This window comes from Hippoglossus hippoglossus, chromosome 13 (assembly GCF_009819705.1).
Source record: "Hippoglossus hippoglossus isolate fHipHip1 chromosome 13, fHipHip1.pri, whole genome shotgun sequence".
NCBI lineage: Eukaryota > Metazoa > Chordata > Actinopteri > Pleuronectiformes > Pleuronectidae > Hippoglossus > Hippoglossus hippoglossus.
Genome location: NC_047163.1, coordinates 9,648,919 through 9,869,245, shown reverse-complemented (window position 1 = coordinate 9,869,245; position 220,327 = coordinate 9,648,919). Strand labels below are relative to the sequence as shown.

Sequence of the window (220,327 nt, the reverse complement as noted above, 5' to 3'; positions counted from 1 at the left end):
TAAATGCAGAGTTTGAAAAAAGCCTTTGTTCCCTGTATTCCCCTTCGTCCAGGGGAATATCTGAATAAGAATTCGGAGGAGAAGAGATGGAAGAGTCGAGTGTGAGAAGTGAAGACAAAGTTTGTTTGTGTGTCTGTTAAGAGGAGGGGAGGGGCCCCCGCAGTTTAATCACAATCAGGGCAGCTAAGCTAAAATACTGAGCTTTGTTCCCAGAGATTTACAGTCAGGGCTGCAACGAGTACATCCATCACAGGGGCAACGTCGTTCTGAGCCCAAAAAATACCGCGAACCACACAGAAACTAAACGTAATCAACATGCCAGTGGTGAAGAGCCCCTGATACAAACAGTTGGCACTGATGTGGTTAAGTTGCAAATTCTACTGCATCCATTGGCACCATGTGACATCAAATGAGAGAATATAAACTCCCATACACTGTATATAAATTCCATAATTGTTGCTATAAAATTTTGGGTCATGCTATGTGTCATTATGTTATCATGCACTAACCTGAACATCAATGGTCCTGTATTGCATTATACTGTCATCATAATAAATTACACTTGTGCATGTGCATGTTGTTTTTTATCTCTGCTGAGGCTTTCAGCAGAGCCTCCAGATACATTTATGGTAGTTTTTCAAGATAAAGTCACACAACCAGTTACGTGTTTTCCATCTCCAGCGGTTGAGTAAACATTTGAGGGAAATATTTGTGTTCCCCGTCTCTCGGCTGCGGCGCTGCATCAGTGCAATGCCTTGATAATGTATTAACATGTGTTTACTCGCTCAGATCAGGCATCAACCTACCACCCAGCCCAGAACCAGAGCGCTCATGCGGCATCATTGCACATATATGGTAATATCCGACTGTACTGACATACAGTACGTTGAACATTAGTGTGAAGACTTTTAATTTAAGGAAATATAGATTTTCCCCCCCATTAATTAGAAGCCTGTGAGAGAGGAGCTGGACTCGGACCAAACTCTGCTGGTCAGGTAAGGAGAGCTCACGCATCACCGACAGGCAAAATACTTCAGAACTGATTCAGGCTGTTGATGCATGCCCAGAATGCAAAGCTGCTCACCAGAGTATGTGTGTATCTGTGCAGGTACACATCACAGATGAGATTTACTGTGTGCTAAAATACAGCTTCATCCATTAATACCGTTGAACTTGACCACCCGTGCGTGATGGTGGAATGAAAGACGTCTTATTATAGACTATTTATCCATAATCAGTCTCAATCCTGTCTCCCTAGTGTTCACAATCTGAGTCTATCGGTTTGTCGTATGTGTTTGTGCTTGCATGTGTCAGGTAGAGTCTGTCTGTCAGCGGGAGGATTTTAAAAGGAATCCAAACTGGATTTAGTATCTCAGTGTATATACGCTCACAAAGCTCAACCAATTTAAATTATTGCTGTATAGTCTGTCTGTGAATATTGTTACATAACCTGCAATATTCAGCTATTTCTTTCAAAAGCTGCTTTCAGACATGTTCTGATCTCTGGACATTTTCCCCAAATTATTCGGAAGGTTTATATGTGAGAACGTAAATGTCGGGTCCGTTGATCTGGACATTTTCTCGAACCTTTCCTGCCAGCCCCCATGGCAAAATGTCCGAGGGATGTGAGAATGCAGCAGGAACATGTTAAGAGAAAAGAGCTCTCTCTTCTCAAGATGAAAAAGAGGTGTCATACAGGTGAAAGACGTCGACGCAGATGTCAACTCGGAAAAACAGAGCACAGTGGAATATGTGAAATATCATGTCCTGCGTCTTTTTTAACAAAGAATAACATTTGCAGTAATATTTAACTACATTTTAACTTTTTAGTTCAGGTATATATGAACAGTATGGTAAGACTTTACTTTTACTCAAGTAAAGACTGAATACTTCTGCTGGGTTAAAGAGAAATCATTTTTAATAGTACTTTTTAGAACAAAACTTACAAAATAAAAGGTTTAATATTAATGAACACCAGAGCAGCAACATAGAATTTATAAAACAAAATGAATGCCAATGAAAAATCAAAAACACAAGTAAAGAAAAATGAAGGAAGAAGATGAGTCTGAAAAAAAAGTTGAATCCAATGATCAAACAGTGACTGTCCATTTGGATTTGTTGTAACCATGACAACAGAATAATCCATTCTGTTGCCACCGTCCACAGAAAGATAAAAGATAAAAGATATATTTATATTTACAGCCGCACAGAATGAATGATGTGGCATCAGAAGCACCGGTGTCCTGCGGTGACGCTGTTCTGACACTTGAAAGCTTTTTGAAATGAGTCTTCGGCTCGATACGTTTGTGTCGCCTCTGGTGCTCGTCTTCTCCGACACCATGAAATGACTTCACGTTCATCATGTTGTCAGACGTCCATGTCTGGTCCAACATAAATGCCCGTCTAACACTTTTATGGACAAGTTAAATAAAATCCAAGGACACACTTTGCTCTGTTACATTACTGACGCTGTAACCATAACAACAAACAGGACCTGGCCGTCGTTATTTTGAATTCTATGGGAAGTTTGACGTTATACTCCAGGCTTGGACTGCTGCCAGTAACAGTGCTATTAGACTGGTATATTATATATGGATTAGAGGGATTAGGGGAGTGAGAGAGAGTGTGTGTGTGTGTGTGTGTCATAAAGTTTATGATCAATATCCGTGCAGCCACTCCCACATGGCTTCTTGTTGATTTTCTGCTGCTTCTCGGCGCCGCCATAGATCAACATGAAGGATCGGCTCACAGGCTGACGTGCCACTTTGATTCCACACAACAGGGTCACAATGATCTCTTCAGGTGGTTCAACCTGGAGGATTATCTGAGGCTCTTAAAATTGGTTTGGCTCGGTTCGTCCAAAATCTCAAGTTGTTTTAATATCCCTATAGATTTCATGAGATAAACACTGTAAATGCGGGCGGTGGAAGATAAAGCTGATGTTTCTCCTTTATCAAATATCACAGGATGCAGTTTTGACACGGATCGACGCGGCTGTGCGACGAGGGCCTTCTCGGATTAGTTTCTTTTCTCAGACGGGCTGACCTGTCTGATAACGGTTATGAGACAGGAAGTGTAGCTCTGAAATGAGCCGAGGTTAAATAAAAGGGTGCCCGCTGCTCGGATCGAGGAAGGATAGGGAGGGGACGAGATAAGGCGAGGTATTAGAACAAGAAGCGCAGAACTAGGGCGATACCGAATGTGCTGTGGGCCCAGAAAAAAAATGAGTCTTCCGGAGAAAGACAAAAGACAGAAGAGCTATGAAGAAAAATAAGAGCTAAATATAAAAGGACACATGGAGGTCGAGCAGTATGTCGTCTTAAGGGTGAAGGATGAGGGCGGAAAAGAGGTGGACACAGGTAAAAATAGTGAAATGCAGAGGTGTTGTGAAGTAAAGGTAACAAACAAAGACTTATTATAGGGAAGGACAATCCCATCAATAACTGCACAGGGGTCTGTCTATGTCCTGCTGCTCTGTTCTTCAGTTTATATCATGTGTTTCGCTTTTTCGTCCATTCTGTGTAAGAGACGTCCCCCAACACCCGCTCGTCCGCTGTGAATTTTACGGACATTGTACCGCTACATTCTCAAATGAGTTCATTTTGACATTTTCCAGATGTTTTACTGGGGTTCTGGCTGAAAAAGTTCTAGGAAAATGTCAAAAGCAACCAACATTTGCATTCTCACATACAGCCCCTCACTGTCCAGACTTCAGTGTAGCACATATAAAACCAAGGGTCATTTCTGAAGCCAAAAAGTACATAGTTAAAAGAGTTTCTATTCCCAATTGAAATGAATACACAGGGCGGAATAGGAAGACTGTGCAGTGAAGACAGCAGTGACTAATAAAAGAAGATGTTTTAAGAAGATAAGTACAAACGCTCCGCCTGCAGCCTCTCTGCAAGTTGTGAGGCTACAGTAAAGGGTGATGAGCTGTGCACTCCACTGAGGAGTCCAGTGCTTTTATTAGCTGGCAACCTGTCATTGTGCCCACTGCCCTGCTGCAGGGAACAAGATAAATCTCTTAAGACTAAAATGTATGTGCCAGCAGATTACACCCATTGCTCCATACTCACGGTGCGTTACAGAGAGCGAGGATAAACTTTGCGGCAAAGCTTTGAGGAGTTTCATCTGTATATACAACACGTAAACAACTGAACTGTAAGGAAGACGGAAAAGTATATATACGCAGGGTTAGGCTCATCACATTCTTCTTCAGTGGTTCTTAGTTTGGTGTCAGACAGGTCTCGATCTGCATGTGGACACACACAGACCTCTGTTTCTGGAAGGGATTAAGAGATCTCCACACACCTTGTGTTACGTTCTGGTCTGGCTCGAATGGTGTTTATGGAACCGCTGGCTGAGTTCACTGTTTTATAAGTTGAGATGAAATTATTCTTTCAAATGGCTCCTGTACACTTTCCAAATGTAATTGGGCTGAAATGATCAAATTGTGATCCTAAAAATAATAATTTGTCAGGGTTTGTGGGGCAAAAAAAAATGACTCACCATTTAACAAATGGCTGATTTCCAGTGAGGAGTATGAGTAATATCTTTGGGCCTAGTTTAACTCAGTTTGACATCGATCATTGGACAGATTTTATAAATTCCATTCAACAACAACAAACGATTATACCCTCGCCTTTTTGTGTCAATGGCCTGTAGCTACACCATGGGTAAGAAAAAGGTAATTCTCCAGGGTCTAAAACATTTAGATAAATGCTTTGCTTCACCAAGGAGGAATCAACTGCTGGAAAAAAATAACAAAACTGATGAAGTCGTAAAATATGACTTAAGGGCCAAAAACATTGTTTTACAATCTAATTAAAAGCAGCAGCAAATATGAAAAAATGAAAAGGCAGTGATAGCAGATCTCTTTTAAAGCCGCCACATGGTGCAAATTAATATTTAACTCTGCCTTTTGTATTTGTCATGTAGCTTCTTCAAAGTAAATCCCTTCAAAGTTCTTTTTAATTCTTTGTCTGCATTATCTTGTCGCTTCCCCCTTCTCCTGTGTGTGTGTCTGTGTGTGTGTGTCTGTGTGTGTGTGTCTGTGTGTATTGGTAGATTCCTGCACATGCATACAGTTACTGTGCTTATGTACATTATGACTTCACATGTCCTGCGTTCTGACCCATCACTGTTAATGATCCACCGCAGTTACAGCTGCTTTGTCAACAATAAAACTTCCTGTGTGAGAGACAGGAGCTAAAACCAAGCGTTTCAGGCAGAGGCTGCAAAGAGGAGCTGCAGCAATGGACAGCACGAGGAAATTGATGCGTTTCTGATCATCAGAGCATGTAAACCTTTTCATGTGATTATAAGAATTTAAATGATCAACCTGAATATGAGCTTAATATGTCTCCTTTTAGATAAAACTTTTAAACCTTCCTGGTACAGAAAGAAAGTTAACCAGTTAATGAAAATATGAATAAACTAATTATTGAGACACGTTATTTTTTATGTCCAACATGACATTTTCTTTAGTTCTTCTCGCACCGCTTCCATGCTTTCTTTGAAATCTACTGACACATTCACATAATAGCATTCACAAATCAAGCCCACACACACGTTCAATCACACACTGCACACACACTTCTCCATTATCCCTAAAGAGACGGTAGTGCAGTGGAGTGCATTCTCAAGAAAACAGCTGAGAAAACATTTTTGGCCTCTGAAGCTGCTGCACAAACACCTACACACAAAATCACCCCGACCACATTAAATTTGTATTTTTCACATCCAACTCTTACATTGTGTCGCCGATTCGACCTCTCACCTTTTTCCTCCTGTCCATAAATCCTCCCCCAGACAACCTCCCCTTCCTATTCCTCCCTTCCTCTTTTCTCTCCCCCTTCAGCCTTGTTGTTCAGATTCTATTATCCCGTGCAGCTTGGTAGCCTCACCCTATTAATCCTCGCACTTCAGCGTGTGTTTGTGTTTGTGAGGCGCGCAGTGAAAAATGGCAACACACGTGCAGACACACACTCAGGCGCACACGCATGCACACACACTGACCTGGCGCAGGTGTGCAGTGTGTCCCTCTGGATGAGGTCGCGTCTCACCGGACTGTCTCACAGAGGGAAGAGAAATGGGGATGTAGTGGAAATAAAGTGGAAGTGATGCGCTTTTAAAAAGAGCTGAGGATCATTAAAGAGGAAAATGATTGTGAGTGAACTGCTGCTGATGTCACCATTATACTCTCACAACAGAAGTGTAACCGTTGAGGTAGAAAACTGTCAGACAACCGTCACCGGATGATGCTTGAACTGTTTTTACCCACTTTTGTTTTCTCTCTTTGTGATTGCCCTCTGGGTAAACCCCTGTGTGTGTGTGTGTGTGTGTGTGTGTGTGTGTGTGTGTGTGTGTGTGTGTGCGTGCGTGCGTGCGTGCGCGCGCGCGCGCGCGTGCGTGCGTGCGTGCGTGCGTGTGTGTGTGTGTGTGCGTGTGTGTGTGTGTGTGTCTGAGCACGCCTGTAAACTGATCCACTTGTCCTGGATTCCCTGCTAAACTTAGCCAAGTGACTGTGGTCATGATTGAGTGGCCATCAGCATGGCTGGCTGAGCTGATCTTGGCCGTGAATGAGCACTTTTGTCCGGGTAGAGGAGGCCTGATGGGTACCTGAAGCTTCCAGCACGCCGATCTCACGCTACATGAACCCAACAATGGATATTGATCCAGCGGGGGGGGGGGGGGGGGGGGCACAGGGCTGGATGGCTGCGCTCGGAGTCACAGAGGCTGCACTTTAAAGAGTGAATTTTGGCCTGTCTTCCATAGCTCGCCTGCGTTTCTGACCACTGGAGAATGTTTATTTTCTTCTCTTTTTTTTTTTTTTCATAAAATGCTGTGCAAAAGGGGATTCATTTGGAAATTCAGGTTTAAATTGTGGTCCTGAGAACTGAGATAATATGAAAAATCACATATATTTACCATGTGATTAACCTCTCATCGCGTTTCTCCAAATTGATAATTGACATGTTACTCTTTCCATTTCTTTATAGAAAACATCTTTACAGGCCACAGTAAGAAGATTTAAGTAATGGATGATTGATGATGGCTGGATTCCATTTAGCTGTTTCTGTGAAACGATTGCAAAACTATGCAAACAACCTGATCAATGATAAATCCAGAAAAGGCAGTTGGTTTTAATGTGTCATCGACCTTTGACCCTTGCATACTGGTTCGGGTGTACGACATCTGAAACATTTAGGTCAGTGAAACACCTGCACAGCAATAAATCCTCCAATAGAAATGATTATATAAGTCAACATGTGATATGTCAGCAGCAAAGGAGAGTTCATACCACACCTGACGCTACACCTGCAGTTCTAAACACTCAAATCCTCACATGCTCTGATGGCGACAGTTATCCTCTCCCCATACTCCTACACCCAGACTTTATTCTTTATTCTGATCCCTGTTAGCTCCCACTGAAGTAGCACCTACTCCTCCTTGGGTCAACACACAAACAACACAACATTTATAGGTGAATGTACCACATGTAACATATAATGTGTGCAAAATAAATCTTAATAAAACATTTTCAAAGGTAAAATGAAACACAACAGTACATCAGTTGCTTTCCTTCATGATTGTTAATGTGGTTTTTTGAAAGTATTTTTAAAACTTGATTTACAAGCTCCAACTGATTTAGGGAAGATTTTACTTGGATGAGAAGTCCGAAAAGTGCAGTTGGTAAAATCTTAACAGTTTTTCACCTCTCGTGTCAAGAGATCCATTTCCATGACAACTGAGCAGAGTCTATGTGCTGCTGAACACTATAAGGTATGATTAAAAGATACTGAAGAAGCTTTAAAATAGTGCTTGGGTGGTTTACCTTTACCTTGGTTTACTTGTGGCCATAAAATACAAAGTTAATTACAGATGAAATTATTGAAATGACTCTCATTTAGATTAGATTAGCAAGAGTGCTGAAAACATGAGGAAACAGCTGGTTGCCTAGCAACCTGAGAGCAATGGCATGACTACAGGGGGTCACTGTGTCAGAGCAAGAAATGGTTTCACACTTCAGTTTTATAACAAGTTCATTTGTGACCTTTCGTTAAATTAGCCATGAACAAAGGCTGACTGTCTCCCCCTCTGCTGCCGATCTTACAAGGAAATTAGAATTACTGCATATGAGGTGAGATGATTTAAAGATATAAAGTAACAATTCTTTATTAAAATGTCTAAAAACAACTAGATCTATGTTATATATTTCGTTGACTTGTGTACTTATATTATGCAATATGATTCCAACAATGATCAAACCCAAATTGTATTCGGGGTCATGTGATTTTTCCTTTTGATTGTGTTCGTGTTTTTATTACGTCTTGTGCTTTTTTTCCGGGCAAGGACCATTTGCTGCACAACGTGAATAAAACTTTCATTACCTCATCCGTGAACAGGATCTGCCACTTGAGTCACATCGGGTAGATTTTCGTTGGCAATAGTAGTGAAGACAACTCCCATGATCCCACGCTGCTTCACTGCGTTTTCAAACTAGGTCTTTTCTTATCATTTTGAGTGGGAAAGCCTTATCAGCCGAAACTAACTATTGTACCTTTAATTGTGTCTATTTGAAGTCTTGAATGAAAGTGGACCTTGAGCCTTTCTAATTCCAATCCCTATTCATTGTGTGTGTGTGTGTGTGTGTGTGTGTGTGTGTGTGTGTGTGTGTGTGTGTGTGTGTGTGTGTGTGTGTGTGTGTGTGTGTGTGTGTGTGTGTGTGTGTGTGTGTGTGTGTGTGTGTGTGCGTGTGTGTGTGGTAGAGGAGTGCTTTTTTTGAATGAATGAATTGTTCCCTCTATGTTATCAGTAATTACGTTGCTGCTGGGACTCCATTGTTTTCTCTTTTCCTCCCTCTGGCCTCAGCGCCGAACCCTGCACGTTAACGCATCCTCAGAATGTCATCTGCTCATGACAATAGCGTTCACATCTGCCCGAGGTCTTCGCGAAAAAACTGCTGCGGCCTCCAGACGCGACCTTGGAGCACCAAATCGTGAAAAGAACGCACTGGCTTTCAGCCCCCTCTCCTCTCATTACGGCGAACTTCCTCCCCGCTGTCAGCTTCAGTGAGGAAGTGAGAATGTCAGACTCTGTGATGATGATGGCCGCTGTGACTCTCAACCCCTCAACTTTGACCCCCCCAGCAGCCAACTGTATTGAACTGGATGGAACTGTATGTATTATTAATGACGGCCAAATTCCACACATGAAAGGCTGGCATTGTGGGCTGGATGAAAGGCCCAGTGTCTATTCTCCCTCTCCGTCACCCTGATTCTTTCTATTTGCTGTGTCCTTCTGTTTTCTGCGCTCCGTCTTGTCGTACACATCATGTGTGCTCTTGTTCTCTCTTTTTTAAATTCATTTTCTAATTAGTTCAGTTGAAAAGTTGCATGTCACTGTCAATGACTCCATCAGTTTCTCTCCACACTGTTCCAGCTTTGTTGGTGCACACAATGGCGTTTTGTCTTTCCTCTGCGATGTCATCTCAGCAGACAAATCCTCCTCTTGCTAATTTTGTGCGTTGCATTTGTGTCACATTCAGAGTTGTGCAGCTCGCTATAATACAAATGTATCACTAAAGCACGTTCTGATATAAATCAAAACACAATCACAAATCCTATTAGTGGTTAATTCATGTGTGAGCTTCCGTGCATTTCTCCTTTATGTGTAAAATGACAGACACGCTGCACATTTCACAGCCTCAGTGTCAAGTCTCACCTGAGCTGAGAAAAACATCTCAACTCACGATTAGATGCAAGTCTGCTGCCCTCTACTGGACAAAATGCCTCATTGCATAAAGGAGAGGCAGATCTCTTTCTTCTTCCTGTTGTTCTACTTAAAGCAAATTCCTTGTATGATGAAACATCTGTGAATATGATTCTGATTCCATTTGGACCCCAGTTCGGGACCCGCTGATCTATTCTCCAACTCCCCTCTGATATTTTTCTGTCTCCTTTTGGATCTAAAGATAAAGTGATAATACTTAGTTATTGTGTTGGTTCAGGACACTCATCTCAGTCCAATACTCAACTTTTTTGAACTGTGTGCACAAAATAACGTGAAAATAATGCAAATTTGCTCAGACTCCATTTGTAAATTTTTTTTAATGAAATAATATATTTTAGGAGCTATATACCCAACCAAATTAATGTGTCATTTACTGTATCGGATTTCTGTAACATTTAAAATACATTTGTTAACTATCAAGCTGTTAAAAATGTCTGCAAAAGTGGCATTTAAATGGTCAAGAATTAACCTTTAAAAAACATATCACACAACCACGGACACAAAACAACATGTCGAACACCTCAGGTGACACTGACACACTGTGATAGGTTATCAGTTAGAGATAAACCAGGAGGGGATCCAGATGTTATTACTGTCCACAGCCTATATATATGTGTTATTATGTGTAATGATTAACACTTGATAATAAACACATAGCTGCCACAAGTGTGGCTCCGCAGTTGTATATCATAATCAAAGTAAGGCCATGGAAACTATTTGATCCACACTGTCCTCTGATGCTTCTGAAAATATGAATGGGCATCCCCGCCCCCCTATCTGAATAATTCATCAATCAAAACACTCACATGGCCACAGAGGACGAGTTAAAATAAAACCTATGAAAACAGAGCAATTAACTCAAAGTCAGGAGGCTATAAACACAACATATAACATTTTGCCACGAGACTCTCCTCTTTGAAATATCTGCCTGATACTTGTTGTGTGAAAGGCCTCAGAGTCCCAGTGGGAGAAAATACATCGGAGAGGCCTCATTCCCCCTCATTAATTAGCTCAAGTCACTCAGACGTTTTAATTAGTCTACTGTCACTCTCACCGGAGCGGGAGTGAGGATTTGGGACCCGTCGCTGTACATCCGATGGTGTTGTTGCAGATCTTCAGCGGTTACTGAATGGATCACACAGGGACAGTCCTCGGGCTATTTCAAGCGATTTCAATTAGAGCGTGCTGGGGACGATATGAGATGAGAGTGGAATAAGGTGAAGTGCAATGAGCCGAGGCCCCTTGGTGGAGGTTATAAGGAGCCGTGACAAGGAGGGCTGAGATCTGAGGATTAAGAAAGTTTAAGTCAAAGCAAACAAAGCAGAATAGATCATTTTTTTTCTTTTCATTTGAAATGACTGATTAGAATTGAACGCTCTCGTCTGCTAGAATCAATATTTTACATCAACAGTGGGTCAAATGACTCTGTGTGTGTGTGTGTGTGTGTGTGTGTGTGTGTGTGTGTGTGTGTGTGTGTGTGTGTGTGTGTGTGTGTGTGTAGTTGTCAGTAATCAGATAACCTTAACCCAGTAGATCAAAGTTAGTTTCTAAATGATAAACATAGCTCATCATTTAGAAACTAAATAGCCAGATAGTTCCCCTCATACGTTGGGAGACCAAACACTGAGCTAAAAGGAAACTGCTGATTGGACTTTTATTAGCTTATTGGCCAGAAACACACATCCCAATGAATGCGGATGTTCCTCTCTATTTGCAGGTGAAGGTTCACTGTTTGCTACATATTCAAACATTTTACTGGTGGACTGGCAGGAAAAGTTCTGGGAAATGTCGGGAACAATTATCTCAGACATTTGCAGGGTTATGTTTTAAAATACTTTAAAATTCTAAAAGACTTACGCACATGTCCATTGAGAGATTTCATCCACAAAGCTTTCTGTGTTGCTGTGATCATTCTTCCTCTCCATACTGCCTAATACGTAGAGAGACCAAAATCCTTTGTTCTGATTCTGGGCAAACATGACATGAGACTTCAGCTGTCTGCATTACACATTCCAGTTTGCATTTTCCAAAGGAACATTTGAAAAGGTTAACAGTCCGAAAGTTATCTTTGAATTTGAACCATCGGCTGATTAGATGACCATTTCTATCTAATTATCAACCGTGTGTGAAAATAAAATCTGCCGTGACAGCACAGCCTTGTCCTTACATCAGAGGTGATCGCTCTCACAGATGTGACAATCCACATCACAAGGCTTTTAGGTCATGTTACCCCTCACCCCCCCATGGGGAGGCTGATTGTCTTTGTATAGGGCTGCAGCTTGTTGTTTGTTAATGGGATGTTAGGAGGGGCTGACTTCAGGGCTCTGGAAAAGAAAAACCACATGATGAGCCAATCCACATATTTCACTGAATGTCACCCAGGGCTGGAATTTAGATTTCAAAGGTGTGTGTGTGTGTGTGTGTGTGTGTGTGTGTGTGTGTGTGTGTGTGTGTGTGTGTGTGTGTGTGTGTGTGTGTGTGTTGCGGGTTGGTTTGTTTTTCAGATACCTTTAACCCAACAAAACACAATCATGTTTTTACATTTACAGCAAAATATGGGATAAAAGTGATGAAGTTGATGGATATATTGAAGGTAGATTAATGCAGGATAAAGCCACTCTGGAGCAAGAGGGATAATACTGCCATGATATCTAATATCTGCCCTAGGCCACAAAGTAATATGAGTATGAACTAACTCTAACCCAATATCAATAACTGAATTTATTCTGAAACTAGAGCTCAAATGCTTTGTACCTTTGTACCTTTTAAAAAGAAAGTTAGTGTTACTTTGAAGTAATGTGTTTACTATGATGTTGTATCTATTGCTTTATTACCTCCGCCAAGGAGGTTATGATTTCATCCCTGTCTGTTTATTTGTTTAATTACATTCTGAGGCGGATCCAGGAATGGTTTATATTTCTCTTTAACATTTCAAGATAGGGTGGTTTTTTTTGTTCGTTTTTTACATTTTCACTGATTTCCCGGGTAAAAATCCATGGATCTTGATGATAAAAATCGGGCATGTTGAGAGAACTGTTATCAATAAGTGTGTTGAATGTGTTTGTTTGTCAGCAGGATTGTGCAAAAACTACTGAACAGATTTTCACTAAACACGGTGAAACGATGGGACATGGGCCAAGAAAGAGCCCATTGAATGTTGGAGCGGATCCGGAAAAAGGGCCACAAACAGGATTGTTTTTTCTTCTTTTCTTTAACAATGATGTTTTTGGACATTTTTACTGATTTCCCAGGGAATCATATTGTCTCATAAGGGGACTGTTGGGCCTCGGTGGAGGTTTGCTCTGTACTGAGGGCCCTTCTGGCTCTATAATGAATAGTTCTCACAAGGTGGTGGTCCTTTGACAGTGTTTTGCATCTGCATGTGCCTCCATCTCTGTGTCGGTGTATGAACATCTTGTCTTTGTGGATCATCACTATTGCATCTTCTTTCATCTTCAACCATCAAAAGTGATACTGACTCACAAATCTGCTTTTTCATTCATTGCACTGCATGAGTCTATCAGCTGAATCGCTGGTGGTGATTTGTAGATGAATTAAAACCGTATTGATCTGGCAGAGTTTCCCCAGCCGTCCCTCGAGGTGACGAGGTCACGACCGTGGTTTAGTCATCACCGCGCTCTGCTCATGGGCATTGATTGGAAACAGTGGTTATTTCACAGCTCACAATAGGACAAAAATGATGAACCCATGCACACCCACACAAACAAAGAAATGTGATGACTTCAGTAATCAATTTTATTACAGGCTTATCACATGCTGTTACCACACGGGTTAAAGATTTCGACGAAGTCATGAGTCATGGTTAACTTCCAGATTCTGAGTAAGTCTGAGAAACAGCTGAGAAAACAAACAGCTTTCCTTCCTGGTGAGTGTGGTTCAGGTATCGGTGGAACGTGGCTCAGTGGCACAAGTCAGCGAAAAAGGAAATGAAGATTTATCTGATACTGAGTTGCATCGTAAAAATAAAATAAGCACTCGGAGCGTTTAGACAAAAGGTGAATAATGTGTCACATGTGGGGTCAGGCTTCACAGGAACAGTGAAGTGAGTCACTTCCTCTTTGTTGTGTAATATTGTGTCATATTGTTTCTCTCAAAACATACTTTTACTGAATGGCTTTTTCTTGATTGTTTGATGCTGTTACTTATGTTTATTTTATCCTTTTGTTTTGACATTACTTTTAAACGATGTTTGATTTTCGATTTTGAATTATATAATTTTTTGTCTTATTTGATTTTAAATGACATTCGCTTCTTGTTGTTCATGTCTTGTATTCCTGTTATTTGTCCTTTTTGTGAAACGCTTTGTACCTGCTTTATAATTTAAGTTATAAGTGTCATTATTGATTATGTTTATTATTACTATTTATTATAAACTATATTTCATACTTTTATTTCATCACGTCTGGATTACTGCGACAGCCTTTTGACTTGCCTCAATAGAAAATCTGTAGAGCGGCTTCAGACGGCACAGAAGCTGCCAGGTTTTTAACCAGAGTGAACAAGTTGGAACATATCACCCCTCTTTCAGCCTCTTTACACTGGCTTCCAGTACGTTTTAGAATTGACTCCTCATTAAATCACAGATCTTTTATCCCCATACAACCCTGCTCGCACTTTGAGATCCTCTGACCATTTAACTGTTCCAGATTCTTGGCTGAAGACTAAAGGCTGCTGCACACTAGAGGATAATTGGGGCGATTTTAGACCCAATTTGCCCCTTCCAAGAATGGCAGGAGCGTTTCGGACTGGAGGTCATTCCGTGTCGATTATATGGCCAAATAAATATAAAACAAGTGTTGGGGTTTTACGATTAAGTCGGAGCCTCCCAGATCCCTGAGCTCCGACAGAAACCCGCAAAAGCAAGAGAGAGTGAGCGTGAGAGCGAGCTGACGGGAAGCGTCACCCACCGGATGTTGCGTACTTGTACAGCTGTGACTAAAAAACACCATGATTTCATCGATAGGTTTTGTTTTTCTCGCTGCAAAACAGACGCATGACGTTTTTCTTCTGAAGTCACTTTTAATCACACAAGGGTTCCACCCTCCAGTTCAGAAGGGTAACGTGGTAATGCACCTAAAGGTTGTTAGCCAACCGGCATAAAAAAAAAACTGAAGAAGAAGAAGTAGGTATCACGACTTTCTGTGATATTTTGAAAGTCTCTGGAATCGCCACTGTGAAATCGTTTCCTACAAACAGCAAGTGTGTTGTGTGACGTTCTGGCCAAATCGTCCAAATCGAGGCTGTGGAACACAATGCTGGAGGAAATACGTTACGCTAAAGTCTGTAGCTTCCTTTGAATTAAAGCTCAAAACTTATTGTTTTGCATTCCAAGATTTGACCTAATTCTAGTTTTTATTGCTCTAATGGATGGTCAAGCTTAGATTATGGTGTTTTTATTCTTTGATTCATTCTTTTATACTTGTTTTTCTCATTTCCACTTGTGTTTCTTTTATCTGTGACGCACTATGCAACTTTGTTTTGAAAAGTGCTGTGTCATCATAATTACAGAGGATTACTCATCGTTTTTCGAATCCCAGCAGTGGAAATCCACAAGTTTATCACTTTGAATTCACCTCGACTTGTTTAAAATCCTTTAGAAACACTGGAAACTTATGTGAGGAAGCCGATAAAAGTGTACGGGACTTGAAGGAAGACCCAGGTTGCATTGAGGGGAGTTGGGCAATGAGATGACGGCACAGGCCGCAGTAGACTGAGGCCTTTCCAGTAGACTGAGGCCTTTCCAGTAAGTTGTGTGTGAGAGTGAGTCAAGCAGTAGTAAGCCCGAGGATCATCGATGTCGAAACTAAGGTGTGGCGGGTCTGCGTGGGTTCTGAGGGCAGCTGAGGAGCTGACTGTGCGATAACAGCCGCACTGCACCTTTAACTCCGGAGACCGAGTCCGTGACGTGGGACGTAGACTGCGTGCTGTGGGCAGGAAGAGCTCAGCGTCAAGTTGTCCGTAGTTACCAGGAACTACACAGGATATGAATAGCTTGCTTTCAAAATAAAACATATGCTACATTAAAAAGTATCATTAATGTTAGATTTATACAGAATTTCAGCAATTAAAGGAATAATTTTCTAAGTGTTTGATTCAAAACGTGTAAAAAACGCAGTTGGGTTTACTGTTCATAGTATATGACGCTATTTAAGTTTTATTTTGAAAGCGCACACAGGAAAAGGTGCGTCTTGGCTCCGCCCGGCTTGACTCCGTCAAAGAGAGCAACGGGCTCTCGGTGGCTACTTGAACGAAAACGGGGGAAGCTTGTTGAAGAACCGGCTGGGTCCGACGTCCGGAGCCCAACATGTCACAATACAGATGCTGAGCGCGGGTCCGAGACCGTATCTACCCACCGAGCGGCAATAGTTGACGGCCACGCCCCGCACCCACCGACCGGGAGCCCGGAGAAAACTGCCGGCGGAGACGCGACGGTGAGCGGGCGGAGAAGCCAGCAGGGCGGCTAGCGGAGAGGAAGCAGGAGTGTCGGCGGCTCTCTGGGGTCGGGGGGGGAACCATGAGAGAGTACAAAGTAGTGGTGCTCGGATCCGGTGGGGTCGGCAAATCCGCGCTGACCGTCCAGTTCGTGACGGGGTCCTTCATCGAGAAGTACGACCCCACGATAGAGGACTTCTACAGGAAGGAGATCGAGGTGGACTCGTCCCCGTCCGTGCTGGAGATCCTGGACACGGCGGGGACCGAGCAGTTCGCCTCCATGCGGGACCTGTACATCAAGAACGGCCAGGGCTTCATCCTGGTCTACAGCCTGGTGAACCAGCAGAGCTTCCAGGACATCAAGCCGATGAGGGACCAGATCATCCGGGTGAAGCGGTACGAGCGGGTGCCGATGATCCTGGTGGGGAACAAAGTGGACCTGGAGGGGGAGAGGGAGGTGTCGTCCGGCGAGGGGAAGGCGCTGGCGGACGAATGGAACTGCCCGTTCATAGAAACTTCAGCCAAAAACAAAAGCTCCGTGGACGAACTGTTCGCGGAGATTGTCCGACAGATGAACTATGCCTCCACACCGAATGGCGACGACCAGTGCTGCTCGTCTTGTGTCATTCTTTAAGGGAAAAAAAACAACGAGGACGGCTTTTAGTTTTATTCTTTGCTCGGTTTTCAGTTTGCAATGGTAAGTGGAGACACCCCGCACGTGCACGGCGATAGATTTACTAGGTGACAGCACATAAACACTTGTTATTATTGAAATCCTTTATTAGCACATGTCCATATTAAGTCTAGAGAAGTCCACAGCACCACACCGGATGTATGCTCAACTGGGTCAATGGTGATGCTTCCCCTTTGGTCTTTTAGTCTATGGTCACTTTTGGCTGATCAGCTGTAGTTCTCACTGTTCACTACCCAAAGCCAGGACACTTGCAGTCTATTGTTTTGCAGAGCAGACCTTAGTGGGAAGTGTCATTAGCAGAACTGGATGGACGAGCTATGACTTGACTTTATTGGGTTTACCAAGTTTACTGGTTGAGTTTTTGCACCATCGAACAGCTGCTCACTGAAATGGGGATGACAGGAGTTGTGGAGATTCCAGTGTTTCTTTGTATGGCCTACATTCACAGATCAGCAACTTTGTATTTTTTTTTTTTAGGTTGAGCCAAGCCCAGAATTAGCCAATGTTTTTCCTCCATGTTTACTCAGAGGTCGCTGTAGCTCATTCATGATTTTTGTGTTTCTCTCTCCCTCTCTCTTCTTTGTGGCAGTGTGTTGCAGCAAGTGTGTACTGTTGAGCTCTTCTTCGTGTCTCACCCCGGCCTTGGAGGAAAATGAAGGCAGGAATGCTGCAGGGGGACGAGGAGGGAGGGGGAGCAACTGAGACGGAGGGAGGGGTCCACTCTTCAGGAATTCTGCTGGGTTGGAGTATCTTTTGCTGCACGATCAGTGTCCACCGTCGATGTCAACACAGTGTCAGACCCAGAGTTTCAGCAGTGACACCCTCCTCCCTCACCAGCTCCCAACTGTACTCCCGACTGGAACTAAACCCCAATGGAAAAGAAATGGAGGGCAACACTTAGAGACTCATAAATGGATATTTCTGTATAAGACGAAGACACAGAGAGAAAGAGAGAGAGAGTATATTTTGTTAAAAAGACTGCACAGTCCGGGGGATGCTAAAGATTAAGGTGACGTCTCTGCCTAACCCACTTTGGAGCAACGCTCCACAATGCTTAAAATCCTATTTTTCTCCAACGTCAAAAGAAATGGACGAATTTATCTGCTGGTGGAGTAAACGTGATGCGTGCCACTTTTCTTCTTTTTTTTCCCTTCCTCTCCTCTTCAAGTCTGCGAGAGGACCTTTTTAACTGAAGTGACACAGGGATGGCGACCCGCTCGCCCTCGTGTCAAGTGCCTTTCCAAAACAAATCAGCTGTTCAGATTTAGTGCCAACCTACATGTATCACCAAAAGAACTGTTCAACGTGGCAACCCACAAACTAGTGAACTGTTCTGGATAATCTCGTAAGGGTGGAGGCTGAAAAAAAAAAACACAATAGGCTTTTTGTTAATGGAATGGCGGTTTTCTGTATGTTTTACGTTTTGCCTTTTTGAAGTCTACGGTGTTCATTTTGCAATGTCTGCTTGGTCTGGCCAAACCTATATCTTGAAACGAACAGGTACTGGAACCCCCTAGAGGTGGTGACAACATCAGACGCTGCCAGACCACTTCAATCAAAGGAAATCTGTTTGTTCTCTTTATTTTGTTGTTTTTAACAGGAAATGTGATGATGTACCGTTGACAAATCTAACCTGATTGTAAGTTTAATTTCAGACCAGCCTTTTAACAGTGGGCGGTCTGTTTTGAAAACAAGACTTTTAATACAAATTGCATTTTTTTAAAAAGAAACCAGGCTGTCTTTTCTCTCTTTTGTCAACATCCACTTGTTTTCAGCTTTTTATCACAATGGTTAATTGCCAGTTTGCTGAGCCTACACAATGTTGTCGTGGGCAATTTGGACAGGAGTGTGTCATTTGTTAAAACACCAGCTTTGTATGTTTGGATACACAAAAATAGCGGGATTACTTTAAATGCCCCAAAACAATGCAGTAGTTAAAAAAGCTAATGTTTTTTTGCGTGCGGAATTTGCTGCAACCAGTCTTACCCCTAAAATTATACACGAGCTGTTGAGGATGTGTAGTAGCCCGCAGGTCAGTGGGAAATATGAGTACAATAGGGAAATGCAATGCGTGTGTTGAGCTTTACCTTGGGCACCCTCAGGGAAGCTTTATTGCATAAATCATGAAAGCAATTTTGCCAGTTCCCCAAAACAATCATATTTTCTACTGCTGCCTGGTCATAGTTTATTTTCTCAAACACAAAACTTTCCATCTGGTTAGCGCTGAGACCGCTGCTGTGTATGTGCAAAATCACAAACTCAAAATAAAACAGACCAAAGTGTATTTATGGTTATATCTAGTTTGAAAAAAAAAAAAAAAGATAAGGAACTGTCAGTCAATGTGACACTGATACTATAAGCATGGCTATCTTCGGGCTCTATGCAACAGCAGGAATCCGTGTTAAGATAATTGTATCCTACCTGATGAGATTTGTCATCTCCTTTTGATGAACCTTAACGGTATCCATCAGCGCAAATGGGATCGCGATGAAAGCGCCTTCACTTACTCGTCCTCACATGCATTAATAGACAAGGCCATGTAGTGCTGCTCCGGAGAAACATCTCTTTTTAACTGTGTGGGTGTAGCAATGTTTCAGCCCCGGGCTTCAGCCTGGGTGCAGTGAGTGTGTACGTGGGTGTAGCAGTGTGATGTGGAGAGGCTGGTATGACTGAGCAGGCCCCTGCTTCTGCCTGTGTTTACCTAGGGGGATTACCTTGCCCCCGGCTGGCTGGACGACCACGGAATGGCTTCAGGGGGGAGAAGGGAGTAAACAAACACAAGACAAGCTTCACATAAGAGCCCAGTTAAATTTTTTAGAGTAGGTGTGTGCTGGTCTTCAAGCTGCACCGTTTGTGTGTTGTGTTACCGAGTCTGGGCTCTGTGTGTCTTCCTGTCACTGTCCAGTGCAGGGTCGAAATCTTACGTCGGACTGTGTTGGCCCCGGTATCTGAGCCCGTTTGCCAGTGTAAGCATCGGTGTCGTATGTATTCTTTGGCTTTGCGTGCAGCATGTGACTGTGGGGCATGGGGAGGCCAGGGTACATGGTTGTGTGAAGGGGGCAATGCAGGGTGAATGTTACATCCAACAGGTGCGATCAAACAGGTGTGCATGTCAGCTGGGCAAAATAGTTGAAATCAATATTGTGATATTAATAAACATAACAATAAAGCAAATGTAATGCTAATGCAAAAATCAGATTAATATATATTGTGATGAGCTGTGTTTTACAATTAAAATCATTCATTTAGATACATATATCTTTTTGCAAAATAATAACAATACTGTTCCAAGTGAGCAGTTATATATGATAAAACATAATATTGAATTTTGCCCAGCCCTGGTGTTGCTTAACTACCGTTTCTCTCTCTGTGTGTGTGTGTGAGTAGAAATTCAAGTACACGTGCATACTTTGTATTTATCTACCTCCCTAAAAGCAGAAGTGACAGGTTTACAGCTTAATATTGGGTTTCAGTGTTCCTCTGAGAAGTGCGTTGTGTTTGTGTGACTGTTGATAGCAGCCCTCAGATCTCCTTTACATCCACCACAAGCCGTGGCTGGCTCAAATCTATACCATCTACATGAAGTCATAGCTAATAACGTGCCTCCTCTAATACAGACAGCCTTAACTCAGATTGTCCGATTAGACGCGAACAGAACTGGAGTTGAACTCTGCCTGAACATAATAACGTTAAAGTGGTAGTGGATGAGAGGGAGAATTTATTACAGCTATGCCCCAGATACTGTAAATGTACACCCCCCATCTTCTGTTGCTGCGCGGCTTCAATCTCTTGCTGTGGTATAAACATCTGATAGCAGAAGAATTTGCCCTTTGGAGGGAAAGGGGCCCGTCGAGTTCCTGTTTCTTTTTATCTTTCGAAAAGTGAGAAGGTGAAAGTTTCACTTCCTGCCTTTTTTGTGCACAGCTCAGCACCGGTGTTGACTGCGGGTGGTTGTCAGTCTAATTGGTAGCAGCCTTTCATTTATTAAGTGTCAATATGTTTTGTTTTCATTATTATTATTATTATTATTATTATTTTCTTAAGCAATCAAGCTGTTTAAAAGCTCTTTGTTTTAGATGCAGTCAAGAGGGAATCAGCGTTGCTCAGGTTTTGCAGATGGCCCAGCCTGTCCGTGGTTGCTGGTCATGGGAGATGGTCATGTGATGTGGTTGCCATGGTTAAGGGGGGTTGGGATGTGGTATGGCTGCTCAGGGTGGCCTCGTGACCTATGTGAGTTCAGACACTGCTGGAATAGTGACTGTAAGAGAGGAGGGTGTCAGTCTGTTTGATGATCTTCCTCTCAGTCGCCACAAAACGTACATTTTATTTGCTCATGACAGGAAGTGAGATTTTTACTTCCAGAGATGATCCAAGAATTGTCGAGGCAGATTTGACAGTTTACATGAATAATTGAATTTCTTTGGTGACAGTAAACTAGACATCGGTTTCTTTATGATTTAAGATTGGGGTTAAATGTGCTGCTCACTGCACAGATGCAAGATCTGTGTGTTCTTTCGCTACTGGAGTCAGTTTCTCTGGCAGGAAGTGTTGCGACAGCCAGTCAGAGTGGGTGGTGTGTGTTTGCATTTTTTTTTTTTTACATGGGACTTAATCACTATATAGGCTCCTCGCTGAATTACAGGCTTCTCTTCTCTCCCAACGTCATCGTGCTATTTTTGAGTCTCTGTTCTGTTCAAAAGTGTGGTTTTGCCTCTTTTCTTTCTTGGCAGATGTGCTTGTTATGTACTGTATCTGTCGAAGGCAGGATCCCTCTCCGGAGTCAATTCAGCAATTCTCCACGTGTTTATTTTTGACATCTTACGCCACTTGTCACTCTTCATCTAACCAGGAATGCATGGGACTGTCCTTTTGTTCGGTTTACATGCAGCAGCATTGTTAATCACTGAGTGTCACTGTTATTTCCTTTTGTGCCCAGAATTACCATAACAACACAGGAGTACCCGTTCGCTCCTTGTTTGCTTTCCCCTCAAAGGCTGAATGAGCTTTGTTTTTTCTCTCTTTCACTCACACATGAACACACACACAGACACACACACTGCGAATGTACACTGTGCATATTTAAACACACTGGAGTTGAGATTCCTGCAGCATTCCAACACAGAGACTTTGTCCAGACACAAGCAGCGGAGGCGTCACTCACCTCCTCTGTCGCTCCACAGAGGCACTGAGCTCGATTAGAACTGTCACTTTTTCCTCATGACCCAGATATCAACTCATATTCTTTGACCCTACTGCACCTTTAGCTGTGCTATCCAGTAGATTGCTGAAAATGCATATCACATGACCACACTCTGGGCATGCTTGGGCCAGTGGACACAGGAAGCATTTAGTTGTGAGTTGCGGAAAGAGCGAGGCTACAAACGTGATCGCTTGAAAAGTAGCAAGTCTTTTACACATGTAAGAAGTTAATCATTGTAAAATGTCGAATGTAAGTGCACATCAGCTGTTAGCAAAGACAACGGGGTCAGCAACGCTTGTAATTGATTAATCATGTTGCGTTCTGCACTGGTAGCCGAGGCTAATGCCGGTTGTTTTCTCCTTGGAAGGGGTCATGTGATAGGAGCCTGACGAATCAGTGAAGGCCACGCCGTGACCGAATCCCTGATCAGCAAGCAGTTGTGAGTTTCTACTTCATCGTTTAAAAACATCTCAGTTTCTGCCCGTCCAGACTAAAAACGCTGACCCGGGGTTTTCAAACTAAAACAGGGCCAGTAATGTTTTGAGGAGTGTGGACAGCAGGCGAATCCATAGCAATTGATGCAAAACTTCAACCAAAGCACAGAAGTTGGATTTAGCCTGAGTAAACACAACAAAGGCCAGATGAGAGTGAGAGGCGTCATGCCTGATCATCCATTAGCTCCTTCATTCAGCTCTCGGAGTAGATCAGGGAGTGGCCTCCTCGCTCGGAGCTCACTGAGCCTGGATGGGAAAGCCCCAGAATTCCTGTCATTCCTGTCATTCCTTCAACTGTAATGTCTGGACATGTCTTTAGCCCGAATTGGAGGAGAGAGGAGACAGTGGGGGTATGATAAGGACGGTTCGATATGATCACTCTCACGGTTCTGCCTTTGCAAATATTACCCTTTCTGCCCGATTGGAAATTACTTTTCCCGATGTGCCTCCATATGCTTTCCTTATTTTGTCTTTGCCGATCACAACTCCGATAGAGGAAAATGCTGCAGCAGACACACAGGTTGAAGAAGAGTGAGAGATAAAAGACAGAGTGCAGGGTTTGTCTAAACAGGCCTCCAGACACCGCCCCACTGTGTCACAAGATGGATCCCACTGGGCACACAGTCAAACAGCTCTTTATACCCATCTTTAGATAATCATAGCACAGTTGCCTTAGTTCGCACAAGAGCTCGATCTGAAAGGGAAACTAGGCCAAAGAAGCCAGTCAGACAGGACCAGTTACTCATAGCGTCCCCTGTGTGGATTAATAGCTTTTGTTCACTTGTGTCACCGAGGACAAGTAGTGCTTAAGGACCTGATTTGTAATTGAGCCAAGTTACAATCAGTGTTTTAATTATGATGGGGCCGAAAAATCAGGTCACGATGTGTGTGTAGCCCTGAAAAGGATTGAAATCTGATCTTTCCGTCCGTTATGATTAAATATATAATTGAGCAGTATGGATAGATTCCTTGGTTTATAGGTTGTTATCAGTAACTTCTCTGATAGCCCTGTGTTACCTTTGGCCTGAGTGAGTCAGGCAATGTGTCAGTCACTTGGCTACTGTCGCTGCAGACTCCTGAGGCTTGGGTGTGGCTTCTCACTTGAATGACAGGCCGGCTTCTCTGCCCGAGGACTTCTAAGAAATGAAAGGCCTCGAATATTTCCTCATAGTTTGCTTGTGTTGCTGTTTGATCACAGGCCCTGGATCAGATGTTTAGAAGGGAAGCATTGGGTCGTATTTAAAGTGGAAACAGCATCATTTGGACCTGACTGTGCTATTTGTGTGATTTATTTGTTTTGTTTTTTTTATCTTTGGGTGAAACCGCAGAAGTTTGAAACGGTTGGTTGTGATAATTCTAAGAGATTTTCTTTTACAATGTAATAATACCCACACCCTTTAACCACAGCTACTAAATACACCACAGGGACGTCTCAGGGCTCAGTCAGCACTGGAACGGAGCTCTTGCTCATTTTTAGATGTCTGCTTTGACTTGCTAATACTGGTACTAGTTGTTTTAGAACATCGGACAAGATGAAGAATATCTCTATGTTTGAAGGTGTACGGCCATATTTATGATGCCAACCACCAGGGGATGTGAGGGATTGTCCGTAGGTGTCCATAGTGTTGTTTGTAATGTTGTTTCTCTCTCCCTGTGATACGCTGGCAACTTGGATGCGCCCCTCCTCTTGTCAGCTCGGCTCCAGTCCCCCCCCCCCTGCGACTCTCAAAAGGTAGAGATGGATGCCACAAAAACTCAAGAAATGTCTTGCAAGTAAAATGTGGGAACTGGTTCCAAGAAAGCAGCACCACCCAGTGAGGTCGGTGTAGTATCACTAGCTGTAACATCACCTCTCAGAATAGCTACTTTCGAGGCACTAAGAGGAACAAACCTCACTGCCAATTCTTTGTATCCCGTTTTGTATAGTTTTCACGTTTTCATTTTTGTTCACACATGCACACATTCAGAAAAGTGTTTTCACTAGTACATTTATAATTTTAGACTCAGTGGGAAGTATCTGATTATTCTAGACAATGTCAATTGCCAAAATTGACATAGAGGTATTTTGTGTTCTAGCTTGTAAATCATACTAAGTGACACAGAACCTATCCATATGCAGAATTATTCTTGCGTAGATTTTAACCCACAAATATTGGAAATGATTTGCATATTCTTACTTTGATTTAGTTGTGCACTTTAAATTCAAAGTAGGCTAAGTTTTAGGCCGGTTTAAGTGGCTCCTGGCAGGAATTTGTGAGACTTCAGCTGCACAGGAAGTTTTTATGTCAGCACAGCGTAAACCTATAACTTCTGGTGAAAGAAATCTGCCTTCGCTCACCATATTAACTTTCTTTCCCAGTCTTTTTATGCTGTAAAACCTACTAACGCATTTTCTGGTAGCCGTTGGATCAGAATCCAACTTTTTCATAATCACAACTTCCAGTTTCATCCTCCTGCCCTCCTTTCCTTCTCCATCCCCCCATTATATGCATCTGTGGTTGAGCGAACAGGGTTCGTGGCATCCTCCTCCAGGGCTTGATTACTGGGTCATGTGACTGCTTCCCACCACCCTGGCGTAGCCCTCTTGTCACCACGGCAACTTCGGTATTCTGACTAACATGCCGTGACATCTGTGACCTTCCTCCCCCATCTGCAATTTCTTTTTTTTTTCCCTCATTCCATCATCTTTTGCCTCTCATCTTCTCAGTTCAGTTGTTGCCTGTTCTCATCATTGCTCTGTATTCTGGGATTCCTGCCACCTCTTCCTGCCTATTTAGATTGTTGGGTCTTTTGTGAGACTTTTCAGTGGACAGTGTTTGTTTTCCTTGGTAGCATGAGCAGTGCTTTTTAGATATCCATCATGTTACTATCTATATGTGGGTTTATTTATTTAATCCTCTTCCTCCTCATCTCTCCATCCACCTCCTCCCTTTCCCCAGTTATGGGTCCAGATTCAGCATCAAAACTCTCCTCGGAGGCAGGTTTACACAACATCTTTTATAACCTGAGCAACCAGGGAGTAGAAACAGAAGCATGTGGGAGAGAGCGACTACAAAAAGAAGAGCTGAACAAGTTTAGATGCAAACCAAGACATACGCGTGTAAGGCCTCATACGGCCTTATTTATATGAATTCTGAGGATATACTGTGTTTCTCAGCTTATCCTCATCTAGTTGCTTTTCCCCCGACCATTCCCATGTCCCATAAAATGTCCAGAAAACGTCCCAGTTAGCCAATGTGAGAAAACAGCTGGAAAATGTCCGGAGAATTCACAGCGAGGAAGTGGGTGTGTTGATGACTTTTCTAACACCCAATGGACGTAAAAGTGAAATAAATAAAAAAGAATATAACTTGGGAAGATTTGAGAGCTTTTGGCAAGAAGAGCAAACGCTGGTGTTATAAACAAAAACATGTGATTTCTGCAGCAGAGTACGTCACGTCCTGCCTGCTGCCTCTCAGTTCATGTCTGAAAACAGCTTTAATGAGGACATCTCCCACATTTTCACTTAAACATATAATAACAATTGTCCCGATGGTGCCAAAATGTCATGTTCATAAATATCTCAGAATCATTACATTGCCAAAAACAACAAATGAGCTCAGACCCAGCGGGTTGTATTTTAATGATATTTGACATTTACCTCACCTCGCAGAATTAGTTTATCCAAGTGATTAAACTGCAGTCTATGGTTTTGACTGTTAACCTTTCAGGAAACAAACTACTTTACAGTCTGAAGAAAAGGATGATTATATTTTATTTCACCAGAATTTGTGACCTACTTTTTTGTCTCATTTTGAGTCCTGCAAATAACAATATCGGACAACCTCAGCATACTGAGCACAAACTTTTCCCTAAAAGTAATTTAAAAGTCATCTTTCGGAAGCCCTAAAAATCTGTGAAAATGTGAACTATTGATACTGTGTAAAATATTTCTTTTTGAAATCAGGAGCTTTTCAGTGTTTCCATTCAATGACTTTTAATTTGCTTTCAACATTTCCCAAATATGGTTGTGACAAGAAGTGAGTTGACATAAACGTTCACAGTGTGAAATCACACAGCGGCTCCACCCAGAAAGCCACAGTATTTGTCTCACACAACAACACGCTGCGGCAGGAAGTGAGCGTGACAGTGCAGCAGTCAGAACAAAACAGTCATACCTCCTCTGCTGAATCTTTGTTAGCACAGAATTCCAGGTTATTACTACATGATTCACCCTCACGTCTCTTTCGTTTTCGCTGGAACCATGATCATATTTTGGTGCTGATTGGACGTATGTGCGCAATCTCACCTGTTCATACACTCGATCATTGTTGCCACATGCAAGAGAGAAGAAAGCGTCATTATATTGCATGTCTTATCTTAAAGATGCCCTAGATATGACCCTCCGCACTGAATTGATTTCTGTGAATTTTGGAGTCGCTGTGCTCTGAGGAAATTGCTCATATCCTGTGTGGAGCTTTGGAAGAGGAAGTCTCCTGTGACACTGGGAATCTCCAGCCTACTGACCCACATTGCTGCACTCTGGATCCTGCTACACAACGGTTACCAGCGCTGTTGCTTTGCTGTGCAGGAACAAATTAGTTGGATTGATGAACATTTGCACCGAGAGACCCCTCGGTATTGTTATGTTGGTGAAATATATACATGAAGATGTCCTGTGAATTTTGCTTGTAGGAAAAAACAAGCAGTGTTTCCCCTTTATATGTTTTCAGGCCCGGTGGTACTCACCAAAAAAACCTAGGTGGTGCGATGTGGTGTTCAGAAACGCAAAAGCAGCGAACAAAAAAAACGTTTCTCCTTAATAACAACTACATGAATGTATTATTGTATGAAAATGAGCTGTTTAACCAATGACCTTGCAAACTTTGCTGCACATTGTTTTCCTTGGAGCTTGGAGAACATTTTCACATTGCATCATGATGTGGAAATTGTGCCACCTGTTATTTTCATTGATGTTATGTTTTCGTTTTATTACATCTGGCAAGGAGGTTATCTTTTCCCCGGCATTTGTTTGTTAAGTAGCAGGATTATTATAACTACTGGATGGATTACTATGACATTTTGTGGGAGGATGTGCTATGCTGACACACTAACATGTATTTGGATTCTTGAAGCCTATCAAATAGGATAAATATGTTTCTTTTCTCCTGAAACATTTGTACGATTTCTTTTCTTAAAGGTTTTCAAACCTGCGTTGTTAGACCAGCAGTCCTTTTCTTCCCGGCCTTTTGCTTCTGCGTTCCTATGTTTCCCACCATTGCATTGCCGCCATCTTTTGATCACTGGAATAATAAGAAGTCTGAGGTTTAGATGGAGTGATAGTGGCGTGAAATGAGAGATATGATGTGAATGTGGCATAAGTCTCAAGGTCAATTCAAGTCACTCAGTGCAGAAGTCTCAAGCTAGATTGGATACAGTATTGGAGTAATGGAAGGTGTGTGTGTGTGTGTGTGTGTGTGTGTGTGTGTGTGTGTGTGTGTGTGTGTGTGTGTGTGTGTGTGTGTGTGTGTGTGTGTGTGTGTGTGTGTGTGTGTGTGTGTGTGTGTTTTTTCCTCCATTACGAACAGATCACACGCTCAGTGGTGTGATCTACCCCAGCCAGTATCTGCCTGCAGATTGCATCCAGTCCTGCTCACTTCTCTGAAAGGTGTTAAAATGATATCTGCGGTCTGTTTGTGCTCATGTGCAAATAGCTTGCCGGGGCTACGGGCACAGTAATATCACCGAAAAGCATGTTAACAGGTGGGAGCCGCATATAAATCTGGAGCTCACTGCTCCTTTCTGCCGTCGGCGACCCGTGCTCGGCTACAAAGTAATTTGCTGATAAATGGGTGTTCTTGAATTCACTGTCTGCTTGCTGCGTTTTCAGTGTAGTGTAGTTTTCAGTGTAGTGTAGTTTTCAGTGTTCCTCCTATAACCCTGCTGCCCGTAGGCTCTTACCAAAAGAAAAACTCCACTTGGGTAGATAAAAATATATACCCATCATTTTTCTTTATCATCACAGGGACTGATATCAAAAGCAGGAGGAGGGAAAACCTCCCAGTTGTCTTAGAAAGACTGCACACTTGGCTAAATGCAGGAGTCTTCAACACTTACTAAAATAAGTTACTACAGGCAACACTCAGACTGGAGCACCACTCCAGATGAACTGCAGAAAGTACAACGGACGGTACTGTCTGCCGTAATACATGTCACATGTGTCATGTGATGTGCGACTGAATGGTGTCTAGTGTTTGTGATCAGTGTGCTGACAGGAAGGAAGGGTGTCTCCATATAAGACTTCCTGTCCTGCTGTGTGACTCAGTGTCGGTCCTTGTGCTTCTCTTTTCCTTTTCCCCTTCACACTTCTCCTTGACGCTCTCTCCTCCAGGGCCCATCCATACCTCTCTTTATTTACTTCTCTCAATTAATTTACTTTAGAAGATTTCCATGGACTTTTGTTGGACCTGTCCAGATTGTGCAATTTACAATGACGCTATTTCCAAAAGCCGATTAGCTTAACGTGACAGAAAGACTAGAAACATAAACAGCTGTGCACAAAAGGTATAAATAAATCTATTACTTCTTAGACGGGCTCTTGTTGACAACACTCCAGAAAGTGACTTTGTCGTGCAAAGAAATAGCCCCACTGCTAACCCCCCATCTCGCATGTTAAAGAAAGTGAAAATAATTCCTGGATCTGCATGATCATCTGAATCTGTTCCAAAATGTAATGGGTTCTTCCTTGGGTCATGCCCCACCCCTCCACTGCTTACAGTCAGACAAACAAACCACAATGAAAACATAACCTCCTTGGCAGGGGGAAATGGCAAATTTGACAAAAATAGCAACACATGTCATCATTAATATATTACACCTCCCTTGATCCTCTTTCATTTTGGACCTGTTAGTTGCCTCCAATCGCGGTAATACTTATTGATATCTGGGTTGTTTATCACTGAGTGACTCGACTTGTCGTCCGTAATGAGATGTCATCCGATTACGAAGGTGGGTATAGGTCTAATAACTGCAGCAACAGTCTGTCCAAAACAATCTTGAACCAATCAATAAACAAGAGGGGACAGATGAACGCAGTCGTATTTGAGAGGTGAAAGTGTTGGAGACGAGGTGGAGCTGACGGATGAGAGGAAGGAGAAGGGAAGAGGGGGAGAGAGGGAGGGAGGGAGGGAGGGGAGGCAACACTGGGTCATGAGGGACGAGAGGAGGCCACGCTGCAGGTCTCTCATTCAGGCTAATGCCATTAGTGTCACCGTGCAGGCGGATCATATGACACACAGTCATTACTGCTCTTAATTTATTTACCCTGTCACACACACACACACACACACACACACACACACACACACACACACACACACACACACACACACACACACCAACCCAAATTCCACCCTGTCACACATTCTGTAAAGTTTCCTCACCAAAAAAAACCCCTGTAGCCTTGGAGCCAGACAAACGGTTATCCAAACTCATGGAAATTACGTCTTTCCTCGAGCGTGGCACACATGAGCGCTCATCTCTGAACGCCCCCCCCTCTCTCCTCGTCCCTGTTTCTTCTTCCTGTCCGTGCATCCCGCCTCTGGGCTCGCCTTCTCATGTCTTCTGCGGGTGTGTAAGCCTCCAGACCATATGGGCTCTGAGGGGCTTAGTGGACCTCCAGCCATCCGGACCCCCCCCCCCCCCCCCCCCCCCCCCCCCCTCCTCCTCCGAGGGCCTGCTGCTTAATGGGGGAGTTAAGGGGGCGTCTTGTCATCTTTCGGAACTTCCTGTCTGGAGAATGGAAAGAAAGGCTGAAGCGTTGTCACCGTTTTCTCACCTCACCTCCCTCGTCCCCTCTTTTGTTTTCTTTTCCCCCCTATCTGGTTATTTAAGCCCTTTAAGACGTTTAGCATATTTGTAAGCTAATATAATTCATCACATGCACAGTGTTGTATAATTATTATCTGCCGTGTGATCTGTGGATCGCAGCTATCCAGGATGTTTGTCTTGCTCACTAATGTCTGTCTCTCTCGTCCTCGTCTTCCTCTTCCATCACGTCCGTCTTAACGTGTGAGCCTACATGTCTTTGTGTCTGGTCGTGTCTGCGTGTGTGTGTGTGTGTGTGTGTGTTGTTTTAGGAATATCTGCTCTGTGGACCATATGGTACCACACTGCCTGCTGGGCAAAGATAAATCCCACATGCAAAGGCTGCAGAGACACCAGTACACTAACAAACACGCACACATGCACACACACGCTCTACACAATTAGCCCAACCTCAGTGGCTTGTATAGCGCATTGTAATCAGTCTGCACCTTCACGTCCGTTGTTGTATAACAGCAAAAACCAACAGGCTCATCTTGTGTTCATCCGTCAGTCTCTCTGCTCCCCTCGCTGTCCTCCTCCCCCTCCTCCTCCCCCTCCTCCTCCCCCTCCTCACCCTCCTCTCTGGCTGATTTGCTTCGTATACTTAAATTTATCTCATGTTTTCCATCGGTCTCTGAAGCAGTATGCCCCCCCACCCCTCCCCTCCAGCTTACCTGAGTCATCAGACCTTTCCTGAGCCATAACGCAGAAGTCAACTCATACCGTCTGCCCACACATCCAACAACTCTTATGAAAGGTTAGTCTATCTGTTATGTTGGCACATTCTCACTCTGTCTCTTTACAACTCACTATTTATATTTAAATACATGCTATTGTTTCGTTCTGCCGACTGTTCCCTGGCAATCGTCGGTGTCCGTCCTTTCTGTTTAGTTTGAAAATCAATTTGCAGGCTCAAGAAACTTTTTTGAATTCTATGATACATTATGAAACCAGAAATTATGGCCAAAACTATGCCCCAAATAAAACACAAAAAAAAACTGAACAATTCTATTAGCTTCAACTGAAAAGCACTGACGCCTCACAGCAAGAGGGTTCCTGGTTTAAATCCCAGATTGGCCAGGGTCTATCTGTGTGGGGTTGTCAGTGACCCTGCGATACACTGATGACCTGTCCAGGGTGTACACCACCTCTCACCCCATGTCAGCCCTCCCCTCAACCCTCGAAAAACAAATAATAGGTATAGATAATGGATGGATAGATGAAAGATTTTCTTTGGCAAAAATACAGCATACATTTGAAATAACAAGCAAATAATTATAGATAAAGAAGCTCAACATCATTAGAACATTGTCCTGATCCTTTCACCTACTCAGTGTTTGTGTGTTCCTGTCTGTCTGTGTGTGCTTTATACCTGTGTAGACTTGCAGCAGAGCCAGACTGCATTATAAGGGAAGGTCACTGAAATCAAAGTACTCCAAAGCTCCCACGCTTCTCCTCCACCGAGGCTTTCTCTCTCAGATTAGACAGATCACATAAAACCATTTACCTCAGCGTCTCCCAACACCCGGGTAAACAAAGAAACATTTTCCTCAGAAATGTGGGGAAAGACAGATTGTAACCCCCCCGTGGCACAAAGTCCTCCACCCCCACTACATCTTGTGGCACAATGTCTGCTGTCGAACTGTCTAACGTGGTAACATGGATGAGGGAACAGCTGGGAGAGAAATGAAAAGAGACACACAAAGAGGAGGAAGCTGGTTAGCTGCTGCTTTTCACTGGTTTTTTTTGAGCCGGTGAGAGGGTGATACAAGGCGGAGGATGAAGTGAGAGACCGACACGCTGATGAGGGGAGGTTAAGGATAAAGAGACGGGCACAGGAACAAAAGCAATGGCATTTTACATGAAACTGAATTTCAGAGGTAGCCTACCAGCTTAGTCACCATGACAACAACACACTTAAACCAGCATTTAAATGGTGCTGTCTGCACTTGTCTGTCGTATCTCTCCCTCTGTACAGTATGTAATTACACTGTGATTTGTCGGTATCATGTACCAGCACTAACCTGCCCCATGGTATCTTATATAATATTGTGTTCGGTTTGTAACATAATACTGTAATACGGATCAGCTTTCTTTTACTGCCACATCACATTGGGCTCGAATTGTAAGATCACTAAAAGTGCAAAGGTCAGAAATATGGTGCCTCAATAAGAAGAAATCTTCATCCACACAACGTTCATTTTACAAAATATCTCCATACAGACGAGAACACAAAAGCGACTCCAAACGCTCAAACAAGCGTGCCGGGCCAGTAGGTGGCGATGAAGTGTACATCCGTTAAATACCAGAGAACAAAGCAAAATTCCAAATATTATTGGGCGAGGCAGTTATTGGGCCACATTTACCAGCATTCACGCCTGTGAATGCTGGTAAATGTGGTGCAGTGATGCAGAGTTGAGCTGCAAACGTGTAATTGGACCTGGCAGTGCTAACCAAACGTAGAGAAACCGGTATAAAGCCGCCATTGTTGTTGCTAAATACCAAACCAACAGTGGTCAACGCCACACAGGTACACAGAAAACAGAGTTTCTGAAAATCTGCACTATTAAAGATGTTTATAAAAAATAGCTGTTATAGCTGTTTGGACCGAAAATGTTCCTTTTGCAAAATATTCATGAGTGTGGACAGGCCGTGAAGGATCGGGAATTTCAACGTGAGAGAAATGTTTATTTAATTTACAACCCCTGGAATCTGGTGTTACTGTATTTAAGAAAAGCTCTCTGCTCATGTGAAATGTGACTTCCTCGTTTGAAAGTTTGGCGTAAAGACAACTGTCTGTCACACATATAAAATGTGCATATACAAGACTAACAATCAATTCAAATTCACGAGATCAGAGAAGGTTTTGTCATGGTTTCTTCCACTCAGGACTTTTGGAGCAGGTTTTGTGATTCACGCGTCTGGCCTCGAGGCTCGCACGCACAAATCCAAGTCCTGCGTGCTTAAAAACAGGATTGTTTTGGTTTTTACATTTCACTTCAAGTGTGTCTCATCAGCTCAGCCTTCGTCTAATCATCCTTTCTTCGGGTTTCGGTGTCAGTATTTGGCGTAATAAAGGCAATTCTTCTTCTGTTTCTCAAGGTGCACAGCTCCAAATGTGTCAAGCTCCCCACGGGTTATTTGTCTATTTTCAGAGAAGTGTAGGCGGTATAGAGCCAGTATTCAAGCCAGGACAGGATGGATATGTTCTCTGAAGAATGCAACAGCTGCAGAGACAGCAGAGTACATGCATGAGGAGAGGACAGCAGATACAAATCACAGTTTTAGTGAATAAATATCAGGGGTTTGTCAGGTTTGTATTCAAGGTCAGAATTTCCTTTTGTAGCAACATACACTAAAGTTCTAGACATTCAACATATCAATACATTTGATTCTAGTGGGAGAAACAGAATTGTTTACCTGGAATCGGTTGCTTGAACCTAGATCTGCATCAGAGGAGGGTTTTTTTACCTGCCCAGCACCAAAGGTTTGGTTGCGTTCTCATGTCGTTTGTTGATTCTCAGGAAGAATTCATCCGTCAAACTTCTGTTATCGTCACATCTGGGTTCTGTGGATACTGCCGTTCAAGATAAAGGGGCCTGGTCTCCTCACTGTTCTTTACAACCACAACTGTTTCAACAAGGGCTCTGCTGGATTGAGCCGAATCTCTATAAACAGATTCAACATGTGAATACGCAGAATCTGTACATGAGGGACAGGATTTTGGGTGTGGAAGTCTTCTGGTTTCAGTTTCTAGTTTGACCAATCAAGTCAGAGCAGCCTTTGGTCGCCTGCATGTCTCTGGAGAGCAAAAGAGACAGAACACAACATGGATCTTTAATTAATCTTCATTCCCAAGCAGATAGCTGTTACTAGAGATGAGCTAAAATGTTGCTGTTTGTTTTGTCTTCGACATTCGACTTGTGTGATACAAGGAACTAGTCAGACTGTGAACAGTGTACAGCAAATGGAAGACGCCAATAGCCGATGGGCTCCGAGATTGGAGTCCATTCCTTTGTGAATACTCAGATTCCCTGGTTAACTTCTCTTAGTAGATTTTGATAATAGCCTCTTCACCTCACTAGCAACAGAATGTTCTGCACAGACTGTACACATGTCCCATTAGTCCTTAGTAATTGCTGAGTCATAGATTTAGTTTTCTATGTAAAACAAGACACATTCTGCATCTGTGATTTATAGCAACGTCTCTGGTGTAACATTCATGTGCAAACTCGTCAGTGATTGAGGAATAAGCCGTTAATCCACATTAATTAAGGGAAATGATCGTTATGCGATTGCTCGGTGCTGCTGCAACGTATATTCAGCATCACTAAACATTTTTAGATCAATAGAAACTTAATTGAGAAAATGTTAGTCTTTTATTCATAGCATGAGATATTGACTGGGTCTGGATTTACTTGCTGATTGGTCCAGATATTAGCTCCACTCCTGTCAGCAGTGGTCAACCTGTTTTTTGTCGTGTCTTGCCTATTACATCAGACAGTAGCTGCAAGGCTACACCTCCTGCAGCCGGTGCCGCCTTTACTATTTTTCAAATATGCTGGAAGACGGGCATCGAGTTGAATTTGAGGTTATAGAAGAAAACGAGAAATATTGCTGTATTAAAAAAAAAACAGACAGAGTAGGTGTCTTCATGTAACAACACCAAGACTCAGCTGTACATTCCTGCGAAGTGAATTCATTCCTCATGCCCCCTGGGGCACGCACACACACACACACACACACACACACACACACACGCACGCACTGCAGAGTTTTGCCGTGTCTGAGCCTGCAGTTCACAAGATAGGGTTGGGTTGCACAGCTCGCAGGCAGTACTGCTGTAGCCGTTAACAGGAAACTGACATGGGGTGGGATGGTGCATCCTCAAATCTCTGTGTGTTTGTGTGTGTGTGTGTGTGTGTGTGTGTGTGTGTGTGTGTGTGTGTGTGTGTGTGTGTGTGTGTGTGTGTGTGTGTGTGTGTGTGTGTGTGTGTGTGTGTCAAACTTTGGCCAAGTGGTTTCCCAAATTCAGTGTTTTCCCTCGATGAATACTTCTCCTAACTCGTGGACTGAGCACACTCTTGTACTCTGTGTGAATAAGTGTGTCAGCCCCCCCCCCCCCACCAAAAAAGAGAGAGAGAGAGGAGCCATACTGTAGGTCAGTCTGCACTCTGCCATTTGGCCACCAGACAGGACAGTAGGTCTACTGTACTAACAGGAACTATTGTATTTTGTTGAATGAAGGCCCTGTCATTGACTCACAAACACAATGACACCGCGCTGTTTTCTATCCGAGTCATTGAGTTCTAGTGCTGTGGCGTGTATTATTATTTTAAATATATAAAACCATGTGAGTTTTTTTTATTATTATCTACAGGCTTCTGTTTTTAATCTATGAAAACAAGTAGGAAATGTATCACCTTCCCCAAGAAGGTTACGTTTTCAACCATGTCTGTCTGTTTGCTTTTTTGATATTCAGGAGTATTACGCGAAAAAAAGCTACTGGACAGTTTACCACAAAACTCGATGGTTGTTTTTAACATTTTCCTTGATTTTTCAGAAAATTATTCATGAACCTTAATGTAAGAATTAGGCATGTTTAGGGGATTGGTTTTTATGAATGTGTGCGATTTGGTGCAAGATGCTTTTGTAATACTTAGCCACAAGAGGCTGAAGTCCACTACCCCCATAGAGCCGAATGCACTAATGTTTTATTATAGGTGATTTTCTATTTGTTCTTTTCGATCTCTGCAATGGTTCTCTGTCAGAGGTTTTACGGATCAGGTGAGGATGTTTAAAGGGCAGCAACGTTTTCATTTAAAGCAGTTTGTGATGGACAAAGGGCTGAAACTCTAGACTCTCACTCAGGAGACTGGATTTGAATCCTGTTTTTTTATTTATTGAGCAGGCGGGTGAAAAATGCCCCCATATTACAGTATTATAACAAACCCAAATGCTGGGATTAGATACGGTCTCCTGGTGGAGTGGTTCTGTTAGACTGTGGGGGTCACCGTCTTCCACTGTGCCACCATCCACAGAGAGAGAGTGAGAGAAAGATAAAGGAGGGTGAGCTGAGTGTGGATGGATGAGTCAGTGTGTAGGAGCAGGGAAAATAGATTAGACTTCTGTGGACCCTCAGGCTTTCTATTTATCTCATGTTGAAAAAGAGCAACTGAAACATTCAAAACACATCCATCTATCTATCTATCCATCTATCCATCTATCCATCTATCTATCTATCTGCCTGTCTGTCTGTCTATGATAAATAATATCTGTTTTCATCTCTCTTGTCTTATGTGTGTGTGTGTGTGTGTGTGTGTGTGTGTGTGTGTGTGTGTGTGTGTGTGTGTGCCCCAGGGGGCATTGCATGAATCTGCATCATTGCCCAACTCAAACAAAAAGAAGAACATGCAGATACTTGCATTTGTTGAAGTTTAAAAAATACATAAACACATAATATATCACAGCTGCGAACATAGTATAACCTGCTGGGTTTAAACTTTTAACTTTAAACTTTTGCTCTCAACTTTTCAAATGAAGTTTATTTGCCCTTTGAAGAAGCAGTGAAGTGAAGGTTCTTTTATCAAAAAAAACCTATTGAGATCACCAAGGTATTGTCAGATTAAGGCTTAGAGATTTAAATATTTTTTATTAAATGGACTGATGCAAAGTGGAGGTTTTGAAGATATTAGCATTTTCGAATGTTTTTTGAAGTTTGACCCATATAAGTGACAGCACTTCATCATTTGGCCTCTGCAGTAAAACGCTGCATAGATCCTGACTTTTAAACCCTGGGTCGGGTCACCTAATATCCAAGATTTCCCAAAATGCTATGCAATAATGCTTCTGAATTCATTGGTACTTTAATACCGTCATTTTCAACCTTCACTCAAGTATAGATTTTGTGAATTAAATCAAGTCTTAAGCTTAATTCAAAATGACCCTGATGACATCACCAGGATTATTTTCGAGTGGAAATCATTCTCACACGCACCAGCGCTCTCCATGATCAAGTAAACAGATTGTTAAATATTTATAATTTATGTTCATCCCTTTAATACGTCTCTTGCAAGTCGCCAAGTGTTATGCAATATTAATGTGTTGTTGTAAACATTTAAAAGCACATATCAGGGAAATCTACCCCACATCTTGTAGTTTTTTTCATATCATGTTTCATGGCAGTAGTGGAAAGATTTAGGGTCATATGGTAGCCACTGAAAAACAATAATACCACAGAGATAAAAGTACAGAAATAATACTACAGAGATAATACTATAGAAATTCACAGCATTGAAGTAAGATGTCCACAAAGGGATTTCTTGCTGTTGCTGCAAAAACAACACAATCTATGTCTACAATCTCTTATTAATCACCCACAGATTGCACGCGAGGAAATGAATGTGAGCCGAGCTGTAGTTTTCCCAAAGAAGCTCCAAAAAACCAAGATAAATCTGAATTTCGCGGACTACAGCTTTAACGGTGAAGACATGAGCTCACTTCTTTCATTGATGAGCTCATGCTGCAGCAGAGAGCCACACGTGTCCCTTAAAACCTGCGCTCTACCTTAAAACTCCAACATCCCACCAGAAATCCCTCCATCGTTTTAGTCACACTGCAGTGGAGAGAGTAAATCTGTTGGTGATGTCATTCCGTGTGCCCTGATGATATCATTGTTTTTGCAGAGGCGGGTCATCTTTAATCATTTATCGCACATGTCTTCGGCACCCTGCAGATTTTTAGATTACGTGACTTCACACCACTGTCTCAGCCTCAGACTGTCCACCGATGTCAAAACATCCCACAGGGTATTTCCACAAAATCACATCTGCGCTGTTTTCATGGTGTGTCACAAGTGCTGGGAAGCATTGACACGGGGGGGGGATGAGTGTCATGTCTGTCGTCCAGCGGTTGTTTGGACTCAGTTTGTTTTTGTCACAAGCTTTATGTGACAAAAACATATCTGTGCGCTTTCACAACTTTGAAGACCCTCACAGTACAAGAAGATGATGACATGAAAAACAATGCAACACACGTAGAAATAAGGGTTCCACAAGGGTTGCTTTTATAGAACCCTTTTATAGGGTTCAATGTAAGACTAAGGGTTTCCTTAAGAACCATTTTTATTCAAAGATCCCTGTTTTGGAAGCAAGAGTTCTTCAAGAATTGTTATAAAAACAGGTGTTGTAACGTCCTCAACCTTGAATATCCAAGATTTACCCATGTTTCAGTGGTTATAAATTCATATGTATCTGCAATCCCCTTGATCAAATAATTTTACTTGGTAGAACCTCTTGGTTGGGTGCTACATCAAACCCCTATAAGGTGGAAAGGTTCCTGATAGAACCTCCAGGCTGGTTTCTTTGGTAGAACCATTACACCATAGAAGTGTCTGTAGAACCTCACATAGGGTTCTGGGTGGAACCTTTCACAGATGGCTATAGGTGTTGCCCCGTTATGATGGGTTCATGGTAGAACTCTTTGAAAAAGTACCAGATCGAACCTTTAAAAAAAAGGTTTGACCAGTAACCAAAAAGCGTTCTCCCACGGGGACCAGCCCAAAAAACCCTTTATGGTTCTACTTAGCACTTTTATTTCTTATGGTGTGTTGTATAAGTCCAGGGTTTGAAAACCAGACGAGACACATGGACAGGAATGCAGCCCGAGATGTGCGCAGATGAGAGAGGAAGGAATGCTGCCATATTTGTCAGCGGCCGACGTGGCACCCTGAGCAGAGCTGTCATTCAGCTGTATATACTCTGGTGGATCTACGGCCTAAGCCTGACTGAGTGGCAGGTGTGTCAGAAGGATATATTGTAAGTGATTTAGTGTTGAGCTCGTCATGTCAGGCCGAGAAGAGTCGTCACACCGGATGATTTTCAATGGGAACGTGTGGCAGGGATGAAAAGAGCAATTTAACCCGTCCCTCAGAAATACACACGTTCCAAGACTTCTTCAACTGCTTTGTGTGCTCAGATTGGGCCTAGCTGCATGTATCAATAATAATAATCAACAAGCTTGTCACCAAGAAAGAGAGAGAGGGGAAATGGAAGAGGGAAAAAAACATGCTATAAAGATGTCTGTGCTGGTAGAGGACTGAAATAGCCTTTGGTGCACGATGACTAAGACTTTAATTGCAGTGGGACAGAGATGTTACCCTCTATTGTGTGTGTGTGTGTGTGTGTATGTGTGTGAGAGAGAGAGAGAGAGAGAGAGAGAGAGAGAGAGAGAGAGAGAGAGTGTGTGTTAGCTTGTCTGCAACATGAAGCTGTTTCCTATTTTTTTCTCTATTGCAAAGATATCGCTTATCATGCAGTTTGGATCTGTTTAATGACTGTGTTTTTACATGTCAACGTCTGTGTGTGTGTGTGTGTGTGTGTGTGTGATACCTGTTTGTTCTCTGTGAGAAAACTAAACAAGGATTTTGTTTTCTATTGTATCCTCCAAAGGTAAATTGCAGTTGCTGTTTGTCAACCTCTCATCAAACAACGCACAAACAAACAGCCGCTGTACAACAGACCTACATTCCTGCTTCCTCTTTCACACTCGCTCTTCCACAAATAACATTTTGCTGATGTGATTAATGCCACCAGAGCATCTTCATCGTGCTCCCTCTGTCTGTCGTTCTGTCTTTCTTTCTCAGCATCTGTCCTCTTTGTACAAGGTTTTCTGTCGCCAGATGACTCAGACAGAAGCTGCAGGGGAAATGGCAATCTGTTGTTGCATTATGTGTGTGTGTGTGTGTGTGTGTGTGTGTGTGTGTGTGTGTGTGTGTGTGTGTGTGTGTGTGTGTGTGTGTGTGTGTGTGTGTGTGTTTGCGAGGGCAGCGACACTGTAGGTGCAAACCTTGGGACTTGTGTCTTGGCTGTGGAAAAACCCAAAGGAAAGCAATTATCTCTAATTACAGCCACCAACATATTGCTGATGTGTCTCGGCTGTTGCAGCTATTTTACCTAAAATACAATAATGAATCAGCGGCTGCAGGGAAAGCTCGACTGGGGGAGTAATGCAGGGATATCAAGATTCATCAGTTAATCCGTTCTCACACTGAACCAATAAGAGAATATTCATTTTGCAGTTTTGCTGAAGTTCCATCACCTCAGAAGCCTCCAGCAGTGTTAAGAAACTACAGTGAATGAGTTCAATTTTAAAAAGTGATATTACCTCTTTGTGTTTGAGTGTTGGGTTGTCTGCTCCTCCTGTAGACTATACAGTCTCTGCACATACTGTATGTACACATGGGTGTTTCCCAGTATATGACATTTGACATATTTCTATGTTGTATACTGACATGTTCCTCTTTGTAAACAGAGAGGAATCCTGACTGACAAATGGATGAATGGTAACTTCCCTCCCTAATTTCCATTTATGCATAATCGGCCGTTCACTAACCAAACTGGCAGAAATGTGTCGTCGAGAGCAATTTGAACTCTTGTTTCTTGTTTTGTTACGTCTATGCTTTACTACCCGCGTCCAGTCTTCTGTGAAAAAGTAGTGCTAAAAAAATAATGATCTCTTGTCTTGTAAACAAAGCTATGGTTAAATAATGTAAATGTCTTTTACAGGGGTGTCATTGCCAAGAAAACACATAAAACACATTTATACAACAGATTTATAAAGAATTGGATAAAAAATAAAAGAAGAAGAAAAATTAAGGGATCACTAGAGAACATTGCATCCTGAGGGGGTGCATGGATGTCACTGTATATATCTGTATGATACTATTTTTCTCAACATTTTACTCAAATCTACAAATGGCAACCGCATGGTGGCACAAGAGGAAAAAATCTGGTGTCATAAGCACAAATATATCAAGAACAACTGACTGTAGTGAGTCTCAAATATTACATGTGCACATAACTTGAGATATGTAATCTAAGAGATATATACAAGAGGTAGATATACAAAGAGGATAAAATAATTTCTATATAGTGCAACTGCACAGGCCTTGAGTCTTTAACAGTGAGTGCATTTCCCAAAGCAGTGGATGAGATGAGAGAGAGTGTTACGTGTGGTTATTCAGCATTCTGAAGGCCTGCTGATAGAAACCGTTCTTCAACCTTTTTGTTGTGGATGTGAAGCTGCAGTACCAGATTACACTCGGATCAACAGGTCGTGTGCTGGGTGGCCGCACTCCTTGATGATGTTGTGATCCTTCCTCAGACAGTGTTGCTGTTAGATTTCCTGAAGGGACTTTGTTGTTGATGATGAGCTGTGCTGTGCTACAGTCACAGAGGAAACAACTGCTGGATAGAAGTTACTCAAAATTCAAAATGATTTCCTAAAAAGTACCTGATTTCAGTAGCATGTTAGTTTGAGATGAACAGGTCAGGTTCATCTGTGAGGATTTGTCATTTGGGAACCTTAAAAAATACAATTTCTGTGCTTAATTGAAAATGTATGGAATCTCATCAGTGTTGGGAGACCTCAGTTTGGACCAAATCAAGATTGTCATTCATGTGGAAACACCTCTGGCATGGTTAGAAAAAACAAAAACACAATACCAAGGAAGCATATTGAAAATGCTCTATGGCCCATGAAAACCCCAGTCGATGGGGATGGGTGGAAAATTGTCCCTGAGTAAACTGCTCTTCTCTTTCTTACACCTGCTTATTCTCCCTAATGCCTCTAAACTTTATCCAGACTGGCCCCCGGGCGGCGTGGCTCCCTCCACCGCAGGTCTGGAGAGGGAGTGGGTCACTGCACCACGAGAAGAGAGATTTCAGCTTTATTTAATTAAAGGGTTCGTTAGGCAGCTTTGAGAAGAGTAATTAGTTGACTTGATGGGTTCATTGGAGCGGAGGTAGGGGGTCATGGGTAGCGGACTGGATGGGGGGGTTCAGGATGAGTCAGTAGCTGCAGCAGAGGGAGGAGGAGTGACAGTGATGGGGGGACGAAGACAGAAGGCCTGCTAATGAAGAAGCTGCGGGATGGTTGACAAGAGGCCAGATTGTATTTAAACTCTCACAGGAATCACATAAGAGCAATTTGTGTTCAAGGAAGTAGGGTCTTATTTAAATTATTTGTCAACTGGACGATAAAGATTTTAGATTTAGTGTATATTTTATCTATAGACTAAAGATGGATGACATGGCAGCTCAAAAGTGAAGCCAAATCGTCTCGATTGCCACCTAGTGGCCGGCTACAGAATGGTTCGTTAATCCTGTCTTCTCCATGTTCGTGGATGGGACATGAGACAAACTACAAGTTAAAGTACACGTCAAATATTTTTTCTCAAAGATTTTACATTTAATAGCATATATAATAACATATATACATCTATAGATATGTATATATTCTCTTATTATATGTGCGTGCCTCTTCAGTTGATGACATCTAGTCTTTTGATAGAATCCCTTTTTTCTTTTATGGTCCAAACTTACTGTGCTTCAAATTGCGAAATCCATGGCAACGCAATTAGTTCCATGGGAGCTTATAATAATGCCACCTCCAGAGTGTCATTCATAAATTACAATGCAATCAGTGGGCTGTACTTTATTCATATCTCTGCCTTGTGCAGCTTTAGAGCAAATACTTTTATGGTTGAATGAATAGTTTATTGACACATGAAGCAGCTAAATATGCTATAAGAAGCGAAGGCCCGGAACAGAGCACTGTGTGTACACATGCACGACACTGTTTGTCTTATTCAGTCAATTTCAAAACACAAGATGAGAAGTTTTTATGATTGTTGAAAATGTACCTGTGATTTTATTCAAACGTATGCAGTGACAGGAATATATTCTGAAATCAAAAAGCCAAAAGGCTTTCTTGTTCTGTAAATATGCCCTCTACTGGTTCTAATTGGCACAATTTTCACATTTGTGCACTCTCAGGAAGCTAGAACTGTAAATTACACGAACCCCGCCGTCACCTCCAGCCTTTGATCTCTCTCTGCTTTCTTCATCCGTGCCCAGCAGTGCATGTCTCAATGCCACATCTACTGCAACATGCCACACGTGATGACATCACCATCCTGGGGCAGACAGCCAATGAGAACCCACAGGGGGGAGTCAGTAACGGGTCACTGCAACAGAGTCAGCCAATCAGGACGCGCCAAAAAGGCCCGTAACCATAGTGATTAGCCCGGGTTCAAAATGCGTGCATGTGTGGCAGATGCCCCCTGCGTCGGTTCCGTAAGCACATAGACTGGCCTGCTGCATCGCCACCATACTGTGGGTGGAGATATGCACAAAGGGGCACGGGGCTGTTATCAGCTGAGGTGAACTCACTCACACCACCACACGTGCTATAATGAGCTGTTGTCCTGGTTTTGTAACACATACGGCCAGTGCATATCCAGCAGTTCTTCTTCTAAATGGCCTTGTACTTCCTTTTCTTATGCACCTTCTTCAGCTGCTGCAACTTATAGCTGGGGTAATTACAGTCGTTAGCCCCCCCCCGGTATTGTTCTCCGACAGGATGGATGAGGAGACGTGTGGGTGGCAGTGGAGGGTGATGGGAGGGGAGGCAAGGACAGCGAGCAGCAAACAGCACTGCTGAGTAGGAGAAGTACAATGGGCTGTGAGTCAGAGGGAAACGAGGAGCGAGCAGCGAGAGAAAAAGAGAGAGGTATGCTGAGAAAAGGTCAGTGAGTGTATGGAGGGCCTTTTCTTTTAAATGCCAGAAGAATGAGGAAACTCAGGGATGTTGGGCTCAGGCTATATCTCTGTGTTACAGGTAGGACTTGAGAGGGAGCGTCACGACACAGAGGAGAGAGGGTGGGGGCACTAAACTCACCCGAGGCTCAGTATGAAACTGCTTTAAAAGACATATTCCCGGAGTTCTTTGAAATGTATGGAAATCACTGTCTCTTGCCTCCTTAGTCATGAACTCTTCAGCCATTCCAACATCATGATGCGGAATCATCGACCCCCTGCATCCTCCCAGCGCTGCACACGCTCTTGTTATCCTCATTGTCTGAATTACCTGGATCTCCACACGTTACGCTCGCAGCAAATTGCTGCAGACACGTCCCTCAAGCACAGTTTACTGCAAATGCACACAACAGTCGCGAAAACACTGTAGTTTAAACCCTGCAGGTTAAGCAGCTTAAATACAAAAGAATGGAGGCTGCGACAGTAATCCTTGGCATTTGGTATAACTAGATATTCTTTTCTTCCCCTGTAATGCACACTACATTTAGGGCTGTAAGCCTCATTAAAGCATTCAGTGTAAGTATTTCTTTTAGTTCAATTTTTGTATTCGTCTCTTTGTCTTTTAACAAGGATCTGCTGCTTTCGGACTTGGATGTTTTCAGAGCTTAAGAAACACATTGCGAGACAGTTTATATCTTGTTCTTTTTTTAGGTGATCTCTAAAGGATACACCTGATGAACTTAGTGGCCGCTTTGAGCTGAGCTGAGAGGAAACCAACCTGCAGGGAACGCTGGGCTGTATTCTCATTCACGATCTATTCATAGAAGGTCAGCAGGGTCGGCTGGTTAATACCTGCAGTAGACAGAACAGGTGACTCATTTAATGGTAAGTAGACCACTTAGATAACTGGATACATTTATATGACTGAAAGGAATTTCGAGGGTTGCAGGGTTCGCAGCTGTAACATTTTCCTCTCTCTTCCCTTTTTCGAAATCTTCTCCAGAGATGCAACCTGGCCGGAAAAACTGGTTGATCTGCCCTGACCACCGAGGTTCAACTAATTTCAGCTTTCAGACGAGTTCATCCCTCCAGCAAATGTTTGCTCCAACTCCAAATCGAATCCTGTGGCAATTTTACGGAGTCGCACTTCGCAAATAACCCCACCTTGCTTGTTTCAAGACAACATTGATACTGAAATTCTTACTCTGTCTAGTCATGTTTAAAAAACCTTTAAAATCTGTTTTAATAGTCATTGCTTGTACCATGTAGTTTCTATTTTCCATGATTATTTGTTTGCCCATTGACTCCCACATGTTCCTACATCTACTCTCAGATTATTTGCCTTGTTTTATTATGTTTTTTACGTCATCTGTTCAACATGAGACCTGTCCAGGGTGAACCCCGCCTCTCGCCAATTGTTAGCAGTGTTTGGCTCCAGCGTGATATCTCTATGGATCCTCCCTGGTTAAATAAAGGATAAATAAAATAAAAAAGATAATTCTGTACAGTCCTTGTTAATGAGCTACACACTCCAGCAAACCAAATAAGTCAGTCCTCCACTTCACTTTCACAGCAGACAGAGATCCCCCGATGAGATTAATGAGATCATTCTCCTTTCATTCATATTAATCACATTAGTTTTGTTTTGTTTTTCATGTCAGGCTGTTCCTGTCACTCCGGATTTGTTATAAATCACGACTTTGATCAGAAAAAAACAAAAGTCTACTCAGACTCACAAAGCTAATGCTTGTCCCTTATCAGTCCTTGATGTGTGAAAGAACAAAGAGGCATCGGCACCAAACAATCAGAGTCGGGGGTTGTTTACAGAAAACGTGTGTAGATTCTCTGTCTTGCTCAAGAGCTCCTCATCGGGGCGGATGTTCACCGGCTCGGGGGACTTGCATTCGGGGGCCTTCCAGTCGGAGGTGAGCGTCGTGTCCGAAGACAGAGGAAGCATCTATTTTTTTTCTTTTCTTTTTGGAGGAAACATATAGCTTCTCTAAACAATACAACAGGAAAGGCTGCTGCACTTCCTCTATAGAAGATAATGAGGATTGTCACACAACATGAGGCATATAGCGTCTATATGATGAATATTGGCTGCTATAGCATGAACACTTTGCTGTGGCAATAAATCCACATAGTTATGATGATGGTGTTAATTTGAATTTTACTGATTAATGCGGTGGTGATAATGTGATGACTTTAAGGTAATGTTGCTGTGGGGAAAGTAAGTGTTGCACATGTGACAAATATCAACAGGGAAAAAGTTGTATAATGATTAAAGATAAGGATTTTTCTAAATTCACAGAATAAAACATTGATGACAGACATTGAATAATCTGTTCTGTGTTTTACTCAGTTTAAGTTTTCCCTTCTTCTACATTTAAAAAAGAAGCAAAGTGGTATTTTGACAGCAAGAACAAGCTGTGCAGAAGTTTGTGTGTTCTCCATGTTGCTCTGTGCATGCAATTATTTTCATGTAGAACTGAAACTCTGACTCTTTTTTTATTATCATTTCATCACTGATGTTTGCATTTGGGGATATTTTGATCATTATGGAAATGGTGCATCTTTCTTGCTCTGTCAATGGAGCGACATCACAGAGAAGCACACTTTTTTGTGATCAGGGAAAACATTTTTCTACATCACCTCACTCTCATATGAGGAGCCTCATAGTGATTGGTAAACAACACAATTGCGCCCCTTAGTGGTAGATAGGTAAATCACCTGTATGCACAATCAATGACATATGTCAAACAGCTCAGTGTGGTCAGTTATTTAACCTGCAGTATAATGTACATGCGAAGATCACTGGGAAAGCTGTCATGTACTTTAACGTTTCACCAACATTATCCATGTTTGGTGTGTTCGGATGTAAACTTGTTTGTCACACACAGAATTTCGCAATCCCTATTCCCCCCCCCCCAGTGATGAAGGAACTAACCACAGCCCCAAGTTGCACAACACATTTTTTATTAGAGCGGTAATCAGAAGCTATAAATCCTCCAAGATCTGCTGTTCACTCAATTCATTTGAGAGTCATCTGCAAATGTCACAGCAGAACAAACAAAGGGGTAATTGTGTGGAATCATGGGAGGAACTCAAAGTATCAGACAGAATAAGGTTATTGAAAACACATGGGTGATCGCAACATGACTTTAATGTCTTGGGAATACAATGTTGTGATTTATCCAAAATGAGAAAAAAAGAAATCATGTTGCAATTGCGCCACAAAACACACGATGGCGCACCACAGCAAGCAGCGATTGCAGGGGCCCAATTTGAACTGTATTTGTGCAGGTGTTTACAAAAGTTTGAAGAAAAATTAACTTTTCTACCCGTAAAAGCAAAATATGAGAATTCAAGCAAATTTAAACTTCAGCATACAGGCAGATAACATGGACCAGCTACATTAAAACATAGGATAATAAGTCACAAACACATTATTCTTATTTGTCAATGTATAAGGTAATTTTGAATCATTAAAGTTCAGTTCAGGATACAGGCAGATAACAGACACATGGCATTAAATTTATTACACAAATAATAATGATACACTTTTTTCACATAGCACTTTTCAAAATACAGTTACGACGTGTTAAAAATGAAAAAAGAAAAGAAAAGACACAGTTAAAAGCAATTTGAAGATCACACAACACTAGAGCACAGATAAAGAAATAAGTACAAAATTACAGTTGAGAAAAGAGTAAAAAAATAGATAAAATAAAACATTATGAAATGATCAAATAGAAGGTAAGATCAGAACTAAGAGAAATCACGATAAAATGTGTCATAATAATAAACAAGAAACCTTAAAGAGTTTTGTTTGTATGAAATAGTGAAAAACAATCCATAAATCATGTAAACATAATAAAATAGGTAAACTGTGGCTTTTTTTTTTTATCAATACTTTAAAAGAATTTGCTGATTAAATCTCATGAAGAAAATAGCAACTTTATCTCTATACTTTTTCTCCGCTGTGTTAACCACACACACACACAGTGCAGATAAATGAGGGCAGAGGTGGTTCTCACTTCTGTTTCAGATCCAGTCCCTCCTACTCCTCCTCTTCCTCCTCCTCCTCCTCCTCTCAGAAACTCCTCAGCGGTGTTTTCAGTAACTCGCAACAGAAACTTCAGTCTGCGGCTACAACTCTGCTCTCACGCACTTTCACCGGGTTTCGGTGCCATGTTGGATTAAGCTCCGTTAACTTGTGTTACCCGGTCGTTTTTCCTGCAGGTACAATGAGCTGCTGCACATCGTGCGATTAGAGGTAAGTTGGAGCCGACACTTGAGTCAAACCACTGAGTAACTACTCGGCTTTAGCGTTGAATCACAACTTCTCTCTCTGCTGTTGTCAGTAAATGTTGCTGCTTATGTTGCGGTGTATTAGTTTTTTTTTTTTTTTGCACTGATCCACTTAAAAACAAATTGTTTGGATATTCAGTGACCAAAGAGATAAAAAAAAGTTATTTTCCCGTTGGAATATTGCAGTGATTGCTCACAGCTACACGTTGTCATCTTGTAATTGGGGCATTTCACAACACTGAACACACACAAAACGATTAGAAGTTGTCTTCACTGCTTGGATTTCTTTTATTTTGCGCATGTCTCCGCTAGTGTAGCTGCCAGTGTCTTCACTCAACCCCTGTTAATGAGTAAACTCTGGGAATTTGGACAATGCTCCGTGCTCTTTGATACTGATTGGTGTGGCCCTCTTTTGTTTATCCTTCAGGGTGAGAACAGTTCACTACAGGGCTGCAGTGTTTGCACTGTGACCTGTGGGTTCGAGCAAAAGACGGCGCAGAGGACACGGGGACGTTACACGACCATGGATTTCGGCAATGATGTGGACCTGTCCAACAATAACATCACCCCTCTGTGGAAACGACGCACAGACAAGAAACCCCAGGACTCGGGCAAACACAAAGCGCGACCCCTCAGTTACCACATCAACGGGGTCATGACGACGGACTTCCCCTTGGAGGACAACAGGTATTCCCTGACCTTGGGCCAACCTGCCGAGAGGTTGGTGGCCGCCCCGCCGTGTTCGGGCAGTAGCACTGCGGTGTTGAAGCACATTCTTAACAAGCCCTCCAGGAAATCCCGGGTCATTCGAAGCATCAGCATTGGGCACCTCTCCAACGGACGCTTCTCACTGTCCAGATTTAGGTCTGATGACAGCAAATCCGCTTCATTGGACAATAGAAAGCGCAATGGAGACTGTGACAAGGGGAAAAGCAGTAATGAAAAGGCGGTGTGGTCCGAAAAGCATCTCTCGGACTCCCAGATATGCATCTCCAGTCCTTTCACTCTGAATTCACAGAAGGACCAGATAGCATTTGGGACAAATTCATCCTCACCCGAAAGTGACCCTCTCAACTGTTCCTCTCCTGTCCTATCCCAACACACTCCCAACAACAACTACAACCACCATGAACTGTGCTCTCTTTCATCCACGTCCAGCTCCTCTCCCCCTGTCTGCCGCACCCCTACCCCCTCCCACAGCTCCACCTCCAGCATCCCCTCCCTCTCTTCCCTCACCTCCTCAGACCCCCCGACCCCACGCTCCCCATCACCGGCAGACAGAGGACATCCGATCCTCAAACAGTCTTCCGCCTCGCCTGCACCGTCACAGGACAGCAGGCATGCCTCTTCCTCCTCGTCCATCTTATCCACCTCACCCTCCCTCTCTCCGTCTATCTCTCCCTCTCCCTCCATCATCCTCAGCACCCACAGTCCAGCTGCCCTGAAGATGGGCACCCAGCAGCTCATTCCCAAGGGCTTAGCATCTGATAGTCGCCAGAGCAAGGTGCCTCCCTCTGGGCAGCAAGGCCAAGGTTTGGCAGGTCTGCTGGGGTTGGATCATTCCAAGAGAGCCCTGAAATCCCTCAGTATGGTGGAGATCGGACCCTACTTTTCCACCGGAGGGAACCACGGTGAAGCGGCAGAGGGAGAAAGTGACAGCCCGGGGTCACTCAGGAGAGGCTTGAGGAGTACCTCCTATAGGAAGGCTGTTGTGACTGGAGTAGACCCTGGGGTAGATCCTAAGGTGCCCTGGTTGTCCCATCCTGTTTTCCAAGTGCTAGATGGGGATAATCCAGCGTCACCAAGCAGCCCAGTAAGTCCTGGCACTTTAAGCCTCTCCAGCCCTGGAGCAGCCAAACCTGGGAGCCCTAGGACAACCAAGCTTGCCAGTCCTAGGACACCCAAACTACCCAGCCCCAGGTTTTTAAAGCTTTCTAGTCCTGGGACAGAAAAGTCTTCCAGTGCTGGGAAAAATAAGGTGGGTAAGGTGTTTGTCCTGAAACATGGTTGTGGGTAGTGGGCCTTAATGTGTACTAACATCCCAACTGACCCTATATAAGAACACAGGCAGCCTCTTAATAGCCGGTGTTTTTGCATTGCTTTTTATTGCATTTTTTATTAGTTTTTCCTTGGCTGCAGCAGATTATGATTCCTTGACTCAGTCAATCAGAATGCATCTGATTGGTTTATATTTGAATGTGCTCAAAGATAGCTTCGACACACACTTTCAAATTTGGGGGGGGGGGTGATAAAGTCCAAAATTGTAAAACTACGACACAGACTAAGTATTGTACAGCAAACTTAGCAGCAGCAGCAGAGGTTGGGACAAGGCCCTTACAAGGAAACAATTGATGTGGTTGTTGGGAGACATGACGTAATGTGACACCATGCGTGCACATGCACACTCGTACGCACAATGGCTCTGTAATTAGACGGGGGTCAGCAAAGGATGTCACCAGAAAGGGCATGAACAGGTCATGGACAGGTGACATAGGTACACACTCCTGTTCCATTTTAAGTGTGTGTGAATCTGGCTGGTTTGCTCAAATCACAAATTTTTTGGGGCTGTGTTTCTCTTCTAGAATCCAAATAAGAAGAAAGTTTTGACCCATCAGCGGACATTTGACAGCGAGGGTGAGAAATGGCCGTCTGTTTTCATCACCCACTGTTTCCTTCAGTTTTACTGTTTCCCTTTCCTTCTCTTAAACAACAATATCTTGATGGGTCTCTCTGTCAAAATAATCCCCTGTTTCAGAAGAGGAGCTGTATCAGAACTACCAGGAGAAGGCCTTGCACAATGATTCAGATGAGGATGCTGATTCCAGGGAGCCCAGCTCTGATAGTGGCATCGTGGTGCAGTACAGACCCATACGCACCTCCTGGAGCCAGCTCAGTGTGGTCAGACATTACACACAAACACAAACACAGCTTCCATTCCTCTTCTCCCGCTTCTTCTCTATCTCTACATCCAGTTAACAGAAAACCATACAGTGGTACGAACACTCGGTGCTGTGGCTGGGGAGTTATGGAATTCTAGAGCTCCGAAGAATGCCGTCGGATCCAGTTTAGCCACAGTCCATACCCATCCTCCCACCGTTCTGTGCCTCCCTCTTCCCCCGATTCTGTTTATCAAGGAGTACAGGAGCGTTTCTTTGAGGAGTTGGAGGATCAGGGAGGCAGACGGGAGGCAGACCCACAGGAAGTCTCGGAAGCACTGATTGGCCTTATGCCAATGTGTTGGCAAACTCTTCACATTTGTCAGGCTGCAAATATGCTCAAGATGTGGCCTCTGGAGAGAAGTGTGGTGGCTCTGCATTACATAATATAGTCAGGGAATGGAGTGATAGAGGAATCAAGAGGAAGCGATTGAGATAATTTAGTGCTCGACTTAGGCATTCCCATCTGTTTGTTTACTTGTTGAAAAGGGAAAGTGTGGGAGCGAAAAGAGGCGATCGCTGAGATGGGGACATTTAGGACTAGTTCTTAAATTGCCAGGCGGAGAAAAATACACAAACTGACACAAAGTAATGTTAAATTGGATTGAAGCTTGAGAATGTTCACAAGATGTCCGTCAGCGAGATAAGATGAATTGAGCACAGTCCGAATTACACAGATTCTCCTAAAGTAAGCTTTCTTCTCCAGCACAGCTGCTTTACAGCTGTGGCTGCTTTACAGCTGGGGATCAGTTCGTGTGAAATAGTTTTGCCTTTCGTAATTCTGAGGGATTCTTCCTCAGCTTCCAAATTCTGCAGGAAATGCTGTCATGACGCAGTCATTGTCGTAATGTGACAGGAAATAAGCTTAGTGTCAGCGATGCTGACAACCAGATATTCAAGTTGTCATCCTGTGTGGTTTGCCTCTGCAGCATGTCTCCTCTCACCCTGCTCCTCCTTCCTTCAACTGACCCTGGAATCCCTCTTGTCATTAAGCATATGATGAAATGTCACATCCCAGAAATGTCATGTATCCAGGAATTAGCTGCAGGAGTTTCAGGAGGTGGAGCCGTCTCGGAGCTACTACTTAACATCAAACAAGGAAACCTACATTCAAGCTTCAAATGAATAATGAATTTGCCTGAATAATGACACCTAATTGATGGTGTTCCAGCCACACCCAGTGAAACTGCCGAGCAGGATAAAGTTCAGTTGGCACAGAAGGGTGCATCGAAAACTTTGAACTATGAGGTGATAGTTGTCTTTGCTGTTTTTGGGCATTGGAGTTTTAGCAAAAGAGAAAGGAAGAATGATAAATAATGAAACAGATGTATTTGTGAGAGGAATAGAAAGGAACAGGCACAGTGGAGGTTTGCTTGTTCTCAGTGTTGGCCGAGGGCATCGGGGCAGATACTAGCTCCTCCAGGACGCAGTATCACTTCCTCGGGCCTTTTATACCAAAACAGCATGAGAAGGTAATGGAAGTAAGGGAAGGCAGCCTCTCTGGTTTTCTGGCTGCATCTGTGATCTGGTCAAATATAATGTAAATGTGCCCCAGGTCAGATTATAGGTTTTATTCGGTGAAACATTAGACGGAGGCTTGTTTTCTCATTCAGCTGCACTTTCAGTCTTAAAAACCACAGGCTGATTAATTCAATAGCTCTCTCCACCCTATCCACTCCAAAAGATTGCTTGTAATCTTACCATCAACATATTAACACGCACACAGACTTCACCTCAAACTGTCTGGCTTTCGGCCAAATTTCACTTTTAAAATGATCACATGACCCGCCCCCATGTTACCTTTTAGTGTTTTGTGGATACAACAAATTCCTGCATTCCTGTGAGTCTTAATTCAATGATTTGTTTTCCATTTATTTCCTACAACCACTTCATTGACTCCCTATTCATTGTGGTATGCAAAGTGTTCCTTCCTTTGTGCGTGGACACAACAGTGGCACACACACACTTGAAAAGGCCCAAGTTGACCTGAAAAGATTAATCACACATGTGTGACTTTGTATTTGACTTTTAAAATCTGTGTATATTTTCTGTTTAGGTAAAGAAAAATGGTTTGTCCGACCGGATGAGTCTGGAGGAACGCAAAATACAAGAGGTAGGAGTCATATTTTACACTTCATTGTGTTCAAAGTTTGGGCTTCACGTGCAGCAACACATTTGAGACTAGCCATGCTGGCAGAGTATCGCTGGTCATTCAGAAAAAAAATCGGATGATTGTTAAAAAGGGTGAGATTGATTAACTTATTTCCGGATTGATGTTAATGTTACTAACACAATACAGCTGTCTCCAATGTTTTCTAGTCAGGACCTCGAGGGGTAACTGAAGCAAAAAGTGCACGCGGTCAACTAAACAGTCACCTTCTCATCCCTGTTCCTCTCCTTTGCTCCTTCTTAGGCCATTTTCGAGGTGATCTCGTCGGAGCACTCCTACCTCCACAGTCTGGAGATCCTGATCCGCATGTTCAAGAACTCTGTGGAGCTCAGCGAGGCCATGACCAAGACCGAGCGCCACCACCTCTTCTCCAACATCAGCGACGTCTGTGAGGCTAGCAAGAAGTAAGTGCAGGGTTGTAGCTTTTGCAGGCAGAATTACTATCAGATGTACATTGTTATGCATCTCCATGTGTTATTTTCTGTGTGTGTGTTTATAGAACTTTTTGCTATTGTGGACGCAGAGTAAATGTGGTTTTTCTGCTGCTGGTTGGTATTTCTAGGCTTGACTTACTATGTCAGTGTGTCTGTGTCTGTGGTTTTTGGTTTTGGCTGTAATGAGCTGGATCATTTCCTTATTTAAACGCACTTAACAGTTGGTAGACCACATTTATTCCATGTGAGGTGTTTCTGTAAACACTACTTACTACGCGTTCATACAATTCTTTCTACCTTAAGTCAGGGTTGTTTTCAGTATTTGAAGAACTGTGGGTCGGCAGCAATGAGCTGTTGTCTGTGTAGATCACATGATGACAGGAGAGAGAGCCTGGACGTGAGGAGCAAACCAAGGCCTCTGCCACATGTTTTAGTTTTAAAAAGGCATCACTGTTTCAACCTCAATTTTAGGCTGCTGTCCACACAACTCTGCTGTTTACGAGGGCTTGAAACTGAGAAGTTTGGTGAGTTTTCCCCTCACCCGAGTTGATGGTTTAGGACAGGATGTTGCACAATGGTACAGATTGTCAAGCACTATTTTGAAAATTTAGATTTTAGAGATGTTTGCAAACGATGACGCTGCATTTGTTTCCTGATCGGTTGTTATAAGTTGTGACTTGACTGGTGGCAGTGAATGCAAAACGTTGCTAACACTTTCAGGGGACAGTTCTACCTCCTTGTCATTTTTTAAAATAAATTTTAGCTTTTATTTTTTGTTATTGTTGCTCCTTGTTCATAAGTGGTCTCTGCAACTAAGTAATCGACATGCAAATCGACAATCTGCTTCCTGTTATAACCAACATGCCGAGTGTAGGTGAATGATCATGTGATATGTGTGTGGTTACAGATGGTGATTACTTATGAAACAGATGGGTGAAGACTGTGGCAGTGAGTGAGGCAGAGGCAGTGAAATTGAAGAAACAAACTGAATCTGAAACCAAATCTGATTAGACTGATAAAATCCTTATTCGGGCACAGCTCTTATTTATATTGCACGTAATTAAAAGAGGCCATGGACTGCGCTGACTCAGCATTACTCTGCTCCACCAGGCACCATTATCTCTACTAATGATTGACAGAGGTGTTGCTGGCCCAGTATGTTCTCAGGTTGTTCTGCGAGGTCATTTTCAATGTTTATTTTAATGTGTCACTTCACCTGTGTTGTCCTTCTTTATTATGGCAGTGGCCTAAATTGGACTATAATCTTGGTGAAGGTTATCAGGTCAGTATCAACTATGATAATAACGTCAGCTCTAGCTCGGAAGTGACTGTTGAGGCTCTCTCACGTGTTCTTTATATCATAGTTTAAACTGGTTTGAATCTACAAACCTGGTTTCAGGACTGTTGACTACACTTTGGCCTCGGTTGAGACCAGATTTACTCCAAGGCTCAGAGTTTTGGTAATTTTGAGCTGACAAAACCCCTCTTTGCAACAGCAGGTTTAAGGTTACTCCACAAAACCTACACAGCAAAAACCAGAATAGCTGAACATGTCATCAACCTGGTCAAATTATTGAAACCTGCTACAGTGAAGCAAAGTTAAATGCAAATTTTACAGTGCGACCTCCTACCAGGTGCTGCTGGAATTTCTGGGCTTATAAATCCAAGTGTGAAATGTGCTCGCCTTTTTTCTCTGTTGCCACGGGTGTAAATTCACCCAGGCCTGAAAAATGTAAGTGTGAAAAGGCTGTTTAAGACCGTTTACTGGGATTGAGGTTGTCATGGTTGTCTCAGTGTGTGTGTGTGTGTGTGTGTGTGTGTGTGTCCCTACATTTGCTCAAGGATTCCAGGTCCGGTTTGCAGCCCCCACCTCAGACGGAAAGACTCCTTCCCTATCACATAGTCCATGTACATTTGACTTATCCCCATTATCAGGAAAATAAACTATTACAAATAACATCCCTCACATTCTGCAAGTTAATTATATTGATATGGACACTATTTGTACATTTATTTACTATTTTTCAAAATCATTTTTCCCTTCCCAATATTGATCCATTATCAGTGTATTTAAAACAAATAACAAGTGAAAAGAGCTTAAATCTAGAGTAGCTCAAAACTGAAGTCGTACATACGTTACACAACTTTCCAGCGGGAAATATTACCACATTGCTGACATTTTAACTCTGGCTTATGTTACACACAACTTCTTCAGCACTTCAGCAACAACATTACTTGCCAGAGGCAGTACAGCTTAGTTGCTGTTTTGGACCAGCAAAAGAGTATTGATATCTGGCAAAAGAATATTGCAGTTGTATCTGGGTGAAATGAATACAGTTCAAAGACATGGCACTGGACTGGTACATAGATTTGCTAGCTGATGCCCAACCCGGCGTTTTCGGCTGTGTCTAATGCATTTCAGATCCTGGTATCGTATCAGAGCATCTCTATTATTTACACCTCATTCCCAATTTGCATGAATAGGGGGGCTGTAAATTCCTCAACAATTCCTCCCAGCGTTCAGACGTGCTTCAGCCCATCTCATTCCTATACACAGGCCACATGCTTAAATGTGATACTTTATCCTCCCCAACTACATACTTGGGACCTGTGTAGCTCCAGGGCGGAGGGTGGAGGGCAGAGAGACGTAGGGACAGCAGACATTCAAAGAGGTAAATGCTCTGTAGCACTGGTTAAACAAGATGTTTTGGTGGGAGCAGAAAGTCGGGCTTTGAGTTTAGAGCCTCTCGAAGAAGATGGCAGTCTTATAACTCCACCTGCAGACTCGTGTGCAGTCCGTGTGTGATGGAGTGTGGGAGCGCTGTCATGCAGGTGTGTTACTGACTCACAGGTTATGACACACCTCACACCTCACACGTTACCATAACATTCCTGAAATTTTAACACAAAGACAAACTGTGACGGAGAACATGTTCCTAAGAGCTTATTATTTCTTTCTTTTATTCATTAGTATATATGTATTTATAGTTCTTGGTCAGCAGTCTAATTTTGGATTTTTCCTTTTTTCAACGCCCCGATTGAATCCCAATCCCTTGACCTCTGCCCTCGTGACAACATGCTGTCATTAGGGTGAGTGGGTTCAGCCCCAGGAGGGAGCCCAGCCTGAACTTGGGCAGCCTTGACCTGCAAAAGCTGTCAATACACCTCCAGGACACGGACCATGCAGGGGGACAGGGCAGTGCACGTTTTCTGTGATCCTGTATTAGAGAGGTCGTAGTTCAAAGGGTGCAGCGTCCAGCATGGACACGAGGCCACACGGTCACGAGATGCATTGTTTCCCATAGATGGCAAAAGCCCAATGTATGCGGAGCAGGTGGCGACTGGGACCATAGGGACTTAAGAGGTGCTTTTGCAGAAGAGCTCAAACTCGGTCCAACCAGTCAAGGTCAACGTCCTGTGTCCGTGCAGGAGTTTCCTGTTTGTCACCATGGATGGCGCACTTAAAAATACTCGTTCTGTTGAAGCTGGACATGTGGCGTGTCGTTACAACGGCCATCTGGTGGTGCTCAGGAAGAGGAAAAGCCTCTGTGTTATGGCTAATTGGTTGGCTATGTCTATTTTAAGAGGCGGGGACTTCCTCTTTTGTGATCTTCCAGCAGGTTAAGGAGAACGATGCTGTCACCGCTTCCTGCCTTCCTGACTTTGTATCCACCTCTGTATCCTATATGTCCCCTGGTGTGGGATGTGATCTCATGATGGGATGCTGCTAACTGAAGCTGTTGCCATGTACGGTTTGAATCCCTGACATACTAATGCTTTTTCCCCCCCCATCCTGTGCTCAGATTCTTTAAGGAATTGGAGGAAAGACACCAGCAGAACATAGTCATCGACGACATCAGCGACATTGTCTGCAGGCACGCTCAGTCCAACTTTGACCCCTACATCACATACTGCTCCAATGAGGTCTACCAGCAGAGAACCCTGCAGAGGCTGGTGTGAGTGACCGAGGGAACAGATGTTCTCACCTTATCTCGCATGGATTCCATCCAGCATGAGCGGGAATTTATTCTTCCTCCCATTCTTTAAAAAAAAAAAAAAATCTTTCTGAACACCCTGTGTCCCTCTTGCAGGTCCAAGAGTCCGGGCTTTAAGGAGGTGCTGACCAGGATCGAGAGCCACCCGGACTGCAGGAACCTCCCCATGATCTCCTTCCTCATCCTGCCCATGCAGAGGATCACCCGCCTGCCCCTGCTCATGGATGTGAGTGGGCTGCAGACGTACAGTAGCACAAGCTCTGGAATTACAAGCCTCTGACTCTTGCGCAACAGTTTGTTTATTCATGCTGCCCCGGCTAATTCGACACAGGGTGTGTGCTGTCCTCCCAGATGAGAGTGCGACCTCATATCATTCCTTATAATCTAAACTGATCCAACTTATCCTCCTCCTCTTCCTTTTTAATGTTTTTTCTTCTTCTTCACTTTCATGCCGCCATTATTCTGTCCCCAGTGCTTCCCCCTCTCTTCCTCTCCCATGCTCGACTTTCATCCTCCTCTCTCCAGTCTTCCGTCACTGTCTCCCAAGAGACTCTGGGTTTCATGCTTGTAAACTCAGAGGCTTTTGGATCCTGAGAAAGTTTGTTTTGAATTCATCTCTTCCCACAGTGCGTTGAGGCATCAATGTTTTTTATCAGGATTCTGGTACTATAGTGTGCATGCATGCAGTTCAATGCTGTGGGGGGGGGGGGGGGAATTTGTGCATGAATGTGTTAAATGTGTGTGTTTTTATGGCGTTAATTACAATGACTGACTTGAACCCTTGTGTTGCAGACAATTTGTCAGAAGACGCCTAAAGACTGTGCGCTGTATGAAGACTGCAAGAAGGCGTTACAAGGAGTCAGCAAGGTCAGAGGGTTTGAGGAGTGTTTTGTGTTCTTACAGTTTCACAAATTGTCACCTTCACTCTGAGCTGTTAATGGATTGTAATTAAATTGCACTTCTCCATCTTATTAACCACTCAAAGCACTTTGCAGTACAAGTAGCATTCATCTATTCTCACACACATTCAAACAGCGCTTCAATACACAGGGCTTTTTCTAACACGCACCATTCCTGCACAGTTGGCACAGGGATTGAACTGCCGAACTTCTGGTCTGCATAATATTTCTCTAAAGCCTCATCAAGGTGCTGTAGGGATGTTGCGCCATAGGAGACTTGCGGTAGCCGTATTAAACTAGGATTAGGCTGGGATGAAGTCACTTTCTTTTTTATATTTTTGCGGAAACCAAATTAAACAGCCTTTTTCCAGCCTCTCCTGTACTTTATCATTTTTAGCACATCTGTCATTTTTATTAACAGATGCTGTGTGTGTCTGTGTGTGTGTGAGCAGGTGGTAAGAAAGTGTAATGAAGGAGCTCGCACAATGGAAAGAACAGAGATGATGTACACCATCAACTCTCAGCTGGAGTTCAAGATTAAGGTACGTACATAAAATACATTTGAACTTCGGGACGGTATTTATTTTGAAATCACATAATTCACATAATTCACATAAACAACTGTAATGAACAACCTCAAATTCAGTTTTTCAGAGTTTTATCCAAGTATGTAAGAAAATTATTCATACACACATGCAGATAAGATAATTCAAAGAGGACACGCCACTGTTACACACTTGGCGAGGATGTATACGCACAATGCACACAGCGCTTGGCAGACCCCTGTGTGTCTAAGTAGTGTGGGAAGTAGCTGTTGGCACATTTGGGATTCACAGATGTCTCGCGAACATATTCTTGATCTGCATACTCAGCTGTTCACACATGGTCACACAAACGTAGTCGGCATTTCCCTGACACCACTGATATTTATTTGTCCGTCACGTTTTCTCTCCTCTCCTCCTGCAGCCGTTCCCCCTGGTCTCATCCTCCAGGTGGATGGTGAAGAGAGGACTGCTGACGGCCTTCGTGGAGGACAACGGCATCTTCCTCAAGCGGACGCAGCGGCAGCAGGTCTATTTCTTCCTCTTCAACGACGTCCTCATCGTCACCAGGAAGAAGAGGTGAGCCGGGGGGGAAGTGTCGGGGAGACTGTGTTGACTCTGTGGTTTGAGTGGGAGCTTTGGTGTGCCGCCTTCGCTCATTACTCACCTGTTCTGGCATGTTGAGGGGGAAAGTGGAACCATAAGCTCTTGGTTTTCACTGTGTGTACGAACCAACTGCAGCATGACTAAGACCTTGAGTAGAGGGTGTGTGCGACATTGTTCTCTTGCTTTTTACTCGTCCTGGGAATCGAGCCTGTTTTTAAGATGAAAAACAATGAGGTCCCACGCTGAAAAGAAAAGAACCAAACGGCGCAAATACACTTAATGACAACAGTTGCGTCACCGCTGCAGTGTGAAGTCATTATCAGCAGGGTTGTGTAAGATTTAGAAAAAGTTTACGGGGGATTGGCACCTGCAGACGCACCATATAATCACACTGTTTTCCCATGCACCCCCCCCCCCCCCCTCTAATCGGTGTGTGAATTCAGTGGAACAGGTGCAGTTACCTGAACCTGCTGCGACATGGCTTCGTGAATCTGAGCTTGTTTTTCTATTGAATGTTGTCGAGGTCTCAACACGTCCTGGTGTCGAGATTCATGTCGAGCTGGTCGAGCCGCTCGTCGTCAAGCCTGTAGGACACTCTGCCCCCCCCCCCCCCCCCCCCCCACCGTTTCTACTACATTCAACACCATGAAGAGAACTACTATGAAATGATGCGGTTTTCATTTGGGCGTTTGTGTGTGCATGCGCAACTGCGTGTATTTGTGCCAAGAAAATCCTTTCCCCCTTTCCCTCTGCGTCTGGAACTGATTCCCCCCACCCCCCCTCCCCTCTCTCGGACTCAGGGTTCCTAAGAATCATAAAAAAATGAAAAAAAAGAAAAGAAACATTCCATATGAAATTTTTCTGGGAATCTGATCCAGGACGGCGGACTCCAGCAGTGTGTGGTGTCAGACCTGTGTTTGAGGGATTTGGGAAAGGGAGTTCTCCTGTGTGTGTGTGTGTGTGTGTGTGTGTGTGTGTGTGTGTGTGTGTGTGTGTGTGTGTGTGTGTGTGTGTGTGTGTGTGTGTGTGTGTGTGTGTGTGTGTGTGTGTGTGTGTGTGTGTTCGTGTGTTCGTGTTCGGGTGTGTGTGTGTGTTCGGGTGTGTGTGTGTGTTCGGGTGTGTGTGTGCAGGTTTGAATGGGAGAAGCTGTTATAATATTGGTTTGTACTGAGCCCTGCTGCGGCACGCTACTCTACTGCACTCCGTCTGCAGCAAGCAAAACAAAAACAGAGCAGGGGTACGCAAGGGCAGCCAGGTCCAGGTCACAAACCCTTCCAGACATAATGGTGTAATAGCCCCTTCGCGTGTCATTACGACCTGGAGTGTGTGTGTGTGGGGGGGGAGTGGGGCTTAAAAGCTGCTTACTGCACTTTTTGCCAAATGCAGCCATGTTATATCCTTTAATCATTTAGCCCACATTTCTTAGAAAACCATGAAAACCACGAGGAAGGAGTGAAAAGGGAAACAGCACTTACACACAGAGAAAACTCAAGTCTGACCTCAGAATGTTTTACACCTATATTTCTTAGTGTGTGTCAGTAATTCAATAGCGACTAATACCACTTTGTTAATCAATGAATTGCTGAAGTTTTTTTTAAGCTCAAATGACAAACAAAGCTCTAGTTCTAGTTTCTCCAAAGAGATGATTTGACATGATGTTTTCCCGTTTGTTTTTGTTATATATTTGTCTAAATTAAATCTATTTTTGGACTGTCGATCAGCTCAAAACAAAATATTTGATGTCTACGTTTGATTCAGAGAATATATGATGACATTTGATCAAATTATGTTTCATAATCATAGCAAATTTTTGATTTACAGCCGTATTATTAAGCATTTACGAACTAAAAACATTTTGATATTTAACTGGAACTCAGAGCGCATACCTCTGCCAAGACCCATAGATCATAGATATCAGTCCCGTAGATATGTCTAACTTTCTCAGATAAAGATCCATGAATTCTCTGGGAAATTCGAAAAACTCAAATTCGCAATGTTAAAGAAAGTCATGTATAAAAAAAACTTGGCTCCGCCCTCTGATCATAACCTCCGTCCTTGTTGGAGATAAAAATTGAAAAACAGATTTTGTTCCTTCCCCTTTGCTTATTGTAGGAAGGAGCTGCGATGAAAGACAGGAGAGATTTATTTGACTTCACGCTGAACAGATCTGTGTATTTGATCAGCCCTCAAACTCGATCCGAGAAGAAAAGTGTTAGCAAGCTCCTCGGCATCAGGCGGGGGCCGTGTCACGCAGCGGGTGAAAGTGTTGATCCGCTGCATGGGAACACTTACATAACACTGAGTCCACACCAGCTGGCTCCTCTCTCATCCATACTTCCCCCCCTTTTTCCTGTGTGATGCTCGCCCTCATCTAAACACTCAGTACTGTTAAAGTTGAGGTTTCCAAGTCTGTCTTTGTTTTGTTTTTCTCTCTCCGTCCTTTTCCTTTTCCCCTCTGGTAGCTGTGACCTCGTGCCGTTTCAGTCTCGCCTATCTTTGTGTGTGCGTGCATGCAAGTGTATAATCGCAACAGTTTCTGCTCTGTTCTCCTTCTTTTTTTCCCCCTCCTCCCTCTGTTTGTTCGACTGTGCCGTAGTCTCAACACTCTGCACCAGGACATTACACTTTCACCATGTGTGGTTGTGTGCACGCACTCCGGCTTGACTCGTCCTATCTCCACATCTGGGAGGATGTGTGTTCCTCGTGCTCGAGTGTTTAAGAACCGGTTCGGTGGAGCTGGCACAGTTTGTGATGACGTGCGGTAGAGATCCTGCGTTGTCTCTGACAGACAAGTCATTTACATACCAGCCATGTTCTGTGTAGGCGTCTGTGTAAAGTAACTTGTGTGAAGGCCAAACGTTATTTCACTTTTTTTAACGCCTCTGATCCACATTTCAACGTGAGATTTCTCAACTCTCTTCCCCACCTTCATTCCTGAATTTGGCAAACCTCTGACTGTAAACCCACCCACCCACACCCGAGAGAAACCTCACCCCACAAACATGCAGATTCCATCACCCGTCCCATTCCCCAGTGTCATGTAAATGGCATTCCAGGCATTCTACCTCGAGGGCTGTCAGGAGCTGATGCTGCTGACATCCCTGAAATCCAGCCAGCAAAGGATTCTTATTTTACCACGAGGACTATTAAGGGTTTCTTCAATATGTGTTTTTATTTTAGAAAATCATGTGGGATCATGAGGATTTGAGATCACATGTCCCACAAAAAAATGGAATCCAGTGGATGAAAGGGGAGTAACACAAAGATGAAGAGATATTTTAAAGAAGAAAGTAAACGATGGAAGTTTTACCGTGTTTATTAGCAACATTTAAAAACAACTAAGGGCGAGCTTCCTCCAGCTGAAAACCAAAAGTACACAAAACGATTGTCTCACACAGGGAGGAACCCAAAATAAATCCAACGCACGTAACAGTCCGTCATGTGTTCTTCAGAAAATGAACGCTCAAATTTGGCTTGATGAACAGATATATCGTGATTATTATATATTATATAATTATTACTATATTATATAATTGTGGATTATTTTATATTTGTTAAAGGGGTTATATGTGTATAAGGGTTTTTTTTTAAGGGGCAAAAATGTACCTTCAGCTCAGCTACAAATTAAGGGGTTCACCCAAAACATGCAAAGCAATTGATTGTAATACATTAAAGTATCTGAATTATATGCACTGTTTAATGCTTTTTACGAAATTGTTAGCTCTCAAAATAAACCATTTAAAATCATACCACTACATTTTTACCCTAATAGGAAAGTTAAGGCGCTTTTAAGATATGAATGCACTGAATTACTCTGTAAAGTGCCCGGATTTGGCATCATACAAATATATTGAATCGAGTTTTATAATTATCTCCCAATCTTAATGTTTGAATGTTTATTTTATAAGTCGTATCAATCATCTAACTCTCAGCAAATCATCTTATTCTCTAAGTTTCAGTTCAATCCTCGTGTACAGACACAGTTTTATTTCAAATAGTAGTTTCTCTTGACTTGTCTGTCTCTCTTGTTTCCCTCCCTCTGCTTCTATCTGACCCATCTCTCCCTGTACTTTCCTCCTCCTCCTCTTAGAAGTCTACTCGGTTGTGGTCAGCGGGCTTTAACTTGATTGATTGCTGAACAATGGGGGTTGAGTGGTAACAGTTAAACCTTGTTGAGAGTCTCCCAGCCGTGACCGGATTCTCCAACCAGTCATGACCCCGGGGGTCCAGGGTTTTGTGTGTGAGAGGGAAACAGTGAGTCGGTGACACGTGGACAGATTCACTGTTTGTGTAATCTCCACCTCTATCCTCTGATTTTAGCGTGTGTGTTTGTGGGAATGCGTGTGTACACTACTGGATACACTGGCCTACAAGGAGCGGGGTTCCTGTCCAGTAGCTCCTCAGCTTGAGTGCAGTTCTAGTTTCAGGTTGATGAAACACATGTGGGCGAGTTAAGCTCCTGTTCTTCAGTGCACTATGAAAACATTTCCCCCAGGTTCAGCGCTGCATTAGACGTAGCATGTCTCATAATCAGCTCCAGATGTTTGGAACTAACTGAGCGTACAGCTAAGTACGGGGTCATGCTCAGGTAAAGGTGGAACATGTTTGCTGACAAAGACTCCGCAGGGTCTTTAAAAGTCTAATAACTTCTCAAAAGACAATTATCTGAATTTCAGGCCCTTAATAAGTCTAAAATATGTTTGAATATTACATCTTGAATACATTTAGATGAGTCTTACTTATGTTAAAGTTAATTTACCATTACTTTAATCACAGTTTAAAATCCGGTTTTACTAAGGCCTTGAAATTCAATAATCTACATTTTATGCCTTAAAACGTTTCGCACTGGGCCCTAAATATGTTTAGGAGGGTCTTAATTATGTTGACGTCCATTTAACACAACTTCCATTGTACTAAATTACTTTACTACCACTACAAACATGACCAACACTGGATAAACTTGTTGGAAACCTGAAGAAATCGGTTGCTGATTTGGTGTAAAGACGTACACGGCTGAATATTTTGGGCTTTTGACTGACACGGACTCAGAGACATAATGTGACGTCTGATTTATTAATTCAGGTGAATTTGATGAACCACACAGTCTCTAGGGCTGAATGGCTGAGAAACTAAATCTCTACTGAGCTCAAATCTGACGTGTGAGGGGGGGGGGGCGGCGGCTCTAATCGGCAAATATGTTTTTCATGGGTCAATTTCTCCTCAGTTCTTATTATTGCAGCAACATGATTTCGTTTTCAATTCACCAGGGTGCAAATATTTCACAGATTTTTATGATATTATTTCATTTGCTTTAAATTAGTTAACAAGTTTGTACCAAAAAAAAGGTGCCATGGCAGACATTAGTTTCTTTTATTCTGAAGTTTATTTGATCCTGGAAAAACAAAGAAATAAAGTATGTTTTCATTAAAGCTCCACTTGGTGGCTGGTGCAGCGTGTCCAGGAATGCAGACTGGGGGCATGTTACACCAGTTGTGGATTGGTGCTTTCAGAGGACCACCACAAGAACCATCTGGAAACAGAAACGGACAAAGAGGTCGTTCCAGAAAGTCTGAAAGAAAAACAACCTTTCGTTAAACGACCCTAACGTTTGTCTAAATGTTTGTTAGAAAAGGTGAAGACCTGTGTGTGTGTGTGTGTGTGTGTGTGTGTGTGTGTGTGTGTGTGTGTGTGTGTGTGTGTGTGTGTGTGTGTGTGTGTGTGTGTGTGTGTGTGTGTGTGTGTGTGTGTGTGTGTAACTTGTTTCTTCACACTGCTTTGATCGGTGGTATAAAGTTCAAGGAGTAGTGTTTTCAAGTGAGTTCATTTTACTGTCAAATTCAATTTCCCGTAGCTTTTCTAGAGGGATAATAACCCTGAAATTGCAGACCCACTGGGCACATTCAGCTCAGCGGTCGTCCAACGAAAAACCACAAGAAAAAGAAAACAAAACACGAGGTCCAAAGCATGGATTTGTAGAATCGTCACACCCCTACTGTGCACAGTGCACGTTTCAAAGTTCAAATGCTTTTTGTTGGTATTTGCATGACAGGAAACTGAATCTCCTCGAGTAAAGATCCACACATTTAAAAACCTCTGTCACACTTCAAAATAATCTGATTTAATCTCAATTAAGGGAGGACCACCCAGTTTCAAACTGTAAAACTGAATTCAACCTTTCCCTCTCTGTCTCCCCGTCAGTGAGGAGAGCTACACCGTGATCGACTACGCTCTGAGGGACCAGATCTGGGTGGGGTCCTGCCAGCCTGAGGATGTCCACCTGTCCCCGGTCAGAAGCACCTCCAGCATGCTCAGCTCCCGGCAAGCCGGCGCCAATCATCTCTTCCGGCTGCGTTTCCGCAGCAACCACTCCGGGGAGAAGGTGCCCATGATCCTGGGCACGGAGTTGCTGTGAGTGCTTTTCTTTCTGACCTTTGCTCCTCCCTGATTGCGCTGTTTTCGTTTCACTGGTGCTCGGTTGCAGATTTACGAGATCTGGTGAATCATGTTCACGTCTGACATGACTTCAGGTACAATATAAAACACAGAAGGTTTGATATGTGTTTCTCCACTCGAGACTGCAGAGTGTATGACCGAGTATTGGGGCCACTAAAAGTGAGAAAAAAAACAGGAAGATTACAATATCAAAGTGGTAATATCACAAGAATAAAGTTGTAGTAATTTGAGAATAAGTCGGAATATTATGAGATAAAGTCACAATATTTTTTCCCTCTTTCTGGAAGTATGACTTTTTGCTAATTGAATTATGACTTAATTCATGTAATATTAAGCGTTTTTCTCATTAAATTGAGACTCTAAGATTCTTGTAATGTTACAACTTCATTCTCGTAATATAACATCTTCTCAATACGACCTATACTGAAGTTTAACTTGACAAGATGCTCAACGTTCCACTTTTAAAAGCAGGGTACAGACTGATATTCTGATATCTCCCCTCTAAAATGACACGTATCCCAAAATTACAACTCCGTTCTCAAAATATACAACTTTTTTTATCTGGTAATAAGTCTCTTTTTCTTTTCTCAATTGTTCTTCCCGTACTGAACACAGCTCAGAACCCTCTCTTGTTCCTGAACCAGGTTCCTTCAGCTTTACCTTTTATGTTCTCTAATGTGCTTTTAAACTTGAAGTAAGAAAATCCCTCTCTCCTTAGCTCTTATTTCTTTTTGGACCTTTACAAGTCGCAGGGATATTTAGTTACATCTGTTCACAAAAACACAGCCAGAGCCTCTTGTTTACGTGACCCAGGAAATGAAGTTTATTATTCTGCTTTACAGTCCTACTGTCTTCCCTCGCATTGTAATGCGGACCGGCTGGACCAGATAATTGTTTTGTTGACGAAGCGTCTCACAAAACCCGACCGTCTATTCGAGGAAAACAACGACCTTTCTTTAAAATCTGAATGTGGCTGAAATGTGTTGCATGTGCAGTGATTACTCACACATCTGACCTAGAAATGCAACCAGCTGGTTCGGAGTTTCATTGAAGTTCATGCCTGTAGCTGTTTGGGTAAAACCCCCGACACACACACAGACACACGCACACACACAGACACACACACACAGCCCCTTTCCAGCTCCAGCTCCCTTTGTACAGCAAATAGCGACGTTGTTTAGATAGATTATATAACCAACACAAACAAAGGGGATCTGTCATATTGGGCTTCATACAGGGTGTATTTGTTCTGGTTAGAATTAAGAATCGCAGCCCACACACACACACACACACACACACACACACACACACTTGCAGTCACTGTAATTATTTGCTATGGTTCAATGCTTTGTAATGGAGTGTTTTCATATGCACGGGGCCTGTTCCTCCTCATTCCTGTGCAGTTACAGAATCTTCCTCTCTATTCTGATCTCGGCGGCTCCACTGTACAAAAACACTCCTTCTTTAAATGGCTCTTAACTCAGCTAATGGCTTTTATTAGTGTTTTTCTTAAATCACCCAAATGTTCCTTAAGTGCACATTGTTTTGTTTTGTAACTACGGTTGAGTTTCGGATTGTTACTTCAAAGATTGTAGGCGAATGTAAATTGTTGAATGTAATGGAAGGAATTCAGTTAATGATTTACATTCCCAATCTAACTGAGAGGCGTGGTTCAGGTAGTAATGGTTATTTTAATGCATCAGCTCAGCACAAGGTTCAGGCGCCAAAGTGACACCTGCCACAGTGAAGCCGTTTTTCAGACATGAACTCTAGAAACTATTTCCCGGAGTTCATGTCTTCTGTCTTCATGTCCTTTCCACATATGAAGAATGCAGCAGGAGATTGTTCCGGTCAGACGTGTTTCTGACGCGTGTTCGAAACGCCATCAACACGCTCACTCGTTCGCTGTGAATGTTCCTGCTGTATTCTCACATGGGCTTTCATAGAAATTTTATTTGGGAGCGTGCCTATAAAGTTCCGGACATTTGCGTTTCTCAAACTCAACCCCTCCGGAAAATGTCTGAAAGCAGCTTTAATTAATCACATCTACAAATAATTAGTCAGCAATCATTTTGATAATGGATTATTCTATACTAATCAATTGAAATACATACACTCTGCAACTCTCTGTCCCCCTAAGCTCCTCAAAATTATAAGTTATTTTCCGGTGTGGACATCTCTTAACTTCAGCGCTGTAAATACCACACAAAGCATCTGCAGTAATAACGTTAAGTGTGACTGTGACGTGACTTTGCTTCCATTGCGGCCCACTGAGCCTTTGGACACGGCCCATGTAGACATGCGGGGGTCTCCTTGTCGAACTGCCCCCTCTGTAGAGTGTGTGTGTTCTAGCTAGGGGTTGAGATTTAATGTTGAGAGTGTGAGTGTGTGTGTGTGGGGGGGCGGCACTCCTCTCACTGTAATACCGAATGAGCTGAGGAGAGGGGGACCCTGGCAACCGTCCATTGTTACAGTGGTTGCTAGGCATTGTTTAAGCTGTTGCATAGCAGCGGCCCATTGTGAAACGGGCGGTTTCCCACGAGCGTCCCTCCTCCCGCCTTTTTACTTTACATTGCCCCCCCCCCCCCCGACCCTGCCTCACAGTCCCGTGTCTGATCTTTTAGACAGCGGTCGGTGTCTCCACTTTGTTTCTGATGAGCGGAGAATAACTTCCTCTTCCTGCGGACATTCATTCCAGTGTAGTGGTCTAACCCGACATGACACACATAAGTGGTGTTATATTAGCCGGCCTATTTTAGTCTTCTGTCAGAGTTCAGTGAAGTGGACAGGACAGAGTATCAGGGCTTTCTTGGAAATTGTAGTAAGGATGGACAGAATCGGGGCAACAAAAGAAAAGTGAGTTCTGAGACCCGGGTGACATCTTCAGCCTTTTTTGATGGAGCACCAGTTTTGTAGGGTTGCAATGAATAATTGATTTAAAACTTAATTGTCAATAAAAATGTTTGAAAACCGTCAAAGTTTTGATCACAGTTCACCAAAGGTGTTGGATTGCATGTGGTAATAAAGACATATTGAAATTGCAATAAAACAAAGTAAAGCCCCAAATCCTGACACATTACAAGCAGGATTAATTAAGGTCATAAAAAGGCTTAAATTCAACTTGTTGAAACCTGAAGAAAACCCTGTTTTACTCGAGCAGCCAGTTCATCGGGGTGAAGAGGTGACGTAGGTACAGTACACTGGACACCCGCCTTTGTTTAGACAGAATGTGTTGGTCACACGAAAGTAAAACTGAAATATAATGAATGTAATTGATTTACAAAGAAACCCTTCGGAAGGAAGTTGCTGATCGGATGGTTTAGGTGTGGTCAGCTGATGTGGGTTTTGCGTTCACATAGATAGAAGGATAGATATATACTGTAGATAGATAAATTGATGGACAGATAGATAGATAGATAGATAGATAGATAGATAGATAGATAGATACTTTATTGATCCCGGGGGGAAATTTAGGCAATATCGGAGGACTAAGACTATGTAGACCCAGTGTGTGTGATTTCTCGGTGGCAGGTATATGCAGAAGTGGTTCTCAGGAATCAAACGTTCTCTGTACTCAGAAGGAAGTGTCTGTGTTGCAGATATTTTTGGTTTACTTCCCGGCAGCTCCAGTTGGGTTGCACTGTAAAATTCCACACATTCTGACTGAAGGCGGGTCTGTTTTGGTTTTGGTGGAAATGAAACTGTAGAATTGAACCTTTCTGTGTTGGTCAGCGCGGGCGTTTCTGCTTTCAGCTCCATTTGCTCTCTACCTGTGAACCCTTTCAGCTGGTGCCTTACCTGTGTCCACTCAAGCCTAAGTGTCAGTCTGTGAGGTCTTGGAATCAAGCACACAACAGACTGATCTCTGACCCAGGCAGTAACGTAATACATCAGGAATTCAGACAGGCAGCTGGATTAGAGACGGCACAAGGACGCCTGTGTGGCTCCCCACCATCGTTTGTGCATCCCCTTCTCTTCTGTCTGTGTCCTCGTCCCTGTCTGTGCATCCTTTTGTTCCGTGTGTGCGTGTCAGTGCGCCGTCCCCATGACCCTAATGTTCTGTCCTCTGCAGAGTCAGTAAATGGTGCTTCTCTATTAGTGGAAGAGAGCAGCTACAGAAGTCTGCAGCAACAGTTCTGTTAGTCAGATACACATGTAACACAAAGCAACAGCGCTTATGTAACAGCCGGAGGAGGAGGAGGAGGAGGAGGAGGAGGAGGACTGTAACTCTGCTGCATGCTTCAGCATTTTAAAAATAGTTTTGTCTGCTTTTGATTTTATGCTTGTTTTTCATTTTTGTTTAGATGACAACAAGAAATTTGCTGATGGGAGATGTTCAGTACGACGGAATATTAGGACCTTTTTGTAAAAAAAGTCATAATTTAACGAGAATAAATTTAGGAAAAGACCCCTTTTGACTATCACACAGAAATAACCAACGATATACAGCGATTTGTACGACACATTTAATGACAGAAGTGCTAATAAATAGTAAAAACTACATATTTCACTGCTGTTGATATGCGGAGGGGCCATCTTGGTTCTATGGAACGCGGCATAATACTAAAAAAAATTGCAAAGTACATGAATCTATGTCACGATCAGATAACGCGTCTTTAAAATATAATTTATTCGACTTTCACCCAGATAAATAGATTAGATTATCCCCTCTTCTTCGCCGCTCCAGAACAGTAGTTGCGCTGTACTGCCACTGCCAAGTTCTATTTTTCGAGCAGTGAAGAAGTGAGTTCTGTTAGAGCAGCGTTTGCCAAAGCTAACTGAAAAAATGAGCTGTTTGCCAATATTTCACTCTGCAAAGTCCATGTGTACGTGTATGCAAGACTTCAGTTTCCAGCTATTTAAAGGAAGTAATTGTTGTGTATTCCTAGATTTATTTATTGGTGTTTATTTTCAGTTAAACTAAAGATAATAAAAGAAGTTCTATGGCATTCATTCAACCTGAGCCAGGCCATAAACAAAATCATGACTTCTATAGAGTGTTAGTATCATACTGTAGCTGTTAAAATATGTAATAGAAGTTATTATTATGTTTTAATACACTGGTATTGGACTGGTACTCTATATTGGCCAATAAGCAAAGTCCAGGTATTGGTATTGGTGAGGGGAAAACTGGTATCAGGACATCTATTATGGGAATTGTTCCATCTGCCGGGATGGAGATGTTTTGTTTTTTCGGAGGAGTAGGAATTGTTTCCAAATGCTGACAATGTGGTTCAGTGGAAACAAGGGAGGAATTTTGTTGAGAGTAAACAAATCGGAGAGAGTTTGCAGAGAGAGCGTTACGAGGAGAGGGGAGTGATAACACTGAGATGAGATGAGAACCAGTGGCCTGGTGGTGATTTGAAGTTGGCAGAGGAAGGAATGTTAGAAAGAGGCTGTCATCAATCTGTCAATATTCTGCTTGTGTGAAAGAAGTTTTCCAGCAGCGAGGCCTCTCTGCCTTTCACCGTTGAAACAAGCTCCTCTGGCATTGGTGTGATGACTCCTGTTGTTGCCATGTGGATAAATGCTTAAAGTCATAGGGATCCTTCAATGGCCTGCAGTCATGCACAGAGGAAGAGCCCAAGCACCTGTTTGTGCACATGCAGTGTTCACATGCCTCCATGTAAACACACGGGCTGCTCTATTTTACCTGAAACCTCTTTGGGTACATGCCTCACATTCCTCAGATAACCCATTAAATGCCTCTGAAACACATGGCGTTCTGTTCACGCCTGTGCACGTATACGTTGAGTAAGTGTACACTCGCAGTTTGAATAAAGTAGTTCAGCTGTTTGAGTGTGAGAAGGAGACCTGCCATGCTGGTGTGTCCTGTATGTGCACAGACTGGCGGCATGTGTGTCCATCTGTCAGGAGCGGCGACCGACAGCTGCCTTTCCCACAGAGCGGCTCAGATGTTTGGACTGTCACATTCACCGCAGAGACAAAGCCGGGGCTCTCTGCTGAAGCCCGTTTCTCTTACATGTGTCATATGGATTCACCTAAATATTATATTCAGCTTTGATTGATTAGCAATCCCAGCCTGATCAGTGACTTTCTGTTTGACAAAAATAGAAAATTGTGCATATTTACCTCCTCCACTTAATCTTCTAAATTTATCTGTTGCATGTTTTGCGATGTGTGGACAATTATTAGCTACGTTCAACATTTGCTGCCCCTATTTGTAAATATATAGATGCTTGTTTTCTCATTGTTGTGAACACAATATCTTAAGAACCCCTTGAGGGAATTTCTTTAAGTTTGTTAAAAACGTTCACTTGGACTCAAAGATGAACTGGTTAGATTGGTCAAGGTTAGACTGGTTAGTTCAAGGTCGCTTTGACATTATAAACCACATATTTTGCCTTGTGAACAATTGAAAACAAATGAAGATTAGAATTTGGTGGTCAAAGGTCCAGCTGGCCTCGCAAAACCCTTTTTTAGCATAGTGAACTTATTATCTTAAGAACACCGCAACAGAACTCATTCAAATTTGGCACAAATGTTTTGGACTCTGATTCACTGTTTAGATTTTGATGGTCTGAGGTCAGAGGTCAAGGTTTTTGGTCTCTTGAATAAGCTATTTCAAGTTTGCTTTTCTGGAAGATCAAAGTATAAATGTATCTGCAAAAGCTAACAACATTCTCATCAGCACTATCTTTGCTTTGTGTTTACAGCTAATTGCAAATGTCAGCACTCCAACTCGTTAAACTAAGATGGAGAATATTGCAAACATTATAACCGTGTGAGCCGTAAGATTGCTTGTTGGAAACAATTACCACTTTTTTATTGTTATATTTTCATCACTTGACAGGTAGGGGATTATTTATACTTGGACTTTGAGTCCATGGTGTTAAGTTACCATCAGAACCAGTGTACGTAGACTGTAAACCTAATTGTAAAGCTCCAAAGGTTTATTCCGGTCATTATATTACACTGTGTGTACACGTGATGGCCTCTAAGTTCATTATTGTATTCACAGAAGAGGTTTATGGTGATTTTGTAGTTGTTGAGGGATGACGTGACCCAGTAATTTACAGCTTATGTGTCCTGAGAAGGATCAGAACGACATGTGGACAATGGAAACACAATAATCAGCTCTGACTCATGGGACTTGCCTGTTTGAGGTCCAATTTAGGCCTTTGTGAAGAAGTTCCACACAGATACCACTCAGTCTGCGATGTACCCATCCCTGCACGACACGGCCATATGCGGCTGAGTCACAGAGGGCCTCAATAAAACCCCCTGTGGTTCATTTCCTGAGTCCACCCCCCCCCCCCCCACCACCCCTTATCTCTCCCTCTGCCGCTCTTCACTAAATCCCCTCCTCTGCTCTCCGTTCTGCAGTTAGATGAGAACAGGTGAAATGAGAGATTCGTGGAATCCGACCTGTGTGACGCCACCCAGTGTTTTAGTTTTTTTTCTTTTTTCAATGAAACGCAAGAGAGAGCGAAAGCACAAGCGGCTCCTGAGAATCAGCCTTTGTGCTTGTTCTCCTCGTTTTCCTCTGAGTGAAAACACACCTCTGTTCTCTGAGACAGAGGACAGAGGGGAGGGAAGACGAAACCGGCTTGAAAATGAAATTCAATTAGCTGCCAAAGCCTGTTTACTTGTGTATGTATATGCTCTGAAAAAAACCTTTTGTATGTGTAATACACAACAAGCAACTCTTTCAAACACAATTTGGGTCGTCAACACCACAGCACTGTCACGTTTCAGGCGCTGTGCACTTTAACTCATGAAAGTGTAGAACTCGGATAAGTTTCATGAAGTGTTTGTGTTGTTTTGTGTTCTTACAGAAATGAGCGCGCTCGATGGATCAGCGGTCTGGGCCAGAGCATCAACAACAAGAAGAGTGAAGACAGAATCAGTGAGTTACACACACACACACACACTTTAACATGCTGCATCCACTGAGCCTCTTAACTTCTCCTAAGGCTATTGCACCACCTTGTGGCTGCTAAATGAAATGTCCCCCCCCACTCCTGCTTTAGGTGCTTGTTAATTCAGATAAAATATATTCAAATAAGACCAGAGGACTAAAATAAAACACTCTCTTCTCGTTGCTGATTAATGTTTGTGTGTGTGCGCCTCCAGACGCCATGCAGATGGAGGTGATAAGGACGTACACAGCCAAGCAGCCGGATGAGTTGTCGCTGCAGGTGGCCGACGTGGTGCTGCTCTCACAGACTGTAGAAGACGGTGGGTGCCCCCCTCTCACTCTTTCTGTAGCTGTCACTCTTAAGTATTTCTCAAATGTTCCCTGTTTCAGTCGCATCTTTTCATCATGCACTTCTATACGCTCTCCTTTTCACTATTCATGTTTTCCACATGTTGGATGTGGTTTAAAATCTACACAAACACGCAGGGGCCAGAGGTCATTTCCCTCTTAGTGACCATAGCAACTGCCTTTCATGTTATAGTCCAGATTGTGCATCAAAAAACAGACAGTGATAATAATAGGGACGCAAAGAAAATGCTTAAGTCGTCATGTCCATTTTTTCCCCCTCCCAGGCTGGTGCGAAGGTGAGCGGCTGCGCGACGGAGAACGGGGGTGGTTCCTCGCCGAGTGTGCCGAGCCCATCACGTGTCAGGTCACCATCGAGCGCAACATGCAGAGGATGGACCGCCTGCAGGGGCTGGAGACCAACGTGTGAGCGAGCCGGCTGCCTCGACCACAGAGGGCTTTTTTTCCGCAGCTGTTCGTGACCCTTGGACACAACAGTGAGCTGCCTTATGAAGTGGTGAACCACGGACAAATGAGTTCAGGGACAACACGAGAGACCCGCCCGCTGGGACCAATGCGTGCGAGCTGCTGGGACAAAGATGAAGCCGTAATTCCGAGGTTCAACGCAAAGTCTGAGTTCAGAGCAAACGCAGAAGGAGGACTGATTTCCTTAACTGGTGCTCGGTCCTCGTGTGGGGGGGGGAGCTGGTGGGTTTGACGGTGGGATCTGTCACAGTCTCTAATTACCTGGTTGTTTGGGAAACGTCACACCCACAGCCAAAGTCCCTGAAGTTCTAAACCTTGTTGTTTTTTTCCCAAACATATTTTTAAGTGATGTGTGAAGTAATAATTTAGACAACAGCACCACTGCTATCGGACATAAGGTGGAAGAAATAGAATGAAGACGACAGCAGCCTGATGTCTGGGAATGAGGCTCGGGACATGTAGTCAGGAGCTCTGCCAGTAACTATGTAACTATGTGGTTTGTGAAAGTGATATTGATGCAGGAGGGTGAGATTGGCAGCTTCTTTACAGTGTGGATTAAGTTTCATCCACACCGCTACAATTCAGTTTGACAACACATCTCTGTTGCTGTGTTTACGCCCCCAACACAACCCCACACTGGAGTTTTATTTCGAGCACCTGTTTGGAAACACTACTGGTCCCATTTTGGTTTGAAACCTCTGGGGCTGTGTAGGGTCAGAACGGAGAAGTTTGAAACAACGACCAAGTCAACTCACTGATTGGTTCACATTAGTCAAGACTCCACTACCACCAGTGAAGCCAGAACGTTCTTAATGAAATGAAACCCCTCGTATTTCTTTCCACCATTGTCGTTTCTCATTCATAGTATTTTTCTATAAGTGGGCAACCGACTGCAGAGTAGACTATCTGCTTCCTGTTTAAACCGGCACTCGCATGCCCAGTGTACGTGAATGGTCACATGATTTGCGTTTCAGCTATGTTAGTATGGACGAGGATAATTAATAATACAGAGCTAAAACGCTTAAACCTAGAAGTCCCAACGATCCCTTAAATTCAATCAAGCTGCACAAAATTGTATAAACTTAAAAGATATTAGTTCTCTAAACAAGCCTGATTTATTTGATCGTGATCCATTATTTATTCCCCGGGAAATTAGTGAAAATGAAAAAAAAATCCTGGATCAGCCCAATGATCTGGATCCTCACACAAGTTCTTCCCTGAGTCATACAACGTCCTTCCACCAAGTTTCATGGTAATCGTCCTTAAAAACAAACCAACCAACAAGCGGACAGGGATGAAAACATAACCTCCTTGGCCTCGGTAACTAAAACATGGTCGTATGGATGCAGCTACTGGAGTTTTTCCAGTAGCACCTGACGGCAAGTGAAACTATTCCAGGGATTTTTACAACAGACAGTTGGTGTGTGTCGAGATGCAAAAGAAAGGAATGGACTGTTTGTCTAAAGAGGCAGAGGCACTTTGTGTAAATAGTCATTAATTGGATATAATTGAGAATTACAGTCATCTTGGAGGGATGATTTCATTTGTACATGTTGTTAAGCAGAGGGGCCAAGTATCTGTTTTCCACCCTGCTGTTTGTCACCGGTTAATGTCCCCCTCATGACTCCCACTCCAAAGATTTGTGTCACAACTGCCATTATTCTCTCCATCCACTCTGTGATTTGTACGGCCTGAATTATTGCACACACACACACACTTGATGCCAGCCAGAGGTGTATAAATAAATATCCCCCTTCAGGATTTATATGCGTGATGCTACAGAGGCAAACTGAAATTAATTTGCGTGTGCTGATGGCAAGAGACGGAGCAGCCCCCGGCCCCGGCCCGGCTTTTAATTTGATTGTCCACAGTGAGTCATCTTTTTAGTGTCCAGCTAAAGGAAATGAATGGCTTCGGTCAGTCCGATGATAACGCCGTCCATCAGGCCCACCGCTCTGGCCCCGGCACCAAACGACAGCGACCACGACCGTCGAGCTACGTGAAGCGAGGTATGACAGAAGTGGGCGGAGCAGACAAAGCTTTGTATTTGCACTCAGGGAAAATGTAGCTCTGTGATACCACACGTCTAAACATGAATTCGTCTTTGCTTCAATCACTTTCCTCTTCTTGTAACTATTGTAAATCAACTGTGTACATGTAAATATGTAAAACAGCCTGAATTGTAACATGTTTTCCGAAATACAGATTTATATTGCAGAAACTATCCTAGTCGACCTTATTAATAAAAAAAAAGCTTAATTGCCTGTCATGTTTCCTCATTGATCAATGTGACACTTTTTTTTTCTCGAGTACCGCTGCTTGAAAATGACTTCACTTCTCTTCTTCCAGTAACTTTTGGAGCAATAAATCAGCCGTAAGCTTTCTGGACATTCAGCGGCACATTAATCAGAAATGTGCATAAATCCTCACCGGCAGCACTTTCACGGATATTTACGAGGTATCGGCTGTTAAACCAAGGGGTGAGCAACCGAGTGCGTATTTCAGGGTGATGCTGATCTCTTAGTTGTTGAATTCCTAAATTTCGGATGAGTAAGGCAAGTAAAACGATGCAAGAAGTTTTTTATCATACAATCTCTTTTTATTGCTCAGTCTGTTAAGGGACATTGCTGAAAATCAAGAGTGATTTATCCAAAACAAAAAATGTACGAATGACACAATAAACAAAACAGCTATGGTAGAGTATTTGAACATGGATTGGTCCTTGCAGAATAACGACCAAGTAGACGACGACAGCAAACGGGAGTCAATCAAGTGCACGCCACCTTCCAGTGCTCCAGCGTCCAGAGAGCACTAACTCCAACCAAGCGGCGCCGTCAAGGAGGCCAGCTGGTTATCATAAATATCTCAACTAACCTCTGGGTCCAAGGATGCAGTCAGTCATTCCTCCTCTTTTCTAAAGCCAGCCAGAAAGCTGTCCACTTCTAATCATCGTCGTCGTCGTCATCGTCATTGAAGTGAATATGTGGCCCTCTAGGGGCCGACGCCCACGGTCTGCTGTAGCTCTTAGTGCCGCCTATAGGCTTCTCTTGGGTGGTGATGAGATCTATGATGGCCGAGATGACAGCGCAGTCTTTGGACTGACGGTTCTGCCAGTCCACAGGTGCAGGGTTACGGATCTTCTCCTCCAGTAGAGAATCCAACTCCTTCTTTAAACTCTGTGGAAAAGAGAGGGAAGAGGCTGGTCAAATGAAGCTGTTTTCAGACATGAACCCTGGAGGATATCTGCACAATGGGGTCCGGACTTTCTCCAGAGTTTGCCTTTAACATATGATGAATGCAACAGGAAATTCTCCGGTTAGACGCATTCACAACAGCACAGAAATCTCCAGAGCGTTCAGGCGAGGGGTGGCGCAGCAGGTAGAGGCAGGACATGATGTTTAAGTCTGCTGCAGATGTAATTATTTTTTGTTTATAGCGCATTGACTCCAGAACGGCTCGTACCACGAAAAAATCTTGAATCTCGTTGTCTTTTAATGGTGTCATCTTCTTCAGCATTCCTCTACGTATATGACACATTTTTTCAAGCTGAGATATTTGCATTATTTTTCTTTTTGCGTCCGTCGTGTGTTAGAAACGGCATCAACATGCCCACTCGCTCGTGGGAAAATCCTCCGGAGGATCTCCTGCTGTATTTTCACATGGGCTCATTCTGAAATTATCTGGAGTTTTTACTTGGGGACTGGCAGGAGAAAGTCCAGAGAAAGTCCGCGGCCTCTGACTGGGTCATTTGTTTTCTCACATACAGAGATTATCTGGACTTCAATGCATGTCTGTAAACAGCTTTAATCTCACAACTGAGATGGGTTCATGTGAGTAATGCACTTGGCTTACCTTGACAAGGTGAGCGATTCGTGCCGGGGAACTGAAGACGATCCACTTGTCCACAGCGATGGTCTCCTGGCCCTCGTCCTTCTGGATGGTGATGTCGCCTCCGAAAAACAGCAGCGAGAACGGGGACACTTCGGTGCAGTCGTACAGGAAGATCTGGGGACGCACAGAGTATTACAACAAACACGCTCGGCGACAGGGAGCGGCATCATTATGACACACCATGCCCGACAGCTATTCTGTGGTGTGGGCTGAAAGTGTCCCATTAGTGAGGAGAGGCTGTGCGAGTCTGAAATGTGTTTCGTTGCCTCCGGGGTTTAGGAGAAATGTCATCTTGCCCCCGTCTGTGAATCTCGCTAACGTGTTTCACTTTTCAACATCCATTTCCTCCCGGTGCGAAACTGACAGCTGCGTATGTAGAATAGTTTGACTAGTGAAATCCAAAATGAAAAATAACAGATTTTTCTAAACAGATGCCGAGGTAAATTAATATTGTCATGCTTCAGGCAGACAATAGAATTGATAGTCTGTGTAATGCTGATCTGTGAGCACTCAAAAACTGCTTTAAGGTAAAAGCTACAGAGACAAAGCAGCAGGGCTCAAGTCAAACGAAACCTGTCACAGGAGAAGGTTAAAAAATAAGTGTCACAGAGAAGAAAGGTGAAGATGAACAAATGTTTTTTTGCCCCATGAATGCGTAATGCAATGGACCATGAGGGGCGAGTGTGTCACTGGAGGTAAAGTTTAATGTCATCCCTCACTTTCTTTCCTTCTTTCTAACAGCTTAGGTCTTCTACTTTTCTTTCAGGAAGCAAGTGACCGTGACAATCTAACATAAGACACAAATTCAGCGTCTTGTGCCTAAAAGCACAAACAGACAATAAGAAGAAAAATGGTGGCAATAATGATGAAAATCCAGAAGAATATATTGTTCTTAATGGAGACGAAGGCAGCGAAGGCAGACAAAGGCGCGGGGGCAGCAATCGGAGAGGACATGAAATGTGTTGTTTTGCCGAATAGTAACATTCACAAAGAGAGACGGCACAGAAAGAACAAAAGACCGATAGATGGGAGGGAGGGGAAAGGGGAGTGTGAAGGACAGAAGTGAGGGTGGTAGTCGGGGAGCTGCATTGACCGTTTTCGCCCGCCACCACCACATCTTACATTATGTCTGGACGCTTTGAAGCACAAGAGCCTTTGAGCAGGAGTTGAAAGGCAGCGTTTTAATCAAATATTAATTCTGAATAAAGCTGGCGTGGCTCCAGTGCTAACCTTTAACCACGGGCCTTTCTTTCCACTCACATGCGGGCTTCAGGGGGACACACATAAAATCAAAAGGACAGGCACACACACACACTCAAAAGTAAAACAGCACCACATTGATTCACAGTGTTGAGATACAGCATAAAGCGCTCCCGTGACCAGTGCCATACTCACGCTGCTCGTTCTCATCTTGAGGTGGTAGACGAGCCACTTGTAGTTGAACTCTGTCTCTTCGGCGTTGACCGACTTCGGGTGGATATTCACCTTTCCATCAGCCTGGGTGTAGACCTTAACCCTGAGAAAGAAGAAATGTTACTGTGTCTGCACGGTGGGATTAGGTGTAATGGTAAAAGTCTTAATATTAATATTTAATACTATAATGGCGCACAGTAGAGGGCATCCTGGCAACAAGGCCCAACAGTCCCCATATGAAACCACATTTAAATTCAAGAACCTCATTTATATTTGGATCTGCACCAAATTACAAACACTCATAAATAAACATTCCCTGAACATGCCAGATTTTTTGTGTGTGGCGGATCTACGATTTCTTCTAAATCCGATGCACGATTCCTGTTTCAATGTGGTGCAACCTTTAAGTAATTTGTTGTTTACTGTTAACTCTATAGCTTAGAGCAAAGCCACACGACAGTAAATATATTTTGAGTAATTTCTGTAACAGTAGTTATTCTAACAAACCCAGATGAAAACACACAACCTTGGTGGAGATAATAAAAACAAGGTTTCATCAGCACCTGAATCTAAAGTCAGTCTGTACAGTAAAATAAGTCAATGTGGGCGATGAGGTTTGTCATAGAGCAGGAAGTATTGAATAAAACGATTCTATTTCTGCTGCTTCAAATTTGATATATTTAAACTGTCTTTTAACTTTAAGTCCAGTAATGTTTAATTGCAGTAGTACTCTGTGAAAACGCACCATCACCAGAGTACGTTTGGTTGAATTCAGTCAGAAAGTAATTCCAGAAACAAACTTTCAGATGCTTTTAGCTTGTTAAGACAATGCCCAAAGAATGCCTCCTGCCATTTTGGCACAAACGGTACAAAAGAGAAAACCGTGCTACCGTCTGCAAATCATCTCTTAACATGAAAGCTGTGTTACAAACTCCTGCGTGTCAACCAGACAGAGCTGATTACTTGACTGCAGGGAACAAACTGCTTGTACCAGACAGTCGACTGAAAAAACACAAACAAAAAGTGCCTCACCGAGCAATGAATTCATTAAATACAGCAGAGCTGCGACGCAGACACGGCAAAAACTTGCAACTAACTTGGCATCACAGCTGCTATGGATTACTTGTGCAGAGAGAATGACCCTGGTTATTTTACAGTGCAAATGGATTTAAAGCTGCCACAGAGACAGACGAAGAAAACTGACAGCAGCGCTGTGAGAGAAACCGTCTCCCTCTCGCGCGCGTCTGTCTTTGCACACAGGTCACAGCCGCTGTCGATGACAGACGCCTCAGGGTGTTTCTATTATGACTGCATTGATCTTCAGCTGCAATCGTGCTTGTGTTGTTGACAGGTTTGCCAACATGGTCTCTGCACAGCCTAACAGGTAATTGCCACAGGACCCTTTACACAACTCTTACCTGAGAGCTCTGATATTGCGATTTCTTTTTGCCTACAGATCAATAACAATGCATTTCTGTGTCATGTACTGTGCAGCCATCCCTGTCTGTGAGTGCTCCCCCCCCCTTGGATCAATCGGCAGACTCACCCCGGCCTCTTTTTGCTGTGCGATGGCTTGATCATGGCCACCTTCGGGTACAGACCTGCGGCAATCACCGCTTTGATTAACTTCTCATTGTCTGAGGAACGAAGAAGGGGATGAAAAAAGAACAAATGAGCACTGGTACATTCAGATGTCGCATTTTTTATTACTGCTCCGCGGCTGGTTTTAAGATTCATGAGGATGAATGTGTTCCGACAGCTGGATCGCACCCAAAAATACTTGTGTTAGTTACCCGAGTTGACATTAGATTTGGGGTCTCTGGGGTCCTTGCTGCTGACAAAGCCTGCATGCATCAGATGCTCAGCAAACTGACCCTTCATGTTGTGCAGCATCTGAATAATAAAAAGGATGAATAACTTTCAAAAGAGGCTTCATATCTGCCCAGATAGAGGTCAAAATCAAAATATAGTCATGGACAACCCCTGGTTTTATTTTCAAAGCCTTTCAGCTCAGCCTGGCTCACCTGAAGAGTGTTGGCTGACAGGAAGTTTTCCCAGCAGAACTCCTTCTCATACCTGACACCGCGGCGTTTGGCTTCCTCCCAGCCCTGGACAATCAGTGGATGACAGATTCAGACATGGTCCTTTTATACAGCAGACATGCTACAGAGAGTTGAGAGATGTGGGTGGTTTTACCTGGAAGGCGTTGACAATGGTGAGGTGGTCACTCTTTGAGTTTCTGGACAGGGTCCTTCTCCTCATGTCTGCCATCTTCTCTTTACCCTGAGAGAGGGAGGTAATAAACACTGATGCTGTGAAAAGTAGTTTTTGGTTAGGACGGTTTCTAACTGAGCTAGATGACTGAGACATATTTCATCGGCATTCATGGTGAGAGCTGGTTTAATTCTCTTGAAGCTTTCTATTGTATCTCCTTTCACACAGGATACAATGGACCATCCCTTACAAAAGAAAAGCAGGTAATACTGTCCCACAATGCCTTGCGGCTGCAAGAGTGGGGCTGCACCAGGGCAGAACAATGTAAATGTAGAAACAGAGCAGAGGATCTGCTGTACTCTTGTAATAAGATCTGAAGCGTATGGAAACCCCTGCATGATTGGCCGAACTCCAAAATCCATAAATATAGATTTCTTCTCTTCAAATTTCTGCAGTTAGGAAAAAATCTTTAAGATCAACCACTGAGTCTCTTGTTACAATACAATTATCGCAATGATCACAAATGTGATTTCACCAAATCCCCTCCATTGGGGAATGCACCAAAATAAAAACGTCTCTACATAACAAATTTATATTCTATATCCCTGCTGATCATTATTATTTATTTAGTTATTGGCTCAAATTTTGTTTTCAACAGCATTTATTTTGTAGTTACTTCTGTAACTGTTGGTTAAATGTTAAATCTGCATGAACTGATTTTGTTTTGGGCAGAAAAACCTAAATTGAAATGTAGGTGCACATTACAGTTGTAATTAAAAAGGGTTTGTCATTGTACTTAACTTCCATATTATGTGAATAAAGTTTGTTTTAAGAAAAAGCCTTGTTCAAGTGCAGTCTGATATTCATTGCACTGAAATATCTGTTCCTAACTTTTTTTACTTTTCAAAAGCAGACAAAATTTAAGGCCTATTGCACAATTAAAACAGTCAGAAGTTTGAGTGCAGTGATGTGTTGAAGTGCGCCTGTGTGTCGCTGCTTTCAAGCCTGTGAACTCGGTGCCCTACCAGGGGTATGAAGAAAGGGTCTTTGAAGCTGAGCGAGGCGGCGATGGTGAGCACGGGGTCGAGGCAGCCCAACAGAGCTCCGAACAGGATCAGTTTGCCGATGTGAGGCTCCACGGGCAGACGAGCCAGGTGGAAACCCAGCGCTGTCAGGTTCTCCGAGTGGTCCAGGGCATTCTAACACACGATGTCATCAACAAAAAACAAAACAAAGAGAACAAAACGTTTAGTCATCTTCAGCTCTAAACAAGGTGTTTCTAAAATAACCACAGGAAAAGGAGTGGGTATCCCAAATGTCAAAACACACCGCTTTGTTAAAGTGGAAAACATCAAAACCATTTTAGCAGAGCAACAGGTTCAAGAAGTCAAGGTTCTCCCAGAAGGCCAGAGTAGAAGGATGAGTTTCCATGTTAATTAAGTCTTCTGAAAATGTTCAATGCTCAGTTTCTAAATTGTCAGATCCAAGTGCTGCTTCCTCAACTGATTTCCATTGTGTTTAGACCTTATTAGTGTGAATTAAAGCTAAACGTTTTATCTTCTTATTTTTGTAATAAGTACAGATGAATTAAATGTTTCTATTTTCCATCTCTTTCCTCCACTAAGCTTCCTAAAATGCTACAGTTTCCAGAAGGCTATTGTTCTCCTGCTGCCAGCTTTGTAGATTTTGGTAAAACAGTAACAATGTATGGGTTTTTAATCTTAGGTGTTAAATTCATGATTTTGGACTATAAACTGGACAACACAGTTTGTGTGTGATTTGGATTTTGTGAAATTGTAAGAATTTTTTCTTTTTTGGCAACTTTCTGACATTTCATAGAGTAAATGACTATATGAGAAAGTATAATTGCTACTATTCGATCATGAAAATGTTGGTAATTATAGGTCCTGGTTTGTCCTTTTATATTATAAAGCAAATTTGGCTGAAAGAAGACGATGTGAAATACAACATATGTTTTTTGAATAATCTCTCATTCTTACCAAGTCCACGAGGTTCTTGATGGCCAGACTGATGGCCCTCTCAGTGGGTGGGTCGGGGGCTTTCTCCAGGAATCGAGCTATAGACCCGAGCTTCAATATCTAGGTAGGACACAAAACATCACATTTCTTTACATACAGATAAAAAAAAAAAATCACATCTAAATTCTAAAATTACATTCCTTTCTAAGGGGAGTAGTCCCTAAGAAAAAGGGAATAAGCACAAAGTGGTGGAAGACACTTAATTGTGAGCAATACATGGATAAAGGAAAGTCTACTGCGATTAAATTATATTTCTGTTTAAAACAGCGTTAACCACATTGAAATGCTCCTCTAAGTGCTCGGCTGAGCACAAAACACCCGACTGTCCACATTCTCTAAAAGTGTATTCATTTTAACATCAAAAAGTGATTTTTAAACGCACCAATCATCTACGTGCAGCAAACTCAAGAGTAAGGAAGCCACCGCACTTCTGTGTCTGACTAACAGGATGGTGTTGGAGTGTTAATGCATTCGAGAGCCTGCTCAGGGTGAGCACGTTGACAGTTTTTCTCCCACTTTAAGGACAGCCTGATGCATTAATCCACCTCTCACCCACTTGCTTCAAAAAAAACACATCACACACATCAAGTGTACACACACTCAAAAACATCCGACAGCGCCAGTGGAAGATACACACTCGAACACATATCCAATAAAGCCGGTGGTGAGAGCAATCATTGCGAACATTAGATCTGAGTGAACTTTGGCTTAATGTTCCATTAGCACGGGTTGAAACGTGTCTGAGTGGAGCGTGAGGATGTAAAAAGAGAAAGCAAAAACCAGCAAGGGAAAATATTGTAGCGGGCAAAGAAGAAGAGCAACTGTTCACGTAGGAGAACGAGGCTCCGAAGAGGGGCGATTATGTTGTCTGCAAAAAGAGCGAGAAAGAGCTGGAGAGCAAGGGGCATGAGTCAGCCCAGGATGTTCATCCCGAGTTCTCATTAGGCAGCAGAGGGTGTAATTCAAGAGGAGACCAAAAGCAGCAGCTCTGTCCTCACAAAACCCATTCACAGCAATCGTGTCCTCGTCTCAACTCCTCGAGCAACACCTTTTTCTTCCCCTGTGTTATTACGCCTCGCTATTTCTCTCCACATGCACAACCTTAATCTGCAGGCACAGCTCCTCCAGCGGTGTCCTCATAATTTCGGGTAATTGATAGGCGTCCAGCAGGCTGGCCCTGAGACCGTTGTACAGATGATAGCACTTCCCCGGGCGCACTCTGGACATGAGTAGAGAAGAGGAGAGTTGGGAGGGGGGGGGAAAGAGGTTATGTGTTATAGCAGTTCTGTGACAAGGGCTTAATTTAAAAGCAATGGGATGGAACTGCACACAGTAAGCAGCTCCTGCTAATTGGGCCTCGCTCCACTTTGATGTCAGAGCTTCGCCAACAGAACAGACGTCTCGAGTCACAGACTGGAAACAACCTGGGAGTGACTACACCCAGCCTCTCTCTGTGTTTACAGATGGGAGGGCAGGAAGGAGTGGGAAGATGGGAAACACTGCTGCAGAGCTGAAGTGACAAATAGAGGGAAAAGTAATCCTCGCAGATTTCGCATTGCATACCCAGAGGCACTAATATGCCCTCTTTATAAAAACACCAAAACCCCCAGACACACCTGCCAGCGCGTCCTTTCCTCTGTTTGGCGTTGGCCAGGCTGACCCACTCGGCCGTCATGGTGCTGATGTTGTTGTTGGTGTCAAAGTTGGTCTCCTTGATCTTTCCTCCATCAATCACATATACAACATCCTCTATGGTGATGCTGAGAGGAAGAGAGCGAAAAATGGGATGAATTAAAGAGGAAATCAGACATCAGAAAAGATATAAACTTCAAAGGACTTTGTCAAGAACACTTAGGTCTCACACACAGACACACAAACATTCAGAAGTAAAAATAAGATGTTGCTCTTTGGTAGGTTTAGAGTCTATATTTAGAGGAGGGATGTGATGAAAGTGCAGACAGCTTCTTAATTTGCTCAGTTGGTGTGTGTGTGTGTGTGTGTGTGTGTGTGTGTGTGTGTGTGTGTGTAGCTCTGTGAATGCATAAACAAATTGCCTGTCAGAGTCAGTGTGTTCCATCCAAGCCAATATGACAGTATTCATTATCGATGCAAGAAACGTATGCTAATTAGCCCCAAATCCGCTGTTTCCATGAATGACTGGGACCTACAGCAGTACACTCATACACACCAACTACACACAAACAGGGAATGTGACAGTTTCACGGCTTATTTTTTCCATTTTTTGTCTAAACAGAAAGTAACAGCCAAAAATACATTTCAAAGGGAGGAAGCAAGGACACACACACACACACACACACACACACACACACACACACACACACACACACACACACACACACACACACACACACACACACACACACACACACACACACACACACACACACACACACACACACACCTGGTCTCTGCTATGTTGGTGGCAATCACTATCTTTCTAACTCCAGGAGGAGGCCTTTTGAACACCTGAGAAGAGCGAGGGAGACAGATGAGATCAGACTTTTCAGATACTGACAAAAAGTGAATACAGGAGGAAGATGAGCAGACGCCGAGATTGACACAGTCACAGAGAGACAGACGGGGAGGGAGACAGGAGAATGCTGACCTGCGTCTGATTTACGGTGGGCATGAGGGAGTGCAGGGGGATGATAACGAACCGGTCTGAAACACAACAGGACACAAAAGAAAGAGTTCCGTCAGCAAAGGGTGCAAACATAGACACAAGTGCTAGTGTGTGCATCTAAAAATAACCATGAACAACCTGGTAAATATTGATAATAAATCAAGTTACCAACATTAATTATTCTGTTGAAATTAATATGCGAGTGTCAACCATGTTTACGATGTGATAGACCAGAGCAATCTCTCCAGGCAAAGCACATCTGACTGAATATAATTAATTGTGGATGATAAAATCATATGTATTAAATTGAAAGAATTAAATGCTAAATTGCAGACCTTGAAGTTTGTGTGGGTGGTAAAAGGCCAGAGCTCACCTCAAAATAATTACCTATAATAATTATTTGTTTTAGATACTACAGAATTATGACATATGAATATTGTCTAGTTATTTAAATAAATACAAAATATAGTTCTGAAATCAAATTAATATCAAAAATTACATTTTCTTTTGATTAACTAATCAATTAATCTTGGTCTGCAAATGATTATTTTCATTATTGATAAGTCTGTCAAATATGATTTTGAAAGTCAATGATTAGACAGGCCTGAAGATACTCAACTTACTGTCACATACTACAAAAACCTGTATGCACATCACATAGGTGTGTTTCTATGCGTGTGTACCTGATCTGAACATCTGCTGAGCCATGAGCAGGTCATTGAGAGTGCTGATGTTGTCCCAGCCTGGGAGGAAAACCAGGATCGCTCCTTCCTGTCGAAAAAGACGTGACAACACATAGAAGTTGAAACACACAAAACCAGCAGGGTTTCAATAGAAGATAAGGAAACCAACAGAAACCTACAACAAAAACTGAGCCAAGTGAACAAGGTGCCCGTGTCCTGAGAGGAGCTGAGCTGAGGCAGATGGAGACGACCTCCACATGCAGCCAAACAATGGTCCCCGACACTCACTGCCAACATCATTATGACAACACCTCCTTCCCCCTCCAGGGCATCCCCTGCTTCACATTAACACTGGGACACACTTGCTTTATCTCAAAACAGCAAAAAATTAACAAAATAAAAAACCTAAAAACATGTTGTTTAAAAAGAATAATGTTGGATAGAAGGTAATAGTAATAGTAAAACTTTGTTTTGCTACCCATGATCCGGAAAAAACTCAATCAACATTGAAATGGATTAACATGATACAGATATATACTTTTCAAATGTCCAAATCCAGATTAACAATGCTCTAAATTGGACTAAATCATGTAGGATGCTGGCAATCTTAGAATAACCAGCTCAACAACACAATAAAGTCGTGTAAACATCCTCTACTATTTTCAATTTCTTTAAAATAGTCAAACTCCTCATCTGACATTTTCTGATAGGAAACACATCTCAGCAGAAACATTACAATGCAGAATAAGATGGAACCACTGGAAGCATTCAACATAATTCTGATCTGTATTCAGATCGCTACCAGATGCATTGCTCCTCTGTGATGATGTTTGTGATGCACGTGACCTGAACCCTTTGATGACCCACATCAACCTGTGGCCTTCTATCAGACAATGTAAATGTAGGTTGCAGTTTATGACCGACACATACAGATGAGATTGTTCAAAGCAGAGCAGCTACAAACAACTCAGTGTGCATTTTGCTGAATACAAAATTTGCTCAGACATTAAATATTGAAGCATATTTGTCTTCAACAATATTTTCACAGCACAGATATTGAACTAAAGGCTAATAATTGATTAAGAAGTTCTAAACTTCTGAAACTTGACCAAAATACAATTTATCTATCATCATCAATGGGGAAAACTTTGTGAGGATTCTGTTTCACCACATCAAAGACCTATATTTAAACAAAGATAATTCTCAGGATGATATCAAGCTCGTATAAAATAACCTTGTCTTTAAAAGAAGGACTATTCTATTCATTTCCTGAGAGGAGATGAGAGAACACATTAAAAGCAGCTTCAGGGCCCTGAGCACCGCTGCCTTTTAATTAAAGCTAATTATTATTACCAGAGCTCAAACACTGGTACCCATGTGTTACTGTATGTGCGCGTGTTAATGATTGTGCATGTGTACGTGTGTGTGAATGAGAGAGGCGGAGCAGCAGAGGAGCAGAGAAGCAGAGAAGAGCCTATTTACAACCTGACGGAGACACACATGCAGCACAGACAGAGGCTCTGATTAATTCCAACTAAAAATCAAGTAACAGTACAGTGGGCTCTGTTGTGTTGGCCCACTATTTAGCACATCCACACACCAAAAAACACCCACACACGCCGTTGCACCCAGTAGGTGCTCATTATTGCCTCGGTGTCAACCCCCTAGGTGTCTAATCACAGGCCCCTGCAACATAATTAACCAATCATCACACTCGAAAGCCCAGCAGACCGCCTCCCCCATCCTCGTCTCAGAGGAGCAGTCACGGCGGATCGGCCGCTTCCCTGTCAACCCATTTGACAACGCCACGGCAAATCAGCTGGTTGACTGGCTCAGGGCGGCCGTGACTGATAGAGATACAGCTTTATATGAGAGGGGATAATTATTCTGTCTATCTGTGTTAGTCAGTCCTCATTCTGGCCCCGTCTCTTTGTTCCGAGTGTCTCTCGTATACACAAACACACGCTTCATTTGGGAAACAGCAGAAAAAGTGAGAGAAAGTTGTCCCATTTATTCTCCAGCACTGAATCTTTGTCTGCTCCATTGTTCAGGTCTGTTCTCACACATGTTGCCACTGTTGTGAATGACTAGAAACAGCAAGAGGATAACACGAGAAAGATGCTGCTGCAAAAACATATTTGAATTTACTGAAACTGTAACTATGTATTTTTTGTGTCGATGGATTCTACCCAAATAGTGTTTGCTCGAACAACTCAAAACATACATAAAAAGAGCACGAGGCACATCTGACTTGGTTGACATTACAGTCCACATTATTCTGAATTGAGCAACGAAAAGATGAGACAAATTAACAAGAACTGGGAAGAGAAAAAGAAAAAGGGAGAACTAACTTGGAGCGCGTTGGGAGAGCACGTTCTGTTTGATCACTCGTTATCACAGATCTGCTGCCAGGACCTGTTATTTCATGGAGCTGCTCTGTGATTGGAAGCCAGTCCCTCTTGTTTCTTTCATTTGCTACAGCCAGGAGTAAAACTGAACTTCTCTCCTTTTGTTATTTACTTTTATTGGATCTGAAATCATCCTCCACTGGGACCACTGCTCTGTCTGCCTCGTCTAGGATGGAAACTTTGGGAGATTTATAAGTCAATGAAACACAAATCTTAGAAATCCAAAAGCAGGGTTTCAGCGAGACACCACTCGGACACACACAGACGTAGTCTCCCTGGATGAGAGTATACTTAAATCAAAAATCTGATTTCTGAAAAAAGACATCCGAGATTAAACTCACCTCATCGTTGAGCACAATGTGACGGATCAGTGTCAAGATAAGCTCCAGGTCAATCTTGTCATTACCGTCCAACATCTCTACTGTAGAAATCGTGTTTTCAGAGTATCTGGGAAAATATAGACAATCAAAGAATAAGTAACATGAGAATCATACATTTGGAGACAGACTTCTTTTTCTCCACTGAAGCTCTGTAATGGATCTATGGCAAACCCAGAATCATGTCAATTATGTTTGAGCACAAAATAATAATGCTGGTAATAATGGGTGACTCACACTAATTGTAGTGGAAATCGTGACATCTTTAAAATGTATTATCTTTATATTCTGACTCTAATGTTTGGATTTGAACTGTTGTTTTGTCAGAGACATGAATATGGAAACTCTTCCCTGGGTGTCGCCTTTAATGTGAGATTGACAGGTCATTAATGTGCTCATCAGAGTTGAGAGAATGGACACTTGTCATCGCCTATGTAGGAATATCACGGTCCTCGCAATCTTCAACATAAACTTTTCATGCAATAAAAAAAATTCAAATGCCATTTCCACAAGTATGAACAAAATGTTTTTCTCTTATTTTGTGCATGTGAAGCATAATAAGTCTTTTTTAAGTGTAAAGCTCAAACATATCTTCTATTTGGTTAAATACTGGGTTGAATGTACTAAAACGTATTGAACATTTTCATAATAAAAGAAAATATAGCATCAACAATAAAAAGCACAGCACATAGCATTTACAACAATTAAAAAAAATATTTAAACTTAAATCTAAAATTTAAATTTATAGATATGATATATATGTCTTTAGGTTTTCAAATAATAGTGTAAAGGATAGGTTCACAAAAGCTTTGAGTCACAGCCGTGGTAAATGGCTCCTTCCTGACACTGCCACTGAATTATAGTTTGGCATCAAGGTCTTACCGTACCTGCTTAGAGCGTAGGAAGACAGTGTGTAGGTGCACACAATGTCGGACGTGATCTATAGTTCTGCCTAGAGCTCTGCCCACTGATTGCTGTTGCACTGTAGGGTCATGACATTGTGCTCACCTGTTCTGCAGTGTGCGTTCATAGCAAGGCCAACTGTCCTTGTATTCTGCCTCTTTCTCCTCCTTCTCAGGTCTGGAGTTCTGCCCCTGCCAGAAGCCTCTCTTCCATGAGGGCCGACGGTCCTGATTCTGGGGGCGGTACCTGAGCAGGGAGACACCGAACAGTTCATTTAAAACTAAAGGGACATAGTGGCTGCTTTTGTATTTGTATGGGTGTGTTTGGGAGTAATGTTGTCCCACCTGGTCATCTCTAAAATGTCCTCAAGTAGGAACTCTTCCACTGGGAAAGTTGAACCGGGGATGTGAACCATTGGACAGTTGTCTAAAGGGAGTTAGACACAGTCAGACACAGTCTAAACCAATTAAACTGCAAAAGCTGAATAAAGGATAGTAATGTCACTTTGCGTACCAAAGTATTTGGAAAACTTCTCTGCGTTGAGCGTGGCACTCATGAGGATGACATTGAGATCATCCCGGAGGGCGAGCAGGTCCTTCACGATGATGAGCAAAACGTCCGACTGCAGGTTCCTCTCGTGGATCTCGTCAAGCACCAGGTGACTGATACTGGACAACAAGCTGACAGTAGGGGAAAAATAAAGAGGTAAAAGGTTTACGTCTAATGGATCAACGGGAAATCTGATTGGTGTAGAGGCTGTTTGTCCTTACTAGGCCTGAAAATGGCAATTCTGTGTCCCGGGTGTGGGTGTGTATTTTTCAAAATATTTGTCTTTGTTCACATTTTGCTGTATAATGTTTGAACATGGAGCATTTATTTTATTTTTACATCATTTGGTTGAAGTCATATCTTGAGTAATGGAACCAGGGAATTTGGATTAAAATCTACAACCATTTCAGACAAGAGAATTGCCAATGACTGGGAACTGAACTAGAAGTTGAAGAAACCCATTTTGTGTTCTGTGCTTATATGTGAAGCATTAGTCTGCAGCGATAAGTAAAAAGTGTCCGTGGGAGTGAAAGATTTACTGCATCAGTCACAACAAAACAGATGAGTGTAGACATAGCTGCAGCCTATATGGACTGTCAGCTTGTAAGCCATCTGCAATGTAAATATACTTCAATGCCAAAAAGTTGCAGTGTTTTTTGTCTGACAACTGTGTACCTAAAAAGGACTCGCTGGAGTTGTGCCAATTCTGAAAGAGCACAAAGCAACACAACAAGAGAAGCTGGCTCCCTCACTTAGTCTCTGTGGTTTTTCTGAAGACACTCAGAATGCAAGGATGCGTGTGCAGGGATGAGTCAACGGAGCGAGTGCATGTGCTTGTGTGTTTGTGTGTGTGTGTGTGTGTGTGTGTGTGTGTGTGTGTGTGTGTGTGTGTGTGTGTGTGTCCCATACTAATGCTTCTTCTACAGTGAGTAGAGTCAACAACAAATCAATAGGGATAAAACGGAGTGACACACACAGAATAAGAGAGTGGACGTAGGACACCTCGAATAGAGACACAGAGGAAATGCAGAGAAGAAGAAATGCTGTGGACGAGATGTGACGACGATTATGAAGCTGGGGGGGGGGGGGGGACTCACGGGTCTGAGTGAAGCCACTGAAGAATGATGCCAGTTGTACAGTACAGGATCGAACCTTGTTTCCGTGGTAACCGGCTGAGAAACAGAAGAAGGAAGAAAAAGTTTCAGAAAAATACTTAAAATTTACAAATTGACATAAGTAAAGCACAACAGATGTTGCCAGGATGATTTTCTTTGTTGTTTCTCCTTCATTTGTGGGTGTTAATATGAAAGACTTTATTCATGTTCATACTCCACTTCCATTGTTGAATTACAAACACACTTTTTTCCTGTTTTAGGTTTGTTATACACATTATCTAATCGCAGCAATATCTGCACACAAAGATTTTGCTATAAAACTTCAATGATGTGGAGAATGCACTGTAATGTGTAATGCAAGGCACTTTGTGTTCACACCAACTTCATAACATAATAGTCGGTCACAAAAAGTTTATCCAGTGAACAGTGCTCATAAAGTAACGTCTCATTTACTTTAATGTCAACCAAAGCAGAAACTGCCTCTCATATGACACATCTAAAAAATGAATTACACTGACAACTGAATCACATTAACGTTTGTTGAATTATTAAAAAAGTGATAAACATTTTAACAGAACTTGGAATAATTTCACTTGGAGAAATAATTATAGCAACAATATTTTTTTTATGAGGCAACTCCTCCGAAACAGGGTTTTTTAGTATATCAAATCAAATATACTTTATCGTGGGGAAATCTTTCTTGGGCCAAAGTGCTATAGCAGCTGCAGAACAGTACATTTTACAACAAACAACAAAAACAGTACACAAGGACATATCGTGTAAGACACAGAATAATAATGCTGAATAAAAGTGAGCTGAATATTGCACCTGCCCTAAAAACACTAAAAAAGATAAAACACTAAAAGGATATAACGCATAAAAGATGAAAAACAAAAACTGGCATTAAACCTAAAAACCAGAGTGTAAACTTTGCCAGACAAAGTGCAAAAGCTTATTGAGATACATGGCTGAAGCAAGACGTTTCCTTATATATTTCCACTGTATCAACACACAACATAAAGAGTTAACAAAAAGCTAAGAAACAAAAAATATGACAAATTAGTCCTGAGAAAAATATTATGTTACATTTGCAATGATAGAGATAATAAAAAGAACACAAACACAATAAATAATAGTAAAATTGAGTGAAAGCAGCATTCCATTCTAACAAGGGTTATAACAAGCATGTTTATGATAGATGGTTCCATTATAGTTATGTATGGATGGGTGGGTGGAAGGATGGTTAATAACTTTCAAATGAAAAGAAACTGAAGGACAAGCTTGCCAGTGGCCAAACGCTGCCTGGATCTGCTGAAAGAAGAGCTGCTAGATCAACTTCTCATTCTTCCCACTGTCTGTGCAATTTATGACTTTGTATAATACAACATTACCCACCAGAAGGTTTGCTGAGTCATTAGTTAATTAATCACAAACTAATTGAATTTGTTGTAAAAAGCAAGTACAAACTTGAATCAGTTTTATCACAAAGACCCATGAGACACGTCCTCAGGCACAAACCGTAAGACTCAGTGCAAGAAGATGTTTCATCAAAATAATAAATGTTAATGACTGTGAACAAATCCCATGTCTGAGATAAAACATTATGAATCTGATATTTACTCTACAGCTCTCTACTTTATCGTTATTTTTAACCCGCCATCGTTTGCTCGTTTGCAGCGAATACACATTTAATGCAATGAGCGTCTGCACTGACTAAGTTGTGGTCCCTGCAAATGTGACTGAAGCTGGCAAAATACTAAATCAAATGTGTTCTAATTACTCACCGAGAGTCCAACACCTGAACAGTAAAGACTGTAGAATTGTGTACTTTTATATATTAGGTTGCTAGGTGACATATTAATCACAAATGCTGTAACTTGATGGAATTACCTGAGATAATAGAACATGTAAAGACTCCAAAGTAGAATTACCGCCCAGTGGCTGTACGCCTCCGCTCACCAGTACAGACTGTAATCATTCTTCTGTCAATCCTTTCACTTCTCTTGTATCAGTCTCCTTTCATATGAGTGGTGTTCTTTCTCTCTCTCCTTCCCGCATCTATTTCATCCTCTCTCATGCCTTCTATTCATTGCATATAACTCACTTTAGATTGCAGCCCCCTGGCCCTATAGATCCCGGTAACTCTCCACTTGCGTGGTCTATTTGCCATTGAAGGGCCTTTCTCCTCGGCTTTGTGCATCTCTTCCTACGCGATCATCGTTCCCATCTAATTCTCATATCTCCTTCAAAAAAAATAATTTCCTGTGGTATTCATTCATCCTATATATTTCCATTTTCATCTTTGTTTCGCCCTTCCATCAAGAACTGCCTTTGAAAACAAAATAAGACACAGTCTGGATACACGGATCATCATTCTGGAGGCCATCACTTCAATGTAACCTTGTTGATATTCATTAATGGCTTTGTAATGTCTAGTGATAGAGGAAAGCAACACTTTTAATTGTTTTTAATCAGAAACAAACATCTGAGAGGTTGGTACTAATTCAAAGTTTGGAACTAAACCAGGAAAGACATAGAGAAAGTCTTTGTGCTCGAACAATCTTCCCAACAACCCAAACAATGTTGACTTTACAGAACTTAAAATGTATGCATCAACATATGTCTGTTAAGACTTCCTTACCTCTGTAGGCGGATTTGGTAACCAGAAGAATTTCCATTCCCTACACTTTCAGCCCTCTCTGCTGATACACGCTCTGCTACCTAAGATAAAGCATAAACACACAAATAATGTAAGAGCAACAAAAACATTTAGTCCAACAGAATCAGACTTGAAAATTGTGCAGAGTACATACAGAGATGGCACTGATGCGACGAGGCTGCGTGCACACGACCCGGCACATCGATCCCACGCCTCTGTTGATGTAGTCATCCAGGATGAATTGGGTGACTTGCGTGGTCTTTCCACACCCAGTCTCCCCACTCACAACCAGGACACGGCTAGAGTTGATCAGCTCCACCAGCTCCTGTGGATGGAAGGAAGGAGGCAGATGAGAGAAAGTGGAGGGATAATGGCACGAGGAGGAGGAAAAGGGTGATAGTAGCTGACAAAAATGTGTCTTAACCATATATGTGATCCAAAATGTACCTCTTTTTTCCGGTAAGAAGGTAGTTTTTCCCTGAATTTCTGCAAACAGAAAAATAAGCATACATTTAATAATAGTTATGGAAAACCGTAAAATCAAGAGCAAATGTTCTACTTTTATAACTAAGGTATGGGACATATGCAAACGTCTGCACTATTCTAATAAACACAGATGAAACAGATTATATCTAGTAGCAGTTCTATAATTCCTCAGATGTGACAATATTTTGATACTGTGACAGACTTTTAAGACATAACATGGTTTTACAAAACATTATGAAGACTGAGATACTATTTTTTCATGAGACAGAGCCTTATTCTAAATTAGGGTCTTGTACTAAACTATTTAGATCTGCAAACATCTGTCGTCCTGTAAATCTCAGAGTAGCCAAAGTAGCACAGCAACAAATGATTGCAAAACCAACTGGCATGTGTTATCAATCATTTAGACACGGCTGCTCTCTGCTCTTCATCATCTCCAATATGTTCCACTGCACACTCCACTTTCCATTGCTTTCGTAACCCCACACAAATCACAGTGCAACTTTGATCATATCATATTTTCGTGGGAAAGAAAATCAATTAACTTCGACATTCCAGTCAAACATCAAAGTCTTTTGGCACTTGATACTAGTTGTTCTACTCACCAGCATTTCTTTGTACTTTGGATCTGATTTCTTGCTCTGCAGATCTCTCTGTAAGAAATCGTCCAGTGAACTATCTCGGACTTTTTCTTGGAATAAGAATTCTACATCCTTGTCTCTGTGTCTCAGTTTCTCTTTCTCCTCCTTCTCCTCTTCCTGGGGCTCGTCATCATCCCATGTGTCTGGAGTTTCATCTTTGGCGACTGCTGGAGTTAAGTTACTAAACAAAAACATGTGGAACGAGTGGATATAGTGGGTCAGCCGACAATATTTGTTATTCTGCAATTCTGCAATTTGGTCGAGTCATATCTTTCTAAGCATGCATCTAAATTGTTTACCGATGTTTCTTGTTAGCCGCTTTCTTCTGGCCCGAACTGACTTCTTCTTCCTCCTCCTCGGATGTGGAATCTATCTCCTGTTTTACCTCTTTGGGCAATTCTCCATCAAAGTAACTGCAGACACAGGTCATACACATGTTGAGAGACCTACACAATCTCAGCCAGAAAAATAACAGTTCAGGCATTTTTCCTTTCCTGCTTTATCACAAGATAGAAACTACACTGTGCACATCGTAAATGAAAAATCTCTGCAAGCTGTTCTCACCAGTGACTACTTCTGTCGGCATCTGTTTGCCAATTATCAGACGTAGAGGCTCTTGCTCCCCTGCTGCCTCTCTCCTGACCAGGGTGGTCATTCTGGACAGAATTTAGCAGCTTGGTAATGTGCTCCTCTCTGGCCTCATCCATCTGGACCACCGCTCGCTGCACACAGTCAGGAAAAGGGGAAGGTTCAGCCACAATCTTTCAGATAAAGTAACTGAATGTAATACCAGGGCTTGGTTTGAAGCTATATGATGTCCAGATATCATTTTGATCCCACGGAAAAATCCCAATATAGCACAATATTATTTACTTGACTGTTTGCATTTTAGTGACAGGCAGCTCCTTCAAAACTTTGTAACCTCTGTTTTGAAATGTTTTTATACAATAAATCACAATTCAGAAAAGGTGCCCATTGTTTTGGCCGTAGGAGACCCACTGAAATTGTCATGGGACAAGATGAGTCAGGATGTGGTGGATTTACAAAAAAATCTGCCCCAACCTCTGGACCTATTCTATCCAACCTGGCAGACATTAATAACTCAGTGAGTAAATAACTGTCACCTTCTTTGGAACCTCTGTGTCTCTCTTATATCTGTGGTGAACAGCAAAAGTATTACACCGCTAAGGATTTGATCTTTTCATTGTTATTTACTGTATTTGTTGTATTTGTGTTTGTCTGTTGGTCAGCAGGGTTACTCAAAGACTACTGAACTGATTTTAATGAAATTTTGCAGAGGGGTGGTGCATGATCCAAGGAGCAACCCACAAGCAGACCCAAACAGAGAGCAGGTTCCAGGGATTAGTTCTTTCCACTTCCTTTAATATGGCAAGATATGGCACCCTTCTAGTTCTGTTCGACATTGTTAATATGGAAGAATCGCTAACTTTCATGAAACCACGCGAGGAGTTTGGAGTCAAGATGTCTCACAGACACTGTAAACATGAGATCACAACCCAGAAAGTTTTTGGAATTACTGCTATGATGCTCAAAGCTGTGCGGTATTTTACTAACTCATCCTATTGGGTTTTACACAAAAAACAATAACGAGGAGTGAAATGTGCAATGTTTATCTCTGAAATGTAGTGGAACAGGACTATAAGGTACAATACTCAGTACTCACAGTGCAAGTACTTCAAAGTGTTTGAGTAAAGTAAGTGAAAGGTGTATTATCACGTACATATTCGGTTGACTTCTTTTATATTTGTATTCTCTTGTCGACCTCAATCTGACTTGTCTGATGCTGTAGTTCCCGGGCTGTGGGATCAATAAAGTTCCCCGTATCTTTTTCAAATGTACTGTTACTTTTCACCACTGCTACACAGCCTGCTCGCCACAGTGTGCAAGAGGATGCTCTACTGAGCACTATGCCTACCGATCTCCTGTCGGCCTGTTTCCTCCTCACGGCTCCGTATCTCGCGTACCACATCCCGATCTCACGGCCCTTCAGATGTGGAGGAGGACGGTCCCGGTGTCCACCTCCTTCTCCTTCTTCTCCTTCTCCTCCTCCTCCTCTTCCTCCTCTTCCTCGCCCCTGGTCACAGTCGGATCTGGATCCTCTGAAACCTCCTCCTCCTCCTCCTCCTCCATCTCTGTCCCACCTTTCTCTGCTCCCGTCCCGGTGCCCTCGGCCTCCTCTTCGACCTCTCCTTCCACCACCACCACCTCCACCACCACCGTATCCATAACTCATCCCGCCGCAGGAGCAGCAGCAGATAACCGTGAACCTGCTCCTACGATGCTAACTGCTAACACGAAGCAACGAGCCGCGCCGGATGATTTTGTGGACGTTAAACTCAGATTTAAATCATGACGCTCCAGTCATGAGCTACCGGAATTTAGTTTCTTAATATATATGTGTGTAGTTTAATTCATGGCACAGCAAATACTCGTAAAACAGCAACACTGAGACGCTGTTGTCAAAATGAAAATACTGGCTCGCTCCTCTCCATCCGGCATGTCGCACAGAAGTGACGTGAGAGCTGTCTGCAGGCTGATAATGACGTAGAGCTCTATGATTGGTCGCTCCACTCTCCCAAATCACACACTCACACCGAAGGGGCAACATCCCGGGCTGAGCGATGAGGCCAATACGGGAGTGCAAAAAGCTGCAGTTCACTGGGTGGCCACTTGAGGCAATTCCCATTGACTCCCATGTTAAAAAGGCCGACTTTAGAGCAGAAACCTGTTTACTGCCTGGTTCAAAAAACGGTTTTAGTCTCAATCACTAAGTTCTTCCTTCATGACAACTCTGAGGGGGGTGATTTTTTTTCTAACTCACTCGTTTAAATTATATAGAGGTTTGAAATTATGAACAATTATCACTTGACGGACAGGTGACGTCACCGTTAGCTCGCGACTCCAGCTCCTAGCCTGTTGCCTGCTCGGCTTCACCTGAGCTAACAGGCTAACAGGCTAACCCCCGTCACCGAACACGACCTGAGTCTGTGGAGAGGAGACTGTGTTTAGAGAATAAGCTCCACCACGTAAGATATCTAATGTTATGTAAAGTTGTTTCACTCGCCAACCCATTTGACTTGACCACGTCACACAGATTCTTATTCTGCAGAAACAGATTTACTGTGATCAACTGAAACGTGAGTATTTAAAGTCACATCTGCATTTTAAGAGCAGCTGTTTAAAGTAGCATTACGTCTCCTAAAGCTCTTTATTCAGAGTATTGGTGTTGATGTGTTGTAACGTGTTAGTGAAAACTAAACCTGTCGGCTACATTCAGTTTTTACATCGTTAATCTTTGGCAGACTTTACTGAATCATTGTGTTAAATAAGTGGACATGCAGAATAATGTATTTTTTTCACATAAATAAATTATAGGAAGTGTAACTTTACTAGAATAGACATTCACATAGAGAACCTGAGGCTGATGTCCACCACCTATTTCCTAAGCTGAAATGATTATGATCTGATGAACTTTGAAGTAATACACTTTTATTTTTACCATGTAAAAGTCTGTTAAGGAGTTAACCTGGCACATGTATGACTTTACATATCTGTGTATTTGTGTTGAATGTTCCTCTAGGTGACTCAGACAGCCTGCACCTGTGGATGTCCAACATGAGACACAACTGGAATCCAACCAGACTGAACACTGAGAGTCATCACTTCAACTGACTCCAGGTACAGACCTGTTTTCATAACTTACAAACAATCAAAGCAAAGTATTGCACATAATACATAATGTATTAAATTATATATGCAATACTATTAATGTGGAAGAACTCCATACTGTACATTCATTGTCTTGGTAGTGCACTGTTTAATCCAAAACCATATTCAAATACATAGTTGAATATCCACAGAAAATAAGGATACAAACTTTGTTCATAAGTAACACTTCCTCTACAATAATGCCATATGTTTTTATGTTTCCTGTCATTTTATTAGGGACGGACGAGCCTGAAGGACACAGCTGTGCTGACCGTGTTCTGTCTCTTATGGCAAAGAAGAAAAATAAAACACTGGGTTTTTATCTAAAGTGTATCAAATCAGAAAGTAAAAGATAAACATTGTTCTGATAAGTGTTCATTTTTTTAACCAACCATAATGAATATAGAAATTAACTATATTATCCATGACACTTAGCAATGACTCTAAACAGTTGCAGGCCATCTTTAGTTAAGGGAGGAAAACATGAAGTGTTGTGCAGATGAAGCTGGTGCAGGTCGTCCTCATGTTGACCAGTCTGAAGCTGCCGATCTCCACCATGTTGCTGCTGCCACAGTGGATGCTGAGGACATCAGGTGCTGCAGTGCTTCATCTAATGAAAAGAAGAAACTCACTATAAAAGGATGTTTTATGTTGTGTATGTTCCAGCAAAGACTGGTTCTTACAGTTTATTCTGTGTTCAGCAGGTGGAAGCACCACCGATTTCAGACAGAACCGATGTACTGGGCTCTGGGTTTGTACCCTCATGGTTAAATGCACATATTGTAAGTCATTTTGGATAAAAGCATCAGCTAAATGAAATGTAATGTACTGAAAGTTGTACAAAATTGTACAAATACATAAAATGTCTTTCTACCTAAATATATAATAAATATGAGAACCAACAGTGGTGTGTGTCTAATTCACTGTAAATTCCATAACAGGCTAAATAAACAAGGTGGCAATAGTAATGGTGGTTATACCAGCCTGTATCAGCACATTTGTGAAACATAGTTACTATCACATGCAACTTACACATGTAGCGTATTGATATTAACTTATTCAAATTAAAATCAAGTCACAACCAAACACACGACTCTGTAGTAGTGTAGTTAATTAGCTTCAATCTGTTCATTACACGTGTTAAATAAACGGTAACTTTTATAACAATAACATATTAAAAACCACTTGAGGCATGTAAGCATATGATTATGATAATAGATAAAGCAATAGGTTTTGTTGTTGTGTAGTTTCAAGGTTACTTACCTCTAGTGAGTTCGTTGTAAACATCGCGACCATCCTGAAGCAACAACACCGCAGCGCTAGCCGGTTAGCGGCCGCAGGTAGCATGTAGCCTAGCTCCTTAGCCTGAGCTAACCAGGTAACGTTGAGCTCTGCGGGCGTGGCTCAGCTGTCAGTCTTCACTCGCGCTCCTCCTCTTTGCCCATTTATTGGTTAGCCTGGAACTAGGAGGAGTCAGCACCGGCAAGATGGCGCCGGGTGAACACCTACTACTAGCCTCATTTTCACTCTTCAGAAACCAACGGGTGACGTCACGGACCCCACGGCCATTATATATACAGTCTATGATTTTCACTCTTCAGAAACCAACGGGTGACGTCACGGACCCTACGTCCATCTATACAGTCTATGGTCTTCATCTGTGATTAAAGGAATCCTCATTTGATAGGAATCCTCCTTTGATCAACTTCAAAGTCATACTAGTGTAGAATGACACAGATCATAGCAAATTAGCTCACCTATTTAAGAGAAACATTTGTCAGTGGAACCAGACACGACGACCGTGACCTTGCTACACTGCAGCACCTGTTAATCGACATGGCGGGGATCGACAGCTCAGGAGATGAGCCACACAAGTGCAACTTGAGCAAAATGCTCTGCCGAGAACTCAAGGACTTGCATAGGGAATTACAGGAGCTGGGGGCTGAAAACGCCCGTCTGAAGGAGCTGAAGGCTGAAAGCACCCGTCTGGAGGAGCTAGAGGCTGAAAACGCCTGGCTGAAAGAGCTGGAGGTAGTAAACGGCCGACTGGAGGCTGAAAATGCCCTGCTGAAGGCTGAAAATGCCCGGGTGAAAGACCTGGAGGCTCAAAACCAACGGCTGGAGAGGCTGAGGGCTGAAAACGCTGCTCTCAAAAAGCAGGTCACCATGAAAGATATTTCCAGGGGAGAAGAGAGGAAGAAGATGGTCGAGAAGTTGGAGTCTTCTGCCTCACTTCTGTTGAAGTCCAAAGACGACGTGACCAGCTTGATTCAGCTCGTGGAGTCTGAAAAAGCCAAAGAGAAGGAGCTGGAGAAGGAGCTCAGGAACATGAACCTGAGGTTTAAAGTAAAAGAGGTCGAGGTCGTCTCCCTGAATGCAGACCTGAAGCTCCAGGAGGACAAGCTGCAGCAACACATCCTCAAAAATGAGGGCAGGTCCGAGGAAATAGAGGAGCTGCAAAATAAAAATAGAGACTTAGATGAAAGGTGGGGAGAAGAGAGGAAGAAGATGGTCGAGAAGTTGGAGTCTTCTGCCTCACTTCTGTTGAAGTCCAAAGACGACGTGACCAGCTTGATTCAGCTCGTGGAGTCTGAAAAAGCCAAAGAGAAGGAGCTGGAGAAGGAGCTCAGGAACATGAACCTGAGGTTTAAAGTAAAAGAGGTCGAGGTCGTCTCCCTAAATGCAGACCTGAAGCTCCAGGAGGACAAGCTGCAGCAATACATCCTCAAAAATGAGGGCAGGTCTGAGGAAATAGAGGAGCTGCAAAAAAAAAATAGAGCCTTAGATGAAAGGTGGTCCACCGAGCACAAGGAGTCCCTAGAAAGGGAAATCAAGCTGGAGGATGACATCAAACTCCTGATCCAGCAGAACATTGTGCTTCAGGTACGTTACACCAACTCATTCTGATTGAATAATATTGGATTGTTGATTTGTTTCCGATTCAGACTTTGAAAAAGAAAAGAGTGAAACTTATGTTGTCTCTGTCTTTTCAGGAACAGGCCTTGAGGACCGACAGCTACAAGGAGAGGGTCAAGAAGGAGAAAGAGGAGAAGAAAGAAAGGAAGAAGAGCGAGAAGGAGGAGAAGATGAAAAAGAAAGAAAGGAAGAAGGAGGAGGAGATGAAAAAGAAAGAAAGGAAGAAGGAGGAGGAGATGAAAAAGAAAGAAAGGAAGAAGAGAGAGAAGGAGGAGAATGAGGAGAATGAGGGGACGACAAGGAGGAGGTTCCCCTGTTTTCCCTTCAACTTCAAACCCTCCTAATCTCCTCTCCCATCCTTTCTCTCCCTCTGCCCTGTCAATCATCCCCTCATCCCAGCTCCCCCCACTACCTTACACCTTAACCCCCTCCCCTCCTCACCCTCCATCTACCTGTATGTGTTAGAAAATAAATAAAAACGATCTATCAATAACAGTGACCTTTCCTCTGTCTAGTGATTCCAGAAAGCTCTGTCAGTATGTGACTTGTATATCTCAAGAACTGTTCTTCTTATCAGCTACACACATGTTTATTCAAAGGCCGATTGAAGAGCAGTTTTTGTGACTGTTGTGATTTCTTTTTTAATAAACTTTGAATAAACAGACAACCAGCGCTGTGGCTGATGTTTGGTCCACAATCAAAATGATGAAAAACAAACATTTATATGTAAAAAAAACTAAATATCTATTTATATTTGATTCCTTTGTATTTGAGCTGGAAAACACACATTCTCCGCAGCACTATCCTTTTATTAGATTTAATTATATTATTTTGAAAGACACTGACAGACTATGTATCTACTTAACTAAGGTATGTTTACTTAGTTTTTCTGCTTATTATTCTGCATCAAAATAGCGATCACATGGTTTTGTTGACACCCCATCGACACCGGTGTCAACTATCCTCACAACAAACTCTCTTTACGTCTTCATCCAGTCTATGGTTCATCCTCAATAGACGATCTTTGACATGAACCCACTCTGTTAGAAGAAGCGGGTTCATCCCTCTATATATACAGTCTATGACTCACACACATACACACACATACACACACACACACACACCTACATTCCCAACTCTAATCAATACTTGTCCAACCCTAAACTTTTTAATATTTGTTTTACTACTAAACTTTTATACTACACATTGATCATATGTTATTTCTTTTTTTCCCCACAAAATGAATCAACTCCATTGAGAAGATGATTGTCATTATTATTGTCAAACATATGCCGTCATCTGTATTCTATGTCCAGGGCTGTGATTCAATATCTTCTGAGTGTTACAGTATTATATTCGAAAATATTTTATACAAATAGCCCCAACAGTTGAAGTGAATTACTGTAAAACATTTTATAGGCCTATTGTATCATTCCCTGTGTATCCATCCATCCATCCATCCATCCATCCATCCATCCATCCATTATCTGTACGTCTTATTCTTTAAGGGTCACTGGGGGCTGAAGTCCATCCCAGTAGAAATTGGGCGACTGGGTACAGCCTGGACAGTATCACGGTGCCAAAAAAACCATTAATGCTCACGTTCACACCTACAGTCAATTTACCTCAATGTGCATGTATATCTGCATATTTGACCGACAGGGAGGAAGCTGGGGTACCTGGAGAAAACCCATGCAGACACTGGGAGAACATGTAAACTACACACGGGAAGACCAACCTGTGCATGCAGTACAAAATATTTAATTTTCTCCTTCAGGGACCTCCACCCCCAGGCTATTTATCATCCTGACCTGGAACCTAATCCTCCTTATGCCAATTTCTAACTGTGAGGATTTGAGAGAGACAGTTTGTGCTGTAAGTGTAACCGCCTGTACCCGACTGATTCTGCTCCCAGCTCAGCAGAACGTCAGGTAATGACCTGTTGTCTGGGCCGTAAAGGTTACAGCCAAGTGAAGCAGATCCACCATGACTGCTGTGGACAGTATCACCTTAAGGGCTCCGGCTCTGCTGGAGTTTGTACATTGTTGGTGAATATTGTCCATCAACAGATTCAAAACATTTACCCCAGATTTAAAAGAAAGTCTGCAGCTTTTCCCTGAGGAGCCTCGTCGGCCAAATCCTCATTTTTATAGCTGTGCTTTCTCCTAGTTTAGTTCATTTCTCATCTTTATCTATGCTGTTTCGCTGTGTGATCTTCTTTTATTGGTTTTAAATTGTTTCTAATTGTTTGCCTTCAATTCAAGATATGATCAGCAGGTTTGTTGTGATTCAAGTTTGTTCTTATTTCGACATTTTGGGGAGATTGGAAACGACACCCTCTCCTCATGTCTTATTGTCTCTCAGCAAATATCTATATACATTGTACTCAACACTGTCTTGTTTTAAATTAGCTGGAGTTTCAAATGGAAGAGATGTTCTATTTCCTATTCCCTCTCATTCTTTCTCCTGCTCTCTCCTTCTATCTTTCACTCACACAATGCCAAAGCAATATACACCCAGCTAAATCCGTGAAGCAATATATGTGAATAGAAAGAGAGGGATGAGAGGCGTGAGCGAGTCATTCATGGGGTTTGTGCACGATCATTTTTGCGGGATCATGTTCATGGGAGGCAGCAGAGAAGATTCTACCCTTAAGCTCTGTGTCGCTGTCACGAAATATCACACATCACCACTTCTAAATGAACGTCCTCCTTTCGCACTCTCATGTTCTCTTGTCACCGTGGCACAGATACAGGCGAGGATATGATACTTTTCATTTCGTGAGCTGTGAAATGAAAATTTATGCAGCTTGTCCACATTAAGGAAAATTCAGCTGCCCACACACACACACACACACACTCACGCTGACAGAAGCAGCAGAAGAAAATAATTTCCGGTCCTTTGAAAAAAAAATTTTGTCACAAAGATAAACAAAATTTATGGGAATTTCTCAGTTATTTGTTGAAGACTGTGTTTTCATCAGCTCTCTCTCTAATTAAATCTCCACTGTATCTGTCTCTGTTTTTGACTTTGACAGAAATATATTCAGTCCTCTCTGTGAGCACGACTCCAAAAAGACAAAAACAAACCAACTGCAATATGCTAAACTTTGCTTATTTGAATTAGGAGTGACTCATATTGTTTTTCGCCTCAGCTTCTAATACTTGTATTTGTTATTAGTGTGAAACAGATACTGTGCACAGCTGGCTGCTCTAAGGGGAACAGGTGAGGGATTCAAAATGAGCAGGAGTCAGAGGGAGCAATGAAGGAAAATAGTGGAGAAGAGGATAACATTTTGCTGAGAATGAAGCCGAGATGGAGCGGGAGACATGCGATGGAACCTTTTGAGTGAGGGGACGTGAAAACAAAGGGATATTAAAGGAGAAAGCTCTGTTTCGTAGCCCCCTCCCACTTTAATCCAGTCGGCACTGTCGTGGATGCACCGCCCTTCTGCACACCTTGTTTTCACACCCTGTGGACGGCCTGTGATGAATACAAATGACCCCTGACCCTAATGAATCATTTAACCAAGATCAAAAAACCCTCAGATGAAACACATCAGGATTTAACATATGTTGGTTTCTTCTCCTCTTCTGGCTGTGGCTTATATTCTAAATAATGCATGCGCTCACTGAAGGTACATGGAGGTTTCAAGCCGCTCCAATTGATGAAGACTTACCTGCACCTTATTGTTGCAGCATAAAAATGAGAGGTTGTGAGATCAGAGAGAAAACATTAAGAATAGCTGCTGGTCTTTGATAATTACTTTTCATGTTATCTTACTTGTTGTTTTTGCTGCCTGCATGAGCCTTTCCTACCATTTGCTTTCCAGCCACTCACCCCCTGAAGCGTCTGCACCTCCAAATGTCTGCATATACACACGGACATGCAAAAATATAATGAATAATTAGCAATAATTGTGTTTTTCATCTCAGCTCAAACACTGATAAGCGCACAATAAATAATACCACATCTGTATACAGCTGTTGTGGATTAGTCACATTAATTTCATCCCCAGGGCACAACAACCCATGATGGTTCCACTCTATGTAGGTCAGTCTCTTAAGTAGTTACTTATCACGCTTTATTTGCTTTTATTGCGTAATAAAGGATCCCGTTTCAGTAGCTTGTGCATGACCTTATCGGTCCAGATGACAGGAATGAGTGAACAGACCGAAACTGGTGCAGCTGAGGTGCAGTTTCAACCTCTTACCAACGGGACAAATGACAGTTTTACTTGTGAACCTATTTTTTGCGAATATTCGACCAGAAGCTGAACCATAGTCCTGTTTAAACGAGAGAATAAGCAGATGATCGAATTACTTCCACCACGTTAGGCTGCAGAGATGAAGCCCCGCTGAGCTGAAAACCTTTGGCACCATTAACAGCCGTCGACATAGAATACAAAACTTCACATTAATTATGATTCATACACGCCCGTGCGTTATTTTTCTTTTACCTTTTTTTTTTCACCCTGGAGCCCTCGACACAGTGAAATGCATGGCAACCTTGTTGGAGGCAATTTTCCCGTATGAATCTTTAATGACCACATTCTTCAGGAGCATGTGACACATTGCCGCTGATGAAGTGGGCTCACAAGAGGACAATTTAAAAGGCTGCAGATGAAGTCCACAAAGTGCCGACGCTGTATTGAAGATCAAGCGAACAAACAGCTGATATATAAAAGACACCATCAAAAAAGAAACTAGAATACACATCTATTCTTAAATAAGTCTTTAATACCTACGTTACTGCTGATTGTACACACACATGTGCATTTAAATGTAGATATAAGTCATGATACCGATACTGTCAGTGAAAGAGAGTAAAGATTTGTATGCTTCTGTTTACCGGGATGCTCAAATTATTCCAGTCCTGAATTTAAAAACCGAGAGTGAGAGGCCTCTTTGGCTCACTGATTGGATGCGCAGTGAACTGAGCTGGCAGAGAGACGATTCCCCGCAAAGTGGTCTGGGGATGTACATTCATATGCTGCCTACTGTAGTAAAAATATGCACACTGTCACTCATGTAAATTGCACCGAATGTGCAGGAGGCAGAAAACAGCTCTGCATAAGTATCCCCTCAACCCCTTCTCCAATGATCACTTGTACTCTCCTCTAAAAGCTTGACTCCTCTCCTTTCCTTTTTCCTCTCCTCCTATTTCAGATTTTCAGCATGGATAGTGGTCTCTCGAATTTGATAGTGGCAACATTAATTGTGTTACACATGATGGACGTATAGGAGCTAGGGTGCAATTAAGTTAAACACGCAATAAGTTAAAGAAATACACAGAATTAACACATTCTTATAAGAGGAACCATGGAATACGTTTGGTGGTTGACATCACAAACCATTACTGTCATGAGGTAACCCTTATCCTTATGGGTAAGGCTACTTCCCACACACAAAATGCACAACAACACACACTGGGATGAGTCAGACTCATGGGTCAGGTGACCCTCCCCTCACAGCTGAGTCACCTTCAAATCAGACACGTGACCACACGTGACCACACTGTGTATTTCTTCTGTGCCCCTCCTCTTCCACGTCTAAGGGAGTTTCTCTGTTAATGTATCTGTTTTATGATGACAGGCGGCCACACGGTGAAGGTCTGGGCATGAATACAGATGTTCTGCTGGAAAACTGTTTCTCTCTCCTGTCCGCCGCTTCCTTTGGTTCTATCTCTTTCTCTCCCGCTCCCACCTACTCACTACTATCTGCTCTTTCACAAGCTAATCTATCTCTATGCACTCCACACACAGGTGATGCATGTGCTCTCATGCTGCTATCTCAAGAGGAAGTACAAGAGAAGACGATTACATCAGTGTTTATCTAAGTCTCTATTTTGGTCGTCTGTCAGTTTGGATCGAGTGATCAGAAGGAAGTAAACGTGGAATGATTAGGAAATTTGTCTCTGATCTTTGGTGGCAGTGTTTCTCTTTCAACCTCCTCCTGAGAGCCACCCTCTTGTTATCCCGATAGTGTGTCACTCGCCCTCCTCCCCAGATTGCTTTCTGTAGCCCTCGTTGAGCAGCTGAATCTCCTCTTGATACCCAGAGTTCTCCTGCGTCTGTCGCCGACTGTTCTGCCGGTGCGCCTCTACAGTGTCAGGTATAGAGATGTTGATGGTCTCTGTCTCGGGGTTGCCGCTGTTGGGGATGAGCAGTGAGTAGGAAGCCGTCTCGCCCAGGTCGCAGGAGACGAAGCGGTTCTCCCGTCGCGAGTAGCGCAACGAGGGCGAGCGAGCGTGCGTGGAGGACTGGCTGATGTTGGAGATGATGGAGACGCTGTCCATGGCCTCCTCGTTGTCACAGATCTCCAGGACCTCGAGGTGGATCTTGACATTTGTGTCCCCCACCATTGCCCCGATCCCCATCCCCATTCCTATCTCCATGCCCATCTCCACGTTGCTGACATTCACGTCCCTGGTCTGGCTTCCTGCGGCTGGGTCATCTGCACTGGGCTCGTGGCCAACTGATTTGGAGCGATACACCTCCACCTTTAAGGCAGAAGGATTTACAGTACAAGTTATACACAAACAGTATGGAGCACAATGTAATTCAACAATCAAAAGATATCTATATATTTTTTAGTGATATTACAAGACTAATCAAGACTTGAACCTTTTACCTTCTTGGCGTTGTGTGGGGATATTCTGAGTCCATCACTGCTGACCTCATAGGTGGAGAGAGAGAGGGTCTTTCCCGTGGGTGCTTGCAGAGAGACGGTGCCCTGGAAGGCGCACAAGGGGACTGACAGACCACCCGATGACCGCTGCATAGAAAAACCAAAGAAAAGGGCAGAAGATGTTGAGTTAACATCGACCAAAATACATTTATTCACTGTGTATTTTCTTCTAATGTTTTTTTTTAAGATGCCAACCACTTGCCTAGGACTGCGGATGGAAACTTGATTGTATGGCTTAATTTGGCATGATGGACTCATCCATCCATCCACAAGTGCTCATGTCAAGGTCTTAATACTTTCCAATACCATTCAATTCCATCTTGGCTACTCACCATGCTATTGACAAGAAGTACAAAGTGTCTGACGCCAAACATCACCTACAAGGTCTCGGTGCGTCTCATTCACTTTGTTCAGACTAAGCGAGCACAGATTGCGTCCATGTCAATAGCAGGGAGATGAATGACTGACCACTTCTATCCCAAGAGTTACTGAGGCTTATATGTACTGAGTCCTGTCAACAGCAGCTAAAGTGAGATGTCTGGTCTCTGTGCATATAAAGGCAACCAGAGGCTTTGTATAATGCAACTAATTTCCTCTGGGTTTCAGCTTGCCATATTTTTTTCAATTACATGGCTCATTTATTATCACTGGCATTATCAAATTTCATGTTTTGTCATGTTTTTGTATTGCTTTCATGGAGATCACTTCACCACACTGTGCATTAAAGTGAGCCTCAGTCAGCGTGATGTGTTTGAGAAAATGCATATTGACGGCAGGGGAAAGGAGAAGAGCCTTGTGGTGCGACAGCAGGGAGACTGGGGAGGGTCTCATTAAGTTTGATGTAATGATTAGATTGTGGCTATGACGCACAGCAGAAACAAAGAGAATGTCATTATCTTGTTCTCTATGACTATCTGTTTTCCTGTCATTGTCTTTGCATCATTGTGAAATGAGCGAGAGACGAGCGGGGGAGAGAGAGACAGAGTCCGCGATGTTGAGCTGAAAACACGTTGTCAAATTTACTACCCAGCACATTTGGCAGTTAGAAAGGTTTCCACTTATTTAGCCAAATACCTCAACTTCTATGAGATGAGTTTACATTTTAAGTTAACTCTGAAATGTCTAAACAACTTTGAAAAGCACTGACATTGAATTTGGTTCAAGCGTTCATTCTATCAGCAACGCTAATGACATTCACATCACCCTCACCTGCACTTTCTGAGATGCCCATTACCTCTGCCATGTTTTCTACTCCCCGTCTGTCTGTCTGTTGGTTGGTTCATTTTTTTGTCAGCAGGAATATGTAAAAATTTGGAAACTGGGCGAAGAAAGAACCTATTACAAATTGGTGTGGATCCAGGAAAAAGAGCAAAAATCTACCAGTGTGGGCAATTTGGTGTGGCTTGATTTAATTTGAGGGGACTGTTGGGACTAGTTGAGGTATGTGCTGTACTCGGTGCCATTCTTGTTGTTTAATGATGAAAACTAGAGTGACACTCAGTAGAGTGCATACCTCCGCCAAGGTCCAACAGTCCCCTCATGAAACCACATTTAATTCCACTCGATAAGATTTTTATTTGGATCTACACAACGTTGTACACATTCATAAAATGAAAATAAAAACCTGCTTGATTAAAATCTTTCTGAGAAACCAACAAATCCTAAACCTAATCTGGATCCACACTGAAATTGAATGGGTTTTTCCTTGATTCACACCAAATCCTTCCACCAAAGATTTATGGTAATCCTTCTTTTAGAATTTTGCCTACAAACCAGCAAACCACCAAAAAACGAACAGGGGTGAAAACATAACCTCCAACTACAAAACATCAGCATATTAAAATTGTTGTCATAACCTTACTAGCATGCTAAATTTAGCGTTAAGCTCAAAGTACTGCTGTGGATAAGAAGATTCTCACAGAGCTGCTGTGACTGTCGACTCTATGTGTTCCTATTTTTATCAGATGAATTCAAGCGACTAAATAAGCAACAATACTGTAAAATATCTGATATTGACGTTTGCTGTATATTGATTGTGGTTGTGTTATTTCTCTGTCTGACGATCAATACTTCCTCTCATTTCCACCTTAGAGCCTGGTTGGTGAGAACAACATTCATTTACAGTTTCTGATGTGTTCTCAGAAGGGTAAACAGGTTCCAGTTCCCCGCATCTGAATGCACATCATTTACCCCTGAGGGAGACGACTTGTGAATGCGCCCCCAGCTCTGTTCTTGCTAACAGAGAGTATAAAGTCACAGGGAGGGTAAAGATGTCTTTAAGCTCTAATTCCACCTCTCCCTGTGGATGCTGAAGGCCAGGAGGGCTGGTAGTAAGGAGGGGAGAAGCTGGGTAATGACATCTCGCCTGCTAACGAGGAACAAAACACAGCCAGGAACCACCATAGATCACAGAGTATTTAGGCCTGATGTTCATCGTTTGTTTGCCTCTGTGTGTATACACAGTAAAATAATACCGCTGTGTGTGTGTGTGAGCTAATTTTGATCTTTATGTCGTTTGTGACTGTAAACAGTGGGTTGCTGGATATGTGCAGCTTCATTCTGTCTTTTGTCTTTGGTGTTTGGCTGTGCATGCACACACACACACACCCTGCATGTACTTCTATCCTAGTGAGGTCACTCTTTGGCATAATGCATTCCCTAAATGCCCGTATACTTCCCCTAACCGTAAAACCAAGTCTCAACCCTCACACAGCCCTTTGAAACTGGGTCAGGATCCGAGAACTGGGCAAAAAAATCCTCACTTTCCCAAAATGTCTTTACCCTGTGATGTCTAGGCTCAAAATGGTACACACACACACACACACACACACACACACACACACACACACACACACACACACACACACACACACACACACACACACACACACACACACACACACACACACACACACACACACACACACACACACACACACACACACACACACACACACGGCAGCAGTCACAGACTTATACATGATGCAAAGTGAGTGGCAAAGCCGGGCAGTAGATGCATGCTCCATGGATTTTCATCCTCTGGTGATTTCCAAACCGAAACGTTTCAGACTTATAAGTAGAGCAGATACAGTGTGGGAGAGAGCCAGAGATAGAGTGTGTGTGTGTGTGTGTGTGTGTGTGTGTGTGTGTGTGTGTGTGTGTGTGTGTGTGTGTGGGCCCATGTACACGTCCATGTTTGCACATCTGTTCATGTCCTCGTTAGTTTTATGACTTTGATCAGCTTGTTGGTGTTTATGAATTAAGCTACAAACCCATTTTGTTAAAGCTCACGATTCACTGCTGCTCTGCTGTAAATCGGTGAAATGTGTGGCAGAACACATAAAGCAAAAACATAGTCGATGAAATTGAAGATAATTGATGCCATAGAAGATACATTAGTGAAAAGACAATAACATAAAGCAGTTATGTACGAGGTGATATGATGGGAGCCATGCAATAGAGATTAGGTTAGATGAAATACGGGTTATGTGGATAATAGATGTGTTTGTATCTGAGGTAGTGATTTAGTGAACCTAGACACGTGGTGTGTGTAGTAAGTAATACAGCATATGAGGGGGAGCAATGGAAAAATACATAGTGACAGACAGTGTTTTCCAGCAGCCTGTCAGAGGTGAGAAAATGAATGCACTTGTGCAATTATGAGGTTTCATCCAGCGAAGGGTAAACCATTGATTTTTCTGTCAATCCACTCTGCTTGTTATAATTTACTTTAACATATATGAACCAGAGTAGAGTGGCGCTTTTAATAGAGATATCCATATGGATTTGCCAGATAGTAATCATGAAAATTGGGGGTAGGCCACCTCTAAATTATTTTTTCTGCAAATTAGAGACATTGATTTTGGGTCTTTCATTTTTTACAGCAGAAGTGTGTCATCACAGAATTCAATGATTGGAACCATTTGGCTGGAGCTGAATTTAAAACTAGATGGTTGCTAATTGTCAGGTTAAATAGAGGGGAAGGTTAGACCATCACTTTAGATTATTGTCAGATATTTTGAATAGTGGCCGGATATTAGGTTATTAGATATTTGATAGATATTAGATATTAGAGCTCTGACAGCTAGGAGGTGAGGTACCAGGGTATCTAATGTTACCAAAGGTGAATCAATAAGAGGACTTCACAGAGATAGGAAGAATATTTGATGTAGACTAGTATAGGGTATAGTTTGAAGTTTTTGAGACATACTTCCTGCAGCGAGTTTTGTGAATCCTGAAGATAGAGTAAGATATCGTCGGCATATGAATACATTTTTCTTGATTACTTTCGGTGTGACTTACTTTTATTTGTCGGATGGCAAATGAAGGGGTTCAATGAAAATGGGAAAGCATAATAGAGAGCTTTGTTTTCATTTTGGCCAGTGTCCATTGTAGAGCTATTGTGTAATTCAGAGTCTGCTTGATCTTGGTCAGATCAGTAAAAAGCTGTTAGGTTGGGTTTATTTTTCAGTGGAATATCGATGGCTATAAAACATTTGTGCAAGTGAGTTTCATTTTATGATTTCAGGTGCCTGTGTATAATTCCCTGCAGAATTTCTTGTTGTTGTTATGATTATTTGTCTTTGATGCATTGAAGTTGATTTGTAGAAATGTGCTTGATTTATTATTTTGTTCACAGTTTTTATATCTCTGCTGTCAGAGGAAAAAATTCATTTATTTTTGTCAGTATATTTAGTTGAAATTTGACAGTTTGTATTTTTTTCTGAGGTGTTGTAAACAACAAACAGCTTTTTATTCCATTTTCCATTGTCAAAGCTACTTTCACTGTTGGTACTAATCACTGTAGGTCTTTCATATGAGGGCAGAATGAAGTGATGGAATATGAGGCCGTTCTCTCATCAGTGGCTGGCATCTCGACTGTCAGGACACATTAATCATCAAGCCTTTACTGTTATGTCCTTGTTTAACTATCAGTTAAAGGCCAACAAAACACAGAGAGAATGAAGCTTCTGGTTTTACGAGAGCTCATGATGTCAACAACAAACAAAGAATGTTGCATGTTCCTGTTGCAAACTGTCGTGAGCTTCATTGCTTATTTAGTGTGTTTAGTCTCTGACTTTGCATCTACTGGATGCAGCAACTAGTGAGTGACTGAGCAAATAATTACTTCATGAGCTTAACAGACTAAACTGTGCTACATTCCTCATTCATGGAGTCCATTCATTCCATGTGTATACCAAACTGCAGGAATGCTTTCACAAGCCTCAAAAGGGAGCTAACCTTCAGTGGATAAATCTCATTGATCTTGAACCTGTAAGAAAGAATCAACAAATAGAGCCGAGCCTTGAGAGCGCGTCTGATTTTATCTGTGGAGCAGTAATGAATGAATATTTGGTTTTGAAAGACAGCCTGGTAGTTGATACTAAAATGGTACATTGCTGATAGTATCTTGATCAATTGCTCTATTAGTCAGAATCAATTAAGGCTTGGCACAGACAACGATACCCAGAGAGGAGATTTTAACCATTTTATCTAAATCACATGCTCGGCTCCCAGTCTGTCAGCTTGACGATAAAGAAGAATATTCACAAATGTGTAAAAAAACAACAACCAACAGAGACAAAGATCATAAAAGCAGAGAGCCAGACAGGGATTCAGACAGACAAAACAGCACAAATACACACACACACATCTTTAAAGCCTGGGTATAAAGAGACTGCATCTGAGTCCACCAGGTGTGTGTCTCTGTATCTCTGTGCAGATGCACTGCAGTGGGAAAACATGCACTTTCCTTTTGAGCTGAATGGAAACACAAAAATGGCGACTGACAATCCAACTATTTAATGCTCCCACGATACTAATCACTAACAGATCACCTCGAAAGTAAATCACCATAACGCAGCAGTTGTTCTACCGAGAAAGTAATAGACTGGGTAGAAAATCCATTAATTCCAGCCATAAATACCACAATGACAAGTATAAACTACACAATGTAATGGTTCAACATGAGACTAATAAACCGACTCCTCTGGTAAGTGGTCTACCTGTCTGGGCGTTCTCTCTGATTTACTCCTGCACCACTCCCAGTCTGTCAGCTCGATTTTGCGACAGTCCTCGTGCGACAGCCTCCTCTCCGTCCCCTCGAACACGGACGACGTGTCAGGGAGATTGCGCTCCTGCTCCCGGTGATGAGAGGGCACCAGAGGGACGCAGCAGAAGTCCTCGTCATCCCCGTGGCTCTGGTAGGGAAGTGGAGGACAATCAGCCAGCGCCTCCCCTCCTCCAGCTACCGCCTCCAACAGAAGGTCTGTGTTGGAGGAGCTGTCCACCGGGCATGTGGTGCTGAAATCAAAGTCAGGCGCCAGGCTGGAGAGCCCGCCACATTCGAGTGCATCGAGGCGGGTACTGGGAAAGTCACAGTTGAAGAGGCTGTGATAGGCAGGCGTCTCAATGGGAAGACTGTTAGGAGACATGGTGGCATGGGACAACTTGTACACGCCGTAGCCTTGCTGTAGGGAAAGATTGAACTCAAATCTTCTTTTCATCACTAAAACAAAAGAAACAGAGGACACATTCATTGCAACCTGACGCCACGAAAAGAGCCTTTGCTCTTTATATCGTAGTATAAAACTTTTTTATTATGTAGAGACACACTTCATGGCGCAATGCTGATGAATTTGTTACATCATGGTCTACCTGAGGCCTCCTGTGTTGGATCTCGCTGGCAGTTAATGAAGCAACCGCATGGCATGTGGATCCAGCGCTCAGACAGCATGAATAACGGAGTGACCGCAGGGGCGAGCAGAGTGAGAAAGAAGCTCAGAGTCTCCAGGGACGAGTTGTGTGCATTCAGCGCGTGGCGCACCAGGACCAAGGTCTGTGAATGAAAGGGAATGGGGACATTAATTCACCTGGGAGTCCGTGGTTCAATATGCATTAGGAAACTGGGGGAAGGGAGGCACGTGAATGAAAATGAAATCACACTGATTCTTTTTTGCTTTTCGTTTTCTTTTGTTTCGTATTCAAATATGCCGATGTCATTTGGGTGGATATGCAACACGACGAGACTGTTGGACTGTTGTGCTGTGTATAGCTTTACTAAATAGAAAATTAATGAATGCATAAATAGTTTTTCTTAGTAGAAAATAAATGGGCTCCTTTATGAATATCACTTTGAGGCCCAGCAACAGGTGCAGCATATACAGTGTGGACATTAACCTCTACAGCTTTCTAGGAAATACTTGTCATTGCATAGACAGATACGAAGATCTAAAAATGTTTTTCTCTCAAGACATAATTGTTTAGTATGTTGCTTAAAAATATTCACATCCACAGAAAGAAAACTCATTGTGAGCTCATTGAATTTCTGATCAGTAACAGTGTGACATTTTCCTGCATTAATCATCTCCAGTGGTTTTGCATATTCTCAGGGTCACAACATTGGAATGCCAGTTATGTTTGCCTGTGCTTGTCTGTCAATGATGAATTTCATCACCTCAGTTCCTTTTTTTTTTAGCTTTTGTTTTTCACTGTGTAGCAATCTTGCAAAGTACTTCACAAGGCAACATAATGAAAGCTTTCCTTTAGGTGTTGACTAAAACCTGCCAACTACTGCTGCCAGCTACAAGGAATGTGAATTTAATGGGACAGTGGCAAGGCTGAAAACAAATATTGTTTTCATTTTAAATCAGTGTTTCACAAATCATGTGATGTTAAATGGTTTCCAAAATGGGTCTTGTTTCCCACTGTGGACTCAAGGGACAGTCAGGGTTTTGTTGATCTCCAAAAGTTGAAAATTATTTAATATTGTTTTTTTAATCACAGGAAAAGATTTTTATTCTGACTTTAAATCCCACCTAATGTCACATTTGTCTACATTATTACCTCTGACAGCTCACAACAAAAATGGTCTTTTGATTTGGGGTTATATGATATTAAAATGTCTTGTAATCTTGTGCTGTATAAGGGCCCATATGTCTGACCTATATGACTCATTGGGTTTGAATAGAGGCCTATACAGTAAGCTGACGTATAGCAGTTACATTTCAAATAACAGAAACACTATGAGTTTGACAGGAGGAAACAGGTGGTTCATTTTCAGGTTATTTCTACTGAAGAATCTTAGTGCAAAAAGGGACATTCAATTGTTACTGAATTCAATTGTTAATTACACCAGATGCTTTGTCTGGCAAATAAGTGCAAACATTAGATGTCAAGTGTTTCCAGATACACATTAAACCCTCTGGATACAGTAAACTGTTTGTAATGGCTAAACGTTAACATATGCCCACTGTTGCTTTTGGCTTACCATCATTGGCATCCACAAAACAACTCGGACCACCGCCAGGATCATGGAGAAGCGCTTTTGCGCGAACACCACCGGTGTGTCCCCGACAGCTGGTGTCCTCTGTCCGTTTTGGGACACCGGGGACATGAGGCTGTCCTCCCTCTCCCTGAGTTCTGTTACGCACGAACTGGGGCTCAGCTCGTTGTAGGCACCGAAACTTTTGTCCAGGCTTTCCCGGGAAAAAGACTGGAGGTCACAGAGGGGAACAGAACCACTCAGTCCCCTCGACATCTCCAAATAGCTCGGGTACAGCAAAGTCCTCTGGGGCTCTCTGGAGCACAGCAGCTGGTAGGTGAGGGGGGTGAAGAAGAACAACAAGCCGCAGAAACACAGGGAATATAAAGAGAACAGGAGCAGGATGTAAAAACTGTCGCTCTCAGGGAAGCAACCAAGAGAAGCTGGAGTAAAGCTGCCCCATCCGCACAGAGGCAACACACTGACGGCCAGGCTGACAGCCCAGACGCCGGCGATAGCCCACATCACTCTCACGGGCCGGCGCACAGACTGGAGCACCCCGAACCTCTTGGTGACATAAAAAGTGTAGGCTGCTATCAGGCAAGCCTTCATATTGCTAGAAACACCCTGGAACACGTACAGAAGTCCGGACAAAGTGCACAGGCTGCTCGACCCTCTACTTCCATCCGTCTCCCACTGGAGGAGGATGAACAGGGAGAGGGGGACCACGCTGAGCAGGTCGTCCACAGACATGGAAGCCACGATGAGACACAGGGACGTTTTCCTCCGCATCCGCAGGAGCGACAGCAGCGAGTACGCGCCTCCGGTGAAGGTGGCGGCGGCGATGGTTACGCACAAGCCGAAAAGCAGCAGGCGGATTTGCCTGTCCCCCTCCGAGGCGTCAGTCCTCTCGTAGCCGGCGGTGGAGGGGTTGCTCCGGTTGGGCGCCGGGGAGCTCAGGTGCGTCGTGGACATTTTTTTCAGAGGATGAACTTCTCCGTCTCTTTTGGCACTTTTTTTAATTGGCTAAATCTGCCTCAGTAGCTCGTAAAGTTGAGATGCGCGTAGGATGGCACAACACGCGCCACGCTCCTTACGAAAACCAGATAGAGGGAGATGATCAGACAACATTCCTCTTCCATCCAAATGACAACTCACGCGTAATGGAGGCGTCCCACGGTCCCTTGGATGTGGAGCCTCGGGGTGCGGGGCCAGGAAGACTCACCGTTCAAAGCGCGCAACTCTGGAGCACCTCTCGTCTCCAGCTGCAGATTTACGCGCTGTCGTCATCCCCGCTCCCCCTCACGCATGTTATCTGGGGTTGGGCCAAACGCAGCGTACTACTACTATGGGTGTCCGTGTGCAACTGGTCCGATACACCAGGCTGCCTTTTCATTTGTGGCTTGGCAAAAATCCCTTACTGTTTCTCCCACTTTCCTTCCCCGCCATTTAAATACTGATTTAAAAACATAAGCTCACGTGTTTTCACTGCCAATGCAGATTTGTGTTTGTGTGCAAGGGCCCCATCATCGTGTGCTTAATTCCATTTAAGAAGAACGCCCATCTACATAGACAGCCTGTGTCCCTGGAAGCCAGTTTCAACAGATTACCTTTTATCCTTTTGAATTTCAAAACCTTCCTTAATGGAATCAGGACAGGGGTTAAAATAACGGGGGGGGGGGGGGGGACCTAAATTAGATAAGATTTTAGTGGTATCTTGTGACCACGTGTGGGCCTCATGTTCTCTGAGCCATGACTGAGAACAGTGTAAGTTTAAACACATGTGTTATTTATTCCAGTCTGGAGCAGTTCTCATGAGATAAGAGGGCAGAGGATTCATTCGTGGGATTTGAATCCTTGGTTGACTCATTTAAATGTCGGAAAACATGTTCATCTGCTTTGTCACCAGAGACGTGTTTCAAATGACGACTCAAGGAATGAATAGATTGTAATTAAAATAGTTTCATTACATGTATGTTGGCGATGGGAGTGTGTGCGACCAGCTTGTGTGAAAGCTTGGCCTCTGTGTGTGTGTGTTTGTTCATGGGTGTTGATGGATCCCAGTGGTTTGCTGTAGATAGAAATAATACTCCTTGTGTGGAGCTAGGTTTATCACTGCTGATAGATTTTTGGACCCAAGCCAGTTTTGCAAATGCACACAGGGATCTAAACGATGACAGCCCATGCTTGTTTATGTATTTACACTCCTTCATCATGATACCACCATTACGACTCTATGGATGCTGAGTTCTTTTCGCCCTGTGCAGCACGGATATCGACGTGAACGCAAACATGACTCTAAGTGCATTTAACTCCAGGTCGTGTAATTGAATTGAGGTTTGGGCTAAGTGACTCACAGCCCAGTCCTATGACCAGACTCTCTCTGGGGACATGAGGACACAGAGAGGAACATGAGAGGACAAAACCCAATCCACCAGGGAGCATAAACACAAACACACACACACACACACACACATACAGATACACCAGCTGAGCTCAGCATCACACATCAAGGTGACCTACTTTGTGTGTGCGTGTGTGTGTGTGTGTGTGTGTGTGTGTGTGTGTGTGTGTGTGTGTGTGTGTGTGTGTGTGTGTGTGTGTGTGTGTGTGTGTGTGTGTGTGTGTGTTGCTGCGTGGTGCATGCAATAGTTTGTTCATGTGAAAAAGCACAAGGTGAAAGTGCAGCGAGACAAATGCACCGGCGAGGAACAGAGCAAGTGTAATGAAACGGGATCCGTTCGAAAATATGAAACGCTAACATTCTGTCAAAACACATCTCGTCATCCTGTCACAGAGGGACGACTGAAACTAAATATCACGTCATGGTTGTTAGAGATGGAGAAGAAGAAGAGACATATATTAACTGAGGATATTCCCCATACGAGAATATGGGAAATGAGGCATGTGTTGTTGTAAATAAGTGATTAAAATGATGCTGCATCCTGCAGTGTCAGTTTAGATGTAAACTGTCAAATCCAAACATTTCATCTATTAAACATTACAAAATAAAGCCCATACAGATACGCACATACGTAGATTAGGAATGCATAAGGAGCTCCTGTAACTCTAAATACAATGCAAGAATATCTCCATATATACATTTATATAGCATGATTCTAGTCTTGGTGACCAGTCAGAATGGTTTACTGGACATTTTTGCCTTCCACCCATTCACATGGTGCATCTAAGTCCAGTACTTCCTCTAATACACATCACTCACATATTGCTGGCTCATGCATCAGGGCCAGTATCTTCCCCAAGGACAGTTTGTCACATGGAATGGAGGAGCCATGCAGGGATCGATCCACCGACCCTCTTGTTCGTGGACGACCCGCTCCAGCTCCTGTGCCACGGCCACTGAATAATATGCAGTATCTGCTACAGTATAAACACAAAGCATATTCTGAACCTATTATGAATGATTAAACTGTGAATTTTGTTTTGTTCTATTCGTTTTCTCTCCTCAGTTACATGCTTATTTAAAAACCAGCCGAATCACAAGCTGAAATACTGCAGCACCTTATTTCCCGGCTGTAATATCCCTGTTTTACTGAATAACATTCGATCAAAGAAACCTTTCCATCTGCAGGCTGATTATACAGCTGGATCTTCCTGCCTGAATAGAGTTTACCCTGTGCAAACAGAAATTATCTGTCTTTTTGCACCGCTGCCTCCTGTTTGTCGAGAGTTTTGATAGCAAATCTGTGAAATGAGGCTTATTACGTCTGATACTGTTCTTGTGTTAACACCTAAAAAAGAAAGGTGTTTGCTAAACCCTGACATTTTCATTACACTTCCATCACTGTGTCTGCCTCAATAAACGTTTAATGGACTCTCATGAAGTCAAATGAAATTACATTTAAACTAATGAAGCGACGGTTTGATTTGGGAATTACACCCATCTTACAACGTCTAATAAATCATTCATCCACAATATCGGCTTGGAAATGAGAATAAAACCATGTGAACGCTGAGGAGTGAAACCTCATTGTGTCTCTGTTGAGATTCATCTGGACCATGAAATGAAAGCAGCTAATCAATGATGGATGTTCTCTAACATGTTGTGTATATACCCTTCACGTTCATTAATAATGCACTGTGTTGCATACAGGCTCATATACATGATTCATGTTCGCACAAATCACACAGCTCACATTATATTATCATAATGATGATAATAACTTTATCTGTACGGCACTTTTCAACACAAGTAACAAAGTGCTTTACAACAAACGATGTGAAATTCACAGAGTAAAACAAGTAAATAATAAAGATACAGATCATAAAAGTCATAGATATCAAGCAATAAAGGCTTTTTTTAAAAGATATAGAGAGAAAAAAACGCAGATAGTTCCAAAGCAACCAGAAAGCAACATTACTCACTGTAACGTTGCTCACTGGCCTCTGGTGGTGCGTCCTTAATTCAGCACAGCAACGTTTGTAACTACAAATTGTCAAAACTGCTGGTGTCTCCCATCAAACACAAATCCTGCTGCACACAAACACACAGCACGCACACACACACACACACACACACACACACACACACACACACACACACACACACACACACAGCCCTAAGTGCGTGATTATGCTATGTCAATAAAATATTAATGAAGCAGCACTTGACACAGAGATACAGAGACGGAAACAGAATGGAAGATTATGTTTGCATAAAAGCGAGCAGTGAAATTGAATGAGGAGAGGAGGATGAATAGACCGTGTCATGAATCCATAATGACTCCATCTTTAAAGCTGTGCTGAGCCGCTCTGCGGGGTCCAGCGTTTAAAATAAAGACATGTTAGGGTTGTTTAACTGCTGATGTTAACAGTTTGATTTACTTTGAGGGCCGAAATGCACTTGATGTGCGAGCAGACACAAAGAGCAAGTTAGTTCCTGGAGATACAAGTCAACACACATGTATTCCAGCACATACAACAGATATATGAAGCCTGCGTGAATCTATTATTTCTACTCTAATTACTACTATTGTTGAGTCTCATCACTCCTCCTCATAATAAACACAAATAAATCCATTGAGTAACAGCTCAACACCAGAGTGTTGTGGGGACTAAAACAGATCAAAAACCATGTAAATATATTCTATTTAAAATCAATTAAGTAAATATTTAGTCTTTAAACCACATATATGGTGTCTACCAGCTTGTTTTGTTGTTTCCTGCCCCCTAGTGGCCAAACATTGATTCCATGCATTATCAAGCTGCTACCATGTGTGTCTGTCTTGTCAATGTTGGGCTTTCCAGCATATTGTGTTTTACTCTGGGAAATATAATAATTAATAAATAGATCGAGTTCATTATTTTATCATTCCTTGAAAAAATCAGGGTATGAACTGTTGACGTTTTTCTCAGTGTGTCAGAAACTTTTTCTCTTATAGATATTTAAGTAAATGATGAATAAAAAGTTATTTCATCAAACTGGCAGCTCAAGATTGAAATGTCAATGAAAAATTAATTGTATATTTGGATGTCGACCTTGATGCTTAGAACAAGTCTAAATTATTTGTAGTTAAATTGAAACGTCTTTTTTAAAGATTATTACTTAGTATTTTAGAGTACTTTATTTGGGAGAGGCAGAAGAGATAAAGGCAGGAAAGGCAGGGGGAGGGAAAGACTGTCGACGTGCATCAAATAAAATCCATGATAAAATTCATACAAAAGAAAAATATCAAAACATTCAATTTTGCAAAGGAATACAAATATTCATAAAGCATCATTCAAATTCAGAGCATGAACTAGATTTGTTTGGGAACTCTTTCACTGCACATTTGAATTTGGGTGTGTGTGCACCTGTAGGCTCAGTAACTGATGATGTTTGTGAAAGTGTGCGTGTGAATGTGTGAAGGGCAGTCGTCCATAACACATGAGGCGTATTTCCATCTCTTATTGATGATGAAAGTGCAGAGTGAGAGAATTAGTTTCTTTTTGTTTGCTTGCGTGTGTGCGCCATTTCAAGTCCGCCCGAGTTGATGGTCAGAAAGTCCTGACAGAACACATTTAATTCACAGCCCCTGTTTCCATGGCAACACTGACAGGAGTGTATGGTCATACACAAACACCTTTTTGCCTTCCGCTGTCTCTTCTCTCTCTCTCTCTCTCTCTCTCTCTCTCTCTCTCTCTCTCTCTCTCTCTTCACAATTCGTGAACAAATGATTGCATCTCAAAAATATGGAAAAATAAACATGGGAGCAATACATTTTTTTTTTTGCGTTTGAAGAAACAAAATAATGGACTTACATGTTCTCCAGGATGGTCACGAGTGTCAGTAAGGCTGTCAGGTCACGGTCAGGGTAAAGAAAACACACGTAGCTGTCATCACTGACAAGCATGATGGCAGTGGTTAATGTCAATTTGGTGTAGTGTGGAGAAATGGACACTTTAAAGGGTTGGTTCACCGGAAAATGGAAATTCACTCATTATCTGCTCACCACTATGCCGATGGAGTGAAGTGTTTGAGTCCACAGAACACTTTTTGAATTTCGGGGGTAAACAGCGTTGCAGCCAAGTCCAATACAATTGAAGTAAATGGAACCACTTCTTGAAACATAAAATGCCTCCTTACTGCTCCTGTGGTGTCTTCAAAGTGTCCTAAATGTCCTCTGATATTCTCCTCTGGAGCCACGTTCACGCATGGATTACAGCGAACATGGTGACTAAAAACATGGCGTAAACTCCAAAGGTGCTTTTTGGACAAGTGATGAGAAGATAAAGATCTTTATTTTCCCTTTAAGCCATAAATGGACTGCTAGAGATAAGGATTTGTTTTGGAAAGTAGTTTTGCCCAAAACAAGCTGTGAGTATTACATCATCATCATCATCATCATCATCATCATCATCATCATCATCATCATCATCAGTTCCTGTTCCGGGAGAAGTGAGCTTGATATATGTGTTGAATAATGTAAAAGACCTGAAAAAGAAACTGAAATAGCCCCTCCTTAGAGACACGATTAAGATCTTTCTTTTTCTAACAATTCTATTCTGGGCAAACATGTTCTTTTTTCAGAGGGATTTCGATTGTATCATTGTGTTGTTTTATATATTTTTAATGTGTTTTGTGTGTTTGTATAAAGGCTCATCTAGGAACAGGCAGTGCACACTAATAGGCTGTAAATGCTATTGTATGTTGCACTGGTCCATGCTGAATTCTTATAGCCCTATACAAATGTACTTTAAATAAATAAATTATTGGTATATTTAACATATACAATAATATATATACATATTAATAAAATATGATTTAGGATATGCATCATATGTTAGCTAGGAGCTAATGGCTGTTAGATAAAAATGCACATGACATGGTGCATATCACTGTGAAAATGTGTGGAATATGATCACTTTTTTGGAATAACGTTCGTTGTCTTGTGTCATTATTAAACTAAAAGTACATTCCCAGTAAAACCATAGTATACTTGTAATGTAGGGTCACACCAGCAGAGGGGAACAAAAATGGTAAGGTCTCTTCGGCCTACAGCCAAATTAATAAAACAATATGACACAGAAATGTAAAATACAGACTGTAATGAGGATTTAATGGGGTTCATGAAGTTCACCTGATTTAAATGTATTGATTATTAAAGGACTATTTATTTTTGAAATGTGTTTCTTATTCCTAACTGGGAAACAACAGTTATTTCTCGTTATAGTCCTCTTGTGCGGACTTGCCTTGAAAAAATCCATCTCTATTTCAATTGTTCATGTTGGGGGAGAAATTCCACTAAAACATATTCATAAACTTTTTATTAGTTAATCTGATCAAATGGGTTGATAATTCTGTCTGTGTTTCCTCACTGGACTGCAATGCAGGGGAAATTCTATATATCATTAATTTTGTACTCTAAAGCCTCAGATTAACTCTAGATAGATTTTGGAACATATTTCTGCGCAGAATCAGGACTATGGAGTTTGTCTTTCTGACTTTACATGTGGAGGGAATCTCTTTGTGGATCACTAAGAGCAGTGTTTCTGATTTATCCACCAGATGGACCTATTGCACTGTGAAAAAGCAAACCTCTGTGTGCATCTGTGCATGAGTGAGTCTAACACAACCATTATTTGTCACTTAGGATGAAGCAGGTGTCCAAACATATTCCCTAAAGCCAGTTAGTAAAAATAACACAACCACAATTACACGGCAACATCTTTATCTAGTGCATTATGGTATATTATCCTGCAGGTTTGTAACCCATCTCATTATTAATCTGCAAGTCCTGACTGCAGAGGATCCCGTGTGTCTTCAGGTGGGTCACAGTTACAGTCCTGCAGGGACACAAATCATCCAGGCGTCTGACTGTGAAGAGATGTGACAAATTAGTTCTCTGTTTTTTTTTGTTCCCCCCCCACTTTCTTTCCCTCTGATCTCCAACCCTCCATCCCAACAGCCCGCTCCACACTAATCAGCATAATGAATTCCTGCAGCATGTCGGCTTTAATGGAATCAATTATTTGAAGAAGAAACAAAAGGTCAAGAAAACAACCAGCACATAGTAATTTAACTGGATGGTCACTGGGAAGAACATAAAGGGAAACCTATGTAAAGTGTCTGAGCGTTAATGCAGATAAAATAATGAGAATCCATCATTTTTCTTTTTCTTTATTATTAGAGTGAAAGACAGCATTACGTGACAGAGAGGAGAGGAGATGAAAGTGGAGCTTTATAAGTAAGTGATGTGACAAAGCCATCTGTTTTTACCTGAGTGTTTGTGTGTGTGTGTGTGTGTGTGTGTGTGTGTGTGTGTGTGTGTGTGTGTGTGTGTGTGTGTGTGTGTGTGTGTGTGTGTGTGTGTGTGAGTGTACATGTGTGTGTTGCCTCCCCGTCCCCAGCCCATGTGCATGATGTGTGTATATTTCTACATTAATGAGCAGACTAGAGATTTTCATTAAGGGCCCATTAGTACCTCTCTTTCCCTCCGGGCCCCATCTCACTGTTGCGCTCTCGTTCATTCCTCTGATGCAATAACCACAGAGAGGCAGGCAGAGCGGCAGCAGACATGGCTCACTGTCACGGGAATCCAGTAAACTGCACTGTACGGTACCTGGCACCATTCTTCAGAGTAAAACAGCTCTTTAGAACTGGACTGTCAACCGGGCTCTGGCAGAAAGGCAAAGCGACGAGGAGGCAAATTATGAAATTTAATTCGTATTAAATAAATGTGTTTGCATTAGGCTTTTTAAACAAGGAGCTAAATGAGTGAGTCAGCCCAACACAAACAGATCATGTGGGATTGAGCCTCTGGTAAGAAAGCTCCCCTTGATTGACAGCTGCGCACCAGCTCGCCTATCATCCACCCTGCCGCTGATAAGCCTGGCTGGGCAAACTTTTCAAATTCTCCCAGGCAAGCGTACTATCAAACTAGAGCGCTCTTCAAAACACTGCGGAAGCGCAGCAACTCCCCAGCAAGTCAACTGGCAGCCGATTTTTATCTGGGGAAGTGTGTTTTCAATCTCGCTCTTTCCAATCCAGCGCACATCTCAGAGACAGGGATGCTCCATTTGAAATTTTTGGCCGCATGGCGTGAAAGAAAAAAAGAAATCTGTCATTTGAACATCACTAAAAATAACAAGCGTGTTTCAGCACGGGGGGGGGGGGGGGGGGGGGGGGGTTATACAGCCAAATGTGGATGTCACTGTGCTGTCGCTGCAGAACATTAGAGGGCAGTGGCTTTACGGAAAGCAGCTTCCAGATGAGCCAGAGCCATTTGAAATACTTGGGAGAGGCAGACAGCAGTGGTTAGTATTAACAAGTCTCTCTCTGTAGCCTGCTGGGTGTTGCACCCTCACGCTGCGCTCACCATATTGCTGCATAATGTCCCCCCCCCCCCACACACACACACATCATCTGCTAACTCGCTGCAGAAACTTTGAGAAAGATGGAAAGTCGAGAAGGAAGGAATGGTCCTCTGGTGTGTCGAGGGTGAAAGAGCAAGAGGAGAGATGGACAGTTTGTCTGCTGACTGCTCAAAGTCGAGTAGAGTGAAACATTTCCTGTCAGAGAATTTAGGGCAGAGGGGAATGGGATGGGAGAGACGGGGGAGGAGGCGAGGAGTATAAATCCTAATTGAATTGCAGGAATGTCAGCTGTGGTTAACAGATCAACTCGGCGTGTTAGGACGTATATATCTGCTCCGAACAGTAAGATGTCTGTTTCGCAGAAAACCGAGCGCCACACAGAGGTGACCACATTCGCCAGGGCTGGGGATGTTTGTCACAAAGCACAGTTTAAACCACTGTCACACCACAGCTCCAACCCAAGGAATCCTGGTGGTTCACCGTGGACTGAGCTGAGCTGTTGTAGGAATCGGTCTAGACATGCCTGACATTTTGATCAACGGCTGCTTTCACTCAAATCCATCCTCAGAATCCGGATTAGGATGAATCCCACCGTTGCACCTGCATTGTTTTTCTGTCCACACTGTGCCGTGCCCAGATTCCTGCTGAAACATGCCGTGCGATGACAAGAATCTGTGTTGAAACCAGCGGTTGCTTCAACGCAGTGACGTTTTTTCAGTACTTTGAGATTACCGTAGTCGTCAGTGATACCAGGAAAGAGAATCGTTGTGCAACCCACCTATTCTGCTTTTGTGGCTGCAACGGGAAGTTGATGCATGTCAGTTTTACCCCTCCCATTTTCCTTGCAATACAAAAGTGACAAATAGGCATCTTACAGGAAAAACATATTTATCAGTTTAGACAGCTTCACTGAATTGTAAAGACACTGGTGGGAATTCATAATTAATACAGTCAGGATATAAGACTGGAATGAAAACACTTTCTATTAAAGCAACCTTTGTAAAGACTTTATAATTAGCAACTTATTAAATATTCATCAAACATTAACAGAAAATAAGACAAACTAATACAATATTACATTTTGGTTTTCCAAGTTGCTAATAATTAACTTTGGCTTGTGTTCCCCCCCTGTTCTGCTTGGTAAGAGCAGTATTATCAATGTTGGGGATAATAAACAAAGTTTTTAATTCATGACGTTCACTTCAGGTTCTCCGCAGCTTTTTTAAACTTACACTTTTTACCATTTGTTCTTAATTTAACTTATCTCTATACAAGATGAGTAAGTTACTTATTAGCCACCATTAAAAACCATTAGTTACAATGTAAAAACCCTTTAAAAATGGTGACTTATTAAAAGAGCTACAGCGACTTTAGTACATATCCTCGAGCAGTACTTTGCACAAACGAACTTGCTTTTGATTAAGTCAATGAAGACAGTAATTACACTTGATTATCTACTCGTCGATCCTCTAATGCTCGGGGTGAATTTTCACCCACACTGCGAGCAAAGTCACTCGAGCACATGGTCCAGTGTCCCTCTGTCAGGTCATTTGTGTACTAAGACAAATTGTACAGTTGTGGGACACAGTAAAGTAGTTTATCAGTCTCTGAGAGCCCGGCACTGAGGTGCCGCAGGGTAAAGGAACCGGCTCTGGAGAAGGCACGCTAAGTGGCCATGACAGATGAGCTCCATCTGCGGTAATTCTTCTGGGTCTCGCTCAGACCGATTCAGACACAAAGAGATCCAAATGCATTGAGGAAGACTCCAGCAAATGAGCATTGATTTGGAAAATAACTCATGTTTAGTTGATTAAAGTGTCCCGTGGGAAACAATTAAGAGAAAGAGAGTTATTTGGAAGGTTTCGCCACAAGTATGACAGGGTTAGTTTCGGGACCAATTACGCATAAATGCACTGGAGACGGGGGAAATCCTTCACAGCAGAGCAGTCAGCTCCCTGGTACAGTCTGAACCAGGACAAATGATCACACTAAGCCTGAGATCAAAGGTTTTGTAGCAGCATTCAACTTGACCCTCTCGACCTCCAGCTGTCAGCATGTGAGTCTGTGGAGGGACAAGGGTACGAGGGTAAGAATGTGTGTGCATGTCTGTGGAAGTGTGTGAGAGTGAGAGATGGAGTAAAATAAGTGCCCAGACTGATGTTGATGAAGCACCTGTCTGCTCAATATTATGCAATTACAGGGCAGAAGTATTTTAGGAGAGTAAACGTTGGACCTTCTGTCAAAGTTGTGTTAGAAAAGTAACAACTGCAGCAGTTTGAAAATATCAGCTCAGGTCTGACGAAACAGCGCCCCTAGTGGAGAATCTGCACCTTGTTTGTACAAGTCATGTCCAAAAGGTGTTTCTCATTTTACAAAGACCAAAACGTTTAGCCTCTACATGTACAGGTCATTTCTTTACATCCTTATCTTTACATTTAGTGTAGTTGGATAAGTTTTTGTTTCCACTACTGGAAAAAGTGCTAGTGAAGCAGGTTGGATCCATGTTGGGCCTCACGGATCGAGACGTACGCTTCTGTTCCCCAAAACATTTATTTTGGTGCTACCATTGGAAGCCACCACACAAAGAATTTGAAATTCTGGCTATAAAGTTACATTAATAGGTTTTTTGACCACTTGGGGGCAATAGAACAATACCTTGTTAGGCCACAGTCAAACCAGGCTAGCATAAAAAAACGTACCCCTGACGTTCATTGGAGTGGAGCCCTTTCATTAAAATTAGAACAGGATCTTATCTAATCCACATGGAAAGTCCTTTGAAGAGGCTGCAGTATCTATGTCACTTGTCAGTCCATCTCACATCAGCAGATTCCTATTGATAAAAGCCCACTACTGCAAAACGAGTGGGCAAATGAAGAGGATGATAACCATGCATTTCAAAGATCAAAAAATTCTCGAGAGCATAATAAAAAAAAAACCATTTCTGCACAAATTTTGATTGGAAAAATCTGAGTCTGTGTTTTGGACTGAATGAATCCCAGTGTGAGGACAAAACGGGACACAGGCACTATGTGGGGACTCAGACATTAAGTAGGTCCCAACAAGGTAAAGCATTAAAGTAAGTAAATGCAGTTTACTTACTTTATGTGAATAACATCCAGTCTCAATATTGCGACCGCTTACCTTCCTCTATCACTTTGTGTTTTTTCATCCTGAGTCACATGAATCGTCAGCAAATAGCAATTATACCAGTACCATGGGGTTGTGAAAAACAACAAAATACCTTTGTTATCGTAGTGGAATTTGGGTTTTTTGGGGCACACACAAAATATTATTTCCCTCCTTCCCATTCCTCATAGATAACAAAAGCAAATATAGAAAATCCCAAGCTGTCTGTGACAGTCTGGAAAGTTTGCACATTAAACCATTTTTTTCCTTTTCATGACTTTTCTGTTCCTCTTCTTAAGGCCTCATGATCGGCATCAGTCTGAAAGCACCTCTCTCTGCGGGCAACAGGGGTATTTTTGTGTGTCGTATGTGTGAGTCTTTGTGTAATTCTGTACTTTGGTGCCGCATTGTATGTGAATGTGCGTGTTTTTGTGCGGAGGAGGACTGGGCAACCGGTCTGGTGCTGATAGCAGAGTTTCTCCCCTGACAGTTGGTGAAGGGAGGTGCTGGGAGAACATCCCTCCTGAGTGACCTTGATCCAAACCAAAAGTTTCTCACCTCGTCCGAAGACACCAAGCAAACAATAATACATTTGTTATCATCTGATGGAAAAAAAACACAGGTTCTTGAAATGGTAACAATCTTGTTGTTCTGCAGTGACTCGCTGTGATTCACAATCATATGCGGATAAAATGCAGAACAATGTTTTAGTCATGGTGTTTGCTTCTGAGGAACACATTACTCATGTCTTGGAAGAGGGACAGCTTACACGGAAACAAACTGATCTGAGAATACAAAGGCACAAAGGTTTTCCAAAGAAATAGATTCCACTAAGGTACAATTAAGACCACACCTTTCAAATCAGAAAAAACATGGATTGCGAATAAATGCTACCAATGCATGCTTGTGTGCATGTTTAATGTTGTACTACAAGGCCTTTAGAGCAATGCAATATGTGTCTATGTATCTTTGTTTAAATGTGCACCTTTTTTCGCAGCAAAAGACAGTTTAATACCTGTGTCACCCCAGGCACAGCGCAATTAAAATCCAATACTCTCCAGGAGTCTATAACACGCTGCGTTTACTGACAGCGAACACAGCTCAAATGGCCAATGGAGAAGGGGTGAGGGGTTTTATTTCGAGAGCACGGCAGCAAAATGATGGAAAATATGATCACTGCCGGCGAATGTGAACATCTTTTGGACGCACCGACGGGCAGCTACTGTGAAAACTGCTGTCGGTTCATCTTTGCAGAGATTCTGAAGATATACACACAGATGAACATTTCTCATAAGAGGAATCATGCTGGGCAGAAGCAATGAACCGTGGATGGTATGATGGGGTGCAAAGAAATAGGTTTGCATAGTCATTTACTGTATTTCTTAGGTCTAAACTACATATTGGACAATGGAGCTGCAATGAGCCTGCAAAGCAAAAGTCTAAGGTCCTTAAGGAAAGGTTTGGGTGTAGTTAAAGTTTGCTTATAACAAATATGCTATGTTTTCCCGTCACAGCAGGTAGGTGTTTATACCAGTGCTGTGCTGAACCTAAATTTATTTTAAAAAGACATCAACAAACACAGCCTAATATATATTGCATGACTTTGGTGAGCCACTGAAAACAATGACATCCAGTTGTCTGGTCTCTTGCTTCCAATAAAATTGGGTCATTTATTCTATGAAGTGAAGCATCTGTTTACTTTCTTCTCACTTTAACGCTAATTTACACTTTTACGCTCCAAATCCTTGAGTTAATTGCCCGTATGAAAGTGACACTTTGGTGATCTTCTGTGTTTAATGTTATGGAGAGCAGGGACAAAAGGAAAAGTCATACGTGGTATAATAATAATTGGATAAAGAAATATTTGATGGGGCCTAGTCTGAGAGATATTTCCCGATACAAATTACAGGTTACTGGCTCAGTCACAGATAACAGATCAGGCAGGTTGTTATTGGAATAGAATCAAAAACATTATACAGTGCTGGTGATGGCTTTAACTACTGAGCGTGAGGGCAACTTCTGTATTCAGACGACACGATAGAGCCCGAAAGTGAAGCCAATTCATCTCCAGGGGACATGGACCAAATTAAAAAGTCAAAGTACACGTTAAGTACACCAAAATATCTTGGAGATAAAGGTTAGATATAACCACTTATATTTAGGTGTGAAACAGACCCTGCCAAGAATGACATATGGATATTGACATGTTGTTGAAACAGTAGTTAGTTGTTAAACCGATAACTTAGTAACACACCATTACCATAACTGGAAGTATGAAACAACACTTTTGATAAAAAAAACCCTTTTTAAAATCACAGTATACAGTATATTAACAAGTGGATATTTTGTATAACCTTGTGTAACTTTTTTAGCTTAATAACTTAAAAAGAACCAATGGGGTTGTGTTTCATGCTTAACTAGGTATTTCTATATATATATAGGCATATGTTCTCTATGCCTATGAGAATATATTCAAACACCCTGACTACCCTTTATAGAGTTGTTGAAAATATGCAGTACTGCCAACACTGGTGACACCAGCAGAGCCACATGATTTACACCTAGACCTGATATTCAGATGCAGCATTTTGTTTTTGCACGGATAGGGAACCTCAGGCCTCTGGGGGCATTTACAGCCTGAGAGACAATTCATGAATACAAGGGCAACACAAAAATGATCTCATGCAAGCAACTATTCTTCTGTGGTAAAAGCAAATAACAGTAAATTGTAGATGAACATGTCCTTCAGAGTTGTCCATTCCAGTTGTAAAAATAAATTGTGCATTGTGTGAAACATTTTGAATATGTCTACTCTGCAAGAACACATGCTATCACACGCCTATTCTGGTGAGTTTCCAAAACTCTTCCGAACAAGAAAAGTAAACAAAAATACATTTTTAAGCTATTCAACGCGGAACAGGTTGATCCGTCAACTTACAAAACCATTGAGCTGCAGAGCAACGTCAAGCTCAAAGATAAGTACTACAACCTCCCTCTGCTCTGTATGTTTGAGACAATCTCCTGCTGGGATTATTTCCTTTCAAAAAGGACTCTTGCAAATACTTCATCAAGACTGACTGAGCCAAACCTGGAAAACCAACAGCCAGTGGCATCATCATCATCATCACTACCATCTGATATCAGATGACACACGAAAGAGAAGCAGTTCTAGCCAGTCTCTGTGTTTAAGGTAGAGTGATATGTGTCTTTTTTTAATTTTGTGAGGCCCTCAAAGTATGTTTTGAAAACTAGAATAGCGCTCAGTGGAGCACCAACCTCTGCCTATAGGCCTAATAGCTGTCCTAGATTGAAATTATGCTGCAGCGAATTGTACGCATTCATAGAAATTACTTATTTTTTTTCGTTATAAAGATCCACAAATTATTCCCAGGGGAAATCAGTTAAAGCAAGTGATAAAACATTTCTGGATCTACCCCTTGATCGAAGATCCACATCAAAATTGATTGGGTCCTTCCCTTACCCATACCGTATCCTTCCATTAAGTTTCACGGCAATAATTCCAGTAGTTTTTGCATAATCTTGTTCACAAACAAACCAACCAACTGAACAATACCTTGTTGCAGAGGGAATAAGGAAAATGTCCCCTACCCCAGTTTTAGAAGATATGCTGATTCCCTAAGCAGGATCCTGGGACCTCACTGTAGAAATTAAGACTAATCTTTTACCTTTAGCCTCAGGGTACCCTCAAGTTCCGCCTGTATCGTTGATTACAAGTACAAAACACTTGATGACGCTAAGGTGCAAAGGATAGTGGCCGCTAACACCTGCTAACATCTAATGGTAGTTGGTAACTTAAATTGTGAAGATGACCTTCAAACGTACAAGGGATATTCACCACCTTGTCCTATATTCTAAAATTCTGTATTACTGTAGGTAAAAAGTCAAAAACAGTAGAGTAACTCACTTTAGTTACTTTAAGTTCTTGCTACAATGTGAGAGATGGTGATGGTGATGATCATTTTAATATGTACTCTCTGATCCGCACCACAGAGTGTTCTGGATCAAAGGCTACTGGAAGCCCAGGCTATGATGAAGTACACTGAAACACGCTGCGAATCACTTCATCGCTCCACCTGAACCTGGGAGCTGCCGAGGCGCCACTGACAGCAAGTGCTGCTGACAGGGTCACTTCTCACCGCCGCCCTGACAGAGGAAGCGACGACTCGGTGCATGCGAGGAACTTCAGAGAGGCGACTTCGGGGCAGCGCCTCCCTCACATGTCACCGGCTGCAGAAACCAGGAATCCCCCCCCCCCCCGCTTGTGGATAACACGCTTGACCAGCTGCGCAGCGCAAGAGTCTGATGGATCATTTGAATTCAGCGATCCAGTCCGGGTAGATGTGGTGCTGTGGGTAGTTGTAAGTGAAGGGTGTGCGTGCGTGCGTGTGAGTGTGCGTGCGTGTGAATGTGCTCTCCTAGAATAGAAAGGGAGAAGAGAGGCGGGATCGGTTTTGTGCCTTGTTGGAAATCCAGGGGTGAAGCAAATAGACCGTCTGGAGCGGATCGATCAGCAGCGCGCGCTCCCTTCGTGGATTTGATGGATGTTTGATCAGTGGATGTGATGCCCATTTATATCATCGACCGAAAATTTCCCGACACATCTGGTAAGTGGCTTCACGCGCCCGGAGCGCGCCTCACCACGCGCTGCCATCCGCGCGTATGGGGTGTTTGTCTGTGCGCATTGGTTATTTATTTATTTCGGTGCGTGTGCACGCTTGCCGGCTTGGTGACACCGGGACAGCGTGCACCAGTTGATCATGCCACCCACCCGCCACACACACACTTGATCACACACACACTTGATCACACACACACACACACACACTTGGAGTTCCCGACGTGCAACAGGAGATGAGGAGCTGGCACTGTTTGGCTGCGGGCTTGCTCGTGTGCCGCAGGTGAATGTTTGTCTCACTGGAGTTTTAAAAAACCAAGATGCTTTTCGTCTCATCAAGAGACACTTCATTCACCCTGGGCAGAGCAGAAGCGGAAATTCAAGCTGCATGGGCACCGGTGATTTTCTTTAAAACAAGTTTTTTCTCTATTCCATTCATATTCCTATCAGACAAGCCATTGGGAAAGCAATTTAGGAGGTAGGGTTCATTTCAGCTAGATCACTGCACCTCTGGGCATCGAGTCTGTTCTCACAGAGATTTGGACTCTTCGTGTGCAGCCATCTGCCCCAGTGCTGAAAATCATATCCCAGAGAAGGTGTTATTTTGAGTTTAAAGTAGGCCACATTCCTCTACTTCTTCAAACTCAATTAGGTGCAAGAGGCGTCCGGGGTCTCACAAGACCTGCAGACTGTTTGTGTTTGAGATACTGTACCTACATCATGACAGACAGGGAGAGGGAGTTTTGTCTTTTGGAACTGATTAAACCATTATGGTGCAGACACGGCAGCACATTCCTCCAACAAAAAACAAAAAAAACACTCACCCAGGAAAAACAGTATAGAGCCACATTACAGATCCTGCAACAGAGGCAGTAACATCAGCAGCAGAAATGACAGCTCACCCCACAGATAACTCGGCTTCCTCCCTCACAGAGCGAACAGCCATAAAGACGTCACTATCACGCCTGCACGGCACTAACAGATTCTGTAATCTCCTCGGAATCAGCAGTAACCATAACGCATGAGTGATAGTGCACGGGGAGGATGTACAGTAAATGGTTACAATGATTAATACCAAACATGCCTCAGTTCACCGAGAGGGAGTCGCTTAACAGCATGATTTAGGACCTCTTAGTGTTTCACTCTGTTTTTATGGCTTTCTTCACCCCCCCCCCCTCACTCTATCACTCTTTTTGTTTTTTTTGCACATATATACCTCCACTCTGTCTTTATGTCCCTTTTCCTTTTCAATACATTTTGCATTTCTTGGCATGCACTGTGTCAGGATTAGAGAGGATGAATATATAATACGGCCCCTCCAATTGTGTCATGCACGCATCGTTTTTATGGGAGCCGTGGGGCTGCTGTCACAAGTGATGTGTTTGCCTGCGGACGAGAAAATAGAAACGATAATATTTAAACCGAGCAAAGTTGTAAAGCTCCTGCACTCCCCCCCCATGCGGTTAACATACTGTATCCACTTGTGTGATAGTAATGCTTCATGGCCTATTTTTATGTGTTCAATCATTCATCTTCCTCCGTTACTTCTAGTTGCCTTTTACGCCTGTTGTAATCACATCCGGTCACTAGTCTCCCATTGCAAATCTTATGACCCGCTGTGAAGTCATGCAGGCTTTTAGTGCTGGTGTGGAGCTGGGAAAGCAGCCTGTAGGGAGCTGTGTGTACAATCATGGCCAATTACCAGGCGGGATAATGACTGCACCCAGGAGAGGTGGCTGTACGCTTTGGCTTTGGTTTGTCATAAATGAGGAGTGATCTGGGAAATCACATTCGACAGGACCGCGGCCACATGTGATACCTGTGCATGTGTTCTCATTCGGTGGAAGCTCTGAGAGACTTTGTCCACTATCGGCACACAGGCGCCTCATGACACCAGCTTGTAAAAGTGTGTGTGAGAGACAGATGTGTGTTTGTGTTTGGTGTGTGTGTGTGTGTGTGTGTGTGTGTGTGTGTGTGTGTGTGTGTGTGTGTGTGTGTGCGACGTCGACAAGGGATTAAGGATTAATTGTCCTCAGAGATAGACTTAACTGCTTGTAACTTGAACTTTGTAAAGTTCCCACTCGGTCCCAGAGAGGAAAACAGCGCTGTGTAGTGAGGAGCAGAGGACAGGTCTCTCTTTTTTCTCTGTTCTTCAGAAGTGTGTGTTGGTAGTTTATTTTCCTTTTCCCGGAGTGCACTGTCTCTAGAGGGTAAGAACGTCCATTGTTCTCACCTTTTGCTACAAAACCGGTTTGAAAAACATATCGTTTGACTTTTATCTTCCGTTTTTTTAAATATCACAGCCAAATGACTTTATTTCCCTTTTTTTCCTCTTTTTAACTGTTTCTCTTCTATTCTTCTTTTCATTATCAGCATCTGTCTAAAATGATGTCCTGAATGTTTGTTAAAAAGCTGCAATCAGCAAGCGTTCAGCATTTTTGCTTTGTGACTTTAAGGTTAACTGATTATGCAGATACAATGGAAATGTATGCATTAAAAACACGTTTGTCTTATTCATCTTTATCTTCAAATCGCTTTGTAGTCTTTAAGAGTCCAAAAGAAAGAAAAGAGGAACAGCACATTCTAAATATATTATCACAATGGATTATCAGATGTGTTCAATTTCTGTACTAATCTTTAGCTCTTCCTCTGTGGTTTTCAGGTCAGTTGTTACAGCCGATAGCTGAAGGAGGAGACCTGATAATGACAGAGACCATCCCCCCCAATTCGGCTAAGAAGCCACGCTGGACCTCCCTGGAGATCGGGCTCACCACCATCGTCTCCTTGCTCTTCATCGTCATTGTTGCCCTCATCATCCTGTTTGCCACACAGAAGACGGGTGAGTCGGACTTAGGATTCAGGTTGACAACGAAAATGTCTGAAACCTTTTCAAGAATCATGGCGATGAAAGTTTGGTAAAAATAACAAGCTTGATCCAAACGTGTTTTTAACGTGACCACAACAATAAAGGAACCTTTCAGAACTTTTGAAGATTGACACCTTTTAAATCTGAGCGTGTGCACGGACCATCGTGTCTGTCTGAGTTCACGGACAATGTTAAGCACCAAGCAGCACACGCTGAAGAGCAGCAATTTGTTCGGGCGGAGAGAAAACACTTGAGTTGTGTGCTTTTAAAACACAGTGCAAAAGTACAACCACTGAGCCGGAAAGAAGAATTCCCAGTGCAAAGGTCCTTTCTGCTCGGTGGGATTTTATACAACACCGAGTATCTCAAATGGCCGAGGGTTTCACATTTCAGAACATTTCTGTGAAAATTATCAAGAGTTGTGCAACAGACATTTCACTGTTAATATCATCAATTCACAACGTGAGAGCTGGATCGTTTGAAAGTGAAATTGAACAGACACCCCACCTCTTCTCTTCCCCCGCACCATGGGAAACCCCTGGAACCTGCTTCAGGCCAATGTCACAGTCCAATAGGACATTGTTTCCTAATCATTAATGTCCTGACTGCTGCGTTGCTTGCATTTTTTACTTAGATGTCAAGCTTATTATACTTTAATACACGTGACAAATGGTCTGGGCTACGTATTATATTGAGGAGATAATCCCTAAGCCCAAGGGCGGCTGATACGGATGCTATGGTCCAATAAAACTGCAGCATCTACCATTATTAAATCAACACAGACATTAAGCTCAACTTTAGACCTATTGATTAATAACTGAAATATTAATTTCAATAATATTATATTTGTAAAGTGTCAACCCAGAACTTATATTATCTGAGGGGAACTTCAGATAATATATCATCCATCCATCCATCCAGCCACTTATCCTTTAGACATATATCTCTTTTATACAAAAATTAGCCGTATATGCGGTTTTTTGCACACTTAAGAAAACCCGGTAAAAAAAGGCAATTGAATCCTTTCCCATTGCCAGTAGAAAAGTTTGCCTCTCTGTTTTTTTTCCACTGGTAAAAAATGTTTAACGTCACAAACGCCCCAGAACTGGGAAGTTGTCTCACCTCGCCGTCTTGCCAAGTTAGCGTGTGTCTCGTACCCATCACTGCTGATTGGACCCGCAGCTCATAAAAACCTGTCTTCACTGTTTTGACCAGGGAGTGAACATCGATTTTATCCATTCACATTGCACACAAAAGTCAGATGTAAGTGGGGTTTTAAAAGGGGGCTATAAAGAGACAAATAACCAGTCACACTCACATTCACTCCAGAGTTTCCAGTTAACCCTAACCCTATTCTGGTATGTCTTTGCACTGTGGGCGGAAGCTGGAGTATCTGGAGAAAACTCTGAAAGACATAAGGAACCTTATAGCTGTGAAGTGACAGTGCTAACCACTGCACCACCGTGCCACCCGAGGAGAAAAACATCTCTTTTGAAGAGTGGAAATACACAATGACAGTAATAATGATAATACCCATACCTCATAGTACTTCTACCACTACTACTATTACGAATAATAATAATATATTTGAGTGTAGAACAATCGTGAAATTCAGCAGGTCAAGAACACAAAATCCTGACAGGTTCGATGATATATGAAACAGTCTGCAGGGGCATATATGTGTGTGTGTTTGTGTGTGTGTGTGTGTGTGTTGGACTGTTATTATCTTTTGCAGTTCACAAATGTGTAACCTGCCATCTCAGGAAAATGGGCTAGTGCACCCTTGAGCAAAGCATGTGCATTCATACGAAACGCATTGAGCAGCGTATATTTAAGGGTACAGCAGGTTTGTGGTGTGTCGGATTCAGATTCAACAGTTTGGCCTCTAAATTCCTCCTGACAGAGTGGGAGCAACACTTCCAACTGGGGCTGAACCTGTGTGAAGGAAGACAGAGATGAAAAGAAATGAGGGGAAAACGGTTGAAGGGGAGGCAGAGGATGAACATAATGAATGATGACAGCAAAAATTCCACTGAGTAATGAGTTGTTTTGTATTTTTTCCCGTAGATGAAATCTGCACCACCGCCGACTGCACGCAGTCAGGTAAGCATTGTGCATTTTTTTTGAATTTGTATGATCTATTTTCTGTCATCATCCTGGAGGCTTGGATTTTTCTCAGAGGACAGGATGTGAAAATTGACACCGCTGCAGGGGCCCAGGTATTTCACACATACTTGGAGAAAATGGGGACTTTATGAGCGAATATGTTGCCCCAACAGTGACCGTAACAAACAGAAACAGTCCCCATCAGCAAGCACATTAACCCCGGGCCACCTTTGGACACATGTAAAGGAGAAGTTGCGACACTGTTAATGGGAACAAGCATTCACAAGTATATACAGCTTGAGCAAATCCATCAGGGTGTAGTGTTTGTGTGTAGTGTGTAATGTGCTCAAGTATTTCAACATAGGTGAGCTTTGTTGTGGAGCTTTTACAACTTAACTGTAAGTGTTCTGTGACCCCGTGACTCAAGAGTAATGAGCTGAGACATTTTTGTATCATGCAAACCCATTTTTTGGATCGTTTCAAAATCCCCTGGACATGAAATTGATACAGAAAAGAGGCCAAACATTTAACCATAAACTTCTCATGCAAACAGATCCCAATCCCTCCCTAACTTTAATACTTTATATAACTTAATTTGCAGATGATTTTCATTGATAAAACCTGAAATCGACTTATGTAAAATATTTAACTATGCCTCCAGTTTCCCTCAATAGGAGCCATTCGTTCCTGATACATTTTTGTTGATCCAATGTCCCATTTCAGTCACTTTTGACAGACAGCCTTGTCACAAGAGATCACTCAGCTGCCTTCTTAGCAGGAAACACATTTCCATTTTATTCTCTTTTACATCCTTCATATCTATGTCTGCATTATTTTAATTATTTGCCCCATAAATGTGTCACCTTAGATTTTATAAAATGGAGTTTTGAATTATTTAACTGATTTCTGTGATTATGAGAAGAGTATGAAATATGTTCCCTCTGTTCTGTTAAGAATAGATCTTTTTAAAGGAATAGTTCAACATTTTTTAAATAGTTTTGGGAGCTTTGCTTTCTTTCTGTTATATGGGATTATGTTCCCTCTCTCATATCTGTCCATCATTATAAGGCTTCATCCAGCAGCCAGTTAATTAGCTTATCTTAGAACAAAACCTGGACAAAAGGGGAAACAGCTAAAGATGCCTGGCTCTGCCCAGAGATAACAAAATCCACCTAGCAGCACCTCTCAAGCTCACAAATTGAAATGTACTCTCACGCTTAACTGATAACATTGTGGTTTCATGTCCCAGATGCTGGACATAAGGTGCAGTGAGTCTGGAGGATAGTTGTCTGGGAACCTCCAATGATGACAAGGACTGTCCTTGGCAACAAAATAATTGAGCACGTGACGTCCCCTGATATCATGTGTCAGTTTTAAACTTTTGTTTTGTACAGAACAAAGTGTTTGGGATATAAAAATGCAAGATTAGTGCACAGTACAGATACAGTTGTCTGTGGATTTATTTTTACCTCGGACAGAGCCAGGCTTGTTTTCTACAACTGTAACCTCCAGTTCCCAGTTTTTCTTCTGACCCGAGCTAATGGCTGCTGGCCGTAGCCTTAAATTAAACATGTGCAAGTGGTCTTGAGCTTCTCATCCAACTCTTAGGAAGAATGCAAATGAACATATTTCTCAAAATCCCAAAATATATGCAGTGTACAGTACATACTGATTAAACCTGAACTGCAGTGGACTTTTTTCAGTTTTGTGTTTCAAAGACGAAATATGGCCAATACAACACATCCCATTCTACAAGAGCTCACTCACTCAGCAGTTACACTAACAGACAGTATTCCACCAACATTTTTCACAGATCAGACCTTTAAAATAAAATAAAATATAAAAGCACTCTCCACATCGTGAGATTGGAGATTTTCTCCACATCGTCTGAGAGCTCGTCTCCTCTCTGTCCGTGCAGCCTCCCGTCTCATCGAAAACATGGACGCCACCGTGGACCCTTGTGACAACTTCTACCAGTACGCCTGCGGAGGCTGGCTCAAGAAGAACATCATCCCGGAGACCAGCTCCAGATACAGCACCTTCGACATCTTACGAGACGAGCTGGAGGTCATCCTCAAAGGTCAGACGCCTGTTACACACACATATGGACAGGCCATGACACAGACAGGCAAGGGGGGGGGATTTCATGAAAGATGTAGCGCCTGTTTTAAGTAGACTCATAAAACAGTGAATTACTTTGTTGTTGTTTTTAAGAGTTAAAAGCACATCAAAGCTGCTTTCTAGGAGAACTGAAAGCAGCTTGATTCAGTTGCTTTTGAATGTGAGCTAAAGAGGCCTCTCCTTCAGGCATAGTAGCTCTATAGATATCACAGATGTCATGGGAATTTGGCTTTAGCGCCGCCGACCATGTGAGAGTTTGTCAACAGCGCTGGCACTATCTGTGTGTGTGTGTGTGTGTGTGTGTGTGTGTGTGTGTGTGTGTGTGTGTGTGTGTGTGTGTAAGTGGACATTGCGTTCAGGCTGTGCTCAAAGATAACAACACATGGTGGTGAGAAACATTTGTGTGTGAGTGTGTGTCTCAGGTGTTTTGCCAACTTTCAGCAAGCATTACAGTCTTTTTAGTGTCCTCGTGGTTGTGGTTGATGAGGTTCAGATTACACTGCAAATGTGCACCCGTGGATCTCTGTGTGTGTGTGTGTGTGTGTGTGTGTGTGTGTGTGTGTGTGTGTGTGTGTGTGTGTGTGTGTGTGTGTGTGTGTGTGTGTGTGTGTGTGTGTGTGTGTGTGTGTGTGTGTGTGTGTGTGTGTGTGTGTGTGTGTGTGTGTGTGTGTGTGTGTGAGTGAAAGGGTCCATGCCTCATGTTGTCTGTGAGAAGACCAGTCGAGTCCTGAGCGGCGAGCACTAAATCCTCAAGGAGCACAAACTCTCCATGGACAATCCGAAACCCTTCATCTGCCATAAATTCACACTTTATATGCCAGCCTCTTCCTCTGTAATAAAGACAGTACAGATTGGGCTGCAGGAGGAATAGAGTGATTCAGAGTGGATAGAGAGATTGATTCTCACTGGCAAAGAAAAACCCAAAGTGCAGCACAACTGCCTCCTGGACTTTTTTTAATTTGCAAAAGCATCGAGTGCTTTGTCCGTTTAATCTCGATGAAAAGAAAAACATGGAGTTTCTTGTCTCCGGGCGCCGTGTTGGTTCTTTTTGTTCTTTTGTTATCTGCTCTGGTGGTGCACGGTGATCACATGCAGATTCTTTTTTATCATTTTTTAAGAGAAACCTGGATCCTGGGTGGTCATGATTAGATTTTTCTGTTCAGGTTCAGGTCAAGGTTGCTTTAGATTTGGTGTGCAGTCTATGAAAGAGGCATCTTACAGACAGGACAGGATAAAACCTAATAAAGCATAACATTAAAACATAATAAATACCACAACATGTTAGTTGCTAGAAAGAACAGGGAACCTATCATAAGTCTTTGGTTGAAAAACAGCAACTTTTTTTTTTTAAACCTTAGACTTTTCTACTTGGAAAAAAATGGTCATTAAATCTTGATATATTTTTTAGCTCTCACTTTCCTCTTACTTCTCGATAAACACTTTCTACAGATCAATATAACAATCATTGGGATTTAGAGTTTGCTTTTCAGTATTCATTTAGTAGCATTTTTAGAGGGTTTTTATCGTTGTAAAAGCGCCTGTAATCTATAATATAATTCTAAGGTTCAGTGGATCTTCATTCATGTAATTATAAAAGCATTTTAATGGAATTTCTCTGTCCTATGTCTCTTATCTGATTTGCCTGAACATGAGAGGATTCAGAAATGCGGCGTAAACTATAGATAAACTGGAATATAAATTAACTAACAGCAGGGATTGTATGAAAAATACATATCTTTTATTTAAATTTGAACTTTTTCTTTTCCCACGTTGCTTAATAATAACACAAAGGCCGTCTGTTCCGTTCTGCTCTGTTCTCGCTCCCTTCTCCCATAAAAAAATCACACACAGGGGGGGAAGAGAAAAATAAACATTGCTCAACTCTACGTACATGGCGTGTTTCTGTGTGAATGCGTGGCGTCATTTTTACACTTTGTCGTGTTTTTACTGCAGTCGAATATATGGCGGGTCGTAACGGGATATTGAGGAAAAGAATTCGCTTCTGTAACTGTGAGGACGTGTTGGCCAAAGCTTAAAGGTTGATGTGCGGGAATCATTGACTTAATTGCTGTAAATGCTGTGTTTACCACGGGAGGGAACGGCGCAGCCACAGAACTGGTCCTAGATCAGTGCGCTCATTCCTCCCGGCTGTCTGGCTGCAGTCGGAGCTGGAATGTCTCACACTGTACTGCGTATCTTAAGGTTTTTCTTTGTGTGTGCATCTGTATATGAGTTTCAGAGAGAAAGAAAATGATTGCACTTGATCCTCCAAACCAAGGCATTTGTGTTTGTGTAGTCTTGAGCACTGACAGTAGCAACAAAGACCCACTAGCTCTTGAGTTAAAATCGTATAATGACTGGGGCACGACACGGTGAAGGCCTCGGCGCTGCGTGGCCTCAACTGAGATGTGACCTCTACTCTGGTAGTGACATCAAACACGCGACCTCTGATCCTGCGGCTGTCTGCTGCCGCCTTCTTGGATACCACCGCCCGCTGATGGACGGATCCTTTTCCTGTCAACAGCTGCAGGGGCCTGGAAACACCTGGACACTGCGGCGCTCTAGGCCGCATGACAGTAATAAAAAAAGGGCCTGCGTGTCTGCGTTCGTGTGAGAATATCTGTGCAGTTTTGTGGTTGCTTGTAAATGCCTCGGATCGTTCTCCGCTGCTGTAAAAGGGCTGTAAAAAGGGCCAAGTTCCATAATTAGGAATCCAAACCCTAAATTGTGACCACAGCAGCGTGCACACAAGGGTTTGTACGAGCCCGTGCAAGTTTGTATTCCCCCCCCCCTGTTCAGGTGTGGCATACTGTGCAGAAATCAGCCCAATTGACCGTGAGCTTTTTAATCACTAACTACTTTGCGTCGGGAAGAGGAGGAGTGCAACAGGTAGGAGGTGATGAAAGAAAGGATTCAATCTGAAACAATATGGAGGGAGCGATGGTATGTGGGTGGTGAGATACGCAGGAGCCGAGGGTTTTTCTGAGGTGAAGTGAGGAGGAGCTCTGGAGCCAGAGGAGGACGGTGTATCGAGAGGAAAAACATTTGAGGATCGGACAGGAAATGTGAAACAGCATGTGGTAGTCATCTCCAAGTCCTGTGTGTACATCCATCCGTGCCTGTGTACGTGCGTTTGACTTCTCGCACGCCTCCAGGACGGGTCGAGATCTCACTTTCTGGATTCTTCTAGACAGAGGCATGCAACACACCGAGCAGCTTGTTTTTCCTTGTAGAAATTTTGGCATCACCAGGATCGCTGGGGCACGCCTGTGAGATAGCTGTGATGTCAGAGGCGTTTCCGATGTGAGATGTTTGTGGACGCTCTGGGACAAACGCCGCCAACGGGACTGAATGTCGGTGTTTTCCTGCGATGGAAATAATCGAAAACAGAACTCAAGTCAAACACAAATGACCACGAGAGGACTTTTGAAACAAATAGCTGTTCACATGACCTCCCTGATATCAGAATTCCCCTGCAGAACCATTGCACAACACCCATTAATATTGTATTTTCTCATAAACGTATCAAATACAGATATCAGATCGGAGTTTGGTGTCCAAGCAAAATTATGTGAATATTAATGCAGCGATTCTTGTCCAACACAAATACAAATGAATACAAATGCTGAATTGAATATGTTTTTGCGAGCTAGGATAAAGGGTTTTGACCCCCCCGCTTCACAGCCCTCCTGCGACACAGCTCTGGGAACTTTGTTATACTGTGAGATTATCCAAGGGCCATTACTCTGACTGACAACATGTCACTGAGGGAATGACAGAGCTGGTTCATGGGGTAGACGGCAGGGAAATAATAAGGAGCTCTTTAAAATCAATGTTTTTCTACTTGTTTGGAGAATATTGTACATGTGCTGCCTGTACATTTAAAAAAGACACAGTTGAGCTCTTCTCACCAACCACAGTGATAAGTTATTGCCATACCTGTGAAGTGGGATGAGCCACCTGGGTCTGTAATTGTTTTTCCACACTGTAAATTCCTTCATTTGTCAAGTTTTCTTTTAAATATGATTCTCAGGTTTCTCACCATAGAAGCACTGGAGTCTCATAGACAACTTAATGATACAAGGGTTTAATTTATTGCAGTTATTTACGTTTCTCAGAAATGCAATAAATTGTGGTATTTGTCTGCTAGTTTGGTTTAGCAGATGGCTGTGACATACCCATGGGCCTTTGCAGCCATCGCGCTGGAGAAGAGGAGGTGCGGAAAAGAGTCGTATAGCAAAACTCCATATCATAGTTTTACACACTCAAAAAGAGAAAGATCTGAGACTCATCACCATCAAACTGCGTCAACTCATCTCAGTTTTTAATTCCGTTCTCAGCCTCTGCTCGTAAAATACACTAAATATAGACTTCATAATGATAAAGTGGAAGCAAAACGCTGGAATAAGACGCTGCGATGTTTCGTGGCATTAGAGGAAGTCGAGGATAAAATGTCACTGCGGAGAAACTCAAAAAAATTCAGATTGTGTGTCACGCTGAGAGGTTCGGTTCAAATTGACATGATGTCTCAAACAAACATCAGGTGGCACAAAATCCATTCTCAAATAAATCCAAACACACACACATTGGGTGACAGGGAGCGAGAGAAGAGAGGGCGAGTGTGTGTCTGTGTGTGTGTGTGTGTGTGTGTGTGCATGTGAGAGAGAGTGAGCGAGGGGGTAAGCTTTTTGCTGTGGTTAAACATTAGCACCAGGCAGTCGGTAATCCAATCACACACACATGATCTGTGCCCTTTTGCAGGAAGCGCCCTGCAAAGTGTCCCTGTCACAGGACTTCATTAAGATTAAATGAGCACATAAATAGTGCTCACATGGTAATGAGAAAATGGAGGGATTACAAAAATGAAAGGGAGGGAAAAGGCTGACGTGACATGCAGTCATATAAGAGGAGTAAAACAAGTGGTACAAAACAAAGAGAGAGAAATAACAGAGCAATGCGATTAATCTAAAAAGATAAGCATTGAATAATGAATTAAATTTAGACTATTAGATTGAAGGACAGTAGAGTTGGTTTTCCAATAAATAATGCAATAAGAGACGAGGTGTATTCCAGACATGTTGATCTGATATGACATTACATGAAATAAGAGATTACAGAAAGGGATAAGCCTTGTCTGAGATGTGTGAACTGCTTTATCCCCTGTCTGTCACTAAGTCCACATAATTACGAAGAATGGGAAGAAAAAAAAGAAAAAGGAAAAATCTAATTTTCAAAGAGACACGATTGATGTGTGGACTTGGCAGAGTTTCCTGTCAGTTCGCTGCGTAATTGAAGATCCATCCGCTTCCTGGTATCGACCGTGAAGCTGCATTGAGACGTGCTGGTGTTTAAATGTTGATCCCGAATCTAAGATTTATTAGCGATAACTGTCTGACAGGCAGCACTGAAGCCACGGTTCGGATGTGTTATAGCTTGTCGAAATCAAAAGTCATGAAAATATAATAACCCCTTGAACAGGTTCCTTTTAATTGGTAATGATATTTATAGCTCATCATTTCTCTGACATCTGATTGTAGCCCAACTGTTGCGCTTCAGTTCAGGTTTTGTTGTGGAATACTGTTATTTTATGAAATCGCATTGCAAAATAGGCAGGGTTACTTTCAGGCATGCTGGTTTAGGCATGTTTGTCTTTATCTCCTGGTTTGCCCGCCAATCATAAAAAGCCTTATGTAAACGCCTCTTAATCCTATTTTTCTGTTTTTTTGTATTCTTTTGACAGAGGGAGCTTGAGCAATCGATTCAGTCACAGATACACTCATTGCACCGAAGCACACATTGTTTGCGCAGCTTGACTATACTTGACTTGGCGGAAGTCAACAAGTGGCGGCTTTGCAAGAAGGGGCACATTGTTAGAAGCGAAGATATCTGATACTGAAGATATATAAAACAATTTGAAAATTCCCGAAACTCTAGAAATACCTAAAATAATAATAAAAAACAAATACTCAATTCAGTTTTTCTTATTTCACAACTTCACTAGTTTTTTGTGCAATGACAGCTCAGGCTTGTGAGCGAGAAAACCAAAATTTTAAACATATACTAATGGATTTATACACCTTCCACATACATGCAAATGCACTAATATGTGATTTAATATGACCGCACCTCGATTATTAAGCACAAACGCTTTTAGCATGTAAAATTTATAAAGTTCAAGTCCATTTTTGCCTTTCTGCTGAATTACCATAAACAATACTAATAGCAATTAGGAGGTCAAGCATTTTCATACATTTTGCATGTGCGGGAAGTTTATTACAGGCACTTACTTCTTTTAAGAGTTTTACATCATTCATTATTCATGATGTAGTTATTATAAAAACACTGGGACACATCATGGATCCTAGGTCCTCTAAATAATAATCCACTGGCTTTTTGGAAAATCCACTCTTACCTAGTTTTTCAACAAATCAGATAAAATGATGAATCAAAAACAGTCGAGAGCTAGACTGGCACTCAGTAGAGCTCATACCTCCACTAAGGTCCAACCTTCCCAGTCGAGCTGCGCCAAGCTGCACACTCTCATAAATATCAGTCTGCTAAGATTTTCCATCAAGATCCATTCATTTTTCTCTGGGAAATCCACCATTCCAACTTGCAATGTTTAAGAGAGTGAAAAGATAAAAAACCTGAATCACCCCCGGATCTGTGTCCGCACAAATTCACTGGGTTCTTCTCTGACCCATAATGCATCCGTCCGCCCAGTTTCATGGTTTTCCATCCAGTAGATTTGACAGAATCCTGTTAACTCACAAACACACACAGATGAAAATATAACCTCCTTACAAATCGATAACAGCCGGGTATAAAAAGCCTCAAATAAATTATAAGGCATCTTACACCAAATGAAATATATGTTTGTGCTCTTTTGTTGTACAATATTGTTTTATTTGTCATGTTAGTGGGGCCGGTTAGTGCTGAGGCACAGAGCCAAGGCCTCATGGATTCCTGGGGATCACATTAGAGCCCTTCCAAATCTCTACCCTACTTAAACAACTGTGTGCTGTAAATCATGATAGCTGCAAACTAAGTTGCTGAAATGGCTCCGTCAGGATTTGAGCTCCCAATCCTGAAGTGTAGATGCCCTTTGGAAAAAATGTCTTTAAAAATAGTCCTGGGCCTCCTGCTGGTGCACCAGCATGCCACTGACCTGCAGTCAACTTGATTTGAGTGAGTGAGAGTCAGGCCTGTGAGGTCTTTGCAGTTAATTAGTGCAAAGTGCAAAAGATCAGTGGGATAAAGATTCAAATGACCTATTTAACTGTGTAAGATACAGTCATCCAGTCAACAATGGTATAAAGGCTCCGCTAAGGAAGTTTCCTCTGTGTTTGTGTGTTTGTTTGTTCGCAGGATCACGTAAAATGTACTCATCAATTTACATTAAGTTTTGTAGAGGGGTAGCACATGGCCCAAGGTAGAACCCATTACAGTTTGGTGCGGCTCCAGATCAGTGGCCAGATCCAAGAATTTTCTTCACTGTCTCTAACATTAAGATTAAGGTGTTTTTCAATATTCTCACTGATCTTTCAGATTCTTGATAAAAAAAATAAAAAATCGGAATAATATGTATGAGTATGTGCGATTTATAAATGCAGTTTCATGGGGTGTAGGCTTTTTTCAGCCACTGTATGGCAACAAAAAGAGTTAGAAACCTGGAACTACCAAGGTGTAGCTGAGAAACATAACGTAGCCTTAGCTATAAGGCTTGTTTTTAATTGTACAGGGACTGTTGGGCCTTGGCAGAGATATTTACTCTACTCAGTTCCATTCTAGTTTGATTTACATTGGCTGTGGTGGGTACACAGATACACATCAACACGGTCGGAGCAGCCCAGCAGTAAACAGAATTTTGGTTAGATGTCATGAGTTTCTAAAATTCCATCCATGCTGTGGTTACTGGGAAGCAAGGTAGATTAAATAAACTCTAACATGATACAACGGCTGATTGGTCTCGCATGCCGCTCTGAAGAAGACAATCCTTAACCACTCACAAGTGAGGAGACGCAGCTGTTTCAGTTTGGAAAACTACCCGAGGGAATATTTGGACAAGTGGCCTTGACTCATCAAAAATTGGACGGAGGATTTGAGGGCCCTTGGACGTCAATCAGGTCATTCCTCAAAACATTTCTTGGCGGCACGTGTTTCAGTCAAGGTTTTGTCCGTAAGGTTTTGATTATTTCTTTATTTGTTTTCGTCTCTTAGGCAAAGGTCAACTCGGGATAATGTTGCTTCATGTTCATTACATCCAGGCTTCTCTCTTAAATATGTAAAAGTGATGTGTGTGCTGAATGATAATGGAAATAGTATTTATGTCAGTCAGTAATATAAGTAAAAACCGGGGGTTGTAACTAGCTCTCTATTAATCATAATCAAATTCTGGAATTGAGCCTAAGTGAATATTTGTGCCAGATTTAGTGAAATTCAAGTTTTTTCTCTTGGTTTTATAACCTTCTTTGCTTTCTTTACTCTTTGTTTTCTATTGGGAACCTGCGGGTCACTTTGAATTGTAATATTTGACCAGCACAATTACTGTCAAAGGTCACATCTATGTTAACTCACATTACATTTGTGTCCTTTAATTATTTCTCACTATCCAGTTGATAATGTAACGTAATTAACACTTATAGGTCAAAATCTATATTCGCTATATTCACAGAAAATGTTGTAGACATGAATTAAGTTGTGTACTAAGACATTATAGCTGTTACTTGTCACGTGCCAGAGGTATTTCAGTGAGAAATGGATCTTTGAGTCCAAGTGAACGCTTCTGCCAAATTTGAATCAACTCCTTCACTGAGTTCGTCTTCTCGAGAGTGGGACGGACCGAGAACCCGAAAACATAATTTCTCCAGCTCCGGCTGTCACCAGCATAGATGCATAGACATTTTAAAATAATAATTTCAAATTGATATTGTAAGTTGAAGTAAAGCTTGAGATACCTGTTGAGAAGTAACCTTAGTTTTAAAAAAGCAGCGATGACGATTTGAACATTTACATAAACTCTCCCTCACGCGTGGTGCTGCAGATCCTGAAGGGATGGTCAAACTTTAAAACTATAATATACAACTTGGTGTCTTGAAGCAGGGCGGTAAAAGTGTATTGTTGGTCCCATTCGCTTTCCCCTCAGTTGCGGCAAGTTTACACCCCTACACATATAACTCATTTTGATTAGCTGTCCACCTACAACCACCATCTAGCCCGAGGACGCGTTAACTGGCATCCATATGCACACAACAGGTGTTGAAGAGGCTGTAAATGTAGGCAGTAAAACGAACGATGGCGTTCCCTCTTGTTTTCAAATGGTCTTTAATTGCCGCACCTCAAGCTCTGCTGCTCCTTGAGTTACTTCCACCTAGGACTTCCCTGCTCTGAGGTCAGCAGCCTCAGCCATGACTAAACGTGAACTGCATATCCACTAATTTGTGTTTATATGACAGCGCTGACCTCTACAACAAACGGCCCAAATAATCTCAATCACCCGATGGAATGATTAATTGCACCGCTGCTATAAATTGTTTGTTTAATTACATTTTTTAATCAGTCATTGGGAGCTAAGTTTGGCCGTGCACTGTGCCAGTGATTGTTTTAGTGTATCGCTGTGCTAGCTCTAATCAATGCAAATGCTGGAGTGCAATGTTATCAAAGTTGGACGTGAACCTGTTGCAGAATCGCCTGAGTAGTGAAAACCACGTGTCTTTATTAAGAGAAGATCAAAATTAAGTCTTTAGTTGTCTTCTGAAAATCTATAATCAGCATTTCATTCCATCTAAATATTCTCCTTTTTTCATCGTATACATTTTTCAGGCGGCTTCTAATGAAAAACATGTAATTAAGATGAACTGACATTTGTTTCCCATCAGCTTCATTGTATTTGTTTGTGTTTGTTTTGTTTCACAGTTTGAGACTCATTCCCTTTTAGATATATTCATATTACGTGTTTTCTTTCCTCCCCTTTGAATAATTTCGCTGTTGTCTGTTTTGTCCCCGGTCCCTATGAATTGCTTTGGTTCAAAGACTTTATTTTTCCTGGTGCTGTGTGATAGGGCGACAGACGACACCCATTAATTAAAACGATTAAACGCATCTGGACGACAGCTGGATCCCATTTGGAATACAGAACATTCCGCATTGTACCTGAGGATATTTACACCCTTCCTCTCTTACTCCATCCCCCCCCCCCCCCCACCACCACACACACACACACACACACACACACACACACACACACACACACACACACACACACACACACACACACACACACACACACACACACACACACCTTTATCATTATGTCTCTGTCCCTCACGCCCGCCTTGTTTCTATTCTCTCTTTGTAGGTGTCCTTGAAAAAACCGTGGAAGGGGAAGCCGCCGCTCTCGTCAAGGCTAAGACTCTTTACAAGTCCTGCACTAATGAGAGTGAGTCAGCAGCCATGAGATATAAAGACAGTTACCGTTAACTTCTGGTTGTCCTGAAACGGGACATTTAGCTATTTTAACATAAAACGTTTTATTATATGCTTTATTTTATTGTCAAACTAAATGTATTATTAACCGTTAGGGTTAAAAGTGTCAAGAGCAAAATGAATAAATGTAATATCGTAATGGCTTAATTAATTAGATTTACAGGATTATGGGACGCAAAGTAAGCTCCATCGGTAATGTGCTCAAATTTGTATAGATGCATTACACTGAATGAGAAATAAATATAACGTTTATTTTTTTTATACTTTTTTGTAATTTGACTGGTATAATACAAATGTATCCATTATTAAAAAGTTTACCTGTGTGTATTAATCTTTAAGGTTTGATTGAGCTCAGAGGAGGCAGCCCATTGCTCGACATGCTGCCTGATGTGTTTGATTGGCCCATAGCTGTGGACAACTGGGAAACCAACCATGGTAGAGTATTGTTTCCCACTGGCACACGCGGCATATGTCATCCACAGGCGTTTCTTGCTTTCTCACTCCTTCCTTCCCCCCCTGTTCTTCAGGTAAAACATGGAGGTTGGAAGACGTCATCGCCAAGCTGAACGAGAAATACGGAACTCAACTCTTGGTTAACTTTTTCGTCGGCACCGATGACAGGGACTCCAATTCCCACATCATTCATGTAGGTGTGCAAATGTAGCTAGAAATCCCTCATCTCCTTCTTTCTGTGTATCTCACTCTCGCATCGTATCCACGCAGCTCCTTCAGCCAATGTAAATAAATGGATCTTGTCCTCTGCTCTCCTAGTTCGACCAGCAGACAAGTCTCGGGCTCTTGTCCAGAGATTACTACACTTGTACGGGACCCTATGCGGAGGCAAGTTAACATATACACACGTCGCACACACACTTCTAATTTACGATAATGTAAATAGACCCATGTGCTCATTTGGACCAGTGCCACTGAGTCTGGGTTTCATGTCCCCTCGAGTTTGTTTGGGGGAAACCAGACGCCCAAGAAATGATGAGGGCATTTGTTTAGTGCTCGAATTAATTTACTGTTTATTCATGTGCCTACTCGCATTTGTGAGCATGCCTGTACACGCTGAATGAAACGAGGCCATAAGTGATGATCAAAAATCAGTGAGACAAAACAGCAGAGATTTGATTGTGTCTGAGTCCAGACCAGATGTGTGTGATTGGAGCAGACATCCCCTGCCCTGATTTTATTTGAAAGTTCACCACGGACTCTTGATTGATATGCAGAAAGCAGCACTTGACTGCACTCGGCTCGCGGCGGGCTGAGTGTATGTGTGCGTATCTGTGCACAAGTGCAAGCCGTCACCTCCGGTTTTTTGGTCAGTGGCTATATTCAAACCAAATTCAAATTCCTTCCTGTTAAAATAAAGGCAAGATTCGAAGGTAATGAAAGAGTTTGTGTTTGGCAGGCGTGTCGGGCCTATGAGCAGTTCATGATTGACCTGGCGAAGCTGATCCGCACCGACCGGAATCTCGCCATCAACGAAACCAGCATCAGAGAGGAGGTGAAGCGGGTTATGGACCTGGAGAGAGACATCGCAAACGTGAGTGTGCAGTTTTGTGTTCAAACTTTGCCTAACTAGCTTCCCCTGCGTCTGACAGAGAGCGATCTTTTGTTCTCTGAGGAACTGATGGAAGGTGACCTTGTTTTCCCGCAGCACTGCATACCTTATTTTCTATCTCAGCTTCACACAACAGCAGGAATTTGTGAGCAAACCACATGTGACAGTGTGACCTTCCACTCCTGCTTTGTAGCTCAAAGCGGTGTGTTCTCTGCGTGTATGTGGCGGCACTCTGGAGCAGCCGCTGAGTAAAACAAGCTGTTAACTAGCCTGATCCTTACACAACAACTTTTCTCAGACATCAACAGGTTACCACGGTCTGCATTTGTCATCCTGCGCCGCTCTGTTCCGCTGACTGCCATGCTCCACTTCCTCGCTTCTCCGCTGCTGGCTTTTACAAGGCAGTTATAGTGTTGGAACTCTGAAATTTAAAGACCTGAAGCCTCTTGAGACCCTAAATATGTTTTCTGCTGCTGGACCTGCAATGCATGTGCACACATGTGTCAGGAAACAGGGAGGGTGGTGTGTGGTGGCAACATTCTTGATTTTCAACCTCTCTGTCTTGTCCTCTCGAAGTCTACTGATACTCCAGAGGACCGGAACAACCCAGTGTTGCTGTACAACAAGATGAACCTGGGCGATCTCAATGCCAACTTCACCCTTGAGGTTGATTCACAGGTTAAGATAAACTCTTTCTCCGTCAGAATTTCTTATTTCTTTTCCCCTGCCTTCCTCTTCATAATATTTGTTTTCCCGTCTCGTTCTTTGTGCTTTCGGACTCACGCCTGAAGGTATTTGACTGGAGTTACTTCACGGCTAAGCTAATGGATACAGTCAACATCAGCGTTCCTGATACCGAGAAGGTCATAAACTACTCACCAAACTATTACAGAAGACTCAACCTTGTCTTGGCCAAATATAACAAGAGGTGTGTGTGTTTTTGTACGAGTTCTTGGTTGTGTTTGTGTATGATGTGAGGCTGTTAGTGGGGGGAACTCAAAGCATGCAATGCAAACAGCAGTTGCTATTATACCATGTGACCAAGAGACTTTTCTTTCCTCTCCTCACAGGGATCTTCAGAACTACATGGTGTGGCGCTTCGCTATGAACATGGTGGTGGGCCTGAGCAGAAGTTACAGGGACACAAGGAAAGCCTTCCGCAAGGTACACCACCAGGATGCATGTGTTGTTTTTAGAACCCACTTCAAATGAAACACAACCCAGTTCCGAATTGGTTTCAGTCATTCTGTCGAGGCTTTGGTCATATAGACGTGAAAGGGGTGGCTGGGAAAACAATGGACGCTCGCAGGAATTTCCACATAAACATTTAGAGTAACAGCAAGAAGATTTGAGGAAGTTCCTCTTCTTGTGTGGAGTTTACATGACCTCCCCGTGTCTACGTGGGTTTTCTCTGGGTAACACGTACTCCCACAGTTTGAAAGCATGTCGATTGGGTTTAGTTCAACTGGAAACTCTAAATTGATAATAGGCGTGAATATGTACAGTATGTGAATGATTATCTCTGTATGCTAGCGACCTGTCCAGGCTGTACCCCGCCTCTCGCCCAATGTCCGCTGGGATTGGTTCCAGCTCCCCTCTCGACCCTCAAAGGATAAGCAGTATAGATTGATGGATGGATTTTAGAGTGAGACATTTACAAAGTCTATGCAGCCGTGCAAGTGGCTCTGTGTGGCTGTGCTTGAGCTCAATGCAAAAGTTGGCACATCAAACATTTGCTAACTAGCCAACTAACTCTGCCTCAGCTAATTCCCAATCTCACCATGTTATATTCATTGCTGACAGATAATCAATTACCTCCTTGATGGAGGTAACAATGTCAACTTCATCAGATTGGAGGTTTCAAGGTATCACTAAAATGTGTAGGATTCACCCTCTGGGGACTATGAATGTCTGCAATAAAGTCCACGGCAATCCATCCAATAGTTGGGATATTCTTCTTCCGTATTTCTAACGCTCTCTAATCTAATAATTTCCCTTCTGCCCTGTTTCTTACTCTATATTCCTAAATGTAATGGTAATGCATAATGAAGGTGCACATATTAAGAATTGCCAGGAGCCTCTTTAAACAATGTGCTGAGCAGTCCATCCTGCATCTCTAATTGATCTGTGCCTCATTACTTTCCCTGCAGGCTCTGTCTGGCACGACGTCAGAGGCAGCCGTGTGGCGACAGTGTGCACTTTACGTCAACAACAACATGGACAACGCTGTCGGGCGACTTTATGTGCAGGAGGCTTTCTCAGAAAAGAGCAAAGAACTGGTCAGTAGATGTCGGATTATTCTTTAAAATATCAAATTTAATGTTGCGTTGAAAGAGGTTAACATTATCATCAAGGGGAATTCCTTCATTGGGGAGAATACATTCTGTAAAAAACATAAAACATGAATCTTATTATACCTGGACCTGGTACTGAGAATGAATCTGCAGGGAAGGAGTTTTCACAAAATCAGTGTAACAGTGTTTATGAATTCAGTTATTCAGACATTCAGCTTGAGAACATGTGTTTCAGGCACATCCCACTGGGTTTTATTTATGTCTCTTACTCACCTATGTTTTTATCACCCTTGTGTTTTGTGTCTCCACCACGGTAATGTATTTATTTTTGCTTGCACCCATTGAAAGCAGCTGAACAAGGTATCCTAGTTGTCATGCCCACACCACCCACACTCATTGCTATGCGTGTGTGTGTGTGTGCGTGTGTGTGTGTGTGTGTGCGTGCTTTGGCACATGGCCACGTGCACACGAGTCAGATTGTGTGTGTGAGAATGCGTACATCAGTCATAACGGACGAGCGTTTCACACACTGTAAATCTCTGTCATTTCCTGCACCTTTGCCCAGTCCTGTGTGTGGATCTCACTTTGCGCCCGGTGCAAATGTGTTGGTGTGAGTGTTTGAGTTTGTGAAAAACAACACACAACTCTTTTGATCCTGCAAGAAGATATATGAACACTCCTCTCCCCAAATACATGGCCGTTAAAGGGATAGTTCACCCAGAAATGAAAATTCACTCATTATCTACTCAGCTGATTAGTGACCTGTCTTCATATTTGTCTCGAAACGAGGTCATTTACACCAAGTTTTAAACCTAAAAGTCCAGCAGAAGTGGCTCAGCTTGCGGACGTTAGCATTTCCGACGGTCCCTGGATGCACCTCGTCGGAAGATATCAGCAGACATTTACACTAAAAACATGGTGTAAATTACCTTTTCCATTTCATGCTATGTTAAACTTCTTCCGCTCGAGACTTTAGAGGCAAAATTGGGCCATTTTCATGACATTTAACTACTTTACTGATACAGATTTCACACACATACAAATGATTAGTTTATAAAGTATGGTGCCTCTCTTTGGATCTACCTGTTATCTATGTATTTATTTAATTTCTGAAAAGGGAACAGTACAAACATAACTGACACGGCAATTTACCAAATTAAGGTTTCAAGCTGATACATGTATAGTCCCTTGCAGTTCATGCGTAGTTACACAAGATGTTTATGTGCATTTAATGATAATAAACAGACTTTCAGGGAGGTGGGTACTTATTCATCGTTACATACAGTGCAGAGGAAAGGCTCCATCTGATGTACTATTTTAAAATGACTGAATATAATCCAGTCATTGATTTGATATGAACATTACTTTGTTTAGTGTTTGGAGACTGAGTAAATTAAATCAAATTGAATAGCAGTGGATCAATGCCCATCATCATACTATTATGATGCATGCGTACTTAGTAGCCCCTGCATTCAACCATTATGGGATTCCACAAACAGACCAGCTGCAACGCAGGCACACACACACACACACACACACACACACACACACACACACACACACACACACACACACACACACACACACACACACACACACACACAAGCTGGACGCTAAAAGGTTTTCAGGAAGAGCCTCATCATTATGTCGCTCGTTTATGGTTTGTGGCGAACCACAGCGTGTTGTCCGAGTGGCCGTGCAGTGTGTTATTGAGGGGTCTGCTGATGTGATAAGACACTGGAATGCCTCCGTCAGCTCACTGTGGTCTCAGTGAGCCGCTTTGAGGAATCTGGTTGGTTGACCTCCACTGTCACTGCAATTGTTTTAATTTACCCCTCTCCTCTTTTGCCTGCATTCTTTTATAGGTTCACAAACTTTATGCTGGAATTATTCTAAATCTGATTATGTTTATGGACATAAAATAGTGCAGAGATCATGTACGAGACATGGATCGAGCAGCATTGTGACACCATGGTGGCGTCAGTCTGTCTGTCCCACTGTGTGCAGGCACATTCTTTTAAACTGGAGAGCAATACATTACAGAAACATTAACTTTACACCACAGGTTCCCACCCCCCACAAAATCACCCTTTTGATGTGGAGCACCTTGCTGAGCGAATTTGTAACTTGAGACTATCATAGTTCTGTCAATATATTTTGTGAAGACAAATTGTTGACATAAAAATGTTTGTTCAGGAGCAAACATTTATTTATTTAGTAAGAATATAATAACATATTCCAGCATCTACATTTATATGGCACAAGGTTATTTTAGTAACAGAAAACCCAATTTAAAACTACCAGATGCTTCTGTGAGTAAATGAAAATATTTAAAATATGTACATCAGTAGCAATATTAATTATACATCTACAAAATTACAGATGGTATAGCAGACATCTAGTGAGGAGAATTCTAATGCAAGAAGAGGAGACTTTTGTTAATAAGTCCGAATGACTTTTCACACTCTATTTACAGTCGACATTTAAGTCATTATTAATGAATTATTTATACTTGTCATTACCTTGTTCCTTTTATGTGAATCCATATTCTTGATAGCATATCAGTGACATGGATACAATCACTTTAATACCCAAGGTCGTCGCCCTCCAGACAGAGGGAGTGGAACATAGATTCCATCGTGCGTTTATGTGTGACTGTGTAAACATGAGGCCTAATTCAGGGAATTGTATTTTCATGACTTTGTTGCACAGTATGTTGCAAGACTGTTTTTTTGTGTTTTTCACTGGATCCCCTCCGCCGACCTTATGAATAAAGAAGATTAAAAAAACTCCCACACAATGGACAATTTGTACTGACTGACAGTTTGAGGCTCTGTGTTCTTTCTACACTTTTTGTTGTTATACATTAGTGACATGTTTCTGATTGTTCTCTCTCTCTTTGTGTGTGTGTGTCTGTGTGTGTGTGGGGGGGAATCAGATGGAAGAGATGATCAAAGACATTCGGGAAGTGTTCATCAGTAACCTTGATGACCTGACCTGGATGGATGCAGAGACTAAGAAAGCAGCGGAGGAGAAGGTATTCCTTATAATTACCCGTCTGATGTTATTGTGGTGCTTCACGTTGTGTTCTGTAGGATTTGTGGCGACTGGAGGGGTTTGTTTATCGAATCTTCTCTCCCTCTGTCTGTAGGCCCGAGCCATCCGGGAGCGGATCGGCTACTCCGACAACATCATGGACGACAAATACCTGAACAATGAGTACAAAGATGTGAGTGTCTTAAAAAAATGCAATTATGTTTTTTCCGCTAAATTAATGTAAGAGAACACAATGTGCATTCATTGTAGCCACATATCGGTTCTGTTCTGTGAAAAACATCTCGGTGCATTCTTGGCTCTCGTGAGGCTTGCTGCTGAATATATGACCGGGTGTTGATAGCTCTCATCGCAGCTAATCCTCCTGCTTCTCTGGCTCTGTGTTGGTGTTAGCTGAGCTACAACGCAGAGGAGTACTTTGAAAACATCCTACAGAACCTGGAGTATGTGCAGAAGAAACGTCTGCGGAAACTCCGAGTCAAAGTCAACAAAGACGAGTAAGATCCCCCGGGGGTGGGGTGGTGGGGGGGGGGGGTTTGTAATTACACTGATGCTCGACAAAGAGGGCTTTTTTTTTTCTCGGATGTGCAGTAATTTAAAGCTACGATGTGAAGTATTTAATACACTTATAACAAATCACTTATCCACTAATGGTATTTGTGGTGTGAAACACAAGCTTGCATGTAGCATAGTGCATTCACACTCTCCCACACAGACTCCTACTCACATGTACAGTTCAGCCTTCAGCTGAGCACAGCAGGAATGCTAATATTAGCCTGGTTATTATTAACCACGTGTTAATTTTAATACTCAAATTTTCATGCCGCCCTTCGCACTTCTGAACTGTTCTTCAGGTGGGTCACCGGAGCTGCTGTCGTCAACGCATTCTACTCATCCAGCAAAAACCAAATAGGTACATTCACACGTGCACAAAGGTTTACAAACATTCATACGTGCAGTTATTTTAAAAGACAAATGACTTAAAGTGTTTTTGTTTTTTTCCCCTGGTGTCAGTGTTCCCCGCAGGTATCCTCCAGCCGCCTTTCTTCAGCAAAGGCCAGGCCAAATCTCTCAACTACGGCGGCATCGGCATGGTGATCGGTCATGAGATCACACATGGCTTTGATGACAATGGTACGATTTTCCACATTGTTGCTCTCGCTTCCGCCCGGAGGCAGTTTTGCCTGATTGCTTTGGATAATTTCTCTTTCTGTAACTGGTACCATTTCACGAAAAAAGTTTTGACATGCCATTTCTGAGTTCCGCCTCAGATTGTTTTGTACTGCTCTCATTTTGAAGTTATTAGGTTCAATTTTTAAGATGTCAGTGTTCTTTTATACTGAAATCCACAACTGCAAGCTGCCCAGAAACACACAATGGAAAGTAATGAAATGGAATGGAAACATGTAATTTACACCGCATGCGGCTTTTGAGTTCTGTCTCAGAGAAAAAGATAAAAGCTTTTTGGGTCATTTGAAATACATCACAATAGTTTATTTTGTTGATCAAATCCAAGCAGCTGAATCTCTGTGCATCTGGCCTCTTTTTTTTAGGCCGTAACTATGATAAGGACGGTGACCTGAAGGACTGGTGGACACCAGACTCCACTCAGAGGTTCCTGGAGCTGTCAAAGTGCATCGTCGATCAGTACGGCAACTTCAGTTGGGACCTGGCCAACGGACTTAATGTACGTCTTGGTAGACTCTACTTCTCTCTGCTTCATTTTATCAGATTTTGTGTTTTATGGACAATATTTTCTCAAATATTATCCTCAACCTTGCTTTTGTCTTATTTTATTTCCTTTTAGCTTTGCCAGCGTATCCAACTGGCAAAATCTTCTGTTCCCCCCATTTCTGCAGCTTCATCTCATCGTCTTTAATATTTTGTGTTGACATATCAATCCCTCTCCCTGCCTTTGCCTCTTCTCCTCTGTCCTCTTGCTTTGAACAATGCCTCTTTTATTCAACGAGAAAATTATTTCTTGATTCCAAAGAGCATTATTTGTGATTTGCTGGAATATATAGGAGAAAAAAATGACAGTCTGTCCTTTCTACTTGCCAATCTTTGTCATCTCTCTCCTTCTGTCGCCTCTCTAGTTAAATGGTAACAACACCCTCGGGGAGAACATCGCTGACAATGGAGGGATACGTCAGGCGTATCAGGTAATGAGCCTGAAAACAAAGGAGGAAACTTGGTTTAAGAGCGCTGGTTTACAGATGAGGTGGGGGGGGGGGGCTTGGTCGGGGGTTTGTTATTATCATCAGTTTGCTAACATGAATAGAGGAGTCATTTCGCCACGTCACAGACTGGCTCATTAGCTGCTGTATACACAACAATGAAGAACATGGTGTTGCCACTAATAGCATTGAACAGCAAAAGGACGTTCACAGATTCTTATGTGATGCAAGATGACAAACATGTTCATTGCGAAACAAGCATTCTGTCATACAAGTATTTCTGTGCAATGCATTTATATAGTCAATTCTGTGGCTCTTTTGCAGGCAATCAGTGATTCGATTTTTTTTACAATGCGTGAATTAGCATTTAGATGCACATTTAAATGCTGAAAATACATTTTACATAAGCTGCAGCGACAAATTTCATTCATGGCGAATAATTCACGGTTGAACAGATTATTTCAAAAACAACACAGATGTATATTATGTAGACACGACACAGGTACAGCTCAACAATCTCCAAACAGAATCTTAACCCATATTCTACGAGAGGTTTAGAGGCAGTATCCCGCAGAAATGTGTCATTTTCATAAATGGAATAACAACCAATACTGAAAAAAAAAAGACAATTTATATACAAACTGGTCAGGGGCAGGTTCAGGACCTGTGCTGTTGATATTTTTTTCAAATCTGTCAAAGGTCAAGCTCACAACGCGTGTACAAAAGCAAGTGGTCCAAATTTCACAAAATTAGATGTTTATGCTTTGGCGACAAGCCTCCGCATTTCTGCTCTTGGATTTTATTCATATATCGATTGAGCTGCTTCCCTCCGCTGAGCACAAAGGGATAAGAACTTGTGTATCGCTGCTTGTTGCTATTTACACATGTTCCTCTACTGCATCGATATTAATAGCCACAACACACATTATGCTCATCAGGAATTAAAATCTCATTTTATAATGCATTGTCATTATCATTTTATATTTTTTTTAGCCTACAGCCCTCTTATAATTGTCAAGCTACAATAATTGGATTATGTTGTCAATCAATAACATCCGTCTGTGGTTAAACTTTAAAATGTTTGATTCTTATACATTTGAATAATGTAGCACATATTAAATATTTAACACATCATGTACTATGAAGCATCTCTCTGAATTTTTTATTTAAAATGCTGGGTTTATTGCTTTATTTTGTTCAAAATTTACAGCTGAATAGTCAGAAATGGTTTTCCGAGATTTATAAAGTACAGAAGCAAGCTGAAATTTTTTTTTTTTTTCTTTTTCATAAAAAAATAAAAAGGTCATCTTTAATAATTTAATCTGTCTTGTGTCAAAACAATAGGCCTACAAGAACTATGTGAGTCAGCACGGAGAGGAGCCAACACTGCCTGGCATTGACCTTTCCCACGATCAACTCTTCTTCTTAAACTTTGCTCAGGTAACAGAGGGATGGATTCTTAGATCACGGATTGTAAAATGGATGGATGGAATTTTTGTTGATTAGATGGATGAGGGTTGGATGGAATAAAAGACCAGGTGCATGGATGTTTTATGGATATGAACGGATGGATACCGGTTTTATTTTTTTAAACATTTTGTGTTGCAATGGGTGGATGAATTGATGGATGGATGGACAGATTTGTTGATTTATTGATTGGTGGGATGGATCGATGGATGGAATATTTTGTGATTTGAAGGTGTCGGATGGATGATGGTTGGATGGAATGAAAGACCAGGTAAATGGATGTTCTATGGACATGAATGGATGGATACTGGTTTTTATTTAGTAAAACACACCCCTGTTACAATGGGTGGATGAATTGATAATGGATGGATGGATGGATAAATTAATGTAAGGATGGATCTTAATCACTGTTTTTTTCAGGTGTGGTGTGGGACACACAGACCAGAACAGGCTGTTAATTCCATCAAAGTCGATGTACACAGTCCGGGGAAATTCAGGTAAATCCAAACCAACAGTATTATGCTTGGGGCAAAGGGCAGGAAGCCCATTACAGTGGTATTAACATTTTAAAAACTTGGGAAAACAGTGTGTCATGTAAATCCTCTCATGTGTCACAGGGTACTGGGCTCCCTTCAGAACTTCCCAGAGTTTTCCAAAGCATTCAGCTGCAACAAGAGCAGCCAAATGGTCCCTGCCAACATCTGCCGTGTGTGGTGATCCACAGACCTCTGGGATGGGCACTGTTCTCACATGGGGTCTTCCCCATCCGCCCGACAGTACCTCTCCCCTCTGACTGCTGGAGCACTCGTGTGTGGGGCTACAGGGAAGTGACAGCTCCCCTTGGCTCTTTACTGGATGGACCAGGGCTGGTGGACTGACACTGCAGAATGCACTTCCTCCAAGGAGAGCAGCGGACTGAACCCTCACGGAGAACCGTCTCTCCGACTCCGATACTGTAGTTCATTCAATCAGCCTAATTACTCTGCTTCTCACTGGATACACTCACTCCTTGTGTTATTACTTTTCTCTCTCCATTTTCATCTGGTTTTACTTATCATTTTTGAGTCTGACAATGTGGATATGAGTGTGTGTGTGTGTGTTTGTGTGTGTGTGTGTGTGTGTGTGTGAGCGTGTGAGAGAGTGTGTGTTTCAGTCAAAATACTGTGCAAGTGGTTGGCAGGAGAGGGGCAGACAGACAAATGTGCTCAATCCCACTGGCATATGAATACGCTGCACACCCACTCACACTCATACACATGTAACAGGGCTGAACCACTGTACTGTATGTGGGCCTGAGCTGTTTGCCTTTCAAAAAACCTCCGCTGGTTTCAGCCTCCATCTACACACACTGACACACAATCTACTCGTATTGTACCCTTTGTTAATACATCGAACTAGATAAGGTAAATTATTACAGAAAATCTGAATTTATTTTGATGAATAAACAGATAAGTAGTTAAGCGTGATCATGTATTACACAATAATATAATGATATATATGAACGTACATTTAATGATAATGACTGCTGTTCGTTTGCAGTACGTCAAATACACCAAAATGCATTTTTTGCCTTTAAGATGACAACTGATTACGAATCATTGAGCTGACAATCGACAGACTTCAGACCCTTTTTATATGTTCATTGAGCCTCCTTTGTGTTTCTGTATGAATGTATGTATCTATGTATTTTCCAGTCTTTGCAAGTCATAATGATTGCTGCCTATTGTTTGTTAAGCAAATTGCTTTGCCTTACATGGTCTGTGTGAGAGTGTCTTTGTATCTGCAGGAGAACAACAGACGAGAAATGTATCATTAAAAGAAAAGGTTTGTGTTTTTCACAAACACGATTCGAAGAGAAGACCTGTATCATGTTGTCCGTATGCTACGGCTAGCAGCCGGTTACCTTAGCTTAGCATGAAGACTGAAAACATCCAACCTGGCTGTGTTATGCCTCTAAAGCTCATTAAGTAGCACCTCAAATCTCGTTTGTTTAATCAGTACAAATCAAAGTGTAAAAACACATCCGTGGAATCTCCGCTGGGTCCCTGGCAACCCGAGAGTGATGACAATGCTGCAGGATTTTGCACCTTTTCACTTAAATCTACGTCTGGATTAAACAAACAAATCAGAATGTGCTAATTTGTGAGTTTTAAATATTGTTTTCCTTTTTACCTTTGGACATACCCAGGCTAGCTGTTAACCATGTTTCCAGTCGTTATGCTAAGTGAATGTAACCCTCTCCTGGCTGTGGCTTTTCAAAAAAACGTCTGCAAGTAATGTCTGCTGCACATTAGAGATCTTTCAAATCTTAACTGATTAAAAAAATTACAGATGCAACATTTTTTTTTATCTCTTAATTGCGGGACCACACACTTGGCAAATTCTAAGTGGTGATTTCAGAGACTTAAGAGCCCCACAGAATCTTGCATGATCGACTAGACTTCAGGATAAAAACGTAGTTGGAGGCGGACTGCTGGCGTTCCACAAGTTTGTCTTGTGTGTTTCGGTTCTTAACACAAGTAAGACCCTTCCCAGTCAGCTCATTCTTACTGGTTATTGCAGGTTTCTGCTAACTCGCCCAATCCTTTCATTCAACACTACAGGATCATTTGGTCAGATCATCTCAGTCTCAAATCCCCTGCAATCATCAGGGGAGCTGAACTGGAATCCAAACCCGACAGGTTATCATCTGTGCAGCAGGCATTAGTGAACTTTTCCTTTCAGAAATGTGTTGTGATCTCGGTTTGAATCACATGAAGTGCACAGTCACCAAATTCTTTCACGCACTGATGGAAAAATGTAATCGACACAGGACAATATGATAAAGGTTCTTTGAAGGGATGTTCTTATTGCATCTATTTTAAACTTGCCAGAACATTTGCTGGAAATTACGGAACTTTTGAAAAGTGCATGCATTTTTTCTGAATGCAGAAGGTTATATGAAGTCAATGGAGCCCAACATGACTTTATTTTCTACGCTGAAATGCATCTGAGGCTGTGATACAAGGTGTGGAAATGTTTGCCTATTGCCTTTTTATATAGAGATTAGTGCAATGAATGATGTGCCCTGCTCATGTAGACCACTTCTTCAGATCATACACCCACACTCTCCACGTTCAGCCTTTATACAGTACATTGTTATTTTCCCCCATGTTTTGTTCTCATCTTTGTTATTGCAAGCTTCGTGCCGCTCTCTCACTGTTCACCCCTCACACTTTCTTTCTTTCTGCCTCTCTCTCTCTCTCTCTCTCTCTCTCTCTCTCTCTCTCACCCCACCTGTAGAAAGACAGATATACCTCAGTTGCCTGTATTTAGATACTTTATAATAATGACTGATAATCATCTTGAGGAGCATTTTTGTTTTTCTTTCAAAATAAATCTTTAAATAACACATTTGAGTCCTGCAAGGTCTGTGTGTGTGGTTGTGCGTTTTCATCATTTTAAATCTGATGTTACAGGCAAACAGCCTCAAAATGGGACACATCCTTTTATGTTGGACTTAAATTGTGCACTGCGAAACAATGTGAGCATACTAAATATCTTGCCGGTGCTGACTTGACTTGATTATTTCCCCGGAGACTTAAACATATAGAGATTTTATTGTAATGCACACTGTGCTTTTCTTAAAATATGGTTCAACTACCGAGACATTCCTACGTTATGATTCACTCATTATACATCATTAGTTACCTGAGGGAGAGTATTTAGAATACAGGGGTTTAATTTCATTTCGTAATTTCCATAGAGACGGGGGAAAAAAGTTTAAATGCAGCGTTCACCAAACTCTTTCCCAGCTGATTTGACCTGTAAGCATTGGGGGGGAATACGGGCTAATGTGTGAAGTTGGTCAAAGGCACAACGCAAACAAATTAATGTGAAACATCTTTATGGCTGTTCCTGAGCTTCCTACTGGTAAATATACCCCATGCTGCAATGAACCAGCAAACACTTTTCCTGGCACGGGGATGATTGAAACTGCAGATGCGAAACAGTCGGCAATGAAAAGGGAATAAGGGGAAGAAATAAATCTTTAGGAGGTTCGGAGGTAAAAGAGGTGAAGATAATTACAACACACAGGACGTATAGAACAGGGGCGCCAAGTAGGAGCAACAGAATGGTCCAACTTTGAAGCCAAGTGTCAAAAATGCCTTGAGGAATGGGGGAGCGGAGCAAGAGCCGACACACACTTGTGCAAATATACACAGACGTAAAGTTGGGAAGTTTATGACCTTTGTTTTATTTATTTCTTAACCTTTAGAAGGTGTTACCGCAATATAAACGTCAACCTATTAGTGGTTTATGGTGCATTATTTCAATAAACAATTGTAATGTGAATGCCCCCCCCCCCCCCCTCCAATTGGTGGAGCTGACCGACAGCTTTTTATGGGATCTGCTCCACATTCCACAAAATGTCAGCAGAACGTGTGGCAATACGAGCGTCAGGATAGGTGGGCCTTCAAAAAAATCAATACAAGACCGCACTCCTTAAGCCTTTTCCAGATGTTAATTTGGTGCGTAAATTCAATTTGACTTGAAGTGATTGTGTGTTAACACATTTACACGTCTCTGAGGCTCATTCAAGTATCGTTTTCAGCTTAAAACCTGTCGAAGTTGCTTATTTGCTGCCTGGCTTTCCCCCCTTGTTGCTCTCACTGGCTTGTAGCACTTTGGTAGATAAATGAAAGTCACACCACCCACTTTCTCTCTCACCCTCCCTGTCATTAGCGGTTTAGCTAACTAACATCACAGCTAACATTACAACACTTCAGCATGTTCCCGGGAAAGTGTTTTGCACTTTGAACACTACAGCCCGCTGATGTTTTACCCTGAGGTAACACAGAGCACGTGGGATGTTCTTACGAACAAGAAATGAAACTTATATCTTTCTGTGGAATAAGCATAATTAAAACGTATGCCCTTAAAACCTTTCACCATAGGACCATTTCTAGAAAGTCACCCATGCTGGAACTTTTGTTTTTGCTCTCGATACAAATTTGTTCCCCCCCTCATGTTGCCCTCTGGTCATAAAACGACTCAGCTTTCCTTCATGTGTCCTTTGGGCGACCCTAACAGTTGGGGGTTGGGGGCATGCAGCCCGAGGAATGCCTGTGTGTGTGTGTGTGGTGTCTGAGGTGTTAGACATTATACACTCACACCAAACGCACACCCTGTGCATAGACACATATGTGTGCAAATTATAGGATCATATGTGAGAAAGTGAATTAGTGTGTGTCATGCAGTTTTACACTTGACTTTAAAGGAGCTTTTATTGTGAAGTGGACTATCACTGTTCCTATTGTGAAAGGTCACTAATAAATTGGGATATGAACAGGTTTGAATTTGTTTACAAAATTTTAATGGCCTTGATTTTAATATAAAAACTCTTTCATGTACTTGCATATGGAAAATATAATGTAATGTAAAATAGCGACATCCTGTGGATGTTCAACATAATCATATGATAATGTGATAACAATAATGTTTCAAATAGCAAATGTAAATTTAGCTGACATCTGTTCTCACTTCCTCTTCACAGTTTAAAGGGGACATAGCATGCCCATTTTACCACAAGTTGATATGGTTCCTTGGGGTCTTAATGAAATGTCTGTAACATACTTTGGTCAAAATACCACAAGGATCATTTCAAACAGCACCCTTTTTACCCTGTATAAAACAGCCCTCCACAGAGTGACCTGTTTTGAGTGCCTGTTCCTTTAAATGCTAATGAGCCAGCTCCCCTCTCCCCCCATGATTTTAAATGATATAAATTACATATTTTATATGATATAAATTATCAAATATGCATCCCATACTTTGTATTCCCCTTCTGTTGTCCTGGAGTTTTAATTTTCCCAATCACATAATTAAATGTCCCCCTCTGCCCATCCACTACAAGCACACAAGCAGACAGACAGAGAGAGAAAGAGAGGGGTGGGGGGGGCTATGAAGACCATCATTTACCCCCGAACCCCGACATTCAACGGGTACAACAACAAGCGGAGAAAGCAGAATCGCGGGCTGACCTTATATATACAGTCTATGGGGCTGACCAGCGGAGAAATGCTCGTCCCGTGTGAACAGCCAGACGGCTGCGTGCTGGAGAACGGCGCTGCGCTGCCTCGCAGCGGCGCTTCCGCGTCCGGTGTACCCCGGCGTAACTACTGTAACCCGGCGTACAGTAGAGCTGAACACTGCGGAAGTCTTCCACACAGCTGGCAGTGTGGAAGACCGCTGCGAGGCAGCGCAGCGCCGTTCTCAAGCGCGCAGCCGCCTGGCTGTTCACACGGGACATGCATTTCTCCGCGCTGGTCAGCCCCATAGACTGTATATATAAGGTCAGCCCGCGATTCTGCTTTCTCCGCTTGTTGTTGTACCCGTTGAATGTCGGGGTTCGGGGGTTACAGTAGCGCTGAACACTGCGGAAGTCTTCCACACTGCTGGCTGTGTGGCGCTGACACAAATTCCAGCTCACGCACGGGAGAGCGAGCGGTCGCGCCCGAGCAGCTGCTGCAGCCTCCCAGTCCCAACGATCCAGATAAATGCCACATGTGAGTGAATCGCGGGCTGACCAGCGGAGAAATGCTCGTCCGGTGTGAACAGCCCGGCTGCGCGCTTGGGAACGGCGCTGCGCTGCCTCGCAGCCTCGCTGCCTCGCAGCCTCGCAGCCTCGCTGCCTCCGGTGTAAACCCGGCGTAGCGAGTGTGGGGGGACGGGTGGGGGGGGTGGGCCAAGACCATGTATGGAGACTTCCAGTTCCTTGTTACGACACAAAACCCAGGAAGCGCAATCGAGTCGCTCAAGCATGACGTTTCTGACTTAGAGGAACTATAACAAAACGCGCGAGTGTTTTTTCCCCAGAGTTTTTGGGTTGTGTGGCTTGGTTGTGTTGGCTTGTAGATTTGGCTACTGACAGCTTACTTATTATGACTTATTATTATTTAATCACACAATAACTCAGCATAGCTCTGTCTCTCTCTTTTCCCACAAAAGGTGGAGAAACTGTTTACGGTTAAATTAACAATCGATCCTCATTTTGCCGCAGACAGGTGAGAGATCAAAATCATTACTTTTACATCTTAGTGCACTCGGTGACACTGTCGACTGTGCATTTCTAATGAACTACCTCAAATTTGACTCTGGCATGAAGGTCACAGCACTGAATGGGTTCAGCTGATATAACACATTTTCTGTCACAATGGGAAATGCCACTTCTATTTTTGATGTGCAGTTCTCCCTGGGGCTTCTCTTTGTTACAGCCTTCATTTTGTTTTCCATTTGGATGGTCCCATTAGGCCAATTAATCCGCAGTAGTTTATTATTTTCTTGCATTTTAGTACACATAAGTTACCCGGATAAACTAGACTCAAAGTATCTTGTACTGGTATAAACTTTCAGATGTTTGGGAGAATTAACTTTTTTTTTATCATCGAACCTGATTTCAATGCTCATAAAAATGTGTTGCTTTCATGTCGTTACCTTGTTCAAAGTGCACCACAATAACATCACGTTACTCACAGCTTTCAGTCTGTGATCTTTTTAAGTTTTATTGAAAGTGCAGCTTGATCTGCCCTAAAGCTACTCTTATTACACACTTGTGAATTCTGTATGAGTCAGTGAGGAGCATCAGATTCACATGCAGGGCCAAAAACAAGTTAAAGACCAAAGGAGACCTGGTTTCACCCTCAACACCCCTGGACCTGCCTAAGGCAAGGTTGTTCCTATACCATGGCTACAAACAACATGACTGGTGTTCTACTGCTACTGCACTGTATTCCTACTACAATATTTAGTTTTAGTTTACATTCTTTTAAATGAGACTGAGAATGTTATGCTCATATTCAGGTTCATAATTCTAATTAAAAGCCTCTATCTGAAAGGCTCCTGTCTCTTTAAGGCCCCCTTTCCGATGAAGCCAAGTCTGTTCTGATTGGCCAGCTGGCCCACACAGTTGTGATTGGTCAACACTTCAAACGCATGTCTGTTATGTTGGCCGTTTTACTAGGCTTTGATGGGGGGGTGCAAGACTAGGCATTGCGCAAATGTGGGGAATTGTGATGTCACATGACTTCACAATTCACGGAATTAGAGCCTGGACTACTGACGAGCTATTTCAGGTGCTACAGGAGCAGTGTTTTCTGCAGGGAGAGGAGCCCCCTTTATCGCAAACATTAGGTTTCTTTACAGACCTTTTAGTTAGTTAGTTAGTTAGTTATTTAGCTAGTTAGTTAGTTGGTTAGTAAGTTAGTTAGCTTATTATCCGGAATAGGGGAAACTCAGTTGGACAACATTCACATAAACAAAAACCTATATACTACAAAGGAAAGGGAAACATTGAAAAAAGCACAATATGCCTCCTTAATATTTCCTTTTTAAAACTACTTTACCAAGCTGCATTGTGCACAAATTACTATGTATATTACTATTAGCTGAGGACTGTGAGGAAGTATTTCCCCCCAAGCCTTAACTAGACTATAACTTACTTTAGAGCTCTGGGTAAAGCAAAAGAATGGGGACAGTTTAATATGTGACACCAAACACATTAGTCCGAATCTCCAAACCTGAACTCCCCACAACCAAAGTGGTACATCGCATCTTACATCATATCACTCCGCCAATGTTAAACACCACTCACATTATGGAAGGTGCACCACATTATATAGATCCAGATTTAGAATACACTATGTATTCTATATACCGCATATAATTACCATGAATTAAAAATGGAAAATCTCAAACATAAAATGAAAAAATGGGAATCCACAAATAATATCTACAAAATAAACCTCATTGTTGTTCAGGATGTTTAAAATATTTTGTGACAAACAGTATATGAGCCTCGTTTTAGGATGGAGCAGCTGTTACTTTTGGGTCCCAGTCATGTATTTTTCCATATTTTCTCCAAATGACTTCATTCCACTAAGCAAGCAGCAGTACAATTTGACTTGTAGACACAGAGTGTTAATGTACCGCACCTGGCCAACTGCATTACCCAGCACCATGTGGTGGGCTCCCATAATGATATGTGGGGACAGAAATGTCAAATTGAAGCCGGCTACGAGAGCTGTGAAGCGGGTGCGTGTGGCAGAGTGGCAGCGAGAGATCGTGTTCTGCCCTCGCTGAAGTAAACAGATTGAGCCTGTTAACGGCACAAACACACAATTATGGTACAAGTTGCAAACATCCTGATGCTGCACTGTTTGTCATGTTTTCCGGCCTGAACAAGTGTGTGCTGTGTTTATGCATCTGACATATGTTTCTGCTAAACATACTGCATGTGGCACAGAAAGTTTCCATCGCTACCTCATTACTCATGTTTGCATCTGGTGCACATGTTCATTACATAGCATTACATTTCATTTAGCTGACGCTTTTATCCAAAGCAACTTAAAATAAGTGCATTCAACCACGTACAAACGCAGAACAACAAGAATCAAGTAAGTACAATTTGCTTTAAAAAATCCAAACTACAAAGTGCTCCATGTTCAACATAACAACATGTGCATAACCTTATTTAGCCTGTGCTGGATTATGAGGAGTACACCCCCCCCGCTTTCTTGAAAGTGGATGCGACACAATCTACAGTAACAACCAGGGAATGTAAATAATCCTCAGATAACAGTGCTACTATTACAGATTTGGAGGCTGAGTTGTAATGACGACTTATTTCCTAACTTATGACCTGACTTGTTGGGCAAAGAGACTTGTTTGATTGCTTCTAAATGAAACAGAAATACTGTCAGAAATACTGTCAGAAATACTGCTTAATGAAGCTTTTATCTTGAGTTCGGCATCGTGCCAAAAGTAAAACAGTTCACCGAATGCTTATTTTTGAAAAACCAAATCAGAAGAGCATCTCACGAGGACATCTCCGCAGAATACAATTAAAAGTGCTTAAGAAAGTGGGGCTCCCCACCCAATTTTCTTTCCATTGTTTTTCTCTTCACATCCTATGAGATCCTGGGACGACAAAAAAAAAAGAAAAGAGGACAGACTTCTGGTAGCCATGGCAACACCATCGCCAGTCCTAACACCCGATACTTTTGATGTCCAGCTGTGCGACACGAATACACAATGGACACACACACACAGATATATACACACACACACACTTAGTCATATCCATCTCATTTTACAACCTCTTGGTCTGTAATTTTTTTCTACTCGAGCTCTCCTGAGTGAAGCACAGCAGCCTGAATACATAAATACTCAAATGTATCACATCTGACATTGTTCACAGAAAAAGACTGGCTGTTATTGATGGAGTTCGGCTAATGGATTTCAGTCCCAGACTTTTAAAAGAGTTCACACTGTGGAGTCAATTATAAGAAGCATTAAAGTGAAGGAGAGAAAAAACTGAAATATGTTCAATTAGTTAATTTATAACAGGACGAACAGAAAACTTCACCACTTGGCAGAAAGACAAAATAGGTACATATGACAAAATAGCTAGTATTAAATAGACGAGTAATATCAAAAGAGAGATAAACAATCATTTCTTCTCTATGTCCCTGGGTGGCAAACCTTTTCTCTTTCAAACACAAAAAAAAATCAAAGTGCATTTGACGAACAAACACGCAGATACAGGCTGCAGCCTGCCAGGTGAATTTTGAAAGATGAACAGCTAATCAGTGTTTACTGGCCTTTCTTCTAGGGGTTTTTTTCTGCTTTTTCCCAGCACAATAAACACTGAGTGAACTGAGCGTGTGGAATAAAGTGGAATGCACTTGCTGCTCGATGAAATTAAACTTGATTACTCTGAGCCTTTGTTTTAGAGCCTCCCTGTCAAAGTCCATTTCCATCATCTTTGTTAACATTAAAAGCCGAGGGATCATGACAGGTATTACAATTCACTCCAAGGGAGAAATGAACGTCTGTACCAGTATCGTGGCAAATCTATCCAACAGATGACTCAAAACCACAAATATCAACCCTGTGGAGGTGAAGGGGGAAAAGTCAGGGGTCCAAAAAATTATAATCTGGCATAAATTTTAAAAGTTTTTTAAATATTTCATTGTGGATTAACATGGTGGACTCACTGTCGTAGCTCAAACATTCCCACATAGCAAAGTTATTTTGGCCCAGATTTGGCCCACGCTGTCACACTACCACACTGTCAGCTGGCCCACATGCCACGTGGAATGATCCGCCTCTGTTTGCCAGATGTGGGCCACTAGTAAGCCATGGCAATACCGCAAGTCAACCGCGTGTCTGAATTTGTTTTGTGCTATTTGGGCCATATTCACCATTTACCACATGGGCCACTTAGGTTCACATCCAGATTACACCTTGCCTAGAGCACCGCATGTTTGCCAAAAAAGGCCCATATATATTTTGGGATATTTTACTAGAAAGCAACTTGTAAAATAGCTCACATCCATTTTTTCCTGTGTCTCATCATTGCCTGAAATGGCCCACATCCGGATGCCTTCTAGTCTCAAACCCAATCATTTAATCAGGCATCTTAAAACACATCTTTTTATCACACCTCATGTATTGCACAAAAACTGTGACATGCATATATGAGCATTTCACGTACTTTAAAGAGCAAATAATGTACCCAAGGAAAAATGAAGACAAAGTAGGCAACTGCTGCTCAGCCAGAGGAGTTTCTGGGATGAAGCTGCGCGACGCACAACTGGAGACACAAATATAGAAACAATAACAAAGTGTTGGGAGGATGTGGAAAGATTTATTACATTCAAATATGGTTCATTTTATGTCTCAGTCTTCTGGGTGGAAGACGCTCTAATCTCTTTGTTGTGATGGGTACAATGCCAGGCTCCGTGCTGTGAAGAGTTGACTTTGGCATCCGACAGTGGGAGGGTGGAATCTGGTGGATTTATAATCAAATCCGTTCTCAGCCCTTCATGGGTCCCATCCAGCTTTAGCCCATTTCCCCTCTCCTCAGTATTCATGAATTCACCATCGTATAACTGACAGAAACTTAAACTCATATTTTAGAGCTGAGCCATGAACTGTCAGAAACTTTCCTCTGCGGACCCGGTCTCAGCTATTCTGGGCCCACATCACTCCCTCTCGAATCCCCCAGGTGGAGGTGCTGAAGCAGGGGCTGACGACTTTGACAACTTTGCCAGAGTGGTGTCTTTTTCTTTTAGGTCTATAGGTCATTTGGGTCAGTGTCAGACAAAAAAATAGCTTATTAGGTAGAATGTATGTATATTTAAAGGTTTATGTTTTACAAAAGTGCTTTATATACAGACAAAAGGTAAACACTAGGATTTTTACAATTAAAATATCAAGGAAAATAAAAAATATATAATAACAAGAATGGACATAAACAGATGGAAATCAGCTCAAAGTAATGGAGTGTAGGTCATTAGAATTTTATTTTTTAATTTCAGCTAAATTGGATAGTGTTATTTAAAGGGCAAAGTTTGGAGAAAAGACAGCGAGTGCTTGGTTTCTTACCGAGCCCCTAAAGTCCCGACAGGTGATATTTTCATTTTATCTCGTGCACACAAGATAATAACTTGTTTGCACAAGATAATTACCTTGTGGGAACAAGTTAATGGATGCAGCAAATGATTTCCTTATGCACACAAAATAAAATATATGCCAGGCCTCTAAGGGCCCTGCAAAACACTCAAGTAGATGTCAGCCTTGTGTCGAAGCTAAGGAAACCATGTGCAACTTTTACAGGATTTGTTAGATACTGAGAAACACACTTTGGTGGCGACTGCCAGCAGCTAATTAGCTTAGACACAGTTGATAAAAGGAAACCGGACTTTCTTTGGCAGTTATAAAACCCACCAAGTAACTTTCGGCCACACTAATAAGTGATATAACTATATATCTTGTTATCGAGTTGAAGTCTAAAAACAAGTTGCTGCTACTTTACAAACCATTAAACCTTTAGTGAACATGTAAAAACACATGTTATCAATATTCTCATCTAACTTTGTACAGGAAATTAAAGAAAATAACCTTTTCCCTTGAATTATACAAAACAAAATCGTATTTCTTTCAACTATTTCTTCCCTAACCCGTAGGAAGAGGGACGAGAGCAGAGGAGCCTCAATTACTCGAGTCTCCTTAAGAACCAATAACAGTTGAAGGAGAGGAGCAGAGATCAGCTGGTGGAGAAAGTGGAGAGCGCGGGAGGAACGAAAGGGAGGGAAGGAGGCGAGGATGGAAACCAGAGACACTTACGGTGTAATTGGACGAACACTTGACACTGAGATGGCTCCGCTCCTGAAAATGACAGCTCTCTCCTTCTCCCTCTCACCCCCTCTCATCTTCAATAGGCCTCTCTCATCTATACCTCCTGCTAATTGTACATCTACACGAGCACCCTCACATGCCCACATGCAGCCCATCATCCGCGTGGCGTGACTCTGAGAGACACGGGGTCGAATTGTCTGTATGATTACACGGAATTATTCAACCCCTCCTATCTCCTCTTAATCAAGAGTGTCGTTGTTGATTACCTTCAGAAAAATCCAAAATTAAACTCATGTGTTTTGTATAAACACCGGGAATAAATCCAGGCATGAGGGCGAAACAGCTGCTTGTACCACGAACTACAGATAGCATCATCTATTCTAGAACAGCTGTCCCAGGTGATCGGAATGATACATTTGGGCTTTCCTCTGGCTGGGTTAACTCCAAATCACCTTGTATTCTCTCCGTTCAATAACAAACAGGTTTTTTCTGCTCATGCTCAGCCAGAGTCTGTTTATCAGATGCGTTTGTTCTTGCTGTTCCTTCCTTCGGTGCGGCAGAGAAATGGCCCGTGCATGTGGTGACGTGTGTAAAGAGACGATAACACCTCATTTGCAAAATATGTTGTTGGTTTGCTCCGGGTTCTGTTACATCAACAGAAATGAATTGTCAGAGATTCGCTCTACAGGATTTGGTGTGTTTTTTGCTACATTCACTACCTCTGCCAATGAGGTTATGTTTTCCTCTGCATTTGTTTGTTCCCAGGATTATGCAAAAACTACTTAACTGATTTCTTTGAAATTTTAGAGAACGGTGGGTAATGGCCAAAGAAAAAAAAAAAAACCCACTAAAATATGGTGTGTGTCACTTTCTTCAACATTTGGGCTTTTTTCAACATTTCTGTTCATTTCTCAGAGAATAATTCACGGATCTTGATGTAAACATTTTTTTTAGGGCACTGATATGCATCTTTTCGCTGATCCAATAAAATCGGGATCTAAATGTGGATTAGGGAGGAAAGTGTTGGGCCTTGGCAGATTTATGTGCTTACTGAGAGCCATTAGTCCTGTTTTATCGGACTGCATTCATGCCTCATGTTAACTAATCAGTGCTGCTTATACTTCGTCCTTCGTTTGGGCTTTCCTCACTGCACTCCTCGCCGCCGTCTAAGTGATGCATATCCATGATCTGCTGCCTTGCTGGGATGATCCAGGGGATTTATGTGGGGACTGATGGTTGCAGGTATATGTCGCAGCAGATTATTGGAGGCCTGTTCCCTGTTTATCTTGAGGCACCTAAGCCTGTGTTAGATTTCAGGATTTTTTTTGAAGAAGTGTATATTTTCTTTTCTTGAACATGTGGAGTCGGACTAACTCGATTTTCAGTTCACCTTCATCACATGTCTCTGATGTTAATCTTTGCTGCTATTATGTTCCTGTTTCCCGAGAGTTTATCTCTGGCTGCAGGTCATGATGCTTGTAACGGAGGAAATTAACAATAACTCAAATCTCCTGCCTGGCAGCTGATACTTCCCTGGCAGACCACTTTGTTCACAGTCACAGCTACGGTAACTGGACCAAATTCATCTGGCAAACTGTGAATGTGGATGTGCGCCTACAGCGCCAGTCATGTGTTGCTGATGCTCAGACGTCATCCTCCATTGTTGTGGCAAACACCCTTGGGCTGTTTGATATGCCCATGGTGACAATAAATGATGTGTTGCAAACAGAATGATGATTCATGTGCTTGTTAATTTTGTTGCCAATTACATGTAATCCTGTGTTACAGAACCATATGTCCCTCAATTCGTCTTTTCGCATTTGTGTTGTCTTGCACGGTGTCGCACTGCTGCTGCCGCCTCACAGGAAGACGCTCATTGACTGTTCAATCGGTCTGGATTTTCTCCTTGTTCAACTTCTAAATTCTCTGTGAGTTAATGAGGAGTTTCTCGGGCTGCTTCTTTCAAATGAAACACATGAATAGTACAAATGCTCTTGCAATTAACTTTAACAAAAGCACCACAGCTCCTCAAAAACTGGAACTGATGATTGACCACTGCACAGATACCGCGCCAATGAAGTTAAGATGAATCAAATGTGGGGGGATAAAGTTTCTGTTTGGGACGACTTTAGAAGAACTTCTTTGTCTACTTAAGGATTTTCCATCTCACTGTCACCATCTGTCTGTCTCCCTGTCTCTAACTGAGAATAACTACTCTTGTTCTTCACAGGCGAGCTACTTGGCCTCCTGTGTGTGTTTGAGTGATAAGCGGAGGGATCTGCTATTCTACAACACAATGCTCAGGAGCCGTGGCTGAGCTGCTGTATCTGAAGGGGGGGGGGGGACTTAGGTGGGGTTTTTGTTTATGGATCATGATTTCTGGCAGATTTGGGATTGAACTGTTAACAAACACACTCAGGGGAACTGAAGTGTGTGTCGGATACAACAAGGTGAATCCAAACATACTGCAATGCCTCATTGTGAAAGTGTCACTACAGCTTCTCGCTTAATACTACAACTCTTTCTTGTGACCTGTCAGTCTTGTTTTCATTGCTGTTTGTCTGTTTGCAGGATTATGTCAAAACGATTGGACCTATTTCCTTGAGACATGATGGAACACGGGCCACAAAGGAACTCAGTAAATTTTGGCGCTGATCTGGAGAAAGGGTCACTTCCTGAACATGTTTCATGGATTTTCCAGAGAATAATCAATGGATCTTGATTTAAAAGATCAGGCATATGAGTTTTCTCTTTTTCAGTTCAAGGACTATATGAAGATGACAATAATAAAGATTGTTGAAATCACCCAGAAACATCAACAAATTTCCGTTTGTTCCTCTGAATATCCGCCCGTTCTCTTCCAGTAAAAAGAGGAGGACTACTGGCTGAAGTGACTACAATTTGTGAGTCCACCAGACCCTTCAGAGGTGCACACAGCTCCGAGAATTTCTGTGTCTTCGTCAGTAGCAGTGTCTGGATGACTGATGTTTCCAGTGGCCATGTTTGATGAACCTGCCAGTTCGGGTCGGTGCCAGGATCTGTCACCGGTGAGTTTCACTCTTGACGCTGATTGACCTTCACGTCATCGAATCTTTTGTTTGAGTTCCAATATTTCAACTCACGTGGGTGAAGCAATAAGTGACACAAACTTTGAATCTTCGGCTTGTTGCGTCACTCGGCTAGAAATTCGAAATTGAGTTTGTATGTAATCACATCGCACAAAATACTTGAAGTTTACTCTAAATGCAACATAAAGCTTGAAGGTAATAACACTACTACTAATAAAAGAAGAAATATAGAAGAAGAATGATAATTTGGCTTAAACACATTCAAAGAACTCTACAATGTCCACATGTGGCAGGTTTTTTCCACCTCTCCATATAAATTATGGGAGAGTGTCAAAAGTATAAGTTATAACTCAACTGTATATATAATTTAGCAGAAAGAAAAATAGCAAACACATCTGCTATATGTGTTTCCCTGTCCTGACAGCCTCCCCCTCTCTGTTTCTCTTCTGGAGTGTGTTCAGTGTCTCGGGCGGTTTCAGCCCAAACCACAGTCTGCGTTCCCCAGCAGGTGGATCTCCTTTCTTAAAACAACACCATGGGAATCATCCTCTCCATTGTCTCAGCTGTTGGAGCAGCATCGACAGCTGCCACATCCCGTCCCCGCCAACACACACCACTGGTATAAATAAAGCTGCAGCCGAACTGATGCCAAAAACACATTTTTTTGGGGTGTATTACATTGTCGTTTCTTCCTTGTGATAAATGGGGTAATTATTTTGTAGTTTCCTGAAAATTGAAATATAATAGATAGTAATAATATCCAAAGCCAAGAAGAGTGTTTTTATTGTGTTCATTGGCTTGGTCCTGTATGTTGAGACGCGCACTGTTTGGGATCAGCTTTGTGTTGTGTATCTCCTGCCTGCTGAGCGGCACCGTGTTGGTTCTGGTGGCCTTTGATTCCACGTCGCCAGGGGGATACCTGATGGGTTGTATCGGTCCAGCTAAGCAGAGGTTTGTCTCCATGTGCACCTGGGCTACAGGTGATGCTGTTTTCAACACATTCTTGACACCGTTATTTATTCCTGCAGGGATTCTTGTATGATATCAAAGATTTTCACATCCCCCCCACTTTCGGGTCAGTTGACTGCAGATAAAGATAAAGATGCAGTGACTCGTTCAAGGTCGGGAAAGGTTGCAAACTGCTTTCTGCTCATGATTTGGATTTCCTGGTATAATGACTGCTTCACTTTTCATTTTCTTTGCATTCTAAACATATATTTCATCCCTTTTCCTGACCTAACCTTATTTTCCCAGTCGCTGATTTGTGTGCTGTGGCTGACCCTGCTGGCTCCTCCTCAGCCTGCAGAAAGACACATTATGGACCTCTGGGGACCTGAGATCATTCTTGAATAAGCTATCGCTCTGCGGTGGGCTTCTCACTTGTCCTGGGTTACACTGGCCTGCTGCCCTGTCTCTGCCTCCTCCTGGCCTCCCTGACAAGAAAACTCCCCTGTAACTTTAATGAAGCCAAACCGATCACCTACAGCATGCTGATGTTCTGCACTGACTTCGCGAACTGTGTGCCCGTCTCCATCAACTCTCCTCGGAAGTAGTGTCAGCTCAAGTTATGGCCTTTGGTTTTGTATCTTTGCCCCAAAGTGTTTTATTATTCTTCCAAGGCCAAGGAAACACCCCAAAAAACACCTGATGGCCACACAGGTCAATAGCTAAGGGCATAAAAAACTTAAAAAGAAACTTTATGGATGCAAAAAATTACAAAATAAAAATAATAACGAAGCAACCCAAAAGATTGTCTGTACAAACTGTACAGAAAGGGGGGGTATTAAATCTCGACTTCCTCCCACTGTCTACACATGAAGCCAAAATATACCCGGATATGAAAGTTGCGATCTTGAGCCAATAACATTATTTGGAACCAGAGTCTGCACATTATCAATCAGGGAATGGACCTGCGGTATCAAGGTCCCGCCCATACTAGTGCTCGACCAATCATGAATCAGTCTCAGCAGTTAATCATCAGGTCTCAACCCATTTTATAGCATCAAATTACTAATTCGAACCAAATTCATAGGAAAGATTAACACTTGATAAGGATCTGTGTGATAAGATCTATACACTGACTGAAACCATCTTCGAGTAAAAAATATTTGAGAGTTGTATTTTGACCTTTAATTTGGCCCATGTCCCATCCACGTACCTGGAGAAGGCAGGGTTTATAAGCTATACTGCACCCAGCCACAAGGAGACGGCAGAGTTGCTCTGGGGGAGCCGTTATGTCATCCATAATGCTGTCTCTCGTCTGCACAGAATCAATTAATAACATCCAAACATGGATCTGACATCTATTTAGATTTGCGTAGTGATTCACACCTTGTCAGAAAAAAAGCCATTGTTACTGCAGCTGCTTTAATTCCAGGAGACTTTTGAGACCTTCTGATAATTTGCTTTACCTCATGGGCCCCAGTGAATGGTGCTATTATGGCAGAGACCATTAGTTTCTGGTACAGTTTCTATGGAGCCCATCTCGTCTGTGACACCGGCTCTCACTATATAATAGGTGAAAGAAAGTTGGTGTAAAAGCTACCTGAAAAGAGACGGTTTCAAGAGGGACAAATTGGATGGGATTTTAGTGCAAGAGAGAAGCCATCATCATGAAAGAAAGTGAATTCAGGTCATAGAAATCTATATACATCTCGCCAAGATGTGTTATTCATTCAGCTCTGTGGCCTTTATATAATGATGATGTAAACTCGCAGCCATATGAACACTTTACGTACTTTAAAACCATTTGTGCTAATGCAACGTGGTGGATTTACAAAAGGTAGAGAAAATGCAATAAAACAGGACTAAATGGCTCTTAATGTTTTTTTTCTGCTACTGCAGTAACAGATTCGGCTATGTGGTCATCTTGGAAGTGTATTGTGTGGTTTTTACATAAATATTCAGTTATTTGTTTTTTTGACTTAATGTTGGTAAAAGTTTAGTTGTAAAATATTTCCCCTTTCGCTAATGTCCGCTCACATTTCCCCCTTTATTACCTCCGCCAAGTTTCTGTCTGCGTTTGTTTGTGCGTTTGTTTGTTAGTTAGCAGAATTACGTAAACTACAGGATGGATTACCACAAAACTTGGTGGAAGGAAGCGGTACGGGTCAGGAAAGAGGCCGTTACATGTTGGTGCAGGTCTGGATCAGAAGGTGTATCTAGGAATTTTGCCAGATACATATATGTTGATTTTCTCAGAGAATAATTCCTGATAAAAAAAATAATCTGACATGCTTAGGAGACTGATATTCAGGAGTGTGTGTGATTCAGAGTAGTTCCAAATATGAATTCAGATCTAGTGAATTTACATGTGGTTTCATCAGAGGTTATTTTTCCTGTGTTTATTAAAGAATCGCCCACTCCTGGCAGGGACCTATTTTTTACCTCTGCCACTCATGTTAACTTGAAAACCTGAAAACCTGACACATTATATTAATAGCGGCTTTTATAAACGTGATTTGTTGGGGTTACTGACAAACACTTCAAGTCTCAAGTAGGGCAGTTCTCAGGTGTAAGTCACAGATTGTCAACAGCACCACCTGAGAGACAATTATTTTAACAACTACACGCTCTGTCCTTAAAACTGACTATTAAGCTGAGGCAAACGCTTTTGAACTTGTCAAAACAAACCAATCATTACAGGCTGCACCAAACTGCTATTTACTGCAGGGCTGCACTGTTTGCCTTACTCTGTTCACCCTGTTTATCTGCAGTCTTTTTTCTACTTACACTTCCTTAAAGCCTATGATATCATATTTCAACTTTATATTCAAGTTATTTTGTATTACTTCTCTGACATCTGTTGTAGTGAGGTAAACCCTAACGCGTCCCTGTTGGAAAAAAGGAAAACATCTGGTCAGACCAAAAAAAAAAAATAGGTCATGTCCTAATTTCTGGTTCCTTCCCGTGTTTACATCTAAACTGTCATCAAACCTATGTCGCAATATCTCAGCTGAATTCTGACGCGTTCCCCAGACTCACTCCCTCCTTCCATTTATTTTCCACAGCTCTTCAACGCTTCTCTTCAATATCTTTGTGTCTTGCGATTCGAATGGCCCCTTCCTTTTCATTGAAGAAATGACTGCACTGTGCTTTCTCATTCGAACCAAATTAATGATTTAACCCTCAAATGGAGACGCTCTATTTTGGTTTCCTTAATTAAATCAAGCAAATAATGCGATGATGTGACGGATTAATCTTTGAAATGAAACAGAGGCCGGCTGTGCACTGTGAGGAGAAATTAATCCACTGTCTTACAATACAAGGAAATCGAGTGATACAATGTCAATAAGACACTGCTGTCAATCTGTCTCACCCTGCACCTTTCCCCCTGCTTGTCCCTGAGAGACATCAGAGACCCCACATCTCTCCATCTTCCAATTTATTTCTCTGCCTTGGAAGGAACAACAGATCAATCAGTGGTGAATAATCAATGTTAGCCTGAGAGCAGCTGTGGAAAGACGGAGAGATGTCTGACGTTGGGGTTTGTTATTGCAGGAAACAGCCAGGCGTGATGCTTATATGTCAAGTCCTCTGGAGTATGAGGATTTAATTAACCAATGACAGCAGGGATTTCCAGGAAGCGTACCTCGGAGACCCTGGGCCTCATCATTCTTTCGGAGGTCAAATCAGCATGGATCCCGCTGCCAAATCCCAGTCACATCTAGCACTGGCTGCCCTTCACTTTCCCACTGAGGATGTCATGGGACTGTCATGTCGGATGGAAACAAATGAGAGCCAAGAATATGTGGGTTTTCATGTTTTTGTAAACTGTTGGCTGCAATCATGATTGAAGTCTTCAGTTATTTGGGACTGACTATGGGGGTTCATCACCCAATACATACATAATGTAGTGCTGCTTCTGTGGTTCTGCTTCCTGTCTTTAGTTCTGCACTGCTAACCAAACTAATCAGTACAGTTGAAGTGGTTTATTTAATTATACCAATGGGGAAAATTGACAGAATGCATTTTCTGTTGACCAGGCGAGCACTGAAAGCACACTGCTACCATCTGGTGGTAAAATGGAAATTGCCATATTCAAGGACATGCATCATACCTTTTTAACACTTAAAATCGAAGTGAGTTCTTTCTATTCATCTGGAAAGGAGCAAGTAAGAGAAAGGGATAACATATGGATGAAATCTTTCAAAATCTGTCAGTGGAAGCTTTTGACATCAAGTGTTTCTTCGTGTTCTTCTCTGGCCTTAGTAGAATAATGTAGCACTTTGGTGCAAAGAGGCAGCCCAGCAGTCCGTAACTGGAGGCCAAGATGGCAAACACCTCTGTGACCGTGGAGTACTTCCCCGGAGAGGTGATGTACGCTGGGACAAAGGCAACCCACACGGCACAAAAAATTAGCATGCTGAAGGTGATGAGTCGGGCCTCGTTGAAGTTGTCTGGGAGTTTCCTCGCCAGGAAGGCCAGGACGAGGCAGAGGCAGGCCAGCAGGCCAATGTAGCCCAGAACCAGAGCAAAAGCCACGGGTGAACCTTCGTCACACAAGAGGATGACGATCGGACTCTCACGGGGCATCAGTTTGCGAGGAGTGGGGGGTGCAACAACCAGCCACACTGTGCAGATAATTACCTGATTGAAGAGAGATATCTTTTTTCAAACAATTGCAAACATTTGAATTAACGTTCTTCTATTGTTTCAAAGAGCATCATTAAATATCCTTACCTGGATAAGTGTGCAAAAGATGATGATTGCTTTTTGCTGCTGAGGCCCAAACCACCTCATGACATTTCTGTCTCGAAGTGTAGCCTTGAAAGCCATTAGCACCACTATAGTTTTCCCCAGAATACAAGAGATGCAGAGGACAAAGGTGATGCCGAACGCTGTGTGGCGCAGCATGCAGGACCACTGAGAAGGACGCCCGATGAAAGTCAGGGAGCAAAGGAAACACAGGGTCAAGGAAAAGAGCAGCAGGAAGCTCAGCTGAGAATTGTTGGCCCTGACAATGGGGGTGGATCTGTGATAGGTGAATATGAAGAACACGGTGCACGTGCAGAAAGAGCCAATAAGGGAGATGGCCATCAGGGTGATGCCCATAGTGTCGCTAAAGGAGACGAACTCCACCTCTTTGGGGATACAGGCCGTCCTCTCAGGACTGGACCAGAACTCTGGCAGGCAACGCACACACTCTATGGCATCTAAAGGAAAGACAAGAAGGTTTTAGCTGCCGTAGTGCAACTAACACTGTACAGTACGTTCAATTCTAAAAACACAGTGTGGGTGAGTAGTTCTCTTCTCACCGGTCTGATTGCTAATCTCCCCAGCTGTGCAAACCGCACAATCATGGCAGCAAATAGGGAAGTTGGGTCTGATTGCCTTCCGGGTACCTGGGGGACAAATGCTGCTGCATGCTGACAAGGGCACCTGAGCAAAGGAGGAAGCACACACTACACTGGTCACAACATAGTCACATAATGAAAATATTATTGAACAAAATTCACAAAACCTTGATGCCTACTTTGGTGAGGTTGCCGTTCCATACAATGTTGTGGTCCTGGATCTGGAGGTCTTGTTTTCCAGTCGTCTCATCGAATTTGCCAATAGTGACAATCTCCATTTCTCCATTTGCTCTCAGCTGCCAGTTAACCAGGTCGTACATGGCTGCAGGGTCGCCATTCTCATCAAACTTTGTCTCATCACCAAATGAGTTTGAGTATTTCACCTGTTTTATGTAATGAAGCAGCTACGGGAAGAAATAACTTATGTAGCATTACCAAAAGCTTTAAATAATGTTTTAGAATACCAATAACTTACCTGCCATGGCTGTATATTGTCCATATCTGGACAGGCCTGCAGAGGAAAAGGCCCTTTTCCTTTCACACACTTTCGCATAGTCTGGAGTGCATGGCCAATGGCATACACAGCCTTATAGACATTGTAGGAAATCCTTAACTGTGACACATCTGAATAGATATTTGTTACATCCCCCAATTCTTCTGCTCCAGAGCAGGGGGGTTTATGTTCCTGAACATCAGACGGCAAACTCAGGCTGCACTGAAACACCTCCTCCCAGAAAGGTATCAGGAAAGGATCTCCGGGGGCATCTGGGCTGGTGGGATGCAAGCGAAGCAGAAAGTCCTGCAATCCCGGGATGTGTGCTTGTCGAATGGCAAATCCCATAGAACCCTGGAGGATGTGGTGGTACTTTTTGGGCGTAGAGAGGACGGCAGCCGTACTCCATGCCTCACTGGCTAGCCACTGTATCCCAGTGAGCCCCTTTCTAAATTCAAGAGATATGTACTCTGGATGTCATTTCTTGCATTGACAAACAAAATATATTTAAGAGGCAGCTTTGTATCCCATTATGAATAGTGTATTATTGCTGAAGATTGCAAAGAGATGAAATCATGCCTGAGTGCTTCATCAAATAATGCAGCTGCGTCTTGTTCTACAGCAAACACGAGAATCACCCGAGCCCCAGAGGAGCGGATCTTGGAAACAATAGATGAAACTGCAGCCTGTGCTCGGTTCTTAGGGATTATCTCATGGAGGGCCACACAAGCACCTAGCTTTCTAACCTAAGAGAGCAGAAAGAGACAAACACGACAACTTCATTCATTATATGTCTACATTAAAAGCTACAGAGTGGCAATTTATTACGACTGAATCTTTTATTTATGGGTGTGTGACCCACCTTATCGGCAAAGATGTTTGCTCCACCACGGCCATAGGCATCATCCCCAGCAATCACACCCACCCAACTCCAGCCGAAATGCTTGACAAGCTGTACCAGTGCATCTACCTACAATGAGACAGAGAAACAGAGAAACAGAAAGTGATAATGATAATAAGTGATTGATTAATTTATAATAATGGATAATGTTTCAGAAGGTAAACTGTGAAAATACTTATTATACTGATCATTTTGTAAGAAGGCAGTGACTCTAACCTGGAAGACGTCGCTGGGCATGGTCCTCAAAAAGGCAGGGAACTGTTTTTTGTCACTGAGACAGGCACAGCTGGAGAAATAACTAACCTGCACGGAAGAAAACACAGCAGCCAAAGGTTAAAGCCACCATGTCTTGAATTTGACTGTCGACTTTGACCCTCCTGAGGGGTACTGACGACAATGGAATACCGTGGGAAAAACATGTTACATTGCTACATTTATAATAATAATAATAATAATATAATTATACATTTTCTTTATATAGCACCTTTCATACAGTACATTAAATGCAGCTCAAATTGCTTCACAACAAAATAAAAGACATGAAATAAGATAGATCAATAGGAACATGTTGGCAATAAAACAAAGTCTAAAGATAAAATAAAAGCATAAAACTAGCAAAATGTATAAAAAGAAGTAAAAAATAAAGACAGTTGTGTCATGAGTTGTTTCTTAAAACTATCAACAGAAGTAGCTCATTATAAACATTTGGTGCAGAGCAAGAGAAAGCTGCGGTAGAAGACCTGAGGGAATGGTTAGGAACATACTCCGATAAACAGAAATGTATGAGGGTGCTGTACCATTATACCAAAATAATTTCAAAATCAATCCTCAGTGATACTGGAAGCCAGTGTAAAGATGCCAAAGCCAGAGTAATGTGATCTCTGTTCCTATTTCTCATTAAAACCCTGGCCGCTAAAAGCTGGAGCCGATCAATGGATTTTTTGGGTAATGCCGAATAAAGTGCATTAAAGTAGTCCAGGCGAGAAAGTATAAAAGCATGAGTCAACTTTTTGGCATCTTCAAGAGTGAGGTAGGGTCTAAGTCGTGATGATTAAAGGAAATCTTTGTTACATTATTTATGTGTGAATTAAAATCGAATCTTTACCCGGCCCAGTGGCTTTAACATAGACATAGACATTAGACAGTAGCTGTCATTAAATTACCTGTGGCACATGGAAAACTCCCAGGAAACGAGCCACTACGAGAGACTGAGTAGAGCCACCATCTCCTATCACTGCTGGTACAGCTCCATGACAGGTGTCATTACCCCGTGTCTCACCTTCAGCCCCTGGACCCTTCTCATTCCCCATTAACTCCACGGCGGCCTTCAGAGCCTGATGAGGTGTACTGCATGAATCATAGATCTTATAGCCCAGTGTGATGTTGGGAAGGAGTCTGCCTTCCCTGTTGATTTCCTCGATGGCAAAGATCATAGTTTGCATCCAACGGAATGTCCGAAAGTTAAATCTGGAGGAGAAAAAGAAGAAGAAGAGACAGATGCAAATTTTGAAGCAATTTTTCATTTTCAAAAACACTCAATCACAACTTTGCAGCACCAGAAATTTGAGGGCTTACCTGGTGCACTGTGTGCGAGGAGGTGTAGAGGTGTAAGACAGACTGTGCTCCACCACCATGTCATGGAGGGAGAAGAGTCCCCCCAAGGTAATGTCTCCCTTTTTCTCCAGCACAGGCAGGGGCATAGAACCTGGGATTATCTCACATTGGGGGTTCTGGTCTTGGTGGGTGGGTAAAATCCCAAACCCCAACAGACCCAGAAGCACAATCTCTGTCATCCTTAATGAAAGACTGCACTCTGCTGATCTCAAGCAAAAATGATCCATCCTTTCGTTAAGCTACGTCTACGCGTGTTCAAACAACAAGCTATTTGGATAACCAACAAATAATAATCCAAATAGACACCCTGTTTGTTGACAAAGCACCAGACTATTTGTCGGAGTAAAGTGTAAAAAGCAATAAGTGCTAGTGCACAGAAGATAATACATCATGAGCCCATTCAGACAAGCACTGTATGTACAGAAATCACCCACAGATAAATGATCCTGAATTCAAACAACTGGTAAAAAGAATCTTATCAACCTAAGCTCGCATAAAGACCTCAAAAACAGTCTGAGTCCTGCCTCTTCATTGCAAAAGCACAGTACAGACAACCCGTCCTGTCTTTTGTGTTAAGTAGGTACGCTGTGTTGTAGCCTATATATGGTCCATAGCTCAAATCACAACTGTCACATTGACCTTATTTCCCCTGGGTTTCTGATCGATGGAAAGAGAGCCCCAGTTTCACACTCGGTAACAACAATAACAAGAAAGTGGAATGAGCACTTAAGCAAAATGGAAAAAGACAAGAGCTATCCTGTCAGAAGGTCATGCCTGACTAGGCCGAACTCATCCTTCAGTGATGTGAAGAGGTAGACAGTAGACCCGTGTCACCGGGGGCTGCTAAATGAACTTATATGTCTTTCAAACGCTGACACACAAACATACACTGACACACAAACACATGCTGACACACACACTCTCCCACACACACACTGAACAAATGAGCGGAATGAGAGCTTAACACTTGTATCAAAGAGATGGAAACATTAAAACATTATATGTATTATTCAGTGTGTTAAAACAAAATAATTGCACGATTGTATTTAATTAATGTAGATTTAATGTGTAACTGCTATGAAGTTATTTACTTTCAACATCCTGAAAGCTTCACCAGAATCCGGAGAAAACCTTTACTTCGATTGTGTGACTTTTTTTTTCTTCTTTCTCTTCTCCTTCAATGAGGTTAAACAGGTTTAATAAGGTGAGATTCATTAGGTAGTTGTGCTATCATTACCAGGACAAACCCCGCAGGCAACAAAACAAAGCACCACCGAGTATGAAGTAAAGAGAATATGTTATGTTGCCCCGGGTCATATAGGCTTATTCACTTAATATGTCCCTGTGTGACACCCAGGAAAGGACAGACAGAGGCACACTAACAGAAAACTCAGTAATACTTTAAGTTGTTTCCTTTTCTTGTCAGTAACTCGTTAACAAAGTCTTAGATTTAGAACATCCTGTGTCTCAAGGGACGAGAGGTCGGCCTTGTTTCCGAACACAAGCTGATTAGAAGTGAACAATAATGAGATTGCAATTGTATCCCAGTTGTCCTCAAAGGGATATGAGATTTCAGGTAATTTGAGCCCCTGAGTATTGGGTGTTGCATCGTATTCTGTGAAGGCTTTGAATGTGCAGACAGGCAAACTGAGAAAAACATACACAGAAATATGTATAGGAAAACAGAACAGACAGTGGTGCGAAAAAAGTTGTCACAGTGAGTGAGTCAACAAGTGTAATAGTATGCGTAAGTTGACTGAAAGTATATGCTAGAGATATATAGAGAGACAGTAAAACAGATAGGAGCAAGAAGAACAATGTTAACTGGAAAGAGGGTTAGGTTAACACAGATAATGGGAAAAAGTGAGGATATAATTAGGCAATTCAATACTCTTGTGAATTTAGGGGTGTAGTATAGGACAAAAGTTATACTAAAGTCAATTATTTACCTCAGGAATGGATAGATCCTAAACTGTATATAACCCAACAGCCACTTTGTTTAGCCGGAACCCAAAACTCTCTGTTGTTGCTAGATCTTCTAATGAACATGCACAGCCAGGGGTTGAAACAAGACCAGACTTAACAAGAATCTGCAGATAAATATTACCTTAATGGGTTGGGACATGAACACTGGGTTGCTCAAAAAAGAAAGTCATCTGTCATTGTCAAGACCAAGAGGGAGTCCTTTAGAGCAGAGGTGGGAAGTAACTAAGTACAAATACTTCGTTACCGTACTTTCTGTACATTACTTGAGAATTTATTTTCCTGACGACTTTTTTACTTTTACTCGCTACATTTGAACACAAATATCTTTAGTTTCTACTCCTTACATTCTCAAAACTGGCTCACATGCCGCTCACCCGCTTGCCCCCTGCCTCGGGAGACGAGCAGGCCCGGCGGCGTGATTGCCGTCTTTGGGGCAGCGCGAGACCCTAAGCGTCCGGAGGTTGGTCCGGCTGTCGTGGTCGGTAATGATTCTTCCGCAGGTTCAGCTACGGAAACCTTGTTAGGACTTTTACTTCCTCTAGATAGTCAAGTTTGATCGTCTTCTCGGCGCTCCGCCAGGGCCGTGACCGACTCCGGCGGGGCCGATCCAAGGACCTCACTAAACCAACCAATCGGTAGTAGCGACAGGCGGTGTGTACAAAGGGAAGGGACTTAAACAACCAGAGCACATTCCCCATCCACAAAAAGTATCCAGGTGCTTATGAAGGACCTCTGTGCAGTTCAGTCTTTATTATTCTCTCTGAAATTTGGCAGCAAATCTAGACTGTGTCCAGTGATTTTTTTCCCCTCTCTGTACCAGCACTGTGCAGGTTGTTAACAAAGAGTAAAACTATCCTGTTTTGTGTGCCTAGAACTTTTTTCGTTTTGCTGAGTTATCAAAACAGGCATCGTGTATCATTTAAGTTAAAAATTCATTTTTACTTTTGTACTTAAGTACATTTCAGAGCCTGTACTTTCTTACTTTTACTTGAGTAAAGGAGATGAATCAGTACTTCTACTTTTACCAGAGTCTTTTTTTACACAAGTATCTGTACTTCTACTTAAGTAAAGAATGTGAGTACTTTTGCCTCCTCTGCTTTAGAGTTTGGCTGGTCCAGGGGAAGAAAGGAGAAAGGTATTGGAAGATGAGAGGGATCACAGCTTCTGTGGCTTCAGATGCAAAAATGCAGGCATTGAAGGAATCCAGGAAGGCCACGGAGAAGGATTTCCAGTTGCCCTCAGAGAGACTCCTTTTCAGCAGTGGAAAGGAACTGCTGAATGGACTAAGGATGCTGAAGGAACAATTTGAGAAACGTCCACCAGAGAGAGAATAGAGCAGGAGGCCCAGGAGAAACCCTGCCAATTTCTCTGCACAGGGATATTCAAAAATCTCAATTGTGAAATGGTGGCAGGGGAAGATGAGATTCATCCTTAAAGGCTGGGCAATAGATATTGTGGCAGCCCAACAATGTACAGTATATATGTGTCAACCAATCCAGTATATATCTCAACCAAGGAGCAAATGTCTGTCCTGACTGCGAATAAGTGGACAAGATGGCTAACCTTGCAAAATTGCAACATAACATTACATTTCATTTAGCTGACGCTTTTATCCAAAGCGATATACAATAAGTGCATTCAACCATGAGGGTACAAACCCAGAACAACAAGAATCAAGAAAATACAATTTGCTTCAAGAAAGCCAAACTACAAAGTTCTATAAGTAAGTGCCATTTAAGTGCTTAAGTGTTTAAACTTTTATTTAAAACATTTTTATATTCAAGGTATAGTCGGAAGAGGTGTGTTTTTAGTTTGCGGCGGAAGATGTGTAGACTTTCTGCTGTCCTGATGTCATTGGGGAGCTCATTCCACCATTTAGGAGCCAGGACAGCAAACAGTGGTGATTTCGTTGAGTGTTTAGCTCGCAGTGAGGGAGCAACAAGCCGATTGGCAGATGCAGAGTGGAGTGAACGGGCTGGGGTGTAAGGTTTGACCATGTCCTGGATGTAGACTGGACCCGATCCATTCGCAGCACGGTAATGTTTTGAAACGGATGCGGGCAGCCACTGGTAACCAGTGATGGGAGCGGAAGAGCGGAGTAGTGTGAGTGAATTTAGGTTAAAGACCAGTCGAGCTGCTCCATTCTGGATGAGCTGCAGAGGTCGGATTGCACTAGCAGGTAGACCTGCCAGGAGGGAGTTACAATAGTCTAGGCGTGAGATAACAAGGGCCTGGACCAGAACCTGCGTGAGAAGGGGACGTATTCTCCTGATGTTGTGCAGCATGTATCTACAGGAACGTGTTGTTGCAGTAATGTTGGCAGTCAGGGAGAGTTGACTGTTGAGTGTCACACCCAGGTTCCTAGCAGTCTGGGTGGGGGCTAACACGGAGTTGTCAAAGGTAATAGTCAGGTCGTGGGTGGGAGAGCCTTTCCCTGGAAGGCCATCAGGTTGCCCAGAGATCTGGGAATCCATGGATAAGTCCTGTGCCAGACCATAAAAGAAACATCACATACTACTGAACGCTCAGGAGGAAAGATCCCAAGATGTTTGGGGCATACACCCAGGTTTGATCAGCCTGTGGTTGATCAAACCTGATCAACCCCCCCTCTGATCAGCCTCAGAGGGGCATTGCAGACATCCCTACCCCAGCAACATTATCGAGGTCTTCATGGAGAATCTTCCCACATGGGATATACAGTATATCTATCCGGGAGATTCTGGGTCTACTCCAGGATCTCCTCCTAACTGGACATGGCCAGAGAGAGAGGGTACCCAAACACCCTCCTATCAGATGGCCAAACCACCTTAACTGGCTCCCTACATGCAAATGAACAGCAGCGTCCCTTTGGATGAGCTGCTCACCCTGACTCAAACACTCTGTGGGAGAAATTCATTTCAATCCCATGTATCTCTGATCTCATCCAATCCTTTGTCATCATATGGTAGTAATTACGCCAGGATGAAGTCGTCATATAATTGCATCTACTTACTTATTCCACAAATGTCTGATTGTATGTGGAACCCATATCTCACGAACCGTTCATCTAATCAGCTTCAAACTTCTGTTGGCATGCTCTGTAGCAGTCAGTGGAGTCAGGGCACTGAGCCTCCAGTCTACGGGCCAAGTTCAACATGTCCAAGTCCTCTGATAAACTAAAGCAGCGGTTGGTAAACCACGGGTCAAAATCCCCGCCAGATCATCTTGATAATTTGATTAATTTGATTACACCATATCGAACTGAGAACCAGACAGTTTGGCAGTTCGACTTCAAAGTGAAAGTAATAAAATCATAAAAAGCTTTTATTGAGAAAAGTTGAGAATTTAGGTCTGAAGATTGTGTCACTTGCTTAACAGACTTTCACTCTTTGTCCCTTATTCATAACATTGTAACTGCAACCTAAGGCTATTATCAATGTAATTTATGAGAGGAGAAATCAAAGAATATCTAGAGAAATCGAGGAGAAGCAAGAAGGAATCTGTCCTTGTGATAATAAACTGTAAAACCCACTGTCTAACCATCTCCCAGTAGAGCACATTTGTTCTTAAATATCAGTTAAACCTCAGTTTAAATTGTTCACTGTAATGTCAAAGTATGTAATAGAGAAGGAAGGATAAGATCAACAGGAGGCCTGATTAAATGTTTGAGATCAAATGTTTGCGACAGACCACCTGCCTGTGCTTGTTTGTGTCTGGCGTGTGTTATGGGAATGACTTGTTTTCCAACTTGTTCATGAGAAAAGTAACCTATAGTAGCATTAGGTGTTGTTTCATATCCGATCAGTCATGAGTAACATGTACTGAAGTGTAACACACCCACTTGGGAAGCACTTAAAACTTGTTATTGTGTATAATATGGAAGAGATGTGGCGTCATGGCATCATCCTGAACCTGCCAATTTGCCTTTTACCCATGGGGCTGAGGTGGAACAATGGGACCAGCTGGGCAAGCAAAGACAAGCAAGTGTTTCCGACAAGACTGATGACATCTGGGCCTGAGGCGGTGAAACAGGCGCTGAGCAGGTGTTGCGTCGGGAAAATAATTAAATCTGAGATTTAATGAAAGGTGATCTTGGCTCTTTCAAAACAAGCCACTCTCATTAATTAGTGACACCCCAGCAGAATCAATATTCCATACCAGCTACACAACTTTGTTTGGATGTGGAGTTAATGAAATTAATTTTTAAATGTGACAAATCTGGCATGTCAAACTGGATGAGGTATCCTGATAGGAATATGTATCGTAAAAAGTTTGACACACATTGCTAATACATATTCCTATCAGGGTTCCTCATTCAGGTGGTTTTACATACAATACTGTGATTCTCACTAACTAGACATTCAAGTGTTCGTCAGACAGTGACCTTAAGATTGAGCTTTAACATGACACAACTTTAGGTGAAAACCAAATAATTATAACTGTAAAAACAAGTCACATAGAATGCAAGTCAAGAGACAAAAAAAAGAAGTTAAAGCCTACACTGAGAAAAACAACTCCCTGACTTAGCAAGGGTTTGACTTTATATTTTTGGTTAACTTTAACCTTTATTACAGCCTTAATGGATCTTGGCCTAAGTTCCGACCATCTTCCTCAGTCTTGGCTTATTTACTTGCATTTCTGGACCAAGATTTCAAACAGCTTGGCTTTGTTGTAATTCTAACATACTGTACTATAGCACAACATTGCATTTTAAGTGGATATGGGGTTACTTCATTATCTGGATGTTCCTTCATTCTCAATTTGAATATAATTTTATATATGACTGAAAGGCATACAGAATACTGTCCTGCAGAAAATAACAATTTCGACACATAAATGTTTCACAGATGATTTATTTCTGGTTTTGTTTCTCTGTCCCTTTGTAAAATCACCAACAAATCATCAGCAACCTTCTGCCAAATGTCACATTTGGGTGGAGACACTTGGGGTCTCCGCCTCTCCAGGGTGTCGATGTCATCAGCTGCGTCTGCCAGGTACTGGCCAGAGTAAAGAGACTCATCACAAAAGATGACCTGACTCATAAGGACTTGTCCTTATGTGCTGCTGGGCTTTGCCAAACAAACCTTGGGAGCCGAGTGGTACTTCACATCAGACAGTGTTGCTCTGTATTTCTGAAGGTCACATAACGCCGACCTTTGGTGCAATGAGGCAATGTCGGATTTTTGAACGTTGTTATTCAGCTGTGAGGCTGTATTGTATCCTCTGGTATACACTGACCTTTATTTCAGCATTTTATCGGGGAAAACCTTCAGTTTATATTTATATGGGAAATAACACTATAAATCTAAATTAATGGACACAGACATGGGCCTCAAGATCACTGCTTGTACTAAGAGACTTTTAGATCACTACAGTCAACCAACAGTGTTTTCCCTGATTGTCTGACTCAGATGGAATATTAATATAGACCAACATCTATACAATCATAATGTATAAGCAGTTGCTGGTGGAGCTGAGTTTGCACAAACAGCAAACCCTAACCCAACCCCCAACTTAGTGCTCACCTGCTTTCCGACATATGTGACTGCAAATTTTAACTTTTTATTTTCTTTTGCTAAATAAATTCCATTGTGGCCGGTTTATTGTCCTGCCACGAGTTTCAGGAAGCATATTGCTACCACAACGTTTGACTTTTTCTGGTGTGGCAGGGCTTCTGTAAAAGTGTATCATGTAACATGAAACCCACATAACTTTTTACAGTTAAACATACTTTTTATAGCCTAATAACTTAAAACATTTCACGATATAACATGATAGTTTACTGTTAAAACACAAAACGTTTCACATTGTAATGTAATAAGTTATTATTCAAATGTGAAATGTACCACATTATAACGTCAGTCTCATGAATGTATTCCTGTATATCGGATAAATCATTAAACAAGCTGATTTACATGATCTGATGAATTTCATGCTCCGGTTGAGACGTGACAAGATTCTGCTGTCATTGAACATTGTGGATGATATTTTGCTAAGAAGGAATAATGAGTCTGGTTCAGACTTTTTACACTTAACATAATGCTAATGGTATTTAGAAAGACTCCCTACTGATTTTAACTAAAGAAAACACATTAAGCCAAATGTACTCTCTTTATCGCTTTGAAAATGAGTTTCTGATTTCATGAAATACTTTAATCTAGTTCCATTTCAAAGAGTATATGATTAACATGCACACTTATTATGAGCCAGTGTGCATCCTAAGATTTTAAAGTTGAGTGTGTCTTTAACTTTTCCTTTTATATTGTTTCTTTGTTTGCCCTAGTCCTGAAATTTGAACTTTTGTAGTTATATATTTGTATTATGCAATTATTTAAGTATTCATATTTATATTTTCCTCTCTTACTGTGTTTTTTATGTTGTTTTACTTTATTCCTTTGTAAATGGTGCTTTCATTTCATGCTATTTAACTATAATCATCATTAGCAGCAGTAGCAGCAGCATCTCTGTCAATATTAGAGCTTTGTAGCTGTTCTATACTGATTCCAGCAGATGGCACCATTGTCCTATGTACAACCATGCTCCTTAGTTCAAATATCAGAGACCAGTGTGTTGTTGTGAGTGTGCGACTATGTTGTGGTGACAAAAAAGTGTCAACAAGATTGAAACATTTGAGTTTGTTCTTTTTTCCCCATAGTTTTGGCCAAGTCATGTCACGACCACTAGGGGTCACCGAAGATTAATGAATCCATTACTTTTTAACACACTGTGATTCTGTACATTTGGTGATAGTGTCAAATCTGACCAAGTTGTGTCCTTTGGGGGTTTGTGACTCACATTATAATTTATTCTTTCAATGTGTTGTATTTCCCTCCTTAGCTGAAACATTTGGAAACATGCTAAGTACAATATTGTACTTCAGACTATGCTTTCAACATGACAGAGCCAGGTCCATGAACATGTGAGTCTGGTATGTTCGAACTTGACTGGCCCGACCTCAACCACATCAATCCAATTTGAAACGACCTGGAGCCTCATCGCACAACTTCAGTGCTCGACCTCACTCACACTCATGTAGCTTGATGGGAGCAAAGCCCTGCAGCCATGTTGAGGAATGGACGGCCTTCCCAGAGGAGATGTTCAACATTCATGCAGGGGTGTAATGTTTTTTAAAATTACATAGATATAGATCTTCAGTAATGTGGTAATGGAATTCACAAAATTAACTCTTTGGTGTCTTTTATTTGTATCCATACGGGGCCTTCGTGTTGCACTTAAATTTCAAAAAAAGAGAGGAAGTAAAACTTAAAAGTAAGTAAGTTAGAAAATAAAACACTCGCTCTTGTTTTAACATATCGTCTTTTAGGAAGGTGTTAAACCTTACAATGAAACCCAATGTCCTTGTGTAGATGGTCTACAATAAACATACCGATAACACATCAATAAAGTTTCGAGAACTTATATTGGGATGGCTGAAATGCTTATCCTTCAAAATAAAAGTCTGCATTGTTCCCTGTACAAAATAAAGCACAACAACATCACTATATATGAACAGTGAAAAAAGTAATAACACAGCTTTTTTTATTTGTTTTCTATTGTCTCGTCTAAATTTTATATTTTATTTCTTATAATTAAGATTTGATTCCCCTTCCCACATTGCCACAGTTAAATTATTTTACTTTCTTTCTTTCTTGAAGTTTATTGAGTTCAAAATGCAACGTAATGGACGAACAGAAGTATCAGATTTGAGCTTCAGGGTCGAGTCTTGACAAAGGCCTGAAGGTCTCGTCTGGAGATCTTAAGGGGATCATGATGCAACTGCTCTGTAAGCTTCAAGGGGCGGTGTGTGGAGGCAGGCTGGAGACACTGGGAGCTCTGGAGGGAGTTTGTTAGTCTGCTGGTGTTTTTGAGTGGGAAGAGCCCGAGGTCTAAGACATGGTCAGGCGTGAGGCACCTGCGCTTCACCACATGTGTTTGTACTAAATCAGCTCCCAAAAGGGGAACTCTCTGCGGAGCCCTAAAGCAATTCAGGAACTGCAAACACACAAACACCTTTTTAATTAATAAGGGCTTAAGAGGCGTATCTGCTTACCTTTAATCATCCCTCTGACTGAAAAATAACAATAATGTCAAATTAAATCTCACATGGCTGAGTGCCTTGCTAAATCAGGTGTGCTGAATTGTTTATTTTGATTGGCTGTCCAAAGTGTCACCTTAATTCACTTATCCAAATGTACAATTCCTAATAAACATGTTCACAAAATCTGTATATAGCCAAATAATAGAAAGATAATTATTAATGTATTATTATTGCGGTAAGTCTTCTATTATATTTAAGCGTTAATGGCCAGTTCAGATATATTTTCAAAAAGGAAGAAAAAATACACAATCAATGGAAAAAATCTTCCCACATTAGTAATTTCAAGATGCATTATTAAAGTTCATATTGATGCTGTCTTGATATTTGCAATTGCAAGATATGTCATTTATAGCAAGAACAGAATAAACTCTAACTTTAACCCCAACCTAACCCAAGGTTTTCCTCATTGAAAGCATTATTGATCGGTGAAACTCCCACCATAAAGTGAATTAATACATAAGGGTTAGGGTCCTCTCAAGAAGATGGTTCTTTGAAACACCCCAGTTTTGAGCAAGTCAACAATGAGTGCAAACATCTGTTCTTCAAGAACTGGTACATGTCCAAAAAGAAATGGTTTGAGTAACCCTAATCCTAATGCCAGTTTTGTACTTATGTACTTTCTTATTTCTCTATAATTTATATTTTCTTTTGATACAAATTGTGCATTTTTGTCCTGGATATATTTATTTTTAGAATTAATGGCCAGTTCTCACCTCCAGCTCTACACAATAATAGGGTTCTTTTAAGAAGATGGTTGTTGACTGGTCCTAATGTTTGCCTCTTTACACTCTCAAATTTAATTAGCTTTTGATGTCTAACACAACGTTGTGGGAGAAAATAGCGAGTAAAATGGGAATTTCACAGGCTGCATGTTTTAATGAGACATATTTTTGTTTACTGATTTCTTTAATCACCAAAGCAGTACATTGTAGTAAATGTAATTATGTTTTATAGCCTATGACAGTCACCAGTGGACGTAGCTCTCAAACACAGAAATACCTCAATGAAAGGGAAAGTCTTGTCAACATGAAGTATTTAAAGTGTATCCAAAGTAAAAGCACTGATTATGCATAAAGGTCCCAGTCCAATTAGAAAACTATAACTTAAACTATGTCAGTGGATTGACTTAATTTTAGTTTTGTATTTTCTCTTTTATTTTCTGTTGAACAGTTTGTAGCAACACAAAGTAATTTATCCGTAAAGTAATATGTAACTATGCCTGCCATCATTCAGTTACTCTGTACTGACATTTTATGGCTATGCCCAATCAAAACTGTCATATCACACTTATCTCTGATTGGTCACTAAGAATTCAGTGAGCCCTGTCGCCATCTAAGATTATAAAAGTCACATTCAGGTCTGTTTTGACCTCAACATGGGTGGCGGCGCCCTGTCAGGTTCTGGGAGTAGAAAATGTCACCAGTGAAAACAGGAGTGGTTTTTGTGGGGCTCCTGTTTGCATTTGCATCAACAGAGGAGGAAGCTCCTGTCTGTCAGATACTGGGGAGTCCAGAGATCCCCCTGTTGTCTAAAGAGGGAGATGTGACAATCGGGGGAGCCTTTTCCATCCACAGCAAAATTGCACAACCTCCACTTTCTTTTACAGTGAAACCAACACGCCTCACATGCTCCAGGTAATTGCGGGCACTGCATAACAATACTTTCTGATGATGTATTTCACAGTGTACAAGTTTGTATTTTGCTGTTTTTTGTCTCAGTGTCAACCTCAGGGAGTTTCGATTTGCCCAGATCATGATTTTTGCAATCGAAGAAATAAACAAAAGTGAAGTCCTTCTTCCCAATGTTTCTATCGGATACCGTATTTATGACAACTGTGGCTCAACATTATCCTCGATGCGAGCAGTGATGGCCCTGATGAACGGCGACGAGGGGACGACAGGAAAGAGCTGCTCCGGTCAGTCAGCCGTTCATGCTATTATCGGGGAGTCTGAGTCTTCGTCAACCATCGTGCTGTCACGCACTACAGGACCATTCAAAATACCAGTGGTAAGTCGCAGGTCCATGTGGATTCATACGTTTTTTATGTGCAAATCCTCCCTGTTCTGTCACTCTTCTTCTGAATTCCCAGATAAGTCATTCAGCTACTTGTGAGTGTTTGAGCAACAGGAAGGAGTATCCCTCTTTCTTTCGAACCATTGCCAGTGACCTCTACCAAAGCCGAGTGCTCGTCCAGCTGGTCAAGCACTTTGGCTGGACATGGGTCGGGGCAGTCAACAGCGACAGTCACTATGGTAACAACGGCATGGCCATCTTCCTCGCCGCAGCCCAAGAGGAGGGCGTCTGTGTTGAGTATACGGAGAAATTTCGCAGGGAGGAACCGGAAAAACTGATGAAAGTGGTCGAGGTGATCCGTAAGAGCACTGCCCGGGTCATCGTGGCTTTCATGGCCCACGTAGAGATGAACAACCTGCTGGAGCAGCTGAGTCTCCACAACATCACGGGCCGTCAGTTCATTGGTGTGGAGGCCTGGATCACTGCCGACAGCCTTGTGACTCCGACCAGCTTTACTGTGCTGGGAGGTTCACTGGGCTTCGCTGTGCAGAAAACCAACATCAGTGGCCTGGAGGAGTTTTTAACCAAAGATTTCTGGCAGGGAGAGTTTAAGTGCAAGGAGGGACACAACAACAGCATGACAGGAACTGCACCTTGCAAAGAAAACCACAATCTTACGGAGCTGAAATATTATGATCATGATGTGACGAGGCTGAGATACTCCGGTAACATCTACAAAGCCATCTATGCTGTGGCTTATTCTCTGCACAGCATGTTAAAGTGCTCACAAAGTCAGGGATGTGACAGGACGGTGAAGGTTACACCCTGGCAGGTAAATTCAAGTGACAACTTAACTTTCTCAGACTTGTAACTCAATTTACAAAAATGTGTCTTTGGCTTTTCAGGCGGTGGAGTCTCTGAAGCAAGTGAATTTCACGATTAAGAATGGGGAGCAGGTGTGGTTCGACAGCACCGGAGCAGTTGTGGCCCTGTATGAGGTGGTAAACTGGCAGCGTGGATCAGACGGGTCGGTCCACTTCAAACCTGTTGGTTACTATGACGCCTCCCTGCCGCCTGGAAAAAAGTTTGTCCTCAAGACTGAAGCCATAATTTGGCCTGGAGGAAACACAGAGGCAAATATGTTAACTAAGAGTCACACCTTAATGTCTGTATGGCCTTGTAGTTCTGATGTATTGTGGAAATAAACGTAACTTCTTTGTTTTTGTCTTTGATCCGAAGCTGCCGGTGTCAGTGTGCAGTGAGAGCTGTCGTCCAGGAACTCGTAAAGTCCTTCAGAAAGGAAAACCTGTCTGCTGCTACGACTGTATTCCATGTGCAGAGGGAGAAATCAGCAACACCACAGGTGCTGCAAACCTGATACATGGCAATATGAACACACTGTTTGTTAGCTCACAATGCATCATATTAAAGTTTGCTGTGGTACAGGCTTTCATTCGTGTTTTCAGGATGCCACATATTGGATTGCAATAATGGTAACATTATTTCTATTGCAGATTCTAATGGATGCAAAAAGTGTCCTGAAGAGTACTGGTCCAATCAAAACAGAGATGCTTGTGTTCTGAAAAATGTCGAGTTCCTCTCCTTCACTGAGGTTATGAGTAAAACACTTGTGTTTTTCACTGTGTTTGGTGTAGTTCTTACTTTGATTGTGGCAACGCTATTCCTGATCAATAAGGACACTCCCATTGTCAGGGCCAACAACTCGGAGCTGAGCTTCCTGCTGCTCTTCTCCCTGACTCTGTGCTTCCTGTGCTCCCTCACCTTCATCGGCCGGCCCTCTGAGTGGTCCTGCATGCTGCGACACACTGCGTTCGGCATCACCTTCGTCCTCTGCATCTCTTGTATTCTGGGGAAAACTATAGTTGTGTTAATGGCCTTCAGGGCGACACTTCCAGGCAGAAATTTGATGAAATGGTTCGGGCCTGCACAGCAGAGAATCAGTGTTCTGTTGTTCACTCTGATACAGATTGTGATTTGCATTCTTTGGCTGACAATCAATCCTCCATTTCCCTTCAAAAATGTAAGCCACTATAAGGAGAAGATCATTCTTGAGTGTGCCCTTGGATCATCGATAGGCTTCTGGGCTGTGTTAGGATACATCGGACTCCTTGCTGTCCTTTGTTTTGTACTCGCTTTTTTGGGTAGAAAGTTACCTAATAATTTCAACGAAGCTAAATTGATCACTTTCAGCATGTTGATATTCTGCGCAGTCTGGATCACATTTATTCCAGTTTACGTCAGCACTCCTGGGAAGTTCACTGTGGCTGTGGAGATATTTGCTATTTTGGCCTCAAGTTATGGGATTCTCTTCTGTATATTTGCACCTAAATGCTTTATTATTGTTCTCAAACCTGAATTGAACACAAAGAAACATATGATGGGAAAAACATGATCATAAACATGTTATAACCATATTTAAAAAATGTGCCTATTCATTGAAACATAAATGTTACTTAGCTTTCTTTAGACTTCATATATATATATATATATATATATATATATATGATTTTATGATGTATTGAATCATACCTATATAACACTACAGACAATAAAATACATTTGAGTTTAAAAATTGAATCTTGTTTTATTTCATATGAATAACATAAAACAATAACAACCTGTCTCTTTATTGTAATTATCACAACTAAAAGTTTGCACACTTGTCCTTTTCGTGCACATTAACGTCACACAACTGCACAAATTTGAATAAAGCATATGACTCCTTACATTTTTTGCTCTATACTGTTGATCTAGGTGCAAGTTTGTATTTTGCTGTTTTTTGTCTCAGTGTCAACCTCAGGGAGTTTCGATTTGCCCAGACCATGATTTTTGCAATCGAAGAAATCAACAAAAGTGACGTCCTTCTTCCCAATGTTTCTATCGGATACCGTATTTATGACAACTGTGGCTCAACATTATCCTCGATGCGAGCAGTGATGGCCCTGATGAACGGCGACGAGGGGACGACAGGAAAGAGCTGCTCCGGTCAGTCAGCCGTTCATGCTATTATCGGGGAGTCTGAGTCTTCGTCGACCATCGTGCTGTCACGCACTACAGGACCATTCAAAATACCAGTGGTAAGTCGCAGCTCCATGTGGTTTCATTCATTTATTATGTGCAAATCCTCCCTGTTCTGTCACTCTTCTTCTGAATTCCCAGATAAGTCATTCAGCTACTTGTGAGTGTTTGAGCAACAGGAAGGAGTATCCCTCTTTCTTTCGAACCATTGCCAGTGACCTCTACCAAAGCCGAGCGCTCGCCCAGCTGGTCAAGCACTTTGGCTGGACGTGGGTCGGGGCAGTCAACAGCGACAGCGACTATGGTAACAACGGCATGGCCATCTTCCTCGCTGCAGCCCAAGAGGAGGGCGTCTGTGTTGAGTATACGGAGAAATTTCACAGGGAGGAACCAGAGAAACTGATGAAAGTGGTCGAAGTGATCCGTAAGAGCACTGCCCGGGTCATCGTGGCTTTCCTGGCCCACGTAGAGATGAACAACCTGCTGGGGCAGCAGAGTCTCCACAACATCACGGGCCGTCAGTTCATTGGTGTGGAGGCCTGGATCACTGCCGACAGCCTTGTGACTCCGACCAGCTTTACTGTGCTGGGAGGTTCACTGGGCTTCGCTGTGCAGAAAGCAAACATCAGTGGCCTGGATATTCTGCGCAGTCTGGATCACATTTATCCCGGCTTACGTCAGCTCTCCTGGGAAGTTCACTGTGGCTGTGGAGATATTTGCCATCCTGGCTTCAAGTTATGGAATGCTGTTTTGTATTTTCTTACCAAAGTGCTACATCATTTTATTAAAACCTGAGGAAAACATAAAGAAACATTTGATGGGTAAATTGACCTTGAGATCTCTTTGAGTTTTCTGTTATAACAACAATAACAATATATTTATCATATTTTTTCTGCGTTTCTTCGTAGTTTATACATGAATCATATATATTATAATGTTATTATATTAAACAGATACATTTACAGCTCACACAGTAATTATAAGAAATGACTTAGCTGGTTATTTCGATTAAATGTAAAAAGTACGTTGTAGTTTTGCACAAAAATATTCTTTAACTCATGTGACTTGAACTAAACTAAATATATATATAAACACAAACAAGACCTGGAGAGTGGAACTGAATTGGTTTCATGTGACTTGCTTGGATACATTTCTTTTTCTTTGCACCTCCTATTAATATATGGATATTTAAAATTATGTGTGTGTTATTAAAATTGTAATAAAACTCAAATGTTACACAAATTATGCAGTTTTTGTGTTGCTCTTTACTTCCATGAAAATGTGTTTTTCTTAACCCCTTGTTATGAGTTTTCATTAATCATATGAAACACTAAGCTGTACATATAACAGACACATGATAAGTTCACAATGTGTCAGTCCCTGTGATTGATTTATGATTTAAAGTATCAACAAGCACAAACCCTCAATTAAATATCAACACAAACTAAATACTCTGACCCACTGTATGATAATTATATGACATATGATATTTCAGCCCCATAGAAAGATTCAATGAGTTCTCGTTGTTGGCCTATGTACAACCATGCTCCTTAGTTCAAATATCAAAGACGAGTGTGTTGTTGTGAGTGTGCAACTATGTTGTGGTGACAAAAAAGTGTCAACAAGATTGAAACATTTGAGTTTGTTCTTTTTTCCCCATAGTTTTGGCCAAGTCATGTCATGACCACTAGGGGTCACCAAAGGTAGACTTTTCTTTAATGAATCCATTACTTTTTAACACACTGTGATTCTGTACATTTGGTGATAGTGTCAAATCTGACCAAGTTGTGTCCTTTGGGGGTTTGTGACTCACATTATAATTTATTCTTTCAATGTGTTGTATTTCCCTCCTTAGCTGAAACATTTGGAAACATGCTAAGTACAATATTGTGCTTCAGACTATGCTTTCAACATGACAGAGCCAGGTCCATGAACATGTGAGTCTGGTATGTTCGAAGTTGACTGGCCCGACCTCAACCACATCAATCCAATTTGAAACGACCTGGAGCCTCATCGCACAACTTCAGTGCTCGACCTCACTCACACTCATGTAGCTTGATGGGAGCAAAGCCCTGCAGCCATGTTGAGGAAAGGACGGCCTTCCCAGAGGAGATGTTCAACATTCATGCAGGGGTGTAATGTTTTTTAAAATTACATAGATATAGATCTTCAGTAATGTGGTAATGGAATTCACAAAATTAACTCTTTGGTGTCTTTTATTTGTATCCATACGGGGCCTTCGTGTTGCACTTAAATTTCAAAAAAAGAGAGGAAGTAAAACTTAAAAGTAAGTAAGTTAGAAAATAAAACACTCGCTCTTGTTTTAACATATCGTCTTTTAGGAAGGTGTTAAACCTTACAATGAAACCCAATGTCCTTGTGTAGATGGTCTACAATAAACATACCGATAACACATCAATAAAGTTTCGAGAACTTATATTGGGATGGCTGAAATGCTTATCCTTCAAAATAAAAGTCTGCATTGTTCCCTGTAAAAATAAAGCACAACAACATTACTATATATGAACAGTGAAAAAAGTAATAACACTGCTTTTTTTATTTGTTTTCTATTGTCTCGTCTAAATTGTATATTTTATTTCTTATAATTAAGATTTGATTCCCCTTCCCACATTGCCACAATTAAATTATTTTACTTTCTTTCTTTCTTGAAGTTTATTGAGTTCAAAATGCAACGTAATGGACGAACAGAAGTATCAGATTTGAGCTTCAGGGTCGAGTCTTGACAAAGGCCTGAAGGTCTCGTCTGGAGATCTTAAGGGGATCATGATGCAACTGCTCTGTAAGCTTCAAGGGGCGGTGTGTGGAGGCAGGCTGGAGACACTGGGAGCTCTGGAGGGAGTTTGTTAGTCTGTTGGTGTTTTTGAGTGGGAAGAGCCCGAGGTCTAAAACATGGTCAGGCGTGAGGCACCTGCGCTTCACCACATGTGTTTGTACTAAATCAGCTCCCAAAAGGGGAACTCTCTGCGGAGCCCTAAAGCAATTCAGGAACTGCAAACACACAAACACCTTTTTAATTAATAAGGGCTTAAGAGGCGTATCTGCTTACCTTTAATCATCCCTCTGACTGAAAAATAACAATAATGTCAAATTAAATCTCATATGGCTGAGTGCCTTGCTAAATCAGGTGTGCTGAATTGTTTATTTTGATTGGCTGTCAAAAGTGTCACCTTAATTCACTTATCCAAATGTACAATTCCTAATAAACATGTTCACAAATTCTGTATATAGCCAAATAATAGAAAGATAATTATTAATGTATTATTATTGCAGTAAGTCTTCTATTATATTTAAGCGTTAATGGCCAGTTCAGATATATTTTCAAAAAGGAAGAAAAAATACACAATCAATGGAAAAAATCTTCCCACATTAGTAATTTCAAGATGCATTATTAAAGTTCATATTGATGCTGTCTTGATATTTGCAATTGCAAGATATGTCATTTATAGCAAGAACAGAATAAACTCTAACTTTAACCCCAACCTAACCCAAGGTTTTCCTCATTGAAAGCATTATTGATCGGTGAAACTCCCACCATAAAGTGAATTAATACATAAGGGTTAGGGTCCTCTCAAGAAGATGGTTCTTTGAAACACCCCAGTTTTGAGCAAGTCAACAATGAGTGCAAACATCTGTTCTTCAAGAACTGGTACATGTCCAAAAAGAAATGGTTTGAGTAACCCTAATCCTAATGCCAGTTTTGTACTTATGTACTTTCTTATTTCTCTATAATTTATATTTTCTTTTGATACAAATTGTGCATTTTTGTCCTGGATATATTTATTTTTAGAATTAATGGCCAGTTCTCACCTCCAGCTCTACACAATAATAGGGTTCTTTTAAGAAGATGGTTGTTGACTGGTCCTAATGTTTGCCTCTTTACACTCTCAAATTTAATTAGCTTTTGATGTCTAACACAACGTTGTGGGAGAAAATAGCGAGTAAAATGGGAATTTCACAGGCTGCATGTTTTAATGAGACATATTTTTGTTTACTGATTTCTTTAATCACCAAATCAGTACATTGTAGTAAATGTAATTATGTTTTATAGCCTATGACAGTCACCAGTGGACGTAGCTCTTAAACACAGAAATACCTCAATGTAAGAGAAAGTCTTGTCAACATGAAGTATTTAAAGTGTATCCAAAGTAAAAGCACTGATTATGCATAAAGGTCCCAGTCCAATTAGAAAACTATAACTTAAACTATGACAGTGGATTGACTTAATTTTAGTTTTGTATTTTCTCTTTTATTTTCTGTTGAACAGTTTGTAGCAACACAAAGTAATTTATCCGTAAAGTAATATGTAACTATGCCTGCCATCATTCAGTTACTCTGTACTGACATTTTATGGCTATGCCCAATCAAAACTGTCATATCACACTTATCTCTGATTGGTCACTAAGAATTCAGCGAGCCCTGTCGTCATCTAAGATTATAAAAGTCACATTCAGGTCTGTTTTGACCTCAACATGGGTGGCGGCGCCCTGTCAGGTTCTGGGAGTAGAAAATGTCACCAGTGAAAACAGGAGTGGTTTTTGTGGGGCTCCTGTTTGCATTTGCAGCAACAGAGGAGGAAGCTCCTGTCTGTCAGATACTGGGGAGTCCAGAGATCCCCCTGTTGTCTAAAGAGGGAGATGTGACAATCGGGGGAGCCTTTTCCATCCACAGCAAAATTGCACAACCTCCACTTTCTTTTACAGTGAAACCAACACGCCTCACATGCTCCAGGTAATTGCGGGCACTGCATAACAATACTTTCTGATGATGTATTTCACAGTGTACAAGTTTGTATTTTGCTGTTTTTTGTCTCAGTGTCAACCTCAGGGAGTTTCGATTTGCCCAGACCATGATTTTTGCAATCGAAGAAATCAACAAAAGTGACGTCCTTCTTCCCAATGTTTCTATCGGATACCGTATTTATGACAACTGTGGCTCAACATTATCCTCGATGCGAGCGGTGATGGCCCTGATGAACGGCGACGAGGGGACGACAGGAAAGAGCTGCTCCGGTCAGTCAGCCGTTCATGCTATTATCGGGGAGTCTGAGTCTTCGTCGACCATCGTGCTGTCACGCACTACAGGACCATTCAAAATACCAGTGGTAAGTCGCAGGTCCATGTGGATTCATACGTTTATTATGTGCAAATCCTCCCTGTTCTGTCACTCTTCTTCTGAATTCCCAGATAAGTCATTCAGCTACTTGTGAGTGTTTGAGCAACAGGAAGGAGTATCCCTCTTTCTTTCGAACCATTGCCAGTGACCTCTACCAAAGCCGAGCGCTCGCCCAGCTGGTCAAGCACTTTGGCTGGACGTGGGTCGGGGCAGTCAACAGCGACAGCGACTATGGTAACAACGGCATGGCCATCTTCCTCGCTGCAGCCCAAGAGGAGGGCGTCTGTGTTGAGTATACGGAGAAATTTCACAGGGAGGAACCAGAGAAACTGATGAAAGTGGTCGAGGTGATCCGTAAGAGCACTGCCCGGGTCATCGTGGCTTTCCTGGCCCACGTAGAGATGAACAACCTGCTGGAGCAGCTGAGTCTCCACAACATCACGGGCCGTCAGTTCATTGGTGTGGAGGCCTGGATCACTGCCGACAGCCTTGTGACTCCGACCAGCTTTACTGTGCTGGGAGGTTCACTGGGCTTCGCTGTGCAGAAAGCCAACATCAGTGGCCTGGAGGAGTTTTTAACCAAAGATTTCTGGCAGGGAGAGTTTAAGTGCAAGGAGGGACACAACAACAGCATGACAGGAACTGCACCTTGCAAAGAAAACCACAATCTTACGGAGCTGAAATATTATGATCATGATGTGACGGAGCTGAGATACTCCGGTAACATCTACAAAGCCATCTATGCTGTGGCTTATTCTCTGCACAGCATGTTAAAGTGCTCACAAAGTCAGGGATGTGACAGGACGGTGAAGGTTACACCCTGGCAGGTAAATTCAAGTGACAACTTAACTTTCTCAGACTTGTAACTCAATTTACAAAAATGTGTCTTTGGCTTTTCAGGCAGTGGAGTCTCTGAAGCAAGTAAACTTCACGATTAAGAATGGGGAGCAGGTGTGGTTCGACAGCACCGGAGCAGCTGTGGCCCTATATGAGGTGGTAAACTGGCAGCGTAGATCAGACGGGTCGGTCCACTTCAAACCTGTTGGTTACTATGACGCCTCCCTGCCCCCTGGACAGAAGTTCGTCCTCAAAACTGAAGCTATAATGTGGCCTGGAGGAAACACAGAGGCAAATATGTTAACTAAGAGTCACACCTGAATGTCTGTATGGCCTTGTAGTTCTGATGTATTGTGGAAATAAACGTAACTTCTTCGTTTTTGTCTTTGATCCAAAGCTGCCGGTGTCAGTGTGCAGTGAGAGCTGTCGTCCAGGAACTCGTAAAGTCCTTCAGAAAGGAAAACCTGTCTGCTGCTACGACTGTATTCCATGTGCAGAGGGAGAAATCAGCAACACCACAGGTGCTGCAAACCTGATACATGGCAATATGAACACACTGTTTGTTAGCTCACAATGCATCATATTAAAGTTTGCTGTGGTACAGGCTTTCATTCGTGTTTTCAGGATGCCACATATTGGATTGCAATAATGGTAACATTATTTCTATTGCAGATTCTAATGGATGCAAAAAGTGTCCTGAAGAGTACTGGTCCAATCAAAACAGAGATGCTTGTGTTCTGAAAAATGTCGAGTTCCTCTCCTTCACTGAGGTTATGAGTAAAACACTTGTGTTTTTCACTGTGTTTGGTGTAGTTCTTACTTTGATTGTGGCAACGCTATTCCTGATCAATAAGGACACTCCCTTGGTGAAGGCCAACAACTCCGAGCTGAGCTTCCTGCTGCTCTTCTCCCTGACTCTGTGCTTCCTGTGCTCCCTCACCTTCATCGGCCGGCCCTCTGAGTGGTCCTGCATGCTGCGACACACTGCGTTCGGCATCACCTTCGTCCTCTGCATCTCTTGTATTCTGGGGAAAACTATAGTGGTGTTAATGGCCTTCAGGGCGACACTTCCAGGCAGAAATGTGATGAAATGGTTCGGGCCTGCACAGCAGAGAATCAGTGTTCTGTTGTTCACTCTGATACAGATTGTGATTTGCATTCTTTGGCTGACAATCAATCCTCCTTTTCCCTTCAAAAATGTAAGCCACTATAAGGAGAAGATCATTCTTGAGTGTGCCCTTGGATCACCGATAGGCTTCTGGGCTGTGTTAGGATACATCGGACTCCTTGCTGTCCTTTGTTTTGTACTCGCTTTTTTGGGTAGAAAGTTACCTAATAATTTCAATGAAGCTAAATTGATCACCTTCAGCATGTTGATATTCTGCGCAGTCTGGATCACATTTATTCCAGCTTACGTCAGCACTCCTGGGAAGTTCACTGTGGCTGTGGAGATATTTGCTATTTTGGCCTCAAGTTATGGGATTCTCTTCTGTATATTTGCACCTAAATGCTTTATTATTGTTCTCAAACCTGAATTGAACACAAAGAAACATCTGATGGGAAAAACATGATCATAAACATGTTATAACCATATTTAAAAAATGTGCCTATTCATTGAAACATAAATGTTAACTTAGCTTTCTTTAGACTTCTCATTCAATTCATCATCCTGGACTGGCAGTCAAACATTTAATATATATATATATATATATATATGATTTTATGATGTATTGAATCATACCTATATAACCATACAGACAATAAAATACATTTGAGTTTAAAAATGTAATCTTGTTTTATTTCATATGAATAACATAAAACAATAACAACCTGTCTCTTTATTGTAATTATCACAACTAAGGTTTGCACACTTGTCCTTTTCGTGCACATTAACGTCACACAACTGCACAAATTTGAATAAAGATATATAAGATATATATGACTCCTTACATTTTTTGCTCTATACTGTTGATCTAGGTGCAAAGCCAAAAGCATGTGGCACAAGTGCATTTAGGACTTGTCCAAATCTTAATGTATCTTGTTTTTTGGCAATAATATGCAATAAAGCAATATGAGTGCCATCACCTTATATCTTTAACATCCCGTTGCACTTATCATCACAACGTCCACAATACTTCCTGCACTGGTACGGCAGCCTAGGAATAGTGACCTGATATATTTCATTAGAATTATTTTTTTATATAATCACACATAATATCAGCTAAACACATTCCCAACTCTCGGAAATGGTTGATGAAAGACAATGTGAGTTGATAGTGATTCATTGGCCATTTCCTTTGTACTAACCCCGTATACCAAAACTAATCATACAGAACCTTCTTCACTTGAGGGTCAAGTGCAGTGTAAGGGAAGTAAACACTTGTGTATTAATATAGTAGAAAATGCTGTGGTGTCAAAATATTTTCTATCATGTTTTCAGTATCTGTCTGTGAAGCTTGATTATTGTTGTAGCTGCTAAATTAATCTTTAAAAGGTAAAAAAAAAAAAACATTTGGGCATTTCTACAGATCCTCTCCTCATTATCAAGTTCGTTTTCTACAGTTTTTATTTATTTACCTTTTTCCTCTACTTAATGTTGTGCTGCTTAATTGCACTTTACAACTATAATTATGTTGAAATGCTATATGTCCCTCCTCATCACATCTCATTACACAATATAATTTACAGCTAACGGTAATTATGACATAATGGTGTGGTTGAATGAAGAACATTAAAGCGGTCTGACGTCATGTCACTGTCATTTGATAAGAGGACCTCTGTTATTTATGCATAATTATAAAGCTCTGCCCAGCAGCTATGTGTTTTGGTCGATGATAGAATAAGTCATCACAGGTAACAGCTTTGTGTGTACACACCTGTGTGCCTCTTATTTGCACTGGATGAGTGACTGCGTCCATACAATGTTGTTGTGTTTGCTTTTTATGGGAGCCCTCGGAGCAGAGGAAGATTGTGAGATGCTCGGGAGCCCGGAGTTTCCTCTGTTATCGAAGGCAGGAACTCTCACTATCGGCGGGGCTTTCTCAATCCACAGTCAAATCTCAAATCCTCCACTCTCCTTCACAGACGCTCCACAGCCTCTCAAATGTTCCAGGTACTATTTGACGTCTCCTTTCTCATTTGTTAAGAAGTTAAAATCACATATTGTCTGAAAACATGTCTTACTTTTTTGTTTTTTTAGGATAAACCTCAGAGAATTTCGTTTTGCCCAAACGATGATTTTTGCCATTGAGGAGATCAACAACAGCAATTCTCTACTGCCTAATATCTCAGTGGGTTATAAGATATTTGACAGCTGTGGTTCAACGCTGCCCTCAACTCGTGCAGTGATGGGTCTGATGAATGGGGAGGAGAGGACTTTGGGAAAAAGCTGCTCCAGCCAGTCATCTGTTCAGGCCATCATCGGAGCCTCTGAGTCCTCCTCGACTATCGTGATGCTACAAATGTCGGGGGTTTTCCAAATACCAGTGGTAAATATTTGCACATTTTATCTTGCTTTATTTGGAAACTCTTTCCGTGAACTGTACTTTCAACTAAAGCTGAATTACTCATTTCTAAATTTGGGATTAAGGCTTTTTGTCCTTTAATTTCAATAGCCACTGAAATGTCCTTCGTGTGTTTTTGCATCCCTCCTTTTTTGCTATTAGATCAGCCACTTTGCCACATGTGCTTGTCTGAGTAACAGAAAGGAGTTCCCCTCCTTTTTCCGCACCATCCCGAGTGACTACTTCCAGAGCAGAGCCCTGGCCCAACTGGTGAAGCACCTTGGCTGGACGTGGGTTGGGGCAGTTAGGAGTGACAACGACTATGGTAACAATGGCATGGCGACGTTTATCGCAGCCGCAAGTCAGGAAGGGGTTTGTGTTGAGTACTCTGAGGCCATATCGAGAACGGACCCCAGTGAGCAGGTTGCCAGGGTGGTCAGAATGATCCGTGGCGGCAGTGCAAGAGTGTTGGTTGCTTTTCTCGCCCAAGGTGAGATGGACGTCTTGCTTGAGGAAGCTGTGAAGCAGAACATGACCGGGCTGCAGTGGGTGGGCAGTGAATCCTGGATCACAGCAGGTCATTTGGCCAATGAGAGGTACTCTGTCATCCTGACAGGATCTCTGGGCTTCACCATTAAAAAGACAAAGATCACAGGCCTGAGAGAGTTTCTTCTGAAGGTCCACCCACGTCAGGACCCTCGGAATAATCTTCTGAGGGAGTTCTGGGAAGCAACCTTTGGCTGCAGTGTCCAATCCAGTCTGCACGGTCAGACCCAGTGCTCTGGTTCTGAGAGATTACAGGACGTAGACAATCCTTTCACAGATGTGTCAGAGCTGAGGATATCTAACAACGTCTATAAGGCCGTGTACGCTGTGGCTCATGCTTTGCATAACATGTTAAAATGTGGACTTGGTGGTGAAGCGGCGAACCAGACGTGCACATGGAAAGATAATTTAGACCCAAAACAGGTATAAGGTTGCCTTCATGACTCAGGCCAATGATATAAATAATATATGATTCCCTATTCTTAAACTTAATCATCACTCTTCTCTACATGTAGGTTGTAAAACATCTCCAACATGTGAACTTCACTCTTCAGTCTGGAGAAAGAGTGTATTTTGATGGGAATGGAGACCCTGCTGCCACGTACGAGCTGGTGAACTGGCAGAGAAACCGAGCGGGAGATACTGTGTTTGTGGCTGTGGGGAGTTACGATGCGTCGCTACCAAGTGGAAAACAGTTCACCATGAATGGATTAAACATTACATGGGCGGCTGAATCCCTCAAGGTACATCAAAAGTCTAAAGTGATCATTACGGAGCAGATTGAGTTTGTGTGTTGTTGGTGGAGGATGCAGAGACAGATGTGACAGGGTCTAAATTTAAGATGACAGCATTCACATTGAAATGAAAAAAATGAATTTGATTTTATTGTCACGTCTTTTACTGTAGATTTTGTCAGACTGACGTTATGTGGTTCCTGATTCATCTTAGAAATCAAAATAAATCTTCAAAATCAACATTGGACATTGTCAAGTTTCACTTATGATTCATGTGTAAGATCAAGGTCTAAATCTCCAACTTGAGGTTGACGAATAACATTTAAAGATCATTCCCTATGATAAATGACCTAAACTAAATACAAACTGTGACTGTTGGTGTTGTGTTGTTGTTGCAGAGGCCTCGGTCTGTTTGCAGTGAGAGTTGTCCGCCAGGTTTCCGCCAGGCTGTAATTAAAGGTAAACCCATCTGCTGTTTCTCCTGCATCGCCTGTGCTGCTGGAGAAATCAGCAACTCTAACAGTGAGTGAACACTTTCCTAATAATCAGTCAATGTGTAATTTCCTATGTGAATATGCATGTGTGTGTCTTCACCCAACAGACCCCATAGAAATGTAGGAAAAATGAATTGATTTGATTTTCTTCTAAATTTTTCTATTAATTATTCCTTTCTTGATTTTATCTGGTCATTAAATGCATATGTTCTTTCAACATGTGAGACTGTGCTTTTGTAAATAATGATCAAATGAGTAATTCCTTATGACTGATGATAAAATAAATTACGTCATAGAAATGGCTATTTCTCCTTTAAATTATTGGTATCATTTACAACAACATTTTCCTCATAATATGAGTTTATGATATGTCTTGGATTTTTTAAAGAAAATAAAATGTGTTTAACGATTAAAGAATAATAAATGGATAGAATAAAAAATTTAGATCTTGTCACATTTAACCACATTTCTTGACAGTTTTCACATAAAATTTTGTGTTTCCACCCCCAAAAGCAAATACAAATCTCTTGGACTTTCCCTTAATACACTATATATGAGTGCTATTCCAACTTGCAGCTCACATCATTAACACGTTTCATGTTTTTCATTCAGATTCTGCGGAGTGTTCACGGTGTCCGCTGGAGTTCTGGTCAAATGAGGACCACAGCCAGTGTGTTCCAAAGGTGATCGAGTTCCTGTCTTATGGAGAAACCATGGGGGTCCTCCTCACCGCCTTCTCGTTATTCGGAGCAAGTTTAACTCTAGTGGTGTCGGGTGTTTTCTTTCGGTTTCGTCACACACCTCTTGTTAAAGCCAGTAACGCTGAGCTGAGCTTCCTGCTGCTCTTCTCCCTGACTCTGTGCTTCCTGTGCTCTCTGACCTTCCTCGGCCGGCCCTCTGAGTGGTCCTGCATGCTGCGACACACAGCTTTCGGCATCACCTTCGCCCTGTGCATGTCTTGTGTCTTGGCTAAAACCATAGCAGTGGTGGTGGCCTTTAAGGCTACAAGGCCTGCAAACACTGTTCTCCAGTGTTCGGCACCGCTTCAGAGAACCAGCGTTCTCAGCTGTACCTCACTACAGGTCTTGATTTGTGTACTGTGGTTAACGCTTGCACCGCCATTCCCCTACAAAAACACAGCCCACGCCACTGAAAGGATCATTCTGGAGTGTGACGTGGGTTCACCTATAGGCTTCTGGGCTGTGCTGGGGTATGTAGGACTCCTGGCTGTGCTGTGCCTCATCCTTGCTTTTCTGGCTCGAAAGCTGCCCGATAATTTCAATGAGGCTAAGTTCATCACATTCAGCATGTTGATATTCTGTGCAGTCTGGGTCACTTTCATCCCAGCTTATGTCAGCTCTCCTGGGAAGTTCACTGTGGCTGTGGAGATCTTTGCAATTCTGGCCTCCAGCTTTGGTTTGCTTTTCTGTATATATGCTCCAAAATGTTACATTTTAATACTGAAACCAGAGAGGAACACTAAAAAACATATGATGGGGAGAAACCAGTCAAGATCACAGTGAATGGGTTGGAATAGTAAAACAATAAAGATCCAATAAGTGGTTTTGCAAATATTATTAAAGGCAACAGTTTCAATGAATTGGCATCATCATTTAATGCCTGAAAAGGTAAAAATTAAAAAAAAAAAATACACTGCACTACATGTTTAAAACTGTGCATTTGTAAGTGAAATACAGATGCATGAGTTAAAACATCAACATATGTCTGATGAAGATATTGTTTATTTTCCTTCTATCTGTGACATATTTGATGTAGAAAATAAAGTTTAGCTGCTGTCAAAACCTTTAGCTTCCTTTGTGATAGTTTTGCTTATTTTAAAGACGTTATCTTCTGCATACAAGTCACCATAATGATTAGGCTGGAATGATACAATTAAAAATACAATACATAACAACAGCTCAGATATCCCCATAGACACGTGCATATTTCTGATTGTAAGGAGTTGGTAATGCAAAAAAGAAAAATATGACTAACAATTGTGTTAGGCCTTCTAACAGGTCAACAAATCTGCCAGTCACACCACAAGGGCTGTCATTGGTGGAGAGGAACAGTGCCTGAGGCTTTGTGTTGAAAGAAAAAACCTTATAAAATACTCAGAGTCGGTGGTTTGATCTGGGAGACTTGGGTGGTAAATACTGTGGTGAACAATGATGCTGCTGATGGCAGATCTGCTGCTGGCTTCCCTTCTGGCTGTCAGAGGAGAGAAGCCTGTGTGTCAAACATACGGGACAAAAGAACTGTCTCAGTTTTCTAAGGAGGGGGACATCAGCATTGGAGGCATTTTCTCCTTCCACCAGAACCCAGTCAGTGTCAGTCCAGAGCTACAAGTCAACTCAGGAACGATCCGGTGTGAAGGGTAAGGTTGCTCCAGAATGTGTTGTGCTTTAATGTGTGTTTCACAGTCCTTGATTTTGACAAATTGTACAATCTCTCCTGTTCTCAGACTGGACCCAGGTGAGCTCCAGTATGCCTACACTATGATGTTTGCCATAGAGGAGATCAACAACAGCTCAGAGCTGCTGCCGGGCGTGACGCTGGGCTACAGAATCTTTGACTCCTGCCCCAGTATCCCTCTGTCCATCAAAGCGTCACTGAACCTGATGAATAGGTATGAGAGTGGGGAAGGCAGATGTAACAAACTCTCCAATGTGCATGCTGTCATAGGGGAAACCACATCCACCTCCACAATAGGTATTGCACGCACCATGGGACCCTTCCATATACCTGTGGTGAGTGTTTTGGGGGGTGCACGCCTTCCACACACATCAACTGTCAAGTAAATATGTGTTGTTAAATTAGGAGTAATATAATATTTGAAAATGCTTTATTACATGTGTGATTCCTATCAGGTATTCATGACCTAATGATTTGCAGAAATGTGTTGACAACTTGCAATTTCTCTCTGTCACTTGTGTTTCAGATCAGTCATTCAGCCACTTGTGCATGTCTTAGTAACAGGAGAGATTATCCGTCCTTCTTCAGAACCATACCCAGTGACATTTACCAGAGCAAAGCATTGGCAAAGCTGATGAAACACTTTGGCTGGACCTGGGTTGGAGCTATAAGAACCAACAGTGACTATGGAAATGGTGGCATGGCCACATTTCTGGAAGCAGCTGAAAAGGAAGGTGTGTGTGTTGAGTATTCTGTGGCTATTTATAGGACCGACCCCAGAAAGTGGTTCTTGGAGGTGGTTGACATTATCAAGAAATCCACCTCTAAGGTAATAGTGGCATTTGCAGACGGCACAGACCTTGACATCCTTATCAAAGAGCTTCATGCTCAGAATGTGACAGGCCTGCAGTGGGTGGGCAGCGAGGGCTGGATCACCTATCGCTACATTGCCTCTCCAGTGAACTACGCTGTGGTCCAGGGGGCTGTGGGCTTCGCGGCACTCAACGCTCACATCCCTGGACTGCAGGAGTTCCTGGCGAGCAGCAGACCCTCCACCACACCAGGCGACAGGGGACTGGTGGAGTTGTGGGAGAAGGTGTTCAGCTGCACCTTGACTCCCCAAGCAGAGGCTCACAGTCAGGGTTCAGTGGCAGCCTGCACGGGCACGGAGTCCCTGCGGAACACAAACACGCGCTTCACAGATGTTTCAGATGCCAGTCTGATGAATAATGTTTACAAGGCCACATACGCTGTGGGTCATGCACTGCACATGCTGTTTACATGCACAGATGGACAGGGGCCTTTTGAGAATAACACTTGTGCTGACAGGGAAAATATTCAGACCTGGCAGGTAAACATATCCAACAATATTCCACCCTTAAAACCACTGTGTATTTATATATCAAGCAGTTAATTAACATCACTTTGTCTCTGCAGGTGCTGCATTATCTGACCCAGGTCAATTTCACCACTAAGATCGGTGAAAATGTCTTCTTTGATGAGCTGGGCGACCCTGTGGCACGTTAC

The 220,327-nt window shown here is 42.3% G+C and overlaps 10 protein-coding genes across 13 annotated transcripts in view; 7 read left to right on the top strand and 3 right to left on the bottom strand.

The window, feature by feature from the left end:
- Window positions 1–16,027: 16,027 nt before the first annotated feature.
- Window positions 16,028–18,672, top strand: LOC117772830 (ras-related protein Rap-2b). Its single transcript, XM_034604346.1, has 2 exons — window positions 16,028–16,945; window positions 17,532–18,672. The coding sequence occupies exon 1, from the start codon at window positions 16,331–16,333 to the stop codon at window positions 16,880–16,882; it is 552 nt and encodes a 183-aa protein (XP_034460237.1). The 5' UTR covers window positions 16,028–16,330; the 3' UTR covers window positions 16,883–16,945; window positions 17,532–18,672.
- A 29,519-nt stretch (window positions 18,673–48,191) lies between these two features.
- LOC117772820 (rho guanine nucleotide exchange factor 26-like) lies at window positions 48,192–77,402 on the top strand. Its single transcript, XM_034604325.1, has 15 exons — window positions 48,192–48,355; window positions 48,818–50,368; window positions 50,973–51,024; window positions 51,146–51,288; window positions 53,383–53,439; window positions 53,740–53,900; window positions 57,734–57,886; window positions 58,022–58,151; window positions 58,718–58,792; window positions 59,277–59,366; window positions 59,791–59,945; window positions 66,171–66,380; window positions 74,225–74,295; window positions 74,523–74,627; window positions 74,940–77,402. Exons 2-15 carry the CDS (start codon window positions 48,914–48,916, stop codon window positions 75,080–75,082), a joined length of 3,000 nt encoding a protein of 999 aa, XP_034460216.1. The 5' UTR covers window positions 48,192–48,355; window positions 48,818–48,913; the 3' UTR covers window positions 75,083–77,402.
- Window positions 77,403–77,802: 400 nt separating this feature from the next.
- On the bottom strand, window positions 77,803–99,711 carry dhx36 (DEAH (Asp-Glu-Ala-His) box polypeptide 36). Its single transcript, XM_034604324.1, has 26 exons — window positions 99,097–99,711; window positions 97,725–97,882; window positions 97,460–97,573; window positions 97,125–97,341; window positions 96,481–96,519; window positions 96,188–96,358; window positions 96,016–96,095; window positions 93,357–93,431; window positions 92,224–92,390; window positions 92,055–92,136; window positions 91,816–91,956; window positions 90,772–90,877; window positions 88,023–88,110; window positions 87,322–87,377; window positions 87,118–87,182; window positions 86,312–86,455; window positions 85,797–85,914; window positions 84,657–84,755; window positions 83,682–83,855; window positions 82,639–82,725; window positions 82,467–82,550; window positions 82,236–82,335; window positions 81,989–82,079; window positions 80,425–80,545; window positions 78,991–79,143; window positions 77,803–78,314 (listed from the first exon to the last, which is right to left on the bottom strand). The coding sequence occupies exons 1-26, from the start codon at window positions 99,412–99,414 to the stop codon at window positions 78,081–78,083; spliced, it is 3,282 nt and encodes a 1,093-aa protein (XP_034460215.1). The 5' UTR covers window positions 99,415–99,711; the 3' UTR covers window positions 77,803–78,080.
- A 9,582-nt stretch (window positions 99,712–109,293) lies between these two features.
- On the bottom strand, window positions 109,294–119,847 carry LOC117772823 (probable G-protein coupled receptor 149). Its single transcript, XM_034604331.1, has 5 exons — window positions 118,764–119,847; window positions 117,152–117,332; window positions 116,500–117,002; window positions 110,438–110,581; window positions 109,294–110,306 (listed from the first exon to the last, which is right to left on the bottom strand). The coding sequence occupies exons 1-5, from the start codon at window positions 119,730–119,732 to the stop codon at window positions 109,794–109,796; spliced, it is 2,310 nt and encodes a 769-aa protein (XP_034460222.1). The 5' UTR covers window positions 119,733–119,847; the 3' UTR covers window positions 109,294–109,793.
- A 15,887-nt stretch (window positions 119,848–135,734) lies between these two features.
- On the top strand, window positions 135,735–167,867 carry LOC117772822 (neprilysin-like). 4 transcript variants are annotated; one of them, XR_004615840.1, is made up of 23 exons: window positions 135,735–136,324; window positions 138,998–139,174; window positions 141,269–141,304; window positions 143,226–143,387; window positions 153,786–153,866; window positions 154,253–154,348; window positions 154,441–154,559; window positions 154,685–154,753; window positions 155,325–155,459; window positions 156,054–156,155; window positions 156,269–156,405; window positions 156,548–156,641; window positions 157,628–157,756; window positions 160,710–160,808; window positions 160,923–161,000; window positions 161,219–161,322; window positions 161,680–161,738; window positions 161,840–161,919; window positions 162,379–162,512; window positions 162,922–162,987; window positions 164,347–164,442; window positions 164,890–164,966; window positions 165,087–165,160. XR_004615840.1 is itself a non-coding variant. In XM_034604328.1 (23 exons), exons 1-23 carry the CDS (start codon window positions 136,282–136,284, stop codon window positions 165,184–165,186), a joined length of 2,313 nt encoding a protein of 770 aa, XP_034460219.1. In that variant the 5' UTR covers window positions 136,015–136,281; the 3' UTR covers window positions 165,187–167,867. The 4 variants fall into 4 exon arrangements, 3 of the variants coding, with proteins under 3 accessions (XP_034460219.1, XP_034460220.1, XP_034460221.1); XM_034604328.1 differs by having other exon boundaries at window positions 136,015–136,324; window positions 161,840–161,959; window positions 165,087–167,867; XM_034604329.1 differs by lacking the exon at window positions 135,735–136,324 and adding an exon at window positions 138,329–138,545 and having other exon boundaries at window positions 161,840–161,959; window positions 165,087–167,867.
- Window positions 167,868–185,819: 17,952 nt separating this feature from the next.
- LOC117772821 (extracellular calcium-sensing receptor-like) lies at window positions 185,820–190,250 on the bottom strand. The gene is made up of 10 exons (XM_034604326.1): window positions 189,985–190,250; window positions 189,573–189,876; window positions 188,626–188,712; window positions 188,371–188,478; window positions 188,088–188,254; window positions 187,491–187,956; window positions 187,195–187,419; window positions 186,977–187,100; window positions 186,402–186,874; window positions 185,820–186,308 (listed from the first exon to the last, which is right to left on the bottom strand). The coding sequence occupies exons 1-10, from the start codon at window positions 190,248–190,250 to the stop codon at window positions 185,868–185,870; spliced, it is 2,661 nt and encodes an 886-aa protein (XP_034460217.1). The 3' UTR covers window positions 185,820–185,867.
- Window positions 190,251–201,823: 11,573 nt separating this feature from the next.
- LOC117772824 (extracellular calcium-sensing receptor-like) lies at window positions 201,824–204,512 on the top strand. The gene is made up of 5 exons (XM_034604333.1): window positions 201,824–202,093; window positions 202,176–202,931; window positions 203,005–203,232; window positions 203,339–203,462; window positions 203,614–204,512. Exons 1-5 carry the CDS (start codon window positions 201,839–201,841, stop codon window positions 204,510–204,512), a joined length of 2,262 nt encoding a protein of 753 aa, XP_034460224.1. The 5' UTR covers window positions 201,824–201,838.
- Window positions 204,513–209,769: 5,257 nt separating this feature from the next.
- On the top strand, window positions 209,770–212,777 carry LOC117772825 (extracellular calcium-sensing receptor-like). The gene is made up of 6 exons (XM_034604334.1): window positions 209,770–209,887; window positions 209,972–210,260; window positions 210,343–211,098; window positions 211,172–211,399; window positions 211,506–211,629; window positions 211,781–212,777. The coding sequence occupies exons 2-6, from the start codon at window positions 210,006–210,008 to the stop codon at window positions 212,677–212,679; spliced, it is 2,262 nt and encodes a 753-aa protein (XP_034460225.1). The 5' UTR covers window positions 209,770–209,887; window positions 209,972–210,005; the 3' UTR covers window positions 212,680–212,777.
- A 1,231-nt stretch (window positions 212,778–214,008) lies between these two features.
- LOC117773118 (extracellular calcium-sensing receptor-like) lies at window positions 214,009–217,908 on the top strand. Its single transcript, XM_034604816.1, has 6 exons — window positions 214,009–214,220; window positions 214,308–214,596; window positions 214,774–215,580; window positions 215,673–215,900; window positions 216,290–216,413; window positions 216,998–217,908. The coding sequence occupies exons 1-6, from the start codon at window positions 214,009–214,011 to the stop codon at window positions 217,906–217,908; spliced, it is 2,571 nt and encodes an 856-aa protein (XP_034460707.1).
- Window positions 217,909–218,616: 708 nt separating this feature from the next.
- Window positions 218,617–220,327, top strand: part of LOC117773219 (extracellular calcium-sensing receptor-like) — a 3,208-nt gene continuing 1,497 nt past the window's right edge. Inside the window, exons 1-4 of the mRNA XM_034604938.1 lie at window positions 218,617–218,762; window positions 218,850–219,135; window positions 219,327–220,151; window positions 220,238–220,327. The exon at window positions 220,238–220,327 is cut by the window's right edge and continues 141 nt beyond it. Coding sequence (XP_034460829.1) covers window positions 218,884–219,135; window positions 219,327–220,151; window positions 220,238–220,327 — 1,167 coding nt within the window. The 5' untranslated portion in view covers window positions 218,617–218,762; window positions 218,850–218,883. The remainder of the gene's footprint in view (window positions 218,763–218,849; window positions 219,136–219,326; window positions 220,152–220,237) is intronic.

Bases quoted from the DNA above. Each gene is read 5' to 3' on its own strand.
- LOC117772830 (XM_034604346.1), top strand. From the start codon at position 16,331: ATGAGAGAGTACAAAGTAGTGGTGCTCGGATCCGGTGGGGTCGGCAAA.
- LOC117772820 (XM_034604325.1), top strand. From the start codon at position 48,914: ATGGATTTCGGCAATGATGTGGACCTGTCCAACAATAACATCACCCCT. The intron at 58,793-59,276 runs GTCAGAGGGTTT...GTGTGTGAGCAG, and splicing joins CGTTACAAGGAGTCAGCAAG to GTGGTAAGAAAGTGTAATGA. The intron at 66,381-74,224 runs GTGAGTGCTTTT...GTGTTCTTACAG, and splicing joins ATCCTGGGCACGGAGTTGCT to AAATGAGCGCGCTCGATGGA.
- dhx36 (XM_034604324.1), bottom strand. From the start codon at position 99,414: ATGAGTTATGGATACGGTGGTGGTGGAGGTGGTGGTGGTGGAAGGAGA. The intron at 85,915-86,311 runs GTGTGTCTGGGG...ACTCATGTCCAG, and splicing joins AGGAAAGGACGCGCTGGCAG to AGTGCGCCCGGGGAAGTGCT. The intron at 83,856-84,656 runs GTAAGAATGAGA...ATCGTGTGTTAG, and splicing joins TCAAGAACCTCGTGGACTTG to AATGCCCTGGACCACTCGGA.
- LOC117772823 (XM_034604331.1), bottom strand. From the start codon at position 119,732: ATGTCCACGACGCACCTGAGCTCCCCGGCGCCCAACCGGAGCAACCCC. The intron at 117,003-117,151 runs GTAGACCATGAT...CTTTTGTTTTAG, and splicing joins TCCAACACAGGAGGCCTCAG to TGATGAAAAGAAGATTTGAG. The intron at 110,582-116,499 runs GTAGACCACTTA...TTTTCTATGCAG, and splicing joins CAGAGAGAACGCCCAGACAG to CGGTCATCGGGTGGTCTGTC.
- LOC117772822 (XM_034604328.1), top strand. From the start codon at position 136,282: ATGCCCATTTATATCATCGACCGAAAATTTCCCGACACATCTG. The intron at 136,325-138,997 runs GTAAGTGGCTTC...TGTGGTTTTCAG, and splicing joins AAAATTTCCCGACACATCTG to GTCAGTTGTTACAGCCGATA. The intron at 141,305-143,225 runs GTAAGCATTGTG...CTGTCCGTGCAG, and splicing joins CGCCGACTGCACGCAGTCAG to CCTCCCGTCTCATCGAAAAC.
- LOC117772821 (XM_034604326.1), bottom strand. From the start codon at position 190,250: ATGGATCATTTTTGCTTGAGATCAGCAGAGTGCAGTCTTTCATTAAGG. The intron at 188,713-189,572 runs GTAATTTAATGA...TCTTCCGTGCAG, and splicing joins GAGTTTTCCATGTGCCACAG to GTTAGTTATTTCTCCAGCTG. The intron at 187,101-187,194 runs GTAGGCATCAAG...TCCTTTGCTCAG, and splicing joins GGAACGGCAACCTCACCAAA to GTGCCCTTGTCAGCATGCAG.
- LOC117772824 (XM_034604333.1), top strand. From the start codon at position 201,839: ATGATTTTTGCAATCGAAGAAATAAACAAAAGTGAAGTCCTTCTTCCC. The intron at 202,932-203,004 runs GTAAATTCAAGT...TTGGCTTTTCAG, and splicing joins TGAAGGTTACACCCTGGCAG to GCGGTGGAGTCTCTGAAGCA. The intron at 203,463-203,613 runs GTGCTGCAAACC...TTTCTATTGCAG, and splicing joins AGAAATCAGCAACACCACAG to ATTCTAATGGATGCAAAAAG.
- LOC117772825 (XM_034604334.1), top strand. From the start codon at position 210,006: ATGATTTTTGCAATCGAAGAAATCAACAAAAGTGACGTCCTTCTTCCC. The intron at 211,400-211,505 runs GCAAATATGTTA...TTTGATCCAAAG, and splicing joins GGCCTGGAGGAAACACAGAG to CTGCCGGTGTCAGTGTGCAG. The intron at 211,630-211,780 runs GTGCTGCAAACC...TTTCTATTGCAG, and splicing joins AGAAATCAGCAACACCACAG to ATTCTAATGGATGCAAAAAG.
- LOC117773118 (XM_034604816.1), top strand. From the start codon at position 214,009: ATGAGTGACTGCGTCCATACAATGTTGTTGTGTTTGCTTTTTATGGGA. The intron at 215,581-215,672 runs GTATAAGGTTGC...CTCTACATGTAG, and splicing joins ATAATTTAGACCCAAAACAG to GTTGTAAAACATCTCCAACA. The intron at 215,901-216,289 runs GTACATCAAAAG...TTGTTGTTGCAG, and splicing joins GGGCGGCTGAATCCCTCAAG to AGGCCTCGGTCTGTTTGCAG.